At 38.9% G+C, this 288,358-nt stretch overlaps 13 protein-coding genes and 2 long non-coding RNA genes across 20 annotated transcripts in view; 6 read left to right on the top strand and 9 right to left on the bottom strand.

Moving 5' to 3' along the window:
• Positions 1-2,548: 2,548 nt before the first annotated feature.
• Positions 2,549-28,617, bottom strand: slc6a17 (solute carrier family 6 member 17). Its single transcript, XM_028018427.1, has 12 exons — positions 28,197-28,617; positions 21,895-22,315; positions 16,073-16,230; positions 14,681-14,807; positions 13,661-13,842; positions 12,959-13,069; positions 9,997-10,238; positions 9,713-9,905; positions 9,233-9,425; positions 8,988-9,147; positions 8,707-8,869; positions 2,549-7,894 (listed from the first exon to the last, which is right to left on the bottom strand). The coding sequence occupies exons 2-12, from the start codon at positions 22,187-22,189 to the stop codon at positions 7,532-7,534; spliced, it is 2,187 nt and encodes a 728-aa protein (XP_027874228.1). The 5' UTR covers positions 22,190-22,315; positions 28,197-28,617; the 3' UTR covers positions 2,549-7,531.
• Positions 28,618-50,871: 22,254 nt separating this feature from the next.
• alx3 (ALX homeobox 3) lies at positions 50,872-56,402 on the top strand. Its single transcript, XM_028033065.1, has 4 exons — positions 50,872-51,590; positions 54,165-54,439; positions 55,527-55,652; positions 55,777-56,402. Exons 1-4 carry the CDS (start codon positions 51,218-51,220, stop codon positions 56,128-56,130), a joined length of 1,128 nt encoding a protein of 375 aa, XP_027888866.1. The 5' UTR covers positions 50,872-51,217; the 3' UTR covers positions 56,131-56,402.
• A 5,603-nt stretch (positions 56,403-62,005) lies between these two features.
• Positions 62,006-68,348, top strand: rbm15 (RNA binding motif protein 15). The gene has a single exon (XM_028018686.1). The coding sequence runs from the start codon at positions 62,175-62,177 to the stop codon at positions 64,707-64,709; it is 2,535 nt and encodes an 844-aa protein (XP_027874487.1). The 5' UTR covers positions 62,006-62,174; the 3' UTR covers positions 64,710-68,348.
• Positions 68,349-69,676: 1,328 nt separating this feature from the next.
• Positions 69,677-72,431, top strand: LOC114144198 (uncharacterized). The gene is made up of 2 exons (XR_003595436.1): positions 69,677-70,486; positions 71,827-72,431. It is a non-coding gene; the product is annotated as an uncharacterized LOC114144198 (long non-coding RNA).
• Positions 72,432-72,716: 285 nt separating this feature from the next.
• On the bottom strand, positions 72,717-99,218 carry slc16a4 (solute carrier family 16 member 4). The gene is made up of 11 exons (XM_028016740.1): positions 98,823-99,218; positions 98,518-98,581; positions 96,623-96,753; positions 89,563-89,695; positions 88,936-89,068; positions 88,638-88,781; positions 88,346-88,507; positions 87,614-88,264; positions 82,478-82,689; positions 80,341-80,434; positions 72,717-77,006 (listed from the first exon to the last, which is right to left on the bottom strand). The coding sequence occupies exons 4-11, from the start codon at positions 89,677-89,679 to the stop codon at positions 76,804-76,806; spliced, it is 1,716 nt and encodes a 571-aa protein (XP_027872541.1). The 5' UTR covers positions 89,680-89,695; positions 96,623-96,753; positions 98,518-98,581; positions 98,823-99,218; the 3' UTR covers positions 72,717-76,803.
• Positions 99,219-99,880: 662 nt separating this feature from the next.
• Positions 99,881-102,832, bottom strand: lamtor5 (late endosomal/lysosomal adaptor, MAPK and MTOR activator 5). The gene is made up of 4 exons (XM_028024912.1): positions 102,672-102,832; positions 102,530-102,591; positions 101,046-101,163; positions 99,881-100,248 (listed from the first exon to the last, which is right to left on the bottom strand). Exons 1-4 carry the CDS (start codon positions 102,704-102,706, stop codon positions 100,188-100,190), a joined length of 276 nt encoding a protein of 91 aa, XP_027880713.1. The 5' UTR covers positions 102,707-102,832; the 3' UTR covers positions 99,881-100,187.
• A 2,347-nt stretch (positions 102,833-105,179) lies between these two features.
• prok1 (prokineticin 1) lies at positions 105,180-107,615 on the top strand. The gene is made up of 3 exons (XM_028020421.1): positions 105,180-105,372; positions 106,279-106,404; positions 107,138-107,615. The coding sequence occupies exons 1-3, from the start codon at positions 105,298-105,300 to the stop codon at positions 107,243-107,245; spliced, it is 309 nt and encodes a 102-aa protein (XP_027876222.1). The 5' UTR covers positions 105,180-105,297; the 3' UTR covers positions 107,246-107,615.
• A 1,382-nt stretch (positions 107,616-108,997) lies between these two features.
• Positions 108,998-111,864, bottom strand: LOC114146409 (uncharacterized). Its single transcript, XM_028020407.1, has 6 exons — positions 111,137-111,864; positions 110,747-111,058; positions 110,501-110,630; positions 110,308-110,426; positions 110,134-110,180; positions 108,998-110,015 (listed from the first exon to the last, which is right to left on the bottom strand). Exons 1-6 carry the CDS (start codon positions 111,171-111,173, stop codon positions 109,857-109,859), a joined length of 804 nt encoding a protein of 267 aa, XP_027876208.1. The 5' UTR covers positions 111,174-111,864; the 3' UTR covers positions 108,998-109,856.
• Positions 111,865-111,976: 112 nt separating this feature from the next.
• Positions 111,977-125,547, bottom strand: LOC114146387 (zinc finger protein 335). Of its 4 annotated transcripts, none has more exons than XM_028020386.1 (28): positions 125,170-125,547; positions 122,997-123,190; positions 122,630-122,906; positions 122,456-122,533; positions 121,108-122,235; positions 120,823-121,002; positions 119,762-119,926; positions 119,422-119,680; positions 119,157-119,334; positions 118,941-119,053; positions 118,840-118,858; positions 118,361-118,477; positions 118,196-118,269; positions 117,858-118,018; positions 117,544-117,767; positions 117,352-117,451; positions 117,185-117,273; positions 116,233-116,489; positions 116,011-116,119; positions 115,736-115,927; positions 115,460-115,602; positions 115,215-115,354; positions 114,203-114,300; positions 113,988-114,074; positions 113,633-113,716; positions 113,508-113,549; positions 113,267-113,372; positions 111,977-112,606 (listed from the first exon to the last, which is right to left on the bottom strand). In XM_028020386.1, exons 2-28 carry the CDS (start codon positions 123,186-123,188, stop codon positions 112,485-112,487), a joined length of 4,734 nt encoding a protein of 1,577 aa, XP_027876187.1. In that variant the 5' UTR covers positions 123,189-123,190; positions 125,170-125,547; the 3' UTR covers positions 111,977-112,484. The 4 variants fall into 4 exon arrangements, with proteins under 4 accessions (XP_027876187.1, XP_027876179.1, XP_027876171.1 ...); XM_028020378.1 differs by lacking the exon at positions 125,170-125,547 and adding an exon at positions 124,615-124,983 and having other exon boundaries at positions 113,997-114,074; XM_028020370.1 differs by lacking the exon at positions 125,170-125,547 and adding an exon at positions 124,615-124,982.
• A 4,029-nt stretch (positions 125,548-129,576) lies between these two features.
• mmp9 (matrix metallopeptidase 9) lies at positions 129,577-134,114 on the bottom strand. The gene is made up of 13 exons (XM_028018723.1): positions 133,799-134,114; positions 133,314-133,552; positions 132,663-132,811; positions 132,429-132,557; positions 132,163-132,336; positions 131,883-132,056; positions 131,621-131,794; positions 131,385-131,540; positions 131,078-131,294; positions 130,860-130,999; positions 130,621-130,771; positions 130,403-130,506; positions 129,577-130,299 (listed from the first exon to the last, which is right to left on the bottom strand). Exons 1-13 carry the CDS (start codon positions 133,934-133,936, stop codon positions 130,175-130,177), a joined length of 2,070 nt encoding a protein of 689 aa, XP_027874524.1. The 5' UTR covers positions 133,937-134,114; the 3' UTR covers positions 129,577-130,174.
• An 11,338-nt stretch (positions 134,115-145,452) lies between these two features.
• LOC114145260 (uncharacterized) lies at positions 145,453-146,447 on the bottom strand. Its single transcript, XR_003595648.1, has 2 exons — positions 146,302-146,447; positions 145,453-145,755 (listed from the first exon to the last, which is right to left on the bottom strand). It is a non-coding gene; the product is annotated as an uncharacterized LOC114145260 (long non-coding RNA).
• Positions 146,448-147,354: 907 nt separating this feature from the next.
• adora1b (adenosine A1 receptor b) lies at positions 147,355-153,714 on the bottom strand. The gene is made up of 2 exons (XM_028018732.1): positions 152,386-153,714; positions 147,355-149,178 (listed from the first exon to the last, which is right to left on the bottom strand). Exons 1-2 carry the CDS (start codon positions 152,724-152,726, stop codon positions 148,368-148,370), a joined length of 1,152 nt encoding a protein of 383 aa, XP_027874533.1. The 5' UTR covers positions 152,727-153,714; the 3' UTR covers positions 147,355-148,367.
• Positions 153,715-189,747: 36,033 nt separating this feature from the next.
• On the top strand, positions 189,748-194,616 carry dclre1b (DNA cross-link repair 1B). The gene is made up of 5 exons (XM_028024381.1): positions 189,748-189,901; positions 190,136-190,347; positions 190,879-191,044; positions 191,162-191,344; positions 192,198-194,616. Exons 2-5 carry the CDS (start codon positions 190,150-190,152, stop codon positions 193,358-193,360), a joined length of 1,710 nt encoding a protein of 569 aa, XP_027880182.1. The 5' UTR covers positions 189,748-189,901; positions 190,136-190,149; the 3' UTR covers positions 193,361-194,616.
• A 2,346-nt stretch (positions 194,617-196,962) lies between these two features.
• LOC114145295 (uncharacterized) lies at positions 196,963-221,315 on the top strand. 2 transcript variants are annotated; one of them, XM_028018790.1, is made up of 4 exons: positions 196,963-198,632; positions 199,889-199,894; positions 201,866-201,872; positions 221,302-221,315. In XM_028018790.1, exons 1-4 carry the CDS (start codon positions 196,976-196,978, stop codon positions 221,303-221,305), a joined length of 1,674 nt encoding a protein of 557 aa, XP_027874591.1. In that variant the 5' UTR covers positions 196,963-196,975; the 3' UTR covers positions 221,306-221,315. The 2 variants fall into 2 exon arrangements, with proteins under 2 accessions (XP_027874591.1, XP_027874599.1); XM_028018798.1 differs by lacking the exons at positions 201,866-201,872; positions 221,302-221,315 and having other exon boundaries at positions 196,963-197,844; positions 198,275-198,351; positions 198,508-200,247.
• cpne5a (copine Va) overlaps positions 218,431-288,358 on the bottom strand; it is an 83,961-nt gene continuing 14,033 nt past the window's right edge. The window contains exons 2-21 of one of the 2 annotated variants that reach the window (XM_028018771.1): positions 286,936-286,976; positions 286,030-286,076; positions 278,667-278,770; positions 277,647-277,686; positions 276,761-276,775; positions 276,528-276,604; positions 260,298-260,361; positions 254,454-254,557; positions 254,086-254,190; positions 250,616-250,657; positions 250,199-250,274; positions 247,342-247,395; positions 246,812-246,873; positions 236,666-236,712; positions 234,863-235,044; positions 233,075-233,202; positions 229,640-229,742; positions 224,483-224,540; positions 224,169-224,242; positions 218,431-222,779 (exon numbers count right to left, since the gene is read on the bottom strand). In XM_028018771.1, the coding sequence (XP_027874572.1) occupies positions 222,591-222,779; positions 224,169-224,242; positions 224,483-224,540; positions 229,640-229,742; positions 233,075-233,202; positions 234,863-235,044; positions 236,666-236,712; positions 246,812-246,873; positions 247,342-247,395; positions 250,199-250,274; positions 250,616-250,657; positions 254,086-254,190; positions 254,454-254,557; positions 260,298-260,361; positions 276,528-276,604; positions 276,761-276,775; positions 277,647-277,686; positions 278,667-278,770; positions 286,030-286,076; positions 286,936-286,976 (1,612 nt within the window). In that variant the 3' untranslated portion in view covers positions 218,431-222,590. The remainder of the gene's footprint in view (positions 222,780-224,168; positions 224,243-224,482; positions 224,541-229,639; positions 229,743-233,074; positions 233,203-234,862; positions 235,045-236,665; positions 236,713-246,811; positions 246,874-247,341; positions 247,396-250,198; positions 250,275-250,615; positions 250,658-254,085; positions 254,191-254,453; positions 254,558-260,297; positions 260,362-276,527; positions 276,605-276,760; positions 276,776-277,646; positions 277,687-278,666; positions 278,771-286,029; positions 286,077-286,935; positions 286,977-288,358) is intronic. The other variant, XM_028018777.1, reaches the window with a different exon arrangement.

Below are 288,358 nucleotides of genomic sequence, written 5' to 3' on the forward strand. Positions count from 1 at the left end.
TTTCTGAAGACAGTTTTGGTGAGACAAATAAAGCATGAGAAGTATTATTGTTCTCAGAGACAGTGGATGTCCTGGTTCTCAGAGATCTAATTGAAGTCCAGGAAGATGAAGAGCATTGAGTTCGCAAACGGCTGAGTGTTTGGAGATAATAAGCTTCAGCTGTTCTCTTCTTTTATCTTCAAAAAAGGGTCAAAATTCAAAGCAGTTGCCCCATTACTGCACAGTACATCAGCCTTTGTCTAATGGGCGTGCTTCTGAACTTTGTCCCACTCTGGTGTCAAACAGCTGACCTGAAGTTTTCCTCCTCCAGCAGGAAAAAACAAAGTGAGGCTACACAGCTGCAGCTCGTGACCTTTTTCCTACCTGTTTTTCTGCCTTTTTCCTGATTATAGACGATGTGCATTTTCACCTTAACATCGTCTCATATCGCTACGCAGTGAAATAGCGAGTTATCTGTTATGTAAACAACTATTCTCTATGTTGGTTAAAGTCACTTGCTAGAAGTTTGTGACAATGTGGGTTTGATGCTATGATTTGAACAGGATTGACAAAAAAAAAAAAGAAAAACATAAAGACGAATCAAATCTTTAGTTAGAAAACATTGAATGAGCTAACTACTCCCAATGTGAAATGACTGCAATTAGATAGGTAATGTTAGAAGATTAAAAAAAACGGTAAAATGGACATTTTAATTAACAAAACATGAGACTGCTTGTACAGGAACGGCCTGTATCATAAGACCTGACCTCATACTCTGGGGCTGTGGCATGTCAAAGTCCACCACCGGATTTCCAGAGGGACACAGTGAAACACCGTCTCCAAGTTCGATGTCTCTGTGTCTTTAAAGGGACAGTATTATGTAAAATGGACTGTTATTCCCATCATAACAGCTATACCTGGAGAATTGCCTTGATTCTTTCATGCATGTATTTAATCTCCATGGCAACCGTTCAGCTGTACAAAACGCCTGGGTGGACCCAGCCCTGCCTCGAAGACGCAGCTTTGTCTTGGAGCTGCAGTGTCAGCTCCTTCAGACTAGTGGCAGTAATTAGCAAACACCTGGTGGATCTGCACATCTGCTGAGCTCATTATACCGTTGATAAAAATGTTGCCAAAGGCTCTTGTGATATGTTCCTGATGGTGAAAGAGATAGAGGCCCAATTTCAATTAGATATACACAACATTTTTCTGACAACTGAAGGTGACGTAGTTACTTGATTTTGCTATTTTGCTAAATGGCACTATGTGGCTGGAAAATAGGTAATACTGCCACTTTAAATAAACAACATCAAGTCCTTGCATTTGTACTTTTTGTTTTGTTTTGCTTTTTTCAGTATTACTTGTAGGTCAAACAGCACTGGCCTGTCCTCTCTGAACATGTTCTGTACAAGACCATGTGTCTCTGCTGTGGAAAAAAACAGCAGCTGGAAGAACCATGTGAGAATATGACTGACAGATCTTTGCCCACACAGACCCTGTCTGCTAGAAAAATGCCTCTAGAAGTGTGAAAGCTGTCCATCAACAGTCTTTTTTTAGAACAGGTGATGGGGCGGTGGGAAATTAGGAAGCAGCTGCCTTGGCTGCAAGCGCTGGTGCGAGATAAATATCTGTAACAGAACCTACAGGTGGTGTTCTCATCGTACAGCCTCTCTTTCTCTCTCTCTTTCCGTCTCTTTCTGGACATTATCGGGTCACTGCAGCCTGTTTGTGAAGCCCATGTGTTACACTGTGATGGGAAATGATTTGTTTACAGGATACAGACAGGAAAGACAGTCTTCTCCCTGACTGTTTTACACAGTCAAGAAAGGAAGCGCGATGTTTGACACATACTCACTCGTGACCAATAGTAGCACAACAACACTTGGAGAAGTCGTCTCAAAGTGCACGTTCAGTAGCATAACAAGATGCTACATGAACCCAGTGTTTAGTAAAATTGAAGCCATTGTTAATACACTTTCAAAAGCAGCAGAGTACCAGAGTATTATGTGGTAGGCGGTACTGTCAGATTAATTGTACTCACTGAGAGTAGCAGTACTTAAACACAGTAAAACAATACATTACTCAAATAAAACAAGTATTTGGTAAAAATGTCACTCACGTACTGAGTACTCCTAAGAAAACCTGATCAAAGCCAGACAGCCAGAAAAACGTAAAGCCATGTGCAAATTCTTGTGTTTATTACATATATCATTGTGAATGTAAGCAATAGAAGAATGGAATTTACTTCCACAAACAATACCTACTATTGCTGCATGTTTACTTTGCTTCAAAGTGGTTCAGCTGACAGAAAGATACAGGGTTTCTGTATCTTATGTTTTCTCCTACATATAATGTTGTTTTTAAGTTAATTAAGTGCCCAAAGGTCTGTATTATTATTATTATTATTATTATTATTATTATTGTTTTCATTTTTCAAACAAAAAAAGAATACCCACAATAAAAATGTCTGCTTGTTGTATTGATATCAATGTATTAGTGTGCTTTTCCTGTTTCTGTGCAGGACAACGGATTACAATAAATCACTAGAAGAAACTGAGGAGCAGGATGATGCAGTTTTGTATTGTATTTTTGTGACGATATCTCAGATTAATGACTTTATATCTACAGCATTAGCATAACAGCTCTGTTGTATTTACAGCCTTTAATTAGACAAAGCTTGTGCACAAAAAAGAAGTCTCACTTTGACATAAACTGTAGGCTTGTCTGCATCTGGTGCACTTTTGGTGACAGCGTGCTTCTTCTTCATTCAAAGGAGTTAGTCATTGTTGGTAGAGAAGACAGAAATTTTACTCAAGTAAAGGCAGTGGTACATTACAAAAATATTGCTAAAGTAAAGTGCAATAAAATTACACTTAAAAGTTTTTTTTTTAGTTTTTTTAAATAATTTTTTTATTTTAGAAAAGCTGTGGATTAAGAATCAAAATCCATTTTTTCCAGTGCATCATCAAGCTCGAGGATTTTCTCCAAAGGAAATTTTGAGCCAATTATTCTCAGGAAAAGATCATTTTCATAAACTTCTAATCTGAAGTGACTTAAACAGGAAACTTCAGTCTGATTTAATGTCAGATGAAAGAGAAAAGCTTTTCCAAGCCTATTGTTGATATTAATTAGCTTATCTAACACCCACACAAGATGGGAACATTGAAATCCTCGTTTTATTTTGTTCTCTTTGTATTTGAAACATTACAGTTTAAATAAAAAAAATACATTTAAACATTGGAATAAAACAGACACACAAAACGCACTGTTCAATAAAAGTGGTTATTTTAATTTCCTCTTCACTCCACAGTGTTTTTACACTATAGTCACTCTATCCACCAAATTAGTTAAAGTTCCTGTCTTATTGTTACAGTCATACATGTCTTCCTGATTACATTCCCAGTTTTGCGCTGGACTTCATCACAGTTCGAGTGAAAAACACAGAGAAGAGATTGCTTAAACGTCAGTGGTCCCGCTCCACCGCAATGACATTAGATTTCATGTACTGGTTTTAGATAAGCAGCACACAACACTGAAGGAGGAGAAAAACACAGAGCGAAAAACACCAAAAACCAACACATATTTTCACTTCACACACACTCTGACGCTCCCTGTTGCTCACTCTCGCACATAAACACACACGCGCTCGGTTTTTATTATCAACAACAACCACACACATAAACACCTGAAACCAACAGACACCAATGTAACAGTACCGACAGTACAAAAAAAATCCAAAAAATATCTGAGAATATACAAGTATTTACAGCTCAAGTATACACCCTGTCACTCTCACCATAGATACTCAGTGTGACTTTATCAGAATGTACATCAATATGTACAGGTTAAATACATCATCTTAAATACTATAAATATAACTATATTTGGTCACATGAAGACTATTTGCACATTTAAATAGATTTATTGGTACTATGTCTTTGTCAGCTTCATGTTGGTGACTCAGCTGAGATGAACTCCAGAAGTTGCAGCAGACATGTGGACAAGACGAGGAGACCCTGGAGTCTTTGCTTTCAATCCTATTCATTATCAACAACAGATAACAGCTTTTTCTGCCTTAGACATCTTTGTAAATGTTTAAAGCAAAATCTACATAGATCACTGGTTATAATACCAGCATCAGTGGCGGGTAGCTGGGACGGTGCTCTGACCAATATTAGACATTAGAGGGCAGTTTTGTTGCTTTTATTGATGGCAGTGCGTTTTATTGTGAAGCTGTGCTCTCAGTGTTTTTGCAGGATGCTGGATTTAAAGTAGACAATCAAAATGTCCGTTCACCAACCAACACCCTCTGACTGCAGGATCAGAGATACAACTTAAAATTTCACTCATTGTGACATAATAACTCCTGCAGGCCCACGGTTCTGTGCTATCCTAAAATGTGCTTTGACCTCAAGCTGAAGCTGCACTTTCAGATGTGTGCCTTGGTTTCAGGTGCCATTTAGGAAAAGTGTGCCTTGTAAGTTGCCTGAAATTGTCAGAAAAAGAACCACAAGCATATTTAATAGCTCCATTCACATGTCATAAAAGGTTATTGTTATTTACCCTGACAGATAAAGATAAAGAAAGTTTAAGGGGAGTCCTTTGAGAAACTTTAGCATTTCATTGTGTTGTAACAGGATAAGTGGCTTGGAATCAATGGAAATGTTGCAGATATTACAATTATGCTGCAAAAACTCCATATTTTGGCTTAAATACAACATAAATTAGAGCTTATTGTGACAGAATGGTAAAGGAATCATAGTTATTACACGAGTGTATAACATCTATTAACTCTAGACGATTTTCTTGCAAAAACATGTTTTACTAAAAATCAATAAAATTCAAAGATTTTCACCACTTATTTCCTGTGCTTGTTCTTGACATTCATTCTGCGCTTTTTTTTGTTTTTGATTAATATAATCCCAAAATAAATAAATAAATACATACATAAGTATATTCTCAAATTTGTGCTTAACAAACAACTCCAGGGTCTGAATCTAATTAAAGTGCTCATGTGAACGAGACAAAACATTGTTGCAAACAAAGAAAACAGCAGAGATCAAACGAGAAAAAGCATAAGGCAGACGACACAGATGCTGCTCAGACACCAAACAAATGTCTCTGATTCTGCTTCACTCCCTTTCTGGAGGCAGCCTCAGGTACCGGCGCTTTCACAGGGAGGGGCCACAGACAAAATAACACCACTGGTTCCTCTGCTGGCCAGCAGTGACATCCAGTGGCCAAATCCAGGTACTACCACTTATCTAAAACATTAATATCACATTACATTTCCACTGTCTTTCAAGATTCTACATCAAAAATAAAAAAGGCTTTATTTTCACACTTTGGATAGCACAAAAAGTGTAGCTTCTAGTGCTGATTAAATTATGTCGCCACAATAAGAGGAATGTACAAGACTTCAGCCCAAATCTCATCCTCTCAGAAATGAAGTGTGACTGGTCCACAGAAGCATGGCAGTGAACCACATGTAGTCAGTGCGTTGTAACAACACTGGTGAGGACTGTATGTAGGGCACGGGTAGATGTGCAGGTGGAGCAGACAAAGCAAAGTGTCCGCGCCACCGCTCCTCCTCCACATCAGATCAGAATCGGTTTCTATGGTGCATGTTGCCACGGCTTCCCCTGAGTAACGCTGCTCTATTTTTAAACAGGCAGGTATGCCAGGAGCTCTAATTCAGCGGCAGACAGCACACAGACATACAAATCTAATCTACGTGAACACTGAGCTCCTGTCCCTGTCTGCTTCCTTAAAGCAGAGGCTCATCCGCAATCCTAAACCATTCGTTAAAAGTCACGCCATGCTCAATGAGGAGGAACACTGTTGAAAAGACAAGTGTTAAGGCTCAGAGATGCTCTAAACATGGCAGGTGTCCGTGATTCTGTGCTTGTAGAAATGACGAGGGGCTAAGGTAACCCCTCTTTCTTCTCTATTGCAGTGTGTATGCATGGGGGGTCTCCAACTATTGCACAACATATATATACAGTGTTCGAATGTACATTAGAAGGGGAAATAGAGATAGAAGGAGATTTGTGATTCAATGAGCACTGTTATTATTGCTGATGCGTGATAGTCACGAAAAACTCCAAACTATAATGTGCTTGTAACACTACCAGAATCTCGCACTAGATATTGTGACGGATGAATGTTTGACCACTTTTGTTTCCACATGAACATTTTCCTGATACTTATCAGATGAAGGATGATTTTTTTTCTAAGTCTCCTTCAATCCTATTCCCATAGCAACAATCCTCTTCAGTGAATCAGCAAAAGCACAAACTGATTCCTGAAAGCATTTCAAGTTCTGTACCAGTCAAAGCATTGTAGCATTGCCCACTGCTTAACCTCAGAGAGAGTTTATATAGAGATGCACCCATCTGAATTTTGCAGCTTATTTCTGCTCAGATTTTAGCCAATTCCCATTTCTGTTCAAGCACAGGATATTAGCAAGTAGTGGTGGTAGCATACGAAAAACAGTCTTCCTCTAGGGAATTTAAACTCTTGACTCTTAAATTTCCAGGCTGTCAGTATTTCCACGTGTGGCATTTCCTGACTGTAAGGTATCAAAAGATTGAAACAGAGAAACATTGCAGTACTCTGTAAAGCTTTCCTGGTCTTCTACATAGAAAGTTGTACAATTATTTTTAAATTCAGCTTAAATTTGTGTTTCTCCTCTCTTTATTTTTAAAGAGAGGATGCTTAAATTGTAACACACCCCCCAAGTCATTTTTATTGCTGATAAACTTTGACAGTTTTGTGCATATTTTTTCAGTTCCGCATTATTTTGCCTAAAACCACCTCACTGCTGGTCCTTTTTGGTCGAACAGCGCTTAAGCAGTTGAATAATCCTCTTTGTTTACAGCGGTATGGCTTTTCATCACACAACCCTCCGTTTGGGTATAAAACCATCTCACTCAGACACACAGCCCCACCTGGTGGTGAGTTAGGAGTTGGAATAGTGCGGCGAGCTTCGATCGATACAGTTACTCAGATTTGCGATTGTGTGACTTGTTTGCAATGAAGACACAGAGTGGAGTGGGTCTCCTCTGCTCTGACTACTGGTGATGGTGTACTGCAGGATGGTCTTTTGATAAAAAGTTGCTATAGGTGTCTGGAAAGTCACTAAATATAGTTTATAAGTTAACAACAGTGCTTCTTTTGTCCTGACCACAACTCCGCTAACCCCCTCTGCTCATCGCCACACTCGGCCCGCCTCTCTGTGTCTCTTGGCTCGACCCACTTTGCCAAAATTTTTCAAAAATTGTCAGGGGTGGGGTTATGCTAATCCTCTTCCCACAGTAACAACTTCCACACTTAAAAGTGTTGTCATGGCGTGTTCACTGAGCAAAAGATCAGGCTTGATTTTCTGACTGTCATATCACAAGCTGTTTTCTGTGTGCTTCTCTATTTTTTTTTCTCTGGAGGTTAAGGTGTGAGGAATGCTGCAATTGAATTTTTTCCACCTTCTCTATCTCCCTCTCCTCTAGCTGAGAGGGCTTCGTTTGTAAGCAGGAGGACGTTGGAGCTCATTAGATCATAGCTCAGACTCGGGCGAGCCAATGTTCTGGTATCCAGTCTTGGTGCTGGTGCCGTAGTTGGTGTTGGTCATCTCTTGGGTGCCACCGGGCCCAAGATAAGCGCGGTGGGCTGGCATGGGGGAGGGAACCTCACTGGGGTTCTTGCCGAGGATGAAGCGCTGCTCGTCCTGCTCCTCCAGGTTGGAGATATCCTTCATCATGCCTTTACGGTAGGAGACCGACAGCTTGTTGGAGCCGTCGGAGACCAAGTTGAAGTGGCGGGCGATGAAGACGATGGGCAGAGGCAGCATGGCGACCACGATGAGGGCGTAGGCCATGGCTAAAGCCCATGGAGGGTAGCTATGGAAACGCTCTGAGCCCTAAAGGTAAAAGAGAAATGGTAACATCAAACAAAACATATTTTGGGTTAAACTCCATGCATTCATTATTATTAAGTTGCCATCTTGGCCCCAAGATGCAACTCTTAGCTGCACTTCTTCAACCAGTAGTGAACTTTGGAAAGTATTTTACCTCCTTTACTGTCTTGCTAACTTATTTTAATTTAATTTAATTGGTTTATTTGGTAGGGACAGACATACAGCGACATAGACAAACTGAACAAAACAGCAGTCCCATGTTTACGTCATAGTGCAATAGCACCAGCTAATTCGCAGCACTTGTCCCTAGATAGGCTTTTTATGCCCTCTATCAGCTAAATATAGCAAACATTTACAACAATAATATAGAAACATGAAATTAAATCAATCCAACTGTTTTAGATGCAGGTAAAGATGGTTCAATTTGATGATAACTATAGTAAAATACATTCACAGCAGACCATTTCCATCAAACAGATCCTAAACTTAATGTTTTTTGACTGTAGGTACAGCCACTGTTTTCATATCTCTTAAGAAGTAAGTGCAGCACATAAAATAAAGACGAACAAATAGGTTAGTGGATCTACGCAAGTCGACTATTCATGCATGAGAAGGTTTGAGGTTTCTGAGCACTTTTGTGCATCATTGGAATGAATACCAAGAAGATGGTAGCCAAAATTTTGACAACAAGAAAAATGTACATTAGAACACATCTGAAATTAATTCAAAAAATTTAATAAACCTAATTATGGTATCGCCTTTTTTCCCCCTAATATATTCTGTGGAATAAAAAGTGGCAGGCAGGAGGATCTGACCTCTTCCTCCACCCATGCGTTGTATCCTGCAGGACTGACAGACATCTCTATGACGGTTGCAACAATGAGCACCACCAGGATGGCCGGGGACACGTATCTCCACATGTAGTAGTAGAAGGCGTATGGTCTGAAACCAAGCATATCCTCCAGATCCTGCATGAATCTAAAAGTTCAAAAGAAGAATCAAGACACGACAATTAGATTTTGGGGAAAATGTTTACTTGCAATCACTTATTTTCTCACAACACACACAGTGAAGCAGTGGTTTCTAGCCACTGTACCTCTTAGTGCCATATATCCAAGCTACAGAGATGTTCTCCAGGATCACGACCACAGTGAGGGGCAAACCAGCAGAGTAGTCATCAAACATGGTGACAAAGTAGTTCCCTGAACGTTGCACAAACAGCAAGCCCAGCAGGAAGGCTATTATGCAGCAAACCACTAAAGTAGACACAAACAGGACAGAAACACGCCGTTAAAATCTGATCCCACTCGCCGATTCTGGAAAGCCAGAATGAGGACTCACCGCACAGGATCTCCTTTCGGATCTTGAAGGCGTCCAGTATGGGCGTGGTGATGCCGGTCATGGTTCCGATCATGCTTCCCAGACCCAGGTTGATCAGCATGAAGAAGAACATGACAGACCAGAAGGGGCTGGCGGGGAAATGTGTCATGGCCTCGGTGAAGGCGATGAAGGCCAGGCCAGTCCCCTGAACCGCCTGAAAGGGAGGAAGATACTGGAGATGGTCACAGCATTCAAAGGTAACATCTGAGCTGCTGAAAAAAATCAAGAAAAGGACTCAGCTATCGGTTCATTAACTATATTGTAACTGGAAACATTCACTCTGTGTAAAGTAATTGTGAATTTAAAAAAGACGAAAAAACTGGAAGCAATGAAAAGGAAATACGTTCAAAAAGGTATTGTTGCTCTTACAATCCTTTTTCCTTTACCTATTTTCTATTTCTCTACTCGTATGTTTTGAAGCAAAATCATTTTTGGTGTGACCTTATTAAGTTCGTCCTCCAGGAGGCAGGGGTCCAGACCCAGCTGGCCAAAGCTGTCCTCCTTCACCGTCTTGATGACTCCATACATCTCTGAGTAATCCTGAGCTGTCAGGTGGGAAAAGTTGATGTGAGGAGGAATAAGCTCCCTACTCAGCACACCTGTGTTCAGGTAACCCAGAATCTTCTCTGCGTTACTGGAGAGGTAAAGATAGATGTGTTAATGATGACTAAAAAAGGAAATCGTCTCCTGAAGAGTGACTTTTTTTTCCTATAAGACATACTCACTCGACAACACACTTCTCATTCATGACGTTGGCTTTGAAGCCCAGCACAGCAAACACCACCAAAGTGGCCAAGATGGACGTGACGAAGTTGATGATGGAAACCAGAGCTGCGTCGAAGTGGCAGTTGTTGTCCCTCTTGTTGTAGCTGGAGAACGCGATGACGCCTCCGAAGCCCAGGCCGAGGGCGAAGAAGACCTGCGTCGCTGCTTCCCTCCACACCTGCGGCTCCAACATCTTCTCCAACTGGTGAGAAGAGGAAGTGACAAGATTATAGACCATTATAGACCGTGACATAAGTACAACTCTGGACAGAAGCTTACATGCACTCACTGTGGATGTTGAATTCTGTATGAATCCTGGTCTTGTGTTGATGTGTTTAACTGTTCTTTTACCAGTAAGTTAAGAAAAATACATGCATTTTCTCTGCAAATCACTCAGATTCATTTGACTAAAAAAACAGGTGAGGTGTTTGTAAATTTATTTCAGGTTGAATCTTTAATTTTGCTTGTGTGGGGATTGGCAAAACCAATTATAATTCTCAATTTTTAAATCCTTGAAGGGTGGCTGAATCCACATTTCAAATTGAAAAGATCCAAGCTAACATGACATTTATGCAGATAAGTGGATGCGAATGAATCTTCTGAAACTCCTTACATTAAATTTTACATTATATTTACATTAATGATGTTTTTGTTATTGCCACATTAACTACAGCTAGTTTTAATCTGCAGAATGCACAAATGAAATAGCAGGAGAAAATATCTTAAACTTTAGAAATAAGTGAATAAATTTGCCTAAAGATCTGATTTAAGCATAACTTAACTTTCACTGTTAAACCTATAAAGAGGTCACTGCATTTACAGTATATCAAATGTATCTATTGCTGGGTTTTGCACCCAAGAGTGTTTGAGTGTACTTTCAATCTCTCTTGATTGAAGTAAATTCAGGAAAGTGAACAGGTTGCTGCAGGTGATGGTAATTTGCTACTCAGAACTAAAGGGAGTATAGCTGGAGTACTTCAATATGGTTCATCTGCATGCAAATACAGATTAAATCATTTCCATTTCATTCTGATTTCGTACCTTGACAAATTACATGACTTAAAATAGTTTTCTTTACACATTTCTATATATATGTAGAAATGTATTTTAACTCCGTGGTTAGAAATTTAGCTGAAATGTGGAATTAGTTTGAAACTTGTCATTGCATTTACAAAAAAACAACAAAAAAATATTTTTAAGGCACAAACACATACAAAAAACTGTAAATACACAAAAACATATTTGACCTCAAACTTCCACAGTCAGATCGTCAATGCTGCAAGATCTCTTTAAAAATCTCCTCATTACAATAATTTAGATGCATTCTTTAAACTGTTTTCTGTTCCTCTGAGCATGCACTCACCACTAGAGGGGGACGCTGCTCCTTCTTACCACCTTACCTGAGTATTATTGACATTTTTATGAAATTGGATCTTAGGCCTGTCGCGATAAACGATAAATCGATTAATCGTACGATAAATAAAAACTATCGACCTCGTTTTAATTATCGGCATTATCGTCTCTTCCGGCCTTCTTCTCTTTCTGTTGATGACACCGAATGAAAAAAGGCTCAACTCCGGTGCTCTCCACTCACCCTCCCTTCCTCATTTCCTTAGTGTAAAGCTCAGCGCACAGGACACGATCTTACAGCTGTCGGCCGATTGTCGGCCCATTTTCAAAACCTGACAGACCACACATTAGCCGACAGAAATCCTAGGTATAACGGTTCGATCGGGTTCGTTCCTGCCGTGTGGTGTCCAACAATGGGCACAAAATAATGGCTGCAAGTTCAGTGAACTAATTTTAAAACCAGGCATTAATCAATGCTTTACTGCAATCTACCTGCAATGCATGTGGCTAGTGTCAGCGTAAAGTCCTGACTGAATGAAAATCATTAGAACCTGTTTACGTCACGTTAACGAAGAACAGCTGAAAAGTTACCGGGTTTATCAACTGCGGTAGCAATTTCGCTCCAACTCCTCCCCTTGTCACTTCTATGTTCTTTGCATGTTGAATAAACATTAATGTTGTTTCCAGTCGGCTGGACTTCGGGTTGCGCCGTGTCAGCTGTTTGAGATTCCCCGAGGTAATTTCCCCTCAGAAAACACTGAGGAGAATTCGCGCTTTCTGATTGGCTGCCTGTCACATTCAACAGGCTGCGTTAAGATCCCAGTCGGGAAAACCCTGATTTGGATCGGAGCGGCAACGACGATCTACCATAACACACCACACAATCTTAGAAAGATCAACGTTTTAAGATTGTCATAAGGGGAAAAATAGGAGCAAAAATCATGTAGTGTGAACTATTGCATCAGGTAGTCGATGTGCCCATCTTCTCTATTTATATCTAATTATTACTGAAGGGCAACATAATATACAGACTTCATAATCTGCAGTCTTTTGGTTGAATGCAGTATTTATTTCCACTTTGGCCTTATGTTGTTTAGTTTTTATCAAGTACATTTTTTGTTAATGGAGACTGAGAATCAATTTTGTTTTTGCTTGTTTTGTTTATTTTGTTTATCAGCTCCAGTGTTAAATATTCTTTTGAAAATAAAGTGTATCCATCTTTGGCAGGAAATCGCATGCATTATTACGTCATTTCCATTAAATCAGTGTAAAAAGGTCTTCAGACAATATTATCGTGTATCGCAATAGTTTTTTGAGACAATTAATCGCTCAGCAAAATTTGCTATCGTGACAGGCCTATTGGATCTTAATGAGTGGTGCTTGAACTATGAGAGCCGCTGACGTAACCGTACACTCAGCTTTGAGAGGAGAGGGTTCATTCTTTTTCTTTCTCAGTACACAGCAAAGTTCTGTGATTTTTTTACTACTTTGACATCAAGTGTAATTAATCCTGGAGTTTCTGCGTAACAATTGCTGCTTCGGTTTGGAAAAGGATTGCCTATTCTCTCTCACCTTGGGAGTGAACATGTGAGCGATGCCGTCCACCGAGCCCTTCAGCATCAAGCCTCGCACCAGGAAGCAGAAGAGCACCACGTACGGGAAGAGAGAGCTGAAGTACATCACCTAAAAGAGGGAGAGAAAGTCAACCACATCACACACTGTTGCCATGGACACGCTTTTCTGAGACCTCACACATAGAGGGAGAAGTGCAATCAAACCCACTTCCACACACGCTCCCAGAGCTGCTCTGTGTTTGCTTTAAACCAAATCTGTGAGATGAGCCCATGAGGCTAAAATCTTTCCCGCTGCATCAAGACGGACTCGCTAAAGAAATGTGTCAGATCTGGACTGGATGCAGTGCAGTGATATGCTGCATGACTCATAATTTGGCTCGAGAGCACGGCGTGTTGAAGCTAGCGACTACACAGTTGAATCAGTTGTTCCTTGGTTCGGCTTAAGCTTATCAATGTTGCATGTCCCTGGCTTCCATAATCTAGATGAGGTCCAAAAATAGACGCGTGTGGATGAGGGGCTTAGTATTTTACCTTTGCCCGGCAAACAAAGTCAGAAAAGCCCTCATGGATATGGATAAATCAGTGATTAAAAACGGGGAGCTTTGGCCGAAAGGATTTGTTATCATGGTGTGTGAAGAAATAAATGAAATGAAAGAATCGGTGTGTGCAGGCTGCATGTTCAGCCAGAAGAGCTGCCCACCTTCCCAGAGGACTGGATGCCCTTGATGACGGCCAGGCAGACCAAGATCCAAGCCACCAGCAGGGACAGGGTCATCTTCCAGTTCAGGCCACCGGTTTCATCGATGGTGCTGGTGATGTTCAGAGTCTGGCGGTACCAGAAGTAGGTGGTGGCTGAGCTCTTCTCACATTCTGGCTCCACAACTAGATCAACAGCAAGGAAAAGGAGACAGATTGACCTCTGGATGTCAACTGGGTCAATTTAACATCCTAACCTAAACTATTCAGCTCAGTTTAGACGAGGTCAGTTTTGGCTTCGCCAGACCAGAACAGTTTCTTCATGATGCTCTTTGTTAGGTGACTCCTTAAGGCAGCTGGACAGAGGTTTAATTAGGGAGTATCAGAGTAAAAAGTCAAAATACAAATGCGTGGCAGACTTTTCAGATATTATGAGAGTAAGAAACCTTTTAATCATTTTCCTTGCATATCACCCTCATGTGTAGCTTGTGCTGGTTTGTCACATAAGATCCCCAAAAAATACATTGAATTTTCCTGTCCTTAACATGGCGGATTGTGAAAGATTTAAGGATTATGAATAATTTTGCGAGAACAATCTACTTCCGATTCTAAATTAGATTCAGAGCTGACGCTGAATTTCACAGTGTCAATAAGGAGTCTTGGCAACAGCTGCTGCCACCAGCTGGTCAAAGTGCCGACCCAATCAGCTGGGTCAAACCGGCTAACGAGCCTTCACAACAGAGCTGTCCATACAGTGACCTGCAGAGAGGCCTCAGCCGCTGCAACAGCTCAGATGACTTTCTCCTGTAGAGGCTGCTACAATGCAAACATGTTCTGCAGCTTTAAGCACAGCAATGGTAGGTCTCTCTCTCTCTCTATGTGAGTGTGTGTGTGTGTCTGCTGAGTCTAACTGCAGAATAAGAAAAAGCTCTCAAGGACCCATTTCTGTTTCTTTTCCCTCTGTTTTGTGCTGACAGCCTCTCAAGGTGAGGTGGGTGTTTGAATTTTGCATTGACAAACTCACTGGCTTGGGTTCCGTTTTTCCTGATGGGGCATTCGGCCCATGGCAGCGGATATTGAAACGACTGGAAGAAATAGAAGATGCTCCAGCCGATAATGACGTTATAATAGAGGCCAACAAAGCCGCAGACCTGCAGAGACAACAGAAAGGCGAGTTCATTTAACGGCACACGGCGTGTCGAGGTGAGGCAGGGCACAGACAAACACACAGCAGCTCAGAGCAGCTTAAGACGTGGCGCGTATGAATTATTGAGCTGTTTGCTCTCTCCGCCAAGCCTGTGGTCCTGAAAGAGGCGGTATTTATAGACGCTGGAGCTCCCTCTGCCACACGCCTCGCTGCCCTCGGACACGGCTCCACATCCCCTCGTTCGCATTAGACTGATGAAATTCGTGTCAGGTTGACTGGCACACAGGGAAGCGACTCGGGTGCCGACAGGCTGTTATAAGCTGCCGATGATAATGTGATGCGGACACGACGGGTCAATACTGCTGATGATGAGGAGGACAGACTGTGGCACAGATCAGACATGGAGGTTTTCTTAAAGCAACTAGAGGTCATTTGGCTCAGAGGGAAATATTGTACAGCAGAATTGATGACTCTGTTGTTTAAACAAAAAAGAAAAGGGATGTCTTTATAATACGAGGATTTTTAGGTGATTTATGAGTCATTAATAGGTCTGTAAAGTTTATTTTGTTGATTAAATTTAAATATTCACATCTATAGAAAAGAATAAAGACTAATGTGTGTAGTAACATTTACTCAAGAAGGTTTTGGGAGAAAAAAAGTTTATTTCTGGTGTAATTGTACTGCCTCACAGTTTTCCTTTTATCTGACAGATATTATTTTGAACTAATGATACTCTTAGACTTTCTGGCTGAAAAATAAGATGAAGTAATTAATATATATATATATATATATATATACTATATATATATACAGTATATAATTATTGAAAATTAAATATAATTGTCACTAAAACCCACATTTATGTACTTTTATTAGTTTGATGTAATATTCTAATTTTAATATAAGTGGAACATTTTTAGATTTAACAGAAAGAAAGACTTACAAACATCCATCTGTGAGTAATTCATCTCTATAGATCGGGTTTGACTTGGTGACAAAGTTCCTGGAATAAATGGGCTTTTAACATTGTGAATGGCTCTGTGTATATTAGCCACTGTGAGTTTTGTTTTCAAAGGTTTTATGTTGTAAAAAAAAAAAATTTCTTTAGCCTGAGTTCATTATTTTGTAGTTTTATTTTGTAGTAATGTTGTTCATTTTTATACATTTTTTTTTACTCCACTATTAAAAATGTACATTGTGACCCGCTTGCCGCAGAATGCCCCAGTCTGATCCAACCTGGGTTAATGTGAACTGACATGATAAACTCACCATGAGGCTGGAAACGCCGATGCCCCCCAGCTGAGGGTAAACATAGTTCCACACCCCGATGCTGCCACGCCTGATCCGCTGACCGACTGCTAACTCCAGGAAAAACAAGGGGATGCCGATGAGGATGAGGAGGATGAAGTAGGGCACTAGGTATGCACCTGACAAAGAGAGGACAGGGGGGGCAAACATGGCAGCATGTTTATTTATATAAAGGTTTAACTGTGGGGAAATATGAAGCCTCTTTTAGAAGCAGCAGAGGAAACATTGTCTGGTCTGTTCTCTCCTCTCCCTTTTATTTGCTCTAATGTTGGGTAACTGACATCTAATATTTGGTTTTCTCCTGTCCTCTTTCAGTTCAGCATCCTCTCAACACTTCATCATGACCCTCTTTTTCACAAAAGGGGGGAAGAAAAAAAAAAAAGAAAGCACAGACGGCCGTCACAGACAGCAAGTCACATCCAGTCTTGCTTACGTCAAGAAATGAAGAGGAACCATGGCGACAGAAGCATCTGAAGCCAGAGACGTGGTTCACAGTGGGAAAGACTTCATTCATGTTTTACCTGACGCTGACAACAGGATCAGCCTGACGGAGAGAGCAGGAACCAAACCAAACAATGAAACATGATATGACAGCCATGTCTTTAATACAGAATCTTTTTTAATATCTCCACTGGTCAGGCATAATGAACAGATGCAAGTTAATATTTGTCATAAAAAAGATAAACTACAAAGATCTTCTTACTGGAAGCCATTTTGGTGTCAAATCCACACATAAATTAAATCACTTCAGGTAAGATACTAGTGTTAGAGATTGGTTGAACGCATGAAAATAGAGTTTTGCTGTTCTGCTCTTCTTTCAGACAACCTTTTATTCTACTACAGAATATTTTGCTTCGGTTTGTACGAATTAAAGCAATCAAAGGCTTCATTTTCTTTACTTCAAAGCTGCACAATATTCTCACCGCAATATCAATAAGTGCAATACCGTAATGACTTATTACGTCTTGTGCTGCAATATTACTGACATTCAAAGTAAATCTATGCTCTGAATGCCCATTACATGCTTGGTCCGCTGAATGGACTCATTTCTGCTACTTAAGTTCATTTTTAGCCTCTATGACACTGAAACGTCTGGAGAGTTTGCAGGCACTTTGTGACGATCACATCAAAATACAAAAGTAAGCAAAATGTGGGTTAATCTTAATGTCACACACTATTCAGAAAAATAATCACAGTTACTGGTTTTACACATTATTCAATGTATTTACATGTCACCATAGAAATCCACGTGCTAAAAGTTGCTTGCAGTGTCATATTTTGTGTTCTGGCACAACCCAATGCAGCTGAAGTGCGATATTTTACTGCCAAAGTATGGAGAGCAGGAGATTCTGACAATGACTGACTAAATGCAGGGGTTTAAACACAGAGGAGGAGGATTAGTGGAGTGAAATGTGTGAGTAATTGTGCTGATGTATGACAGCTGTGAGAGAACGTGAACCAGGGCTGATATGACAGAAAACTGACACAGAGAACATTATCTGAAAAGAAAACAACTCAACACAAACACAAAGAGCCTAATAAAACATAAATCCCAGGTATAATATGAGAACACCGACGTGAGACTACAGAGGGATAAAAAACTCAAAATCTGGAAGATCATGAAATATAAATGCTTTGGTTTGATCAGAGTTAGACTAATTTCTTAAGAGTTGCCTGGTCCAACCAAGGATCAGGATCACAAGAAATGGAAATAGAGTGAAATATAAAGTCTTTAGAAAAAACATAGTTGTATTAGATTTTTTTGTGAGATTTGAGCACCTGTTGTTTCCATTAAAAATGCATTAAAACTCAACTATCAGGAGAAATAATACCGACATAACTCCAACAGAGGAACCAAATCAAACCATGAGAGAAACAGAGATCTGGGTGAAACTGACCTTTTGCCATTTCACATCTGTTAGCATTTCATCCCTGTAAGCAAACCATTTTGTTTGCAGCTGATGAACTTCTACACATCAGTTTAAGAAAAGACAGGGTGAAATGAAACATTATTGCCTGCTGCTTGCATAGACAGTTTTCTTGCAGCGTCGCCCTGACAGTCATAACAGAGACATAGTCAAAATAACAACCACAGGAATTTAATCAAATCTAAAAACTCATAAAATGGATCAGATAAAAATGTAAAATGAGATTAAATGTCCAAAACGTCCATACTTTTTTGTTGTAAGATTACGTTGCTTGGTTATTTTCTTAACCAAGTGTTACTTTGACACATCATTTATACTGTATTTAATTAAAATATAAAAATGACGCATAGAGGAGCATCAGCGAAAACAATGTTCTATTACAAATCAAGTTTTGACATATTTGACATATTTTTGGTGAAAATAAGCTGCCTTGCTGAATGGTAAAGTACTTTAAAGAGTACTTAATATACAGTATATACTAATATTAATTTCTGCCATAAAGTTAAACTGAGCATCAACTTGACTACAAACAGGCATTAGAGAATCACCAAAATAGCACAAATTGTTTTCCTTATCAGCTGAACCAAGGAGGACAATAAAGCTTCATAAACTGAGTCATCCTATACAGTAGATTGGGAATCTGCACAGAAATACATTCAACGGCTTAAATCTGCACACTTTAGGCTCTAAGACACATTTAATGCAAACCCTTCCCACACAAGAAATCAACAATGTCTAAAAGCCCGAAGCATTTGCATTTATTCTTGAACTTCCTTCTTAGTCATCATCCACCTTCTCATTTCATCATAATAATAGTAAATCAAGCTGCCAAACACAAGATGCCGAGAGAGCTTTAGGAACCATAACAGACTGAGGCTTTTTCAGCTAACATTTCTCTGCTTCCTCTTCTCAGTGAGGACTGAACGCCTAATCCCATCGCTGCTGAGGGTGCATGTTGACTAATTCAGACAAATGCTGCAGAGCCTGCAGCTCTGACTTGGTAAGAGAGGTTTGCTGTCTGTGTGTCAGGTGTGATTTCCAACACACAAACAGCGAAAATGGTTCCTGTTGACTTTGTCTGGAGCAAATTCTTTTTCCATCGTGTTAAAGCAAATTCATTCAGTCTCTTCTAGGCCTCAGTATTAAGTAAACTACCAACTGGACGCCTGAACTTAGACCCTCAGCGACTGGGAAGTCTGCTTCTGTGGACAACTAAACCAACATCACACCATGCGATCTGTAGCAAACACATCGATCTCAAAGTGGAGGCTTCAAATGTAAATATGTTTAATTGTAAAGTTGTGAATACTGTAAATTACGTCCTTCAACTCAATCAGTTTTAATAACAGTGAGACTTACAAGCTCCACGGACTCCATGCACTGAAGTAAATGCAATAAAATTGATTTTTGAGTGATTTTTAGCTGATTAGACTTATTTTAAAATTCACCAGTCGTCATTAAGCTCATCTAGATATCCTCCTTTCATGTTTTTGATGCATCTGACACTCTTTTCGTACTTGATAAGTTATTTACATTCAAACATTTAGTTGTTACTATTTTGTAGAAATTCATTTTCACTTTGACATTGATTTTTTTTAAAACAACTTCTTTTGTCAATAAAGGTCAAATTTTGTTGATGATGATTAATTTCTAAAAGCAAATAAAAGGCTAACACATGCAGGTTTTTCCAGGTAAACATGCTTTTAGTCACTGATAAAATGTTATTGAATATTATTTACCATTTCATTACTCATTACTATAACAGAAATAACTTGCTTAACTCCAGTTGAAGATCCAATTTCTCCAGTTTCTTTTAAAGACATTCACTTTGATAAGCACCAGGTTTGCTTATTTATGGTGACATCCTAGCAAAGACGCCACCACTAAATCATGAATTAATTGTGATTAAACACATTTCTGGTTCAGTCTCATCAGACACACCTGGGCTAAATTACTGCCAGTCAAATTCTTAAAATAGAACAAGTCTGACAACTTGAAGAAGGCAACAATCCCCTCAAAAAACAACAAAAACTAAACAGAACAGCATCTAAACACTGCAGCCTTCACTTGCCTCATTTACACAAAGGAAATTGGCATTTTCAAGGTAAAGCAAGCGATTCATCATTTATCGTTCTACAAAAAGTAGAATTCAAGCCCATGTGCTGAAAAAAAACAAAAACAAAAGCTGATGTCACATTTGACAAAAGAAACATTGTGATGATCTCCAGGAGTTTTGGGAAAGTATCCTGATGAGACAGCATTTTGAAAAATTGTGTTGTGATTAAATCTGACGTGAAGCTATCAGAGAGCATTTCAGATAAAGGACGTCATGCCTGCAGCCTTACGGTTGTAGTTTGATCATTTGCGGCTGCTCTGCTTCTTCAGGACCTGGACAACTTACAACTGATGGACCGGCCAGTGAAATGTGCTCTCAACAGTAAATCCTGCAGGATTTCAGTTTGCTACCTTAACCTCAAGCACACCTGGATTGTGCAGCAGCACAACGATCCAAAGCAAATCAGGAAAAAGCACAATTATTTAAAAAGAAATTAAGGTTGGACTTAAATCCAATGGAGTTGATTTGGAAACCCTTAAGACAGTCTGTTCATGTCTGATAATTCTCCAAATTAGCTAAATCAAAATAAAAACATCTAAAATATTAGTGCGCTCTTGATGAGAGGACGTGAACTTCTTACTGGAACTATTTACTGATTGGCTTAAGTCTCTTATTTATGGCTTCTTTCCACAGATATCTGTTTTCACTCATCATTCATGGAAATCCCTGACTAAAAACTCTATTATAGTGACATTTAAACAAGAAAAATATCTTATACCAATCAAAGGAAAGAACATTAACAATATTCTAAATATTAGTCATATGATACGTCATAATTAATAAACAGAACAAACAGTTCTAAACCTGTGGATTTCAGAAACACATTAAAGGTCTGTCCTCCTTTAAGTGAAAAGAGAAACTCCATTCATCCACACACTGGCTCAGTTCCTGCAGGACTGTGAGAAGAACAACTTAGAAAGTCATATTTCAGATTTTCAGGACAAATATTACATATTGAATATATTTCAAATATTAGACACAACAATTTTGTTATGTAAGATCATCCAGAGGTAAAAAACAGATCACATTTTTAGCTGTTTGGATGAATAAAAAGATTTTCAGACTAGATAGAAAGTTGTTTTTTGCATATACAGCATATAATTATCCTGTTTTAGTTCATCTCAGTAATATCAAGACGTCTTGTTTATGCTTGGGTGTCAGGATCTGTGTTTTTCTGTGTATTTATTTTGAGTTTTCTGTGTCCCTGAGTCTTCGTGTTGTCCCGTCTTCCCCTTGATTGTTTCCCAGGTGTGTCTCGTTTCTGTGATTATCCTCCCGTGTATTTAATGTCACCTGTCACCGCTTCCACCACAACAGTTCATGACATTGGGTTTCTTAATGATGACTTTTGTGTGTGTAAACAGACAGTTTATTCAACAGGAGTTACATTTCCTGTAGTTATTTGAATGCCTCTATGATCTGTTGCAAATTACCTTGTAAAATAAATCAGCAGATCACTGGATTTACCACTTGTCATAAATATGTGAGCATGTTAAATCAAATCATAGCAGAACAAACGGTTTCAGGGCAAAGATGCAGCACTTTAAGGAATTAACCAGTGAGTTAAAGCGTTGTCTATGGTTGCATCTCATTCAATTCATATTAGTAGCCTTAATTTGACATAGCTGGCCTATTTAGAACCTGAACCAGAACCAGAAAGAACAAAACTACAGTCTACTGGCAAGATTTGCTTATTTAAAATAGACAACAAACTCTCACACATGCAATCATCCATTTACCTCCACCGTTCTTCTGGCACAGATAGGGAAACCTCCAAACGTTTCCCAGACCAACCGAGAAGCCGACCTGAGCGAGGATGTACTCCAGCTTGTTGTTCCACGCCGGCCGGCCGTCCTCGGCATCCTGCTCGGGGAGCAGAGACCTTCCTGGGGCGGTGGATCCGGGACTCAGACCCATACTCATCTGACTGCTCTTATAGTCCATGGGGTGCTCCAGGGACAGAAGGTCAGCCACGGACTCTGTGACCGGCTCATTGCTGTGCTCCCGCTGAGTCACCTTGGTGTTTTTTGGCATGGCTGCTGGAACAACGGAGCTCCTTCAGAGGGGAGGCTGACGACGGGGAACGAAGAGGAGAACGTCCGGCAGGAGAGCGGCCAAGTTGGACTGTGTCGAGATGAGAAAGTTGTGCTTTTCCTAAATCTGTGAAGAATAGAACAAAATGTCATATTTTACGCAAAAAGTGTATTTTTAAGAAGCTTAAGTCTTATATTGTTAATTTGAAAGTAAACCAGCATGACCAAACCTTTAATCTCAACTGAGACATTTGCTTTACGACTTTATTTTGGAAAATTCCCAAGTTTTCCAGTATTGCCTTTTATTGCTTCAGTCAGACTTGGATGGAGTCAGACTTGAGTCCAGCCAGATAAAAGTATTCCCACAGCACCATACTGACACCATGCTGTTTCACCATGGAGAAAGCACATTCAGGATGTTTCTGCAGCTCAACCTTTTGCATGACGACCAAAACATCCCTTCTTCGTCGGATCTGAGTCGAATCTTGTCCATGTTTAGTGTTTTCCCTGCATGCTTTGTGGCAATCTGCACATCAGATTTCTAATGACTTTCTTTCAGCTATGGGTTTCTCACTGCCACTGTTCCATAAAGTGGAGTTTATTGACCAGTTGACCTGTTGACTGAGTGATTAATCTCTGAGATTTTACCATAGTCCTCGTTACCCACCCGCTCATTTAAGCTGGACTTTTATGTTTCTGGTAGGTTTTCAGGTCTGTATACTCTTTTATTTTCAGATGATGGGCTGAACAATATTATCCTACAACCAAATCCTGATTTAAACTTCTCCACAGCTTTATCCCTGGCCTGTCTGCTGTGTTTCTTGTGTCTATGAATCTGTTTGTTCACCAATCTCCTCTAACGAACATCTGAGGCCTTCAACGAACAGCTGGACTCACACCGAGACTCAGAGACACGGAGGTGGACTTCATTGACATCTGAAGACAATTAGCTGCTCTTGTAACATGACACAAGGTACAGAAAATTATTAAATAACAAGCAATTGCAAAAGACCTTCTAACATAAAACACATATCTTTCACAGGAGATCAATTATGTCTGAAAGTCCAGGATATGTGTTCTTATTCCTAACATTTCCTCACCAGATCACTAGTTTTCTGATGAATCAGTGATTGGATCTGTCTCATAAACGTTGCACAGCCAATGAATGACTTAAAATCTTAAAATAAAATATGTAAAGTATAATATTACTTGTGAAAAAATGTCTAGCTGAAATGAAATGAAAAAGCAGACATAGACTTTTACTGAAACTATATAAATGAACAACAAGCAGTTAAGTTTTTTTTAAAACCTGAAGTATTTTTAAATGGCAGCACTTTCTGTAATCCACTTCATTACAGCAGATAAATCTCCCAGACTGAATTACAATCCACTCCACAGTAAAGCCCATTATACCAGAGTTGAGTCATGTGAACAGCAGTGAATGGTCTGTGTGTCTCTCAGGAGAATTCAGCACAACTAAACTAAACTCTCTGAGCACAAATTTAATCAGCTATTAATCCATCCATCCATCCATTTTCTGTTCACCCTTGTCCCTAATGGGGTCGGGAGGGTTGCTGGTGCCCATCTCCAGCTACGTTCCGGGCGAGAGGCGGGGTACACCCTGGACAGGTCGCCAGTCTGTCGCAGTCAGCTATTAATGACATTATTTTTTTCTTATCAGAAGCTTTTACACGTTGTCAACAGTTTTTTTTTTTTTGAATATTGTGTGAAACAATGTGACATTCTGGAATAATGTTGAATTTCTACTAGTTGAGAAAAGCATGATGGTATCTGGCAAATAGAACCTTATCTACTTAACAACAAAAAAGATACTGTAATCGATTAGTTTTATTGTCCTACATATATGAGAATTTCATAGCCATTAACTGATTAAACCAGTAATCCACTGGTTTAGCATTGATCTGTCCAGGTAAGCAAGCAAAACCTCATCTGTTTTCAATGGTTCCTACATTCATTCATTCATTGTTGCTTTATTATGTTTGTTTTTTATCACTCTATATTTTGCAGACAGGAGAAAGGAAAATTGAGAATCATTTTTACTATTTGCACAGCCCACATTTAATAAAGTAATTCCAATAATTATTTCAACAAATAAACAACAAATTGTCAACACTTAAATTTCACACCTCACCCATGCAGGAGTTTGTTTTTCTTTTTTTTTTTTTTTTTTAACAAATGTTCACTTCTTCATCGCGGCAAAATCCTTGAATGAACTTTTTAAATATTTCAAATGTCTTGCTTTTGTTTTCACCTTTGAACATAAATAAAGCTACATGGAAATGTACTCAAACTAAACTGAAGATAGTCTGCTATGGGAACACTTATTGTTCTTTTTGCATTACAAAAATTTGATTTGATAACTTTCTATATCAATTTCCACAAAATTTCCACACATCGTGGGACTAACAGATCCATAAGTATCTGGTTCAATGTGCAAATGTCTTCATGTAATATTTTAAAGTCATTTTCATTTCTTACCATATGGTAAACACAGAGCAATTCAGCCTTGCAGAGGTGGAATTAAATGAATTAGATCTCCAACTTCAAAAGGCTAATTTATTTCGGTTTTTAATTTCAAAATGTGAAACTCATGCACATCGATTAAAATAATTCAATGGCTCGTTTCTATTAATTTCGATGGCTTAAGTTTAAGGAATACCCAAAACATGGCTTCTCTGAAAATTTGATGATTTCATAGGATCATTAAAAAACTTTTTAATGCAGACATTTTATGTTATAATCATGCTACAGCAGACAAAATCATGAAAACGTTGTCCAGGAGTTTCTGTCTCGGTCTGAGATACAGATTGCTGCTCTGAAAGGAGGGTAAAACCTGACTGTTCACAGATTGTGGTATTCAGGCATGTTATTGGAAAGTTTAGTGGAAGTAAAAATCTCCTTAAGACTGATAAAGAAAGGGCATTAAAGATTATAGGAGAGACTGAGAAAGCGAGGACTGAGTTGATGCTTTAAAAGTAATTGCAGCATAACATAATCAATGTGTTTAGAAATTAAAGATTACATTTTTAAACTGAATTGGTGAAATATGTTTTTGATGGTGTTGTAATTAAATAATAGGCACCTGTATATTCTAATCTGGAAAGTAAAAACAATAATATATATCTTACATATGAAAACTGGGACAAAATCATTGCAGAAAAACTATGGATTTCCACTGAAAACAGAAACAGAGCTTTTGTTCCAATGTCTCCTCACATCTGTCATTAAGCTTGTGTTAAAACTCACTAAAGAACCCGAAAAAAATCCCAAGCTCCAAAATATTAAATGCACATATTTAGCTCCAACATTATACACTTGAAACAAGTGTTTGAAATGTACAGGGAGCCACAAAGAGTAAGTTAGCTGCTGTTATGCTAATTAACTACAGGTTGGCTAAAGAAAGCCTAACACATTACTGACACAGGTGACTTTTGTTAAATGCCAGAACAGCAGCTGCACAGGTAGAAAATAAATGAGCAAACTTTCAAAGCTGAGGCTGTGAGACTTTTTGCTCGAGGGCAGAGGAGAAAAGTCAGAGGTGTTTGATCTGAAGACAAGGAGCTTAATTTGAAAACACATGCAGCCGACAAATATCTGAGCCCAGATTCCAGTCAGAGTCACTCCTTAAGAACGGTAGCCTGATGTTTGAGGTCATCTGAGGGGCTGAACTAGTAGCTCACGCATCACATTCCTCAGCAGTCACGACACACACGTGACTTCGAGGCAGGGCGCACGACGCACATTTTGGGACTGCAGCCCACAACTACTACACTGATTCATCCACAAGATCCACGTGAAGAAAGAGGCTCCGATTTTATCTGTGCATTGTTTTCAGACAGATAGAAAAATCAGGAAAGTGGGCAAATACCCAAAATGTAGTGATTGGATGATTTATAAGGGGGTCCTCTAATGCAGAGGTGTCAAACTCAGTTTCATTTTAACCCATATCAAAACTCTGAATGTTGTTAAATAAAACCCACTAAACTGTTAAAACATTAGTAAATATCAGTTCCTCCAGAATTTTGTGATTGTTTTTGGAATCAAAATCACAGTTAGAAATATTTGCAAGGAAGTCTTTCTATATTTACATTAATCTATGATGTTAAATGTGACTTTTTATTACTCGCCGGACTATAACTTGGCATCAAGTAAGACTGAGGCAGCAGTGAATCAAACCCAATGTCTTTGACCAATTTTGAGAAAAAATTTGCAGTAAAATAAAAAAAGAAGAAAGTGATATTTGTTGATTTTGTGTGAATTTTGTGGATTTGTGAAAAACTGGCGTTACTTATTGATGTGATTTTGAGTCTAGAGGGCCACATAAAAAGCTACGGCGGGCCAGATTTGGCCCTGGGGCCTTCAGTTTGACACATGTGCTCTAATTGTTTCCCCAAATAGTTTTCAATTATGTTGAACAACTGAACAGGAAAGAAAACAGAAAGTCCAATTCAAGCAATGATAAGTTTCCAATTTCTCAAGTTATTGTGCAACTAAAGACAACAAAATGCATCCCATTGACGTTTTGTGCCACTGTGCAACTTATACTCAATATAAACATAGCTTATATGTGGCAAAAGACTAAACTATTCACTACACATTACCCTGAACACACAATCCCAAGTTGACACATGGTGGTGGCAACATAATGCTGTGGGGATGCCATGCTTTAGCTGGAGCAGGGACGATGGTCAGAGGGCAAATGCAGGATAATCCTTATGGAGAACTTGTTAGAGAATGCGGCTTCCAGCAGGAATACAAACCCAAACATACAACCAGAACCACGAAGGAATGCTTTGGATCAAAACATATTAATGTCTTAAAATGGTCAAGGTGTACATGAGCAAAGCTGTTAGAAATATACCCCAAAAAGCTGTTACTGTAGAGAACGGTGGGTAAATAATTGACAAAAGGGAGCAAACTATCATTTTCCTTCCACTTCATAATGATGCACTACTTTTTGTTTGTTTATCTCATGAAATTCCTCTAAAACATATTGAAGTTGTGGTGGTAACATGACAAAATACAATTAAAAAATAAATAAACAACCGGATATAAATACTTTTGCAAGCCCCCCAAAATGTTTCATCTAGACTAGAGGGTGGACAGGATTGTACCAAGTCCTCCAACAGGCTGATGTGCTGCTTCATCCTCCTACATCCCCGAGTTTTCACAGACCCCCCCTGGAGTTGATGATGCAACCAAACAGGTTCCTCATGACGTTTTGCTCCACTTGCATCTGCTGTGGTTGCCTAGCGATGGGCTCTTTCTGAAAAATTGAAATCCCATCTTCGCAGCATCAGTGCTCCTCTACGTCTCTCTCTCTCCCTTTCCCTCCTCTCGTTATCTCAAACGGTCAGACAATGATACATCCCCCGAAGAATGGCTGCAAATAACAAGAAGCTGCATGTGACACAAGTGAAGTGTGTGAGTGTGTGTGGAGGGGAAACGTAGAGTAACTGATGGATCTGCAGTCGCATCTTTTACCAATATCTGTCAGGGAGGCAGCCATCACGCACGGCTCATCTCATCTGTTAGGCTTTTTTAGATCTGAATCCAACTCCAGGCTGAAAATGGAGTCAGTGCAAATCAGACTCTATTTGATTGGATGCTGAACTGAATGTTAGATCAGGACAACAGCTGACTGAGAATATCCAGCCGTCAGTCAGGCGAGTGCTGGAGGACAGATTCCGTACGTGGATACAACCTCCGTCAAGGTCAAAGTAAGCCCCTAACAGCGACGCAGGGACGCAAGCAGAAGTCAACATAAAACTGAGCGTCGGAGAGGGAGGATTGGTCAGCAAAAGCGTTAATGTCGCGGCCGAATAACTGGGCTGTTCGTCAGGTGAGGAGCTGAAAGCTGCCACTCCTCTCTGTCTATTGATATGACCAAAAGCGCCTCGCAAAAACTATAATACACACAGAAAAACTAAATGCTGAACAGAAAAAGGAGAAAATGGAGCACACTAAGGATGTGGGTTAGTTCTTACCTTCTTTGCGGTCTGCGAATCTGGTCGGTGTGGCTGCATGAATCCTGGGTGAATGTGTGCTGCGTTCATTCAGCCACCGTCTCTGCATGCAGCATTTCTACGCGCTGCTAGATGCAAACTCAACGGAGAGCCTCCAGCCGCGCACAGCACACGGTGCGTAAAGTCTGACGCAGGAGCTCAGCGCCAGCCACAAGTTCCCTCGCTTAAAACTGCGGTTAACCTCCTATTGCCTCCGTTTGTCTCACTTCTCCTGTCGGATGATGTTCCGGATGCTCTTCAAACGACTTTCTCTCACTCGCGCCTCTGATTTCCACGTGGTTTTCAGCCGTGTTGTGGGGCGAGATAATAATAATGATTTAAAAAAAAAAAAAACATTACTATGGAAAGTCACGACGAAGTCTGACGCAGGTTTGACTCATCCGCCCGTGCGCACGTCAGAGACTGATCCAAAAAACATCTGCAGTGTTCACTGGATGTTAGGATAATGAGATGATCGCACAGGTTGTCTTAAACCAGGTGCTTAATCAGTCAAAAAGTTCTCTCCCTCAGATCTGTTATGCTCATATGATGATGTCTGAACGATGTCTCCATGTACCCAAAAGGCAGGCTTGATAATCTCCAATATAATAAGCCTGGGTGGTTGCACAACTTAATGGCCGTTTCTCAAGCAGAAATAATATGTGGCAAAGTCATTTTTCTCTCTGACACCAGTTATGTCCTTGGCTCTGCACATCCTGCCTCATTTTATTAGACATATGTCTGCAGGACCCGTTTCACTAAATGTTTATATATATTTTTTCAGATATAATCACCCACATCATGGTGATCGTTATTAACTACGGTGCTGTCAGTCAACCTTCTCACAATCACTGCAACCACTTGCACTTTCTAAAGTCTTCTCCAATTCAGTTTATTTTACTGGAGTTTTTGTGATACATCCACACCAAGTGATGAAAAAGAAAAATATCTTCAGATTTGTAAATTAAAAAAAAAAAAAAAAAGAAGAAATCTTACAAAAGTTTGCCTGTGTCTATGTTAATCTTTGAAGGCCTCTGTGGTGAAAGTTGGTGTGAAAAAAAATCCCTAAGTTTGTCAAAAGCCTTGCAGCGGACACAGCAACTATAGAAAAAGGTACTATAATCAGATGAGAACAAATTTGAGCTATTTATTTGGTTATTAATGTGCTTGACAGAAATAGTGCTCATCAGCCTGAACACCATCAACAAAAAGAAGTATGGTACTGGCAGTTTTTCTTTTGGCAGGGGCAAGGAAAGTGGGCAGAGTTGATGGGAGTTTGGATGGAGCTAATTACAGGGTAAAGCTGGAAGAAAACCTGTTAGAAATCTTGAGACTGTGGTAGAAGATCAACCAACCATCAGGACAAGGAGTCAAACACACAGCCAGCGTTATGTCAAATGGTTAAATGCATGTTAATGTGTTAAGATCTTCCAATCCGTCACAAAACTGATGTTCACAGATTTTCTTCATCCCATTTGACTGCGGTTGAGCTATTTTGTAGCACAGGGACAAAGAATTTCTAATGAATTAGTAATAAATATGTCTTGGGCAAAACAATGCCTACATTTCACCTTAAGAGGACAATAGGCAGTTTATTGAAACATTACTGACCTCAGATTACGTAACAAAAATGGAAAGTGTGTTAAAATGTCGCAAAAGCAAAATGTACTGAAATGCCGAGGGTCTGAGTTTAATATTTGAGCCGAAGCCACAAATGTTTGAGATGAAGAGTAGAGAAGAAGAGTGATCATTTTCTTTGTTGTTTAATCTTTTTAAAAGCTTAGTGTGCAGATGACACGTCAGATTTTTTTTATTTTTGTTTTGTGCTCAGCTACCTCAGTTACCTTTGTATGCATCACAAGATGCTTCCAAAACACACACACACACACACACCCCTACAACACTGTATGCATGCATGCATGCGAGGTGTGCTTCCTGTCTCCTTCAATTCGCTCATGTGACTCACTTTTCCACAAACTGCCTACTGGGACCAGTTGCTATAGCAACCAGCTGATCATATGATGGTTACTCACTCTTTGAGCTTTCTCTCTTTTTTTCCCCACCCCTCTCTTCTTATTCTTCTTCTTCTTCCTTCCTTCTCCTCTTGAGCAACTTTTTGCCGCCGTTCTTCTCCGCAGTCGTGAATGAGTCGCTGAACTTACGGTGCAACAGCATCATCCGTCCATCTCAGCAAACTCAGCACGCAGTTGGTTCACCCGCTGGTGGTTTTGTAGCCCCTGGTGTTTGGTGATCCACAAACACAATGGTTATCACACCTTGAAAATTATGCAGCGCCAACCCAATGTCCCCTGCCTCCTGTCAAAGCCTGGATTCTGGTGTGGGATTACTCACCTTAAAGCTTCATGGATACAACACAGGCCTCATCCTTAAAGTGAAAACCCAGAAATACTGAGACAGGCATTAACACTTCACATTTTATTCTTGAGAAACTGGCAAACGAAGCAGAAAGATTGTCCCAAAGCAACCCTATGACTTCCCATCAGCACATTTTTTATCTCAAACACTGCTTCCTTGACCCAGGTGATTTTATTTTCATTTTTACAATGCTGCCAGGTCAGTTAAAGAAGTAGAGGCGGTGAGGTTCTTGGATGCATTCCTAATATTTCACACTCTGTTAAAGTAGGCCGCAGAATGGAGGGTTAATGAGGCATCAGACTGGGCTGTGATTTACAGCTTTCCGAAGGACCATTTATCGAGGCTTAGTTCTGTGAAGTTGGACAGCTAAACACCCTGTAAACAGAGGCTTATCTGAAGTCTACTACAGGTACATAATAAATTCAAGTCATGTATTGTCCTCTAAAAGTCTGTTTGACATCATGAAATATGTACTTTATTCCATAAATCCAATTTGAATTCAGCTGCCTGTGAGTCGGTGCTTTGTGGACCCATAATGAAAGTCTTTTGGGGTAGGTACCAGCTTTGCTTTGGAGGAGGAAATTTCTGCCCTTTTATATTTAAAGTAGGTAAAGCCAGTGGAGAACACCTGTGAACATAAATTTTTAAGTATTTTCCCACACAGCATCTTAGGTGGTGGACATTATTGAATAAATCGGTAAGCGCTGGAGGCAATATTGATCAAACAGAATTTGATGTAGCGGATTTGAAAGGGCAATACGCACCTTTAAGATTTTATTTAAAAAGACAAATAGAAATGAAGACACTTATTTGTGTTGACCATCAAATCCTGATGAATGCAATGAATTTTGTGGTTCTAACATGATAAAATGCAAAAAAGCCAAAGGTGAATACATTCACAAAGATCACATCAGAATCACATAATGTGAATGCAGTCATGAAATTTCCTTTGAAAGAATATCTGACATTAAAATTGGGATTGCATAAAGAAAACGCTGCTCACTCAGCTTAAATTCAATTAAGGAAAGAGTTGTTTTTATGTACAGCATATATATATACTGTATATATCGCAGATGATACTGCAGGATGTTTCACTCTCCATCTGCGAAGTATCAGCCCCGACCCCCCCGGTCTCAGGAGAACCAGGTTGCCAGGTCACAAATTAAGCATGCTGACGTACCTACGGGCAAAACCTGTTCCTCGTCTCGGGGGGTGTTTCTGTGCAGCTGAGCCTCGTCGGCTTTTCATGGTCCAACTCGTTCTCTCTGCTCCCCCTTTAGCCACCTGCTAGTGGCTTGTTCCAGAATCCATCAGTGTGCAGACACCTTGCCCACTCCCCTCTGGGCGTGTGAGGGCAGTCGCTGGAAGAAGGCGGACAAATGAGGCAGGTGGGGGATTTTAGCAAGTCCCACGACTGTTTGCTGGATTCTTTTTGTTGAATGACAACAAAGCTGTAACCATCAACTCAGTTCAAACCCATAGAAATATACAAATTATTTCTTTTTAAAGGTATGCTGTATTAGCTGTCATGTTCAAGGACAGCTAAATCATTTGTATTCCATTCCTCTCCTTCCTCTATTTCCCTTTAATAGCCCGTCCTGGCTGCACAGCTGACAAGAAACTCATTAGCAGTGGCTAAAGCTGCTCTCCGCTACCTCAGATAAAGAAATAAACACAAAAGTCACGACCAGGAGAGCAGAACCATTAGTTGACACCTTTGATGTATGTGCAGTCACAAAAATCATTGAGCGGGATTAGGAAATAAGATGGCAACGCCTGAAGAAAATGATGGTTCAATTTTTCTTTAAACTTGGCTGTAAGGTTGTTTAAAAGAGATACAAGAATAAGAAATGGCAAAATCAAACTGAACTTAGCGATTATAATTCAATTAAGCCATTGTGGTTCTGAGACGATATCCCCATATTTACTCAAATCCAAGGCAGAGCTACACATTATTCTTTTTGGTCGTTGCGCTGTGTGGTTATGTATGTTTGCAGACGTGTGGGAAGTAGCAGCTGAAAATAGATCAGAGGACATCAGCGGGATTACCACATCAATGAATCTGTTTTTCTCTTAAATATACTATTTACATGTGTTGTTGTTGTTGTGTGCATCAATCAACATTACTGGCCAAACAATGGCTGGCAAGCGTTTTAAAATTTGACAGAAATCTTGTTAATGAAAAATGCCAATTCTTCTGTTTGTGTCTTTTCACTTTACATAATCGCCTCCACAAATGTATCCACTTTTCATCATCACATCATTACGAGCTTCAAAAAGAGAGATTCAGCTGTTGTTGGTGAAACCTTCAGGGGGCCAAGAAAGTCTAACAAAGGAAACATCTGTTTCCTAAAGAAGCCTCAGCTTAGAAACTGGGCTGCTTGCACCACTGCAGAGCTGGCATAAAACTGGTAGCATGCATGTATGGTTGTTTCTGCACAGTAAGTCAGAGTCACCTGGCTTGGTGTTATGAAGGGCAGCAAAAAGCCACTACTCCACCTGACATTCTGCAGGAAGAACAGCGGGTGACTGGAGTGAAGTTGTTTTCTGTCTAAATAAGATAAAATTGCTTTCTTGAGAAGAAAAGGTAAGCGCTTCCATGTGTTTTGCATGCTCACATCCAGAAATCGGTCATGTTTTAGTCACTTCTGATAAAAAAAAAAAACAATTTTACCCTGAATGTATCATACAATTCAAAGTTTAACTTTGCCAAACAATCCAGGAGCAATCTGGTGCTAATTGATGTTCTACTCAGCAAGATGGAGCATCATTCACAAGGCAGCCCCCCCCCCCCGAAAAAAACAAACAAAAACAAGATCGATTCAGGGAACAAAAGACTAAAACTTACCTAATCTTAATCCAAAGAAGAATCCATGGTCAATCATTGAAAAATAAATGGACAAAGTGTCAAAGACTCAAAGCAAGAATGTTCATCTTTAATCTGGATTTGGACTTCAAGCTGATACAGATATCCAGCCCAGTTGATTTGGTCCCATGTCAAACAAAGTGTTTAGCACAGTGACAGAAATTAAAGGCTAAAAAGTATTAAATGCAATAACAAAACATGCAGCAACATAAGCACACACCTTCAGCAAAAACAATACAAACCTAAATAAGATTAAAAATAAATAAATAATAAACAACAATGAAACACTTGTCTTTTCTAGCAGCCATTGTACAGTGCATTCAGCAGTAAAACCAGCTGATCAAACCTGCTTAAGCTCTGCTTGTGTTGCTAAGTGAGGGGCTGGGCTGCGGTTGCTGACTAATGCCCACTAATTGTCATAGGGAGGATTTTGAAATGGCTCATTTTCAGACATCAAAATTATTTAGTTATTTCCAGAAACCAGTTGGGTGTTGTTTTTAACCACTTGGACTGTTTTTAGAATTTTTTGCCAAAATTTTGCACATTTTGGAAAAATGTGCCAAAGGTGAATTTTGAATATCCTTTGAAGTCTACATATTTTTGTAAAGCATAAAACTTAACCTCAGCTCTATGTTGCTAATGTGAGCCATGAACGAATCAATAGAAAAAGCAAAGAATTTAACTGGTGATTTTATTTATTTATTTATTTTTTTTTACAAATGTTATCTCCCTTGTTTAATAGCCAATAGATTCGCTTTCTTTCCACATAGTAATTTTTTCTACTACTAGAAGTAGAAAAAATTAGTTTCTGGGCACGGTGACATGAACATAGCTATATTTACACAGCCCCAGTCTGTGGCTCGTGAAAAGTCCACCTCACAAAGTGCAAACAGCCCTTCCCTGCCACCTCACATGACTAATCCTCTGTGACCGGAGCCAGGAGGGCAGCCCAGTGCTCTGGGGGGTAGAATGCACCAACTTTTCTGTAATTACATAAAGAAGCGTGAATGAAACACTCGCACTCTGCTTGTTGTGACCCTGTCTGCTGGAGTTTCATCAAAAATCCTCCACTGGCCTTATAGGATAGGGGTGTGTGTTGGGGGGTGGAGAAAGAGAATGGGAGCAGATGATACTTTGTACAGCTGTACAACCAGACTTGCCTTGTTTTTAGCCTCTTTATGTCTTGGTTAACCAGCCTGAAACTCACCAGATGCTGCAGAGCTATTAGGAGCAGAGGATGTAGAGATTTCAGTCTGTATTGTTGTTTTGTAAAATGTTTTGAAGTTAATTGTATTCGTTTTTGTTCCCCGCTGCCTACATAGTCCTATTTTTTTACTCTCACAAATTCCTTCAAATTATGTTTTTAACGTTCTAGTCTGGAGCCTGACCACAAACTGACTGAAGTTTGTTTATTCATTATTTGTTTTGGATTTTTGCTTTCTTTCCACATTGGTGTATATTTCAGATGGTCAGTTATATAATAATAAAAACACGTGGAAAAACAATTTAGTAACTCAGATTTAATTTGTCACTATGTCATTTTAATAATTTTTAAAAATGGAGGGTATGTATCAGTCAGAGCCTCTGTGATATTGTAGTGCCCCCTACTGGGCAGAATTGTTACAACATAGTAAAATGTACACTAACGCTACCGGTGTTCAGTGAATGTACATTTGTAAATAAAAGAGAGAAACAATTGGATACAACTTGACATGATCAATACTTTAACATTAAAAGAGTTGAGTATAAAATGGTTTATTTGGAGCAGCATTAACACATTTATTTCGCCTTGATTGGTCCCCTTTATTGGTTTCTGGTTTGAAAGCAAACAGTGTGGTAATCCTCCCTCCTCCCACCACGTCCTCTCCGGCTGTCGGCTCCGGCTGCTGAGGCCTCTGCTGTCGAGGGAAAGCTTTGCAGCCATCTGGGCTGCAGCAAGGAGTGGCAACCAGGGCAGCAGTACAAAATACTCTTCTAGCCTTCACGGACAGAGGAAAATATCAATTTGCTATTTTTCACAAATATTGCAACCATTTATGGAATAAAATATGTACTTTATTCCATAAATCCAATTGCTCTGTGAAGAAATCGCATTTTTACTAGGGCACAGTTGTGACAGGTCAGGGAGAACGTTGTGAAGACGTTTAAGGCAGAGTTAGGTTAAGAAACAAAATCCCAATCTTGGAACATTTTCTATGCACCACTTTATCTATCATTTGAAAATCCATAGGGTCGCAGCTCGAGTCTGTTGACAGACCAACTATTAGTTGTGCAATCAACAACTCTGACCTTTATGAAAAGTATCAAAAAGACAGCTGTTGTTGAAAGAAAGTTGCATAAAATCCTGTTTCTAGAGGACAGAAGGAAGCAAGTCTATCGGTATATTAAGATAAATCCAAGTGCTTTACAAGAAAAGCGGAGAATATAGATTTGAAAAAATCCCAAATATACCCAAACTTTAAAATACACATAAAAACATAAAGTTTCAAATAAAAGAAGAAAAATATGAGATGTAATCACATAAAGAAGAAAGAAAGAGCAAAAGACACAATTAAAAACCACATAGAGGAAAAAGTAATCATTGGTTTTCACAGGTTGTCTGCAGTAAAAAGAAACGTTTTCTTGTCGGACTAAAAGCAGCTGACCATTTCAGCATTTCAGGATTTCAGGGAGTCGGTTTCAGAGTCGAGGATTGTAGAAATCAAAAGCTACTCCCTCTTGCTTAGTTCTGGTCATGCAAGGACAAACAGGTAAACACAATGGATGGATGGGTTATAATGATCAAAATACTGATAATAATAATGATAGTAATTTAGGCCTCATCAAGGCATCGTCAACAGAATATATCTGCCCTGCTTATCATGGCTAAGTTTTTCCTCCCGTCTAGATCCTCGTCTTCATCAAGGCCAACTATTACTGTGACAAATTGTACATGGTCTCATCTGGCAGCTCCGTCAGCAGACAGGCCCATCTGTAACACCACTATTCTCCCCAACAAGACCAACGACCCGCTCTCTACCATCTCCCTGTGGCCCTCATCAATTATCACTGGCCGTGGCCTCGCTCTTATCTCACCTCCTCCTCTTCAACCTACAGTTCATTGATTTTCCTGTTTTCTTCACACTCGGTTTCATTATTGATTCCAGCACAGGATGGCCGGAGCATGATGTCTCTTTTAAAGTTTGCTCTTCTTTTGTAAAGCCAAGCCAAAGTCTTCCTGCACAGGAAATAACTCTTTTTATTTCTCAATATGTTTTTGGTAAGCTGATCGGAAAAGCCAACTGACGTGACAGGAAAGCAATTCTTGCAATAAAAGGGAGTATTTTTGAGGTTAGCAGCCGCTGAATTTATGAAAGATGACAGTAAGATGCCACTGAAGCCATAAACAGCAGCCGACCTGCTCATGAAACGCGACTTGTCTGCGGGTTTGATTAACAGTTCTGGCCTCCATAAAGCTGCCTTCGCTCTGAGCTCCACAACCATTAGCTGAAATAATTATTGGCATGAACAGTAAAGCATTTCAACCTATGAATGTGTTGCTCCAAAGTCCTGTCAGTGACAAAAAGGGAAAACAAATGATTGTCTTTGTAGCTGAAAGATCGGACGGACTATGACTCACGAGGCCTTGGCTGGGAGAATTGTTTAATGAAAGATGGCTAAAGATGTCTGTCTGGGAGGCTGTCTGTCTGACTGCATACGTTTGTAACTGAGTCATCCTCTGGACTTTCTTTGTTGTTTATCACTCACCTATGTCCATCCTGGACCTTGCATCTCAATAAATCTGACACTTGCTGCTGTTGGTAACTATAGCACTGTTACCACAAACAGTAACTCCCACACAGTCACATCATACAGCAGGAATCATTCTGAATACTTCTGTATAGCTCCCATGCATTGCCTCCACCGACCCTGCCACCAGAACCAAATCATCAGCAAATACCAACGTGGAGATCGCGCGATCTCCACGATTTTTTAATTTTTTTAATTTTTTCTGCCAGTTGTTTGTTGAGTCTTGCGTTGTGTGTGAATTGTGAGACAGTTATTTTTTGTTTTTGGGCATGTGCACCGACTGATGGCACCCTTTGAATTTCGTTGTCCTTGTGACAATGACAATAAAGATTTATCTTATCTTATTTTATCTTATCTATCTATACATTGCAAGAGTAGTCTATTAAAAGCTGTGGTGTATTTCTGCACGCAGCCACTAGATGGCACCGTCGGGATCACTGAGGCTTCAGTGTGCGACTTTCAGACGTCATTATAACATGATTTGATCAGTGTGTCCGCAGCATCCTGACTATTGACACTGGGCTTTGGGTCTCTTGCTACACTGATATCGTGGAAGCAGAGAAGGAAAATTATTAAATGAAGACGTCGTTGTGTCATTGTGTTACGCAGTAATACATTTCAGAGACACTTCATAACGGTCTGCAGACCTTGTGTCTATTTTCCTTTCTCATTTGTTGAGCAGGTTTTAAAACCATAATAAAAACGTTTTATTTATTTACCTGCAGTTATCTGACACCAGTGAACTCCACAATTATTCATCTACAACAGACAGTGGCACCAGAAAGTATTCACATTCCTCCACTTTAAAAAAAATAAAAATGCTTATGGTTGTACTTTGTCAATTGGGAGAGCATTTACACAAGTGTGTTCACTTCTCCACAAAGGTTATTCTAATATGTTTTATTAAAAAAACATACTAAAATACCTGAAAATTTGTTTTTTTTCTCTCTTTTTATTTATGGTATCTGTTCTGTGTTGTTATTCTATTGCAGAAAACTAGAGTTAGATTAAGTCTGTAACAAGTCCGATATATTGTCTGTAGATCTTAGAAATAGGTTGGCGTCAAAGCAAAAACTCTGGGGAAGGATACAACAAAGGTGAGGCTGTTTTATTTCTATTGCAAATTTTAGACGACCAGGCAATTCAAAGTACCACACATGATTGGAAATAAAATAACAAAGAAGAAAAACCATTACACGGCAGGGACTAAATAAGGGAACAGACAACAGTTCATGATGTTCAGGTTGTTATTGAGCAAAGACAGCTTTTCACAAATATATTTTAAGCTTTGATTTAAAGGAACTCAGTGTTTCAGCATCTTTGCAGTTTTCTGGCAATTTGCTCCAGATTAGAAGAGCTTAAAAATGAATGTTGCTTCTCCATGTTTGGAGGCCTGAGTGGTCTGGAAGGTTGATGCAACAACAACAAGAACAGTTCTTCAATGTATTTTGATGCCAAGCCATTCAGCGATTTATAAACTGAGGGCTTTAGGACTGGGGTGATGTGGATTGAATGTTTGACATGTTGAGTTATGTTAGACATAACTCAATAACAGAGTTTATCATCTCTATTACTTCTCTGTGGTTCCAAACTTCTACCACCTGGAATAGGAAGAGAATCACCAAAACTCCAGAATATGCTGAGAAAAGAGGAAGATGTTTTCTTTCAAACATGTGGCCTTGAACCCAATGGTGAACCCATAAGGTGAAGCTCTATTGTTTTTCTCATGAAAATAGGAGAGTCATCCAAAATGTCTACCTGTGGTATTGCATTTCATCAATCAGGTCTGTATGGCAGGGACAGACAGGAGTGGCTTCAGACAGAAACAGTCTTCTTAATTTCTGTCTAAACACACACTAGAGATAATCTGACTAGAAAAGGTAAATTTTTCTCAAATTACTGGTGAAAAAGTTAAAGTTTATCTTTTTATTCTGAGCTCTACATATTGTCTGGAGAAAATGAAGGCACTACTTGATACCTGGCTCATACCATCATGCTGGTGGTGGTAGCATCATGCTGTGGAGATGTCTTTCAGGGACTGACCAACCAGTTCACTTACCAGGTGAGAAATACAGAGCTGGTTGAAGAAAATGTGTCTCTTGAGAGCAGAAGGACTCAATCAAATTAACAGAGGAAGAATCTGGATTTATATTTAATGGAACATTTCTGGAAAGAGCTAAAAGTGGCTGATGTAATCGCTCCAGCCTGCCTAAGTGTGAATAGATGCGTCAGCTTTAAAAAGACACATCAAAAAAGGTAAAGCTGTGATTGCTACCAAACAACCTTCGACAACATAGCCAACGGCATGAATATCTATTTACTGCTTATCCATCTTTGTATTTTTTTTAATAAAAGAAAAAAGATCAGAGAACGTACTCTATAAAAATGTAAGAGTAAGCTACTGTATATTTTTCATTTAGAATAAGTCTGTGATGTAACAACATGTGGAAAAGTGAAGGGATTTTAATACTTTTGTAGGTTGAAAATTGGTTCATGGGTGTATTACATGCTATAAAAATACTTCAGTATGTGAAACCTTCCAGGAGAACAGTAGGAAGATGCAATGAGTAAGACAATAAATATTATTAGGGACCAAAAGGAGCCTGGTCAAAGCACCATGAACACACACTGAGTTCAATAGGACCGGGAGTCTGGGGGACGAACAGAGTCTTCTGCTGTCGAATCTTTTCCTTTCAGGTCAAAGGTAAAGTCCTGACCTGAGAGCAACATGCCCCAAATAATTAAACAACAAACAGTGGCCTTGTCTCAGTCAGAGCTTAGACTTTAATGGACCCTTTAATGGACCTACTTCTTCTTCTACGTCTGAAATTAGGGATAAATGTGTGAACTTAACAAGCAGATTTTATTCATGATTGTTTTACTGACAACAATCATGCTTGAAGAAATACACTAACTAAATCCTGCATCTATGAGTGCAACAGTGGAGTCTAATAAGACTTTATTTACTGTTTGCCCACCATATGTAATTTTCCTGAGTGTTTGAAATCTAAGATCAGTCACAGAAGGGGGGTCCCATGGCTCCAGGGACACCTAATACCCTGCATGCTCCAGGGCTGGGGAGAAGGGAAAAAAGGGCACAATTGGATTAGATATGAAAATAGGGTCAGTGTTTGTTTTAATCAGTCTGGTGACACAGGGAGCTCTTGAAAGGAGTGTGTAATGAGAGCATGGAGAGCGAGAAAATCAGAGAAAGAGAGCAAGCACGAGGGCACTGAAAGAGAAGGAGAGAAGGAGAGGAAGAGGGCAGCCGGGGTGATCGGTCCCCAGGCAAAGGCTGCATTACGGACGGTCAGAACCAGAAGGGAAGCGGTCTGGGGGGCGGCCGGTCGCTCAAAGTTCATTGTCAGGTCTCCAAACTGAGGAGATGCTGGCCATTCCCATTATCCCAGATTCTCTCTGCAGGAGTTTTGGCCAATGTGGTTGTGGGCCTAAAACGCAGCATCGCTTCATCATGTGAGTGATGATTTATCTTATCCAGGCAACTGAGATAAAAAGCCACATTTTGGAGTGGACCAGACAAAATACTGACTTGAATCTGACAGAGAATCAATTAAAGGAGCTAAAGATTAGGGTGATGGCATGGAGGCCTTCCTGCAGCAAAGATTTGGACGTCATGGTCAAAAATAAATGATCGAAATGCCAGTGGAAATGTCCTGAAAGCTGCAATTATAGGAACATTTTTATTGATTTATTGCCAATAAAGATTTTTTCCTGTCTATTGAAAGAATTATAAATATTTTTCCTTTTTTTTTTTTAAGAAATACAAATAAAAACAGATTTTGTTTTTCAAAATTTACATTGTTTTACTGTGTTTTCAGTGATAACTGTCTCATTTTCTGCAAGAGACAAACTTTTTGGTTGAGTGAAAACAATTATAAATGTAAATCTGACAGAGCAATGTATGACTTTGTCCTTCATTGTTCATCAGGAATGCATAAAGAAGACAAAAAAGATGTTTATATATATTTTTAACTGTACAATTTATGGACAGTGAAGCAGTGCTTTATAAAAGAAAAGCTTTTCTTTTTCACTATTCTGTCATTAATTTTACATCTGAGATCAAATTTGTGTTTTAATGACGTACATTCAAATTTTAATTCAATTTTGCTGAACTAGAAAAATACCAATGTGTACATTTTAATGTGTTGCTAATCATCTGTTTCATTAACCTACATTTAGGACTTTGTGAACAGCAGTTTTATTTTATAAACATACTATTTTACCTGTGAGAGGATTTATGTTCCCTTTAATGTGGTGTGTGCACTGCATTTCATAATAATGTATTTTAGATTCCCAGTGCGGTGAGCTCTCTCCATCTCGATCTTACGTCGCAGGTTTAACTTTTCAGACAGAACTGTCTTCACTTTCTCCTCCGTCTCAGCCCAAGTCTCGTTTGACGACTCAGTAATTCCGTCGATAATCGGATTGTTTCTCCTTGATTGTCCCACCAGGTACTCCATCTTAGCGGCGATTGCCAACTGGCTATCACAAACTTTAAATATGTCAGACTGTAGATTGAGGTTGATTTTCTTTTTTATTGGTTTACTCGTTTTATCTTTTTTAAGTAAGAGTCCTAACTCCTGGATATCCATCAGACTTCCCTGGGTTGCTTGGTGAAAGGATCCTTTGGTCGGAAGTGAAAATGTATCTGCTGTGAGGTAGCCCTAAATTAGATTTGCCTGAAATATGGTGCAGACTTAGTCACACCTGTGTGTCATTTATTACAGCGCTCAAGCAGCATGTGCATACACCACCCCCTTACCATCATTACCAAAATCCACAGACTTTGCTAATCCATGGTTATGTATAAATTATCTCAGTTAAGCACCCTGTTTCATCTGGTGCAGACCAGAGCTCCTTTCACTGAAGGAAAAAGTCCATTTTAGCAGAACCTGAATCCCCAGCAGCGCTCTTTATCTGCTTTAAAGACGCAGAGAACATGTTGAAAACATTACAACCTATGCTTTTGCGCTCTGAGCCCAGAGGTTAGTGTGATGTGTCTGCTGAAAGCTTTTTCCATATCACTGAGAAATCAACTGTGTGCGCTCAGAGTTTTGCAGCTGCTTTCTATTCCTCGATGTGCAGAGTAATTCCAAACAGTTTATTTTCTATCCAGCCACTTCAGCCCCCAAGGTCATTTTGCTTCTTGCTTTTCCTAAACAGCCTGAAAAGCTCAGATGTCCTTTCTGTGTGGAACTCCTCTCAGTCCGATTCGCCATGCTTGTCTGGTTCCACCCTGCAAAGCTGTGTCACTCAGACAGGTCTCTTAAAGCTGTCCTCATTTTGCCCTGATTAAGATTAAGAATGAGGAGTGAAGGCAAAGCAAAAGAATGAAGCCTGGAGATTCTTTCATTTGTAAATACGCAATTATAAAAATAAGAAAGTGAAACGTGATTCAGATCTTTTGAGGGAAGTCAGTCTAGTCACCACAGCTGCAGTAGCTGAAGGAGGATATTATGGCCAGTGTCTGGGTGGCTGTTCGATGAGGGGAGGGGGTCGCACTCTGTACCCGTCCCCTCAGGGCATCGGTAGCAGGATGAGCCGGAGCATCCGCTTGGAGATTGACCCCAGCTATCTCTGTGGAGTTTGGCTTGTACAGCTGTGTCTGATTGGACAGGAACAAAGAGCTGCCCTGCACCAGGGGGTTTGGCATTCAGCGTTCAGGAGAACAAGAAGCCGCGCCACAAATTCACCCACATCTAAGATGAAGATCTGCCTCTCAAAAATGCCCAGGATGGAGCAAAGGTGTATTCCAGTGAGGCAATCCCGGGTAAAATTTAGCTTATTATTTGCACTTTTTAATTTGCATGTATCTAATTACAGTATCCGTACAGAAGTATTCAAACCTTGTTATTTTTTTGTCAGCATTGTGTTGTGGGAAGGCTTTTCTTCAGCAGAGATAGCAGCTGAGAAGTGATGGGTGGATGGAGCCACACTCTGGGCAGACCTGGCAGAAAACCTGTTTGATGCTGCAAAGATCTTTGTCCGGAGTGAACATCATCTTCCAGCAGGGCAACAACCTTAAATATACAACATGAGTTACAACTGAATGACTCAAGTCAAAGCACTTCCATGATAGCTCAGTCAAAGTCCGTGACCCAAATTCAATTTATTATATATTTACTCATTATAAGGCTTAAAAATGTATGTTCACAGATGCTCTCTATCCAATGTCACTGAGCCATTTTGGATAGAAACAAATGTTTATACAGACAATTACTGAAATAATTATTTTTTTTATATTTACATGTATAATGTTATATACTTATATAGAATATTAATTATAGTCATCATGCTTAACTGTAAATTAAAATAAATCATGATTTTTCACTTACAGCCAATGAAAATACAACATTTCCGATTGTATTTTCATTGTACACCATCAGACCAACAGAGAAAACATAATTCAGAAATGTGGGTTTAATGAAAAGCATGTTTTATATCTGATTACAGGTTGTTATTTTCAAAAGGTTCTTTAAATATGACAAATTAGCCTCATCAGGATGCATACTGCAATTCATTAAGTATGACTGTGAAGTTTGGACTTGCAGTATAAAAGACAGATTCATGGTCTTAAGCCACACATTTGAGATTTTATTTGGGAAATGGTTTATAAACCAAGCATCGTTTTCCTTCCACCTCTCAATTATACATAAACAACATGATAAAATACATGGAATCTGACCAAATGTGAAACTGTTTAAGAGGTAACGGTACTTCTGAAAAATAATTGCTAAAAACATTATCACAGTAAACTCTGACAGCTGCTATTCCAAATACATAAAATAAAAACATTTGTATTTATATAATATGGGCCCACAATACACAACATTTCTACATTAAAATTATTTTCCTTTGCTTAAGTAAATACAACACTTTTAACAAGAATAATTTACAAAGAGTATGAAACGTTTAAAAATCCGTTTTCTCCCGTCAAAAAATTTTTATGTCTTTAAATCATAACTAGAACAACTCTGGCCCAATTTTATTGAATGATGGTATATAAAGCTAATTAAATTAAGTATATTTTGTCGATCGGTTCTCAGTAGCGTGTTATAAATCACTATGACAGCTGCGCGATTTTGAACTCAATTCATAAATTACCCACAGGGGACACACAAGCTGTAGCATTTTTAGAGCAAAACCACAAACAAATACTAATTTATTGCTGCCTCGATATTTTGATATCAAATAAAATGTCGGCGCCATTAGCCTACATCTGTCTCTAAATGTCCCATAATAACAAATTCATTCATTCACTCACCGTGCAGCCGCAGGAGCAACGGTGACATCTTCTGACGCTGCGGGGTTGAAAAAAAATGAAACCACGATGGTCTGTCACTGCAACCGCTTCCTGCATTTTAAGCATCAAACACAAAGTTTCGTAGGAGATTTAAAAACCACATATATTACATATCCCTAAAAATTAGTTGACACTCGGTGTTTAGATGGTTTATAACATGAACAAACATTTTTTAAAAAAAAAAGAGGTAGTATTATGCTAAATTGAGGTTGTTTTTTTAGCTTTATATGGTGTTAATAATGCTTTCCCCTCATCAAAAACAGATGGTGCGTTGGTTTGATGCATATTTGAGAAAGCCTTTAATCTCCTGTAGTGCGAAACACTTTGTCTCAGCAGGTGTCACAGAGCATCCGTCACCAGCGACTCCCCCGCTCGGCTCCTCCAGACTAGCAGCAGCAATTAGCAGAGACCTGGTGGAGCTGCGTGTCTGCTGAGATGACCATACCAGCCTCTTCTCAGTTGTTAAAGTAAAAGCTTCATGGAGAAACGTTGTTGTGATGACGTGTTAGAAGCAGCAAGAGCTCCTTAAAGAGACAGCGGCGAATTTCAAGGCGTCAGATTGCAACGTCAGTTTATTTTTCTTTTAATATATATTTGATTTTTTCTTAATATATATGTAAATATATACATAAAACAAGCTATATTTTGTTATAAAACTATAGCATTTTTTTATAACAACTCCAGTTAACATAGTTACTGGATTGTGCTATCAAATGTCACTATGTATTATGTATCATATATACGTAATACTGTCCTTTTAAAAGAAGATAAATATTCTATTGATTTATTAATTAAATAAATCAGCTGTTAAGAACTTTGTGGTTTTTATCTGTGAAAACTGCTATTTACATAAAGTTTATTTATTTAAATATCTTGTTTTTCCATAGCACAAAATAATAATAATAATAATAATAATAATAATAATAATAATAATAATAATAATAATAATAATAATAAACTCCTGCAATTCTCTGGCATGCAGTCCCCATCTGGACATACTTTCCAAATTTTGGGGGCGAGGGGAGCTGTGTGGGGGTGTTTGGACGCCTGTTTTAAACAGACGTTTAGATATCAGGTTTATTTATTCATAGCTCGGCCGTGTGTCCGGTGGAGCTGGGCTTAAATCTGCAGCATCCAGATGGTTCTGCTGAGGTACATGTTTACAGATTCCTGCAGATTGTGAGTAAGGAGTGAGGCCAAATGGGCCTGTCCCTCATTAGGTTCGTCAGAACAGGGAGGCATTTATCACGACAGGCTGGAGATCGCTTAAAGTGGTGGGCCTACTTCTGTGTCTGAGCTACTGTGCCGAGCTCATCCAACACTCTTTAAGCAATATAAAACTTTTTGAATTGTCCTCTAATGGTGTCAGGGCTTTAGTTTGGCACCCCGTAGTATTTTTTCTACTAAAAAATAAGTCAGAAAAGGGAAACGTCTGAACTCATACCCTGTCGTTCTTGTTTCTACTCTCTCTGGATAATTATTACTGGATTATCCCTTTAAATATTTTTCCTTGTTTCTGTTTTATCTTGATTCCAGCTGTCAAAAAACAGTGAGAGAGGCGACTAACTAACAGAGAGTGAATGATGGATGGACCACAGACAAAAAGCTTTCACATGTGCAATAAGGAATCCTGCAGATGCTGTCATTGCAGCGTCAAACATTTGGGTCTTTGAGTGTAAAAAAACCTCTCTGGTGGGCTCAACCGAAGGCATGTTTTGACTCTTCCGTGGTAGAAGAAAGGACAAACTTCTATTTTCCAAAACTCGGTTGAATAAATATCTTTATTCAAGGACATTCTGAGGAAAAGTCTTTGTCTGCTCATTAGGAGACTGTGGCCAGCCTGTCCCCTGGTGTGCTGTGGCTGGGGATCCCAACACTCTTTGGGCTGTGTAGTGACGCCTCACAGGAGGTCAGACAGAGGACAGCCACCCCACTTCCCATCTCACATCCAGCAGACCGCAGCAAGCTTCCCAGAATGCACCTCGCCCGGCCGTCCGACCCCGAGGTCGGCAGCTGTCAATCACGGCCTCAGCTGAATCTGCAGCTTCTGGCCATGCACCGGAGGATGTGAGGGAGGCCTCTGAAAAGAGCACTGCCTCTACATATGGGATCATCTCTGTGCATTCATGGCCCACTAATTAAATTAGCTATCCTTCTCCTATTCTAATACAAACCTCAGGTTGAATCGCCACCCTGTACGTGAGGGGAAAGGCCCCAGGCGGTGACAGCCAGACGAAGAAGTTCAGAGCAGTTCCTTGTTTGAGCAGCCTGTCCTGTGCTGGTATTCATCTGGCGGAGCAGACTTTATAACTTCTTCCTCCAGCCGCTTGTTTTGAGATCTCCCCAATTCTCACCATAAAAGGTTAGATCCTCTTCACTCGGCGACTCAAATCCTTTTTCCTTTCGTTAAGGTTTCCGGCTCATCCTCGTCTTTTTGAAAAGCAGAACCAGTTCTGGTCAGATGTTTTCAAACTCTCGTGATGGGAATAAGTCACAAATTATTATTTTGTTATTTGATTTTGCTCTTTTCAATGTTGTAATCCTAAAAACAACTTCAATGAATTTTAAAAACAAGACTTAATGTGCAAATCTGAGTTTTGGTAAAACTTTCTTCTAAGTCTGTACAGGGTAAAGAGCAGACATACACACATACATATATTATCTTCCCTTCTTAAAGATGGTAAAAAGGTGGATTGTTTGACTCAATATTTTATAGCTGAATGATGCAAACAGGAATAGGACAGATATTACATTCTCAATTTGTAGACTAATTTATTAATACAGCTATTACACAGACAGGGCATTGAAAATGAACTATAACATACCGTATGTTTTTAAACAGGCCTCACTTTTCATCATTAGAGTGTTTCTAATCACTATACTGCACAGCCTCTTAAGCTTCTCTGCACTTACTTGCAGAAATAAAGAAGTCTGTTAGTAAATGTAAATGTGTAATTAAATATTGTTTAATACCTGAAATGACAAATCAAAAATGATAAATAACCTCCAAAGTGTTTGTCAGATGTTTCTTGTTTTAATATATCACTGGTAGAATAAATCAACAACCCCAGTTTATATTTTTTTAATGCACAGCCAACTTTAATTTTGGACAGTTTATTGGCCTGATCTGAGAAAATCCTTCTGCTTTCATGACCCAGATGTACACCGGCTAAATACCACTAACAAAGGTCTGAGTATTTGCATTGATGGCATTAATACACCATCTTGGCTGCAGATTCAGATCGGAAAAAGATTCATGTAAATTTGTGACAGTCATTCAAAAGACCATACACACACTCACACTAATATTTAGTATAATGTCTCTTGGGAATTGTGAGAAACACTTCAACCATTAACAATAAATTGGCATGAAGGCAGCCTTTATGCAGCATAGTCCATAAATGTTCAATGGAGTTGGAGGATAATTCCTGAATCATAATGTTAGCCTGCTTCATCCCTTCCAAAACAAGCTTTGTGGTCGTTGTTTCGCCGGATCGCCCAACGGTTCCACCATCTAACTCAAGATTAAAAGCAAAGTTAAAGAATTTGGAATAATTCCTGTTCATTCACTAATCCACTCAAGTTGTATGAAGTTCCTGTACCACTGTTAATAAAACAGACCCTCAGCATGATGCTCCCACCACCACATGCCTGCCAACTGGGGCTTCAAAATTCTCACCTGGACTCCTTTGAAAACACAGTAGCCATCCTTTCATCAAACCCTAAAAGTTTCCTTTAGAAACTATAAAAGGTCGAGTTTAAAACTAGAAAGTGAAACTGGTTCACCTCTCTATCGTGAGCCAGTGGCTCATGGATTATTCTCAGATATGGCAATCAAATGTGTGAGAGTATGTAAAATTCTGACCTGCACTGCACTTGTGTGCTGAAGATGGAGGGCGCCAGGTGTCCCGTACAGGAGGAAGCTCCTCTTTAGCCTGAGGGCTGCATGTCGAGCAGTGAGAGTGCGGGGTCACCTTTCTCCACGGTGTCTGTGCCCAGAACCGCTGCTGCTGGAGGAGGAAGAGAAGGAGGAGGAGGAGGAGGAAGGGGAACTGGGACTCTGAACAGGCTGAACTGATTTCCTGTGCAGGGTCATACCCAGGACAAGCTGGATGAACATGGGTTTAGGGGCACCGGAAGCGCGAGAGTGACACAGTGTTGACACTGTTTATCTGGCGTTTTCCTGGCTAAACCCGTCACCTGCACACATCACAGGCGGAGATCACACACAGGGCCCGCTTCATTTGATCAAGGATCCTTGTTTCAGTTAAACTAAACACTGACATTTTTAGTCCTGGGCTTTTAGTTGTTCTATATTGTAGTAAATTAATCCGCAACATGCACAAATCTGACTGGAATCTTTCGCAAGAGATCAACCCATCCAACTGCACATCTTATGAATAATCGATGCGATATTAGTAGAAAGCAAGTCACCTACTGCAGCTCAGGTCGTAGCTGGTCTTCTGGGGCTCTTTTCACAAAGCACCAGGCTGAGTTTGCGGTTTAAGAGAGCTTGTACTGCCTCAGGCAGCAGAAGGGGAGAGAAAACTTTTCTCATGCATGTTTAAAGCTCTACTTACCTCTGGAAGTTCTTCACAATAAGGAGCATGTTGAAGGAAAATGTGAAACTTTGAAAACAAATTCCATCAAATTTAAATTCCATCAACCAAAAACTAGAAACTTGTATCAGGAGCAGAAAAATCAAACAATGTATTTGTCCTTGAGCAGTTTTATTTCAAGCATCTGAATGGGGGGGGAAAGAAAATGAACTTGCCTCTCCAAGCAAATGGACCTCATGTTTATCCACTTGTCCATCATCTGAGCAGCGCGCGGCCTCGGGTATCCAGAGAGACTTTGAGATGCCCCCCAAAAACTAACGGCGCTGCGTCTGAAGCCTGTGAGTGCAGCAGCGTGTTTGGATGAGGTCCGTCTAGATCTGAGATAACTCGTCCGAATCAAAAGCTCCTTCTTCTAATGCCGAGTCTCAGTGTGTTCACGTTGGATCTGCATGGGGAGGAAGAATAACACATCTTCTGCCACGGCCCTTGAACAAATTTTGCTGTTATGCTTTTGTTTCTTTTGTTTAGGAAACTAACTTTCTTCATTCGCATAAGAAACAAACAAAAACAGCGGACTAAGCAAACTTAAAATTTCACTTCAGAAATTTTAAGTTTGGAATGGAATTAACATGATCCTCACATTAATGTTTTGCTACTTCAGTCTGTGTGTTCAGACCCATTATGACAGATCTCGAGTTTAAGTGTTTGAGTGAGAATTACTATAAAGAACTGTAGCTCCTCCTGAAATATATTGTTTTTCATTTACTCTGCCTTATTAAACGCATACATCATGAAACTTACCATAATTTTTAAACATTATCATAAAAAAATTACATCAGTTTAAATGCGTCCTTCTTTTCATTAAATGTTTATATATTATGACATTTTTAAATGTTCTAGTACTTATTGAAAATTTTAATATTCGAATATCTTCTTACTTTGTATATGTCTTTTTTAGGTAAATTATTTATTTTATTTAGCTATACAATAATAATAATAATAATAATAATAATAATAATAATAATAATAGGCTTGACTTTAACATAAGTATTTAATTATTATTTGACAGACAATTCCTTAAGAAAAGTCGCATCATAATTTTGTCGTTCAGATAATTAAGACTTTAACAAGTGATTTATTTATTTATTTATTTTTTTTACAAATCATCGCCTGCTGGAGAAACAACTTTGTGTTTTTTCCCCAATTATTTAAATTGTATATTTTTTATTTTATCTTTTGTTTCTTTAATCACATATTAGAAAAAAAAATAAAGACCTTAAAAAAAAAAAACCGACCAAATCTTAACCAGCGTTAAATCGTCCATAAGTGAAACAAGCAAAAATGTGTTCAGCGGTTATAAAAAGGGTTTGATTGCTGTAATGACAACAAAGAAATGTATAAAAAACAATCGATGGCATATTTGAATGAATCGTTAATAAAACAAATAAATCATCTAGATAAATTGCTCCTTTAACGTTGTCTCGTATATTTTAAGAGATGCTTGGCCGAATTGAACCTTATTTGTGTTTTAATCTGAATCTTCGGTGTTTTTCCGACGAAGGCCCCGGCGCGGCTTTCTACAACATGAACATGAGCTGAATCATTTTACAGCCGCCTAAAACATTTTCATCTTGACAGGAAAAATCGGATAAACAAACACCTTGTTCTTTGTGCAAATATGGAGTCGAAGGATTTAGATAGAGAAGCGAAAAGTAGATGAACCGAAGGAAAACAAATGGCTGCAGCGTGACCCGTTTGATCTGACGAGATCTCCAAAATAACAGTGTGATATCAATGAAATGGTTAATTAGGCGACAGAAACCGCCCGTGATTACATTCTTGGCGGATTATATCAGACTACCGGACACCAACACAAACTCAACACACACCCACACACACACACCCCAAACTATCTCACACATCAACCCTTCAGTGGACGTTTCACGGGTCTTTGTTTCTGATCTGTTTAATCCCACCCACTTGACTCGAGCACAGAAGAGGGAAAAAAAAAAAACGTGAAAATCCCTCACAGTGCCCAAGCCGCCAGCGCCCAGTCGCTGTTGCCTCAACTGCCTACTGGACGAGAACCATGGAGACGGAGAACTGTTTGCCTTTCTCCGCCCAGAGCGGCGGGAGGACACCGGCCAACTCTCCGGGACTCGAGCGCGGCGGCGGAGGCAGTGGTTCCGGCTCCGGCTCCTTTCTCCCTTGCGACGATCTGCAGAAACCCTCCCATCATCCTGCTCCACATCCTGCTGTGGCGTCGCTTCCTCACCGTCTCGGCCTGCGCGGGGACCTGTACGCAGCCGCCTCCATGGGCAGGTTTGGAGATGCTGCGGACTTTACGCACAGCTCTGCGGCCGCGTCTCCTCCCAAACATGGCAAGTTTCTGGACAGTTTAAACCCGGACCACAAAGCGTTGATAAGCGACAAGGCGACATTTTATGAAAGCAGCTCAGACGGTGAGTTAAAAGCCAACATAAGCGTAATAATTATAAAGTGAGGGAGGTAATTGCTCGACGGCAGACTTATTTTATTAAATTTTCTCAGGACGCGTTTAAGCATCACACCAAAATGTAGTTGGATGTGGAGAGGATGGCGAGTGGAAAACATTTACAAATATTGGATCAAATTTGTATTTAAAAGCTATGTTTCTGTCTCTCTTGCAACTAATGATTTTGTTTGATGTTGTTTGATTCATGAGCGTAAAATGAATCAGCATTCATGTTTATGGTTCAGTAATTCACCGCTTCCCATTCATCAGCGTCTTTTTCACAATTTTTCTGTTTAAAACAACAACAACAACAAAAAACACAGAATTGTGCTCAGCTGCAAAAATGGCATGTTAAATGCTTTTTGTTAATTCGAAGCTTGTGTAATATTTTCATTTCGCTTTGTTTATTAGTTCCGATGAGTTTTGCAAAGCAGTCGAGGAAATTTTCGTTGATAAAAATTCTGTTTGTCTGTTTGGACTTGCTTAGATTGTCTCCGGTGTAACTGCTGCTGTGCCTCAGCCTCTCCAAGTCACCTCAGTCAATAACAATAGGATGTTTAAAAAGATTTGTTTTCATTTATTTTTAAATTATTTTTTTACTTTAATGGCTTTTTATTTTATTTTAGGACAGCGGTTATTTCTAGTTTACAAATTATTTACATTTTTTATTTTTGCATTTGCCTGTCTAGATTGTTGTAGGCAACTGCATTTCTTTTTATTTTTTATTAACACACACTAAAATAAAAGCTACCCAAGTCATTTTGTTTATTTTAGAATTTATACTTGGTGTTTTAATGAGAAATATACTTTTTGATCTCATTCCACATTAACACTTTTAAATGTAATAAAATATAGTTATGCTTAATAATAACAATTTCAGAAAGTTTTTGTAAAACTCAAATGATTTTGTGTAAAAAATACCCAAAACCTCAGGGTCTTTATATAAGATTTATTTTAAATATGAAAAGTTCCTTCAGTTACTTTAAAAGTTGCAAGAACTACGCCCAGAACATCCGATCAGCTCCACAGTAAATGGATATGGAGAGGTTGACTTCTTCAGTCCTGATGGATCCCGTCACATCCTCCTGCTAACGGCTCGATACGCCTTGCTTTTGCTTTTGGAGATACTCCCTCTGAGTTGTACGCTGCGTCTGATATGGATCTTCAGTTTCGCCCATGGAGGCCGAGCGGATGTGAGTTCTTGACAGGCTAAAAGCTGCTCAATGCCCTGCGGCCCATGTTTGCGGCTGAGAACATTTTCAGTTTGTGGCGTAAGGTTGGACCTAATGGACATGAGGAAATTAATGTTGCAGTCCCAAGCATTTTGCGTTAGGCCTTACGTTATATTAGGAGAAAAGCAAAGTAAGGAATCAGCATGCCCTCAGTGAGTGGGTGGTTGCAAATAGATGGAGTAGTTCATTTCTAGACTGAAGGGCTAAACGTAATGAAAACAGACAACAACATCCAAACACTGCAGGAGGGGAGCTACCCTGTTCTTGCTCTGACAACAGGAAGCAAAATTAAGCCTTCACATTTCCTACATGACCCAACGAAGAGGGGAAAAAAACACTTCATTAATCCAAAAGTTCTTAAACAGGAATAATTATATATGTATGTAAAGCAAAGTTATGTTTCGGTTTTTCCTGTAACATTCACACGTCCTTTTCGGTGCTCTCACCTTCAACTGTGATGTTGCTCTTTAAGCCAGCTGCCTGTTTACCACCTAAATATAGTTTGTCTGCTCTGATCAAATTAAATCTGAATTAGCGTTGCTTGTGTTTTTAGTTTTCCTCGGGAGTCTCAGACTGATTATTTTGGCTGTTTGAATTCGTAAACTGAAGTGAGAAACAAGCAAACATCACTAGCTCTCATTTGAACCATATGAAGAAGCTGTTCTAAACGATTTTTAACTTATTGGTGTCAACATTTTAAAGCGTTTATAAGAAAGATGTACTTAAGAACTTCTAAGTTCCCATGGTAACTTGAATGTTAAAACCAGATCAAGGTGAAACAGCTTTAAAAATATATTTCGGAGGGGATTGAAAATTGTTGCATTAAGTGGATCATATTAGTTAAAAAATATTCTCACACACAGAGTTTACAAAACATTCACAACAAAACAGAAACAGTGAACAAATTTCTCAATTAAAAGATTAACAGACAAATTATTACATCTCAAAATCAGCCGTACAAGCATTAAGTGACAACACTAAATGCTGTTTAACTTCATGTTGTTTTCATCTGTCATATTTAACTTTGAGCTTGCTGACTTGAAGTGTAAAGGTCCATCAAGGTCACCGAATAACTTTCTGCTCCACATGTCTGTAAAATAAACTTTAATTTGGTTATGGCCGTTAAAATAATCTTTGTTCAGGAGGGCAAGGAGTTGACTGAAGGCCAAATTAAACATTGAGCTACAGTCCAACTTGAGTCAAAATCTTTCAAAAGTCTTATTAAAGTAAGCATGGCACCCAAACACAAACCTAATACAATCCTGAAAGAGAACTTTAGTGACTCAACTTTTCTTCTGTGTGCTACTCAGTCAGAGAGAAAGGCGCTCTAAAAGCTATGGTCTATCCTGGGATCGGCCCAGACTGCTGCGGCAAGCTGAAGGAGCAGAGCGGCGGCCTGCAGGGCGACTCCATCGCCGACTCCATAGACTTATCAGGGAAAAGCAAGAAGCGGCGCAACCGGACCACCTTCAGCACCTTTCAGCTGGAGGAGCTGGAGAAAGTGTTTCAGAAGACACACTACCCCGATGTATACGCCCGAGAGCAGCTGGCTCTGAGGACGGAGCTCACCGAGGCCCGGGTTCAGGTATGTGCATCACATCTTAAACCTTGTGTTAAGAACTTAATAGGAATTACAATTATGGATCCTAAAGATTGGCTAGTTTTGACTAACTTCTTTTAACATTATGGTCAGTGCCTTTAGAAGTGCCTTAAATATTTTTCACATTTTGACAGGCTACAATCATAAACTTCAATGTGTGTGTTTTTTTTTGCATGGCTTCATTTTGGGGTTTTTTTGGCAAATAAGAGTTTGAAAAGCGTAGCAGGTATTTGTTTAGCCAGATTTATTCTCTAATGAAATTCAGTGCAAACAAATGCCAGTTTGTACATTTTTGATCAACAACATGACTGTCTACGTAAACTGACCAGCCTGCATTAATCATTGAGTCATCCTCAAGGTTCGTTGTACCTATGGAGGCACTGCAAAGATAGAGCTCAGCTGGGAAAATCTGCAGATTGAGCAACAATTTGTGGGTCTAGTAAGGAAAAGTTGTTGCTGAAAAAGCCAAAATAAAACTGATTTGCAATTTGACACAAGAAATATAGACACAGCAAACATGTGGATGAAGAAACTTTGATCAGATTAAATTAGAAATTAACTTTTTGGCCTATGTGCAAAGAGCAATGTGTGTCAGAAAACCAACACCAACAGAATCCACATTGTGAAACATGGTGGAGGCACCATCATGCTGTTGGAGAGTTTTTTTCTTGTGGTGCATAAAGGGAAGCTTGTCAGGAGTTCAGTGGAAGATAAATAAAGTTAAATGTAAAATTCAAAATGCTGTCACATAGGAAACGAATGCTGTAGATCACAAATCAATAATGAAACACGGGGGTGGCGTCTTTACGCAACATGGAGGATTTTCTTCACCTTGGACAGGAAAGATGTGTCCAGATGTAATTCCAATGTGGAATTTTGGGCAAAACATGGGAAGCTTAGTTCTTCATTTGAACTTTTTAAATAAAAATCCATTTCCCAATTAAACACTCCATTGTGTTTGTTTGTCTCATAAAATCCAGTTAAGTTTGTGGTTGTAACTTTACAACATGCTCAGGCAGTATGGATATTTCTGCAAGGCACTTTATTTATCATTTTTCTCTTTGATTCAAAGGTGTGGTTCCAAAACCGTCGAGCCAAATGGAGGAAACGGGAACGCTACGGGAAAATCCAGGATGTCCGCAACCATTTTGCAGCTTCTTACGATATTTCTCTTCTCCCTCGTCACGATGCATATCAGGTGGGTTACTCCACAAGAAATCTGACTTGTTTCCAATCATGCATTCAGAGCACTTTACTCTATATGAAGGATTTACAGTTTTTCTTTCCATCAAGTTTCCCATCCTAAATTTGTCATCATCCAGATGCAGGGCAACCTGTGGCCAGCCACTGCTTCAGCTGCAGGGGGCAGTTCAGGTGCGGCCTGCGTCCTAGGAGCCGACTCCATCCCATCGTCCTGCATGAGTCCATATCCTCACCCCCACAGCAACTTGCAGGGCTTCATGAGCATGCCTGCCTCCCCCAGCCACCCGCATCACCACCACCACCACCCGCCTCACCACCACGGCATCAACGGCCTATACTCCCTCCACAGCTTCCCGGGAGGCCTCGGCCCGCCCGCCATCGAGGGGCCAGAGGGCGACTACAAACCAACGGGTTTGGTGGCGCTGCGAATGAAAGCCAAAGAGCCGGGCAGTATCATCTCCTGGCCCACATGACCAAAAGTGATCCCCTTAGCACACTGACTGAGCCAAAGCACACACAGCCGCCGCAGAAACACACACCGCCCGCATGTTTCACTCATGCCGTTTTCACAGAACACCATTGGAAAAGTGATGGATATTTGGAAACACGGACACCTGTTTTGTCACCAGTTCCAGTTTCTTGTTACAGTGATGGGATAAAAGTGGAAGAAGTTATTTAAGCATGTAAAAAAGCTGTAAGTATCATATTAATCAGCGATGATCAGAAATAAAGTCCTCCACTTACATGTGCTGTCTGACAGGATGCAATTTTTGGTTTAAGACGTGACAAAAACTGAATCAGCTGGAATCGGTTCAGCCTCGACACGGGTTTTTTGTTTGGGAGAAATGTGGTGGTGAGACAGAAATACTTTACAGGCGCATTTACCATAAACATGAGGATTTCTGCTCATTGCTCTGGTGCACATTGTGACTTAGTTTATTAAGAGAAAACGAAAGCCAGTGACTACATGTCAGTATTGGTAATGAATCTTCACTCATGGCTGCTCATGCGCTTACACAGCTATTTGTCTTGTTTTTAACACAACTAATTATTGTGGCAATCTGAGTTACAGTTTCATGGAGAAAGTTTAATTTGGCACGTTTCTCCTGCAACCAAACCATCTGCTTCTTCGTTTTTTTCCCCTCATCTTTCAGAGGAAAAACAGGCCGTCTCATGTGACATATTCTGCATTACAGTATCTCCTTTTTTGTTCTACGCCCTAAACATTTCACTTTACTGCTAAGTAAACATAGCATTGTATCGTACCATCCCATCTGGCTTAAATTGCTAAATACCAACATATTTGTGTGATGGGCAAACATGTCAGTCTATTTGAGGACTGAGAACACAAGTTGAGCTGTGGAAGGAAAAAAAAATATATATATATATTTCACTGGTGGACTAAAGTCCTCCCAGGAATGGAGATGGCAAAGAGGAATACTAGGTTTATTCTTTGCCTGCCTCACTGCGACTAGAACGCTCAGGGCAGATTATCTGATATTCCCTCGCTCCCTGTGCCAGGTCTCATTCAGGCTCTGTAACATGTGGTTCCAATTGAAGAATGCACAAAGCCGTCAGAAACACTTTCCACACCCACAGCCTCGAATTCCAGCCAGGCCATGGGAGACGACTGCTAGCGCACAGTGACATGGCGCTCTGCGACTGCGTCCCGGGATAAGTGGAGAAGATAAGAAGAGAAGGGACCACAGAGGTGGCCGTCTTTTGGAGAGATGAAGAAATATAGAATGATGATATTTTTTAATTACATATATTCTTGAGCAACAGGAATATTTTATATTTCTGCACAATAGAAAAAGGAAGAGTCATAGTTTTAGTGTCTTTGGTTTATTTTAAATACCTAGAATTTAGGAAAATAGTCACTGTGCAACTCATTGAAATACAGCAAAAATAAATTTACAATTTCTTTATAAATATATAATGGATTTATATATTATGCTTAATCTCTTATTAATAAAATTGTCTTGATGGTCTCTAAGATTAGTCAAAAAGGACTTAAACGTGATGAATAAAAGCTGCAAGGCAGGATGAAAGATGAGCTCTACTCCTTCAGTTGAAATTCTTACAATAATATTTTTATGCTCTTTCAACTTTTTCACATTTTGTCATGCAACAACTACAAACTTCATTGGGTGTTATTGGTATTTGATATGACAGACAAACACAAAGTAACAATTGTGAAAAGGACACACGGCTGTCAGGATCTTTTACAAAGTAACGTCTTAAACGTGACGTGAATATGTATTCATCCTTCCGAGTCAACACACTGAAGAACCATATTTTACTGCAAAGGTAAGGAGGAGAGGCAAGTTTATTTGCATAGCACATTTCAGCAACAAGACGAGTGCTTTACATGATAACAAAACATCAAACAAAACACTGGAGTGGAAAGTTAAAGGAAATTGATTAAAAGTTGGAATACAGAGAAAAATGAATGATGTTACAGTTAATATTAGTCAAAAACAACTCTAAAAAAGGGTGGTGGTTCAACCCCGATTTAAAGGAAGTTTGTTCCAGATTAGAGGAGAACATAAACACTGAATTCTGCTTCTCTGTGTTTGGTTCTGGTTTTGGGAAAACAGGAGGAGACGAGAACCAGAAGACCTGATTGGTCTGGAGGGTTGCTATAACAATTTACTCTTAAGTCTGTCAGTGATTTTAAAACCTACTGAAGTATTTTAAAGTCTATTATCTGAGATACAGGGAACCAGTGAAGGACTTTAGAACTGGAGTGATGTTCTCTATTTTCCTATTTTTATTGAGAACTCGACCAGCATTGTGCAGTAATGTTCACCTTAAACCAGCTTTCCACATCTAGACACTGAACGTTTTGCTCCTTCTTATTTGAATAACAGCTAAAGCTCAGTCAGATTGAACATTAATCTCAGCTTCTCAAGAGGATTTGCGTGTGGGCTTTGACTAGACCATTTTAACACAGGTTTTGATCTGAGCCATTTTGTGGTAGCTTTAGGGTCATTGTTCTGCTGGAAGTTGAACCTTTGTTCCAGACTCAAGTCTTTAGTTGACTCCAGCAAGGTTTTTCTAATGTTTCAATTTATTTATCTCCATTCAGTATCTAATTAACTTTGCTCATCTTTAACATCTCTGTTCAAGAAACGCGACCCCACAGCATGATGCTGCTATCACCATGTAGGAATGTGTTCAGAGTGGTGTGCAGTGTTAGTTTTCAATACAGAAGTTTAATTTTAGTCTTTTGTCCTCACAGCTTTCTTTCAGTAATTTCTTCTTGTCACAATTTCATAAAGATCATATTTGTGGAGTGCCATATTAGTAGTTGGTATCTGCACAGATTATTCTACTTGAGATGTAGAATAATCATCTCAGAGTTACAAATATATCACATTTAGCTTCATTCTGAGATTAATTCTGACTTTTGAAAGTATTTGGTTGCTCTTGGTTTTATCCAGCTGATCAGAGTAAAAATGCACACAGTTTCTGAAACCTCTAAAATTCTTATTAAAATATAGTATTATCTAGTTTAGTTTGTTTATACATATTACTTTTTTTCCCCTAAAATACTAAACTTCCCCTAAACTTGCCCTTATAGCTACTGGCACAAAGATGCAAGTTTACTCAAAGGAAAAAACAATCCACCAAGCTTCAGCAAAGTGTGGCATCTTTTGGTCCCCAGGTTACCATAACAACACTTACACACTATTTACATACCAAATTGTTGCTTGGGAATGATGATGCCAAGAATAAAAAGCTTTTTGTGTTCTACCGTGGCAAAGAAAAACACGTTGGGTTTGATAAACTCTACTTGGATATTAACTGGAACTGTGTACTTTAGTCAGATGTGATCAACCTCAAGCTTTACTGCAACAGAAACTCCAACTAGATCTGACATGAAACAAATAGAGAACGTGAAAAAGCGACTCATAGTCGTTAAGTATGATGGGAGATCTGCAGTGCTGCGGGTCCTCCAAAAATCCTCGTTCGAGCATCAATAATTCTTCAGTATAAAATAACACTTTAAACAAAAATTTAATGGCTACTACAAAACATGTGAAAATGTGTAAATATTGGCTGATTCGATAGGTTAAGGATTCAAAATACGCAACCAATTTAAAAATCTGCTGGTTGATCTGGAGACAAGAGAGAATATTGGAGAACTGATGGCTGGATGATCTGGAGAAATTGTGAAAAGATGAAAAATTGTCAAAATGCCTCTATACTACGACCTTGTGAAAATGTGTAAGTGAATTCCCGTTTTATTGGCGATAAGATTCTGATAAAGGCATCAGCAGCTGCATTGCAAATTAATATGACAACATTAAATATTGAGTAACAGTTTAAGCTACTGTGATAAAAAAAAAAAAAAAATTCTGTGAAGACTTTTTACTCTACAAAGGGTGCCATTCATTATGAAGACTGCTGCAAATAGGCTTTGATCACATTTTTTAACTTTATTATTTCAGATCTAGATTAGATGTGGTCACAGATGTCTTAACTCTGTTAAACTAAAATTTATGCAGCAGAAATATTCATAACAAAAGGTTTTATCTATGAATAAAGACTGTGGCGGTCCTTAGGTTTATTGATTTCATGATAAAAACGATAGAAGTCTTCAAAAATATTGCTTAAATGCTGCCACCATGTGGTATCAAGTCGAGAAGAACTCAATGATCCATTAATGAAATGTGCCTATAAATTCTACAATTTTGTCAAAGTCTTAACATCTGCATCACAAAGTGCAGCAATGGACTGCAGGACTAATACAAAAACAAAGTCAGGCCTGAAGGACGACTTTTCTGTTTCATTATATTCCATATTGCTTGCAATGTGCTTTTAACTAACATCTTTCACAGTCAACAGTTAATCCAACATATTAGCCCCCCGTTTTTCCCGGGGGTTACGTTATAAAAAGAACCCGCCATAGGCGAAATCCGCGAAGTAGGAACCTTTATTTTTTTACAATTATTATACAATGAAATACTCCATAATACATTGAAACCAAAGAACAAAACCTTTTTACAGGCCCAAACATTTGTTTAACAAATAAAAAGTACTGTATAAACTTTTTTTTTTTTTTTTTTTACAAATAACTACTGTACTGTAAAATAATAATTTTAATATGAACTGAAGGCGGATTCCAGTGCCTGAATTGCGGAGATCAGCGCCGCCCCACCGCGACCTGAGTCATTGGATTAGAACGGGAGAAAATGAAAAATGCTTATGAAAAACAAAAAAACAACAAAATACAGTAACACAAATAGTGACTCACGTGTATTTCACTGCTCTTCTGACTGAGCCGCTGCATCCTGACTCCGCTCTGTAGCGGGTTTTTTTTTTTTTCTTCTTCTAAAGCCCGCGGTGCAGGTGTGTTTTTTCGAGAGAAGAACATAGTTATCGGTAGTTGTTGTCGCTCTTTTTTCTTCTGGGCAAAAAGATTCTTATAAACCGACATGCCACCATCGATTATGTTAAATATGGCAAGCTGTTTTAAGTACGTGTGCATATGAAACCGCAACGTTGTTGACACACAGGTAGAGAAGAAGCGGAGAGACTGTTTAGCCAATCAGAATGCAGAACACAATGCACGATGCAAATCCGTGAAGCAGCGAGACCGGAAATAGCGACGGTTCACTGTACTCTGATGTTGTTTTGTTACTCATTCTGCTGCAAGTTGGCTCAATTTTGACGCGCAAGACATAACCGGTAAAATCCGGTTTAGGACTTTCATAATAAAAGATCCGGAAGTAGTTCATTATTTCTTGCACGGCCCGGTACCAATTGGTCCGCGGACCGGTATCGGTCCGCGGACCGGTGGTTGGGGGCCACTGTCCTGCAGTTTTTAGATGGGCCACAGGTACAAAACACTGGAATGAAGAGTGTCTCCATCCCTGTCCATGGGTAACCACTGCCCTGCATATTTTAGATGCGTCTTTGTTCCAGAGCAAATGACTGTCTGACCTCCTCTGCAGACATCAAGTCCTGCAGAAACCTGTTAATCACTCACTTATTCAAATCAGGCGTGTGGCCGTAGGGAAAAGCCTAAAACATGCAAACGGATTGAGAAACACTGACTTAATTGCTTTTACTTTACAGAATTTAACTGCTAAAATAAATTAACTTAAGGGCCCAAAACGTCGTTGATTGTGAATCGTATGACACATTATCATATTACAAGTAAAGTGAAAGAAGAGCTAAATTGCAGACTGGAGTTTGTTTTTCACAATATTCTGTAACAGTAACCATCTTTAGTTGTTTTCAAAATACAGCTATGGTAGACACGGCTTTATTTATAAGGGCTCCGTTAATGATTGACAGGCATTTTAAAGGTTTCTGCCCACTTTTCAGCCAATCAAAACGAAGGGGCGGGATTTTAGGCTAATCTTAACAAAATGGCGACTGTTGTTGTTTTGCCGCAGGGTCACTGATTAAATCCGTTCACCGTTTCAGCTCATTTCTGCACCTGCAGGGCAGAAGTGCTAAGATAAGGCCACGAACCGGAAGGGTCGACTCCGCCCGGACTGAAATGAAAGGCAAAGAGCGGTCGCCGATTAAAAAACGGTCCCGGGCCTTGGAAGATATTCGAGACAGGGGAGGATGTCATCCGACCAGCAAGAAAATGGGGGCTCTGTCCGTTTCCAGTGGGAGTAATAATGGAAACACCTCGACAAAAGGCGACGGCGGCTCTACGAGACGGAGTCTACTCGGTGAGAAAAGAGAAAGAGACTTCGACGGCCACGGCCGGACTGGAAATAACCACAGCTGTCAGTCCGCGGCGGGTAAAAACCACAGCCTGAGCCTGACGCTGGACTTAGCCTCGCCGAGGGGCGTCTCTTCGCGAGCGGAGCAGCGGATCCAGCCGCCCAGCACGGAGAGTGAGTACAAAACACTGAAAATCAGCGACCTCGGATCCCAGCTGAGCGACGAGGACATAGAGGACGGACTATTTCACGAATTCAAAAAGTTCGGCGACGTGAGCGTCAAGATGAGCCGCAGCAGCGACGGACGGATAGCGTTTGTGAATTTCAGAAAGCCGGAGGACGCCCGAGCCGCTAAGCACGCCAGGGGCCGGCTGGTGCTCTACGACCGGCCGCTGAAGATCGAGGCGGTCTACGTGAACCGGAGACGGAGCCGATCCCCGGTCGAGAGGGACTTGTACGTGGCGGCTCAGAGTCACAGACATCTACAGAGACCCCTGTCGCCCACTGGGCTTGGATACAGAGACTACAGGCTGCAGCAGCTGGCTCTGGGACAGCTGCCCCCGCCCCCGCCGCCGCCCCTGCCCAGGGATCTGGAGCGGGACCGAGAGTTTGCTCTGTTTGAAGCCAGGGCGCGTCCCGCTTTCATTGCAGAGCGGGCAACGTTCAGAGAAGAGGATTTTATATCTCCCGAAGACGACCAAAGAGCCAACAGGACGTTGTTTCTGGGAAACCTGGACATATCTGTTACGGAGGCGGACCTGAGGAGGGCTTTTGACAGGTTTGGGGTCATCACGGAGGTGGACATAAAGAGACCCACCAGAGGACTAACCAGCACCTATGGATTTCTGAAATTTGAGAACCTTGACATGGCTCACCGTGCCAAGCTTAGTATGTCTGGCAAAATAGTGGGTCGCAACCCCATAAAGATAGGTTATGGAAAACCCATGCCCACCACGCGCTTGTGGGTGGGGGGACTTGGACCCTGGGTGCCTGTAACTGCCCTGGCCAGAGAGTTTGATCGCTTTGGGACAATAAGGACCATTGCCTATAGAAAAGGGGACACTTGGGCTTACATTCAGTATGAAAGTTTAGATGCTGCACAAGCAGCTTGGACACACATGAGGGGTTTTCCCTTGGGAGGACCAGAGAGACGACTCAGGGTGGACTTTGCAGACTCTGAGCATCGCTACCCGCAGCAGTTCCTGCAGCCTCTCCCCATAGTGCCGTTTGACATGGTGGCTGAGTCATTTGTTCACCGTGCCACGCCCGAACCTCTTCGGGTCAGAGACAGGACTCCTCCACCACTTCATTTCAGGGACAGAGAGCTCTTCCCTGGAGCCGACTGGCCCAACCCTGCCATCCGGGAACGGGTACGGGCCTCGCCTTTTGAGCCTCTGGAACATTTGGAGCGGCGGACAAGGGAGCCTTGGTCTCTGGAACGAGAGCTGCAGGGACGAGAACCTGTACGCAAGAGGCGTGCAGTGGAAGAGGGACGCCATCTGGACCTCTCCCCGGACAGCACTGAGAGGACAGTAAGACGCAGACGAGCCTCCCCAGAGGGGAGTCCCGGCGGCAGCAGCAGAGAGGGGGGGCGCTTCAGTGATTCAGAGCGCCCCATGCGAGGTGAGAGAGCCTCTCCAGTGAGAGAACGCCAAAGCAGCCTGGAGCGGGTTGGGACAGAACGCCGGCTCAAGAGCCAGGTTATGTCTGATAAAGGACCTTCAGGTGGTGGAGGGGCAGCAGCTGGAGAACGCAAGCGTAAAGCAGTTGACGGTGGCAAAGGGCCGGCCAAGAGAGAACGCTCTGAAAGCAGCTCCAAGGGAGGTCAGCCGTCCAAGGTGGACGGCGCCAAACTTGGTCTAGCTTGGCAAGGCATGCTGCTCCTGAAAAACAGCAACTTCCCAGCCAACATGCATCTGCTGGAGGGCGACCACAGCGTGGCCAGCGACCTGCTGATGGACAGCGCGACAGGGAGGCATGTGAGCGAGCTGAAGATCACGCAGCGTCTCCGCCTGGACCAGCCCAAGCTCGACGAAGTGTCTCGCCGCATCAAGGTGGCAGGTCCTGGCGGCTACGCCATCCTGCTGGCCGTTCCCGGAGCCACGGAGGAGTCGCTCTCAGATTCCGCGGCCTCGACCCAGCGGCCGCTCCGCAACCTGGTGTCCTACCTCAACCAAAAACAAGCAGCCGGAGTCATCAGCCTGCCCGTGGGGGGCAGCCGGGATAAAGACAACGCAGGGGTCCTTCATGCTTTCCCCCCGTGTGATTTCTCCCAGCAGTTCTTGGATTCGTCTGCCAAAGCTCTGGCAAAAAGCAAAGAGGACTACCTGGTCATGATCGTGGTTCGTGGCGCATCATAAAAAGTGACCGTATACTACAATGAAGCGGCGATTAGAAGAAAAAAAATAATAATCTGCTGTATGTCAGAAATTATTGCATGCTGTGTGTTCTGCATCCTGGGGTACAGTAGTGTGCTTCTCCAGTGTTTGAATGTTGCCATATAACCCACTAAACGGACAAATGGTGCCCTTCCATACAACTAAAAGGTCTTTTTTTTTAATTATTTTTTTTTAAGTACATTTATTGGGTGTTTGAACCCGATCACAATCACAAACCCGCTGTACTATCAGCCTTCTGGGGTTAAATATTGGGGTTGTTATAGAAATTCAATCAGTTCAAAACCAGTTACATGAGCCTTTAGGTCATTTTATCGTTTGGTTCATTTATGGGTTGACATGGTTACTTATCCAGTTATAAGCAAAATAAATGTTGGGCATCGAATGATTTTATACGATAACACCACCATTACAGTTAATCTACCGATTTAAAACAATGTTAGTTCAATATATTTTAAAATGTCCTAAAAACGTCATGTTTATCTCTAGGCTGCTATACTTGACATCATCGGTCTGCACTGGTGGTGTTATTACAACAACTTTCCTCCCTGGTTGTGTGAACCAGGCATGACCTACAGTACAGTAACATGTTGCAGTTTAAAATTGAGCTGTTCAAGTGTTGAAAAGAAGCTGAGCATAATTTTTTCCCCCCCAATTTCAAGACAGAAAGAAATTGGTAATGTCGACGTTTAAAACAAATCGCACAGCTCTCCTTCAGTTGATCACATTCCTGTTAAATGTACTACCTTAAATATTTATGTTGCTTCTACTGAAGTCGTTTGATACGTCTTGGAGTGTGATTTACTGAAGAAGTGTTGTGCAGGGTGTTTTAAAGTCAAGTAAAATGTTTTGTCTGGATAAAAGGTGGAGGACAATGTGAAGGTCAGCAGTTAAAGCATTTCTTAATACAGGTCAAACATTTCACTCTGTGGAGTCTCATTCGTGCATTTTCTTCAAGGTCATTGTTCGAACCTTAGTGGATCTGTTTTAAAGGGATATGCTTAAAAAAATTTGTTTTGAAGTGGGGTTTTTATTTACAATAGAAAGAGGCCACATCGCTTTAAGTTTGTAGAAAAGTGAAAATGTTCCCTAAATCTGTGAAAGTCTTAACAAGTCAGATGGACTCGCTGATTTAGCCGTCTAAAATAACCCAAACTTAAAATGTTCATCATTGTGAGCTGAATTATATCAGCAAGTTTAAAACTGTCTAAACTTTCACAAAGGGGCTTTGATAAGATTTTTTTCCCCCTTCTTTTCTCAGTCAAATTTTGTCTGTGCTACTGCTAAGCTGGAGGATGCTGTTGGCTCTGCTGGTCCAGCAGGATAAAATTTGCCATCTTTGATGCCTCTCTGCCCTGCTGGCATCCAGCTCGATCGATAACAGGTTGTTGGGACATTTAATGCCAAGCTCAAAATTACTATTTTCATTCAACCTAGACTTTTCTGATCAGAAACGAGACGGGTGTCTCTCAGAAGATAATGCAAGATTTTTTAATTTGTATTTTGTTACAAATGGCTAGAAAAAAATAAAGTAGCACTGCAGTAATTAAAACCCTGAGGGCCCACTGACCTGCATGTTTTAGGTACAAGGAGATAATCATTCGAATCAGGTGTGCTGAAGCAGGAACACATAAAAAACATGCAGGACCCTGAGAAGCTATCGGATTTAAATCGGGGCTTGACCTCTAAAAACGTTAACACTTCCAGTTAGAAGCACTCAAAAGGTATAACAAAACTTGTTTTACTCTTTTTTTTGTTAAAATGGGATTCAGTTTGAGTTATTTTAAATAGCTAAAATCAGATAAAACATTAAGTGTTTTTGACTGCTAGCCTTTCATGATGCTTAGGATTTAAAAAAAAAAAAATCTCACTGTGATGTCAGATTGCAAACTATTACTGGTAAAGGAGCCTCACTTCAAAAATGTTGAACTATTCCTTTAAGAGTCATCAATAGGATCAACAAATTTTTACAATATCTGTGAATTTAAGTGTCTCCCATGGGTCAAATAATAGTTGAATGCATTTTTTTTTTTGGATAGCATAGAAACCAGCCCACACCTGCTACTAACAGAAAATACTGAACTTTTCTTGTGTTCTTAATGTGTTATTCGTTTGTGCATCCTTGTTTTGCTCGGAGAGGATGTAGCATTGCAATATATATATGAAAACTGAAGTACTTGTGGACAAAAAGACAAAAAAAGTTACATTTTTGTGTTTATAGTTTATTTATTTCCCTGAACCGGTGACCCTCCCCTTTTTATAGTAATAATTAACCCAGTAAGTGGATGGTACAAACTAATAAACCAGCTATCAGTACAGCTACTTGGTTTTAGCAGTGGTTCAACAGTTAATGTGGAGTTTAATTTTAGAAGTATGCAGTTACAATAACTCATGCCTGCCAATGCGTTTTTTTTTTTCTTAGATCTTACCACAGTATTGTTTAGACATTTTTTTGTATTTAGTCATGCAGTAGTGACTTACTCGGAATAATAATTTTCAGACTTTATTTTATTTTTTGTGTGTAATGAAAACATTCATGTTTGTTTGTGCACTCGGACATCACACCCACTGAAACCTCGGACTCTGGAAGACGCAGAGCTGCAAAAACCCTCTGTGGAGAAAGAGAGAATAGGCACCGTTATCTGTGTGAGTCCTCTCTGACGAGGAAGCTTTTTAAGTTGTGTAAGTCCATCCCGCACCTGTGATGACTTCTGTTTTTAAGTGGGGGGAAAAATTGAGCAATGTACGCTTTGATGTCATGGGGGAAAAGGAAAATCCGTAATGCCCATGCGAAGCTGTTCACGTAACTGCGAGTGCTTTTGGGCGCCTGATGTGACCGATTGTCAATAAATTGTTCATGTGAAGGGGAAGTGTTTCTTCGATGGAAGTGAATTGACGAGAACGAGCTGCGATGCCCGGTTGTGTTTTCGAGGAGGAGTTTTGTTCACTTGAAAATGTTGTTTTCTGCTCGTGAGACGATTCGCAAGTCGTTTAGCTCCAGAGAGGAGAGACCCGTGTTTCCCCCCCTCCCAGAGGATCGCTGTTTGTTTAAACGAGGCCGGTTCTGGTTGTAACTTACTGTTCCTATTGACACGCAAAAACACCTGACAGGACGGATGGAGGAGCCGCCGCCTGCTCTTGTTTGAACCCGGCCTGCAAAAGCAGCTTCGGCATCACTGTGAAGGTTTCCCTGTGCATTCGGTTCTGGTTCTGAACAGAAGGCAGGAGAATTGAGATTGTGACAACTCTGAAATTCGCAGAGCATCGACAGATCACTCGGTCTCCCTGGGGAGTTTTGGGTCCGATTCGTCCTTATCGCACTTTGCCCGGTTTTACTCAGATTTTCCCGGTCGTCAGGAAAGACGATTGGCTCAAATGTCAGCTAGGAATGCTGCCGCTGACCTCTCTTTCCCCGAGGAGCCGTGTTGAACCGGTACCACTTCATCATCTGAGGTCATCCGCAGCACCGTGGATGAAGTACGCGCATCTTCGCTGGGAGGAGCAGAGGATACCGTTCGCTGAAGTTCCGGGACCACTCCATGTCAAAACCTTAAGTCCAAACTCAGCTACCATCTATTTTAGCTGAATTAGGGTTAAAAAAATTAAAAAAAGTTCAGTGATTCTGTGTCGAGGATGACCCACTCCCCCTTGAGAAACATTGCCACCATGAGGACCACGGAGTGCCTGCCTTTCCTCTCCTCCTCCTCCGGGTCTGTTAGCTGGCAGCCAGGACAGAGCAGGTATCACTGAGCGGCTGCTGCTCAGAAACAGCAGAATGGTGAGTAAGAGCAAGGGCTGCCTGCCATGGCTGTGTCGGTGGCTTATAGGCAGCAGGGGGTGAGTATTACAGTGTAACACCACATTCTTAAGAAACATAAAAGTTTCTGTTTTGATCTGAAAATATTCAAGTTAGCCACTTTTTTCCTCTTCACTTGATCTGCTGCTCAGCAAAACATTAACTGGGAGATTAGAGGCTTCAAATCTGAAACATTCCCAAAGAAGGAAATGAAATTAGACGAGATGAAGATGAGGAATTTTTTTTATTTGGAAGAGATGCTGGTTTCTTGTTTTAGCCTCACACAAATGCGCCTTAGGTGGTTCTCGAGCTTCTTGCTTTCAGTAAAACGACAACAAAAAAAATGTGCTATGTTTTAAAAAGAGCAAGTGGCCATAAAAGTCATCAAAATGCTCCCTATGGAGAAGAAAATATATTTTAAATGTCCTTTTTTACATGGCAAATCAAATAATCATATTTTAGTCATAATTTTTATAGCCACATTTTCTTTTTACAACTGATTTTTAATTTCTTTTTCTTTTTAATTGAAAGCAGGAAGCTTGATGCATGACCTAAATTAGATGAGATTTTAATTCTGCTTTAAGTTTGCTTTTTATATACCAAATACTGCAAACTTGGTTGTTTCTGTAGACACAATGTATAAAAAGTAGTGTTGAGTCTCTATGAAACATGGACATTAATAAACATTAGAAACAGGAACAGATGTTTATATGCTGAAGTTAGCGAGACAACTATTTCTCATCATTTTAGGTCAAATATAACAAATCCAGGTTCTACATACAAGAGGAAGATGATGCGGTGGCACAGGGCATATGCCTGCTATTCAGTGTGTTTATTATTAGCAGAGTTTGTGATTTCTTATATTCTAAATTATATAATGAAGTAAAACTCTGTTTATCTTATTGAGACGTATTCTCTGAAGTAGTTTTTTTTTTAGAGATCAAACTATAACTGCCTTTTATCTTCCAAGTCCAACTAAATACAACAAACTGGCAAAAAAAAAAAAATACACTTCAAAAACACAAAATCATATTCAAAGTATTTTTGTCTAGTTTCTAGTACAAATATCTTATTACACTTGAAATGAAAGAAAACTAACTCACACGCAACTTTTCAGCAAGATGTAGGAGATTATTTTAAGGAAATAATTCCTTAATATTGATGAAAAAATACCAGTTCCCTTAGCAGACTATTTCACTTATAACAAGACATTTTTTCCATATTATAAGTTAATTAATCTCCCAGAGGAACAAGTATATTTTCATCATAATAAGCGAACATTTACTTAAAAAAGCTACCATTTCTTGCTAGAAAGTTACTTGTAAGTTAGTTTTGTCGTATTTCAAGTGTAATAAAATATTTGCACTAGAAACTACTAGACCAAAACACTTGATAAAATGTAGGTTTTTTGTAGTGTAAATAAATAACAAACAAACAAGCGTGTATTCATTTTAAATTTGAAAGGCATTTTCCATTCATTGCCCACCAAATAAACAATAAGTCAGTGGTGAGAAAAGCTGTATTAAGTTTTGGTATGTGCTTAGATATGGTGCAATACCATTGCCATAATACTTCACAACAAATCAGGTTATTGGATTATTTAACTTGACTACGTTTCATTTAGGTTATCAGTTTACTTTTAAGATGCTACACATTAGTGTGATTAAAAATATTGAATAAGTTGAAACATACCAACAGAATTGGTGATTAGATGACACTTATTGATCGTGGCAAACTGTTTGTGATTTTGACCTTTGACGGTTGATGGATATAAGCCGTAACATCCCCTCCTCTACAGTCCTGCAGACATTGATGTAGAAAATGGATGGAACCTTTTCTAACTTCAAGACAGATCACAACTTCAGTGTCCAAAGTCGGTCCTTGAGGGCAGCTGGCCTCCATGTTTTAGTCCTTTCCCTGGTTCAACACACCTGAATCAAATGAGGTAGATGGACCATCTCACCCATCATTTACAATAACAGACATGTACTTAGATTATTATAATTAATAAAGTGACTATTTTAATACAAATACATCTAATTTACTATGGAATAGTGCCATAAAGGCTGAATTTTTTCCAACAATAAGCTTCACAGTCCCTGGTCATAGCTGAGTGTATCCACTGTGGGGCGGGGGCATAGGCCAGTTATTCTCTATATGATAACCTTGAGTAAGAATACCATGGAAACACAATTTTTACACTAAACTTTACAACAATAATGGTCACATGGTCTCATTTTTTTATTTTTAAGCAAAAAGCAAAAACCCTACCTGCTACTAATCTATTGAATCATTATTACAGCTACATTTAATGTTCAAATATACTATATTACTTACTACTGTTGATTGTAAGTGGAAATAATATGGGAATGCATGATAAATCAAAGTGTAGTACTTCTTTAATTGGTTATTATACTAAATATTGGGTCTTTTGGTGTCCTCTACAGAATAGCACTGAAAGTCCTCTTAGCGCATACTAGTTGGTTGAAGAGGTGCGGGTAGCTAGCCTCCACCAAGCTGCTCACAAATATGCCTTTCATAGTTTGTCTAACACTTAGCTGTTCTTTCAGCCAGCTGACTGGCAGTGTGCAGCAACAGATGGGGGAGGGGCAGTGCTGCATTATACTTTACTATAAATGGCCAGAGAAAACTCAGATCACTTCCACACTGTCTCTGACATGCCATTAAAAATAAATAGTAGGACTGGTTTAATAGAAACTGAAAGCTAAAGGAGTTAATTTAATTTGTGAATTTGTTTATATATTTCTTCTTCCATTCACTTTTTTCTTTCCTGAAACCGACTTGTTGTCTACTTAGGTAATCTTTTAATGTCATCCACTACTAGCTCCAAATAATATTTTAATGAAATTTAGATAAAAAACTGAGAATTAAATGGGAAGTAAAACAACTGGGCAAAGAGGCCACAGTCATAAACTGATAAGATAAGATTCAGTTTGCTAAGAGAGGTAAATGTTAGTAAACATTAGTTATTTATATTGACTAGGAAGGCTTTACTATCAATGCACAGATTGTATGAACTGTAAAAATGTGGCTCATTTGGCAATACAAATACCAATGGAGGAAAGGCATTGTACAATATACTGTATGTATAGATATAAACACATCTGATGCACATTCTTGACACAAGGCAGAACAGTGAATCACTGGTAAAAGGGAACATGTTATGTTAGTCCCAGTCATAGGCAGTGATTTCATCCATGAAACGTATTGCTGATTTTATCTTACCTAACCTTTCTAATTAAAGCATTTTTGCTTTCTCAACAGACATCGATGGGTCTGCAGTTCTGTTTCCAAGACACCTCAGTGAGTAACCTTTACACAGGTAACAAAATGCAAATGTATTTTTCTGTTTCAGTTCCATTTATAAAGATAAACTCTTACATTATATAGTCACTACACGGAGAGATTGAAAAGCTAAAATGTATTTTCTTAGAAAATCAAAACATTGAATAAAGTCCATAATTATATTTATTTGATGGCCTTGACAGTCATAGGTAAGACTGCTGTCTTGAGTTTCATTAACACCTTCCACTAAAAGGGCAAGTCATCAAAGGTCGGTTCTAAAGATGCCGATAGAGGGCTGCTTTCCAGTACAAAAAGGAAAGTTGAATGGAAGGTAAAAGTGTGGTAGAAAAATATGCACAAGCATTGTGGATAACAGAGAGGATTGTAAAACAACGCTCATTAAGGAGTCTAGGATTGAAGTAACAAAATAATTTCTATTGGCCTTATATAATATTCTAATATTGCAGGAAACATAAATTTGAGTTTTAATTAGCTCTAAGTGATAATCACCAGAATTACCAGCAATAGACACTGAAAATATCTGTGTATTATGAACATTTATTGATTAATTTGACTTTCATATATATACAAAAACATATTTTTAATCTTTTTTGTTTGTATTCTTATTTATTTAGTTGCATCTGTTTGCTGATTAATATTAAAACTAACAAAATGAAACGGTAATATTGGATGTTTTTAAATGGAATTTTCAGAAAATCACTGTAAAAAAACCTGAACATAAACACATTGAAATAAGTTATTTGTCCATTTTTTTCTCTCAATAAAGTACTGTATGGTCAATTTGCTGTATGACTTGTGATTGTTTTTCCTGCCTGACGTCTGGGTTGTGTAAATCACACAATAACAGGTCGAGTCAGAAATGATTTTTATTACATCTGAGTGGGGCACCAATACAAGTTTTAAAAATGAAATCTAAATCTTGGAACAGAATGCCTATTATTGGTTAAGCTTATTTGCCAGACAAATCCAGGAACCAAAGCGTCAAACTAATGGAGCCTCTCCCAGTGATGCATTCACTGACAAAGAAACAAAAAAAGGTAAAAAAAAAAAAAACAAACAAAAAACACACACACTCGTATGTTGTCTAGGTAAATGCCACCTTAGGACCAGATGTCTAAGACCGAGTACCATATACATACTTTTAAAGCATCAAATATATTTTATAAGCTTTTTTTTTTTTCTTCAACAGTACAAAAACCTTAGTGGCCCCAAATCTCAAAAACATAGCGGCTGTGAGTGAATGCAACTCGTGAGCCAAAAGAGCTTTAGTGCATGACTTGTCATGGAAACAATACAAAGAGCCTTGCTCAGTATTGTGAAAGCGAGTTGAGGGGGAATAATTTGGTGCTAATTGAGATAACATTCTTGGAGCAGGAGCCTTCTTAGTCCACAAGAGGGCAGCATGAGAAAACACACCAGCTGATTTTGAATTCAGGGTGAGGAGACCAGTTTAAATGATAGTCGCAATCCACAGCATTTTATTTTCCACCCAGTTATAAGTTTCAAGTCGTAAGTAGGTTTTCTAATGTGATCTTTGGCTGACATCACAGGAAAGTTAGTAAAAGACACATTACCCTGTAAGGCAAATGGTGAAAAAAAAAACAAAAGAACCCACTGAAAACACACAAAAACTCTAAACTCTGTGTGTGTGTGTGTATATATATATATATATAAGATTCAAGAACCGACAGCCTCATGTTTAAATGCAATGACACTGTAAGTTTGCACCAGAAGGTTTGGGCAACAGTCTGAAAAAAACTATCCATGTTAGATTAAATGGGCAACATCACATAATCAGTTGGTCACAGAGTTATAGACAAAGCTGACAAAGTAACAAATAATCACAGACAGCTGAGTAGAAAACTAATTTAGCTCCACCACCTCTAAATTCAACTGTGACCACAATTTGCAGAAAAACATAACCGGATGTCTTGTCCGAAGAGCCGGTGGATTTGCAGCAAATAAACGTGTGCACCTCAATTCAAAGGAAAGCAAACGAGTGTGTAGTTGCATAGATCAGCCAGGTGAGCATCGGTAAAAAGTCAAAAATTAGCTTTTAGTTCGTAGCCAGCAAAACGAAAAAGGTAGTCGATAGTTGTAGCATTTAAAAGGCGACAGCTGAGGCTTTGTGAGTAAAGTTTTCTAAATGAAACATTCTCTATTTTGCGGGCGCTTGCAGGCACTGAAACTTTAAACACAGGGCTTTGAAAAATTGTTCTCACCTGCTGAAAGTGTTTACGTTTGGTCATGCTACAATCGCACCGTCAGCGAGTTTCAATGGGATTTTATGTGACAGAGAACACCAAGTAGTGCATAATTGTGAAGTGGAAGAAAATGAATACATTATTATAAGCTTTTAATGCATATGTTTTCATCCCCTTTTAATTTGATGCCCCTAAATAAAAGCCAGTGCTATCAATTTCCTTCAAAGGTCACCTAGCACCTAGATAAATGCAGCTGTTCTCTGAGGTTTGTTTGAGGACAGTAGTGAACATCCATGGATATGGCAAAGCTGCACATCTACTGACATTACACAAGCAGGATCCAAGAACCTTTACAATCCAAAAGGCCCTTTTTGTTCTCACTTCTCATAAAATTACATGATCTAGAGCTGCAAAACCTCCATGCCAGCTCAAATTTTAAGCTTACAGTAAAAACCTGGTTTGTGTTTTGGTAAAAAACCCCGTGAATGTCTATCTTATGATTTTGGAACAAAAAGAATATCAAAGTTTTACAGTTTTTAAAGTTTTTCCCTGAACTGAACATATTCATGAAAAAAGCTGAAAAAGAATGTAGCTACAATGGGAAAAAAATAACAATGACACAACAATTTCTTGTATTATTGGTGTCATTGCTGAAGCCCTGCTAAAATATGCATTTTTATTGCTTTTAAATTGAACAAAACTGTCAACCTCAGCGATTACCTATTCAGTTATTAACTGCCACTGTGGAGGCAAAGCACTCATGGAGCGCCACAGCTCCGGTAATCTTTCGGACTACAAGCAAAACGATGTTTGAGGAAGTAAAACGAACATTTCTGCCTGCTGTTAAACACAGCAACAGCAGCGTCCTACTGTGGGGATGCCTTTGCTTCTTGCAGGACATGGAAGCTGGTTAGAGTTAATGAGGAGATGGATGGAGGTAAAAATCTAGGAGCTGAGATTCACCTACCAGCAGGAGCTACCACCATAAACAGTGAAATGCTTTAGATTAAAGGACCTACAGGTGTTAGGATGGCTAAGATCTAAATTCAAATTTTGAATTTGTGGCAAGACTTGAAAATTGATGCTCAGATATGGTTTCCATCTAATCTGATTGAGTGTGATTTATTTTGAAAAGTAGAACTTGCAAAAACTTCTGTTTATTTGCAAAGTTGGTAGAGACACACTCAAGACTTCAAAATCTAACTCAAGACTTCAAAATCTAATTTCAACTTTTCCAGAGGCTCTGAATTCAAATTCAAGGCACACTTCTCATATTTCTTGTTGTAAAAACAAAAAAAACATATTGTGTCTCTGTATTCGTCCACTTCACACTCATGGTCTTCTTTGTGCCATTTTGTCACATCAAATTCCTATAAAACAAATTGACGTTTGTGGCTGCTATGTGACAAAAAAGAGAAAAAGTTCAAGCACTACTAATAACTTTGCAAGGCACTGTAGAGTACAACTGTTTTTAAATTTATAGGACAATATATTACTGTGAGCAACGACAGATGCAGAGATGATGAAATCAGTTGAAATGCGCTGAAGTAGTTAACATAGCTTACGTGCAAAAAGACTCAAAGGTCAGAATTACCATTTACAGGAGCTGGCAGTCAAAACGGTGAATGATTACAGAGAATTAGATTCTGACTGCAGTGTGAATGCGCTCTAACTATTGCATAAACAGTGACAGCTGTATTTCTTACACAACTGTCTGTTAAACTAGTTCAGAAACTACTAGGGGATCAAAGCCAGTTTAGGTGTCAGGTCTTGCTGACCTTAATATGCTGAGACAGGCTTTGTGCCAGTTTAAATTTAGGAGATGAAAGTGAGTCTATGAGCAGCTGCGGGGCGATAGACGTGAAGAGTTCGTGTGGGTTTATACGAAAGCATAAAGTGAGAGTTGTGCAAAAGAGTCGACCGTCCGGCTACCCCACTGTTTGAAAGTTATGAAACACATATACCGCCTTCCTAAATATTGATCTGGTGGAGGGGAAGAAGCTGGGATGAATGGGTTCAAACCGACTGAAAAGAAACAGGAAATGTTAAAACGACAAGATGTCTTCTGTTAGCCTGGATGAACGTTAGCTTACACGTACATACTCATGAACTGTGCTTAAAGTTAAATGTTAGCACATGCCTACAATAATCTCACGGATTGTATCTTCCAATGTGCTTTTTTGGCTTCATACACGACATAACTCTCTGGGACACAGCAGCAGGCTACAGCGGCGGCGGGTTTGCTGAGTATTTTGGCTCCCTGGCAGTTTGAAATCATGCAGCATAGTCACAACTTGGCCAAAGTGCATATCAGTGAGAAAACGTTTTACACATACAGATAAATGCTACTCAAGACATCAAATCCAACACATGGATATGTGCTTCGATTGATAATGTCACAGAGACAGGAGACAGAATTGGGAGCTTGGTTCCTCGCTCTGCATTGTTCAGTTTAGTTGTTGCATTGGGTGGTAGAATACGTCGCTCCTTTGTGTGCTCGATTACCCTCAGTTGGGATGTTTGTGCTTCTGATATTAAAACTGTTTTGCAGAACACAAGGATTTTGGCTTTGTTCTTTATGCATAATCACATATCCAGAGCGTTGTGTGTTCCTGTGTTACTGTAATGCTGGTATCGCTCTTTTTGCCGAAAGTTATGGTCCAGGTCCCAGCTTTAGGTGAGAGGGTCCAGGCTATGCGGGCCACGTTAGTCCAACTTCCAGGTTTCATTATTACACAGCACCATTCTGGTCAGGGGTGAAGCATCCGTTAATCTTACAGCTGCTTTCTGTGCTCTGGCTTTGAGAAAGTTTCTTCTTGGCTTTCCAGCGCTGAGCGAGCGGCTCCATGAACAAGGAGAGGGATGAGAGTAGGTAGCAGAGGCCCGCCAGGTAGAAAGAACAGTCGTACGTCTGTGTGTAGTCATACAGAAACCCTATGAAAACAGAAACAACATGATCTTAGTCTGCAAAGACTATAACAGAGTGGTTTTGATTCACCAGTATCTTTCCTCCAGTCAGCCACAGTCAGAACGACTTCCCACTTTTTAAAATGACTCGATCTAAAACCTTTTGTGGAAGTTAGAAGCATTTTTTAGGTAATTTACGTTTTCTCCCACTTTATTGGACATTTTTAAAAACTATTTACTAACAATTAAGTTTAGAATATTGTCATACCCTTGGCAGATTTATGTTTATGTTTTAATTTCACAGACTTTTTGTCTGACAGGAAGTAGCACAGTGGACCTCCACCTATTCACATTTCATTATTCACAGATTTGTCTGTGGAACGTAACCAATAATCTGAAAAGTTAACCATGAATTTTTTTATTGAAAATACTCACCACACATAACTATTCCACGCAACTATCAGATAATGTCTTTCTCAAGTATTTCATTTGATTACATCAATATTTATTAGAAATACAAAGGATGCAAAAAACATATCGCTTTAGGCAACAGTGACAACTTTTAAAAATATCTTCTGGCCAAAGGTCATTTCTCCCACTTATCTGATAAAGTCTGTCTACTCTTAAACTAGCTTAACATTGCCAGAGACCCATTTTAATGCAAATTCAAATGCAAATGCCTGAAAACCTTTTCTAAATGTTCCAGGTCACCAAAAGGGTAGAATGTCTCTGATCAGTCAAATGTGTGCTGTGGGTCATTGTCCTAATGGCAGACGCAGACCTTCACCCCACACCTAGTTTTCTGACGTTGGGAAACAATTTGCTCTATAAGGTTTTGGTAATCTCTTGACATATTCAAATTCTCCAGGTTGCATACAGAATAAAACAGTCCTACCTGTTTTTTTTTTACTGCAGGTGCTGTTTATTTTATGGGCTTCCTGATAGTGTAAACAATTCGGTGCACATAATTCCCGGAGTACTTTTATGTGAGATATATTTTTTTAGAACAATTGTGTTCAGTGATCACAAAGACTGACTGTATCTCTCATCTCCAAGGAGCCACATGGCCAAGAAGGAGTGTGGGGGCGAATACTTAATTTCAATTGAATTCATTCAAAGTTTCAAGTCAGGAAAAGTCGACTCCGCTGAATTTAGATTTATGACTTTTAAAGTTGGATAGATTATGTTGGACTAAGTACAGCAACAAGCAAGTCCCGCTTATTCTTCGACATGTTGCATCACGTCCTAATCCGAATTAAGATTTCTGAAGTAAAAAAAAAATCAAGTGACAAAGTACAACCATGTTTCTAAAACTGGCAGCTTTAAATATACCTGTTAACCGGCGAAAAGAAAAGGAGCCGAAGCAATTTATTTCTCAAGAGTATCAGAGATGCGTCATAAAGAACTCAAAATACTGTGCTATTTCAAAAAAGTTCAAACATGTCATCTCTTTTCTCCATTTCCAGTCAGCTGTATAATATTTTAATATTTTATTATTGAACAGTTTATTTTTTCTCAAATTCTCCAATTTTTGGCTTACAGTCAATAAAACAAAAAACAAATTCCGTTTTCATGACATATATATTCTTCATAAGGTTCATAAAAAGTATTTGACAATGAAATCTTATAATCACAATCGTAAAGAATGACTGCTTACCACTGTCTAGTAGACAGTCACTGACTACCTCCACAGGGACAGTAAGCCGGAAAAGTTCATCTACAAAGCTGCTTTTTAAAGAGTGTTGTATCATAGTATGCTGACGGAAAGTTGAGTGGAGGGTCACAAGCAAAGGCGACCAGGAATAACGGCCTTAAGAGGATTGTGTAGCAAACCCCATTCAAGAGTTTCAGGGTGATTTACAAGGGGCTGACTGTGAACTGAATTGGTCCTTCCACAACCTCTGCGTTGGATGTTTCCAGGACGCGGGCTACAAGCGTCACATTCCTTCTGTTTTGTAAACCAGCAACGTCAGAAACATTGTACCTGGACTAAGGAGAAAAATTACTGGATTGTTGTGTCATGGCCCAAAGTCCTAAATTCAAATGAAAGAACATTTCTCCTTTGTTACGGAAATCACGATCCCAGAGTCTGCAGAGTTATGTTCTTTCATTTATTTAATGACTCTGCCTTCTTGCTTGAACACAGTAAATAAATCACGTTTCCTGCAGAAACCAGTGCAGCACTGTGACTGGTTCAAACGTTCAACAAACCTCATATGTCAAAGAATCCAAAAGTTGGATGAGATTAATTGAAAACTTGTCTGACAGCACTTGCTACACCCTGCAGCCAATAGGAAAGCTAGTCATTTTTTTTAAATAACGTTTCTCACTCAAATGGAGAGGATGGTAAACAGATCCTCAAGATATTTCTGTACCACCCTAAAGGGGCCATTCATCGTGTTTCAACTGATGCAATCTTCAAGCTTCATTGGGAGATTTGCAGAACACCATTGACAAGTCAGTATGTGAAAGGGCCCCCTGACTTTAACTTGTGCCAAGTGTTACCAATTAGGGCAAAGGGTGGTGGGGTGTATTTTCCTAGAAGCATGAAAACAAGAAGTGAGACTATGAGGTTTTTTTTTCTCATGAGCAGACATATCCCTTATTTTTTGGGGTATTTTTTGCCATTTACAGAAGGTATCAGCAGATCAGATGTCAGACAGATGACCTGCATTACTGTTATCTTTTTCAGCTGACCTGGAGAAGACATGGTTTGAAAGGACTCTGACCTGATGTAACTAAAATACTGTAACAAAAACCTGATCCCAGATTAGAAACAGCTCTCTAAGACTACAAAAGGAGAGATGCCATCAGTTAAATAAAGTGACTGGAGTCCCCTATGAGATCGGCGCTGTTATTCTGGGGGATATGGCCCTGTAACCTACCGTGTGTTTTTCTACAAAGCCAATTGAACATTTCTAGTATGTAGAGAGATGAACTTTTACTGTACATTTTTTTCTCCTGTCTGCTTGAGATTTTTTTTTTTCTACTCCATAGTGTCTACATTCACACAGACATACATATACACACTTTGAGAGGCGGCAAGGAATTCAGGGCACAGAAAAAATATGAGACAGGAGGCCTATCAACTTGTCAAACATCACACTTATGCCTTCATGCCTCCCGCCCCTTTCACCATCCACACACACAAACATACTTTCCGCCCTTAGCTCTTACGAAACCCTGAAACATGCACAAACATCTCTATGGCCCTCTGTGTAACGAATTACTTCAGAAATGTAAAGCCATGGCAGCCATCCAGTGCACATGCAGAACTCATAAATGTGTTTGTGTACATTTGGGAAAAGTGGGTCAGCACATGCATAACTCTTGGTGAATTTACAAGAAGAGGTCTGCTCACCTGCCAGTGGAGGCCCAGTGAGGCAACCCAAGCCAACAAAGAACATGGAGAAACCCATGGAGTTATTGAGTTTCTCCGACCCAACAAGATCAACCTGCAAAGCAGAAAAGCACACATATCACTTGACATAATTAAATTTGAACTAAAGCTCCTTCAACTTACTTGTGCTTACATGCTACTTGGATAGTTTAAAAAAAGTTTAATTTTCACATTTCCATAGTGTCTGAGTTTTGTGAAACTGACATTTCATATAAATTAATAATATCGGAGTTGACTGTAGACTAATGGCCTCCACCATCGCCACATCTCAATCCAACACAGTACCTTAAGGATCTGGTAGAACTGGGTAGAACTGGACATTGTGGAAGTGCAGCTGACAAATGTCCAGAAACTGTGCAACGGGGTCACATAAATATGGACCAACATCCAAGGATAAAGCTATGCCACAAATAATTAAGGCACTACAGAATTCAAAGGGAGGTCAAACCTCACACTATCCTCTAATAAAAAACCCGGCGATTGTATAATAAAACTAAAGTATGTTTATTTTGTCTGATGTACATCAATGAAGAAGCACAAAAGGAAATCCATCAACACTTCAGAGAACGTTAGCCCCTGTCCCTGACTCGGACGCTTGATGCCCAAGCAGTAGAATGATTTTACAAAGACATCAGACATTCAGCAATGAATGTTCACCGGCTTCGGTTCAGTCTCCATGGTAACTAACCATTATTCTGGCCAATGAATGGTGACGGTGATGCTTCCCACTTGGAAATCCCTCACAGTGCCTTGGAAATGCTTTATAATTAATAAGGAATCGATCAATCAGCAAACTTTACCTTCCATTTGGATGAGGTCAGCTGTCATTACAGTTCCTAAGAAATCAAATTCATCTGACAACAATGACCACAGACCAGAGGCTTTAACATCAGTAGTAATCTTGAGAAATATGTTGTGTCCCTCTTAAAAATCTGAGATCATTTCCAGTCCGCCTGTAGACCAGGATGGGGCATAGATGAAGCCATTAATGGCATTACTCCCCTAACTCTTAAACACCTTCAAAATCCAAAGGCCTACACCTTATAGATTTTAGTTCTGCCTTTAATACCCAACAACAGCCTCACCTGTTCATTAAGAAATTGCACCAGATGAATGTTAATCCTTTTATCGTTACATAGTTTTATTCTTTTTCAACTAACAGATCACAGCTTAGAGTCAGCAACACTCAGCAACTCCCTGTCTCCCTCCCTAAAGGCTTTTTCCTTGTTTAGCAGTTCCTTTAGTTCACTAGTGAACCAGGGTTTGTCATTAGGAAGCATCTCACTGTTCTGATGTAGATTGTGCTTTCCATACAACTGTTTATATCGTTGGTCACCACCAAAACAACCCTACAGGGTTTCTTCAGCTTCCTCTGACCACTTCCTCAGTCCTTTTCTTTACAGGTTGTCTCTGAGCAAGAGTTTTATATTTTGAGCAAAGAAAAACTTATGGGAGGATAAAAAAAGGTCTGCTACTGAACAAATACAGGTAAAAGTCCCAGTAATTTAGGCTGTCATATGTCAGAGGCATGTCTCAGCTTGTAAAGCTAATTCAGTGGCATGCAAATAACCAACAATCCGTTTTCAGATTATTGGTGCGATGTAATCAAATCTACAGAATAACCAATGATTCAATCAGTTGGACCGCCCACAACGACAGTTGCAGAAACATTTCCAACGATTTCTCCAGCCGTTATTTAATTATGTAGCGAGTATCACGCAATCCAAACAATGCACTTGATGTGAACTCAATGGATGGGCAACACTGATACTATGAAGGTAGCAGAAGTGGAAACTGATACAATGAGACAGAAGCATAAAAGATTAAATGTTCATAATCAAAAAGATAATTTTAAAAAAAATCTAATTATTTACAGTTACTGGCTTACTTTCTCTACTGATTAAAAAAGATAGAGACTGTTTATGAGACTCATCTCCCAGACCTTGAGACCAAGACAAGCCCAAGCTTAACACTTAAATCTTCATCTCTGGATTATATATATTGTTTTGGTTTAAATAGGAAACATATGGCATCAGAATTGCTAAATGATGGGTTAATTCCCCCCCCAACAACAACAAAAATCATTGGTTTTCCTTACCAGGACAGGCAGCAACAGAGCCATGTAACCCCCGCAGAAGATTGCAAAGAAGACCGCATACACCATCAGCAGTATGTAGGAGGTGGCCAGAGGGGAGAGCATGTTGACCAAGCCACAGAGGATCAGGTAGGCTTTGTGGAAATGATATTTATGAAACAGGTTCCTGTCTGTCACCCAACCTGAGGCCAATTGGGCAATAGTCTCTGTGATACCTGGAGCAGAGGCAAAGATGAGAAACTTGTGTGAATAAAAGTGAAATTTAATCTAAGTGGGTGTGAAAGGTTTCATTGATCAAAGAATGCAAAAAAAAATGACACACATATAGAAATAAACTACAATAACAAATATTCACACCATCTGATTTGACTGATTGTTGACTGTGCCTGAGTACGATGACGAGGCAGATTATGGACTTTTCTCTGCTGAGGTCAACTGGAATGTGATCGGCAATGCGGAATCTGCAGTGGTATATTGACCGTTGCAGGAATAGCTACAAGCAAGCAGTGCTGAGCCTCTGATCAATGAAACAAGCTGGTCCTCTGCATATTAGAGTAACTCCTGATACCCTTTGTGGAATCTCAGGGGTGTCAGTGCACTGGATCTTTTGATGTCTTAAGTTTCTTAGACTTTGAAAGAACGCCTCTGCACTCTTTACCTAACAGAATCCAAAACCCTTTGTCTCCATCGGGGTTAAAGAAGACGACATGAGGCAGCTGTGCAATGTTTATGTGTCCTCCTCTTGTAATCCGAGAAATGTCCTGGTGTGTCCACTGCTTGGACACTGACGAGATGTGTCTTTGTTTGTGTGTTTTAGCCTCAGCAGGTTGGTTTAGCCCTGCAGCTGTTCCTGTTCAAACTCATCACAAAGCTGTTTAAATTTGGCCTCTCCAAGTAGCAGCACCTCAAGCCAAGTGCATTGGGGACGTTGGTTTTGTCCGTTACCCTTCACTGTATCAGCAAGTAAAGAAATTGTTAGGGTTGGTGCTATGCTGGATTAACTCCCTGACCCTGACAAACAACTTCCAGTCCTTGGTATTATGAAATGCTGAAGGGCAAGAAGAAATGCTAATCAAGTTTCTTTAAACTGCGACATTTTGTCAAAAGACTAAATCAAAAGGTTATAAAAGGCATGTTGGTTTTCCCAGCTACTCTGAAACCACTGCTGGCTTTACTTGCCTTTTTTATTTTTTTGCAAGCACAGCCTCATCAATACCCCTCAGCAAAGTGTCTCCCACTTCAGAACTGGACTCAGACAAAACCAGGACCTCCTCTTGTAACCAAGCCAACAACTTTACGCTGTTAGTCGTTGCCTAGCGACTCCAGTCGGCTCCAGTTTCGGAGGGGTGACGAGCACACTGACCCAGATGACAGCGGCCTCTCTTTCCCTTGGCCAAGTCGATGACAGCGCTGAGCTTGAATAAGAAGAACAGTGCGTTCTGGGGGTTTGCAGCTTTGTGGTGTGAGCGGCACCCGGTCTTCTTTTTCCTCTTTTATTACGGAGCAAGAGCAAGAGCAAGAGTAAAAAGAATGCATCTGTCCTGCTGAGCGCTGGAACAAAGCTTAGCAGTGTAAACCCAAGGAGCACTGAAGAAAACTCAATCACTGGAAAAGTTTTCACACCCCTCAAACTTTTTTGATTTCAACCAGAATCCTTTTGGCGTTTTATGATATAGATCAATGCAAAGTAGCACAAGTAGAAGACAAAAAAATTAATTCACTCCATTACTAATAAAAGGTCACAAAGTGTGGCATGTGTTTATATTTAGACCCTGGTACCAATAAATAGTGTAACCAGTGCAACAAATTAACATCAGAAGCTGTCTTGTAAATAAATAGAGCTCACCAGTGTATAATTTAAAATCAGTATAAATCCAGTGGTTCTGTGAAGGCCTCAGCGGCCAAACTCTGGGAAATTGTTTAATCCATGTTTTGGCGTATAATCCTCTGTGGCACAACTGAACACCTGCCATAAAATGTGGTCAACCACTGAAAGCATGGGTTGTTGGACCGCCCACAATGGGTAAAAATGTGCAGAGCCATTGTTTTTCAATATAGTTACAATAACATATGCGGATTTTAGTAGTATATTTTTTCACTGAAAACTTCCTGCATTGAATTTTCACAACAAAATGGCACTAAAAGTATAAGAGACAGTATTTTATTTGACTTCATGTTGGAAACTAAGTACTTTTGTTTGCATTATGTCCCCACAAACCTCAACATCCAGTAGAAAAAAAACTATATATATATATATAGCCTTGTTTTATGTTTTTCTTTATTTTGAAACCTAAAAATAAAAATGCAATATCATATTTCTGAAAAGGTTATGCAACATTTGTGGCTCAAAACAAGTTTGTTTTGCTGGACTGAGGGCGGAAATGGCTCTTTGGTTGGTAAAGGTTGCAAACTCCTCGCCTAAAGTGACAGTCCGAGCAAGGAGAGCATTAATCAGAGAAGTAGCTAATGGGCCTGTGGTTACTCTAGAGCAGTGGTCCCCAACCACCGACCAACTACTTCCGGATCTTTTATTTTGAAAATCCTAAACCGGATTTTACCGGTTACGTCTGCGCGTCATAATGAAACAACATCGGAGTACTGCAGCGCACCCCCCACCCCCCACAACAGCATGGACTCGATACTTATGACGGCTATATTCATAAATGTTTCCTTTTTCTGCTGGCTTACACTTTTTCACAACAATAACTGATAACGATATGCTGCAGTTTTTTCTTTAGTTTCCTCAAAGTTTTCTCAACTTTCTGTGCAACAAAATGATGTACCTTTAGTTGGCTTCCAATCCCCCCCTCCGCCCCCAACTCTTTATCGATTTGTGGCCTAAGATTTGACTGAAAACAAAACGTGGCTCCCTTAAAAGAGAGTACTTAAATAAGACAGTACTGAACTGCTTCTCTGAAAGGCACCTCGGCTCAGTTAATACTGTATCTGAAAGCTTGCAGACAACTATCAGTGATTACATTATAAAACATAAGTGCTTAAATGAGCAACCTTCAGGCATTTCAATTATTCACAGTGCCTGACAAAGCACTAACAGAATTACATGTCCATGTGGTTGGTGGACAAATGTTAATACCATTTTCTGGTCATATGGAGGGGCCTCGTCAGTTGTATACTGCTAAACCCACCGGTCCTGGCCAGTGGACCAAAGTTCAGCTTTTATGTAAGCGCATTCATTACATAAGACTGCAGAGTCTGAGTAGCGCACAAATAATTAATGCCTAAAAGTTGACTGAGCACTTCTTTTGCATCGCTTAGAAGATCCAGACTGGAAAAAAGAGATGGACCGCCCGCTGCACAGTCCCTGCAAAAATAAAAACATGAGATCTGCAAAATACAAAGACATGCAAGCTGAAGCCTGTCAGAAGCGGATCCTGTCAGATCAGTGGCTCTAAGTTTTGCAAAAGCATTAATGATCTATAAAACCTACTAGTTATGTATTTTATTGTATGTTAAAGACTAACCAGTTACCTGACGAAAACAAAAAATAAACAAACACTTATAAGGGCAGCAGACAGATTTTACAAATTTAAACTCCTGTGAAAAGTACAAGTGTCCAGTGTAAGTATCCCTAAAGAAGAATACAACTAAACTCAACACATAATTTTTATTTTTTTTTTTATTTACCTGTAGAGTAAAATTACGTTCATAGTTTAAATGCAAAAAGATGTTTCCAGTAAAAGCTGATCGTTTCTTTATTTGGCATGAATGAGCCAATTTAAATGTATTGGTGGCTTTTTTCAAGGAACCTCTTGTTTCCAGTTCTTACATCATCTGTTGGCTCAAGTTCAGGACTCATTCTAAGCTAATTCCAAAGATCTAATCTCAGTGCTGTTCTTTGGTGGAGGAAGATGTTTGATTCTGATATTGCTGAACCACCCACCCTCTACTTAGTTTTAAATTAGGGACAAAACTCCTGATATGTTCACTTAAGTTAACTAATGGCCACTCAGAATAAATCTCTCCATCACTGAGGGCCTTCTGGCCTCTATGAAGCAAAACAAGCTTGAATGTTTCAAACATACGGTTCTTATTCAGGGACTTACATTTACTTCTTACCTAAAGGGGCACTATTATGCATTGTCCAGGCACATAGTGCCATTTTATAGCACGATCCAGTAACTATGTTACCTTCAGTGTTGTATATATCAAACATGACATAAGAAATTTGGCTTCACAATTTAATGCCTTGAAATTGGCCTTTGTCTCTTTAAGAAGCTACTACTGTTTCCAACACGTGTTATCAGCATGCTATCCCAACAGTGCTTTCCATTATACTGTTTACAACCGTTCTTAGGAGAGTTGGGCTGAGAAGTAGTTTACATGACACATAGTTCCCCGTGTTGTTTGATAATTGCTGCTGCTGCTAGTCTGCGGGAGCTGTGCGTGGGTGGGTGGTGGGAGACGACAGGTGCTCTGTGAGGTGGAAGCTCAGCTGGTGGCTGCTGCTCCAAGGACTAACTTTGTGGGAGCAAGCGTTTAGGCACCCCGAAGAGTTGCCATGGGAGATTCAAGGATTTCTTTAATACCCCCTCTTTAAACTAAAAGGATCTGTGGTGTTGTCATTCACCATCCATCCATCCATCCATCTTCTTCCGCTTATCCGAGGTCGGGTCGCGGGGGTAGCAGCTTCAGAAGGGAGGCCCAGACTTGTCATTCACCAAACATGGTCAAATTCTGCTCCAGCAGTCCTCGTCCACAAGCTATTTAACAATCTGAGCAAGGTTCTCTCTGGCAGCAGTTGTTTTCTATTTGCAGTCATGCAAAATCATTGTTGCTCAGTGATTTTCTGATGTCGGACTCATTAACAAAAGTCAATGCAAAAGCCGTCTTTATCTGTGTAAAAGAAACTCTAGAATTTTCTCTGAACTCACAGGTTATTAAGTCCCTTTCTTTTACAAGCTCTTACAACAGTACCAAATTAAACGGAAAATGGTATTTGAAAGTGCTGGAAATATTTGTTTGGCACAATTCCTATGCTAAATGAAGATTCATGTATGCTGAAAGTTGCATTTAAAAAATAATAAAGGTAAATAAGTACTCTTGTACAAATAGCAAAACTTTTGTTATAATTTTCAGAAGTGAATGCCTATTAAGTCAATTGACTAATGCTAGCCTCACCTGCTACAGAGATGATGAATGAAGCATCCATGGCATCAATCCCCAGGTTCCTGGCCCTGGCAGACAGGTGGAAGTACGGGATGAAGTAGGCCAGTTGACTGAACACCAAGGACCAAGTGTAGATGCAAAAGAATGGGTCCTTCAGCAAAGTGAAGTCCAATAATTTGGGTTTAACGACGGCCACTGCAGTCGGCACACCGGTGTGTAGGGGAACTCCAACAGTGGTGGAGCCATTCATGGTACCATTCATGTCCGCTGGGCTGTCTGGACTTGCAGGCTTACACTGACCTAAGACATGTTGGGGCTCATGGCCATTTATGTTATTGAGTACCAGTCGAGTCAATTCAGGGTTCAATAACTGGCTCTCTTGTCCATGAATGGATTGTTCTTTTAAGTTTTCATTGTCCCTGTGAGGTGTAGGAGAGGACTGGAGAGAATCAGACTTGGAGACACCATTGGATAGAGGAGAAGAGCTGCTCAAGCAGCTTTTAGGATATTCCTTCTCTGCAGAGCTCTTAAGGGAAATAGAAGGGCTCTTTTGGATAGGCAAAGATGTAGAGTTTGTGACAGGTGGCTTCACATTAATGGGTCTCAAAAGCATCCCAGAAGCCACCAGGTTCAGCATGAGGCCGCCGAGAATCAGCATTGCACCTACGGATGACAAACACAACCCGCGGCATAAGATTCATGACACACAAGAGCTCATCCAAAAAGTTTTCCTTCCTATCCTACCTTGCCAGGCATACTGGTCCAAAAGCAGCTGGGTGAACGGGGCCAGGGCAAAGGTCAAACCCATTCCAGATCGACCAATCGCGTACGCGGTCGCCAGCCGTTTTCTGAAGTACAGCGCTGTGATTACTGAAAATGACTGGTATAGTAATGCAAAGCCCATTCCTGACAGGAGAAAAGAATACATTAGTGGGATTAATCTCTGTTTCATTGTGAGAAACCTGATTTCTGAAAAGTAAAATGAAGTAGCCACCAACACTGAGCGACAACACCATTTATTTTCACTTGAACTCACCGACTATCACTCCCATGCTGATGTAGAGGTATATTACACTGCTGGCAAAGATGCTTATGATGAAGCCTCCGCTAACTAGCACTGCCCCAGCGATTGAGGTCACCCGCGGTCCCAATTTGGCACAGGCCACAGAGGCAATGGGTGCTGCAGCACAAGATTTTAGATGGTTCTTTGCGCATATTTAATCACTTTCAGTTATTAAATACATATTTGCGTATGTATGAACATGTACATAGAAAGATTTGTGTTACTAATCAGAGGAAATAAGCTAACAGACAAATATCGTTGTCACTCCCACCTCCAGACAGACGTAAACTAGACATGATGGAACCTATCCAGCTGATGCTCTCTGCCGAACCTCCAAACTCATCTTGGAATGCCACAAAGAAGATCCCAAAGCTTTTGAGGGTGCCCATCACAAGAACATTTACCTGCAAGTACATACAAATACCAATAAATAGAAATGTATTAAAATGAATACTTGCTTTTGTTAGGCACATAGTTCCTCTAAAAGACAGCTGTAATTAAAACAGAGGTAGATTCTAGAGCAACCTCCTTAATACAATCCACGTTAAAAAGAAAGATACTTGCTTTAATATTTATTTATATAGCAAAAGATTTTATACAGGAGATGTTTCATTCATGTGGCATTAAGAACTAAATATACAAAAAATAGAGCCAACACAAGAAGAACAGGTAGCATCAGGTGTAGCATCGCAATAGACAATGTGAGGTGGAAAAAAAAACAACAAATACAATGTGGTCAGATATTCATGTTGAGCTATTTATTTGGTTTAGATTGAAACAATAAAAGTCTTAAAGTAATCACAGACATTTTAGAAGCATTTGGGATTTTAGTGACGAATTGTGACATAAAATGTAAAACAAAAATTCAGAAAAAAGAAACTGGGTCAGTTCATCATACCAGGAAACAATGGAGCACCACCATCCAGCCCCAGCCTCCATCTGGAGGGTCAGCATACTGAATTTCTTTCTCCTTCTCCTTCTTTGTGGTCATGGCGTCTCTGCCGAACAGATTCATGGTGGCCTTTGTTTCACTGGAAGCAAACAGAAAAATAAGCAAATGGATGTTGATTATTATGCAGCATTTTAAAGGTATGTACACAATATATTTCTTCACCCTTCACCAATTTATAACATATGATATAACAATAAGATTGTTGAGCTGTCATATTTCAAAAATGTGAGCTCTACAGCAGCAGGAATAAGTTGTTTTGCAACACAATGTTTGCATTCAAAGTGATTTTACAGATAACATTTTGTATTACACTAATAATAATTATTTTATAACAACAAATTCACTCAACTTGAAACCCTCAACTTGCACTGGCAAAGTATATCGTTCACTAAGATGTGAATATAATAAAAGCACTGTCGTTTATAAGATCAGGATGGATGAAACACTGCATAAAGCTTTGCAAAACCCATAAGCTCTTAAATGTGCACATTTTGCCATGAAACTGCATCAGCAAGAAATAGATATCCCTATTGGGATTTTCAGATTGGACAGTCATTGTATTCTTGAGAGTATCCATGACTTAGCAAAAGTTGTCTTCTATCCCAAGTTATATGTTTCTGCAGAGGATGCACAGACACAAGCTGTGTTTCTAACTGTACTGTAGTCTGACTACCAACAGTCCATGGTTGACCTTGGACTGCTTTGATAATTTCTCTGAATATTCTTTCCCAGAATCATTCTCCCAGGACTTAGAGAGATCTTTAACAAGCCCTACTAAAACAACAGAAGCCATGTTTTGCATAATAATTGATCAATGTTAACCACACAGGGCGTACTCTGCCTCTCAGCCAATGGCAGCTGGAGGAGCCCTTGATCGATCTGATAGGTGGACGGATGCCAAACACAAAAAACAAAAATAGAAAATTGTTTCTGCCAAACACAGCTCCACCAAACTAGAAGCAGCAGCAATTAGCAAACACCTGCTGAACCTCTACCACCAACCACTCATAAGAATGGTTGTAAACAGCATAATGAGAAACATTGTCGTGATGACGTAAGAAAGTGGAGCGTCAGAAAGAGAAAGAGCTTCTTAAAGAGACAGAGGCCCAATTTCAAGGAGTCAAATTGCAAAGTCAAATTTCTTTTAAGTTATATTTGATACAGCATTTTTATAACTGAAGGTAACCACTTAATTGTGCAGATACATAACACTGCCCCTTTAAACACTAGTTATTCTTATTGAGAATAACAGAAAAATGGAAGAAACAGAATAAAACAGAGCAAACCATTACAACCACAGTGAAATACTCACAGACTAAACTGGAACAAAACTGCAAGAAGTGCCTTGTAAGTAAAAAGAAGCAACGATGAATTACTTTTTAGGTTACAAATCTCTATTAGTATTAATTTAGTAAAATCAGTGGTTGCATAATGTTAACTTTATCATCTACAGAAAGACGTTTTGAAGTTTTTTTCTGTAAATTGGCACACATGGGGGAATTGTTTGATTGCATATTCTTGTTTTTTTATAGACTAAGAATAAAACTGTACTTTGAAACAACAACAGAGTTGGCTGATGCTTTCCTCCAAATTTGTGTATTTAGCACTTCCAGTTTGCAGAAAATCTATTTGCATATATAAACTCTTTTGCAAGCCACCTCTTGGTATATTGTGGGGATTCGTGGTTATGCAATAAAGCCAGCCCCCGAATTTCAAGCCTACTTGCCAATTCGGAATTGGGACACAATGCAAGGTCAACTTTGATGCCCCGTTTCGCCGTTGCTTCACAAACCAAACCAAGACAGAGAAAAAACTTTTCAGGCTCGAGCTTTTTGTGCCTTATGAAACTCTTTAAATCAATCCATCTCTTGGCAGATGAGAGATGGACCATCACTGGATTTTCCTCAAACCTTCATTCATTATGAACACAACAAAACATTCATCTATCAGATATAAAAGTCTAGGGCATGGCTGTTTGTATGTCTCTGTGTTGACCTGGCAACCTGCCTCTCCGTCAAAGACCAGCCTCCCGGCGATGCGGCGCAGACATGTGGATATAGACAATGGATGAATGGATGAAATGTTTTTTTCATGACTTGTTGACGTAGTAGCTTCATAAGCCAGCGGTGTGCTGTGCCCTTTAGGGTTTCTTCATTGCACCAAAAATATTACACAATTTTGCTGTCACACGTAGAATTTATGATTACTCTGCTCAGTTTTTATGCATGCACACATTTCTTCAGGGTTGAATGTAGGGCAGCTCATTCAAGCAGAAAAAAATATTGCCCATTTAAAATCATCCAGTCATTAAAAATTCTTGCACAAGACAATTATAGATGATGAAGTTATCTCTAAATTATGTGTACAGTCATCACTCTCGTTGCATAATTCTGTTGATTTCTTTACATGATGCTTCGTCCTCAAAATTCATCCATTAGTAGGTTTTCCAAAAGCTTATAGTTAATATTTGATCTTATGTCACTTTGCCTTATTCAGTAGGTACAGCAGGACGATTCTGGCTAGTCTATTTTTACAGCAAGCCATCACAACCTCAGGTTTATTTTCCTCTGAAGGGCTCCATGTGCCTCTCTGACCGGAACAAACTTGGTTTATTATGAGGTTTTCCACATCTGGAATCCACAATAGCTGATGACTATGATGCAAATGTGCTAAATCAGCACATTTGCATCAGCACACACATGTTGGATCATCTTTGGACTGTGATGCTGGCAGGCTGTTGAGTCCAGCTCCACATTAAGACCTCTAAAGGAGAATGTGACGAAAAGGGAACAAAGTCCATGATCTTGTCAACAAGGTGTGACAGTGAATTAAAGGGTCGTAGAGGGAAAACATATTTAAGGCTGAATTGATTTGAAATTGAAATAAAAAAATTAAAAGCAGCCGTGTCCAGGAGGAAGTAGGGTTAGAAAATAAATTAATAAAAATATACAGTATATACCAATAAACACATAACCAATATACGTCCAATAGCATATTCAATAATTTCACTTAACTCCGATCCAGAATTGCAAAGCATTCTGGGGGATGTAGGCAGAGGAAAGGCATTAGCCGCTCAGCTCACAGCTGGCTAAGGTGGGTGGCATCAACTAACTCACTCACTCTTTGGTTAGCTAGCAACAACCTGTTGAGCAACTTGTGCAACAGTCAATTTATCAGTGTCCCGTTTTGGTGAGTCTATGTGAAATGTAGCCTCAGTTTCCAGTTCTCACCCGACAACAGCACTACTCTGTGTGATTTTCTCCTACCACAGCCTATCTGCTTCAAGGTGTGATGTGTTGTGGGTTCAGATTATATTCTCAGCTAATCTCGGTTACAGCGACTGGTAATTTGAGCAACTGATGCCTTTCTTTCATTTAAAAGCCGTCTGTTCATTTCCCTCTGACCTCCAACATCAACTAAGCAGTTTGTTGTGCCTCCAGCCATGAAGGCCTGAACTACAGGGAACAAAGAGACTGGTTTAAAACCCGTTAATCCTAGAATTAACTGTATTAGCCCACTTTTAGTTCCAGGGGGAGGAAGAGGAAGAGCTTCAGGAAAGGAAACTCTTTCCTGATGATGTCATACGGAGTATTTAACTCTAGTAGGATGTAGACAAAGATTGTTCCAAGTAACCCAGGATCCTAAGTAACATCAGATCACTGTTTGTGTACCCAGAGTTTGCATTCTGGCCAGTAAAACAAGTCTGCAGCCGTGTCTTTACTCCATCCCTGGAGCTGAGTGGAGGAACCTCAGTAAGAGCTACCGTGTCGACGCTCCTCCAGCTGCTAGCAGAGGAGGTCCAGAGTCTGTAGTTTTCCTGAACAATGCTAGTAATTTTGGTCAATTGACCAAAAGGTTATTGATTTCTAATTCAGAAAATCATTTAATAAAACTTTATTTACAAATAATGAATTATCTTCACTTTTGCTTAGCATTGTGAACTGGTTGTTTGAACACATACCAACTGCTGCAATTTAATCCTAAAAGTAGTTTTAGTTAGCGTAGAGCAAATTTAGTATTATTTCCATAGGTCTTTAAACATAGAGAGAGACAGACAGACCGACCGACCGACCACCAAAAGTGGTTGTTGGTGACTGCTGACTGCAAACATTGACATAGTGTATGTCACCTGCAAGCTAGAGAAATTGATTTAGTTTATCATCATCTACAGACTGCAGACATCTCACTAATCAAGGGAAGATACAGGTGGTATTGCCAAAGGTTTTGGCTCTAGCCCAACATGAGTCATAGAGCCACAAAGCTGAAAGTCAAAGTTTCAACATCAACATAAAAAGTCCTGAGTGCTAAACTGATTTCACAGTCTGACAAAAAAAGTTGTGCTCCACTGCAGTGACAGAGACACTCAGAGGAACTGAAGGGGTTAAATATTCCCTAAATGTTAACATTATATTTAGTAGTTTATTTTCTTGTCTTTGACACTTAGATGTAGAAAAGACAAGCATACAGTAAAAAAGGCCACCTTACGCTTCAAAACTGTCGACACAACTAAAACTTAAACTGTCATGACAAAACACAGATTTATTTTATATTTAGCTCATTTTTGTAAAAGATCAAATAAAAGTCCTTACTCCGAGCTGAGGATTTGGTGTTTGCAATGATCAGAAGTGAAGAGTTTCACATCCTAGACCTGAAGCTGCTCAGAGGCTAAAGTTCCTCCAAGCTGATGTGCAGGACGGATCAATATTTTACCTTTAGTTATAGTAACTGCTGCACAAGTCGTAAAAGCTAAGCACTTTAAGCTGTGGGGTCGTGTGCTTTTGACACTCAGTTGTATTTTCTTTAAGTCTCATGTAGACGAAATCTGAAATTATAGTGCTGTAAAAAGAGTATTTACCACCTCAACTATTTCTTCTACTTTTTGTCACACTTAATGTTTAACATCAAACAAGTTTATATGTTAGAATGAGTTAACCAGAATAAACCTACGCATGTATAAGGTGATTATTTCATATGTATCTCTCCAGTGTATAAACCCATTTATCTTTATAGGGTCATGGAGGTGAAGCAGGGGGTGGAGAGGTGGGGATTATATCTCCAGCAGTCATTGGGTGAGAGGCGGGACAGGTCACCAGTCCATCGCAGTGCAATATAGAGACACACATGACAAACAACTGTGCACTCACATTCACACCTAAGGACAACTTAGAGGAGAACAGTTCACCTAACGGTCATGTTTTTGGCCTGAAGGAAGCCGGAGTACCCAGAGAGAACCCACTCATGCATAGGGAGAACATGCAGCCAAGCAGAATGACCCCAGATGGAGATTTAAACCTGAGGTCTTCTTTCTGCATGACAACAGTGCTGTCCACAGCTCCTGCATGCTCACAGTCCGCTCACGGTCCCTCATTCCCACCCATGTTCCTGTCCATATTCATATCCACATAATGAGGAACAAACTTCCGATGGAGACACACCCAACTTGGCTTGAACAGAACCAGACATTAACTGGCTACAGAAACTTGACAATGGCTAGAGAAGGGGCTTTTGTGACCTAATCAAAGAGGCCACAAAAGAATCTGAAACTACAACCAAAGCCTGTCTAAGTTGAAGTCAATAGTAATGTTTCAGCAATAAGATAGAGACTGGGTGAAACTGACATAAATGAGGGATATCCATTCACCTCAACAGGCCTTTAAAGCTAAAAACCTGCATAATGGGTAAATAAAACAACTCTACGATGAGGAGTGGGTCAAAATGCCTCCACAGTTACTTCAAAGATGAATTGCAGTTATTATAAATGACATATGTTTGATATGTCTGGCTGCTACTGCCTCTAATACAGCCACAACCAGTAGAGGGAAACAATTATTTTACATTCAGTAGGAGAGACTGATTTCATAGCTTTCTTACTTATTAAATGAAGACATGATGATTTAAATTTTGGTTGATAATCTGAAACATTTAAATTTAAGCAACAAACAGAGGAAATCAGTAAAACGTCAAATGTTTTTTTTTTTAGCACTGTGGATCATAATTATGCAAAAACATAAATTTCAACATGAATTGAAACTTTTAAAAGCCCCTGTCCTTTGTAAAGTTTTAAAGCACAAAGTGTTATTCTTGTGGGAAATGACCTTCACTAACGCAACAAGTCAAGACAAACTCTTTGTTTTATGAACATACTAATGAGTGCATTTGTCACTTTTTACAGCCAACAACTATAATCAATTGAGGGTAAATTAAATTGTCACTAGGGGAGAAAAATCCCTCACACTTATTTTTTAAGTTACAACTATAACAGCATATCCTGTGATATTCAGACAGGGGTGGCCCTATTCATCTTCACAATAAAAATCCTAATAAATTTGAACTTATGATCTTTTAATTGAAACATTTTTCTACAGCGTGGCATATTTTTACAAACCTCACCAATATTTGGGGAAATTTCATATTTCTTGGTAGCCACCAAAAAGTTCTGGCATAATTTTGTCAGGATTTCTAAACACTTTTTGTATCAAAATTGTTCAAACTCATTTCACCACATATTTGACTTTAAAAGAAAGTCCTCACTTTCCATAAAATGGTTGCGGTGTTTGGGTTACCCTTCTTTTTCCATTCGAACACTAGTTTTGCTGTGTATTTGGGAAAAACCTAAGTGTCAGACAAATAAATAAATACAAAAAAGCTGAATGATTTAATCGCCCATCTATTAGGGGAATCTTTTATCTTCACTCTGTAAAGGAGGAACCGGACAAACAAGTCTTTCTTCCTGCTCAGCCATCTCAAAGCAGTATCAAAGTTCAGTGTTGTAGCTTTAGTCGTTACGATTGACCACTCTCATCCCATCAGCTTGAACTGGAAATACCCGATACTCACTGATCACACAGTACAGTACAATCAACGCTCCAAAGGGAAACATGAGATAAATGAATGATCACATCAAAATTGACGCCACAAACCACTGTAGCTTGCTTTTCAGCTGTTCTACTTCTCGTTCTATCACAAAAAATACTCTGAATAGCATTTAGCTTGTTTTTGGGAATACCTCTAACGCTGTCTTGGAGCCGTCCCTGAAGGCACTGCAGGTGAAGAAAGGACTCAGAAGTCCTATAGCCTCATTCTAAGGATTGGTGAAGAGCACTTGGAACTACGGATGCAACCAGTTCAGCTTCAAACCTGAAAGAAAAATTATGCAACAATGAGAACCGGTACAGACTGTAACTCTTTCCGGACTAAAATATGTCAAAGTATAATCTTTCTGCAAAAAAATGTGCCTAATTACAATAATTTACAATTTAACAAGATGGGAAGTATCTTGTTTATATAGGATCAGGTTGGTGTGGAAGCATTTCACTGCATTTAAGACATGAGTCGTTACTTTGTAAATGCTTTTCGTATTCATTCAGCTATCTTTACTTTATTTTAAAAGTTGTTTAGTAAAAAATCTGAAGAAAAAAAAAAGCTTTTCATGGCACTACATCAAATTAACCGCTTATAAACATAACCTTTGCCGCCTGCAGGGATATGTGGCTCCAGTCCTAAGACAATACTTATAGGGAATAATTTAAAAATATATATTTTCAGTCTGGAAGAGAAAAGGGCATCAAGGATGAATTTAATAACCTTCACTGACATTAAATGATTGATAATAAACATTCTTTCCATGTTCAGACAAGCCTTCTCCAGGTTTTGCAAGTGTTCCAACTGCAAAACATCACCACACCTGCAATATAAAAGCCGCCATACGAGCAAAGAGAAGTTGGGATAAACATGTTTGGTCCCTGCTTCAACCGTAACAACCCAACTCACCGGGTTCAATGGGTTTAATGTTTTCAAATGTTTTTGTCTTGCTAATTTACATTTCTCATTATCTCAATGTGAAAGATCTATGCAGGCAAAGAAAAAAGAAAAAAGAAAGCACTCAGAGACTGAGAAGGAAAGTCAGCAATCAGATTGATAACATTTTTGCCGATAGCTGCTTCTGAACCGGCATGTCCTCAAGCAAGGAGCTGCAAACCCGACGGCATAACTCGAATTTTGAAAAGGCGTCATTCCTTAAATAGGAAGTTCTGAAGGGCTTAGAGCTAAGGCAGGGAAAGCAGCTTCTCCAATTCAATCCAATTCAATTTATTTATATGGAGTTAATTCATAACACGTCTTCTCAAGGTGCTTTGGAACAAAAGTCATTTCAATTCAATTATACATACATTCCAATTGATCTACTTATTTTCTGACAGAGTAACGTGTTCACGAAAGTAGGTCAAGAAACAGGACCCCCTCCACAACAGTTGCACATGTTACTCTGACGCAGCAAAAACACTCAGTGTATAGTACTGGATTACATTAGAGAGAAGTATCCATGCATCTCATTATCAAATGAAAATCAATTATATAATGTATCTATGGGAGATTGGCTTTGGTAATCTCCTCCTGCTACATTGGCTGTTAACATTGATCCAAAGATCTCCAACTGAACTTGCAGTCTGAACATGTTTGCTTACATACTTATGACTAGAGCTGAAGCAGATTGACTCTCCAGATCCAGTGCATATTTATATTTAAAAAAGTGGCCATCATACTTATTTACTCATAGTAGTGGATCCGGTCATGTTCAAACTTGACAGTAACCTACTTTTGAGCAGATTACTTAATGCCTTAACTGTTTCATGATCTTGCTTTTTTTTTTTTTTTTTATTAACGATTTGTTGTCTCTCAATGAGTTGTTTTTAATGTAGCCATTTTCTCTGCTTTTAGTCCTTCGGCTGCGACTTTGACAACTGCTGTAGTTTGGAGCCGAGACCCCGAAAACCTATGGATCAGATTGTGTAGTGAATAAAAGGTGTTTAGCTGTAAGCTGCAGGCTTAGTCTCTTAGGAGCGAAGCACAAAACCGCATTATTATGGGGTGGAGAGAGAGAGAGAGAGAACAGAGTGGTCTTACCGTGCGCAGCTGCGGGTCGGTTATCTTTAACATTGCGCCCCTTACTCACTTCTGAAAGAATAAACTAAAAAAGGGAGAAAAAAAACACAGAGAGACACTTTAAATAAATAAAAAAATCGCAATGTCATTCGGTAACAAGAGCCAAAACTCAGCGCAGACTTCAATGTGGGTGAAAAGTTTTGAGCACATAAATTACTGGAGGGTCACAGAGGATGACAGGTCGGGGCAGTAAAAGCATGACTAAAATGTTGCTGTCAGTTATAAGACCTCTGGATAATGTTCCTATAATAAGGAGCAACACATACCTGTAAACTTCCCTCTCCTGTCGCCGCCGACTCGCCTCAGACCCTATTTCCCCCACACTTAGATTGATTTGACGGGCTGCGTGAGAGGGATTTCTCGCGTGTCTGGAGATGCAATGCGCGCTCCCGGTGCGGGACTGTGGCACAAACTGCTGCGGGACGCTCTGCTCTGCTGCGAGGAGGAGGAGGATGGCCTTGCCATAACTTTCGCCTCTACGCGCCGGAACAGCAACTCCTCATCTCTCACCGCAGCCTCAGCATCGCTGGCCGTGCAGAGGAGCAGAGAGAGAGAGGGAGAGAGAGGGGGTAGGTGGGGAGAGGAGCCCTCATCGATGGGACAGCCACGTGATTGGGACGTCGCAGTGAGCCCCCCCTTGTTTCTGGGTGGGTGCAACTATGCGTATCAAAATCCTGCGTACCAACACAGAGTTCGCTCAGGTGCGACACCAAAAGACGTCTCGTAAAAGTATTCATTCCCTTTTGACTCTCCTCCATTTTTTCCCCAAATAAACACCATAAACTTTTAGTGTATTTTTATTAAACCCCGAAATACTGTGTCTCTAAATAAAATCCTACAGCAGAATGCAGAAGGAACACAGCAGACAGGTCAGGGATAAACTTATTGACATGGTTCAAAGGTTTCAAAACTATATTTCCAAACTCTGAACGTCTATGTCAGTCTCTATGCAAACCTGGCAGACACACAACTCAAGAGACTTGCACCTGTAATTGAAATATATTTCACCAAAATACAGTATATTTACACTTTTCACAATTTTATTTTGTAAGTCATGTAGCATTTGTTTCCCCTTTCTCAATTACGTATTATTTTGTGTTTGCCTATCGCATAAAATCCAAATAAAACCCCCTGAAACTTGTGAGCAAACTGTAAATTCTTTTTGCAAAACGCTGTAGGTCCCAAAATATTCTCCGCCCAGCTTATTAAAATGTTTGTGCCGCTCGCTTTTGTTGAGTTGTGCAAATAGAGCTGGTGTCAGTCGATAATTACCATCTGTCAAACCAGTTCTGCATGAGAGGAAAACGTACTGCAAGAGGACAGCTGAAAGTCAAGTTAAAGTTTATTTAGAGCTGTTTATGTTGAATTTTAACACGCAAAAAAAACAAAACAAGACAAACCCAAGTAGTTTACAGAAACTTGTATGTAACAAACAAGCTGCTCTATTACCTGATACCAATAACAATAGCATCAACATAACAAGCACAACTGTTTAGGTCTAAAAATGCAGATTCGAAAAACTTAGCAAATGAATGCAGAAGCTACAGTTTACTGTTTCCCAGATTTGGACTGCATAAATTTAGTCTCTGTTCATTTCATTACAATAAAACTGCTCAGGAGTCCTGCTGTCTTCAGGATGCGATCTTGTGGACTGCTATTGTGATGCTTCCATGACTCCGCACCAAAATGTTCCTACAAAACAATCAAAGAGTCAGTGACAAAAACACATGCTGATCAAGTCTGTACAATATTAGGAAAATATGTGTTATGCAATAATATTGCAACTATATGACTTGCAGTAAATAAAACATATTTTTAAAACATGTCGATGTTTTTCTGATTTGGGTACAAATTTGCAGTGCAAATTTTTATTTGCACTGCAATAAAAATTCGCAAATGTTAAGCTTCAAATGTACTGCAGTTAAACAAAAATTACTTTATAATAAAATTTAAAAAATATATTCTAATGAAGAAACTCAAACATTTCTACAAAACCACAAAAAGAAATATTGATCTAGATTGTATAAATTTTCCAATTCAAAGAGAATAAACCTTGATTTTAAAAATAAATGTCTGATTTATTTTTAAATCAAACATTTCACACTGTCAACCCAGCTATACATAGATGTTGGGTAAAGTTAAAGTAAATATGCACATGGCTGCAAGGTTTTAGGACATAAAGTACTTTCCACCGTTTAATTCAGAAACATTCGCTTTACATACACCAGCAGGTGGCAGCAGAGGCACTAAAATGCAAAACCACAAGAGACGAACAAATAGCCGCTCCAGCTCAGGCGCCACTGGACTGGAAAGCAACTGGATGGACCGTCACTCCCCACAAACCAGGAAACTTTCTTTTACCAAATTCCTCTTGACTTATTGGTCTCCGCAAGCATTAACCAAATCCAGCACCGGCTTCCCCAAGACAGACTATAGATATAAAAATGTACAGAAAATACAAGTCAAGCCGAAACAGTGTCCGTGCTCACCCCGAGTCAGACTCCAGGCAGACGGTCGGGGAGTCTGTCGGGTCTTTGGGGAGAGCCGCAGCTTGTTTGGCCAAAACCGACACAACACCACCGTGTTCGTCGGACAACGACCCACGACCTGGAAATAAAAACAGGACTTATTGAATAAAGAAACGTTGGTGAAGCTCATGAGCATTGCTGAGTACTTAGTCTCAGTAAAGTCAGCTCATCTCCGTTTTAGCTCCTGTTCATTTATAATTATCAGCAAGAAACAGATGTACAACTTGTGGCTACAGGTGCACCAATCACCTGTAAATCGAAATTGTCCGATGTTCCCTTGATCAAATCGGCTGTTAGCAAGTTGGAGACAATTTTAAATGAAAAAAGAAATACTACTAATGGGATTACACCATTATTTACTATCAAATTTCTGAATTTTTCAGTGCTGTAAATCAATTTTTATCTTCTTGATGAAAATTGATTTGATGCTTGAGTCTTTAGGGTTGCAGATGCCACCTTATTGCCTGCAGTATGTATTTTAATAAATGTTTTTCTGAATTAATCGTGATGTGTTGGTGCCAAACCCTGATAAAGGAAATGGATATATCAGTAGTTTATTAAGCATTTACTAATGTTGTTTAGATTAGTTCAGAGATGCTTGCAAACAACCCAAATACCAGAGAGAGAAAAAAAATCAACATTATTTTTGTATGCTTTACTTACATTTACAGAAAAAAGTAGCAGGCCGACTAGAAAAATGGTGATGAATCACCTGCAAGTCCTCTGTCTAACAGACACGCACCACTCCACCATCTTGGACAAACAATAGCAAATGTACTCCTTCTTCCTCCTTGCAGTCCAAGTTTGGTGTAGCAACATATCAATTAGTTATCAAAAACTAATAGCCGCTCCAGCTCAGGCTGGAAATATGAAGATTTTAAATGTTAAAGTTGAACCACGACCACAGAAAAAGAGACTAACCAGCTGAGAGTTTCGTGCTATAATTGAAGCAACAAACCCGTTATTGTAAAAATAATTGCATAATCTTTAAAGTTTTGATGATACACTTAATAATGATTCTCTTTTGGTCTCTAAAACAGCCCTGATCAATAAAGACACAAACTATAAACAGACCAGGCCTCTGAAGGTCGTTGCTACTTCAAGTTCTCAGTTTTTGTAGTTCTATAAATTAATGAAATTTCTGTTAATGTTTATAATACTGATTCATAACCAATGCCATCTAAAGGCACTTATTCAAATCAGGTACAATAATCAACACTTGATCCTTACTCACATAATCCACTCGTAATACCATAACTATAAGTTTAGAACCAAATAAACGTTTTGGATTTAAAACTTTCCAACTTGTTGTGAGTTTTATCACTTATGACCGTAAAAAAATCAGTGACTTATTAATGAATCCAGAGGAGATTTATGAATCCCACATAAAGTTTTCAATTATTCCATAAATTTCATGAAAAAATGAACCGTGAACAGACTCTTACAGCCCAGACTGTGTCCCTGCTGGTCTGTGCAGAGGACTCCGACTACAGCTGGATTCTTCATGCTACAACACAAAAACACAAAGAGAAAAGTCAACATCGTTCTTAAAAACTGTGAAATAGAAACGAAGTTACCGAAACTCACGTGTCATCAAGATGTTGTTCAAGCGTCGACTCCATCGATAAACATCCGCGGATGACTGAAAAGTCAGTTTTCTGGATGAAAACCTCTTTTTGTTGCTGTCCTCTTCGTGAAACGTTTCCGGATAGAGTCAGCTGACTATCACTTGCGCTAAGAGTCCTTATGAGGACCAAAACGTACGAAGCGCGATTGCGTGGAGATACTAAAAAGTAAAAAATTAAGAAAAACAAAGAAATAAAATAAAATTGAACAAAAGCCTGGACGATTAGGAGAGGAGCGCTACGAAATATTATTAACAAACACCTGCTATTTATTTATTTGCATATGCCTGTTTGTTACTTATTTGTGTATTTATTTGTTTGCTTATTTCTTTATTTACATTTAGTCATTTTGAACTGTCATCACTCTTAGGTTAATATATATATCAATATATATAACCATATACAAATATAGCCATATATGTATGGTTATATTTATATTATTAATATTTTTTTACCTCAGATGAAGTAGCTTGACAATGAATAAGCAATAAGTGAATAAGCAAAGTATATTTTATTCTATTATATTCTATTCTATTCTATCTTTATTTGATTATATTAACACTGTGCCTTCTTATGTTCAGTGAAGTGCAGGTACCATTTACATTGAGAAAGAGGGGGAAAGTGCCTCACTTTGACTTAAATTGTGATTTGCATCTGTGTCTGCTGCACTTCTTTGGTTAAAACATGTTAGTTAATTTAGTGACGTTACCCACAGTGGGTAGAAAGTGAATAAGGTTTACTTAAGTAAGGGTAGCAATACTTCATAGTAATATGAAGTCTCACACTCAAACATGTCACAGACATGACAGACATGTCACAGCAACAATATTATGGTATAAGATTTCAAAATTATTCAGCTAAAAGTCACAGAGTTTCACAAATATTCAAAGCTTCAACTTGTCACAAAGGTCATAATCTCAGAATTTGTAAGGATGAGGGAATATTCTTTTTATGGTCTTGCTTTTAGTTTGTAGAGAAATCAAGGTTATGCTTCTACAAAAACACAATATACTGAGGGTAACAAGAGTCAAGAATCTTTTTCCTACTGCTGTTAAAAGACGTTGGTTAAGATATGTTTTCTTACTTTGAAGCGTATAAACCCGAGCGATTTCTGTTGTCGTTTCCAAAAGGACGCAGCCTCAGTGCTCCTGCTGACAGGGCAGAACTGATTGAATATAATTATGTGACAGCAATGTTGGAGGAATCCATCACCTCCCCAGAAGAAGGTTAACATCCTGATGACTAACACACCAGGTACATGCTTCTCTTATACTTTAATTCTCGTCTCTTACGGTTTCCTTCTTCTCTTCCACATATTTCTCTTTATGTATCTTAAATTCCTGCCTTCCTACTTTTTGGCAACAACCCGCTGCTCTCACCATTTGTAGCTGCAAGTATGCACTTATGCAAGTGAATGTGTAAGCAGAATAATTTGCTGCTGCTATGTGCCGTTTCATATTTCCTGGCTGGACACATTTAAGAAGTTTTCAATATTTTTAAATGCTGCTTGGCTGAAATACCACATTTTAGCATTCATACAAATAAGAGCAAATAAAAAGACAATTGCGTTGCACCCTTTTCCTCCTCTTGGTGCTTTACCAATAAACTTTAATTTCACAGGAGACAATATGATTCACCCGCAATGATGAGACTTGTATCAGGAGATAAAGTTGACCATTAAATGAGTGAAAATCAGAGAAACAGTCTTCGGTTCACTGAAGATAACCTTCATCTTAGGTTATCTTAAGGATGGAGCTAAGAGAAGCAAAGAAACAAAGACACGTGTGTATTTATCTACTGCTAAGATAAATGTTTTCTATGCTTTTGTTTATGATTATATGTGACTAAACCGGCCTTAGCTGATTTCCTCAGTCATGGAGGTTAAGAGATGGCCGTGTGCATATGAGCAAGATAAAATGATCAAAAACAGGTACAAACAGTTTCAGCTGAGAGCACAAACAGTTTCACCTCTCCCATGAATGATAAAACAGATGTTCTCAGTTACTGAACATTATTTATTACACTATTACAATGCAATCTCATGATCTGTAGATGGAGGCCTTAAAGACTTGCAACAGTTCCTCTGTAAAGTATCTACTCACAAGGACTGAACACATATACTTGCTACATTTTTAGATACTAGTTTGAAAATATGTTTCCGTGACGTCCTTTGTTTCGCCATTGTTACTCTCTTTCTATTCCAACTTGTTTTGTCTGTTCTTTAGCCTGAGGAAATTCTCTGACCTTTATGTAATCTGTACATATTTTCTTAAATTTGAAGCGATGATGTTTGGAGTTTATTTGAGCGTTAGCCATCTCAGGCAGAAATCTACAAGCACAGGAGGAGTGAGGAGAACCTTCATCTTCCAGATGACGACAAAGGGAGGGTGTGGGGAAATGTCAGATGTAGTGAGTGGGGTGTTGGGTGGGGTGGAGGCTGCAGGTGGATAAAGAGAAGGAGAGAGTGAGCATCCTCTCTGTTTCTGAGAAGTTCTGCAACCCTTCATTACTGCCTGAAGGGTCTGAACCTGCCAGTGTAAAGCGCTGCAGACATACTGTCAACATTTCAGAGAATCCCTGCTGCTGACATGGACATCCGTGTCGTCTTTCTGTCCTTCCTGCTGGTGACTATGAGGCTGTCCAGAGGAGCTGTGGCCCCATCGGTGAGTGGGAAACTTGGAGGCCGTTGTTAGTTAGTGACAAAACCTTTTTGGACTAAAATAAGATGTTATTACATATTTGCAACAGTTTTTTTGATTTTGTCAAATTAATTTTCAGTAACAAAGTGTCTCTGTAATAGTATTATTTTTAGGTGATATTGAAATAGCTTAATTTTAAAACAGTTTGTTTTTATCAGATTGAAAATAAGCTACTTTTAAGGAATGCAACTGTTGCTAATAGAAACCTCTTCAGTAATTATACATAGTTACTGATGCATTTTGTTGTTTGACATTTAAAATGTAAGTAGCTGATAACATGAAGCGTCCCACCAGTTATGTGCCTTTTGTTTGAAACTTATTAAAAAAAAAATAATTAATGCACTACGCTGATTTCTCTGTGATATAAATATAAAAAACTTTGTGCCCGATGTTAAAGCCTAATTGAACAGGTTGCGTTTCTGGATAATTATGTTTGATTGAATTACACAGCAGACCACATCCTCTTCTGCTTCAGTCTTTTGGAAAAATCCAAAAGGAAATCATCTCAATTTCCCAAGCATTTGTCATTTATAATTCAACTACAAAGATGACACATAATTGAAATAAAAATGTCACAATATTTGAAGTTATTGTAGCGTGCTTCCATTACAATAATGAGATGAATTTATAATCACTTTGCATTTGTTCTTTCATCTACTGTTAATGTTTCAATTTCCTCGTAATAGCTTTCTTGCTAGCTATTAACAATATCTTAATCAGATACCTGTCTTTTACACTTACTTTGATATTGTTGAAATTGCAAAGATGTAGTACCACACTATTCATACTGTTAATGTTTCAATAAGAAAACTTTTTAGACTAAGTTGCTGTTTGAATTGCTGCCTCATTGTCCCTCTGCTTGTCCTGCAGACCTGTGAAAAAGATGAGCAGTGTGGTCATCTTGAATGCTGTGCCGTTAGTCTGTGGAAGAGCAATCAGAGGATGTGCATCTCACTAGGAGTGGAAGGGGATGAATGCCACCCGTCCAGCTTCAAGGTGGATCCAAATACAGCAACCACAACTACAGCAAACATAAAGTACAGTGTGTTTCACTGGGATGTTACATAACAGACCAGCAAAGACTAGTCCAGAGTTGTTAGGTGGAAGTAAAGCAAAAGTCTGCCGGTGTGTGATTTCATCCCAACATGTATGCGGCTGCTAAGCATGCTTACTCTGGCATATTTGTAGCTGTAATGGCAACAAAAGGTTGTTCTAGTATTTTGAATTATTATTTTGTCTTGAAAAACTAAGGTCTTGCACCACTTCAAGATGATTTTTTTTTTTCATCTAAAGACTTAATTATTTGTGGTGGCAGCATTGTCGCAAAACAAAAATTGAAGATGCGTTAATACTTTATCATTTCAGTTATCTTCCAGCATCAGTCTCACACACACTGAACCTGTCACTCATGCATCCCACACTTGCAGTGAGAGGTTTAGATGAAATAATTTAGATATATTTAGTGTTGGCAGTGTTGGCCAGAGCGTTGTAAAAGCTGATGATAACTGCAGAGGCAATTGATCTTGTCCACACCGAATGAGGCGATTAGAGTCATGGATCTCTTTGATAATCTAGACGAGTGAAAAGTTCGCTCAGCAAGGACTGAATCCACCTCTGCGGTTCAGTAAAAGACGCTTTGAAGCATCTCCACATGTCAACTGATAAAAGATTAAAATGTCAGACTAGTCCATCTCCTCCTCTCAATTCTTCTCTTTTTTCCCACTTTCAGGTGCCGTACAGTGGGATAAGGCAAGAGCACACCTGTCCCTGTCTCCCAAACCTGACGTGCAATTTTTCTTACGACCTGTTCAAATGTATTGAAGACTTAAAAAAGTAAATAACAAAATAACAAATTTTCTTATCTTAGAAAGGAATCAAAAGATAATCACAATAAAATTGCACTAAAATCATCAGCACTGACTTGATGACTGTTGCAGTGATGAACATGTCTGAGTACAGATGCTCAGACTCTTCAATAAACAACAGAGAAAATTATGCAATTTCTTCGTACTTTTGAAAGGTAATCTGTACCGTATTCAAGTTTGCTTAATGCTTGTTGAGTGTTTCCATGAGAAAATCTGAGGCTTAAAGTTTATCATGTCTAGCTTTTGAAGGGGAAGTACTATGTAAAATTGATCTTTTTGAGCATTGCATTATGCTATGACATTATTCCCTCATCAATAACATACCTGAAGTGTTGCATTGAATCTTTCATGCATGTTTGTGAAATCCTTTAATCTCCCATGGCAACCAATAAGCTGTGCAAAACTCTTGGTGGGACTGAGCGTCGCCTTTGAGGTGCGGCTCCTCCTTGGGGTTACAGTTTTCAATCTTCCCAGCATCCACCTCTCAGCGCTGCCACCTCTACCCCACTGACTAACCCATGTCTCCTTCAGACTAGCCAGCAGCTATTAGCAAAGACCTGGTGCCACTGCACATCTCCTGAGCTCATTATATGAGCTACCTCTCAATGAAACGCTGGTAAAAAAAAAATAACATTGTTAAGCGGAAAATGGAGGAGCAATATTGTGATGACAAGAGTAGGAGTTTCTTAAAGAGACAGAGGCCCAGTTTCAAGGTGTTAAATTACGAAGTCAAATGTCTTTTAAGTCATACTTGATATATATAGCATTTTTATTTTACTAAAAGTAACATAGTTAATTTGATTGTGTTATTGTGGCTGGAAAACACATTATATGTACTGTCCCTTTAAGGAATGGAATTTAGAAAATAACTTACCAAGAATCTAAAAGATATCATTTGTTATACAATTAAACTGGCACAAAATTGACAGCTAAGATTTCTTTTTCATAGTTGTTGAATTGTACAATTGTACAATAGATTTCAAATATTGAGTTTTCTGCTGCCAAGATGAAAGCAAATATTTGAACTAGGGACTTGGAGGAGAAACGACTGGAGGAGAAATCATCCTTACAGGAGAAAAGATTACCCAACTAACACTGAGGAGCTACGATTGTCATAAAACACTCTGTCAACACCATCCACCTACAGAGAACCACAACAGATTGAACTCACCACATATAAACATGGAGAGCAGCTCTCTCCATCCACTAAGGTGCTGACAGCATGGCTGAATATCTAGTCAGGAGAAGGATTTAGGGCATCAAACCCCCCTGGAATAAAATGCAAAGTGTATTTACACTTCCAGCTGGCGTGACCCTGTGGTCCGTTGAACTTTGACTGACAGAGTGCAGGTGGGCAACATTTTTCTGCTGAGCCAAGAAGTTGAAATTAAGCAGACAGAGCCTCCCCTCCCCCACATGGCTCACATGCAGCCTGACGACTGCTGGGATCGTCTTTTACCGCTGTCTGTTTGAATTGGACAACATGACAAAGCAAGAGCAGATGCCTCAGCTGAGGCTCTGGGAGCACTGGGAGCATGCTGGGAGGGAGGTTGGCTCTCAGAATAGTAGAGGGCTGGCTGCTACTGATGTAATGTAGTAGACGCAGATAAAACCAAACATTGATACAAAATTAGATAACATGTCAACCTGATCTGGTAAGGCTGCTGACACCGCAGCAAGTGAACACAAACAGAGGGGAAAGTCACAGAAAACAGTTTTTTTAATTGTCTTAGTAACAAAAGAGTTTAATACTTTGATGTTGTGCTGTAGATTTACATGCAAATGCGTCAACATAGGCAAACTATTTAAAGGGAAAGTTAAGAAATCAATGCTGCAGTTCAACTGGAAACTCACAGAGGAACCTTTCTTTTTTGTTTAATAACTAGAACTTTATGAATGGGTGAAAAACATGTTATAAGCTGCCATTTGCCTCTAAATTGCTTTAATTTTACCACTTGTACTTTTTCACATTTTGTCTATTTGTCACTGTAAATTTCAAGACGCTTCGTTGGGATTTTATTTGATACACCAGCACAACGTAGTTCATGACTGCAAAATGAAAATGAATGGTTACTTACTGCAATCCTAACTAAAAATCAATTAAACAAAGAGGCATCTCAAGATTTACAGAGATAACTGCAGCAAAAGCTGGTTGTGTAGAGTGCTAAGTTGGGGAGGTAGAATATCAATGTAAACCACAGCTCAGACTCAGAGTTTAAAAAATGTCTTAAAAACTTTTTATTGTTTACCTTCCACTTCACAATTATGCACTGCTTTCTGTTGGTCTATCACAATCCTAATAAAACACATAGAAGTTTGTGAAAAAATCTGAAACTTTTCAAGGTATTCAAGGCAAAGTCCAGTCCTCCACACCTACCATCCTACCACTTTCAGACACCTAAATCAGACAGCTGAATGCCCACATCAAGTTTCATTCAGCTCTGCAGAGACCTGGTAATGAGCCATTCATTTGATTCTGGTGTGTTGGAGCAGATGCACATAAAGGTTGCAGGACTGCAGCTCTAGAGGACTGGACTTTGGGTCCCCTGGTTTGTGGGTATAAATACCCTCAGACGGTTCGAATCACAGCTGGATTGCCAATGTGGAATACTCCACCGTCCCAGCATTGTCTGCTTGAGAGATGCTTTCTCCAGTTCTCTGCTCTTCCAGGTTTGCATACACCCCCTCAGGTTTCTGACGAGGCTTAAAGTCCACTATTGCATAGACGATTCCACTCATTTCCTGAAAGAGATGACGTGTATTCAGGGATTGTGGAGTAGAGGAAGTTCAAAACAACAATATCTCCTTGTAAGCCGGGCAGTGAGTCAAAGTCACAGCTGGCTCCCAGTTCTGCACCTACCGGGGCGTCTCGTTTCTGTGACTCACACAGAGCTTCTCCATGAACGTCTACAAAACAGGAATAAAAACAACACGGCATTACACTGGCTGGCCCCTCTATAAATAAACCCCAAAACAGACAGACTGGCAGACAGTCACATTGGAGAGGTGTAATGAGTTTCAGGAAAATGCTTACTTGACTTTTTGCGTTTTGCTTTGACTTTACAGCAAACAGCAACAACAACAGATACAACAGAGATCATGGCTGTGATGGACACAGTGACAAAGAGCAGCATGCGAAAATTCCAGGAGGCTCTGAAAGAGAGACAGGTTATGAAATTCAGTTATACCTTATAAATCACAAACAATACAAAGAAAAGGCTGCAGACCTGTCATTGTCTCTGAAGTCCTGCACCGGGACCAGTACAGTAGAGGCCAGGAGTGTTGTGAAGCTGCTTGGGACCCTGATTGCTGGGGTTGTCAGTGGAAACTGAGACTTGCTGTAGTGATCAGAGGTTTCTGCAAAATCATCAGTTCAGAAATCTGAGTTTAGAGCAAGACCTAAAGGAAAAAGTTTCCTTTGCACATCAAGAAATTATATTGCAGGATAAATATTTTCATGCAGGCTTACTTACCAAACACCTCCACATAGTGGTCAGAATAAATGTGGTTCTGGATTCCCAGAACCGCACATCTGTAATAACCCGCATCTCCGACCTGCACGTTTGATATCCTGAACTCGATCCATCCGTCTTCCTCCGTTGTGGTGACTCTTCCCCTCAGTGAATCACAGGTGTACCCTGCACTGTCCAGCACTTTGTAGCATTGGCCAGGATACAGTTTACAGCAGGACTTGTTGTAGCCGTTGTAAAACGGAGGAAACACGAGTCTCAGCACAATGGGCTGAACCTCCTCAGTCCTCGGCTGTGCTTTTAGGAGGCAGTTCTCTGGAAAACAAGAAGTCAATTTTCATGTTTCAGTAAAATCTAATTAGGGGAAAATCCCAAACTGTTGCTTTGCCATACCTTGCAAAAGGCAGAACAACATAAAGAGAATCTTCATCTTCACCGAGTCTCAGCGCCTGTAAAGAGTTGTTTCCCTCTTGTAAGACAATTATAGGCAGGTCCTCAGAGGAAAGAAAAGGGAAGTTACTCTTTCAACAGCAGAAAAAAACACTGACACAATAAGCATATTTTTTTGCAGTTTCTTGCTGTGATTACTCATGTGGAAATTTTCTTGGAATTATGAAAAAAAATAAAAACATCCCCTGAAACAGCAAATGTTCCTCCAGAACATACATTTAGCGTTTAGCATTAGGGTAACATTCACTTTTCTAGTTCTCATATGCAGTTTTCCCTCTTCAGTGTTACTTCTAATGGCCAGCAAAATACTATTCTAGGCCAAATGTGCTGCAATTAAATATGAAATGCTTTCATTAAAATGTGAAACACAGTGAACAAATAAACACAAAGAGAAAAAAAGAATAGAGGAAAGGAGAAAATGTCAACAACAGACTGACCAGCAGACAGAACTAAAAAGTTGGACCCAGTCGGACCATTTACGACTTCTGGCTCAGAAGCAGACTTTGCTTCTGATTGGTTGATCAGCACCTTGTGTGATATTTTCTTTATGTCTTACACGACTGCATCTCATTACATGAGTATCTTTAAACATGTTTTTTTTATGTAGTTTTTTCTCTTCAAAATGTTGATTTACTTTAATTTCTTTTAGACAATTCTAGTATTACAAACCAAAAATATTTCACATCCTCTAAATAGCAGGGCCATGCATCTCTGCTGCTTCCACGACCTCCCAACAGCAACAACAAAAACTGTTTCGTAGACACACGCAAAAGGCTCTAGACATTTATACACAAAGCCATTTATTTGGTGTTAGCTTTTAACTTATGATACATGTCTTAGCAACTCAAAACACATCATCCATAATAAAGCAAACGACTAATGAAAAATTTATTTACATAAATATTTCATAACTCAGTTGTAAAATACTAAACAATTAACTTAATATGAATATAAAATAAACACTCCCTTTTGTCCTTCATTTCACTTATAAAACTAAAAACAAAAATTTTACATTTTCTAAAACTTGTTAGATAACATTGTCTTGCGAGTTGAAGCAGCTCAGGCACACAAACACCGTTCTTAAACTCACAAAACAGACAAACCTTGTTCAAATGTACGCTGAAACGTGCAGCCCCTATTAATAATTTAGAAGCAACAAGTCTGAAAATGTGCATTTATTTTCCACAAGCTGTTAATCTTTTGCAAGACGAGGCTTCGGTTCGCAGCCTTGTGAATGCATGGATGCTTATATGAGTTGAGGTCGCAGTTTTCTGAGCTCGCATGTACGTCTCTACTCGTTGGTGAAGGTAATGACATCATAGGGGATGCCCTGCTGCTGCAGCTGCTCCAGCTGCTCCGGTGTAGCCTCAGTGTAAAGTGTTTGGGTCTGCCCCATGGCCGCATCTGCTACAGCTGCAAGAAGAAAAGTTATGTTTATTATTATTATTAAAAAGATGGCATCCCACTTGAGGTTGTTGAGGAAGGAGGGAGAGAAACGTGACAGAAGCTCACAGAATTTGTTGTATATTTTAAAGTAGTTTTGTCCAACTAAAAGCAACAATTTTAGCTTCAAGAGGTAAATAAATAATAAAAAAAACAGTCTGATTTTGTGTGCATGATTCCTTTAGATGGCATTTGAAAGTAGCATTTGCATATTGAGCAGTGAGCAAGACTCTAAAGAAAATAAGCCTTACAAGTATAAATGGCATTTTCTTCTCCTAAGTAAAATTTAAGCTGACAATTAAGGTCCACAAACCTCCCATATTTATATTGAAATTCAGCACAATCTGAGGAAACATCATGTAATATATGCAGGGGTACCAACGTGATGGAATATCAGGATAAGTACAATAGAAAATACAGCGTCCTTAGTATTTAAATTGCAGCAGAGATTCCTGAAAGCCTTCACATTGGTGTTAGGTTTTCTATATTTGCCATCATTCACATGGAGATCTTAGGGAAGTCTTAAGCTGCTGTGAATATGATCAGAATATTTTTATTATTATTATTATTAAATGTGAGACATGTATATAAATTAATGCAATCTTTAAAAAAAATTTCCACAAACCTAACCTGTGACAGCAGAATGTGCCGCAGCTTCCAGGTCCTCCGTGTTCACCACCTGAGCTTGAGAGCTGACAGGTACGTACTGGATCTGCCCATCATGACTTACAGCAATCTGCACAAACATATATAGCAAATAAACAACAACAACAACAACAACAAAAAAAACTTCTCATTGCAGATTATCCACCTCCCTTTAATCAGTTTAATTTACCGACATTAAGTTTAAAATAAATCAAGTCTGCCTTACCGGCTGTTCATGCTCGTATTGGATAATGTGTCCATCAGGCATCTGCCCAGCAGAAAAACACCTTCAGACATTGAAGGCTTTCATTGGGAAAAGTGGTTAACTGAGAGAAACTGAATATTACTCACCTGAATTTGGTTACCATCAGAAACTACAACATACTCCTGAGGAATTAAGTGCTCAACTCCATCCTGTGAGATGATGTACTGAACCTGAAAAAGAAAAAAAAACCCACAAATGATACACATACTGCAGCTTAAGCTTTATAAATGTAATAATTATACGTGAGCAGGCGAAGTTTAGTTTCTTATTAAAACGACCAGACATAAAAATCAAGAAAACTGTACTTAAAACTTTGTAATGTGATTTTAGGAACTACATAAAAGAAATACATATCTTTGATTATTTATAATGCCTTTTTCCCATAGTTTGTCATACGACTCCAAATAAATTAGCCCAATGAATCAGCAAAGTGTCTCTTACTTCTGTCACCTGGTTATCTCCAGTCATCAGGTGCTGAACAGTCTGACCATCGATGGTGGTTATCTGCTGGATGTACGACCCTTCCTCCTGACGAATGCACATAGAAATGGATGTTTTCACATATTCAAACAACAAGCAAAAATCATTCACTTAATTTTCAGATAAGTAAATGATGATTTTAGTAACGTTAACACTAGAACTGCTGATGATGTTACCTGATCGGATAGCGGCTGCTCTTGAGATACAATGATGTGATCCTGACCGAGCACCTGCAACCGCTCTGGAGTGATCGTTGTCTGATGAGCCTGCAAGGCTGTTGCAAAAACAAATGAACAGATTGTAGTATTTATTATGTTTTATATCACATCATAGCAAAAAAAGACAGTCAGTTATGTTGGTCAATTAGTTCTTCATTTTAACAATGCTTCTTGGCTGTTTATTTTCTTTTAAATTATGTGACATCGGGAAGGAAAATGCATTTGTGGGTTGAGCAGCAAAGATGCCAGTATGCCACTTTGACCCAATGAAAACTTCCTAAATCCTCTCCACCAATGGCAAACAGCTAGCCTGGCCATTGCCTTCCTACACAGTTCTCATCTCCCTTCAGTTCACTGTCTGGGATTTCTCTACCTTAAGAGAGATTCACTGTTAGTAGAATCTCATCTTGATATCTCTTTAAACTGAGATAATTCCCAAAGATTAAAATTTTTGTTTTCTGGTTAATTTCTTTAACCGGATGACATATTTATTACACTGACCAACACCAGTGCAATATAATGTACAAGTTATGGTAACACTTTATTTGAAGGGGTGTGCATAAGACTGTCATAAGCATGACATAACATCTGTTATGAACATGAAGGGGTCTTCATGAATGTTTAAGACTGTTGTCATGAAGTGTCAGTTGGTTAATAATGACACTTTTATTGCAAAGCTGCAATAAAAGTTAATTAAAGTTGCCAACTTTGCATTATTCAGTAAATAATAACTCTTTCAATGCAAAGCTGTACTAAAGTTTCCATTAAAAGCGCATTAAAAGTGTCAACTTTGCACTAAAGTGTCATTATATACAGAATGACACTTCATGACAACAGTCATAGACATTCATGAAGACTCCTTTATGTTCATAATAGGTGTAATGTTATATTTATGACAGTATTAAGCCAGTCTTATGCAGACCACTTCAAAGAAGGAGTTACCCACGTTTATTTTGTGAGTGCGGCTTACACTGCAGGGTGGCTAAGGCCTCTTCGTCACTGTTCACAATGATTGTTTGCTGAGATGCGTTGCTGCGGCTTTTGCGAGTGGGATGATCCTGACTATGGAGACGCTCCATGTGGAACTTCAGATGACCATTACGGTTAAACCTTAAAGAAAAAAACAAAACAAAACAAAGAACCAGTCACATGTACAGCTGCTCGGCACATCTCATCCTCAAATCTTATAAAAAAAAAAAGATGGTCGCTCCCAACCTCTGTCCACAATATTTGCAAGCGAACGGCTTCTCGTTGGTGTGGGTCATCATGTGACGACGCAAGTCTTTCTTATTCTTTGAGGCAAAGCTGCAACTTGGACACTTATGCGGGCGCAGGTAGGAGTGCATCCCCATGTGAGACTAAGGACGTTGTGTAGAAGAGACAAATATTTTTTCCCTCTTTGATACTAAATGGTGCTTAAATTAACAATTAAAATTATTTTAAATATCTGATAAAGAAATGAATTTATGAAGCTGCTGCTGATAGACTTGCCTTCACTTCAGGCCATGCGGTCGAGGTGAAATCACAGTCAGGACATTTAAAAGTGTTGGAATCCAAGTGCGCCCTCTTGTGGTTCTCCATGTCGGAGCGACCGTTGAATGACTCCATGCAGATGCGGCAGCAAAATCTCTTGGTGTTGGGAGAGCTCGTCGCTGTAGGCGAGGCTGGAGCTTCACTGCTCAGCTAACAGGAGAGACGAAGCACAGATGTGAGAAACTAGAAACGACGTTTATACACACCCATCAAATGAAAATACTGATCATTACCTCTACTTGCTGCAATACACCGTCAGCCAGGGCTGAAGTTAGATAGTACTTGTCATTTTTCAGGTTCTCTGATGCAGAGACGTCTAAACCCTGACTGCTTTCATCAACACTGAAACACAGTATTTTAATAGGATTAAAACCTAAAAACACTTATCAGAATAGTGCAAACTTAAAAGAAACAAAAAACATATATTCTCTGTGTTCCACTCAGTCTTTAGACACCTGTATGCGGGGCTGTGGACTTCTCCAGCAGGCTCTTCCACAACACTGAACTCGCCTGCATCCTCGTAGCTTCCTATGGCAATGTGGGTAAGCTCCCCAGCTTCAGAGGCGGCTGCCTCGTAGGCCTCCTGCAGCACTGCATCACCGTTCTCAGACACATGAAAGGTCATGATCTTTTGACCCTGGCCAGGTGCAACGGCCAGGGCACCGACTGTTCCACCTTCCCCTTCACTTCCTTCTGATTTCAGCACTGCCACCTGTGAAGCATGAAGAGTTAAAAGAACCCTGAATATTAAAAAAAATTTGTAAAACTATAATTAACCCATTAACCCTTTCACATTTTGTCACATTACAGCCACAAATTTTAACGTATCTTATGTGATTAACCAACACAAAGCAGTACTTAATTGTGAAGTGGACAGAAAAAGGGACTTGATAAAAAAAATGCAAATAAGAATGATAAAGGTATAGGTGCATTGAATTTCAGCCTGTATTTAGTTAAAGAGTTTATGGTTGAAGTTTGTGAAGATGTCAGAAGTTTGTTAGAGATCAAACTTCATCATGAGGACTAAGGGACAGAGTCGACAGCTCAGGGACAGAGTTGTGGAAAAGTTTAAAGCAAACAAGTTCCAAACAAGTTCTGTCCCTCGCTTTATACTGTCAAGATTTCTGGGTACAGGACAACTAGACGCCTACCAAAACACCGTAACTGACTGAATAGGAGCTTTAAAGAACCAAAAGAGATTCACAGCTCAGTTGTGCAAAACTGTTCCCATTATAAAAAAAAGGTCTTGAAAGGAAAAAGGAATTTTGGTCTTACTGAAAGAGTGGTAGGTAGAAAACCATTGTTTAACGAAAAATGTTGACAAAATTTGCAAAGTTCTAAAAAGGTATGCACAGCGTTGGTAAGAATTGCTATAAATATATCTTAAAAAGACCATTTTTAACAAACCTGTAAAGAGTTTCCAACAATTTCCCGAGCGTTGCTCATGTTCAGCAACAGATCCAGGGCATTTTGAGCAGACAGACCACTAGACTCAGCTAAGGAACAGATTTAGAAAAAGTCGGTTAATATGTTAAAAAATATCGAAGAAATGTCTTACTAAATAATTAACTGACCATGTTCATAGATTATAGTTGTATTTCCCAATGCATCCTGGGTAACTGAAGCATTTTCTATCCCCTGCATAGCCTGCAGTGTTTCAGGATCCACAGTAATCTAAAGAATGATGATGGAAAAAAAAAAAAGCAAAATATATCAAACAGCAAAGCAATGTGTGCTGTTTAATAAAACAGTTTAAATGGACTCACTATGGTGTTCTGTAATGTCGGATTGTTGTCGTCATGTTGTTGTTTGAGCTCCTCTATCTGCTGCAGGGTGAAGAAGGGTTTCCTTCGTCTTCTGACTGGCTCCTCAGGGTGAGCCAGAGACCACTCGTCAAAGGCCTCTGGGTGGCGACATTGCACATGGAGACGCAGGTTCTTCCTGTGCTTGGTGGTGAAGTGACACATATCACAAGAGAAAGGCTTCTCCCCTGCAGAGACGCAAAGCCATGAGTACAGACTCAGTATAAGCGGGGGGGTGAAACATGGAGACACAATGAAATCTCAAACCAAACACCAACCTGTGTGTTTGATGGCCATGTGTGAGACCAGGAACTCCTCTTTGGACGTGGAATATTTACAGTAGTCACACCTGAAGGGCCTGTCGTTGGTGTGGGAGAGCTGATGGTTGAGCAGCAGCTTCTTGTTTTCACAAGAATAGTCGCAAAACTCGCACTTGAACCTTGAAAATGTACATAGACGTCAATTTACAATATGTATAATCATATATATATATATATATATATATATATATATATATATATATATATATATATATATATATATGTTTAGTCGTTGCAACATTGCTTGTGAAAGGGTGCCGAAGAATGAACGGGAACAGAAAGCTTTCAGTACTGACTTGTCTCCAAGACTCTGGATGTGGGTCAATAAGTGCATTTTGAACGTGTACCTCTTCTTAAAGGATTTTCCACACTACGAAAAAACAAAAAAGGTTCAAGAAATTCTCTTTATACACAGAAGACTGTGACGTAAAAGCAGAATTTGATAGGAAAAGGCTCCACACCTTGTCACACATGTGTGGCTTCTCAGAGCTGTGAGTTTTCATGTGTTGGGTGAGTCTCTTTTGCATCGGGTACACCTTGTCACACACCGGGCACGGGAACTCCAACACCTTGGGAACCTGCAGGAATGAAAAAGACAAACACGCTGGTGAGAGATAACACAGGGCTACAGAAAGAAAAGATCCACCCATCAAATCAGAAAATATGCGATGTCCTGGCGGTACATAGGGCGGTATGTCCTGCAGGGTGTCAAAAGGCTTAAATTATATTTCTGTTGCTTATTTTTATTTTCATTTAGTAAAGAAAATATACATTGCCTTAGTAAGTTACTTTCAAAGATGTCAGGAAATCTTCTATGGAAGATCTATGTGGTACTTTAAGAACCCTAACACTTGGCTTTACATCTAACACAGAAGGACTGCATACATTTCAACCTAAGATCTGAGACAAGCTACTAAACAGGATGCTATATATTACTCACCAACTCTTTTTTTCTTCTCCTGCAAGATCATAATGATATTATTAGTTGTAATTTCAGAAATTATGGGGAAATCTTATATATTTGTTAAACAAGTTGCTCACTTCTCTTTGCTGTGGACTGCAGAGTGTCGAATAACATCTTTCTTGTAAACACTTGAGTAGTCACACTCCTCACATTTAAATGGCTTTGTGCCTTCATGATTGAACATGTGCTCCTGCATAAAAGAAAAAAGTCTTCTTGTGACACATTTCAGAAAAAAAAAACCCTACAAATAACAAAGTGATGTGGAGCCTGAAAGATGCTTTGTTTCTACTGACCTTCAGTGAAGACCAGCGCTTGCAGCGGTAGCTGCACTGGAGGCACTTAAACAGCTCTGGGTCATTGCCTTCATGAGAGTCGATGTGAAAGCGCAGGTCCTCCTGGGTGAGGAAGCGCGAACCGCAGATCCAGCAGTTGTGGGGCCGCAGCAGAGGTTTGAGTGATTTATAGTACCGACTAGAACACATTGAAGTCGAATAAGTCATTTATATATCATAAAATCTTTTTATGCCACTCATGACATTTAAATACTTTGGAGCTTACTTGCGGTTCATATACTTCCTATATTTCTTGCGTAGGAAGCGCTTAGAAGGTCGTCCCCGTTTCCTCGGGAGGAACTCCTCCTCTGGCTGAGAGTTTGATGAAGGGTCTTTGTTCTCGGAGTCAGATTGGCTGATCGCTGCCTCAGCTGTGTCCTCGTTAATCTCTCTACCCAGACCTTGGCCCAAACCAGAAGAGCTTGCCTCTTCAGCTGCAGAGGGATCCGCACTGAGCCTTGGCCACTTAGAGATGCATTCTGCTTCTGTGACAAACAACCGAGGATAAGGGACGAATCGACTGCAAGCTAAAAGTTTGAATGTGGGTTATGCAAGCAACGTTTCACCTTTGCTGCTGTTTCCTTCACCAGAAACGTTGTACTTCCTTGGGCGACCGACCTTTCGCCGGGGACGCCCTTGAGAGGAGGAGGAGATGGGAGTGGGTGGTTTCCTCGGGAAAGCTGGAGGTCTTCCTTTAATCTCCTGATCTACTGGGTTGTAGTCGCTGTCCTCTGGAGACAAACAGAAGAGCAACGTTAAGGTTGTAATGCTCTGCAAAATTAGCCTCAGTACTTCAACTATTTCATATTTTGTCACATTGTAATCACAAACTTTAGTATATTCTATAGAGATTTTATATGACAAGAAACAAAATGTAACACATTATTGTAAGGTTAAATGAATTTCATATGTTGCATTTAATATGTTTTGCAAATTGAAAAACTGTAGGTTGTAACTTAATAATACATTTAAATATGTACTTAAGACATAACTCTTTTTACTTGAATTTTGGCCCACTACAGATTATGAGTTCATCGTTTTCCTAAGTTTGTCTTTTACTAATACTGTTATTTCTGGATGGATATTTTAAAAGTATTTTATTTCAAATGTTTTTCATGCTCAACACTTTGTTATTTGCTTTCTGTTTTTAATGGTAAATAAAGATGGCTTGACTGAGTTAAGCTAAGTTAACCTGTGTAATTTAATCTTAGTTTAAATACAAAACCCCTAAAGTCACAGGTTGGCAAAGAATAGCATTTATTAGAGAGGCAGCATCATGGTAGCTCTGAAGGAGCTGCTTTGCATTCCAGCAGGAGAATAAACCTAAATAAACAGACAGAGCAACAACTGAACTCAGTACAAACACACACCACAACATCTAGGAATTTGTTTGAAAGACTTTGAAAATCGTGTTTTTCTTTCCTCTTCATAATCATGTGCTATTTTGTGTTACCTAATACCTAAAATCCCAATAAAATGCAACAAATTGTGTCACTGCAACAAGTCAAAATGTGAAAAGGTTTAAGGAAAACTTTTGCATAGTGCTGTAGATGTTGGTTTTATAACTTAAACAATGGCGGGAGGAAATCTGTTTGAGTGTTTAAAGAAAATGTTTCCCACCGCTCACCTTCTGGATCGTCGATGGCGCCAGCGTCCACAATATCGTCCACTTCTTCTTCTGGTTGCTTCACAGCATCCTTCACCTCTTCTGCTTTCCTCCTTTCTGCCTCTTCTCGCTCTGCTTTTTGACGAGCTAACGTCTCGCTTTTAGGAGGTCGACCACGTTTCCGTTTCATTGAGATTTCACCTATAACAAAAAAAAAAAATAAATAAATCAGTAAATAGGAATAAAAAATATGATTGCGACTATCCATTCAGCTTTCTCGTTTATATGCATCATCGGAATCCTTACCGGCAGGTTTAAAGTGTTTGTCCCTCATGTGGTTAATGAGCGTGTCTTTGGAAACACTTTTGTACGGACACATCTTGCACTTGAATTGATGAACAATCACCACCTCCATCATCTCCTCTAACTCAGCCAGGTTCGGCTGGTGGTCTCCCGAACCCTGTGGCGCAGCTGACGTGTCCATGTCTCTGGAGAACCCCTGTTCATCCCGGGAGCCTCGAGGCTCCTCCAGGCATGGGGAGCTCTGTTGGGCCTGTTCAGGTTCTTGATTAGATGCATATGTGCCACTGCTGCTGATGTACAGACCAGGTTGACTCTCGTTGCATTCCAGCGCCTCAGGAAGTCCGCCCGTGCCCGCCGTGTCTGCAAGCGGGTGGTCTGACGAGGAGCTGTCGTCGTGATAGAGGGATGTCTCAGGGCCGTTGCTGTTCTCCGTGTAGCAGGAGTGCTGTGGCTGCTGCTGAGAGTGCTGTGGCTGATCTGGATCCTGGTTCTGCTCATCATCATCGTCGTCATCATCATGTCTTGTCTGATATCGCGAACAGCCGGGCTGCTCAGAGTCTGCAGCCGCAATACATTCCCCCCCAGACTCTCCAGCGTACTGTCGACTGGTCTGAGTCCGGTGGTCAGCGCTGCTGTCGATGTAGCTCCGTGAATGATGCGGCTGCTCTCTATCATCTGCTACACGCTGGAGATACCCGGAGCTGCAATCCACCATGTAGTGGCTTCTGCTGGTGGGGTTTGAGTCGGCTCCACTGCATTCCACGTATCCAGGAAGGTCCTGGTAACTGTTGTTACCGCTGTAGTCAGGGAAGCCGGTCTGGGAGCGAGTCTGGTCAGGTTCCTCGCCCGAACACTCCAGAAACGACGATGAAGACTCCTCGGTCTGGTCCGGGCCGTCCGCGCTGCAGTCCATATACTGGGAAGGATGGGAATGCTGGGGCTGGTCGGGCTGGCTGCTGCTCTCTTCTCTGTAACCAGAGTGTCCCGGATGATCATCGGGCTGGTCCGGTTCAAGGCCGCCCTGCGGGTCTCCCTGATCCTGGCAGGTGGACGTGGGGCCTTCAGCATGAGCCTCAATGGCTGCACGGTTGGACATGGCTGAAGATGACATCTGGGCTACCATAGGAGCCCCTGCAACATGCAAGAAACAGAGATGGATTTGAAAAGTTGTGTAGAGTCCACAAAGAAACAAAAGTATGGATGATCTTATTGCTTTACTGAAATTCATGCTTTTACATTCACGTGGCACAACACCACATGATGGTGAAGATAATATACCTTCTCTGAAAATTGACATTTCATGAAAGTGATGATAACATTTAAAGTGGGTTAATGGATGAAACACACTTACCGTCATCTGGTCCTTGTAAAAGAAGATACTGAGTAGTTTCTGCACCTCCATCTTCTGCGCTGGTGACAGCTATACAACCTTAATTAAAAACACAGCAGACATCACTCACTGTACTATGAAAAATAAGTACAATTCCTCAAACTTTTACACATTTGTGTGCATTACTGGGATTACCGTTCATGACATCAGGGCCGATGGTGGACTCTATGATCTTGTCGATTGCAGACCCCAGATCTGATGAGGTAGAGGCAGTGGAGTCAGAAACCATCATAGCTCCGTCTGACACAGCACTGGAGTGGACCAGAACTTGAGCCGATTCAGACACCAGCACTGACTGGGTCACCGTGGAGACACTAGACACGCTGGTGGACTGAGCCACGGAAGACGAGTCTGGAAGATGAACTGAAGAAACTCTGACATCTGTGCTGGAGCTGGTCTCTGGGATGAACACCTGGAAAACAAGTGAAAGCAGCATGTTGTCTTCCGATGGCTTAATTAAATTCAAGTTGTCTTCCAAAAGAGGACATTCAGAAAACCTCACCACGAGTCCTTCTGAGCTCTGTCCCACATGACAGTCTGATTCTGGGGCCTGCGCGTGGGAGGCAGCAGCATCACTGCTGTCTGCGGACATCGCCTCTGATGATTCCATGCCCATGCCGCTTTCAGACGGCTCCTCCATCCCCGATGGGCCTGCATCGCTGCTGCTTTCCACCTCATTCTCCTCCGAATCCATAACTACAAAAAAAGAAGAAAATAAATTAGGTCAAAGTTTCATCTTTAAAACATGTTTAAAACATTCACATAAGTGTACAGTGGGCTGCACAGTGGAGCAGTTGGTAGGACTGTTGCCTTGCAGCAAGAAGGTTCTGGGTTCAATTCCCGGCCTGGTGTCTTTCTGCAAGGAGTTTGCATGTTCTCCCTGTGCATGCGTGGGTTCTCTCCGGGTCCTCCGGCTTCCTCCAAAAATATGACTGTTAGGTTAATTGGTCTCTCTAAATTCTCCCTAGGTGTGTGTGTGCATGTTTGTTTGTCCTGTCTGTCTCTGTGTTGCCCTGCGACAGACTCTCGGCCTGTCCAGGGTGTACCCCACCTCTCGCCCAGAACGTTAGCTGGAGATAGGCACCAGCACTCCTCCCGACCCCAGTAGGGACAAGGGTGTCAGAAAATGGATGGATGGATAAGTGTACAATTTCAAGGTGCATACATCTAAGTGATATTTAGTTGCCATCAAGCAATTAAGTCTTAAATGTTAAAAGAAGATCTTGCACAAATATAAAAAAAGTAACTGTCAGTTAAATAGTGGAGGGTAAGATGCCCCTAAAAGCTCATGTGGCCTAATAGATTTTTTTAAACTCTGATTTTTTAGCACAAAAATTATCGGTGTTTATTTCAGTATTTCATCAGTCTGAGGCATTTAAACCAAATACAAATGGTGAAGAAAACACTGACTCATGTCTTTGTGTTTCATAATCTCAGTGTATTACAACAAATATGCATAACACATTTTAAGATCATATTGGCCTCAAGTCTATCTATTAAAATCAACAAATGATTTTGAGTGTTGCCTTGCCAGGCCATATCAACATAATTTCCTCCTAGCTCAAGTCATACATTTATTTACAACATTGTCACTTACACTTACTTCATCAACAAAATATATGATGACTCAATTGTAAAAATATTAGTGATGTGCACCACTGTGATTGTGCATAGCAATATTTCAACATTTTGCCAGTTGAGTAGCCTACTTTGCAATAAGCAGAGGATATGGGACTGCCTCTGGTTGCAGCATTTCATCTTTATCTCTCTCAATGATATTGACTCCAATTATTTCGAGTCTTGTTGTTTCCCGCGAGGGAAATACAGTCCAATACTATCATTCTGCCTCCACCTAAAGCTGTTAGTTTGTAGACAGGATTTCACAAGTTTTTTTAATGGGCATAACAAACTCATTTCCTTACAAACGTGACCCAATTGAAGGAGATATAAATAGGTTTGCCTTCGGCACATTTATTTTAACAAGAAAGGGAAAGAAACACCAACGACAGACGTGTCTTATTTTTTGTTTTCAGCGTCAATCGTATATGTTGGAGTAACTACTTTGGTACTTAAAAGTGTCGACTAATATACCTGCGTTTCTCCTTAATCATACTTCCTACCTTGCACCTTTATCCTTACAGATTCCAGTGTTTTTAATAAACGTGCATTTGGGGGGATAAACGTGATTTGCATTGATCATGATTCAGGATAAGTCTTCTTGGTTACTGTTCATTTGCTTATCCAGAGACATAAGCTAACAAGTGAACATAGAAGCTAACGGATTAGCATTGTGTTGGATCAGTGATACTACTGGAATGCGTTTTAATATGTCTTAACAAAAACAGGCCCTGTTTCTAATGCTGTAAGGCTGACGGTCGGCAAAAATAAAGCCGTCCCAAACATAAAACGACAACATTATCCCAGCACAAAGCTAATTTGACTCAGACAACGGCGAAGGTTAGCAGCTTTAAGCAGGCCTAGCTGCCCTTCACCCTGCCTGCTGCGCGTCGCCATTATACGCCACTTCAAGTCTTTTCCATTCAGGCATTCTGTGAGCTCTACTGGCCCGGGGACCTCGAGGGCCTGAGCGGCGACAGACCGCCCAAATACCCTCCCTGAAGAAAATTAAAACATTTTCCTTTCCCGACATCAGAGTTGTTGCTCTTTTTTCTTACCTTGTATTTTTGAGGAGACGAGTATCCTGTAGCGTAGAGGCACCGAGTAGATCACAACATAGCAACCGATAATTGTCGATTCTTTCTAGTCGGGCGCCATGAGTTTCTCCTCGCTTCCTGTCTTTGCAACCGGATCTTATTTATTGTTTTTGTTTCAAAATGCACTTTTTGAGATTTGCAAATTAAACAAAGCCAAAAAAATCAAGCATCAGCGTTTACCGTGTAGTTGTCCCGAATTAGACCCGAGTAATAATCTGAAATCTTTATCATTTTGTGGACTATTGTTTTTAGAGGAGGACGTATTACACAGAAGTGCGGAGGAATATTAGGTTTAACTTCCCTTCTGTACGATGTTAGTTTTTCTCTAATTTATTTTTAAAACATATTTACACAAATTCAGATGTAAAAAAAGTCTTCTAAATGTGCTTTTCCTAACGAATTTCTGTCTAATGTAAAACCCGTAAATTAGTGGTGATTCCTACCTTTCAACAGAGTATAATAAAAAAATGTCTCGTTTTCTGTTAATTTTTTGTTCTTCACCTTAATTTCACGTTTGCATTTGAAATCTTATTTCTAGAAATGAATTGTGGTTTGTACAATTTATTAAATAAAATACAAATATGTGTTCATCAAATTTCTTTGGTGCATTTCTCTGATCAGACTCAAAATGTGATCAGAGAATTTCAGACTTCACTCTAAAGAAGTCTGATATAGAAGTATTACAAGGTCTGTCAGTGTGCAGTAAAAAAATATATACAACAGACTATATAATCAGGAGTTTTCTTAAGTTCCTTAGTGCAACCTGCATGATTTTATACTTCTGTTAAAATATGCATTTTGTTTTTGTTATTGGCAGTTTTTCGAGATTCACTTCTATTATTTCTTCCTACAATAAAATTTAAAATGTTTAACCCAGTCATTATTTTTTTATAATATCTGGAAACCCAGTATGTTAAAAAAAATCTTCTGGTAAATGGTTTTAGTACTACGACCCCTAACTTCCATTTCTGTCTCGGAAATCAAGAGATCTTTTTTTTTTTTTTTAATCGATTTGGCACCCTAAACCTCTTTATGCCTTTTTATATAGTTAGTGAGTGCAACTCTATTATAGATAGATAGATAGATAGATAGATAGCATTTATTGTCATTGAACAGAATTCAACGAAATTTCCATTGCAGCTCCCGTGCAAAAGGTCAAATATATACAGTATAAATAAGCAAACACACAATAATAATAATAACAATATATACAACTAAATTAACTATTATATTCTGTAGTAAAGAATGAATAGTAAACGCTCCACGTTTCTTATGCACTTTTTACCTGCTTAAAAAAAAACAACCAGATTTTAAATTTTCTCAGTCTATATCAAGAAAATACACAGGCAGATGTAATTAAGCTACAATTTCATTAAGACTCAGAAATCATTGTGGTATTTAAACACTAGGGGGAGACGTGCGCACATTTGATGATAATGAACACAGGCTTTTGTGTTAGTTACCCTACCTGACATCTTTGTTAAAATGCAGTATCTGTTTAATAAAGCAGTGCAAGGAAGAAAAAGTAGGAAAGAAAGAAATTGACTTACCATATACAGCTTTTTTCAGATATCATTTCAGCCCTGTCACTCGCAACTTAGAAGTTTCTCTTGAATATGTCATCAATCAGAGGTCATTTTCTGGAGAAATGTTTAAAGATTCATGTAGAGGTGCATCTCAATACATCAGAATATCATTGCTAAATAAATTTATTTACTGGTTTATTTAATAAAGGCAGACGTGTATCAGTTTCTCAGAAAAGTACAATGTTGTATAAGATGGGTAAAAACCTATTTTGAGTACATACTGCTGTGTTCGGTTATTACTTATTTGAATGGGGACAATTGTTAAGTATACATAATACCAAGAACTGTAACATTTATAGCCTGAGGTAATTTGCCATGCACATGGCTTCACGTATGTCCAGTCGGCTGTCCTTGACATACTCAGTCATTGTTAAAGAAGCTGGCTGCACAGAGCGTGCTGTCCCAAAGCATAATAATGTGAAGTTTATTGGAAGAAAAAGGGTGGGATAGAAGAAGACCCGCAAGGCGTGCCATTAGTACTTCAGTCATGTCCAGGAATGGGTAACAACTAGCACGCTACTTGAGTTAAGCCAGTGGAACCCAAAGTCTGGGTGGAGACCCCAGTTTGGGTCACCATTTTGTAATTATGGAGTGCTAAGATGCAAAGATCAACCTAAATAATAAACATGACTAAAGTAAATCATGTTGTTACTGTTAACATTCTTATAGTTTGGCATAACTTTAGAATAGATAAAAGCATAACGTTGACCCACGTATTAGCTGTTGTTGCTGTTTATGTTGTCATTGTTCCCCATTTTTAACTGATTCAAAGAGTTGAAGTCCCCAGTGTAGAAACGTTTGGAAACTAAACCACTCCTGAAACAGAGACAACTTCAGAAAAATATTACCTGGGCTAAAAAGAGGGCTGGTGTATGGAACCAGTAGTTTATTATCGTCTTAAAAATGGTCAGTATTTAACCTGCAAATAAAGATTGCATTGCCTTACATGCCTTAAATGCAGAAGGAGCTCCAAGCAAGAACAGAGCAAATATATTGTGCGGCACATAGAAATATTTTTCACTAAGTCAATATTTTTGTAATAGAAATAAAAGGTTAATGGACTTATGCAATATTTGGATTTTCTTAAACTTTTTCATGTTTTCTTTTGCCATAACTCATAATCTTGCACACTAAACACAAATAAATGTCAGGAATATGCCACCTTATAAGGAACAAACCTATTAGAATGAAATAAATAAACACTGTAAGGATAATTTATTACGATAAATTTGTACAGGTTTTTCATTTCTAGGCAGACTTTTTCATCCAGTCCCACAAAAACCTCAGAAACAAAAATCCTCCATGCTAAAAAATATTTAATTACCATAATCTCTCATCTTTCTTCCAGTCATCAAATGCCTCCACTGCCTTCTCAGAGCTTTGGAGGTGCACATCTCAGCAGTGCTTAGAGTTAAATTAAGAGGACAACATGATAAACAGTATCAAAATACAAGCTTGGTGTGTTATTACCAAGTGCTCATAAAGCCATTTTGGTTTTCTGTAATATTTACATTCCATCTTTGCCTTTGAGGGGCATTTATAATCTGAAGTGAAATTCTCTCATGGTTTAAATGTAAAAAATAAACATTCATTAACATTGCGACACGGATTTCTGTAACAGGTAATTAGTTTCCTGCACAGCTGGACTGAATCTGGTTTTGGGAGTCTGTGTCTATGAAGACAAAATGAACCATCTGTTTACTCTCTCCTGCCAGCTCAATATCAATCATAGTTTTGATGTCGCCACAAAGAGGGAAAAGCAAGATGCCGAACACACATTCACCCAAATTAAATCCGAAGGACAGAGGACAGTATTCTCCTCTTTTTTAACATTGCCTCGGGTGAGACGTGTTGAGGCAACCTCTGCATAAAAAGGTCGCTCTCACGGTGTCAACTCTCTTTTGAGTGGGAATTGATCTTATCTGTGCGCTTGTGCAGCCTATTGTGAATATTATTGTGAGAATAATTGTAACTATAAAGGAACTGTTTGTTTTATTCGCAGTGGAAGCTGGTTGGGGTTCTCTGCCATTTTCATCTTCTGTTTTGTGGATAGCTAATTAAAGTGTAGCCTTGGTAGAATTTTGTTTATTTATAGTGGTATTTTATTTCATAGTTAGGAGGTGTTTTGCTTTAATTGTTTTGGCCTCTGGAAACCCTGAAGCATAGGTCTTCCGTGTGTAGGTTCTTTTAATTTCTCATGTGTTTTGTTTTTGCTAAACTGAAAAATTAAAGTTTGTTTCTACTGACACCAGTTGTTGGGTGGAAACGGTTTCTTGTGTCATTTCTTGTGCCAGAAATAAACTTTGCTGTTTTGAGGGGGTTGCGACACAAGGTCATCCCTGAACAGTGCAACGACTGGACATTCCTGTGGTGTTTATATTTGGGTACAATTGTTTTAACAGATGAATGTGTCACTTCCAGGCAACCAGGCATTCTGAGGTCCACTGTGCTTCTCCACAATGTCATAGAAATCAGTAGGGTGTTTGAGGTGATGATGGACAGGTAGGTCGTCAGTTTGTGAATCTGAAAACTACAAAATTATGATCTGGGCTTTCGTAGTAATTTTAGCTTATAAAAACTTTAGAACTTCATGAAAGTTTAGCACAAATCTGAGATTTTTATTGTCCAGGCAATTAGCAAGTAGTTTAGAAATATCTCTGGTTATTTGACTTAAACTGAAAAAGTGAAATGCGAAATGTTTTTTGTTGGTTGTGTATAGCAGAAATAAAGAAATATATCAATCCAAAAGTATTTACAAATGATAAAGACGCTGACAAAGGAATAATGTTCTCACATAATTTTTATTGCATTGAAAGCTGGAATATTTGTACAAAATTATTAGTTTTATAAATAATTTCAATTAAGGAGACACAGAATGTCTTCCAGTGCAAGTTTATGGCTTTGAAACCATTTTCAGAAAAACACATAAAACCACACAAAACAAATAGGCTGATGACATAAAATAATAATATTAGATGTTGATATAAATACCAAAAAAAAATTGAATACTGACAAGGGTCTGAACCAGTCAGACATGAAATTTCATCTGCAAATTTGGATTTTTATCCAGAAAGCATGTGTTGAAGATACTTGTATGGGTCTTAAATTATAGGCCACTATGGTCATCAGTTCACAGCATATCAGACTGAGTGCAAACGATGGTTGTTTGCCTTCTTGTTCTGGGCCTTTGACTTGTATTCAGTCTAATGCTGTTTGAGTAATAATCAGCCAAATTCAATAGAGGCCAGTCGTTCACATTGCATAAAGCACATACATCATACAAAAGGCATGATGCGCAAACACTGCATCACATTCTTTCAGACACCTGCACAAAGAAACATTTGGTTGCTACAGCCTCACAGCCCATCTGCGCATGTATCTCAGTAGTGATTTCTTGAGGCATCTGGGCATTTCAGAAGATCGTATTTCACGTAGCCGACGCGGTCCACCTGCCTGCGAGAATTCATGCGCCAGTAGAAACGATCTCTGCAGAAGTAAATGTTGCCTGAAAGAGAAACGGTGATGTTACAACAACCACAATGTATGCCATGTTTTGTTGATGTTTGTGGATTTGGGTTCCTGAGCTTAGTGGTAGAAGGTATGTTTACCGTTGTGCTGGAAAACATCATGAGCATCATTAGGCACACCTCCAAAGACGGCATCGGTATATTTGGGGTATCCTTTGTCAATTCTTTGGGTCTTGAGATCAAACCTGTACAGATGAGAGACAGAATGAGATCTGCTGTTGGTCCTTTAACACAAAACGTTTTTAAGGATGGATTAAATTACAGATTTTGTCTAAAAAAAGGCGGCAATTTCTACTCACCTCCAGAAGTTCTCTCCACTGAAGAGAAGCACTTTGCTCTTCCCTCTCTGCAGTGCTCCCTCCACCTTCTGCACACTTGGGGGCAAACCAAGCTTCTCAATACTACGGGGACCAAGCACACTGCCTTCTGTGTACACCCAGAACCTGCTTCCTGTTGTAATGTAACAATAATAATATGATTAAAACTCTTTGTCTAACATTTCAGTGCTGTGATGAGCTCTTGAAAGAACACTCCTTACCTGAAAAGAAGTATAATTTTTTGGTCTGAACATCCTCAAAGGCAGAGTCAATGACAGCTGGTAGAGCTGGCCAAAACTCAGAAATGGAAAATGGTCCCTTTCGAACTCCTTCTCCCTTGCTTGGTACCGTCCATAATTGCCTGTTAACCAGAAATGCAAGATTATCATCTCATTAGGTTGTGTTTCTAGAAAATAAGTAGAACTAGGTATTTACTCACCCATCTTTGAAGAAATGCAGATCTCCCATAAACACAGCGATGGTGTCAAACTTGAGTATCTTGCAGGGGTCTTTGGTTTCATCCACAGTGGATGGTGTTGTCATGACAGATGAATCAGTGGGTTCAGGCTCTTCTGTGGCGTCGCTCTCGTCGGGGTAAGGCGTTGTGGTAGGAGTATTAGGTTGAGGGGGAGTAGGATCAGGGCCTGTTTTACTTCCTGCAAAATAGGGGAATGTTCTTGGTTAAGGCAAAGTTTTCATGTGTTTGACGAGATTCATCGTGAAAGAGTACTGAGTTCTCAGCTCACCATAGAGGTATTGAATGCCTTCAATGTCGTCCTCATGCAGGGAGAAATCCTCTATATAGCTGTACATGGGGAACATCAGAGCTTCTCTAATGTTGGAGTGATCCAAACCAAGGGCGTGTCCGAACTCGTGGGCAGCCACCAGGAACAGGCTATAACCTGGAAGATAGCCGGTTAGAAATTTTACCATCGCATAAAATGATAAACGCAGAACAAAGTCTTGCATTCATGTTGCTCACCCTGGTCAGGACAGAAACCCCATTTCTTGTCTTCATCATAGCTGTCAGTGGTGCCACACCACAATTTGCCGTCTTCTCTCCCCTCACTCGTACATGAGTGGTATTCCTTGCCCAGAAACACAAAAGGAAAGTGGCAGGGATCTCCCTCTGAGTTTCCTCCAATTACGGCAGTGTCTGGACAAACAGACAAAATAACTGTGGTTAAACAAAGCAACAAGCCACTGTGGCAGGACTTTCACGCCTTGTGTTTCCTGTTACCCACCGCGATTGGGACAGAAGCCATATTTCTTGTCCGTGTCAAAGTTGCTAGTGGTGGCACACCAGCGGTATCCGTCGCTGCGGCCCTCGGTGGTACAGCTCTCATACTCCTTATCCAGGAAGGTGAAGGGGAAGACACAGGGGGCTCCATCCGCATTTCCGTCAAATGTGTACAAGACTGTGAGAATTACAGTAGAAAGCGTAGTTGGATGAGTTCCAGTTTTCTTTCACAAGCTCATAAACATAAAGGGCAACTTCAGGCTTGTCGTTTTAGTCATGCTTACGTTCACTTGGGCAGAAGCCATATTTCTTGTCTTTGTTGTAGTCGGCTGTGGTTGCACACCAGGGCAGGTTGTCGGTTCGGCCTTCGGTGGTGCAGGTGGTGTATGATTTCCCCTCGAAAGTGAAGGGGAAGTGACATATGTCGCCTCCTGCATTGCCATAGTAAGTCTTCACCACTGAGAAGGCAGATCGGATTTTATGTTAAAGGAAATCTGTGCAAAGAACACCAGAGGAAGGCAGCGGCATGTGATTTCTGAGGTGTAGTTACCTGCTCCTTTTCCCAGAGTCCAGTGTTCGTCATCGTCAAAGTGGGCGTCCCCCTGCATGCCCTCACCAGGAGGATAGGCGTGAGCTAGAAGGCCATCCTTACCGTCAAAAGGGTATGGATCCCCGTGGTCTAAAAAGAACATGAAGCAGCTCATCAATGTTTGATTTTTAGAATTCAGCTTCTTAATTTGTTAGGATGCAAAGGTTTGACTTAAGAATGTAAAAAGGCACATACCAGCTTTTCCAAAGGAGATCATGATGTCTGCATTGCCTCGAAAAAGGCGGGTAAATGTCAGAGGAGTGACATCACTCCACACCTTGAAGGCTCTTGCAAAAGCATCATCAATCAGTTTGCTGTCCATGTCAGGAGAATAGTTCAGGATCCTGAGGACACAGTGAACTCAAAATGACTAGCTGATCCAGTCCAATGGAAACTTATCAACACTTTTCAGCTACAAGAGATAGTTTTCTGAAACTATAGTTTGTTGCCTATAGCACAACATGTCATGATATAATTTGCTTTTGATTTTAGCCTGTGATTTTTCTTTTATTAAAAATATAATCTACCATAGCAAAAACATCTCTGGTGAAATCGCACAAGGCACTGGGTAGTGTGTCAGTTTTTACTTTTCTCTTTATTTGCATGTTTTCAAGCATTTTAAGTTAATATTATTTAAACTTTCCCTTGCATGAACATCTATGATTTGTTTTTTTTGTATAAAGTGCTATTTTTCAAAAATGTTGCTTTCTGAAATCCTGCCTTGAAAATCAATGCTTTATTAACAAGCAAAGTTTTTTATAGCCACTGCATATTTGGTAGAATAAAAAATATCTCACTATGTAATCGTTAATGTAATGACACATAGTATTTCTTCCTTCCACTCACATGTATGTAACATCATTATGGTCCCATTTGAGGTCCCCGTCAAAGGTTTTATAATTGGCCACGTCAGGAACACCACAGCGAGGATGCTTCATGGCCTTCAGTGTGGGCTTGTCCAGTTCTCCAGTCTCCTCCAGGCCCAGCTGTCTCTGCATCCTCTTCAGAGCCTTTGCTGTGGACACCATGGACTGAAAGCCACTGCGTTGCTCCGTCTCCATGTAACCAAACCTTTTCAGATAACTCTGTGAAACAAGACAAAGCACATCAGAGCTCAGCCGAACACTCCCATTCTCAATTTGTGTTTTGTGACATTTATAAATTGCTTTCATAAAAGACATCTGTAGCCGTAATTTAGAGCGTAAATATTTCCATTGACATTATGATATCAGTCTCTGTTCAGGTAATTTGTTTCCCCCGAACAGCTTTATTAAAACTCCGTTCTGGGAGTCTCAGACTGTGAAAAGAAGAATAAACCATCTGCTACTCACTTCTGCCAGCTCCACATCTGTCACATTTTTGACGACGTCCCCTGGGAAAGTGACAAAGACCGACTTGACAGGAAGGCTCCATCCGTTCTGCACGCCTATTCCCAAAAGTAAACACACCACTAACGCAAAGCACCTCATGACGAGCTCAGCTGCAGCACAAAATGCAACAAAGATGCAAAAACTAACTTCAAAGACAGATAAGCAAGTGTGAACCAAAGTCAAAAGAAGAAAAAAAACTCAGAAGATCGTCAAAGTTTCCGCTTCAGTTTTATAAGTTGGTCCCTGTAGTCTGTCTGAACTGTGCTGCTGGTTGGGGTTGGAGATGTTGTATTTATACAGAGTAGAGTCTTAGTCATCAAACCCTCGCTCCCGCCTACTGTAACATCAGTTCTGTGTAGAAATTTACAGGCTGGGGGAATTTCCAAAACATCCACATTTATTTCATACCTACTAACTAATGAGTGGATAATAGGTTGATGTTTTTTTTCTTCTTTTAAAGCTTTTTCCATGTAAAGTGTGACTATTCGTCTCTTAAAATAAGAGCACATCAAAAATATTTTGCTTCTTGGTAAAGCACTGCGAAGAAAAAGCTCCTTGTTAAGCTTTTACTTCTTACTCTGAGAGGAATCTGTAAAAAAACAAAGTAAACCATGTATTGTTGATTAGATGATAAAATTAATTTGCATAGATTGTTTACATAATTGTTAACAATGTAAAGATTGAAGAACATCGATTACAGATAAAGGAGCTGATTTGTTTTCATCATTAATTTCCAGGAAACTACTCATCTGTTTATGAGTGTGTTTATGAAAAGGCAAAAATCATCATGAGACCAAGCCAGACACTTCTGTTATTTCACCGCTTAAAGTGTCAATGTAAAAATATCCGCTTCCACATTTTTATTTATTTATTTTTTTTTTTACAAATATAGAGTTATGCTTCCTCTTTGTTATAAGCTGGATGCTAACTGAAATGCAAAATTAGGTCAAGGATAAAGCAGACTAAGAAAACTGTGTTCTGATGTTTTATGTACTCAGTCTCTTGAATGTTTTTACTTTTGTTTGATTAATAGCAATAGTGATTAAAACCTTGCTCAGTTTCATTGAATAGAAAATAAGTAAGACTTAAAAAAGGGAATAAAACAGCTACCAAATGAATCAAACATGCTTATTAAAAGTTTTTCTCAGTTTTCCTACATCAGTGTGTGTTTGGTCTGATTTTTGGGAACTTTCTGCTATCTCCTCACTGTAGCTGCTGATGCAACACAACTAACTTCACTCAGAAATTACCCAGATCATTAGTAATGAAACATACGTGTTATTTCATAGCATATATTATCTCACATATGTTGGTGATGTGATTTCAGTCAAAAGTGTCTTCTCACGCATGTTTCTTCCCATATATTTCAATAACATTTCTCTTCTTATTAAAAAACAACTTGTGTGTTCAACTACGAACTTGACAGAGAAAGATAAGAGAATCGGTATGGTGGGTAAAAAAATGTTTTCATTCATGCTTTAGGATATGTAAGATGCATGGTGGTAGATGTTCCTCATATAGCATGTCACGACTCGCTAACCCACATGGTTGGTCGGAGTGGAGGATAAGGGATTTTTCTTTTAAGTGAACACATTGCTTACATCGTGTCTTGCTGTGCAAAAAAATGTTTTTTTGTTAGTTTGCTGCTCTGCACTTTTTCATGCTGGCACACATCTGCAAAGTTGTAAACCAGAGAAGGAAAGTCCCATACAAGTCCCTCTTGACTAAATTGACCCCATTGTCAAAACTATAATCCGATGCAAAAAAGTAAACCCTATTGTTACGCTTCATTGACCTAATTCAATCTGAAAAGCAGCAGTCTCTGCCTCGCAGATGTTTTGCCTTTTATGGAAGTTTTCCACCTTTTGAATAGGAGAAGGAGGTGTGAAGTGATGCACCTACAACTTATAGAGGAAGAAGTGGTCAGTGGCTCAATCGGTTTGACACATATCCTTCTGCCACGTTACAGTAGACATTACTCATGAATGTTGTCATATCTTCCAGTTCCTCTTTTCAGAAATATATATTAACAAATACCAGGTAGGATCAGCAGCAGTGGTCATGATTGCTTCCAATGTAAATAAAAGATAAAACTGATCAAATCAAAATACTTCTTATGGGTTTGAAGTGCTATCTAACCTCATCTCACAATGTTTATTTTGGCTTCTTATGGTTTTAGCTTGTTGGTCACTGCCTCACCACCCCCAATGATCTGTGAGGATGAACTAGCATGCTGATGCAACTCCACTAACAATGGATGGACAGCTTGGATGTCTATCCTTAGACAATGGATGGATAGTTTAATACATTTTCTGACTCAGTTGTTTAGTGAAATGACAGAGCTGATGCACAAGTAAAAGTACTTCCTAGTCCTGGGACAGAAATGGCAACATCTACCTGACATGTGCCTGAATTTATTTATTTATTTTTTAGATTTCAGTGTTGGCCACAAGAAGTCATTCATTATTGTGGCAAATGACAGGCAGACTCTGCTTTCAAGCTCCTGCTTTCAGAGTACATTCCTCCTCATTTCCTCCCCCTCAGTGGATAAAAAGGTATATAGATGTTTATACGAATCAATGTCTGAGTTTGTATGTGTTGCCAGCGCTTTTGGAAAATTTCATTGTGTTTTCACCCGCATTGTGCTTGCCCTCTTTTATGCTTTCTTACATTTTTTTTATTACATGCAAAAGAATGTAGCAAAAAATAAAAAATAAAAAAAAACTGTAAAAATTGAGACATGTTGTTCCTTGACATCATACTTGTAGACGTATAACTGTGGCAGACATTGGTTTTCTCCCGAAAGTTTGCCAGCAGCACTGAAGCAACATCACATCCTCGTTATTGAACAATATTTGTGCTCATTTTCACTTTTTCAACTGTTCTACCTTGCCACAAATCTAATTCGTTTTTTTTTTTTTGTTTGTTTCCTTTTTAGTACTTTGGACAAAAGCCTAAAGTTATTTCTGCTTGTATCTTCGTCTTTAGAGTATATGCAGCTCTCCTTTAAAAACATCTGCCACTGATTTCCCTTGGCGTCAAAGATTTAATGAGCACGGCTCCACTGACTTTTACGAATGCTTCATTTCATTTGGTTTTGCCACTTGGTTCTCAAATTGAAATCTGGCACTTGCCCATGAATAAACTTTTCTTGTATGGCAATCTTCCCAAGTTTTTCTTGCCACAGCCTGTTGGCACACACAATAGACCCATATGAGGTCAAACTGCGTCATTAGAGAGCTGGATAATATCAGAGTGCAGCAGCAAGACCGTCACTGCTCATATGGGTGCAGTTTTGTAATTATGTTAATTTTGTTAGCGTAAAAGACATGAAATGCCAAAATGTTATCCTTTCTGACTTCTCCATGTATGTCTCTTAGGCTGTAAAAAGACCCAACAAATACAGATGCAGAAGCACTGCCTCATATCTGAGACATATTCTAGATGTTGACATTTTACGGTCACTATTTGCTCAGGGGGAAAACTCTATTTTTCTGTGGAATCTCGAAACCGAGCATATTTCACAAGAAACCACCTCGCATACTGCTCCCATTTTCTTTCCAGCAGCCCGGATTCAGTGTTTACAGTTTAAGTTAAAGAGTTGCTTACATGCAAAGCCCAGTTTACGTGTGGAGAGTATTTCACAAATGCTCTCACTTTCCTCCAGGCAGCCCAGATTTAGTGTTTACAGTTCAGCATTGCATAACAAGCTTGGTCTAACTTTGTCCCTAACTGTGACATGCTTCGGTTTAGATTAATTCATATGCCTTATGGTATGTTTCTAGCAGGCGGTTATAAATGCAAAAGAAAAAAAAAATCGCTTTACGTCTGCTGCCACTGATGTGGTTTTCTGCCCACTTCCTTTTCAGCTGTGTTGCGTTTTACGACGGCGGGCTTGTTTGATTTGTTCACTTTGCGGTGGGACTCTGAGACTTGTCAACAAAGAGGGCCGTCACCTCATCTGATGTGGAGGAAACATTGCCCCATCACCAAACTCCAGGTACTTTACCAAGCTGACTCTTCTGTGCCCTCCAGTTATTCTGGGAAAAGTTTTGCTTTTCTAACCCTGTCAAACTGTTTATGTTAATATTCTCAGAAGAGTCTGAGTTTTACTTTGAGTCCTTTGTTGTTGTTTTTTTTTCTCATTTCATCCTGGCAATAACTATGTTCAGAGCATTGTCTCAGAATATATATTTACATATATATTTTATTTTTATTTGAAGGGACACTATGGTTGTTGTTGGTACGTCAATGTCCTTTCAGCATAAAGGTTAAATAAAACAAATCAGAGAATATTAGCACAAACTGATCTAAACGAGCAATGGACAGACCAGAAAGCATTTTATTGTCACTTTGACTGTAGAGAGTGGAGAAAGAGAGGACAAGAAGGCAGAGAGAAATAATTACAAGAAAGAAGTCTGCAGTGTTGCGTTCAGTCCATGATTGGAACTGTAGGAGCACAGAAGCGATCGTGTTTGACTCATGTTTCCTGAGGCAACAGACAGGAAAGCCGCCTCTGTTTCACTAATATATCTGCGAAATCCAGGCTATTAGTCACCTCTGGGAATATTTCTGACTGACGGGTCTAAACTTGCTCACCTAATCTAATTAACTGTTAGAAAAAAAGACAAAATCAAAGGACAGTGAAGTTGTGCCGTATCTCAGCTTAGATCAGAATGTAATTTGGAATTCAAAGAAACTTGAAATGCCATTCATACATCCATTATCTATACCTGTTTTTTAAATTATTGTCAGTATAAAGCCTTAATATATTATGATAAACTCTTTTATGGGATTTTATTCTAAAGCAGCTGAGCCAGGTTGATTCTTTAAAAGGAAATGCATTTCCACATACGGATGATGGTGTGTCACCAAGTACCACATGGTATTACATGATGCCATCAACAGAAAATAAGTCAATTTTTTCAACGAAATAAATCAAAATCTGTTGAGTGAATCCGTTGGCGTTTATTGGTAAAACATAAAAATCGATTAAGCAGTTTTACTTTTCCCCAATAATTTTGTTGTATTAAAGTCAGAAACCATCTAAAAAACCATATTGATGGACAAACTTTAAAGAAATAACTATGGATGTATGACTGTGGTGACATTCATTCAGATACTGTTTTGACAGACCGGTCATCTTGTAATCATAAAGTTATTGTTTTGATTCTACCTCCCTATAAAATGATAATGTGTCTTTGTTAAACCAAAATTGTTTAAGTGCGTTTGCATGTCAGTACTTGTCTTTCAATCTGAAGGTTGTAGGTTTGATTCCAGCTTCTTCCTGTTAAATGTTGATGTGTTTCTGGGGCTATACTGAAATAAACTGCAAGATAACTGCAATGTTACCACGAAGATTCAGTCTGTATACTGTAAAAGCAATTTGATTCACCGTGAGAAGGAAAGGATTCATTCTGGAGACAGAGTTGTATTAAGTGAAGGAAGTGATGTTTGCATCAGAGTCACTATGTTGGTCAGAACTGAAGCAACAGTTACGTCTCGCTGAATCCTGCCAGAATTGTAGCTGCTTTTAAATTTCAGTGTTGTTCATTATTATAGCTAATTACAGGCAGACAGGGCTCACCACGGAGAGTTTCAAATCCCCCCCTCCGCCATAGGATGTTGGTTGCTTAGGTCCTCAAGCTACCGAGTTTCAGACAGAACTTCTCCAAGATTTAATTTTCTACACTAGACAAATTTCCATGCAAATCTCTTCCATCTGGACTCACATTCTCTTTTTTCTCTTTGGGTAACCACTGTTTTATGTGTTGATGTCCAAGTTTGGAGTTTTAAATACAAGCTTCCTCTTGTTTTGATAAGGCTCCGTCATCCTCTTAGATGCTGTGCTTTGTTTATTTTAAACTGTCTTATGACAGATGTTTTGGCTCTGGATATGGGAATGAACAACATAAACTACAATCTTAAACACAATTGAGAAAGGAAAGTTAGAAAAATTAAGATGTATACTAAGTACATCTGTCCTGCTAGTTACCATACTCTAATAATTCATTAGCATTAAAAATAACCTCTGTTTTATTACCTTTTGGATCCGTAAAACCAAAACCATTTCTTATAAAATCTGAACTATCCTTTTAAAAGTTCTATGTGCTCCATAAATAGATTGTCAGCCTCAGACAGCCTTTGGGAAAATCCACTCCACATGTCCACTGATCAAGGCTTTTAGACAGTCTGCGTCATGTAGCCCTTTTTTTTTTAACATGTTTTTCTTATATGAACAGCAGAACACCTCCTTTGCTTGTGTTTCTACTTAGGTAATCCACAGTATTGGCACATACTGATGAGTGAGACAGGATATGATGGAATGTTTTTAAATGTGCGTCCACACAGTTTCTGCAACGACTGCGTGATTATGAGGTTGATGATAACGTTCCCAGATCCTTGTTGGGTAATTTGGGGTTTGCGGTATTCAATGTGTACCTGTGCTACAGGTCAAAAATATTCAGAGACTGTAAATGTGTCAGAAATACTTTGGAGTGTAGATCGAAATAAAGCATGAAGCTACAGAAGAAGAAGCTTTTCAGGGAAGAGTAACCCAGCAGGATGTGAAACGGATTGTTGTGGTTCATGGTTGGCGCCTTAATACCGACACCACTAGTCCACCCCAAGGGAACTGTAACTCTAAGCTATATTTTTTTTCCAATTTGTACGAGCTTGTGAGCATCCACAGCAGAAAACAAGAAACTGTTGTGCTTGTTGTCCTTTTATAAGAACTGACTGAGCTCGCTGCCAGCACAGAACAAGTGGAGGCAGACTGGGGGAATATGGCAAGCTTTTGCTCTGCCATCATTAAAAACAATTTGCTGCCAGTCTTAAGCTGCGGTTATCATGGGTGGATGCCATTCAAAGCACAACCACAAGGAGGGAAGCCAGGCCCACGATGGGCACTCTGATTGCACAGAATATTATTATTGCTTGTTAACGCCCTTATAACATTTTTAAGTTGTTTTCAGCATCTGCCGCCAAGAAAATAGGGGCTATAACCCACACTTCCCCCCAGTTTAAAAGTCATTTCTCATCCATCACTCCTCAGCACATTTTTAAACACACGGTGTGGGGAAAGAAACGGGAAAAGCTATGGGAATTTCCCCTCCTTGATAGAGTAGGAACAGCTGATAGCAGGTTGGAAGTGAGTCAGGCTCAGCACTTCGGCTGCCTCTGCAGCCACAACTTTGGCGCAGACTTGTTGAGGCAGGCGGTTGTTCCTCTTTCTGTGTGTTTGCTGCTCTCGGGGGGCCTTTTTGTTGCAAGATGTGCAAGCCGTCGTGGTTTGAACTCACACGACCCTATGTGTAAGCAGCAGCATCTCTTGCCATGACAAACATGCCTTGCTTGTTCATGCTGTTGTCGGCTTCCAGTAACGAAGCCTGAAATGTGGTGTTACTGCTGTGGTTGCACATCTGCCATTGACTGAGTCAGTACCACTGGAAGTAGACGAGAGCAGAACTCTTCCCCCCCACTTCCAGAACGCGACAGGAGCAAGAACAACATTTCATTTTCCAAAACATGAAGCACTTAATTATATCAACTTTGGCCACAATAATATCTGATGGAGTGTGGGTGCTCTAATGTGGGTATGTGGAAAAATTTTTTTTGCACTGTGCCCAAACTATTTTCAGCAAGACAGAGGGAAGCTTCAAACACCTGCTCAGAAATCTAACAAGATAAACAAAACTGATTTTTCTGATGAAAACTGATGGTACTCCAGATCACGTCTTGCAACTTCTTCCCTGAATTCCTAAGGAATCTAAATTCTTGAATATTCCTGCCACTGTTCAGAGAGCTTTCAATAAAAGACTTGCTTTTGCCACGAGTCTATAAGGCTCTGAGCAGAATTTCATTTGAGAGCAGAAAAGCCCATCAAAGATTAGAGGTCATTGATATTTACTGCCTTTACACCAAAGCAGTTCAGAGCAGTGGTGTTCAAACCTTTTTAGACAAAACCACCCACTATAATCAGTTTCTTGTGATTTTTATTGCTAAAGAAAACTCAAAACATTTATTTTTTAATGAAATTAAAAAATAGCATGATTGTTTGTAGAAAAATGGTCTGTAAATACTTCTTACATCCAAACCCTGAAACTGATTGCTCATGAACCGCTTTTAATAAAAAAAAATTAAAAAAAGGAATCTGATGTCATAAATATGGTGGGTCTGACTTCTGTTTTTATTGGTCTCCAAAAATTATTAAGAACGACTTGTGATTCACTCTTTCTTTGAAAAGACTTGCTTTATGCAGCCAATTTTAATCATTGGGTGTGAGTAAGACTGCTTTTCAGTAAAAGTTGCTGGATTTTCCGGTCCTCTTACCTGTGAAGTTAAAAAGCTAAATAGTTAATGTGTTCCAATTGATATTACATCGTTTTTTGCCTCCCTTTAGTAAAAATTCTACCTCAAAATGCTAAAATGTGTCTGTCTGGATCAACCGCCTGCTGCTGGGCCAGACGTTTTTTATGATTGTTTGTGAAGTTTGGTTTTGGGCCACACAAAATCCTTACAACGGCCAAAATGACTTAACTGGCTGATTTTGGACATTGTGATGTATAAATCACTTAAAATGAGAACACTGGACCGTGTGGATGTGTCTGCACATTTTGTTTTAAAGAAATTTTAGAAATATTGCATTGTAAACATTTCTTGTTGCTTTAACAATAAAATAAGTACATTCAGCTTGTTTTCTAAAAAAAAAAATCAATTTACAGCAAATCACTGTGGAGCTAATGGTTTTCACAAAAAAACTATCATATTCTTAGTAGTTTTTTTTTTTTTACTACATGGTCTGTTATTGTAGATTTATTGTTATTTGAATAATAATAACTAAGTGGAAAAAAGCAACAGCTAGCCGTAGGGTTTTTGACGAATGTCGGGTAATTTCCTGTTCGTCTCTTCTGAGGACCCACAGCACAGTGTGATGACCAGAAGCTGCTTGAATATCACTACAGGATTGTCTTCTTCTACTCTTGTCATTATCAGCAATCTATTTTTTGTATCTCTTTTTTTTTCAGCTCCATTATTCTTGCGCTGCACATCCCCTCGTGACGTTAATTAGTATGTGAATAAGAGCCAGGCTCATCTTGGAGCGCCCATAAAGATATTTTTAATAAAAGATTGTGCACTGGAAATGGGCCAGCTCAATAATGACTTCCCCCACTTAGCAGTAATGAAATTCTTTGGCTTTAGCAAGCTTCACCAGCAGGTGGCACTCTACCACCAGGAGACGCACAGACCGAGGTGGCTTTAAAATGGAGCTGAGGTCGTGGGAATTCATGTTTTAGCAGATGATGCATCAGTGAGCCGGAGAACGCCTCACACTGCCTCTGGAAAATCTCTCCTTCACACAAGCAGACAATTATGCGACCAAAAATCTTTCCAGCTTAGTCTGATCTGCAAAATGATCATTGTGAACTAAACATTGTGCCACTGTATTTATTTATCCTTCACATAACAAGACAATTCCATCTAATTTACTACTATCCTTCAGCATTTAATTGTATATAATTAATCCACAGGCCCATATTTAGAGAAGTTTAAAGATTAATGCTTGTTTCCTTTTTGCAAGGCTCTTATTTGAATAACCGATTTCACAGACATGATTTTGTAAATTAGTTTGATTGTGATGCTTTTTTATCGAAGCATTTTGTATAGAATCATACCTTGTTGCTCATTAAGGACGTGAAGATCAATCACTAATAGCTATTAGGTTCAGCTAACATTTTCTAACATTACTGAAGAAGTTCAGATAAATTATGGGCATCATTTCAGTTTAACTAGCTGAGTTCAGCTGTTACTGAGTGCAAATTTTCCATCTGCTGCTAATTCAGATGATCTGTTTTTTGTATTTATTTATATATTTACATATTTTTTTGCTTGTCAGTTTGGATGCAGCCTCTTGTTAGCTGTAATGCCAACTTGGCGTCGAGTTTCCTGCTCTGATTCTTCTTCAATCTGCAGATAAGTTTGACACAGATGCAGAACTGGTGGCCCGATTCTACATCAAGTGTTTTTGTTTGTTTGTTTGGTTTTTTTTATGACTGATTGCTTCAGTTTGAAGTCATGCAGAACTATGTTAGCAATTAACTTTATGTGACAGATGATCCTGCTCTTTTCAGGATCAACTGTAAAGTGCAGTTGAAACGCCTTTTGATCTCAGCTGCATTTGTTTACAGCTCTTACAAGGAGCCGTGATTGCTGCTGTGCAGCACCAACAGAAACACACAAGCACACAATGTTTGCTCGTTCATTATGGCTGCATAATGAGAGCCCAGGTAGCTCACACTGCTCCTCCATTTTTAATGTAAGAGAAAAAAAAACAAAAAACTCTTCACTGTGACATAAATATTATGCCATGCATTTCCTCCTCAGCTTCCAGCAGCGTTGGAGCTGCAGGGAGTCGTTAGAGGCTTGAAACTCTGTGCATGTCATTATTCCCATGAAACATGATTGAAACAAACTGACCAGAGGGATATATTGATCAGCATACATGCTGGCCAACCAAAGGGAAGTTTGAGAATGGCGAAGGACACTGGTGCTCTTTTTGGTAACATTAATCAGGCATATCACTAACCTGCCCACATTTTCTGAACATTTTTCTTACACATGTAGTCAAGCTGATTATTAAAGATTCATCTCAATGAACCAGAATAGTGTCAAAAATTGTACAAAAGAAAATTTCACACTCTAGTATCACATTATGTGTCTAATCACTCTAAACAATTTTGAAAATATTTTTAATTGATGATTTGCTTGATTTACTGACATGAACTTGTGATTTTGGTTATTTCTGCTGGTTTTAAAGTGGGTTATTATTGAATTAGGGCAAATTCGTATTGAGAACCTGCAGGTAAAATCCACATTAACCCCACAGACAGGCAAAGGTCACCTCAGTTCTAATATTCCCACTCTTCCTGTTGTTCTTCTCAGGAATCCTTTCTTACTTGATATTCGATCACTCATTTTATTACCAGAATAAGAATAGCCTCCGAATGCAATATCGGTTCTCCGCTCTTTATAAAGCATTAGATTTGTTTATTGATTTTTGTTAGCAAATGTTGCATATAAAAAGCACCACATCTTCCTCTGTGGGTATTCCTGTGTTATATCTGAGTGAGGTGACTGAAGCAAATCTGATGGCAGCCTGTGAGAAGAAAATCCAGCAGAAACACAGCACTGAGCGAACAGTGTTTACTTTGATTGTGTGATCTACCTGGAGCTTCACGACTTCACCGATCAGAGGAATTCACTTAGTCTTTGATGGGAAAAATGAGCCGCCACTCCAGCGTTACATAACACAAACTCTTTGCATTATTGTGCTGTGTTGATGAATATCCTGACAGCCATCTGCTGCACCAACGTGCAGCGCAAAGTGGGATATTAGCGGCTTGGAGTTGATGATTGCAACTCAAGTGGTGACTCATAAAGAGGGAACGATAGAAAGCAAACATCCACTTTTTTTTAAGAAAAGGAACTAAATAGATGTACCCCATACATTCAAACAAATTGCATTTTCTGTCATGTACATTTAAATTTAATAGCATTATCATTTACTGCAGCATAAAAAGTACTGACACTACATTTTTGAAAAGCCAGACAGGAAAGCACATTTACGTCAGAATTTATTGAATATTTTGGGGCATTTTACAGCAGCGTGTATTAAAATAATAATAATAAAAAACCTGGTGTATTAAAATCAATCCTTGAGTTAGTAAAGTGCCTGCTTTTAAAATCCACAGAAACTTGTTTGAGTGTATGTGCATGTGCTCCTTAGGTCAATTAAGATATGGCTTCTTTCAGACCCCTAATAAAATGGCTCTGCCTGAATGATTGAGGATGATTTATTGAATTCAACATCTTACTATGGTCTTCTGCCCAGAGTCCTAAATGCTCTTAATGAACTTATCCTTCCTTTTTAAAAATGGACATGAGAGGAGCGTTAATATATGTTTAGCCATTTGTTTATTTTTATTTTTCACAAAGATCCCACTTCCTAAAGTTAAAGGGGAAGCACAGATGTGGCTGATATTGAATGTGTTTGTGAAGTTGTGGGTAGTTTTTAGTGATTCAAAATGTTGATAATTTAAAATGACATGAATGAATGAATGAATATTTTACTTGGGTTTTGCTCATTTTCTTTAACAACCCTATTAGTACCGACAATTTTATTTTTTCTGTTTTATTGTCGGGGGAGAAGAGGTCAGAAGCTGCCCTTTGTTTAAGCAGAAATGTGTGCAGATGTGACTGAAGTTACTTTGTAGAAGAAAGTCCAGACTCCTTAATAAATGTATTTTTCTTAAGACTTTCAATGAGAATTGAAATGTTGTTTTTCTAAAAATGCTCCTTGTTTTCTAGCCCGGGTTTTAATTTTGAGGAAAACAGTTGAACCAGTCGCTGAAATGCCTCATAATGCTGCAGATCCTGTGAGAACGTAATGAACTGCAAAACCAGACAATTTGTGTTTTCATGAATGTGTCCAGCAACAGCAATTTGCAGCCTTCCAAGGCTGCTGTTTAACATAATTTACCCTGTAAATGAATAGAAAACAGTCTGGTCTGCATGACCTTTCCATCAAATCATATTTCCTGTTGCTAAACAGCTTTAGTGTACAAACACGGTTTCTACAAAGGCAAGCTCAAACTGTGTTATCAGTACTCATTTGTGAGGACTGCATTGATTCTTTTCTTCTCAAAAGGGTGAGAAGCAATCAAAATGTCCTCCTTCTTAAAACCGAAGCGTTTACAACAAAATTCCTGACCTTGAAAGAGAGAAATATTCTTAAAACAACTCCACTTTTGAAAATGCCATGGTAGTTTGCATAAATACTGTTTTTTTGTGACATTTTAGTTAAGTGGTTATTTACCATCAAACTGGTCAGTATGTACACAGGGAAACTGATTTCTCAAGATGGTGCAGTCGAACCAACTGGCTGATGAAAAACATGTGAAAAGTGAAAAATATAGTTATTTAATTGAATGCTGTATTAGTCATTTTTGCATTAGCTTGTTTTTATTTTCATTGGGTAGTGACTTTTTATTTTCCATTCTCAGTATGTTTCACATAGGAAGAGCACTAGCGAAACACCACTCACTATCTTCATTTTCTATGTAAATATTCATTGACTTCTGTGTAAATAACAACCCAATGAAAGAATAATGACAGATTAAGGTTTCATTCATCCTGGACTAATAATAATCTGTGTTCTGTAAATAACCACCCAATAACAAATGTAGCAACAGTTTAAAGATTCATCCCATCAACGGTTATAAAATCTTTTAAACTGGAGTTATTTTTAAGGGATAAAAGTTCATTTTGGCCACCCTGAAGTGGCTGTTAGGTTACAGCTAATCTGGATTTAAACAAAATGAGGATGTCAAGAGCTTTAGCAACAGCAGGTAAGATGCTAAGTATTTATAAAATTTCAACAGATCCTCTCTAAGCTATCCCTTCAAGGAAGATTATTAAATAAGAATAACGGGTAGACAAAAACAGCTTTACATCCTGTGTTTAAGAGGTATTGAACATAGTTTAATTATGAATCTGAAGACGCTTCAGTTTGGCAAGATGCAAAATAATAAGTTTACAGGTTAAACTCACAATCTTCAGGTTGACATTTCAGAATTTAGTCAGTGTTCAGTTGAATATTTGAACAAGGCCATGAAAGCCACAGTTGGTGATGGTAAACTGTCATGATGTAGCGATGACAAGGAGCTAAAGAAAACTTCACTCGCAGCTTACTGACGTGGAGACTGAACAAACATGAGATCTAAGAGCATCTTGTGTTTTTCCCCTGTGAGCTGCTACAAGTGTCCTGCATGTAGCTTTTAAAATTTTAAAGCCTCTGTGTGCTTGTTTATATCCCCGTCCGTCTCGTCTGCAATGGAAAACTGCAGCTGGATCACCTGAGGCCTGACTGAGCTCCATAGGAGAGATGCTAGCTCTCGTTACATTATTCTGTCCCTTAACACTGCTTCCTGCACACGTCAATGTGCGATTTAGACCCTGAAGATTAGTCGAGCATTCACAAGTGAAAGCCGTCTCATATTTACATGATTACATTCATATATATTTTTTTTTTAGCCAGAGTCAGTTGGAACATACACAGTATTAAAGTAGTAAGATTACCCTGCTCCGTCTGATGTATAAATGTTCAGGCAAGTCGTAACACAGAGATGTTGATACTGACAAAGCACAATAACTTATATTGCACATTTTCTAATGTTCACACAAACGGCTTCACCATAAGTAATAGAACAGTTAAAGCTTCATGTGCTCAGTATCTTACTGAGATAAGCACGTAAATAGACATTGCAGGCTTCTCAGTATGCTGCCTGCACTGTTTTGTGCATGTGTGCTCTTCCTGAGGACGAACAATCTTCCACAGAACCACGTTGCTAATCGCAAGAGCTTTGCGGCGCCTTGCTGTGATCTGTTCTCTTCAAACTACATTCAGATGAGGAGAGAGCCACCGCTTTTGGACAAGAGCTTATTTCTTTAGCCAACCATTTCTCTCCTTCGCTCAGGCTACACTCTGCTCGACAAAAGGGGGAAGTTTGTAAGTTTGCTGAGGTGTTTTAATCTTCTGCTCGTCCTGGAGCTCCAGCGGAGACGGCTGCAGCTGCAGCTCCAGCGAAGGATATGATTTAAAGACCCCCAATTGAGCAGGCTGAAGCGATGCAACCGGTTTTGGCTCCAGATTGGCCTTGTCTTTTCTGTCACTTTGCTGGAAGTCCAACGCCAGCGTCTCCTTGCAACAGAAGTATTGCTGCAATATTTTCTGAAACGCAGTGCGAAACTTTTTGATGCGGAAAGCGTAGACGATTGGGTTGACAGCGGAGTTGCCGTGAGTGAGCAGGATGGCAATGTAGAGCAGAACCATTGGCTTGTCACACTGGGGACAGAAGAACGTGATGCAGTTGATGATGTGAAGGGGGAGCCAGCTGATGGCGAACAGAACAAACACCAGAACAAGAGATTTGGCAAGATTCAACTCTTTGTCGTAGTACTTGTTGGGGTCTGAGAAGCTGGAGGTGATTTTCTTGTTGTTCAGCTGCTTGTGGATCATGTAAAAGATTTCCACGTATATGACCAGCATGAACAGCAGAGGTGGCAGGACGCAGCCGAAGAAGTTGAAGTAAACCATGTACTTCATACTGATGACGGTCTCAAACTGGCAGGTGATGATGAGGTCCGGGCCGATCGTGCCGTTCTCCTGGAGGCGCTTCAGATTGTTCCACCCTAACATGGGCGTCAGCCCCACGATGAACGCCAACGTCCAGCATATCACCACAGCCAGGCCCGCCCGCCGGGACGTCACCACCCGCTTGTACCTGCAGGAAAAACCAGGAATACGTCAAAATGTCTTCACTGTTGGAACATGCATGTTTTCTTTCACAAACCGTAACAGTTGATGTATATATTTTTTAAACTTTGCAAACTAATATTATCTTCTTGTATTGGTTGAACATCATATTTGACATTTGCTGAAATGTTTTTTATTTTATTATCTTTATTTATTTATTTTTTTATGTGCAACCAGAATAAGTTTTATTTTATTGTCCTTGACTTGAATACTTTAAACCCTAAGCTGATGGGTTGCAGCTCATTGCAGTGCAAATTAGGCAGCATCCCTGAAAGTAACATCAGCGTACTTTATACTCTGCAGCCATATTGTTTTTCATACATGATTCTTAACTTTGCAATTTAATTTTGCAGATGCAATATTTGGTCCACCAGACTTCCCATTTCTGCTTCAGATGTATATCTTCTAAATAACCTACTGTAAAGGATTAATGGTGAGAGACTGATTGAGGTAAAAGATTCAGGGTCTCTGAAATGTTATTATTCCTCTCGCGTCTACAGAGAAAGAAATGAAACAGGCGCAGCCTAAAGGCACACATGTAAACATTTATCTGATCCACCTCGGTGCTAGAAAGCATGCAGAGCAGTAATTGGATCATGACTAGATTACCATTGGTTGATATTTACAGAGTATGATGAGAAAATGTTTGCATCATCGCAAGCTGACCTTTGCTAAAAAGGGAGCCTGGAGCTAAACCGGACCTTGCATTTTAGCCTGACTGTCACTGGTGCCATGTCCTGTGTCTAGTATTGATTAGGAGGCATACAGTATGTGTTGAGATGTAGCGGTACAGAGACGCCTGTTCGCTCCTTAGAGAAGAAAAATAGCATCAAAAAGCACCATTTGTTTCATTGTTCTGATGGAGCAAAAGACTTAAATGGTTTGAAGATTTTAGTACGCAATTGGTGAAAGCTTGGCTGCCCAGTTCACTCTTTTTCTTTCAAGCTATTTTTAAGCATATTTCCAGAGTTTGGAAATGGAAACTGGCTTGTCTGTCACAAGCTACAAGCGTCACCACAACTAAAAAGGAAATGTTGCGAAAACTGTAATATGTGCCCATTAATTGTGGTATATCTGTGAATTAACATTTTCGCTTTTGTTAGAAAGTATGGAAGATGCTGAACATCCCTGAAAATTGCTGATTTATTTCACTTGAACCACAATTAAAAGGACTTTGGATTGCTGAAAGCAATAAGACGCCAACAGCTAAAGGTTTTCCAAGAGTGTCGTAATGAGCCACAAGCTATTATCTGTGGTGACAAGAAATAATAAATTACAACGTTTTGTTGATACTTGGCTGTCTTATCAGCTCCTAGTCATTATCCTGGACTGCTCTAGTTCTGTCATTAAAATCACATGCATTCAGACCTTACAAAAAAATTCACACCCTTGAACTTTTCTACAGTTTGTGACATTACATACAATACTGCACATCAACATCTATATAGCCCTTTCATTCTGATACACCTGAATAAAATCCAATTTCATGTTCAGTTTTCAATTTCTTAAGGAAGTCCCCTGGTAAATACAATAATCAGAGTATGCCTGTTTGTCAGTGTAAATTTGTTCTGTGTTGTTAGAAAACAGCAGCGACATAAAGATGAAGGAACACAGCAGTCAGGTCAAGGATAAAGCTGTGAAGATGCTTAAAGCAGAATTTGGCTATAAAACATTTGGCGAAAGTCTAAGCCTACAAAGAGATGAACGTCCATCTTGAACACATTATCCCTACCACACACAGTGACTGCAGCATCAAGTTGCTTTTCTGTAGCAGGGAAACCTGTAAGGGTTGATGGGATGATGGATGGCTCTACAGAAGAAAACATGTTTCTGTTCTGGTAAACACCTGAAATCAACATTGTCTGGCTGGAAAAGGAAAACTGTAATCATAGAAGCAGCCAAGAGGCCAATGGTAACTCTGGAGAAGAAGTTCCATTTGCAGTTTATCAAAAACTAAGTAGGAAAAACAGCAAACATGTGGAAGAAAAAAAACTGTGGTTAGATAAAGTGAAACTGTACGTTTTTTGACCACATAGGATAAACTATTTGTGGCAAAAAAGAGTAATATTTCCCATCACGCTGGTCATATCGTCCACACAATGGTGGCAGCATCATAGAGGCTGACCAGGTTTATTAGGAAGATATACGAAGCTAACAGTGGGTAATCAGGAAAACTTAAAAGTGGTTTTAAAAACCTTTAAAACCTTTAAAAACCTCAGGTTTAAAAACCTGAGGCTAATCTTCCAGCAATGGCAATGTCCAGTCTTTATGACCAACCATCCTACAGCTTTTAGATACCTTTATTTTTCCAACACACCTGAATCAAATGCCTGAATTCTCTCATCAGCAGTCATTCAGCTCTGCAGAGGCCTGGTAAGGAGGCATTCATTGGATTCAGCTGCAGTAGGAATGACTGTAAAGGCTGCAGGACAGCAGCTCTCAAGGATCTAGCAGGACAAACAGCCTCAAACACAAAGCCAGAGATGCATTGTACTCCATGTGTCACAACGGCCCAGTCAAAGTCCAGACATGGATTCAATTGTCTGCACCAAAGCGTCCAAACTTTTTGACAAGGAAGAATAGGCCAAAAACAAACAACGTGATATGCAACAGCAGTGAAGATATGTAGACTTGTAGAGTCATTGTAACAAAAGATTGGTTTGCAAATTATTGACCCAGGGAGTTGGAACCCAAGCATGATCCACGTCTCTGATTATCTTTAGTTAAATAATGAGCCAGCTTTCCTTTTTCTTCCTGTTCACATTAATGTGAACCTTTGTGTTGGTTTGTCATATAAAAATCAACTTAAGCCCGTTGAGGGTTATGCTTGCTGAGTTCAGTGGTGTCAGGTCTGTATTTCCGCAAGGCCCTGTTAAGACGGGACAAACAGAAACTCACGGGCTACTGCGTGATCAGCATGCCCCTGCTGTTTTCATGAATCCTCTGGCGAGCTAAATCTACCCAAATGTGGACCTTAACACGACAGTCTGAAGTGAAACACGATCCCCGTGCAAATCGATTCCCAAGAAGAGAGCTGTAGTAGCTCTGACCTCTGTGTGAAGAAACGACCACCATCATCCCTTCCCACATGGAGCAAACAATAATCAGACTTGAACCTTGACCCGACCTCCTCCCGTCCTTCCCCGTGCGCGTTGAGAGGAAAGACCCACATTACCTGGTCGGGATCTTGACCCTGAGATAGCGGTCAATTGCGATGGCCAGCAGGGCCAGGATTGAACTTTGCGTCAGCACCAGCATGGTGCACGTCCCGAGCAGGCAGCTGTAAAAGTAAGTCTTAAGTCCGATGCTGACCGTGATGGCCAGGGGGATGACCAGCGCTCCCACCGCAATATCCGCCACGGCCAGGGAGACGATGAAGCAAAACGTGGTGTCTCGCAGGGACTTATTAATTTTCACCGCCCAAACCACCATCACATTCCCGATCACGGAGGCGACAGCTATCAGAACCTCCATGCCTATGTAGAGCAGCGGCGCCGAGGAGACCGTCCCGGGCATTTCAGCAGATCTCTGTGATCAACAAAAACGTACACACTATCTTTGTTTTCTTCTCTTGTCCTCTAAGGTGTTTTCCAAATTAGTTGTGCGTCCGTCAGTCTCATGGCGCCCGTATTCCCCACTCTGGATGCCAGATGCACATTTCGTGAGATAAAATCCAGCTATTAAAAAAAGGAAAGAAGCAGCAAAGACTGCTGGCTGTTCCTCTGAAGCAGGTGCTTTTGTCCAGCGGCTCCAGCGGGTCGCTCCTGCTCCGTTCCCTGCGTCCCCTCCACTTGGCTGGATACACCTGCTTCTCGTAAGCGCAGCATCCTTCCCACTGGCTCCAGTTTCTTCGAGAGGGCGCTGGGCGTTTTGTCAGCCTACGTCTTTCAGTTTGACAGAGCACGTTTTAACAGCGCTGCTGCCTGCGCATTTTTGACAGGAAAGCGCGCACAGATTCAGCTGCTGTGCAGGCGGCAATGCGCTCTGTTCCCCATCTCTCTATCGTTCTCTCTCTCGCTCCGCTCTCTCTCTCCCTCTTTCTCTCTCTTTCTTTATCTCTGTGGGAAAGAAAACTCTTTCCCTATTTTTATTAGGAGTGACCGTAAAACGCGGAGTTCCAGAAAATGGTTTCATTTGCTCCTGTTTTCGTTTAACAGAGCCTTTTCGACCGGCTTCTTTTCCATGTAATGGAGTGGATTCATTAGAAATGGGAACTTGGAGAGAGGGTTTGCTCTGTATCTAATCTTTCAAGAAATTCTGTGCAACTTTCTGTGGAACCATCCCAAAGGAAGTCTCGCTCTCCTGCCCGAGGATATTTCTCTGCCACGGGCCTCGACAAGTGCAAATGTTGCACAATTTCCACAGAACAATTTTTGACAGATGAGATGAAACAGGTTATAAGAGAAAACGTTGTTTTTTCATAATACAAAGGATGGTTGAAAGTTCATACTGATCAATTTTGAAGTTTTTAGATTCATTTTGTTCTTGGCAAGAGCTCAATTTCATTTGCATTTTTGACATAAAGACATGCAATGGTCTTGTGCTTTTCCATATTTTGCATTGTGAGAAAATTTTGCTGCAATGAATTTTGAACTTATTTTAAGGTCAAGGCCAAATTTTTTCTTTATCACTCTAAGATACTTATGGAACAAATAAGGATAACTTATCCGGTCCTATGTACGAGCTGAGAGGCACAGTATCTTATCTTGTTGTTTCGGGTTCAAAGTGAGAGGTGTGAGCTTTGAGCAAAGGCAGGGATAATCATTCATAATGAAAGGTGCCACAGATGGTGCACTTTACTCACTCAGATGTTTTATGGAAGCGGGAAGGCAGCATTTACACTCGGTAAGTTAATTATTGTAGAAAACGACATGACATTGGGGTAAAGATTTATATGTAGAGGCAGTTATGGCAGGAGAACTGAAAATACTTGAGCTGTGAAAATTATCAGCTTGAGTTAGCTATAGAGGTCAGCCAATACAGACAGGGGAAGGTAGCAGCCATATGGCCGCCCCGCGCCAACTCCTACTCACCTGGGAGATCATAATGAACATGATCCAAGCCATGGATGAAAAAAATCAATCATCATAGAGCACATGCTGTAAACTAACACATCAGTATTGCTGACAATTAGAGACTGTAGGTTCACCCCTTCCAACGTTTTTTTAGTTTAAATTACAAAGCAGTCTGAGTAAATGTTGTTATAGTGCGGTGAACCAGAGCGGGGCATGCTCGCCTAACTTTGTTTCCAGATGTCTAAACATAGTTTATTTCTGAATTCTGTCGACACACACTGAGGACATTAGTGCACAATTGAAATAAAGGGTTTCAGACGTCCCTGCAGTGGCCTGATGTACTTACTTTTAACCCTAAAATTACTTATTCCCCTAGCATTTTTAAAATCTGCATTTTTTTTTCATTGAAACAACAAATGAGAAAAGTCTCTCTCAAACTATCAAGAAAATAGTAATGTGTGATAGTAGTATCGGATTTGAAACAAAAACAATTCCACATCAAGTTGAAGTTACCCCAAAGTGTCAAAATCAAGGTTATTTTAAAGCTACACCTGCCAGAGGTTTGAGTAATTTGGGGCTTTACTGTACAGTCTTCACACAATACTTTACTGGTTTCCTGGGATGTATTTCTGCAGCACCTCTGAATCACTCATGTGACAGGAGGTTCAGTGAGACTTACTTTAATGCCCGCAGAATGTGAACATAAAGAAACGCTTCAGTAAACATTTGTCAGATTTTGCCATTTGAGGCTGAATGACCAGTGAAGTGCAGAGTGCTTCAGCTGTACGAACCAGATTCTGCTGTTCAGTGAACATTTTCTGTTGAGTCTAGAATCAAAAACAATGCAATTTATAAAAGTGATACCACAGATTTACTTGGATCCAGGTACAGACGCCTGTTTGCATACAATTGCCTGGGCACCTTTACAACATATTTGTTTGACATAGATACGTTATATCCATTTATATGTATATATTGTTTGTTTAATTTATTTGTGAATTCTTAGCACAACACTGTCACCCCGTGCTTGCAGTTAATCTGCACCAGCCGCAGTTTAATTGTTTGGGACAATTATATGATTGAACGCACTCTGTTTTTACACAAGCCTCCTCAGCATGGATTAAAAGGTCAGTGTCATGTAAAATCAACTTTTTTGAGCTTTACGTAATTATTTCCTCATCAAAAAACATACTGGGAGTGTTACCTTGATTCTTTCATGCATGCTTGAGAAATCCCCTAATTTCCCATGGCAACTATGTTTTGTTATCTTTCTTACATTAGTAGTTTTATATTAATAGTTGTTTTTTATTTTAAGGTTTAGTGTTTTAGTGTTCTCACCCCAGAGAGGAAGAACTTGTTTAACTGTGTGTAAGACATAACTAACCTTTCCTTGATCTCAAGCATGTTTTCACAGGTGCTTCTTTAGGAGAAATTCCTGAGAAACTCCTTAGTTGCCTCTTATTGTCTGTGTGTAGAATTTAGTTTCTGTTTTCTCTTCCTTGTTATCAGGGCAGCCCCTCCTTTTTGTTAAGATCACTCGTCCACATCCCATTCACTCCCTTTCTCTGCTAATAAAAAGACAAGTTCTGCAGCAGAATGGCAGAACGCAAGGAGGTCGGCTTGTAGGAGCTGATCCTTTGTGCCTTCTCAATTCTTGCAAGAATTTGGTTGAAAACTAAGTAATGTTGTCTGTGGGTTTTGTTTATATAGGTTGAGAAAATACCTATCAGCAACCATTCAGCTGCCCAAAACGTCTGGGAGGACCAAATACCACCTTCAAAGCGCAGCTCCTCCTCAGAGATGCAGTGGTCACAATGCAGAGCTTATGCTTATCAGCACATCTCATCCCATCTCAGCTCCTTCAGACTAGCCAGCAGCAGTTAGCAAACACCTGACGGAACTGCACTTCTGCTGAGCTCATTAAACGAGATGCTGCTCAATGCGATCCTGGTAAAAACATTGCTAAAAGGTTAATAGAGGAGCGAAGTTATGACTTCCTGAAGGTGGCGTTTCAGAAGAAGCAGGAGTTTATAAAGAAACACAGGACTTGTTTGTTTCAGAGTCACATCCATCCATCCATTCGTCCATCTAACTTCTTGCAACCTTATCCCTTTGGGATCGGGAGGGGTGCTGGTGCCTATCTCCAGCTGTCATCAGGTGAGAAGCGGGGTACATCCTGGACAGGTCGCCAGTCCATCGCAGTTCAGTCACAATTTCTTGAAATATTGCCAAACTAGTGCTAACATGCACACAAAAACAAGTAATATTAATCTTGTTAAATTCTGAAAATAGTGTTTTGTGCCTTTTGGTGATGTTTTGAGTCTTATCTGCTGAACTGTTCAAAAAGCCATGTATGCTGGGTGCCAAAAAGGTGCACACCTCAGACATCCTGTAGAAATGGGAAGCTTATGCTTTTCATGGGTCAATAGGTGGTGAGTGATGGAGACTGGATGGGCCACGGCATGACACAGGAGGGTTTTATAAAGCACATAAAGCTTTTTGTTTTGATGAACAAGAAAATTTATATGGCTATTTCATCTGCGCGGATGAAGAACAACGCAATGAACCATGATCACAATTTAATGAGGAAAGACATTGTCTCTCTCCTCAGCCTCCTGTCTGCTGAACTAAGCTCAAAACTATTATTACTTGGTCATTAAAAAGCCCGAGTGATGAACTGCTGAGGTCTTCTCGGAAGACTACTCAACCGGACAGAATGAAAACTTTGGATCGCAACACATTAATCAGAATCTTTTCCTCAGAGGATAGGTTTTATTATGTAAAACCAAAAATGTTACCATCATTCAAAAAAAAAAAAAAAAAACAAGAAACTGGAAGTCTAAGGAAAAGTTGAATCAGTCAGTGGGAAGAGGTGGATTTTCTGATTACCGTAATTTGAAACCATCTGGAAATGAGCGGCATATAACAGTGATTCCCCATTTAATCTCTTCATTTTCAAATAAACACAGGTTTAAGGTTTCCTTAAAAATGAAGATGGAAATGTAATACAATTAGTTTCATTTCTGGAAACAATTTTAAACAACTTGACTCTATAAAAAGTTACATTCACAAAGGCAGTGACTTACCCTTTTCAAAAAAAAATCAATAGCATTAAAACTGTAATGTTAATCATGGGATATTGCATGTTACTGAATTCTGTAAAATGCATTTACAGAATTAAACTCCACATTATCCGTGTGACCCAGATTTAAGATAAGGTGGCCAGTGTTGTGACTGCTGAGTCTCATGTCCTGCTGTGAACAGAGGCTATCTATTGATTTTCTGTTTGCAAAAAAAACAAAACAGCGGCATGTATATCACAGTTTCAGTCTTCTCAGGGCTGTTAGCTTCCTGACCCACAACCTGTTTGAGAAATTTACCACAACACCCCATTTCAAGCTCGAGCTGATAGTGAAAATGAAACACATCAACAACAAGTATCCGTCGTCACACAAAAGGTCTCTATTGGTCAAAGCAGGGATGTTTGGTGAGAGAATCTCTCCAAACACCCTGCTGATGTCAAGGATTACTGATAGGCCTGTGCAGATCCCAGAAACAGTGAAGTCACTCGCCCTCTAAGTGTTTTGACTCAACAAGCCAAGAAAATCAACTAGAAGCTTAGTTTTTGTTTATTTGGTACAGTTTGTCATAAATCATGTTGAATAACAATACTTTCATAACATTTATTTTACATGGATTCTTGACAATGAATAATTCACTTATTATACCTGCACCATTAAAGAAAAAAGTCTAAAAAAATAAATAATAACGCGGCATTTGTGTGATATTTGACACCTTAACTGCATAACATGCACACTGCACAGTGTAGAACATTTTCATTATATATGACAGCTTCAACAGCAGCAATCCACGTTTACTAAAAGTCTAACATAAAGGGGATTTATTTTATTTTTAATAGCATTTATTTTGTAACAACTCATGACAAATCAGCTTTTGAATACCTTCCTGAATATCAGTGTTTTTACTTCTTACTTTTACGCTAGCTTCTTTATAGCTAGAATAAAAGTACAATGAAGTACTACAATGAAGCAATCTGTTCAGATGACATGTGCTAGCATACATGCTGAGAACCACAGCAGACATTTTTGTTTTCTGAACAGTAATTTTTTTGTAACAAGCCGTCGTTCTCCACTGTGTTGAACTACAGCTGGACTCGTCTTACCACAGCCTGCTTTTAAACTCCTGGGTAGGGTGCTGGTTTGTTAAGTCTGTCGTGCTCTCCTTACTTCCTCATGCTTGTGGATACATTTCCAAATACATCTTTACTTTATGAACTAAAACCTCCTTTAATTTTCTGTCACTACTTCCTCAAGCTACGGTATCTTTAGCTGTGTGCTATGGTGCTTTGTTCTTTCTTTCTTTTTCTTTTTTTAAATGATTCCTTGTATAGTAGTTTCAGACAGAAATCAATAAAATTATTCTGGGTTACTGTACTGAAGTTGTAAAAAGTCCATGTGTCCCCATTAATACAAAAAATTAAATTGTAAATATATTCTCTCTCTATATATATATGAACACACATACATACACCAGGAATTTTCCTACACAATATTTTTCATTAATTTCAAAAGTATCAAACCTCATACAATTGTTTCCTTAACAGAATACCATCTGATAAATAAACATAACACATTAAACTCAGCTTTCAGTGAATGGAGCAATTTTGTTGAGTGAAGAGGATTTATTTAAATACTTTCCGCATGGTGCTTTTTTCATATCCAACATATAATTATTAACCCTGATATGTACAGAAATATAAATACAAAAAATATATAATATAAATACAAAAATATATATATTATTGTAGACAAAGTTAAGAGCAAACTAACAGATCAACAGTTAGATGTGTGATATATAATAAAAGACAATCAGTTACCTCTTCAGTGAAAGTAGGGATTGATCTGAGCATAATCCAGTTGTCAAACACAAATCAGGTAAGAGAGAAAATCCAAGGAAGACACAGCTTGGTGATGGGTGTGACGAGGAACAGGTGTGACAGCCTGCAAGGGAACAAAACGCTGCTTCTGCAGGGCGGCAAGCAGTAGAGAAAAGTGAGGAGATGAAAAGAAAATTACAATCCAAACTGCCACCGTGAAGCATAACAACAGGGATGTTTCTTGTCTCCAAAATCTCAGCTTCCCTCTTTTTGTACAACATTTTCTGCTAAAGATCACAACAATGTGTATCTTTCCATAAGAATCAAACAAGAAAATCTGCCATTTGTTGGCAGTAAAGTTAAGTGATGACCAAAAATGTAAACTATCTGACTATTAGTATTTATTTGGAAGTTAATCAGACTTAAATTAGAATAAATCTCTTCCGATATGAAATATGTTCAAAAGGACAGCTAATGCAGGGAAAGATGTGTTTTGTGTTTGTTGATAAAAGCATTTGAATCTTGCAGAACATTTTAATGTGTCAGCAAGTTGTGAATTAAAACCCTAGCTGATGTAGAAAACTCTACTTCAATACCTGTTAAAATCTCCACAACATGTATCTTAAAGTTGTCAAAGTAAAATAGCTTAAGCTAGTTTCTGTTTATTCATAGTAATTTTTAAGTTTTCTTCCCCCATTTTGCTTAATTATGTACAAATTAAGTTGAATTTCATGCTTTATATATTGCCCAGCAGGTGATTGCTGGTTTTTTCTTTCTCTAGTGCGCGGTTATTTTGTCAACAATTAATGACATGCTAAACCCTGACAACTCTGACACGTCTCCCCTGTTTTAAGCTAACACCTCTTCCCACTGGCAAACATTTAGGACAGCCACTCCTCCCTTGCCACTTGGCATCACTTCAGCCTTTCTCATGCACAGGCTAAAGGAAAAAGAGGTAAACGTACTGCTCCGCAAAAGCACGGCCAAGGTGCTGAATATTTCAGTCTTCTTGAGGAGACAGAAAAAAGTGATGCTCCCACAGATTTATATCTTACGCGGTGCTAGGTGCCAACACAGCTAATTGCCACATATTCCCTTGAGAATTTTGGTATTTGCAGAATATGTTGGATTTTAATATGGACCTCTATAATTAGTAAGAAAATGCAAAATAAATAATGAGACATTTGGAAATAAAAAACCACAAAAGAACATGGTGAGGCAGTAAATATAATACCTCAGACTGCAGTTCTATTTTAAAGCTTTGCATGCCTCTCTCAAATTTGACACCTACAATGAGGCCTGGGTAGAGTGTAAGGGGATTAATGGGGCAGCATCCAGCTCCCTGGGTGCAGTAAACCTGAAAGCCTCAGACTTCATCACAGACCACAAAGACACTAAGCAAGCTCTCCATCGGCAGAAAAGCTCCCCACAGCAGCTGCTGTGTGCCACCTGCTGAATTCACGTCAAGACTTCCTGTGAATAGCTGTTAAAATAATGCTGTCTTTTCTTCCACAAGATGGGCCAAATCAACAATAAAATGCCACTGCTTTGGGGACGTGCTGTTCACACTGCCCTGACAAGTCGCTTCAGAGTACGCATGCAGCACAATCTGCACCTCAATCGGGTCAAAGATAATACTGGGAGATTTATGGCTCTTCCTAGAAGAACCTTTGTACCTGTTCTATGGGAACAGAACAGGTATAAATAAAATCCATTATCAGTTCATAATAAAATGAACCTGAAACTAAAACTGTAGAATTTAAGAAAGCTACTTTAGTGGATTAGGATGCAAATAAAAAAAATAATAAAAAATCTAGGTCTCTTTTTGTTCAGTGTTTAACAAGCAGTCTGAAAGAGCAAAAGATATTCCTTACAGGCATATTGTTTCAGCATGTTATAAAGGGATCTGTAAGCAAGAAGCAATATTTGAAAGAAAGGCAAAAGAAATGCTAACAGGGTTCCTAAACAGTGGAAACAAAGGCTTTATGAATAAAGCTTGTACTTAGAAGTGATAAGAAAAAGTCGCTCTCTCCTGCAGAGCAACAGAAAGTAAATAGCATAGCAACAAAAATACCAAATTAAGAAAATACATTAAACATTTCAGAACTGTCTTTGACAAATGCTTTATAAGGGAAGAACAATCAAACGACTTATGCTCTGTGAAGGGATCAACGGCTCCATAGCTTAAGCACTGTGCAACATACAAAGCTCATGTTGGATCTTTTCATGGTGGAAGAGCACAAAGGAAGCTGAAAAAACAAGCAGCAAAGCACAAATTTTCTCCTTCGTGTTGACATAAAAACTGCCCTCTGGCCAGCTATCTGAAGCATCACCAGTGATGTGCCCTCTCTCGCTCAGAGCAGTATCTTCAGAGGCTAAAGAAATGTCTAAGATGGGAAGCACATTTTTCTAGAGAAGCTGAGCATTTTTGACCATCTAAAAGAACAACTCCTCCAGTTATTCTTCTCACACTTTATCACTAAAGAAGTTCTTTATCACTTCTTTAGTTATAAAGAAGAAGAGAAAGGTCTTAGCTTTTCTATACTAAAGGCTGTCTCAGTGCACTATAGGCTTTCTGGCAGCCTGCATAAAGATTTATAACCTCTTATTTCAGTAGCACAATCTCATCTAGATATTGAGGAATACTAGTTTACTTGCTACAAGACAGAAAACGTGTGTGCAAAAGATGAACAGTGATGCTACGGGGAGTAGAAGTAAAGAAAACAGAGGACTTCAAATACTTGGGGTCAGCGATCCAGAGCGAAGGAGAAAGTGGAAAATAGATGAAGAAGCATGTTCAAAAAGTAGGAAAAGGGTGGAGAAAAGTGTCAGGTGTGATGTGCAATAAAAGGCTATCAGCAAAGATGAAAGGAAAGCTATACAGGACAGCAGTGAGAGCAGCAATGCTGTATGATTTGGAGACAGGCTGAAAGAGAAGAAGAATCTCATCCTGAAATAAAAACAATTCATTTCAAATAAATGTAAAAAATGAAGCATTTTGAAATCTATACATTAATTTGCTAAACTAATTGGAATTCTCAGGGTCTTTAAAGTGGTAATTAACGCCTTCCATTTGTTTCAGGTGAATAAATTTGATAAAGTAGATTTATTCACCAGTGAAATTAGTCAAAAGAGACCGTCTTTCTGATGACGTGAAAAGAGACTCGCGTTTCCTAAAGAGGAAAGACAAGAGAACATGACAGGTGTAGTGGGAGTGCTTTAGTCTTCATAAATCAAAAAATGGCACAAGAAAAATGTTAATTTAAAGTTTTAAATAAATGGAACCATGACAAACACAGCTACACGTTACTTAGCACAGTGAAGATAAAAACACTCTGAAACTCACTTTAAAAAACTGTATCAAGAATTAGGAACTTCTTCATAAAATGCTTTCAATAAGTGCTAATGACTAAATCTTGTCCATGTGAATGGTTTTTACATTTGGGCAGCAGCAAGGCCTTTTATCATTAACAAAACTAAGCCCATTTTTGATAATCCTATTGCATTGTCTATTCTAAAGAAATATTAATTTGAAATTATAATCTTTGTTCCGCAAAGTACTACTGAGCTATCCATTTTCTATCCTGCCTTTCACCTGCAGACTGCTTTGAAAGTTTCCACAGTCATCCAAAACCAAGTCAGTAAAATAATTGAGTGACTCTTCAGATTTCAATCTTGAATCTCATGTCTTTGAGTGTTTTTACCTGGTCATTCCCAGAGTGTTTTCATTCCCTTACACATAACAGTGTGTCATTTTATAGCACATTAAAAGTAACAATCACTGCAGCAAAATAGCATAAACCTATGGCTCCCTAATGCAACCCTCTGTGGAGAGTCTTCCTCTGTCATCTAACACCGGTCCCAAATAAGATTACTGTGCAAAAAATACCAAGCCTCTCAAAACGCCTGGCTTTATCTCCCACTTTTCACCACTCCAATTGTCTGAAAGAAAACACAGCCAGGTGTGCAGTTCTCTGATGCTCTCTGTACATGGAGAGTAAAATTGTTCTTTAGTTCTGCTTATTGTGGAGAAACATTGCAGCTGCTCCTTTAGATAACGTTATCTGGACATTTTCTGCTCAGCAATTATGTATAATTGCATGTCTTGTTTGCGTGAAAGTTGAAGTACCGGCTTTTAATTAGTCACAAACCTAAGAAGCTTTTAGCCCTTTCAAACAGTTACACTGATGATTTATTAAAAAACATATTTTTACTTCAGTGGTTTCTGGGAAGGAGATGAAAATCATATTTGTTACTGGAACAATATATCAGAGGTACTATGAAAGAAGCATGAATTAACATCACTTGCATGTTCAAAGCTTAAAGCAAATATGAAAAACAGCTGGTTTTTTAAAACTATTGTCAGATGCTCTGCAAAATTTCAATAGTAAACAAGGTGAGAATCAGGGAACCACAGAATGAATGATAATTCTCCCTATGGCATTGTGAACTCTTGTACATAACTAAATCACTCTGAGTAAGAGTGAGGACAGTATAGCAAAACACAAATGATCATTCACGTCTCTTTGAAATCAGCCGTCTGTTTTTGTTTTCCTTGGCCACACTGACCTCAGAATATAAAATCAACTCGGGGCTCGGGCTGTGCATTAGTCAAAGGCAGAGCGGATATAATAAGACAGAGAATAAGGAGGGATTCATCAGTTCAAGCTTTGTGCCGCGAATGGAGAGATGAGCATGGGGTTGAAAGAAAAAGAAAAGAAAGACAGCAAATTAAAGGAACAATGGCAGAACTATGAATCCTAATTTACCTCTGAGGTGTCATCGGGCCTGAATCAAAGTATCTGACGCAGCCTAGTTTGCATTGAGCTGCTTTGTATGCTTTTAAGTGGCCAGTCCGTTTTGCTGTGATGCTCCTTTTTTGAAGAGTAGGTCCAGATGAGAAAATAAAAAAAACTGGGTCAAACATGGAGTCTTTGCTCTCTGTGGGAGGAGACATTATGCACAGGCGTTGCCTCCTTTGATGTCTGCTCAGTTATTTTGGAGCCTGTCTACTATCTGGTGTTGCTTGAGACCAGTAGTCAGACTCATTTAAAGAGGATGATCCATCTGGAAGCGGCACTGTTCTGAGCGCTCAGCTGGCATATAAAATACAAGTTCATTTCGATCTGTCATTCACTCAGCTAAGCAACAAAACTCAATCAATCTGTCCTGGGTTTATGGGCCGATCCTCACCTATCAGGTACGACTGATAATACGCCAAATAATCAATTTCCAAAGTTATGCTAGTGTTTTCTAAGTGGACTGCTATCTTTCTAACATATTGATTCTTCTAACGTTCTCTAATCCTTATAGACTTTGTCATTAATTCTCTCTTTGTAGCAAAAGTACACACCTTACTACTGGTTTTCAATGATTTCCAAAACTGCCGGTTCGCCCATGTCAGGCAGCATACTGCGTGTTAGATGAGGTTTAATGAAGAGATCATGTAGTTGCCTTGGTTCAGGCATTTACTTTCCTGCAAAGAAAACATTTTCTTATTTTTGAAACTGTCAGGTCTAAAAACCTATTAGAGACAATTTTAACAAACACAGGAAAGACAAGAGAGTTAGATTCTTTGTTTCTCGCGAGGAGAACGGACAGAGATGTGCTTTCAGTTACAAATCTCCTACCGCTCTGAAAACACATCTCCCGCTCCTCTGTTTTATTGATTTTAGGAACCCTGCCACACGGGGCGCTGCAACTCTAGGGGGTGGGGTCAAAGCATTTTAGTTGCAGTGCTACAAGACAATCACTAAACTAAACACATGGTATCTACAATCTAAATCCTTCTTGCTCCAAGCACGGCGTCGAATGGGACACGTTGTATAGCTTCAAAGCAATGGCTTTGTATCACAAAGAACAAAGCAGAGTTTCCTCTAGGGTTGTAAAACTCAGCTTGGAACAACTAACACTTCCATTAAACAGGGAGTCCTGCTGAGAATATCTGTCACCTCCCTCTTCCAAGGAGGGATTAGGAAGAAATCAGAATTAATGAACACACAGAAACATTATCTAAATGTAACTACAAGGCTACATAATACAACAAATATTTGATAATACTAATAATACAATTTACCCAACAGAAACTTACCTTCGGTGATGTCACACACTTATCATGCAGCTTCCTATCAAGATAATGATAAAGTACCTAGTGATTTAGACCCCATTGTGACCTTCGCTTAGTGCCTTAATTATGGCGACTCTTTCTTGGTGAACACATTTTTCAAACCAGCTTGCCAGGTTATTTCTAACACATCCAGCCTCCACACCTCAAGGTCAGCTTGTAATAAGATTTAGCGTCCAGAGAAGGCAGTGATGCTGGCAACAGGGACAAAAAAGGTTGATCTGGTCAATGGAGTCAGTGTATCTGTGGCATCATAAACAGGTGCCAGCTGAGACGTAATGGACACCAGCAGCCTTTGGTTCAGTTGTACACTGCCTAGCAACGGCGTTTCACCATTTGCAGAAGCAGCCTCTATAAAACCGAGGTGGGCGATTTTGATCGTTAAAGACGTCCTGCTTGAGACAGATTTGCACCTGATCCCCAGATTAAAGTTCCCAAATTATCCTTTCAGTCTGTAACCAGATCTTTTAAACCAGATTAATATTGCTAATCAAAAATAAGAAGGGCCCTTTGCTTGAGGATCAGAATTAGCATCTCTGCTTATGCCTGTCATAATAAACAATTAATCAATCAGTCGCATTGTAAGTTGAAATGAGCTCAATAGTTTTCCTTCTGATGATTTTATTTACTGATATCAGAATCCATTTTATTTATGGCTTTAACTGTTTTTTATTTCTGCTTTATTTATTGTTTCTAGTCTTTGTTTGTTTGCTTTTATTTTGGATATTAAGAACTTCTTCCAGCTCCTGTGTTATTTTCAAAATTAATGTTTATTGGCCTTTGAGAGGGTGAACTTGCTTTATTATCTCATCATCAGTAAATTACTTACAAAAGATAAAGGATAATAACATTATCGTTTAGCTCAATAATGATCGGGTCAATTTATTGTCCAGAAAAATTTGTTCTCATGACAGGCCTTTCTCTGCTATAAAACAAAGATAAGAACAAATAATCTGTTGAGATTTAATTTTGTGCAACAATTAAAAGATCAGTATTTGTAGAAAGATGGCGGGGTGCCTGTCTCTGGAGGTACACTGCCTGTGTGGCGCCCTGCAGCGTTGTTTCCATTCACCCCCCACAAGTTTAAGAATGCCCTGAATTTAAGTGAGTGCTTGTAAGAGGCTTTTGTGGGTGAAGTTAATTAAACATTCAACACCTAGTGTGAAGTTTGCAGGGGAATTTTTTATTTTTTTTATTTTTTACTTTTTTTACTCCCTCCAGCAAAGACAAATCCTTACAACTCTATATCAATATTCGGTTTGGTAACACAGCTTACTTTAGGGAAAACAGTTTTATCACATAATACGTGACATCAAATAACCCCCTGGGTTCAGAAAGTGAACTACGGTGAAGGAGGGGTGTGCTAACTTTTTTAATGCAGAGAAACCATTTTTTCCTGCCATGTTTACTACATCGCTGGTTTCACTCCCTGAAAAACAAAAAATTCATTTTAAAGCCCCTAAAGCCTCATGTCACCCCAACTCCTTTCCAGCCATGCAAGACTTGACAGCAGGTGCAATATTTTATTAATGGGAAATCCTTGCACTTTCCAGACACTTGTTTTTTTTCCTGTTAAGAACAACTCTGCAGATGTAGAAGTGCAATGCCCTAAGGACATCAATGTGTGTTAACATGAAAATGGGAGAAAATAAATAAAAAAGACAGTCAGTAATTATAGCAGCAAAAGCTAAGTTATTCTCACTTTGGTGAAAAGTGGCTACATTTTGTTTTTTACGCTTTTGTGTGAATGTGTCTCTGTGGCCTCAAAGAGACAAAATTCAAGTAGAAGATGAGAAAGAAGACTTACAGCAAAATATATTTTTCCATCTGCATTAAAAAATGTGAGGTTTGGAGTTAAGGTAAGATAAATCATCTGCACTCATCCATGTGTCCCACTGCTGGAAGGCAGTCACCTTGACATATGATCTAGATGTGTAATTATACCTCTGGCTGCCGGTTAACAAATCATAAAACTTGGTTCCTACTCCCCAGCTGCACTGTGACTTTATTGAAACCTGGTGATGGGACACTCCTACCAGGAAAGATGAGCAAGTAAGAGAAAAATCTCCATGTTTCATCCTCATAAACAAGTAAAGGACATCTCCTCACTGCCCAATTTCTGCGATTATAGAGCTTTACTAAATACTCTGGCAATTACTCGTCTCTCTGCTGTACCATTTATATGGCATAATATATAAATGCAATTAAACTTTCAAATGTAGGTAAATGTTTTCAAAGTTCTGTTTGAAAATGGCTTAGTGCAAGTGCAAATGCCTCATAAGTCTAAGTTTTGGTTTATTTTGATTATATGTTTGAAATTCCGACTGACTGACAATCATTCTTTCTTGTATTGCCTGTCCATTTGAGCATTTATTTTTTATTCAATTCATCTCACAATCCACCAGTCCACTCATTGTTGGGTTTACTGATTTATAGATTAATTCAACCTGCTCCCCTGACATTTATTACATGAATCCACTTCCCATCCATCCATTCTTCCATCAACCACACTGGATCAACCTGTCCATATCAAGGTAGCCTCCATCAATTCAGGAAGGCAATGAACCATCAGTCTCATCTCTCATCCATCATACCAATTTTTCCATAGTTTCCATTTCTTTTCTTACCATCAGCATTTGTTGTGTTATATAAACTCGGCTAAGATTTAGCCCACATATTGGAAGTTGTGTCACATAATGCTTTAGCATTGATACACAGATTGTGTCATGACGTTGGGTGTTTATTTAAGGCGGCTGGATCATTTGTGACCTGCTGATCCAAAAAGCGTATGTAACAACCTCGGAAAAATCCTCTCAGATGTTTGTTTCGAAGCAAAACCCATTACTTGTCCTCTTATGCACGCTTCCTCTGTCACCTGCCTGCACTCAGACATTTGTTCCTATGGCCACACATATTGGTGCAGGAACTAATGCATTTTGAAATTTGCATCAGATAGGGAAGATTTGGTGCTAGCATTAGTGCTGGCGGCGATTCAGACAAATACGCAAAGCTCTCAGCACCAGAGTGAAGTCAGGCTGAACCGGGTCGTTTTCATTTGCTTGCAAAGCAAAACAAGGCGGATGGTTTCCAAAACCACCCAGTGAGCGTTTCGCCCTCATTTGCCTCAAATCCTTTTAACCCAGGCTTCTGACCTTTGATTGCAAGCAACATAAATGTTTTACACCTGGGCAAGCAATGTAAATTTACACATGGAGAGGTAAAAGCTTGTGACTCAAAAGTGAAGAGGTGCTCCTGCAAGAGAAAGGAGCTCCTGTTTGCAGAGACATGAAGATTATTAAGAGACTGTTAGACTGTCAATGTTTTCATAGGGAACCAGAGTGGAGAGGTCACATGAGGGCTGTTAAGTTTGGAGATAAAATCAGTGGAGAACACGTGAGTAAATATGAAATGAGGCGGAATAAATGGCTTCTCCCTTATAGCTCTGTTTTTTTCTCCTGAAAATGAAGCCCCTTAAGCTAATTACTCTGGACTTTTCTTCACTTGACAACCCCCGTTTTAGGTAGTTATTGTAGTAACCACCCTTGACTCAACAGAGATGGAAAGAAGTCTCACAGCCACCACAGCAACTGGCTGAAATGGCCTCAGAGGAATCGCTGCCAAAGCTGGCAGCAGACAAACTGCTGACTGACTCAGAGGTCCAAATGTTGAGATGTAACAAGACTGTGAAACACCCAGTGGCTCTCTCCTCTCCTATTTGCATATTTATGCATGGGAGCTGATTCAGTGTGACACAACCAAACACACACACTGCTACAGTTACAACCAGAGGCTTTTGTACCTTGTCAGAAAGTGATTAAACAGACGTAAGTGTTAAATTTGAGGATGACAGAAATACGGGGTCTTTGTTTGAAGCTATGAAATTTTTCACATAATGGCTGCAAACTATTTGGTAGCTTATGAAGTATTCACACTTTCTCCTATATTTTAATGTTACAACCACAAAGATAATGGAATTTTAATTGGATTTTATGTAAAGAACTGAAACAGATTATCATAATTGTGAAGTGAAAATATGTATTTTAACTTTTCAATACATAAAATGCAACATTTTCTCAAAGAACAAAGTATTTTTCTTTAAAATAGTAATAAAGATTTTACTTGTATAATGCGTTTATAAAGATTCAAAGACACTACAGAACATCAAAGAAAATTATAAAAGAAAAACGATTAAATACAAAATACTGGAAATTAGAAAACACAGGAAAGGCATAAAACAGGATATTAATCACAGATTAGAGCAGTTCTGAAAGGTTTTGAGATGTGATTTGAGTGTGGATAGTTTTATATGGTCATTGATGGTTGGAGGAGTTTCTTCCAGAGGCAGCGGCTATGGAGGAGGTTCTGTCACCCCAGGTCCGGTTCTTGGTTCTGATGGCGGAGACAGGAAGTTGGCATCAGAGGAGCGGAGGCTGCAGGACAAAGTGTGACATTATCAGTGCAATATCTTTGTTTTCTCCCCAAAATAGAAATACAACTGTGGTTCTTCAACTGTAAAACAAATAAAACTTCACAAGTTACCTTTTTTCAAATGGTTATAAACGATAATATTGTTGTTTGAGATTATTTTCAAGTAATGCATTGATAATTGCAATAAACATAAATTTTGTAAACATAAATAAAATAAAAATTAAATACCTGTAACACTGGAACTGGAATATAATTGAATTAACATCCCAAAATAAAAACTACGCACACCCAAAGCCATAAATAAAATGAATTATGAGGTTTCTGTAAACAAAATTGACCTTCAAAAAATATTAATCATCAGAATGGAAATCATTGAGCTCATTTTAATTTACCATGTTAATTGGTTAATTAATTTATTAATTGCTTATTGCTTTATTTGACTCTTCCATAAATGTCAGATTCTAGTAGTGCATAATTAATAGTAGAATTACTCCGATCCTCTCTGATAAATCTTTTCCTGATCTATCAGTTTATGTGAACGGCCATGTTGTGTTTGGTTTGACTGATCAGTGCTATGTGAACTATTTAAAGATTTTGTTACTGTTTTATAACCTAACCGCGCTTTAAACTTCTTCACAACGTTAATCCCACCTGTCTCCTGCACCCCTTGGACTACATTATGCCATTTGCAAACACATTGACTTTAATTTGTACTTAGGTAACTTTTGAAGATAATTAGATCCACTGGATTTTATTTAAGAGTATCAGAGAAAAGGAGGCAAAATACATGAGCATGTCATTTTTTCAGTTTCTTTGTTGCCAGTATAGAAAATATTTGCTTTATTAGTTAATCTCTGAAAACCACCTGCGGTGATGAAATTTAAGCTCCTGGAGTATTTTTACCTTGCAAAAGATTCTGCTGGCTTACCCTTATCCTTTCAATGACTAAGTTCCCAAGCATTAATTATACTTTTAGGTCTGAGTGATGGATTGATTTTTATTCACCCCAAGAGGGGGAAATGTGGTTCCTCTATGCACAATAACAAGGTTTATTTTAAGCCTCTTAAAAACAAAAACATACCTTTCTAATAAACTCTAAGCTCCAAGCTGTGAAGGATTTAGGAAATGTTCGCCTCAGCCTACAACTGGGAAAAAGCAGACGTAAGATTTGTAGTTTAATGGTTTATTCTGGGTTTTTTATTATTTGTAGCATGGCAAAGATCTTAAATTAACAGGCAGCAGAGTTATTTTATCATTATTACTTAGTTAAATCCACACCAATGCATGAATGTTAGCCCAAAAGCATTTATGGCTGCTTTCAAAATAACATTGTAGTTCTTTGCTTGGCAGCAGCAGTAAAAACAGAACACATTGTTCTATTATATTAGAGCAAAGGCACTTAACCATAAATTCTGGTAAATCCCAGTGTTTAATCCATAAATCTTATGACGTATTGTGGTTTACATGTCATAAAAAGGCAAATACAGGAATTTGTTTTTAATTAGTCAGTACTGGAATCAAGTACAGTTCTTCTAAATAGCAGTGTTTCTCTTGGTAATCTATCGATGAATCTACAGAATAATTTCAGTTCATCACATAAATCTTCTCAACAGGAGGCTGCAACATGATTACATAAAGCCTAAAATCATTCTTTTACTTAAAAGACTATAAACGTAATGGCTGAATCGCTGAAATACATATATTCCATCCATCCATCCATTTTCTGACACCCTTTGTCCCTAGTGGGATCAGGAGGGGGCCTGCTGCGGATCTCCAGCTAACAGGCCCCCTGTTAGCTGGGTCCAGGGTGTACCCCCCTCTCGCCACGTTCCGGGCGAGAGGCAGGGTACACCCTGGACAGGTTGTCAGTCTGTCACAGGGCAACACAGAAACAGACAGAACACACAACCATACACACACACGCTCACACACTCACACCTCTAAATTCTCTAGGGAGAATTTAGAGAGACCAATTAACCTGACAGTCATGTTTTTGGACTGTGGGAGGAAGCCGGAGTACCCGGAGAGAACCCACGCATGCACAAGGAGAACATGCAAACTCTGTGCAGAAAGACCCCGGGCTGGGAATCGAACCCAGGACCTTCTTGCTGCAAGGCAACAGTGCCACCAACTGCGCCACTGTGCAAGTTAAAAGATAACTAAAAACAAGGTGAGTTGTTATTTTGTATCATACTGATAGCTTGGTAATTTAAGTACACACTTTATGCTGTTTTTAGGATTTAATAAGTATTTACTTCACCTTAAATTGAAGAATTGTAAATCTACTCTACTTTTTTATATATAGTGTGACTGAAGTTATAAAGCTGTCACATTTTTGTGAAAGTTTTTCAGTAGCGGTTGATATTGGTCACATAGGCATTTGAACAAGACAGCATTCGAAAGGGGAGGGAGTGTCAATGAGGAAAACATATAAAATACATAGATATACTGTATGTAGCCTGAACAAATTAATTTCATGCAGGAGAACATCTACTGAACACATGTCTCCTGGTTGCTAAGTTAGCTCACATGCGTTTTGTGGTTATGTACTGCGGCCCTATGATCTTGTTTCTTTTTATCTTTTTTTCATTCAGTGGTTGTTTGTTCAAAATAAAAATTTGATTCAATTGTTAACTCATTCAATATGTTTTGGCCTCATGATTCATCAAAAATAGTTGTGCATAAATGAAGGGTTTTTCTCTTTAGTCAAAAAAGTCTATATTTTGAAGGACTATGCAGTAGATTGTACAAGAATAGCTAAAGAAATCATTGCTTCACATGACAATAATTTATTTCTCTTTTAGGAACTTCTTTTTGTTTCAAACATTTAAAAATAGGGTCTAATATTAGCAGAGCTTTTAAGATCTGAGGTTTTCACGCATTTGTTCTTGTTCACAGAATGAACTTAGTTTATTTCTGTCTCCGCCTGTAAACACAAATGTCGTCTCTGTTTCTTTGTCTTTTCTTCTTTATGTTTTCTTACATAAATATTTTGGAGCCATAATTCTGCCAGACGGCCATCCAAAATAAAGGCCGTCTCTCTATTATTCCTTCTCAGTCATCTCATGGGCACAATAAGAAGCAGTGCACACTGTGTTATATATTGCCCTCATACATTTTGTTATTATCATTCATAAAATTCTCTGCGGCCTAGCATGCAGAGCAAAACCCTCTGAAGAAAAATGAGATAGTCTCGGCTGGATTTGTGTCACAGGGTTTTCACGACAAATGAGGGCGCAGATTAGGAGGAAAGCAGAAACTCCCACACAGAAAGCCTGATGCTGGGATCAGGATAATCCCAGTGTTGCAAAGGTATTTGCTGAGATTCCTTGATTTGCTCAAGCCGCTTCAGAGCAAATCAGTCATCTATTTTAAACCAGATGACTGGGTGAGCATAATTTAAACCTCATGTAACAGTCTATTTTGCTTCTTGTTCATGTTATATTTATTTAAGTGTTAACAAGTTGCAAAGTCATTTAGTTTTAGAAATACCTTTTGTTACCTCACCATTAATATACATGAATAATGCAGTCCAAGGTCTTTCATTAATTTCCTTTAAAGCATCTAGAGAGGTGTCCGGGTCCTTACCCAAGGGCAGGACATCAGGAATCTTCTTCCTCTGCATACTGATTTCTCTCAGTGCAGAACCTCCAACAAACAAACTCTAATGAGCCCAGTTCTAACCCACTGATCAGCCAGTTTGTTGAATGATGATTAATTTGATCAAAACTGGAATCATAGCTGTACTTATTGAATTAAAAAAGGGTTCTCCTAAGTGTGTTTGTAGCAGCGTTAGATCATGTGAAGAGCTTTTCTTTCAAAGCTGAAACAACTAGAGTGAAAAAAATTCTTTTCGATGATTTTATTCTGAAAATACATGAGATTTTAAACACAAACTCTCATAGAAAACGGTTTCATCTGGCAACAGGTTATTTCTAATAAAAAGCAATGTGTCAAAAATAATTTACATAATTCTCTATAATTAACTTACAAGTCTTACTACAGCATCCAAAAGGTTCTCATAATCGCTGACAAGTGTTGTGCATCTTTCCACTGGCATCTTCATCGTTCATCTGCTTCAATGAGCTTCAAGTCTTTGAGTTTGGAAGGCCTCCTTGCCATCACCATAATCTTTACTTTCCACTACAGATTCTCTAATGAATTCAATTCTGGAATCCGTCGGCACCAGTCAAAAACATAAAAGTTACAACCAGTCAAGAGAAAAAAAACTGGGTGAAATTAAACAATTACTTATCGCTTTAATCTGCTATGGGTATGAATAACATACTCATAGCAGAATAACATATAGTTATGTTGGGCTTAACATAACCATATGTTATGTTAACGGGTTATTTTTTGCATCTTAACCTACTGAAAAGTAGCTAAAAAGACAGATTTGACTTAAAATTATTTTTATAGACCCTGGATTGCAAACATATGCACATCAAAATTAGTTAACAGAAAAAATGCTTTGGATATTTTGTTGTGACACTGAACAACAACAACCAAAACAAAAGCCGAAGATCTGACCACTTAGCAATTCCACACCCATATTCTGCCCAAACACAATCAGATTTCAGTAATGTCCCATGTAAACAAAACTGATTTTGTGGTTTTGAAGTGCAGTGGTGAATCATATTTCCTCTAACAAAATAGCCATCAGCGTAAAACCGCACATTTTTCAAGGAAGCTGTGACAAAACATTGGGTTGTCTCAGTCAGACAAGATGGAAAACAACAATGGAAAACAGAGATAAGAAATAAAATACATGTAGTTTTCTGCTGCATTCAGAAGCAAAAAAAAAAAAGAAAACATCCATAGCATGGAAGGCCATGATATAACAATATCTATTTAGCAGAGTAGAAAGAGTCCTTTGTTCTGTAAGCTTTACATTCAAGTCCTTTAGGAAATACTTTGTTAATTGGCCAACAGAAAGAAGAAATCTAAATTTGTATGTTGCACCGTCCTGTCCAAATGGTCAACCTGCTTAGTGATATGATTAAATATCACTGAACAGCTGTCATGTGAGAACGTCTGGTTGAAACCCTGAATCAAGAGCACTGCAAGCCTGCATTAGAGAAACAGATGAGAAGGCAGAGAAACCAACTCCTCAGAACAAACCTGCTAAATTATAGAGTAACTGAATAACAAAAAGTGTTTGCCTAATGGAAACATTTTTACTAGTGGGTGGAAACAAAAATGAAGAGAAGAAATGTAAAAAGAAAGTTTCTGAGAAAAGAAGTGAGTTTGAAATGTACATTTCATTCTTTTTGTCTCTTCTTTTAGCACTACTCATTTCTGACAGGATCAGTCTGTCTCAGCTCTGTTGCTTAACAACCCTGACCGCATCCTTCATATCATCTCTCCTTGCACTCACCGAGTTGAATCAAACTCACACATGGATTCAGAACAATGCTCCAGACTTTTGATTTTAGGATTTAATAATGGTAAGTATGTTATTTTTCTGACCATTGAACTACATCCTTGATGTTTATTTTGTTTATCATTTTCCTTCTGCTTGGCTTATTACCAGTCCAGATCAGAGATTTTCTCAAACATCTGTTCATCCTATCATTTTCTTTTTACTCTTCTTCCCTCTTTTTCTCTTTTTTTAAAATTTTGCACTTTTTTCCCATACACTTCCTCACATCCCACTCAAACAATTTAATGACATGTCTTTGCACTTTTACTGCATGTTTGTGATTTCACCAGATGCTCCCACACAGTCATGTCAGCACTCGGGCAACGTCCGCTAGAAGTGGGCCTTGGTGTAAAATCCCAGAGTCGTTCCCAGCAGGAGGCCGAGATGCATTTCCATCAGAATGCAATCAAGAAGGACGCTCAGTTAACCACGGTTCCGACAACTCAGCTCCAATATGTCATCATAAAATTGTCGATTTAATGACCGTAGTGGAAATCATTTGCTGCATCCTTGGCGGATTTCCATTTTAAATTGCTGCGTATCTTGCGTGTGATGATTCTGACGTGTTGGAGCATGTGTCCTTTCGTTACATTTACATTTGGCGACATTTTTATGTTACTTGCTGATGGCAAATGTCACTCTGTAAGTTTCACTATCAATCAGCACAATGAGTGCCGAGAGTTTTCCTCTTGATTGCTTCTTCTTTATGTTTGCTGTGACCTCCTCCTTCCTCATGAGTTCATAGCCTGAGATCTCCTTGTAAATGTCCAGTCAGTCCGCAGAGAAAACTTTAAGTGGGTGACTTAAGGAGTGGCACTATTGCATAATAGTGCCACAAGTTTGAGAACTGGCTAAAAAACTTTACTCTTATTTGACAGGTTTCTGCCAAAAGAAAAAGAAAAAGGAAAGGGGAAGAACATTGGACAGACAATGTAGCAACTGTATTTTTTGCTTGTCTCTGCTAGAAAATCCAATACATGTTTCATGTCTCCAAGCATGAAAAATGATATGAATAATTAATTGGCACTAATGTTGGTCTGAAAATAGTCCTGTGTCAACGTGGCGCCCTGGCATGACAATGGGAGGATACTGAATATTGGATTGCGTCTCTCATTGCTGAAATTGTTTGGCGGGTCAGCATCTTTTCAAGAACCTGACACATCAAAATAAAAAGGATGTTCAAGGTTGAGCAAACAATAGAGTGCAAGCTCTCTTCCATAGGTGATTAATATTGTTAAAAAGTAAAAAAAAATGACAGGATTAATAGATTACTGAGTAAAAACAAATGTAACAACAACCGTTTTTAAGACTCCTGCTGTAATTTTCTCCTTCGTCTCCCAAGATTTCCAAAACATTAAAAGATACCAAGGATTCCCTATTCATTACAACATCAGTAGTCCCCACAGGCTCACTTTTTTGTGATATTAATTGCACTGCTGCCTTCTCACATAGACTGCTCCAGCTCCGCTGTTGTAGGGACAGATACAGGAAATCCTTCCTGCCACATGCCATCTCACTGTACAATAAAAGCTAAATCATTGTTCTGCACTAATCAGTCCAATTTTGCACAACTGCACTGTGGCACACTTGCTGTACATATATTTACATATACATACTGTATCTGCATTTTTTGAATCTTTGCAAGGACTGCTCTAAGCTGCTTTTCATATTGACAGCATGTTATATTTTATTTTTATTTTTATTTTGTCTACAATTGCTACTCAGTGGTGGTTGTTGTGTGTCTTGTCTCTATGCTGCTGTAACTGCGAAATAATTTCCCTGCTGGGATGAATAAAGTAATTCTATTCTATTCTATTCTATTCTATTCTAATAAGTCAAGCTGTGTGAAGGTAAACATGGTGGAAGGGGAATACTCTTTAGGACCCACTTGGGCCTGCTGGCTGCTCAGATGCTGCTCCCTTAAAAATATGAGACATCATTAGTGCCTTTATAAAGTATTCATGCCCTCTTAAAGTTTCATATGTGTCACAGTGCAACTGGAAACCTGAAAGAACAAAAATCTAAGGTGATAAATCAACAAAATTAGCTGACCACTGACATGGTCGTCAAATGTTTGGCTTGCGTTTGTATTTACTCTCATGTAATCTAAATAAAATCCTTCGATACAAATCGGGCTGATCTGTGAATGTCTCAGAGGTTTGTAGATGGATGGTGGTGCAAAATAAAGTCATCCTGAATGATAAGCCGTTAAAGGCTGCAAAAGCCTTGCAACTGCAGCAGAGGTTCACCTTTCTGCATGAAAACGATCAGCCGCAGCTACACTGATATGGTTACAGTGTGTTAAAGTCCAGACCTTACTTCAGATGAGATGTTGTGGAATGAGTTTGTCCAGTCTGAGCTACTGTATTTTGCAAGGGAAGATGGACCTACATTTTGGTTTCAGTTTTATGCGACTTTGTGATGGTCTGGTCTCGAGGTTGACAAATGTTCGAGTGGTTTAAATATATTTGTACAGCATTGTAAAAAAACAAAATAATAGAACAAAGAGCTGTATAAACAATAAGGAAGTATGTCTCAGAAGTAATTTAAAGAACTGAATATCTTTCTGCTCTGCATCTATTAGACAAACTATAAAATCCGATCAGAGGGAAATCTTTCTCCTTTTTTCTTTAAGAAAAAAAAAGAATCCCCTCCATTTTTCCTTGTTAAATGTACTCACCATCAGTTTTTTGACCCGGAGCTGAGGTTAAGGATGTGAAAGTGCTGATGTCTCCTGTGTTTTCTCTCCAGCCTCCCCTTCCCTCACACCTTAGTGGGCTTATCTTTTTCTGTGAAGATAAACCAATATGTGATACACCAAGAGCGGCTGCTGATTTATAAAGAGTATCACCTGCTGGAAGAGTCTCTGGGATATGGGTAATTCGTCTTTGTAGGCCCCATAACAAAAGACTTATATATAATAATAAAGAGGTGCAGCTTCACAGCAGACCAAACTTCAATAATGAGCCAATTAAGAAAAAATAACTATTCTGGTCATTTAGTTATTAGAGGAGAGAGGCATTGGGTTGACACATTTGAATGATTTTAGGCTTTATACCCTCTGGTTTTAGTGGGAGCTGCTTTTTAAATACCCCAGGGGGGATTGCTGGAGTAAAGTAAAAAAAAAAAGAAAAAGAAAGAAAATAATTCACACGCTCCTGCTTCTTCATTCAGGGCTCTTATCGGCTCAGCAGGAAAGGTCCCAGCAGAGATTTTATTTTTCTTTTACCTCTTTCTGTCTGAGCTCTGGACATTCACTCCCTGCAGCCTTGACAAGTGAAGCTACTAAAAATATCTCGAGCCAGAGTCTGAAGGCTGTTTTAAATTAATCCACTCCAACTAAATTCTTAGGTGTACAGCTCTTTGCCAAAGGACTCTCCGCCTCAGCGTAAAATGGTAATAAGGATGCCGCAGACAATGAAATTGACGCAGCTGACATCCGTTGCACCTAGCAGTAGAACGAGACTGACTGCTAATTTTAAAGATATATTTCTGCTTCCTTCGTTTCACCTGATTTCATCAGCAACTTTCTAAAGAAAAAGCCTTTCGGAGGCAGTTGTTTTTGCTGACACTTTGCTGGCGAATTAGAGACATGTATGCTCTGTTTTTACTGTCATCGCTCCAGTGAATGTTTTATGTTTGACAGAGCAAAATCAAAGTGTTTTTGGGGAACTGTACTTTAAAAGCTCAAGAACAATCGCTCCACTATCTCCTGGTTTGAAAATGCAGCTATTTTTATAATCTACTGCAGGGTCTTTGCTACAGACCCGGGAGAATAAAACAAAGGATTTTGCTAACACATTTAGCCCTGTGTGCCTCTGAAGGTATTAATATTTTACTGTTAAAGAGCAACACCAAAATTTAAGACCTGCAGGCCGACAGCAAATCTTAAAGGTCAACACAAGAGGAGCTGAATATACAACCTAATCTATTGTTGCTTCTAGGAAGCATTATATCTAACTGTGATGTTCACAAATGCTAAAAGAGTTCATCTGTTTGTATAATCTATCATCAGTATGTTTCTAAGTTCAGCTGATATAGGACTGGATCAATAATACAACTCAATCCACAACTGATCAGATACTATTGATGGCCTTCATTGTGTTTAATGAAGCAGGCCTATTCCAGCTCCTTAGCCCATTATTTTGAAAAAAGGCAATGCTAATAGCTCATGTGACACCTGTAGTTTGTAAAACAGGCTTTCTCTGATGTCTGTAGGCTTGTGGTCTTGTTTTTTTATTATTATTGTTTATTCCCACTGATCTTACACAGCTCTTTTCAGCAGGCAAGTGTTTCTGTTGAAGAAGCTCCAGGCCAGACATGGCCCCTCCACAGGAGTAAGTGCTGCACTACAAAGACTCCCAGTGAGGAAACATTTCATCTCATGTCATCAGCTGGTGTCTAAATGAGCCTTGTATGAACTCGAGGGTTGTAAAATGTATGAAGGGATTTTTTATTTAAAAATTTAATGATTTTGACAACTTTACTTTTTATTGAACCTATATTTTGATTATCATCTTATGTTGCTCCTTTTAAATTTTCAAATATTCAAAGATTACATGCATCTTAACATTGTTTATTCAACATCCATCTGTTATGTAACACTCATCTGGGGCCAGAAGCCTAAGCAGAGATGCACAGATTTCCCTCTTCCCAGCTCCTGGCACCAAGTGTCTGGGCGTTCAGCCGAGAGACACAGTCCATCCAGCATGTCCTGGGTCTCTTCCAGGTGTGACGTCCCCATAGCACCTCACCGGGGAGACATAATGAAGACTTCCTAATCAGAACCCCCGAGTCGTCAACTGGCTCCTCTCAATGTGGAAAAGCAGCAGCTCTAATCCCGAAGCGCTGCTGCTAAGCTACATGGTAACACTTTATTTGAAGGGGCTGCATAAGACTGACATGACACCGTCATAAATATGACATAACACCTGTTATGAACATGAACACTTGCATTGAAAGTCCATTAAAATTGTCAACTTTGCTCTAAAGGTGTCTTTATTTACCGAATGACACTTCATGACTACAGTCATAGACACTCATGAAGACTCCTTCATGTTCATAACAGGTGTAATGTTATATTTATGACAGCATTATGTCGGTGTTATGCACAACACTTCAAATAAAGTGTCACCAGATACATTAATGGAAATCGTTCTTCTGTTTAAACTCTCCGCACAGGGTGTTAAGACTTCAGAGGGAATGTCAGCAGTCATCTCACTCATGAACAAGAACAGCAATTATCACACAGTGGAGTCATGATACTGCCTGTAGTTCATTTGAATGACAGACTGACACTGCGGCTATAAGTCAATACAAAGTGTAGTACTATGCAACCGTCCTGCAACATTAAAAAAAAAAATCTCTGCAAGACTTCACAATGCTACAGCTTTATTACAAACATAAAAAATAAGGGACTTGGACATGAAATGATGTCATGATGACATTAAATGAACAGTGAGATAATGGCTCTTTTAAATTTTAAAGAGGACTACTATGCAGCACATCTTTCAAGAAGAAGATGAAGCAGATCTGAAATCAGAAAGGCAATGTCCCAAAATGTTCCACTAAATCAGGGGTGTCAAACTCCAGTCCTCAAGGGTCCTCAAGTTTTTAGATGTGCCACAGGTACAAAACACTGGAATGAAATGGCTTAATTGCCTCCTTCTTGCGTAGATAAGTTCTCCAGAGCCTTGCTAATGACCTAATTATTCTATTCAGATGTGGTGCAGCAGAGGCACATCTAAGCGTTGCAGGACACCGGCACTTGAGGACTGGAGTTTGACACCTGTGCACTAAATCCACCAAGAGCTTGCTTAGAGTGAGAAAATGAAAAGTCTTTGACTGAGTTAAAGCTGAGATCTTGATCTCATTGAGATGCTGTGGGGTGATTTGAAACAGGCTGTACCTGCAAGAAACCTTTGATACATCTCACATCCACATGTGGGCATTTCCTCTTAAAAGAACTGAATATTTAATTGTTTTTTTTTTTCTTTTCGCATGACTGAATCAAAACTAAATGGAAGAAGGAGATGTTTGGTCAAACTACAATGGGAAGGTGAATTAACATGGCCAATCTAAACAGAAAAAAGTCAAAGTTGAAACCAAACTTATGGTGGAAACACACAGGAAAACTCCATACACATATATTTAATGAACAATGTGATGAATTACAGTCTTATCAGTAACTTTCTGAGTTGTGTATTAGATCTAATGTAAACACCTGGACTCCAGTACTTGATTTCATATAAATCATTAGATTTTAAACCAGTGTTCAAAAGAAATAAAGAAACTACTTCCATTGTCCCAATATATTTTTGAGAGAAGAGTGTCTATTTTACAAAGCTATAGCATTCAACTGTTAAGTAAAAACTCTTTAATTAATCCATGTCTGTGAACAATTGTTTTTTTAGCTGGCCATTGTAAAGACGCAATATAAATGCTGCGGTCAGAGCTATTAAATGCTGGTCAAAACAAAACTATCCTCCAAATGAGCACAACCCACCCCATCTGCACCACTAACAAGAGCTCTAAAATGACCATAGAGCTGCATCATCATCATTAAGAATAAATATTAAAAAAAACATCGTTAGTTTGATTTGCTTGTTTGTCCTTGCTAGAGAGTTCACTCTTAATTTTATACCCTCCATTGCTTCTGCATCAGATGAAGATTTTCCAATGTATGACCTTTAAACCCACACAGTGAGCTGTTTCTGTCCTCAGCAGACATAAGATGTGTACAGTTCACCTCTGTTCCCACTGCCTGAAGGTGGAACTGAGTGAGCAACTAGTAAGAATTACTTATTAGCTGTTAAACAGGGGTGAGATGAGACAAAATAAATTATTTTATTCAGGCTCTGGAGGCATTCAGCTGTTTGTCTCATTTTTTTGTAATTTGTTCACATCTGGCTGTTTCAAAATATATGCTGATTTTTCTTACTGGGGGGTGCTAGCTTCGGTTTTACAGATGTTGTTTTCAGAAGATGAGAGGGAAATTAATTATAGAAAAACAAACTGAGCGTCAGAATAAATATTCCTTCAGTAACTTCTCAGAGTGTGGAAACCTGCTGTTAGTTTTTGCATAGAAAGGAAAATGGAAAACATTCATTTAGCTTGCCAGATTAGTTGTTTTTTTAAAAAATGTTTACAGACACAGGGGGAAGTCATCAGCCTATCAGAAGGTTGAGATTAAAGAAAAAATAATAATTTAGAGAACAACAGTTGAACAATTGGATGAATTCAAAGCGCCTTGAGACAAGAAACACAGAGAAGACACAAAACAGCCCACACAGACCAGAGTCAAGACCTTGATGCAACTGGGCTGTAAAAACAACTACATCATCACAAAATAAGTATTTTTTTTATAAATAGTATTGTTCAAGTGGGCTGCAGTGCTATAAAACCTTCTCACATTTGACTGAGAAAAACCTTTTCCTGAGTTTTTTGTGGATTTTTTTCTAACTAATCCCACAGAAGGAGATAAGACTTAAACTGCTATCACAGTGAGTGGATCTGATCTCGTATTTGATAGTTACTGACTTTGCTTTTAGATGATTGCAGACAAAGGTCGGACTCTGTACGACGGCGGCATGAGCATGCAGAGAGAAAAGGTGGGAATTTTCCAGTGAGTGCAGACGGTTCCCAGCACACAACCCCTTATTTCACCACAGGAATTCAATCTTTATTGACTGTAAAGCAGATAGAAACAATCACTTACCTTTATAAAGTGAACTGATTTCCAGAGTTGGCAACTGTTACCCTTTTTCTCACTCTGCCCAAAATAAAATTCACACCAAAATTGAAGTACCTGAACTCAAAACAAAACGTTTTTTCCCAAGTACTGATTGTGATTGTCTACATAAACCCAGTGACAATTTTTACTTTTTGCTCTTTTAATACACAGCTAAGAGCACACCACTTTAAAGCACAAAAAGCAAGGTTTACTGCATTCTTGTTACTGAGAGTAGACAAAAGCAGTTTCTAGAACAAGAAAATAGAAAACAATAAAACCTAGAAATTTGGGAAATTGCTTACCTTTCATTTGATAACACAAAATGCAAGTACTTCCATCTTGGAGGTTGTAGCCCATGCAACAATGAGCTACAAGTAGCAAAAAAAGAAATTGATAAAACTCATGTAAAACATCCAGGAAAGCAGCTCTTCAGGGAACCACTGATGTGTATGGAAAAGAAAAAAGAGGCAATTTGGCAACTTATTGTTTTCTCTTTTAGTGTCATATAGAGCTAATCTGGTTTAAAAATGTCCATCCAGCTGTTTTTGAAACACTGATCCCCCTGCAAACCAAGCAACTCAAGTTTCAAATGTGTGAATTTTGACCAGAGTGGTTCATATTGTGAAACATTGTCTTCCACAGCCTCCACTGACTGTTTGGCATACTAGGAACTAGATTTTCTCCAACCTTTGACTTTGCTCAATTTGAAAACTGTAGGCTAAGCTTCTTCTACAGGATAACACACATGACTGAGCTTTATGCCTGCTGGGTGTACTCTGGCGTGTGTGTGTGTGTGTGTGTGTGTGTGTTTACTTCATTACCAGCAGCCTGAAGTTCTGCTCTAAAGTTCGTCTGCTTCAGCACCCACACTGTAATGAGCATTACCAAGTTTACATACGCAGGGAAAAAAACCCCTTCTGACTATTTTAAGCAGGCTACAAATAAAACACACCACGCCTCCACAGAACCACAAACACACACCATTTCCTCTGCCAATCGCCATTGATCAGTAGCACTTCAAATGTGTGAAACCAGAACAGAAGCAGCTCCTATTTTAAGCGCTTCTTCATGACCGTGGGCAGTGCAACTATTATGGTAAATAGTCGAGTGGGTTTTCTTGACACACCCTGTGACGTGGCTCCTAATGGGCAAATGGAAACACTTTGTTAAATCATGAGAACAGACATTATTTGTCTTTGCACATTGACACGCTGCAGTAGCATAATGCATCCCTGTGAAAACAGTGTCTTTGGGCTCCTTATAATCAATTATTCATGCCGCTATATTACAGTTTCAGGGCATGCTGCCAGTAACCATACAGATATCTAAAATGTGAACCACCTGTTCAAAGTGACAGTAAAGGTAGTACAGTGGTCTCATTCAATAAAACAGTCACACCATTCCCAACGAGTGGCCTTATAACATAATAAAGCACATGAGAAAGTTTTACTTTTACTCATTCTTAGCTATTCTTCTGTTGCTTTAATTTTTTACACTGATGAAACATGAGATCTACTCTCATTTCTCACTGGATAACCAACCTGGTCATCCATCCATCCATCCATTTTCTGTTCACCCTTGTCCCTAATGGGGTCGGGAGGGTTGCTGGTGTCTATCTCCAGCTACGTTCCAGGCGAGAGGCGGGGTACACCCTGGACAGGTCGCCAGTCTGTCGCAGGGCAACACAGAGACATACAGGACAAACAACCATGCACACACACACTCACACCTAGGGAGAATTTAGAGAAACCAATTGACCTGACAGTCATGTTTTTGGACTGTGGGAGGAAGCCGGAGTACCCGGAGAGAACCCACGCATGCACAGGGAGAACATGCAAACTCCATGCAGAAAGACCCCGGCCGGGAATCGAACCCAGGACCTTCTTGCTGCAAGGCAACAGTGCTACCAACTGCGCCACTGTGCAGCCCCCCAACCTGGTCATGGTATCTCTAAACCCAAGTTTAACAAAACAATGGCGAAAGACCACTTCATCTCGTTTGTTAATGGGTCAAAGGGTTGGAATAAAGATGGACCTGTAAAATGAGAGGCTCCCTTTGAGGTTTAGGTTTCTTTACCATTGTTAACCAGATGAGGCCTTACTCGTCATTCTGTTCTTTAATCCATCCCACCATCAATGTTGAAGAAAACATTTTATTATTGTCCTCAAGAGTAAATCAGCAGACAGCTTGATGTTCTTGTTGACAGATATTTGTGAGGAGCTGTCAACCAGCTGTCAGGGCTGCTGTAAATGTGGTGGAAATTATAACGAGAAGTCTGTGACAAATATTTAGCAAAACCGCAACAATTGTTCATTTTCAAAATATAAAACTTGACTTTTTGTTTTGTAGTTTTGTATTTTTGAAAAGTGTACATTAGTACATTAATGCAGAATTTTGAAGGAATATACAGTACTATCTCTTCTGTACACCTCAACCTTTATCCAGTGGAAAACCCATCAGGGAGTAAAGCAAAGATGGATTACAGCGAAATTTAAGCACACCTATATCACTCAGTTGTAATAGTTTAATAAGCACAGAAGATTAATAATAATTTGTTTACTCCTTCCTTCAGGTGTTTGGGTTGCATCTGTTTCCATTAAAGACTAGTCTGGTTGATAAATGGGCTAGCCTTTTTGCATAGATGGAGAGAATTAATGAACAGCTACAACCAAGCCCTTATGAAATCTCTCAGTTCTCTTCAGCTAGGATTCCCCCTCTCCTGCTTCTTATGCTGAGAAATTCAGAAATATTCAGAGCTCTAGAGGAAGGCGATTAATGTCATTTTTCTTTCCCTGTACAGCTCTGCTGCCACAGCAAGTCATATGGTGATTACTATACATAATGTAGATACACTAAAGCGCTTTCCTTTACAGGCCCGTATAGGATTTTCAGAAACACTTTGATAATCTCAAGTAACTAATGAAATCAGTCAAACAGCCAAGTCTGCCCACACATGTCGGCCCTTATCATGGTTTAAAATTGAAGAAATAATCTTCAGCGGATGCTGAAGGGTGGCCACTCAAGACAGAAGAGGCAGCAGTCACACCGCTGCATTATCACATTGTGCAAGTGGGCTGGCCTGTCAAAAGATGACATACTGCAAGTATGCTGCGAATGACAGCTGGGAGGAATGAAGTAAAGAAGAAAAACAAAGACTTACTACACAGAGATTGCGGAGGAAAGAGAGTGACATAGTGGGGAGAAAAGTAAGCAGATGGATCACTGAGAATGTTTGCCAAATTCTGGATTAGTATCTTCAGGAGTGGCCTGTTTGTTGTGAGCAAACATGAATATTTTTAGCTCCTCGCACATTTCCATAAATACCTCAGGAGTTCGTTTGCAGGACCGTTGCATCATCCCTGAAGAGACATAAGGCATAAACCTCCATCACTCCCGACTGAACAAATTTGTTGATTCTGATGAATGGGCAGAAAGACCAGGGCTGTTCTGCTCTTAATTCCCATGAGATGAATAAAAGACGATGCCAGGAGATGAGAGAATTTACAGGAAGGCTGGGGGGAGATGTTTTAGAGGGCCACTGATTTCATTTAGTCATCAAAGTGCAGCTGCATATTTCACAGGACTTGACACCTGCAAGGCTTGTACATACCTTCAACAAAATTTAAATGACAGCTTATGAGCAAATAAGGTCTCAATACATCAATGAGGATCCATACAAGTGTACAGAGGATTTAAAGCATTGTCTGTGATATCAGCAGCGACAGACTGCAGACTGTGCAGCCATCTGCTTTCTCTGCATCTCTGCTGCTGTTTGACAGCAGTTTTGCTTTGTGCCAACTTATTCTGCTGACCTCTGTGACCTTTGGCTTGACACATTCTAACAGGGCTGCTTATTCCATCCTTGTTGCAATGTTTTCATGTGAAATCAAGAGGCAGGAAAGTATGCAATACAATGCCATACAAAATTGTTCATACAACCTTGAAAATCTTTGCATTTTCCCACATTGTAATCAAAACAATTTCATGTTTTCATTGTAGAGAAAAGGTTTGACTGTATTTGTATCTGAGTCATTTCTTTATAGCCACTTTTTGTGGCAATTACAGCCTTCAAGTATTTTGGGGTAAGTTTTTACCTGATTTACTCAATAAAACATTTGTTCATACCAATCAGGTTGCTATATTTCACCCTCTGGCCTTCTGACCACCACCAGCAGGCAAAGTTGGTGAAGTGTCTTGTCCAAGGACACAATAACAGAGGAGGGAATCAAACTGCCAATCCACTGATTGAAAATTCCCTACACCATCATCACTGTCACCCCACTTCAATGTGAGGAGTTACTTTCTTGCCACCTTTAGCTACTGACATAGCTCAAAAGTGTTTGCTGTGTCCCTACATGGGAAAACTGTCTTTGAATAATGGTTTTCTTCTTGCTGCAGAATAAAGGGCTGATTTGTGAAGAGTGTAGCTATTAGACCAACAGATTCTACTTTGGCTCCTAATCTTTCTCCTGGGCTTTGGATCTTTGATTTTCCTAAAGATGAGAAATGAGAAAAACCCAAAGCCTCTGGGATTAACTCTCACCTCGCCCAGCCTCTCAGTTTAGGCAGATGACAGCATATTCGTAGGATTGTCGCTGTGTCATTATTTTTCTATTTTGAGGTGACGGACAGAAAGATTGTTCTCCTTGACATATTGGGAGTTTGGGAGATTGTGTTTTATAGCTTTTTCCATAAATGTATCCCTAGCTTGCCTGTTGTGTCACTTTATGCTTCTTCTGTTTCGTTGCTAATGCTCACTGAACCTCAGATCTCAGAATAGCTGAACTCTTGTTTTACCAAAATAAATTACTTCTAAATGCCTAAAAACAAGATTATGTGGATTATTTTAGTGGCATCACAGTAAAGGTGTCTCAGCACATAACCATGTATCATTTTACCTGGCGCTTATGTCTGATTATGGTCTATCACATAAAATCCCAATAAAATATATCGCCATTTGCGGTTAAAAGATCATAAAGCGTGAAAATGTTTCATAGGTATAAATGTTACTTCTCCCTACAGCACAGCAATCCTAAATATTCCATAAGATCAAAGCATTGCTCAGGTTTAAACACCAACTGTTCAGCCAATATTACTTTATGCACACCTCATTGATTGACTGGTTAAAGGTGTCCTGACTGCATACCACAGCCAGAGCCCTGAACTGTGCAGAAGTGAGCCGTCAAAGTAATAACCTAATAATGTTTCTCGCAGCATGGTCATGGGAGAGCAGGATAATTACCAGTAAAGCAGAGAGTTATTAAAGGACTCCACTCTGTGAGGAAGTGATACACATTGTGCTGTGGAATAGGGAATGTGCTGCAGTGAGAAGTATAATTACAAAAATTGAGCATTGTGAAACCAGATATGTGGGGTTGGGCACAAACAGCTGCTGACATCACTACAGCGATGACCCCATTCAGACAAGAAAGAGGATTCTTTCCTGTCAAAGGGTTGGAATATAGATGGACCTGTAAAATGAGAGGCTCCATTTGAGGTTTAGGTTTCTTTACCATTGTTAACCAGATGAGGCCTTACTCGTCATTCTGTTCTTTAATCCATCGCACCATCAATGTTGAAGAGAACATTGATGGAAAACAAACACAACAGAAAGGGTAATTCATGAACAAAAAACAATAAATGATCTATAAATACTCTGGTGGTACATTTTTAACATCTATGCCGCCAGTGACATATAAAGTCATATATTTTATATTTAAAAGACAAACAAGCTTTTCTTGTGGGTTGGGGTCATTATTTGCTGGGGTATTATGTAAAAAAATCAGCTTACCATTACTGTTTTTAGAATAACAGTTTTCAGCTTTCTGATAGTGCCATCTTGTGGAAAAGGGCCAAAATTCACTCATTCACTTGGAGACAGACAATGCATGATGCAGTGAAACGTATTTTTTGTAATTCAATTCACACTAAAAACTGCATTTTATGGTTGCTGTATACGATGAACATTTCATCACACTGACTTAAGAAATAGAGCATTGAACAAGTTAAAAACAAAAATGGTTACTGTCATGTTGAGAGTAAGAAAGACACCAATTTTAAAAAGGGGATAAAAAGTCATATTCATAATATTTATAGATATGTATATTATAGTATACAATGTATACAATATGTAAGTTGTAAAATGCACTAAAATATGTGCAATCATGCCTGGGTTTCTACCCAGGTGCAAAGTTCAGAAGTTTGCAGAGAACCCAAAAATTGTACTCATGTAAAAATAACACTATATTTCAACATACCTTTACTCAAACATAAAAGTAGCCATCCAAGAAATTGCCTAAGAGTTTCAAAGTATTTTTAAGTAAGGCAACTTTTGATGCCTTCAAACAGACAAAAATAGAAAATTATGTGCAAATGCCTGTTTACAAACAAGAAGTCTCACTTTAACATAAATTTTAAGTTTGTATCTGTGCCTGATGCAACTTTGTTCCTCATTTAGTGAGTATCCAGAAACATTACTTAGTAAATAAAAGTAGCTGCAATTCATTATAATATGACTAAGGTAAAAAACACAATGTGTTAAGTTACTTTTAAAAGTACTTTCTGCAAATAAGTTATTCTAGTACATGTGAGTAAATTTAAGAAGTTACTACCCATTTATGGCAAAGTTGCAATATTAAACCTGGTAAAAGCAGAAAGAACTGGAGCTCACTGATCTGTGCAGCTCTGGTTGTAGTGAAACTACTTCAACTAAATCCGAAACTAATTCAGACATTGCTTGTTTAGAGATTGGATTGTAGAAACAAATATTTAAAGGTCATAATCACTTTAAGATAACTATTCTATCAAAAATCTCGAAACTTCCCAGTTGTAGTGCCGCTGTTCTACCTCTAGATGGCAGTATGGTGCCCGACAAACAGGAAAGCAGCCGAAAGACCCAAAGAAAAGAAGATGAAAACAAAAAAGGCGTTGAATATTCAATTGAAAACAGAAATGGCGGGGTATGGTAGCACTGTAGCGCTAAAAATAAAACACTGCACCGGGTGTTAAGGATTTTGTTTTGGCAAAAAAATGTGAAAAACGGGAATATGAAGTCCGGCGAAGCAACGCGGCAGGTTAGAGAGTCCATTCGTGGTACAGCTGTTTATAATGGATGCTTTCTAAGAGAAGACCAGTGAAGTGTTTGCACGTGTAGTGATTTTTTCTTTGAATATTTGCTCACAGTATTCAAACAATACAATGCAGACTCTAACAGGCGGGTTTCTTAGCTCACCTTTGAAATGATTTGTTTCTAAACAACGCGTTAACACTGGAAAAGAGCCAGTATTATTTATTTGGTTGATTTACAGCGAAACAACGAGCCATGTCTAATAATGGAAAAGTCATCCCGGACACCCCGCTGGTCGTGGACTTTTGGCAGGTTCGGAAATGTCCCGGCAGCCGGTTGTTTTTCCTGACCCACATGCACAGCGACCACACGGTGGGTCTGACCTCCACCTGGAGCAACCGACCCATCTACTGCTCCCCGGTCACTGCCGCCCTGCTCAGACTCAAACTGCAGGTGAGGAGAAAGACAAAATCCACTGGCTTGATATATTTATATATTAAAAAAACACACATCTCAATGCATCGTCTTGAAACTAAGAGTTTTAAAGCTCAATCAATACAATATATATATATATATCTATTTATTAAAATGGTTTAACATTATAATATATAACATATACATGCAATAACATGCTTCAGTTTAAATTTGCACATTTCCAGTCACAGCCTCTGTCTTAATTATACATGTTCACAATACACCATTGCGAAGGACTGCTTGTAATATTTGGTTGGTGACATTCTGCATGTAAATAATGTATGTCAATATATGTTCGCCGCATGACTGCACAGATGGACCAAAGCAAGTGAGCACAAAATAACAGCAGAATAGTGAGTTTCTCAGTAGATTCCTGCGTATTGTCAGTGCCGCTTGTTTTCTGTTTTATTTTTCACTTTATTTAGTTTCTAATTGCTAAATTATTAATTTCTTGTATGTTCTTTTAACTCTTACTGATCCCCTTTTATTCACCATTCTGTTCCTGTTCAGGTGAAAGAACAATGGATTCATCCTCTAGAGCTGTGTGAGCCATACCTGCTCCCTCTGGATGACATAGGCAAGGAGAAGCTCACCGTCACACTGATAGACGCCAACCACTGTCCTGGAGCTGTCATGTTTCTCTTTGAGGGCTACTTCGGGGCAATCCTCTACACTGGTCCGTCTACTTTTTACAGGAATTTCACATCTTTCTTTGATGCCATTGTTTTTCTTTTCTGTCCAATTCTGTGGTTATTCTAGGTTTACATTTTAAATTTTTAACTGTCTATTTTAGGTGATTTCAGATACACTCCTTCGATGCTGCGTGAGCCATGTTTAAGGACCAACACAACCATAGACATTCTGTACTTGGACAACACCAACTGTGACCCCAACCGCACTCTGCCATCCAGACAGAAAGCTACTCAGCAAATCAAAGAGATCATCCGCAGGAACCCTGACCACAATGTTGTTATAGGTGAGTTTACACAGAAAATGACACAGCCCAAAAAGTAAGCTCTTATCTGATCAGGTGTGATTACAAGTCCTTGATATCCCTTGAAGTTTTTTGCAAATCGTCATGGTAATGCTACAAAGTTTAGTGTAGAATATTTCAATTTTAGCCCTTAAGAAGTCTTAAATAAGTTTAATATTTACTATCCAATGTCCTAATTTACTTTTACCATTAGCAAAATGTTGACAGTTGTTCTTTCATTGCTTCTTTTGAGAAATTATTGGCAGTGTTCACATTTAACATGTCCTGAATTTTAGGAATTAGAATGGTCTGACAAAACAACAGAGCACTTGATGAAGAGCGTTAAGCATCATGTCTAAAAGATTTTTAAGTCTGACCTTGACCAACTTGTGGAAAAATATTCTCCATAAACTGGCCTATTAAAGCATCTATAGGGAGATTAAATGTAATTCTTGTTATTTACATTGAGCTGGTTTGTTATGAAAATAGTCAAAATTTAACGATGTTTGAGTTGAAATCAGGGTTATTTGTAGTTGATGTAAATTTATTTAGTTATTATGAAGCTTAATGTGCACAAAGGGCCTCAAAGCAAGGCTTCAGGCATCATATCAAAGCTACAGAAATAGCTTTGATATGAATAAAGCAAGTTAGAATAAATAAAGAATAAAGCAAGTTATATTTAACTTGCTTTATTTTTTTAAATATTATGTAAGAAATTAGTAATTAATATGAAATAGTCTCAAAAAGGTCTTTAAAGATCTCTGAATGGTCCAAATCACTGTTTCTGTGGAGACCTGGTCAAGTCACTTCAGATTGTTCAAAGTCATTGATTGGTTTGTTTTTTACTGTCTCACAGGCATTTATTCTTTGGGTAAGGAGACTCTGTTGGTTGAGCTGGCGATGGAGTTTAAGACCTGGATTGAAGTGAATTTTGAGAGAATGGAGACCCTCAGAGCTCTGGAGCTTCCTGACGTCTTCACCACTGAGCCTGGGGCCGGCCGCATCCGAGTCGTGAACCAGTCCAAGATCTGCTCAGCAGTGTTGCATGAGTGGAACAAAGAACAGCCCACACTGGCCATCTTACCCACCAGCAGACCTCTCATTTCCTTCCATCCCAATGTCTACGTAGTGCCATATTCAGACCACTCCTCCTACCAGGAGCTGGAGGATTTTGTCTCGGCACTCAAACCTTCGTCTCTTGTACCCATCGTTGGAGGCTTTCTACCTGGAGGCCTGTCTGCCTTACTGCCGCACAAGAAACGCCAAGACGTCCATGTACCTGAGTCAGTCCGACTCTACATGTTGAGACAGCCCGAACGGCAGTTCAGCTCCTCGGCGTACAACGGTCTCTGTCACAGAAACCTCAGACCTCTTGCTCCCAAAGGAGTGATATTTGATACTCCTGTGAAAAAACCTAGGAAGTTGTATGAGAAAGCCTGTGAGGAAGAAAGCATAGAGCAGGATGGATCTGAGGAAGATATTGAGACAGACAGCAGCGAAAGAGACTCTGACTTTATTCTTGTTGATCCAAGCGTAAAACTCACCCCTAACAAAAACAGAGAAGGGAACAATGAGGAAACAGTTTCTGAAGAACTGGTGATGATAGAATCGGTGCAGCTTGGTCAACTCACTGAAAGCAACTTTGATTCAATGCTGACAAACTCCAATACCTTCAGGACAAGGCAGGAGTTGGAAATTAAGACAAGTGTAAATTCACATGGGCACAAAGGGCGCAGAGATGTTCAGATGAGCCAAACCCTGGCAGATCATGAGACCATGAGTGAGCACAGCTGGGGAGATCAGAGCAGCGCTTCAGATTTATTTAAAAACAGTTCTGATAGAGCCTCCCTTGGTTCAAATGAGATATCCCGTGAGAGTACAGAGAAGCATGAAAACATCCTTTTGAAGTGTCTCCCCTTCTCAGAGAAGGACTTTGTGTCTGGAGGCCTCCTTTCACATGACTTTGTGCGTCAGTTCACCCTCTCGCCTATGAAGGATTCAGAGGAAGAAGACGTCTGAATCAAAGTTAACACTTTTGGATTGCTTTGGTGGCATTTCCGGCTCACTCGAGCACTATTATTACTTTGGTTTCTTATTTTTCATTGTCATCAAGGGTGTTTTCTGATTTGAGCCAAAAGCGTAGCTACCGTAGAGAGGCATTAGACCACCAGATAATAAAATCCAACTCACATGAGCAGGTTTTTATTACTTTTATCATTTACAGTCATCTAGATCCTCCGTTGGGATCTAGAAAAAATAAATAAATAAAATCATTTACAGTCAATGGGGATTTGGCACCACTGTGGGGTAGGCTTCGCCGGCCCAGGGCAGAGACTAACTTACGAGGGTTCTGCGGGCCTTTAGTGGATTTTATCCTTCCTCAGAATCTCAGATAATTTCCTGTGTTTTAATAAGGAAATTATCTGAAGACGAGACTTGCCCACCTGACTGAAACACATTTACCCTTCACTTTTTGTTCTCGTTGTGGACAGCCAAAATATTTTTTGGGTGATTTCAAACTGTTCTGTATCTTTTGATGAGGGAAATGAAGTACCTCCGAAAACATTTAGACTATGAACACATTTGCTGCTCTTGTATCACAGCAGACAAATTGTGACGATCTTGACGTTGGTGATCAAAGCTACTTCATTTTAGGCATAACTAGGTTTTAATTTTACCCTAAAAATGTAACCTGATATAAATAAAGTGTCTGTTTAACTTTTTAAACTTTGTGCTGTTTTACTGCCTGAGTGGAAGTATTTTTTTAGTTCTGTATGGAAGTTTCACAATTTGTGATCATTTGTGAAGCAAAGAAATTAATGTTTGTTTGTTCTGATTATTATCTATAAGGGGGGCTGATTCCACACTTAATTACTACTGAGGATATAATAATCCTGTGATTAACATGACTGAGTGTTTTTGAGAGTATTAAGAGAGCAAAATGGCTCTTATAATAAATGTGTTCAGTTGTATGCAGGTTTAATCAGTGTTAATGCTTTTGAAATGTTTTTTTCTAAACTGTAAACACACACTCAGAAGGTAGAAATGCAAAAGTTTGTAAACATTCTTTCGCAAGGTGAAATAATTATATTCAAATAATGACAGATGAATATTGATGATGATGAGTCCCTGTGGTTACATTCTTGTTTCTTGTTGAAATTTGCACAAATACTAACAACACTGAGTAAATACTAAGTTTCTTTTTAACTTGCCTCTTGTTTTTTCTGTAATTTCTTTTAGATTCTTTATATCATTAAAATATTGCTTTAACCTGGTACTGGCTGTTCTTTTTTTAACAATACCAGGTTATACTTCTAATATGGTGTCCATAATCCTTATTTATGTCCCCATTCTAATTTTGTTAATCCACTGCGGTCCGGTGAGTAATACAATTCAGCATTTCTAAATTACTATTCATATTTAAATAAATGTAACCTGTGATTTTATTTATAAAACTAAAATTAAAACTCCTGCTTAGCTTTTATGTCAGGATTTATGTAAGGTAGATTTAAAAAATTTATTGAGTTTACTACAACGTATCACCTACAGAAGCATATTTTAATAAACCAAAGATTAAGATTAGTGAATTAGTGTCAAGTTAAACAGCAAATGGTGTATTTGTATGAGTGCAATACCATCTCCACCCAGCTGGCACGTGGCTCACAGAAAATCAAGCACACCCGTCTCTCCCACTCAGGCCTTCAGGAGCCTATAAAGCAACTCAGCACACCTGTGTTTGGGATAATCTCTACAAACAAAGACCTCATCTTCGAGCTCCTGCAGGACACCACTGGTAGGAACTGAACTTTAAATCTGTATTCAGAGGACCTTGCTGGCTTTACAAAATGGATTTATGAAAGTAGTTCATTTTGTTTATTTTCTTTTGATGACTCAAAAAGTAATTTGTACTTTGTGTGTTTGTAGGTTTTCAACCTGCTCAGGTGTCATGAAAGAACAGTGATTTAAAGAAAAGAAAAGAAAAGAGAAATAAAATAAAAAGATGACACTGAGAAGAGTTGGTCTGGGATTTCTTTGATGGGAGCAAGCCTTGTCAAGTTTGGGCAGAAGCTAAGGTGTTTTGTAGAGACTAAAAACTTGACAGTTGAAAACCACTGGAAACCAGTTCGAACCAATTGGGAACCAGTTGGAAACCAACTGAAGATCAGATGGAAGTGAAGACCTGAAAAAAGAGCTTCGACAAATCAACTCAAGGAGGAACATCAGGTCATCTCATCTGTACAGTCCACAATGGCTGAAGAAATATTTGGAAAGTCAGTGAAACAATTGAAGCTGGATCGCACCATGGCAAAGTCTTCCTTCACCAAGCAAGCAAACTTCCTGAGCAGAAAAGCTTCCAACATGACAGAGATGGAACTGCGAGAGGAGTTTAAAAAGCTAACTTCTGATGCCAGACATGTAAGTGATTCAAATGATGATTACAAAGCTGGACTATTGGCAGAGGTGGGAGATGAAGCTGATGAACTTGATAAACAGCAAAAAACTGATTTGGAAAAGACTATTATTGACTGTGAATTAAAATTAGAAGAAGTCAAACAAATAATTCAGTCTAATTTGTGGAAAAAATATGGTCAAGATGAACTCTATACTGCAATCCAAGAGGCAGAAAAGGCCTGTAATGATGCTTCTGACATAAAAGTTTTAACTGTGTACAAAAGCGCATATGAAGTGCAGCTGTCCTTCGTGGAGAATGTGATCCAGGAATCTATTAAATGTTTTGTGACCTGGGAAATGTGGATTCCAGTAGAAGAAAGGGACAATATAGAAGACAGAGTAAAACAAATGAAATTGATGAAAAATAAACTTCAAACAAGAAAATCGCAGTTTGCCATAGCACAAACGATTGCAGAGGAGGAGAGGAAATCAGATGCTGCTCAATCAGACCTTACATCTTTTCCTATACAAGCTCAACCTGCACCCAGTGTAAAGATTAGACCCATTTGTCTACCAAAATTTCATGGCTGTAAAAGAAACTTTCACAGATGGAGAAAAGACTGGGAAAGCCTGCAGAAGCAGGGAGAACCAAGTGGCTCAGTGGAAGTGAAAAAGTTTCAGTTGTTGGATAGTGTGGATGAAAGAATCTGTAATGAATTACATCTGTCTGCTTATGATACTGCTGCAGATATGTTCCGAGTGATGGAAAATAGGTATGGCGACAAGTTAAGCATTGCTTTAGAAATTATTGAAGAGCTTGAGAAGACTCCACCCCTGAAAGCAAACCAGCCAAGGAAAGTGATAGATCTTATTCAAGCAATTGAAAAGGCTCTAGCTGACTTAACAGAGTTAGGTAACATTGGAGCAATGAAAAATCCTCTGGTTATTAAATCTCTAGAGAGTAAACTACCTGATGTTATAAAGAGAGACTGGCTAGTTTTTATGGTTAATCCTGCCAATGCAGTTACACCAGATAACCATTTTGATAGTCTTCTCAAATTTTTAAAAACACAGGAGGAAGTTCTAGAGAAATTGGAGCAACTTGGAGTGAGTGAAAAGGTTGAGAAGAGGTTTGAGAAACGACATGCTTTTACTTGATCCACAAGAAAAAATCATGTCTGTATTGTGTGTGGAGACGCAAGACATGGAGATAAAATATTCTTCTGCAAACAGTTCAAAGCAATGAATTTACCTGAAAAGCTCAACATTGTAAAGACGTTGGATACATGTAAAAGGTGTTTGAGAAAGCATGGAGATGCTGATTGCATCAATACTTACCTTTGTAGAAATAAAGATTGTAAGAAAAGAAGCTTTTCAGATCACCATTTCCTCCTTTGCCCAAAGGGTGAGCTTACAAAGGTTGAGACTGTTAAACCAAGAAGGGAAAATAGACTGACAGAAGAGCAGGAAAAATTCATAGCTGGACTTTCACCAGAACTAGCAGAAGAATGCGGAAAAGCCTTTTCAAATGTGACTGCTTCAACAAAAAACACAAAGTGTGAAGCCTCTGGGCTTATGGAGTCATATGGACTAAAAGAGCAACCTGTCATTCTAATGCTATTGGAAGTCACTACGAACGCAGGCCAGAAAATAGGAACTTTGATTGACTTGGCTTCTGATACTAATTACATTACTCATCAAGCAGCTAAAAGGCTGAGCCTAGAAGGTGAAAACATAACATTAGTTGTTCATGGTGTTGGGGGAATGTCAGTCAAAGTTAGAACAAAGAGATACCTGTTAAGAGTGAGAGTTAAGACCCCCAAAGGGACAATGAAAGCTCACCAACTCATTTGTTACGGACTTAGTGAAATTGCTAAAGTGCATAAAGTCATTCAACCACTGCAGCTGCAAAAGTTTTTCCCAGATGTTGGCCTGGAAGACCTTAAAAGACCAGATACCATTGAGCTGCTAATAAGCCACAGAGAAGGCAGACTGGCCCCTCAAAGAGTCAAGGTTGTTGGAGACCTGGTCCTGTGGAATAGTCCACTCGGCATGACCGTGGGAGGAGCTCATCCGGATCTTTGTGAAGACGTCGACGTGGCAGCACACAGGTCAGAAACGCACTTTGCTCGTTCTATGCGCATTGCTGCTGTAAAGTATAAAGAAGTCTGCAGTTTCAAAGAAGTTAAAGCAGAAAGCAAAAACACAACTACCAATAAAGAGTTCATTGATTGGTGGAAGTGGGAGAGCATAGAAGCAGCTTGTGAACCAAAGTGTGGTGGATGTCGCTGTGGAACATGTCAACCAGGTGGGAAAGATATGACATTAATGGAGGAGAAAGAACTTGAAATAATTAAACAAGGTCTTACCTATGTGCAAGCAGATAACCACAGTGATGCTCCCCACTGGGATGCAAAGTATCCTTGGATTGTAGAACCCGCTTGTCTTCCCAATAACAGGAAAAGTGTTGAATCAACTTTCTTAAGAACAGAAAGACGATTAAATAAAGAGCCTGAATGGAAAACTGTCTATGCAAACCAGGTGCATGAAATGGTGGAGAGAAAAGCAGCAATAAAACTAACAGAAGACACTCTAAACAACTGGAAAGGACCAGTATGGTATGTAAACCATCAGGTGGCGCCAAATCCTCATTCTGTGACCACTCCTGTGCGTTTAGTATGGAACAGCAGTCAAAGATTTGAAGGTCTAAGTATGAATGATATTCTGCTGAAAGGTCCTGATGTTTTAAATCCCATTCATGCTGTTCTACTCAGGTTCAGAAGGGGACTGCATGCTGCCCTGGGAGACATTAAAAAAATGTATAACTCTGTTTGGCTAGAGGACCTGGAGAGACATCTACACAGGTTCCTCTGGAGAGACGGCTCAGAAGAGGAGATCGGTGAGTTTGCCATTACCAGAGTTAACATTGGGGATCGACCTGCTGGATGTATTGCCCAAGTAGCAATGCGAGAGACGGCAAAACTGCCCATGTTTGACAGCTGTAAAGAGGAGCGTAGGATCCTGGAAGAAGACTGTTATGTCGATGATATTTTAACATCTGACAATGACCCAGAACGTTTGCATAAACACATTAAGAAGGTGGAAGAGATCTTACAAGCTGGGGGATTCTGTTTGAAACCATGGGTCCTATCAGGTCAAAGTGGGAGGCAAAACATGTCCTTACCTAGCAGAGACAAAATCCTTACACTCCCTAATCAGTTGAAAGAGGATGATAATAAGGCTTTGGGAGTGGGATATCTGGTGGAGGAGGATAAATTATATGTGATGACATCAATTAACTTCTCAAAAAGGAGGAAAAAAATGAAGATGGGACAAAACCTAGAAGAAGGAGAAGTGAGAGTAAATACTCCAAATCCTCTCACTAGGAGAGAACTCCTTAGCCAAGTAGCTAGTCTTTTTGATCCCATTGGGCTAGTCACACCCACCAAACAAAAAGGAGCCATTCTAGTGAGAAAGGCTTTTCAAGAAACCAGAACTGCAGGCAAAGCAGGTGATACTTGGGATCAACCACTTTCTGATGGGCTAAGAAATGAAGCCATTGAATTGTTCCAGGAGTATGTTCGCCTGGGCCAAATTAAATTTCACAGGAGTTTAACACCAATCAGTTGGATTAGAAAGCCCATTGGAATAACTTTCTCTGATGGGAGTGACAAAAGTTATGGGGCAGTTCTATACTTCAGATGGGAGACAGAGCAAGGGATCCAAGTGAGACTTGTAGAATCCAAAGCAAAACTTACTCCACTCGACCAGAAAGGAGAACCTGTAAAAGCAGAAATTTGTGGTGCTGTGTTTGCAGCTCGTCTGAGGAAGTATGTTGAAAAGCACAGTAGGATGGAAATTGGAGGCTGGTACCATCTTCTAGACAGCCAAACTGTGCTAGGAGCCATTCAGCGTGACAGCTATGGGTACCAAACTTTCTTTGCTAACAGAATTGGTGAAATACAGAAAACTGGGCCTGTCGCAGATTGGTGGTGGATTCCAGGTGAGCTAAATGTTGCAGACATTACATCAAGAGGAGCATGTCCTGAGCACCTGCAAGAGGACTCACAGTGGCAAAATGGACCAAAATTTTTGTTGCAACCTATTGACCAGTGGCCGAAAAGATCTGCCAAAGACATTGCTATAAGTGCAAAGGAAGGGGTTGAAAAACTCCAAAGAAAAGCTTTCTCAGCAGTAATAACTAGAGCACAGTCTAAGCAAACTAAAGAAAAATTGTGTGATGAGGAGGTGACAAAGGATGCTCTAAAAGCTACAAAGTGTAAAGAAAGGGACAGGGAGCTCAAAATCTCACCTCTTACATTCATTGCCAAGCAGTTAATTCAAGAGAGAAGATACAGCAGTCTTTTTAAACTAGTCAGAGTTATTGCATGGGTGAGAAAAGCTGTTGAAAACTGGAAACTCACTTTAGAAAGTCACCATAGTGGCAGAAAAGTGAAAGAAAAAATTTCAACAGACATCAAACAATCAACCATCCATCCCGGGCTTAGTGTTAGAGTGTGAGAATGCACTGAGAGAGGTTTTTCTGGCTGCACAAGAGAATACCTCATTCCATGACACAACTTTAAACAGACTAGTTGTGTTTAAAGAACAAGATTCTGGACTTCAGGTCTGTGGGGGTCGTATTCAATCCTTTAATGAAGACAAAAGAGCTGTTCCCATTTTACCATATGACTCATGGGTATCCATATTGGTTGCTCTTGAAGCTCATGAAGTAAATCATGAAGGCATTGCTGGAACATTACTGCAGATGAGGAAAAAAGCATGGGTGGTCAGAGGCAGAAGATTGGCTAAAAAAGTTGTGGATAACTGTGTGACGTGCCGGAAAATCAGGGCAAAAAGATGCGAACAGATAATGGGTGACCTTCCACCAGAACGAACACTGCCTGCCAGACCATTTGAGTTTACTACTATTGATCTATTTGGACCTTATGAAGTGAGGGATGAGGCCCGGAAAAGAGTTAAACTGAAAGTGTGGGGCATCATCTTCTGTTGCATGTCATCTAGAGCTATTCATACAGATCTTGTAAGCGATCAGTCAAGTGAAGGCTTTTTGTTAGCATACCAAAGATTTACAGCCTTAAGAGGACATCCAAGGAAGTTATGGTCAGATGGCGGAAAAAACTTTATTGGAGCTAAACCTGTCCTGGTTGATCTTTATCTGTTTTTGGACCAACTAAACAAAGAGCAAATTCAACATGAAGCTTTGGAACATGGAACTGAATGGAGCTGGAAAATACACCCTGCAGACTCCCCCCATAGGAATGGGGCAGCAGAAGCAGCTGTAAAGATAGTCAAGCAAGCATTGCACAACCTAGGATCAGATGGAGTTTTTACATGGAGTGAATTTCAAACATTCCTGTATATGGCAGCTAATCTGGCTAATGAAAGACCAATAGATGCAAGAACTCAAAGTCGAGAAGATTGCATAAGCTACATCACACCAAACTCTCTGCTGCTTGGAAGAACTGATCTAAAAAGTGATAACTGTGGATTTGACTTTAAAAGTTATCCACTCAAGAGATTAAAGTTCATTCAAACAGAAGTGGACAGATTCTGGAGAAAATGGAGTCAACTGGCTGGACCAAATTTGTTTGTCAGAAGTAAATGGCATTCAAAGAAGCGAAATGTTGCTGTCGGAGATATTATTTGGCTTGCAGACCAAAATGCTTTAAGAAGTCAGTACAAACTTGGCAGAGTGATCAGTGTAAACAGTGACGGGAAGGGGATTGTAAGAGATGTATATGTACGAACTTATCCAAGTTACCCTGTACCACTTGTGAGAGCTGGAGGACAAACGAGGAAGATGAGGAAGAAACTTCAAATGAAGATACCCTCAACAATACTTCACAGAGATGTAAGACGCATTGTTGTGTTATTGCCAATAGAAGAACAAGAAAATCCTGTTAGGATAAGATCTGGTGAAGAGAGAGAGGTGTGATCTCCTTGGGTTCAAGAAACCAGGAGCTCAAGTGGGAGGTGTCAAGTTAAACAGCAAATGGTGTATTTGTATGAGTGCAATACCATCTCCACCCAGCTGGCACGTGGCTCACAGAAAATCAAGCACACCCGTCTCTCCCACTCAGGCCTTCAGGAGCCTATAAAGCAACTCAGCACACCTGTGTTTGGGATAATCTCTACAAACAAAGACCTCATCTTCGAGCTCCTGCAGGACACCACTGGTAGGAACTGAACTTTAAATCTGTATTCAGAGGACCTTGCTGGCTTTACAAAATGGATTTATGAAAGTAGTTCATTTTGTTTATTTTCTTTTGATGACTCAAAAAGTAATTTGTACTTTGTGTGTTTGTAGGTTTTCAACCTGCTCAGGTGTCATGAAAGAACAGTGATTTAAAGAAAAGAAAAGAGAAATAAAATAAAAAGATGACACTGAGAAGAGTTGGTCTGGGATTTCTTTGATGGGAGCAAGCCTTGTCAAGTTTGGGCAGAAGCTAAGGTGTTTTGTAGAGACTAAAAACTTGACAATTAGTGATTAGTGATTCGTTGTGCAGCACATCACAATTTTACACATAATACAAAATCCTTATTTGGGAATGTTATTCATTTAATATTTCCACAAAATTTACGTGGCATAAGCCTAATATCTAATGAACTCAATTACTATGCATGAGGGTGCAGAGACTGAGTAAAGCCGTGTGTGGTTAAGATTTGGAGCAATTTCCTGTTGCAGTGTTATTATTCTCCAAAAGATGGCAGTAGTTTGTTGAAAAACATGGACTGTACACCTTTAGTTTTATTTAAAATTTAGGATTTGGTTGTTTTTACTAATGAAACTTAAAGTCAAATCTCTGTAATTTACCTTTTTTCATGTACAATCTTATTAAATTAGTATCTGAGGTGTGTTTCCCCACACCAACCCACCCTAGAAATGACCTATATTCAGTCAGTATTGTTGTTCCAACCTAGCTGCTTGAGTATACACACTGTCATGTAAACCCTATTGTGGCATTCTGCAGGTTATTTGTCACTCTAGGTGACTATACCAGCTGTCTTTTTACCAGGAAACATCAGTAGTTTGAAGCCCAGATTATTTGGCAAAGTTCCTCACGCTTTTGAGACAAGAAATCACAGCAGAATGATGGGTAAATGCAAAACAACCAGGGAAGTTAGCAGAACTCTACAAACACACTGGTACAGAGTATGTACTCTTTTCCTTCCCAAGTGGAAAGAAAAGCACAATGACTGACCCTTTAAACCAGGGGTCCCCAAAATTGGTCCTCGAGGGCCGGCCTCCTGCATGTTTTAGTTCTCTCCCTGATGTAACGCACCTGGATCAAATGATGGCTCCTTAGAAGGCCTAAGAGGAACATGCTGAAAAGGTTGTTGGCGCCACCAGGGAGAGAACTAAAACACGTAGGATGCCGGCCCTCGAGGACCGACTTTGGGGACCCCTGCTTTAAACAAACAATACAATAAATCCAGCTGTATAAATAGTCTCAGCTGGCTTTGGTCCTAACACATTCCTTCAGGCTGGGCTCTGAGAGGATGTGCCCTGTCACAGTCCTCTGAGGTATCATGTGGTGGCATGATCATAAAGCCTCTGTCAGTGGGCGGTGGGGCTGTCATGAGCTGCCAACAGGAGTGTCCTCACTTTCCTTCTGTGCTCATAAAGGATGAATGACCAGTCATTGTATGATGTTTCCTGGGGTGGTGCAGCAAATAGAGCTCAGGCTGATGGGATGGATGGATGGTGCAGTAAATAGAAAGTTAAGAACCCTTGATGCTGAGTAAATATAATTTATTTTGCATTTTGTTAAGTTAAAACTACAAACCTCAGTTTATTTTATTAGGATTCTATGTAACAGCTTATAGCAGAGCTGTCAAGTGGGACGAAACTGTTACAGGCTTTTAAATATGGCTGATATTAATATTAAAAATTTGAGAAGTTTGATCTGCAAATAGATGATATATCATAGGGGGGAAATCCAGTGCCAAATATACTTAAAAGTATACATATATACTTACAAGGAAAAACAAAATATTTTACCTTTTGTATATGTATATTTATATTTTAAATCTGTTCACTGCGTGCAAAGCAGAACCAAAGTCAAACTCCTTGTTTGTGTGTACAAACTTGGTGAATAAATCAGACTCTAATTCTTCTCCAGCAGAGAAAAATTTAATTGCATAAAAAATGTATTTTACAGATATAAATACATCATCCCAAGTAAATGTAGTAAATAAAAATTATAGAAATTAACTCTATTTTATTATTTATTTGGTGATTAAAACAACATTCCTCGCAAATAAAAGTCACTATTTAAGCTGGACCCAACATGCAACCTCCAAAATCAAGCAATATGTGGAAACTGGAAGCAGATGGTATGTGTGTGTGTTTTCCATGTGGTGTATTAGTTTAATTTCTTCATCTTGGTTTATTGGTGCTTCATCTTGGTTTATCTGTCCTTCACATTCAAATGAGTGAGCATACTTGACAGATCACAGGCAGATATGCACCATGATTTAGAAAGTTAACACATGTAGTAGACCTTAAGAAACACCAAACTCAACGAATACAGTTGACAACATCCAATTTATATTCACTTCTCCATTAAATTTAACATAATCTAAATTTCATTAGACTAGTAGGTTAGTTAGTTAGTTTGAAAACCCTGCTGTCAAAGATCCAGCAGCAGCTCCAGTTGCATGTGATTCCTTGTCTTTCAGCAACAAAATGAAAATCAGTCATTTGTGTGAACTTAACAGTGGGTCATTAAAAATAAAGCCAGGCTTTGAGCATTTTAAAGAGCGTGATGGTCAGTCCAGTATCCAAAAATGGCAAGACTGCAAAAGGCTCAAGATGCAGTCATCCGCCAGAAATGACAGGATGGACAAGGTTAACATTAATCAGAAGAGCAACCAATAGGCCATGGCAAATCTGAAAAGGGCTTGCAGAGATTTACAGCTGAAAAAAGCCATTTAAAACTCGTAGGGGACAAAAAATGGGGACACAGTGTTCTAGTCTGATGAAACAAAACTGAGCTTGTTGGATTTAGAGTTAATCGTGCATCAGTCTGAACACAACATTCCCACAGTGAAACTTGGGGGAATAAAACCCAGGTTTCACAGGCAGAATCATACATGAATAAAGCTTTTTTCTTTAGCATGAATAAAGCTGAATTTTGAAGACAGATTTTCTTCCACACTGGAAGAAAATCTGTCAAATTTGTGCTTAAACAAAATATGAAAATGCAAAATGCTGTGAATACTTTATCATCGTATATCTCACGTTCACAATTCATTCCACATCCTTGAGTATCATGAAGTGAAGGAAAGAGTCAAAACCATTGTAGACATAATACCAACGGTGCAATTTCAAGTCTTGTGCATGATTAGGCTGTAATCTGCTCAGGGACTCAAATAAATCAGATTTGAGGTAAAAAAAAAATAAAAAAGGAGCATGTGGATTTATTGCTCTGTGTTTGCTGATAATGGTAACTCAGATTACAGCCGCCTGTAATCTCTCTTGGCAGCAAGAAGGTCAGATTCTGATCTCTTGTGATTGGTCGAATTGAAACTGGGATGAGACTGGACATGAGATAAAACTTGCATCAACATTTTAGCAAACTAAACATTCAGCTCCACTCTCAGACGCTACTTCAAGACAGTAGACCATATTACAACGAGGTGACACGTGCTAATATGAAGCTCAAGCAAGGAAATGCGGTGTTACACACACCGCTCACACATCAGCAGGGTATTAGGGCTAACGTAATGGACTCCACACCATTACTTCAACAAGGAAATCCTGAGGACAGCGCCACCTGCAAGGCCAAGCCACTTCACCAGGAGTCACACTGCTTAAAGTACAATGAGGCTGTGGTAATTCACTCACCTCTCTGTTCACATCAATATTCCCATTAAGTATTGTGATCTGATACTCTCAGACTCTGGCTACTTAATCACATATGTGACAAATTACAATTTTACAGAAAATAATTGCCACGTCTGGGGAAAGCAAAGTGAATTTCACTCAGAATCAGAGAGTGGTTGGTGGGAGTTCTTCTTTCTTCAGCAAGCTGAGAAGAAGAAGAGAGGCACCCAGCTGAGTAAATTATTGCTCTGATTCGGCAAAGAGCTCTCTGACTCAACTGTGAATGTTAGGGATTAAAAATCAGTTCTCCCTCTTGACCCACTAATAAAAGAAAAGTTCAAACAGGAGGCAGTTCAGCAGGTATCTCCGTAAGAAACAACTGGGTGACTTAGATTATCATCTACAAATTTGTTTATAATTATTTTTATGCATGTTCCAATTTCCAGACTCTGCTACTATATCTATGTTGCTAAATTTATTCCAGACTGTCTCATTACATATGCAGTGCGCTTTCTGAAGGAGATTTCTGAACCTCTTTGTCCAGCAGGTAATGTTATGGAGGTTTTATTGATGCTGGCGTCAGAAAAAAAGAATTTTGCAGGATGACTTCTTTATATTCCCCCAGCAGTGTCAGAACCACTCAATATCTGTCTGTCACCCTGTGGGAAAGTTCTGTCTTAGTGTGTGAACATTTGACTTATCTTATGATATTTTAGTTATGCACAGTAATTTACTTTTGTTTGATTATTTGATGTTTTATAAAAGCAAATAGTTTCTGACTGTTTCAATTACTGACATCAGATTTGGTTCAAATAACCATAAGTTAGCAATGATGCTACTCTTAGGGAAGGTGACTATAGAAAATGTTCCAAAGTAATAAATAGCTTCAGCAATTATTGCTGAATGATGATAATTTCATTACTGGTTGTTGTTTCATTCCAAAGTAACTAGTTTTATCTTTATGCAAAGCGATAAAAAAACCTTCTAAAACAATTAGATCTATTATATTCATAACATATAGATATGTTTTTAGAACTACCAATTTTAACAGCTGTTATCTTTTTCCCATCACATTTTTCTTAAGATTTTTATTTAGTTAAGTAATCTGTTTAGAAAGTTTATCCATCCATCCATCCATCCATCTTCTTCCGCTTATCCGAGGTCGGTTCGCGGGGGTAGCAGCTTCAGAAGGGAGGCCCAGACTTCCCTCTCCCCAGCCACTTCTTCTAGCTCCTCCGGGGGAATCCCGAGGCGTTCCCAGGCCAGCCGAGAGACATAGTCCCTCCAGCGTGTCCTGGGTCTTCCCCGGGGCCTCCTCCCGGTGGGACGTGCCCGGAACACCTCACCAGGGAGGCGTCGAGGAGGCATCCTGACCAGATGCCCAAGCCACCTCAACTGGCTCCTCTCGATGTGAAGGAGCAGCGGCTCTACTCTGAGTCCCTCCCGGATGACTGAGCTTCTCACCCTATCTCTAAGGGAGAGCCCAGCCACCCTACGGAGAAAACCCATTTCGGCCGCTTGTATCCGCGATCTCGTTCTTTCGGTCATGACCCAAAGCTCATGACCATAGATGAGGGTGGGAACGTAGATCGACCGGTAAATCGAGAGCTTCGCTTTTTGGCTCAGCTCTCTCTTCACCACGACGGACCGGTACAGCGCCCGCTTGACAGCAGACGCTGCGCCAATCCGCCTGTCGATCTCCCGCTCCCTTCTTCCCCCATTCGTGAACAAGATCCCGAGATACTTAAACTCCTCCACTTGGGGCAGGACACCCCCCCTGACCCGGAGAAGGCACTCTACCCTTTTCCGGCTCAAGACCATGGCCTCGGATTTGGAGGCACTGATCCCCATCCCGGCCGCTTCACACTCGGCTGCGAACCGATCCAGCGAGAGCTGCAGATCACGATCTGATGAAGCCAAAAGGACCACATCGTCTGCGAAAAGCAGAGATGAGATCCTAAGGCCACCAAATCGGATCCCCTCAACACCTTGGCTGCGCCTAGAAATTCTGTCCATGAAAGTGATGAACAGAATCGGTGACAAAGGGCAGCCCTGGCGGAGTCCAACTCTCACCGGAAACGAGCCCGACTTACTGCCGGCAATGCGGACCAGACTCTGACACCGGTCATACAGGGACCTGACAGCCCGTATCAAAGGGCCCGGTACCCCATACTCCCGGAGAACCCCCCACAGGGCTCCCCGAGGGACACGGTCGAACGCCTTCTCCAAGTCCACAAAACACATGTAGACTGGTTGGGCGAACTCCCATGCACCCTCCAGGACCCTGCCGAGGGTGTAGAGCTGGTCCAGTGTTCCACGACCAGGACGAAAACCACACTGCTCTTCCTGAATCCGAGGTTCGACTATCCGACGGACCCTCCTCTCCAGGACCCCTGAATAGACCTTGCCAGGGAGGCTTAAGAGTGTGACCCCTCTATAATTGGAGCACACCCTCCGGTCCCCCTTTTTGAACAGGGGGACCACCACCCCAGTCTGCCAATCCAGGGGAACTGCCCCCGATGTCCATGCGATACTGCAGAGTCGCGTCAACCAACACAACCCTACAACATCCAGAGCCTTAAGGAACTCCGGGCGGATCTCATCCACCCCCGGGGCCTTGCCACCGAGGAGCTTTTTAACCACCTCGGCGACCTCGTCCCCAGAGATTGGAGAGCCCAACCCAGAGTCCCCAGGCTCCGCTTCCTCAGTGGAAGGCATGTTGGTGGGATTGAGGAGGTCTTCGAAGTACTCTGCCCACCGGCCCACAACGTCCCGAGTAGAGGTCAGCAGCACACCATCCCCACTATAAACAGTGTTGGTGCTGCACCGCTTCCCCCCCCTGAGACGCCGGATGGTGGACCAGAATCGCCTCGAAGACGTGCGGAAGTCTTTCTCCATGGCCTCTCCAAACTCCTCACACGCCCGAGTTTTTGCCACAGCAACCGCCCGAGCCGCATGCCGCTTCGCCCGGCGGTACCCATCAGCTGCTTCCGGAGTCCCACAGGCCAAAAAGGCCCGATAGGACTCCTTCTTCAGCCTGACGGCATCCCTCACCGAAGATGTCCACCAACGGGTTCGAGGGTTGCCGCCGCGACAGGCACCGACAACCTTGCGGCCACAGCTCCGATCGGCTGCCTCGACAATGGAGGCACGGAACACGGTCCACTCAGACTCCATGTCCCCCACCTCCCCCGGGACGTGTTCGAAGCTTTGCCGGAGATGGGAGTTAAAGCTCCGTCTCACAGGGGATTCCGCCAGACGTTCCCAGCAGACCCTCACAACACGTTTGGGCCTGCCAGGTCTGACCGGCTTTCGCCCCCACCACCGGAGCCAACTCACCACCAGGTAGTGGTCAGTGGACAGCTCCGCACCTCTCTTCACCCGAGTGTCCAAGACATACGGCCGCAGATCCGATGAAACGATGACCAAGTCGATCATCGAACTGCGGCCTAGGGTGTCCTGGTGCCAAGTGCACATATGGACACCCTTATGCTTGAACATGGTGTTCGTTATGGACAATCCGTGGCGAGCACAGAAGTCCAGCAACAGAACACCGCTCGAGTTCAGGTCGGGCGGGCCGTTCCTCCCAACCATGCCCCTCCAGGTCTCACTGTCGTTGCCCACGTGAGCGTTGAAGTCCCCCAGCAGAACAAGGGAGTCCCCAGGAGGAGCACTCTCCAGTACCCCCTCTAAGGACTCCAAAAAGGGTGGGTAATCTGAACTGTCGTTCGGCCCGTAAGCACAAACGACAGTCAGAACCCGTCCCCCCACCCGTAGGCGGAGGGATGCTACCCTCTCGTTCACCGGGGTAAACCCCAACGTACAGGCGCCGAGATGGGGAGCAACAAGTATGCCCACTCCTGCCCGACGTCTCTCTCCCTGGGCAACTCCAGAGTGGAAGTATGTCCAGCCCCTCTCAAGGAGACTGGTTCCAGAACCAGAGCCATGCGTCGAGGTGAGACCGACTATTTCTAGCCGGAACCTCTCGACCTCACGCACTAGCTCCGGCTCCTTCCCCACCAGAGAGGTGACATTCCACGTCCCAAGAGCCAGTTTCTGCAACCGAGGATCGGACCGCCAGGGTCCCCTCCCTTGGCCGCCACCCATCACACAGTGCACCCGACCCCTTTGGCCCCTCCCACGGGTGGTGGGCCCATGGGAGGGTAGAAAGTTTATATGTAACATTTTGCAGTTTGTGGCTTTGTTTATTAAATGCTCATTATTCTGTCTTTTAGTGCTACATTTTTCCAGACAAGAGTTACCCCGACAGAAAAAAACCCCATAAATTTGTTTTTTGCATGAGATCAAATGATCAAAAATCCAGCAAAGAGTCAATTAAGTCATGTGTCAATTAAGACACATGAAAAAAACATGATCAAATGTTCTACATGTGATGACAAGAACAGAACAAGATGAAGAGATTAAAAAAAAAAAGTGTAACTTGACTTGCAACATATGTATTTCATTTAATTTGGGTATATCTAGGCATCACGTTATTTTGGGGGTTTCATATGAGCTTTATGTGTTGTTTAAAGTCTTTCATATGGACATCACATGTAGTTTATGAATTAGACGTGTATTAGTCTGGTTTATCAGTTTTCATATGGGCATCATATGTAGTCCCTGCTCACCAGCAACTAGTAAGAAATAAATGGGTGTGGAAAATACGCTCCACTGACAGATTACGACTTCTTAAAAAGGCTTAAAGGGGCTCGCTATGACTCCCCTTCTGATCCCGTTAAGTGTTGCTATTTTACTGTAAAGACTTTTATTAAAAAGAGAATATTTTGAGATATAAATCTTGTTATAACAAGTTTTTAAAATCTTGTTGTATTGAGGGTATTTTCTCGTTTAAACGAGACACTGCTCCTGAATTTATTTCCAACTCTCACAGTTAAACGCTTCCGTGAAAATCCCTTAAGTCTACGTAGTCATCTCTTATTTTAAAAACTTTTAATATTTAGTGTGTTCTTTCAGTTACTTGCTGAGAATCCAGTTAGAAAATACTGCTGTCAAAGAAAGACATTTTTTCCACCTTAGTAGTTATGGTTTGGTACTTCATCCATAATGCAGCAGGAGTCCTCACCACAGTCAAGCATCACATCACACAGAAAAGTTAAACCAAACGTATCAGCCTGACAGAAGGCTTGACTTCACACAGGACCTTCCTTGCAGGATGAACCAATGAGCAACATAGGCGGCATTTTAACTCCCAGCTCTGTTGTCCTTATTTCGTTTCCACTTTAAGGTTTTAAAATGCTGAGTCTGTCAGCTTTTCGAGGTTCTTCAAAGACAACATCTCCCTGACAGAGCTGTGTGGGAGAGGAGCGCCAGCTCACAGCGCTCGGCATAGGTAGCATCAGACAAGCAGCGCCCGTCTTCCAGCAGGGAGGGGACAGGCAACATAAAGCCACTGTTTTCTGCACTTTGTTAGGGATTTCTCTGAGTCCCTTTTTCCTCAGTTGGTTGCAGAAAGTCGAAGCTCAGCTGTGTCACACCTACACAGCAGCAGAAGCTGTTATCTTTGTTCTCGCAGTCTTCTGCTATTTTTGTTGCTTCTGCCAGTATTTTCCTGTGCAGGGCGTCTCACACACACCAGCATATTGCAGTGCATGTGTTTGTGTGTCCTCTGAGCCTGTAAAAAAAAAAAACACAACAATGTGCAGGATAAGGGAGAAGAGAAAACGGCTCTGCTAAACACAGAGAAGGCACAAAAAAGAAGGGATTTAGGGAGCAGAGGTAAAAGCTGCCAAACTCATTATTTTTCAGCCAGCAAGCTGCAGTTTTGTGACTCTCGCAGATTCTCTTCCCCGGAGATCCTCATTAAACTGGGAGTTAGATTTCAAATGCCTGTTAATAGTTATTATTCCATGTTGGTTGGGATTTTTATCGTTCAGTCGCTGCACCTCACAGGCGCCTCGGTCAGATGGCGTTTCATTAATTTCTTGGTGGATGACTCCTCTTTATGTGCACTCCTTCCGTTCCACCGTTTCACCTCCTCTGTGCTCAGACCTCCTTTTTGCTTGAACTGACAACCATTTACGTCACATTACCACCCTCCCTCTCTTTTGTCCTACCATCACCTGCTTTTTTTCTCCCTTTCAGAACCTCTCCTTTCTCTCTTTTTCCATCACTGCTCATTTCAGTCATCTCATTCCGAAGATTTCTACCTCTCATTCATCACAAGTCAAAGATACTGGGCTGACTTTAGTGTGGAGGTAAGTGGGAAGGAGGGAAGTATGCATAAAGAGATGGCACAGCAATGTGAATCTCACCTGCTTTCACTTATTTGACCTCTCCACAGCCTTTTACTGCATTACAGGGTGGTCAAAGCAAGAGCGGTGAGCACTCCTCCTCCCGTACGCCAACAGGGAATAGTTTTCACCACTGAAATGGTTCATAGCTGCTGGCAGCACTCCAAAGATTTTAAACAGGGTTTTGATTTGCATGGGCTTGTGTCTCTGTGTCAGGCACACCTTGTGGGACTTAACTGCACAACAACATCCAAACACTTATACACTTATAGGAAACTGAAGTTGTTACCGCTTCAAAAGGTGATTATGTTTTTGTTGTCAATATGCAATGTTTTGGTAATTAATTATATCTGCCTTGCAAAGGTAAAAAACATTTACCTTTTTATTGAAACGAAGGTGCACTTTATAGTTCTGGATAGTGTAATGAATCTTATAATACAGGTCACCAAAGTGGTGCCTAATTGTGGAGTGAAATGAAAATGACAAATGGGTTTCAATTTTTTTAAACACAGATATATTTCTTCTCACCTTCTCTGTACACATTTTTTCGCTGCAGTTACAGATGCAAGTGTACCAAATTTACACATATACAAAGTTTAAACTTTGTATAAAAGTACCTGGGCAATGTTACTGTCCTTAGTAACATTACCCAGGTTGAGTCAGAATGGATGTGGAGAATTGAGAAACATCCATTTTCAATTCAGGTAGTTGCTGTGTGTGTTTAGGGTTGTTTTCCTGCTGGAAAGTAAAACTCCATCCCAGTTCTCCAGCAGGTTTTACTCTATGATTGCTCTGCAGTGAGCTTTAGTTACCTCCACACATGGAAGGCATTCCCACAGCATAATGCAGCCATCTCCATAGAGGACTTTATGATGGTGGGTTCAGGTTGATACTTTCCAGCCATGCAGCATTTTTCATGTGTCATCCCTGACGTGCTTGGTGTGCGTCTTAGTTCTTGTGATGTTCATTTATGTTTTGTATTGGACCTCTGAGATCAAAACAGATTTATTAATACTGAGAATACATTACAGACTGGAAAGGATTTTATTTAAGGGTATCAGAATGAAAATGGCTGGATATTAGATTAAACCATTCCGTTCATACTTTTATTTAAAGAAAATGTTTGAAAACAACATATCATTTTCATTTTACTTGACATGTGCTACTTTCCTTTGATTTATCACATCATACAATTCAGATAAAATTATGACATTTGTGGCTGTAACATAAAAAGCAAAAACTAAAACTGCTTGTTTGCTCTGTTTATAAATTTCAGATTATTTATGCCCGTTGTCTTCCAGTGGGTGCAACCAGAACCAATCACATAAACACACCAAAAATTGTGTTGACAGTTCAAATTTCATGTTGTTTATGTATGTAATAAGGATGAATTTTTATGAGGAATACGCTGCCCTATTATGCAGCAAGCAGCAAATAAGGCTCCCTCTGCCAGATGAAATAATGTCCAGAACCATAAAACCCGTCCAACATGAGATATCAGTTCTGCCGCTCTGTGAATGTTTAGATATTTCATAGTTTTTTGCATGTTACTTCAACATTTTGTATGCTTTAAAAGATAAGAATCTGAATATGAATGTACACAAAAAAAATCCATGACTTTCAAATATGCATGCAAAGAAATAGATGATGTATGTATATATATATAAATATGTTTTATATTTGTTTTTTCCTCTTCAGTAGGTTTAGCCCAATAATAGCTGATTCATCACAATTACTTCCTGAGTGGACGGCCATCCTGAGCTGACAAATCTGCAGAGCATTACCCAATAAAGGTGGTAATGGGAAACCACCCACTGCTCCACTCGGCCTCCATTTCGGCACTCCGCAAATTCACTCATTCCTATAATATTGTTCCTCATCGGCAGCCTAATGATGATTTATAGCCCATTCAGGGCAGCGAGTGCGTTGTGGAGCTGGGATGGTTTACGCTGCTCAGCAGGACCAGTGTTTTAGCCCCAAGGTGAGAACAGTTCATTTCAGCCTGCAGAGCAGAGAGCTATGGGCAGAGAGCAAACAGTCAGAGGGAAGCAGATGGAGCTGCAGCCATTCCCATCACCTCTTCAAATCTCTGACCAGAAAGAGTTTTATGTTTTCAATTTACCTTAGCTTTAAAAATTGGTAGCTGTTGTGAGGAAGCTCACCTCGCTGCTGGGGGAATGTGTGGGGTGTTTCAATTGGGCTCAACTGAGACATACCATGAAGACACGTGGCTACAGGTCAAAGCTGACACTGAGGTTCATATTGTGCTTTTATTATTGTTGTGGGGGTCTTCTGCACACCTCCATCCTCATCCTGTCAAACAGATTCAGAACAGAGCACACTCACAAGATATTTAAGATAATGACAATGACAATGAGTTGTTATTATTACACCAAATAAATCATTCTGAATGTGTTTCTCTGAGTTTGGTTCAGATTATCTGATGCAGTAATAACACTGAAAAGTCTTCAGTAGATTACTTTGTTGTTATACGAGCCGCAAAACAAACATGTGCACAATAAGGCTTTTTATCTTAAAAGATTAGAGGAATTGAGCTTTTTCCACAATATTTTGTTCAAAGATTGATAGAGCTCTAATGTTCTATGAAATCCAGTTTGTATTATCAAAAAGATAAATGTGAATTTGTTATCTATAAGTATCTATTCCTGCCAAGATACATTCGAATATTGCTCCCAATGAGACCATTTCCCTCCCTCTGTTTGGTATGGATTCAACAAAGCAGACATTATGTGCTAATTATCAGCTTTATAGGTTTTGGCAGAGAATTGAATTGGTGTGTTTCTGAAAAGTCTTAACTGTTCATTTTAGGGGATTTTTTATGCAGATCAAGCAATATTTCCCAATATTTGTTTTGGCTGAGGAAATGTGCTTGCCGGGACTCCAAACTAATAAGTTCTTGGTAGAAGGATTTTTGTCTTTTGTGCAAGTGAAATCTTACATGCAATGAAAGTCAGGTCTAATTCTATGTCATTAGCTGCTGATTTTCTTCCTGCCTGCCAGTTGGTGGTTATTGTTCAGGCAGTACGTGGGTGGGCAAAAGGAGGTGTTGGTATTATTCGAGGCTGGTAATTTATGTCTCCAGCTGCTGTCTCTGTCTCCCCAGGTGGACATCTTGATTTCTCAGTAGTGCATCTAATTAGAGGGAGAAAAACACATGTCCAAGGGAGATGCATTCGGAGAGAGGACACATTTTCTCAAGCAAATGTGGAGACATAAATTAACCATCTTGACCAAAAAAAAAGCTATAATAGAAAACCTCCACTAAGTGCTGCTGAGAGCACTCTGTTACAGTATACTACTCTGACATTATTTTATCAAAATCACTAACATACCCCTGTAATAAAGTCCACTGATGAAATGTTTGCTCTCCCTGGAACAGGGTCTCAACCTGTGGAGGCGGACAGATCCTCATCTGGAGGACAGGTAGATCAGAAGTGGTGCAGCTAACGATCAGAGAGTGACAGGAAGATACACGGAGTCTGGGTGATGACAGAGTGCCGTTGTATTTCAGTCTATAATTCCATTTCCTGATCTTCCATTTCCTGCATTCAATGGTACTTTTTCAAATGAATCAGATGGAGGGGTGGTCTATTCTGAATGGATCAGGGTTCAACATCTTTATTTTAGCAGTGGATGCAAGCAGGCTTAGTGGGAAGCCTGTGATGATGAAGGTTTAAGGGTTCCAAATGTTTTACAGCTCTGGAAAATCCTGATTTGAAATGTTTTTTTATTACTGGAGGAAAAAATATGTATCATCATTTCTTGGAAAGAACAAAGAACTGATCATATTTAACTTGGTGATTTGGAGTCCAGTCAGTTGAGGATGTGGGAAGACACGGGATGAAAATCAGTGTCTTCCAACATAAGTTAAACCATCTAAAAGTACTTACTATATACGTTTAACTTTAAACGTATGAGGCATGTTTGGAAGGAGGATCTGGATTAGGATTGGAAGGAAAGTTTCAATTAGTGTTGGAAATAGGGTTGGATTTCGGGTTTGAATGAGGGTTGGAAAGAGCCCCAGTGCTTTCTTAGAGACCAGAACAACCCATGTTTTTTCTGAAGACCGAGTATAATGCAAGCTAAAACTTGAAGAAGGATTGTATCTCCCTGAATAAACAGAAGTAGCTGAAGGATTTTAAAGTTTGAATGGCAGTTCTAACTGAAAGTTTGTGGAAGTAGTTAGCCATGATAGAGCGCAAAGTTTTTAGCAGAATTTGTCAGAAATTATGGGATTTTCCACTCATTTCAAAGGGACCCAAAAAGCTCAATATTTTATAAACTGTAGAAGATATAAATAACAAAGGACAAAGACAGAATGTCCTGGATGAGCAGAATATGGTAAAAGTTTAATGGTTGAAACAGCACAAAGTATGCAGAAGTAGTTAAGTGGTGAAAAGTGTATAGGGAAAAAATGTGAAGGATCTCAAGAATGTGAATGCCTACAGCTCTCAGCTTATTCTCACACTAACAAGAGACTAAGCTGAAATGCACAGTCAGAGCACAACAATAAGAAAAGCTAAACACAAAGAAAAATAACTAACACGACATCACTGAACCTTTATATAACAGCAGCTCTAGTCTGCAATCATGCACTAACAATTTAGGTTTGGTCCTGTTGTTGAAGAGAAGGGAATCATAAGTGTTTGCTGGTGTTCAGGATGTTATGCTCTTCTGCTGACCTGGTAAATAAAGGTTACTTTATAAATGTTGACCAGGCTGCAGCTCTGTAATTGGTCATATAGATGAAAAAAACAAACAAAGAGACCTTGGAGTTTATCTTCAAAGCTATGTGCCCTTTCTTAAAGATTTTTTGAAAGAAATTCAAAGGAAGATGTTTTGTTAGCGCATGGGCTGCTCCTGTGTGAGGTAAGACATCTGCTGGCTAAAATAAAAAGCTGTTTGCTTTTCTGACATTGAGTCAGGTCTGCTAAATACTGGCATTAAACTTCATCAAAATTATAGTGTATCTGTACTTATACATTTTCAAATGTATTCCTTCATAAAGAAAAGAAAACATCAGGTGTGGAGATGAAAATGCAACATAATTTAATTCCTGCATCTCTTTATGCAGTTGTATAATGTGGCTTTGATGAATATTGATGGTTCTAGTTAAAATGTGTTTTTAGAGATTAAAATAATATAGTTGAAGAGCAAATTCTTCAGGTTTGTACAGAAATGTTTTAATGATTTTAAAGCACATTCAACTAAGTAATCGCAGCAGATGTTACCAAAACAATTATCGATACTCTAAAGACAAAGCACTTATGACAGTAGCTACACATTTCAAACAAGTTAAACAAAACAATTGGTTTTGTCATGAGGCGTTTTGAAGACTCTCTTGATTACTTGGTCAAAATGAAATAGTATTTTTTATAAACATTGGTAAAAACTGGTTATCTAATGAATTAATCACTGGTGCGTCAAACAGTGTGTGCAATGATGAATGACTCAACTATTTTGGAAGATTCTCAAAATGACAGTTTTGTATTTATGTTTGTTTAATTCTGCACTTGTTGCTTTGGTTTTCTCCCAAAAGCAAGGAGCAGTTTTCAGGGACGTTGTAATACGTCACAGTAATTCACCAGAACAAACACAATTCACAGTTAGTTCGAACACAGATAAAACCAGGAGGGATCAGTATATAACCGAGGGAACTTGCATAATGGCCAGAAAAAGTGCTTTGACAGAATGTTATAATGTTTTCATCAAATTACTAGGAGCAGAAAACATCAGGGCCAAATGATCACATATTGTTCAGTGTTTGCAGATGCATGCAAACCCATAAGTGTTTAAGCAAAGAACTAAAACACAAATCCTAGCATAGAAATGCTTCATCTAAAAATTGACTAAACTATATATATGTATACTGTGTTTCAATCAATCTGGTCTGTTATGTTTTTGTGTGATGAAACAGGTTTAACTGAGGTAATAAATATTTACCTAGAAACATAATATGAGTTTCTATATAGGTGCTTTACTTGTAATGATTTTCTTTCACGCTTGGCTCTTGATTCTGGTTCAGCTATTTCAAAACTTCTTTTTTTTTTTTGTCTGTAACAATCATGAGTGGACTCACTCTGATTTGGACGGGGAATATCCTCTTTAGCCACAAGTTACTTGCAGGTAATTTCTCCGGTTTCCACCCGTTGTGTAAAAGACTGCATGATAGATTAATTGGTGTCTCTACATCGCACTTAAGAGTGAGTGTATGTTGAATATTTGTGTGTCTCTGTGTTTCCCTTGTCTATTACTTTGATGGACTGGCAACTTGTTCAGGATTTTCCCTGCCTCTTGTGCATTTGACTGATGCAAATAGGCACCAGTCCTCCAGGGAGACAAGCAGATACAGAAAACAGATGGACGAGCTCTTGTTTAAATAACAACAACCTGGCAATAAATTATGGGTTTATACATTTGTTTCTCTTCTAAAAGTGTGCTCAAAATATACATGAATGTTGGACTTCTCTGGTGGGAACTGCCTGTTGTTGTGATTTCTTAAATTATCACAAAATTGTAGCTCAGTTCATTATCCCCTAGTTTTAAAAGAAAAACTCTACACCACATTCTGCCAAAGTTATCAATAGTTTATTGATCTTCAGTTAAGGCAATCCATTACAAAGCATTTCACAAACCACAGTATGACGACAGTATTGTGTCCAACACTTGGTTTGGAAATTTTTTATTTTTTTTTTCAGCATGCAAGTCAGAGATCAAAAGAGGTATGTAAACAACCTGGGTTAAAACAGGAGCAGTGGCAAGAAGAACCCATTCAGTATGTTTCTGATAGGAACAGAATGGAAACAAAGCTTAGATGCAACATGCCGGAAGAGGCCGTTCTCGCCGAACGGCGCCCTCTGTCACAAATAAAGTCAGTGGGCGATGCGTTAATCAGCTGAAATGAAGAGAAACCACCAAACTTCCTGCCACTTTGGCACAAACATGCACACTGTCTACAGAGGCTAAAGTTCAACAACTGAACACGTTGGCACTGGACATTCCTCATACAGGGCTTATGTACATAATTAGAGTTCAGCCTCAAAGACCAGCTAAAAAGAAATAACAAATAAAATCAACTTCCGCTAAGGAAAATAAATTGCTCTGCTGCTGAAAAATATAACTCAGAACTGTTTAATGTTTCACAATTGCATAAGAGTGATTATTGTGTCCGTGGTAGTGTTTTTTTTTTTTTATTTCCCTGTGAGAGGAAAAGAAAGCCTTAGGGAAAAGAAGAAAACCTTTTTATATTCTTAAAAGAGGTGCTCATAAATAAATAAAACATTTAATCCTACTTAAACTGATTTGGTGTCATAATGAATACATTTTTTCCCTCTGAAAGCGCACCACCTCTACTTTAAATGCTTTTGCTCTCTTTTCTCCGTTTTGTCACAGACTACGACCTGCATAATGATGCTCATTTCTTTGCTTCATGCTGCTAAATGATCTTCGCATTGTGAAAAATGAAGAGTCTGACTGAAGAAAAAAAAACATTGTATGCAAATAAGCTATCAACATTCAAACTGTTAAATGATGATAATATTCTATATTTTATTTCAGAAGTATAAATCAGTTTTATTTTGTAGTAAATGGCTTCTGTAGAGGTATACTGGTATTTGTAACTTATTATGTAACTTGGTAGCCTTGTTTGAGGTCAGAAGGAGCAGTTACGTTTGCAGCAGATTAAACTCTTTGTCTGCTGACAGTAAAATGTAAAAACAAAAACAAAAAAAGGTTCTGAGCAAACCCTAAGAAGTTTAGTGCCTCTGGTCTGAGTTTCTGTGGACTCATCAGACTCTTTCAGCTCTCTGAGAGCGCTTAGAGCAGCAGGAGTTAAAAAACAGCAAACGGCAAAGAAAGATCATTGCATAAACGTACAAAAAAAACTGACTCACATTCTGTGATGAAGCAATAAACCTGTGTAAACATTGGTTCTCCACTGTCATTCAATAATACTTTAAATCACAATAAGACAAAAATAAATCAATTAACAAACTAAAAACCCAAACAAATATCTTAATGAAACCTATGAATGCTGTTTTTGTCCTAAAGGTGATTAATGTAAATAGCCACGGTTAAATTGTAAACAGTTCTTGGTTTTAAAAAGTGTACAGAAAGGCTTAGCAACTACTCCAAAGATTATTAGTGACGAGCTGAAGGTATAAAATATACAGAACACCAATGGAGACAGAGTGATTCAACAGCTGCCACTGTGACAGTCCTAATCTGGAGGTTTTATCATTTCCAACTATTTCAATGTATCCACATAAAACACCTGGGTAAACTTAATTTGGATATGTTTTTAAAACGGTAGGCACATCTAGGTCAAGATACCGAGTGACAGGGAGAAAGTGAACTGCGGAAAGTTTCTTACGAAAAATGATGCCATCAACAAAGATGTATCAGCAACAGTCCAAAATGTTAATTTCATAACAAAAATTAACTATTGTTATTGGCAACCCTGTAAAAGTAAAAACTTGATACATGAATTATTTTTTTGGTGCATCAGCATAATCTCACAGTAAAGAATTTGGAAAAATCCAACTTTTTAAAAAGTAAAAAAAAAAACAACAAAAAAAAACCCAGTGACAATTTTTGCCACATCAGACATTTCCTATAAAAAACAGTAAATGGCTTTTTATTTTGCTTTACTTTTTAACATTGGTCAGTTTTAAAACAATTTATAAGTCTTCGCAAGTCAGTAAAGTATCTAAAGATGCTACAATGATTAAAGTTTTATTTTCCAACACAAACAGTGAAGATAATTATATAGATGGGTAAAGGGGAAAAATGTATTTCAGCTTTAATAATGAATGGTGCTGTGAAGAATCCATATTAGCAATTGATCAACACTAAAAAACTTCACTACTTCAGGTCAGTTTGGGGGTAAAATAACAGATAAATGTGTGTGGAAAAGAAGCTCATGGCCACTGCTGAGTATGGTGGAGGATTTGTTATGCTAAGGGATTGTTTCTCTTCCACATCCACTTAGAAACTTGTTAGCATGAAGGGCATTGAGGAGAGTTTCATCATTTCCGGTTTTGGACAAATCAACACCAGATACAGTAAAGCCTTCTTAGTGCAGGACTCTCTTGTAAAAGAGTCGTGTAATCTCAACGAGTTTTTATCCCGGTTAATTAAAAGTAGATTAAACATAAACCATATTTTCAGTGGTATTCAGTCACTCGTCTTAATCTTTGAATGTGAGATAAAAGGTTGGGTTTCTGAACATCTTTAATGTGAGATCATGCTACAGCAGTGAAAGATTCATTTATGCTTCTTACAGGCTTTTTACACAACTAACGGATAAATAAAACAGCGTGAGCTTTAAATGGTGTCTGTGGTAGTTGGAAAAAAATACACATGGAGAAAAGTATTTATGGCGATATGGACAATAGTAGAAACAAAACACTGGATCCAGACTGAGTACAGTCAAGCTTTAGCTGAACTCAAGTCATTCAGTAATTGCTGTATTTGTTAGATATTTGAAAGAAATGTGCATATGAATGCACTTCAATTTCTGGTCAATGATTTCCGATTGTTCAGACCTCCCTCAACAAAATTTAAATACATTTAAGGAAGAAATGATGGGAGCAAGTTGACATCAGAGTTTAAAATCTGAAGGATCCTCCAGATTTGCCAAACAAAATTCCAGATAACAACATGCATTAGCAAAAAATACAATGGAATTAAATAAATAGTAAGATGGCAAAAGAGCCTCACTTAAGTACAATTTATTTCTTTGCATACAGATAATGTATGAGGATGTAATGGGAATTATGCAGTTATTCTTATGTAAACATCCTGCTCAATATGGTAAGTAAAATATAGTTTAATATATAAGAATATTCAGCATTATACATACCTAAATAATAATTTTGTCTAAAATACTAGAGAATATTAAAGCTGTTGTAAGATGTGATTTGCCATCCTTCAAATAATTTTCATTCTGGTTTGATTTTTCAAAATAAACATATTTAACTTAATAATATGAGGACTTTGTGCTTTTGTTTTGACACTAATTAGTGCATTCTGTTTATATAAAGATTAGAAATGCATATAAGACATGAAAAATCTGGATGGTGGTAGATTATGTTACAGCTTACAGTCAAAAAATTTCCTGTGAACGAAAATGATTCCTACATTGTTAGATTTTTATCCCATGCTTCTATGTTACAAGCTTTATCAAAGTAGAAATGGTAGTAGAAATGATAGTTTTCCTTATGCTAATCACAAAATATAAGATGGAAAACTACAGGATATATATTTCTATATGACTTCAATCCCCCAACCCAATAAAATCTCTGCGAAACAATAAATTATTTCTGCAATAAATAAATAAAAACTGGTATTCATAAGGGATCCCTAGATTAACACATGAACTCCAAAAAGGTATCACAAACAAAATACATCCTAATATGTGTACGCCTTCAGAAAGGCCTCTCTCTACAGGTTTCCATTACATCACCACTTTGACAGGTTGGACAGCAAACATCTAAATCTTCCCTTTACATGGTTCTCCTCTCGGTGCTCTCAGAGAGAAAAATAAAACCCTCTTATTACCAACAAGTTCCTCTACAGCTGTCTCTCTGCTCTGGCTCTTCATAGAGTTTTATTGTTTCACTGGGGTAAAAGTGCCTGGAAATCATTTCCACTCATAAGGATCATAAGGATCGTTTGCATTAATGTGAAACCTGCCCCAGCCAAGGCGGTGCCGTGTCGGAGGCAGGGATCAAACAGACTCCGTCTCGGGCTGCTTGCAGGATGAGTACGGTGGGGGGACGGGGTTGGGCTTAATGGCTCTGCTCTTCATGTAGGAGATCAGCTGGTCCGGGATCTCAGCCAGAACGTCTTTGGCGAGCCGGGCCATGCTGAGGACGTGGTTACCTGTGCGGTCCATGTAGTCTCTGAATGGTACGAACTGTGACATGAGACAATAAGTCATCTTTTTATTTTTTATTATTTTAAAAAATAAATAAAAGTTCCTTCCAGTAGGTCAAGTCTTTCTGTACCTATTAGAACCTCATGATACTGAATAGTGAATAAAAAGAAAAGAGAATAGCCTAAATCAGGGGTGCTCAAGTCCAGCCCTCGAGAGCTACCATCCTGCAACTTTCAGGTGTATTCCTGCTCCAACACAACTGAATCAGATGAATGGTTCATTACCAGGTCTGCTCAGAGCTGATCCTGGTCTGTTGGAGTAAGGTTGCTTCTAAAAGTTGCAGGATGGTGGCTCTCGAGGACTGGACTTGAGCACCCCTGGTCTAAATTATTTCCCTCTCAGGGCAACAGAATCACACAGGACAAAATACCAATCACACACTCACTCAAACCCAAGAACAATTTAGAGTAACCAATTCATTTTTGGACTCTGGGAGGAACCTGAAGAAAACTCTCAGAACATGGCCCGGATTTCAACCCAGAACCTTATTGCTGCAAGGCAACACTGCTTACTACTGCCCCATGGTGTTTCATGCAGCATAATTCTTTTTAAGAGTATAAATCCATTATGTTTTTAGGTTTTACACAATTTGGACTAAAATTAATCTTAGCAAAAATTGATTCGAATCCTCTCTATCACTTCATCCTATGTCCAAACATTAGTGAAACTGTGGTTTCCTGCTGAGGATGAGAGAAGTGATTTTGAGAGAAACTAAACATTTGGTTACTTATATTATTAAAAAACACAGACAAAACCTAAATTTCAAATAGTTTAAATAACTTTTCTTCAGAGACCTTTTCAAGGTTTTTGTTTGAAATCTCAAAATTCTAGAAACTGGAAACATGCGAGACACTTTTACAACTTAATGCATTAATATATTTAGTGAATGTTGCATTTTTTAATGTGGCTCTACTAAACTTTTAACCTAAAATATAGGATTTTAATAAATAAAAGGAAACACAATATAACATCCTGTTACCCAAAAAAGCACGCAAAGTAAATTGGACACATATGAATGTCCTATTTTTTGATATTTGTCTCCAAAGTTGACATTTTTAAATGAGAAAAGCCCTTCTATATGTGAAGCCTGAGTCATTCACATAATGATATCTGCAAGAGCTTCAGCAGAAGAAATCCAATTTCTTTGTGCTTAAGCTCCTCAGGTTGAAGTAAGCTGTAATGGAAATAACTGTCATGAAGACAATGCTCTGAATGAACTCATGTAAATGCATGCATACTCCAAAACAAACAAATATGTTTATTTTACTGTATTTTTCATGAAAAAAAACAAGAAAATTAAAAACAAATACAATATTTTTTGTAAACATTTTTAAGTATTACAGGGACTCAACATTAAACATTTCTTACCTGCACAATGTCTCTCTCTGCCAACTTTCCTCGTGATGAGATTCTGACATCATCACCATCCAGTTCAACCATTGCTACAGAGACAAAAATATCTTAATCACATAATCCCAACTAAGATGTGGTGCTAAATGGATACACATCTGTTTTGTTGAATGAGACTTTAAGAAAGTCTAAATTATGTTTATACAGAGAATGATGATTCTTGTAGGAAACAAGAATCATCATTTTCATCCTTCTGATAGCTCAGAAGTCCATTAAAGAGCCAATACAAAGTCACACAAAAACAATATTTTCCTTTTTTTTAATTTTCTCACCATCAAACTCCGCTTGGCCAACTCCGACAATGATGATAGACATCGGGAGTTTTGCAGCCTGTCATAAAAACAAAAGAATCATCATCAGTCAGTCTTTGTATTAGGAGGAGATACATTAACAAGTATGTAATTTTCAACTAGAGCACATCCATTTCGTATCTCATTATGCAGCACCGCGTTGAGAGGAAACATTATTCAGTTTGATTCATGCAAAATCCTGCTGAACATTTTAACTAACAGCCATACACAGTGTTTAATTTACATGCCATGCTGCCAAAGTCAGCAAAGCTATTTAAATCTGCAGCGCAGACCCGGCGCACTTTCATTATGTTCAGATCGTCTCCGACCAAGTTTATTTGGCTTTTCAACATCAGTGTTTGACAGAGTTTACAAGTTTTGAATCTATTTCTTGTATAACTCTCATCCATCCATCTATCTAAATGAAAAGCAACATAACCTCAAAGTAACAACTTCAAATGAGTCGATGTTCAAATCCTAAACATACATCTACAGCATTTATATACGTTTTATCTGACCCTCATTTTACCAGGAAGTCCCTTGCAATAGGAGCTCTGTTTAAGAGAGATGTGGCAAAAAGGCACACCAGTAGAACATACAAAAATAAATAATTAAGTTAAGCTGATGTAGATTCTCAGGCATCCAGGACATGATAAGCGCTGGAAGGCATGTGAGCTTCTTCCCTTGTTTCTTGAAGATGTTTTGCCTCTTACAGCACTTAGGAATGTCCTGCCCTGGATGATTGAGAGTCTGCACCTGGGTGTCGCTGTATGCACTTTGGGAAAAACACCTCAGGAATGATCAAATCAGAAGTGAGGCAGGCTTTTGGATACAAGAATAAGAGCATAATACTGACCCAAAAGGGAGACATAATTCAAACATTGCAGGTATAAAATGTGAGTAGCCATTTAAAAAAAAAAAAAAAAACCTACACATATCACTTTGTCTGACATACTTCATTTATTATTCTAGAGAAATGCACCACAGTCTGCTTTATGAAACACCCAATGACGCCTGTATGTTCAACCCCAGCCTAAACAAAAATTCAATCTTACCACAGAAGTTTAATGCAGATCATATTCTGAGTTGTGGTGCAGAGCTACATGCACTTAAACCACAGCACTGATGTTCAAAATATGAAAGCTCTGGCATGAATGAATGATATGTGCTTGTGGTAAAAATGCATTTGCAGGGTGAAAGTGGGTCAGGCTTCCTGGAAAAACCTCCCCCAGGGAGAGGTCTGTCACAGATAGGAGTAAATAGACTTTGGAGGACCAACCCCTTCACGGTGTTTATCAATTTTCCTCCCTCCAACTCTTTTTTCCATTTTTATCTTTTCTGCTTCATTTGTTCCTCAAGAACTTTCCCACTTGCTCAAAGAAAAAATAAAAATAAAAACATATTAAATTTGCCTCCTTTCCCCCTTCAGGTCCCACAAGCACATACTGTACCTATAAATGCCAGATCAAATCCTCCTTTCAGAGTTGAATTATTCAGTCTACACCATTTGTTACTTTGCTTGTATGGTAAAGTCACTCAGGGGAGCTCAGTCCAACACGAATTCAGATTCACAAGGTTAATCTGAAGATACACCAACTACGATAATAAACATCCAAAACAGCAGTACAGACCAACTGTGATAAGACTGTATTCTTTAGTTTGTAATGTGTATTTCTATATCAAACAAATATGTTTAATTCTAGCTTGAACTAAAAACCTGTGAGGACATTTGAAGAAGATAAAAAGAAAAAATAACATCAGTGGGATTAAGGTGCAGTCATTCTGTAAAAAACAGAAAAGCACAGACACTTTTGGCTTCTTTAAAGAAAAACTGAAAACCTTTTTAGATTCTGATTAATAAACTATTTTCCTGTTTAAGGTGTTATGTTGAAGACTATTTTTGGATTTAAATTTGCAGTGAATACATGTTTTAATATTTCTTGCTGTTATAAAATACTTTCAGGTGTTTCACAAATTAAGTTTTCTTTTAAATGTTCTTAAAGGTCCAAGTCATTTTCTTTCCTTTTATGGCGAGTAAAGCTCTCTGATTTTTTTTGTGCATGCATAGTGCTATAAAAATAAACCTGTCTTACCTTTTAATAGCTTTCTCGTAAAGTCTGCTTGAGGAAAACCACTGACTGCCATTATGCTGCTTGAAGCGCAAGGAGACTAATTAAAGAAACAGGCTTTGTTAAACCGTAGCGGCTCGGATCAGTTCATTTGATTCACTTGATGGAAAATATATAATGTGAAATTTTTCTATTCCTATTTTTCCTTTATAGGAAACCCTCTTTATTTTGTCCATTTTAAATGTCCTTCTCAAATTTGGTATTTTTTAAAAATATGAGAACATGTATTTGTGAAGTCCCTCAGATTGCATAATCCTGAAAATAAAATGTTAGAGGTTTTGACAGGTGCATTTTAAACTAAGTACCTCATGTATTGCTAAATTCATTCATATATTATCTAGATCAATTACACACATTTTCAGTGTTTATTTCTTTCAATTTCTTTCAAGCAAAGCTGCAGATGGGGAGAGACCCAGGTGTTTTCAGTAAATGGGCTTCAGGTGTCCAATTCCCACTGCTTAGCCTCTCTGAAATATCTTACCTGCGCTAAGGAGAAAAAGAACGGAACATTTCCTGTTAATCAAACTAAAAAATAACTTTCAGATAAAAGTCAAATTTGCAATTTATTTGGAAATCAAGTGGAGAGATCAATAATTCAGTTTGCTTTAAGTCCAGTGTGAAGTCCATTCAGTGTTAAATTTAATAGCCTTGTCCAAAGTCAGGATCGCCTTCTACCAGGAACAGAGCACTTCATCCTTCCCTCTGCAGAACAATTTGATGAAGATAATGATTTTATTTTCTAGCAGGATTCAGCACCTGACCCCACTGCCAAGAGTACCAACACCGGCTTTAATGACTGTGGCACTGCTATGCTAAACTGGCCGACAGTCTTGCCTGACCCGAAACCCCACTGGGAATCTCAGCAGGAAGCAGAGAGACACCAGAGCCAATAATGCAGATGAGCGCAGGGCCGCTATTAAAGAAGCCACAGAGTGATCACCTTGATGCAGTAATTCATACAAAAAGAGTATGAACAAGTATTGTTGTGTATAAGCATACAGTACACAGACTCTCAATCATCTATTTTAATACTAAAATTTTCATTTCAATGAGCTGATTTTTGGGTTTCATTATCCATAAGTCATAATCGTCTGTTGTTGTTTTTGTTTATTTTTTCCAGAAAAAGAAAAAAACACTGGAAATATATTTCTGTGTGTGTAATAAATATACATATCACCTCTTTAGGTGAATTACTGAAACAAACCTGGATACTGAGATAAACCCAGGAAAACCTACTGTTTATTTATCTTGTATAATTTCATTAAATTCCTCATGAATACTTTTCAATGATAAACGGTCCAAAAATGAAACCACTTGTAAGCTTTCATTTTTATAAATGAATATCTTAAAACTCAATTAAGTTAATTCGGTTTTGCCTACATGTATTTACAAGACAACTGGGCAGCAATTTCACTCGTCATTGGCTTCATACTTATTTCAAGTAAAACTTGCCAGGTATCCTTGCAAATATTTTCACAAATTAATTTGTTGAAGTGAGAGGGTCTGAGTGTAGGAAGGGGTATGTTGGAGTTTTTAGCCAGCAGAAAGGCAGTAACATGTAAAAGTAACCAAGAACTCTTTTTAAAGTGAAGTTACCAACATTTAATCAAACTCAAGTGTTTTATTAGAAGTTTAAATAGGTACAGTCTACATGTAACAAATTTAAATTAAGCATATTTCTACTCCATTCAATACTTATTTCTTATCTCTGAATAAATCAGTTAATTGAATCCATCATTAGTGTTTATTATAATTGGAAATGGGTTCAAATTTCATGGTTTCCTGCAGCATTTATTTATTGTTTTCTGCTTCATAAATTCAGAGCAGAAATGAGTGCACAGATTGTGCAGTTGCATAAGTCATAACGTAGAGACATCGTTTAGGAGCATACCTATTACAAAATATGCATGAACTAGAAGCAAATGTCAAAGTAATGACCTGATAAAAACATAATGCTTAATGTTACATTAGGAAGATAAACTGATGTATCACTTGGCCCAGCATGCTAAATGCTTGAAGTGGCAGATATTAAAAGGTTGACCAACACCTGTGTTCTGATTCCTGGCGGTGATGGTGAGATGAGTACTGAGTTCAGACAATGAATACAATAATTTTATAACAAAACGTTACTCACTCTGTTCATATGTAGTAGCACATCACAAATATTACACCATTCATTTTGACAGATACATAAAAATGGGGGTTTAATAGATTTTACATTATTGTCGTTTCACAAAATCCTCAAATTTAGGCCAACATATTACGCATTTACAAGGTACCAACATATGTAGCAGGAAAAAAAAACATTGTGACAGCAGCTTTAGTCAGTATCAGCTATGATCTAAAATGTCAAAAATATTTTTAAAAACATATTGCGGAGGTTTTAGATGTAATCAAGTCCTTTCTTTGTGGTTCATCTCTGCAGAACGAAGCCTGGATGCAAAAGGATATCCAGGCTTTAGCTCTGCAGACGGTAGAGGGAGAATCCTGGCTCCAGCGGGAGTGAGTGAACTCAGGTTGCACAGAGAGCAGAGCAGCAGACAAGATCTTAAAAGGAAGGTGTGGCTGTTCGAAAGTTTTGATTAACAGTCGCAAATTCCCTTTAAACCCAGTCTGCTGGGGGTCAGAGCTGTGTTGCTGGGGAGCGTTTACCTGGTCGACGATTATTCCTGTACAAACTTCATCCCGAAATCAGTTTTGCAATCAAAATACAATAAACATCCAGAAAAAACGCAAATCAAAAACAAATTAGAATCAAATAATTTTTACAAAGTTGCTTAAATTGATCAGCAGTGTGAAGGGGAACTATTGGAAAGTGCATTGAAGTCCAGAGTGGGAGAAGCAGCAGAGCACCTGCTAAAAATCCTCCAATTGGTGTACAAACTCTGAAAGTAACATAAAAGCCTGAGAGCTGCACCAAAGTAAACTAAAAGCACCTGAAATGCCACAGCACAGCCGAACACACAGAAACACATCAACATCCTCCAAGCTAGTGTGGAGCAGCACTTACATTCACTATGGCCTCCTTGGTCTGAGCCATATCCGATATAACTCCATCTGTAATGATGAGCAGGACGAAGTACTGAGATCCGTCCTGCACGGCTGCTGCATACCTGGGTCAGAGGAATGAAAAGCAGAATGTGAGCAGCACCAAAATAAAGTGGAGCTTGAATAATGGTTAAAAGAGCTGCATGTGATAGGCTGTGGACTGATCGCTGAGATTGACAGAAACAACCGAGAGAAACATCCGAAGTAACCGAGAAGTAACCACTGTGTCAACTATATCAAGAAATGCAATAAAAAAAAAAAAACATGTCACTGCACTGAGAGCATGACACAAAAACATAATATAAAAAGCTAAAATATTCTGTATAGCTTCTTACGTCTCGGCGGTCTTTACAGATAGTATTACAGAACCCATCAGAGAGATACCACTGTGAGGCTGTCCTAGTTTTAAATGCCCATCGCTGGCTTCCACATGAATAATTTATTAAACTGTTTATGCAATCTCAGCAGCCTTATTCTTTCAGTACATTATTGATCGCCCAACACCTATAAGACCAACTTTGATGAGCCAGAGGAGGAAAAACAACAAAAAGCATCATTGCAGGTTCCAAGGACAGGTCAAAGGTGAAGCCGTCATGCTGACCACTCCCCTCCCACCAGCTTGAGAAATTTAGCTGCGAGATGCTGACATTTTAATCAGAGAGCGTGCCCGTCGGTGGCAGCAGCGTGAGCAATGAACAGCTTAAAGATTAAAGAGACATTTGACCTCCTCGACTTCTTGACAATAACTTCGGACACATTCAGTGGACACTTTTAAGAATATCACCACAAGGATAAACAGATTCCTTCATTTATCATACTGCAAATGATAATATTAAAAGTATGAATCATTTATCACCCTGTTTTATATTATGAAACAGCTTGAGTCGTACATCAATGTTATTTAAACCTTTAACACCATAAACTGCTTTATTCAGCCACATAAAAAAATGCATATCCTTCTGCAACAGATGTGACAGCATGTGTCTTCTCATGTACAATGAGAAGTTATTCTTCTCTTCTCTGGCTTCAGGGCGGCTTGTTTTGATTCAGCGTCTCTTTTAAATGTGAACTGCGTTTGTGAAATAGGATTTATTCCACTCAAATGTACACATATTAGCCTTGGAGAGGCTAAAAGAAAAGTAGAACTTTATGATGAATTTCATTAGCCTTGAATCAAGACTATTCAACACTGTAATGTGACGTTTTAATATGTATAAAAGCCTTCTGGGCTGTTTTTTATGCCTACATTTCGGTGCGTGGTATACAGTAACATGGCCTTTGGGGGATTTCATTCTTGTAGGCTTTAGATTTATTTGCCCTACCGGTTCTGCTTTTAGAGTTGACAGCACCCTAATATTCATAGTTGAGTTTATGACTGATTTTAAAGTCTCTTTTGTATGTTTGATGCAAAAATACACAAGCCACAACATGTAAATGAAACTAACACTGATTATTGTTGGAGCAAATTGTTGAACTATTAAAACAACATTGTTTTGTGGTGCGATGTTTAGTTATTATTGGCTTGTGGCTTCTGGTAAACTAAGTGATAGCTACCATTATGAACTGTTTTGTGCTCAATTGCTTTTAAATGAACACATTCGTCTGTGGCATTAACTTTTGAGAGAACGTTAAACATATTTTAATTGCTTCTCCATTGAATTACTAACTTATTGTGGTGGAGGGGTTTGAGCTTCCATATGATCCTGAGGGCAATGTTGCTCTGGGCTTCAGCCTGTGGCAAATTGGAGTCAGACCAAAAGCGATTCAATTATCTCGATTAAAGGGCAGACCACAAGAAGAGGTCAGCCTTTCCCTGGACATGGAGACCAGGGCATCCTCCTGGAGTCGGGCCTGGTGATGCTTCCTGGGTTTCGGCTCAGCCTGAAGAAGTTACAAGAACAAATCTCCAAGTGGCCCATCACCTGCAGGGGCATGCTGGTTCTGAATATGTGTGGAGTTTTGTCATTGGATTTTTGAGCTAGGTGTGGGATGTCCAGAAAAAGAACATTCTTGAGCACAACATTGTTCACAAGTATATTTTGTAATTAATTACCTTGAAGCATTGATTTTGTAATTGGGACATCAGAACTGCACTGCTTTGTCTTGAACATTCAAGCACAGAGAAGGGCAGAGTTGTCACAGCCCTTTTTTTTTTACAGATCTCTCAAGGTTTCCCCCAGAAAACTTGTTAAGCCCGGTGGTAGAGCGCTAGAGCAGTCATTCATCCAGCAGCCTGTCGTGTTTATGAGTTAAAAAAATGTTTAAAGTTAACAGGAAATTTTAAAATATCACTTGATAATTATGCGTTACTGAAGGATTGGAAGATTAACACCTGGACACCTACTATAAAGTCTTAAAAAATGCAAACATTTTATAAAGACTTAATTACATAAATAATTCTTAGCCTGGTGGGGGCACAAGTAAAGCCTGATGGCCCGCCAGGCTTATAGTACACACAAACCATCATGAGGAGGAAGGACTTGTTCCTAAATGTTATTGTAGGGACTTTCAAACCCGGTGATGTGGACAAAGAGCTTCTTCCACAGCATCTGATAATATTCTCAGACCTGGTATTGGTTTGTCTTGTTTGTTGAATATGTCATTAAGCCCATAAATTAGAGGGCAGAGAAATTGTTTCAAAACTGGATTCATTCATAATTTATTTAAAGCTATGAATCTAATTTCTTTCAGAAGGGGTCAGTACCTCAGAAAGGAGAGATAAATTGCATGATTTCTAAAAACAAAAACATCTTACTTTATTTATTTTTTTTTGTTTTATTAAACTACACATGGTTATAAAACCAAATGTGTGCATGTTTCAGATGTACTTATGACAGGTTTCTCTATGGTATTACTATTAAAAACAAATATTTCAATTAAAATCTGACCACCTTTAACAAACCTCCTGTGCTTTCTGTTTATTGAGGAACAACTAAGTTTTCATATACAGCCAGTAAATTAATTTGCTGAACTTTGACCCCTGACATTTCAATCACAATGTTAAATTAAAGCCGTTTTTCCCGCTTATTGTAAAACTCCATTATTAAATAAATAGGTTAAGTCATCAACCCTTCTAGAAGGGCAACACGACATGAAATAATTTCCCTGCAGTTCACGTGATCTTTCCTCCCACTTCCATCACTACATTATGTCTAAAAATAAAATGGTGAGCCCTCTAATATGTCGGGCCTAATGTACGCCTGATTTCCATTTCCTTTCATCTCTGCCTTACAGCTGACTGTTTCTCCATCATTAGCTCCTCTCAGTTCTGAGAGAAAATCTCCACTTGCAGACTTAATACCTCTAGCGGCGTAGTTGCCATATTTACAGACTCGCTTCCAAAGAAAAAATAACTGTGCTCAGATTTATTCGCAGCGGGAGACTTTTGTGTTCGCACCTTGCCACGTGATTAACCACAGGAGCGAAGTTGGTGGGTCCATACAGCTGAACCGTCTTAAGGCTTTGATGGTAAGCTTCGAGAATCCCCTCCATACCATTACAGTACGGGTTCTCTACATTGCCATTCTGAAAGAAGCAAAACAAATCCGTTACTGCAAGAAAAACATGGATATGATTTGAATCTGTAACAATATAAATCAGGAAATACCAAACTAATCAAAACACCATGCAAAACTGATAGATGTTAAGCCAGATACGTTGCCAATTTGCCAGCTGTTCTGTCAAGGCCTCCGAAGTTTGTTAGAGAACATTAGAGAACAAAAAGTTTCATGAAGACCAAGCAACAGCAAAGAGGTCAGGTATAAAGTTGTGGGAATATTTTGAAGCAGGTTTTGATTAGAAATCAGTATTACAAGCTTTGAATCTCAGGGAATTCTGGATATAAAAGCAGTTCACCCAAAGTTCAGATCAATAAAGACATTGACTCCCATTTAAAATGAAAGTTATATATATATTTATTTATAAATAAAGTGGCAAATAGTACAAATAGTGCAAACATGAAAGCTACATTCAGTTAAAGCATTTTGGTCAGCAATAATAATTTGATTGATGATTTAATGAAATTAATGCATACAATTTTTCAGAAGTTTAGCAATTAGCTCACAGTCTGTCATCATGTTTTTTTACACAGATATTTTCTAGTCTCCCCAAATACATTTTTGGCCGCCCACTTAGACACTGAGAAAACTAACTTCAGTTTCGTCCTTGCTGCTCGCTCAGTGTCACTGTCTCGCTGTAATGCAAATTTTCTCCACAGCCTAAAGGTCCTGAGTTCTCAAGAGCACTTCATTAAGAGTGATCTCTGTACTCTCCTGCCAGCTTTCCCTATAGACTCTGACCAGTAACACTATCCCCCGGTTACAAGGATGTTATCAATCTTTTTCCTGGCTCACTCCTCTGCAACTACACCCTACTGAGAACGAGAAAAACAAGGAAGAGCTGAGGGTCAGAGTTTAGACTGGATGAGCATCATGTGTTACCTAAAGGCTAAACTGCAGAATAGAGCAGCCATAGTCCTGTCTCAAATCTGTCAACTAGTGCTTCAGACTGTCCTCTGTTTCTTATTCTCCCTTTATCTTCTGTCTCATTGAATGATGACTCCCCTGCTCCTGTAAAGCTGTGGGGCAGACTCAGAGGGCTGACTGACATTTTTGGGGAGAATTTAAAAAAAAAGAAGATATCACAAGAGATTTTCTTGTCGAATCTCGCTTCAAATGCTATCTTCCTTGACCGCGGGGCAAATTTCAAAACCCAACACTGTGACAAATGTTCCACAAAGGGATGTAACTTTACTTTTACGCCCACTTGTGTGAATACAGCATGAAGAGAAATGAGGCTTCAATTATATGGTGAGATGAATCTTAATTTGCAAATTTTAATGGCGGCATGGAGTGATGCAGACATTACCCTGTAGACACACTCCTCATTAGGCTGTACCGTGCAGCCACCGAGTGCATTAGCTGGCTGAGAGAAGCTAAATTGATTTAAGAATCCTTCAGCCCTACAGAACCTAATTTACACTACAAAAGGATGGAAATTCCTTCTGGGTCATGTTTGCCATGCACAAGTAGTCGCATTCATGTCAATAAACATGCATCTATGCATATCTACACATGCTAAATGTGACAGATGATCTCAGCTGAAATAAAAGGATCAACATGACCTTCGCAATGATCCACGTCAACTCCAGGTGAAACTGTCTAAAATAATCCCACTGTTTACTCACCAGTGGAAACTCATGAGACACCCTCCCGTCAGGCGGGAGCTTAGCACCAAATCCAAGTGCAGGGAACATCTTATCACTGTCATAGTCCTGAATGATCTCTCCCACAGCCTTCAGAGCCATGGCATAGGCATTCATCTGATAAGGGTTCATGTAGTGTAGCGAAGTGGACTGCGATGGATTTCCTTTGGACACAGGAAAAGTCTTAGTCAGTGATGCACATCAGGAGACAGAGAGCAAACTGACAGCTGCAAGAGGGAAAGGGATGATTTGAATAAAATGCAGCAATGAAACCACCTGGTTTATTTTTGTGGATAAACAAAAGCTACATCAGGCTCTTGTGTGGGAGTAATAAACATAAAAGCTATGAATGTAAGCTTCTGTAACTTTCTGAGTTCTACCTATTAAAGGAAAGTGTGCTAATGTTAACTGTGTGCAGAATCACATGAGTTTATTTTGAGAAAGAAAGAATGCCTGTTTTGAATCCATAGCTTAGTCACAAGCTATTTGCATAAAAACTATAAACAAATACATAATAACCAAGAGTGATGATATGCCAAGTGTCTGTCAAATACAGGAATTATTTCAAAGTGACATTATTTTCACAAAAATCTTTACATAACATCAGTGGAAAAGAAACTGGCAGACAAGGCTTCATTATGAGGCACTCCAGATACATCGATTGTGCCCAGGTGTGCGCTTGAAATATTCACAACAAAAACCCCTAAAAACTCATAATTACCTCTGGTGGGATTTTAGAGGCAGTAATAAAAGCATGTGCATCTGCAATTTTATTTAATAGCAGGAGTGCTACTAAGTGAAGGAGAAAGTGAGGACGGTGATAGCTGTCAATATGAAATTCATGTTTTGTGTATTTATATAAAACGCCTTAAAAAAAACTATTCACAAACTTTGTTTTTGATGTTACAACCACAAACTTCAGTTATGAAGATTTTTTTTTTATCACTGATCAACACAAAGCTTATGACTGTGAAGGAAAATTTATTATGATATTTAATATTTTGTATTACCTTTTAGTGGCCTGACACTGTGACTGAGGTTCACCTTCGATTAGAGTTACTCTGACTCGCCATGCAGTCAGAGTAACTCTTAACCCAACCTGTTTAAAGTTGCTTTTCACCTATATTTGATATGTATTGATAATTTTGATGATGGCACTCATCAAGTGTAGTAGCTGGTCTCAATTATTGACTATATGGCATCTTTTATGACTTTGTTTTTATGATGTAAACCACTTTGAACTGCCTTGTTGCTGAAATGTGCAATATAAATAAACTTGACTGATTGGTTAAAAGGTTTAAGATTTTAAAAAAGTGTTTGAGTGACCTTGTCAAAGTATATTCTTAAATCCATTTCACAAGACAAGTAATGATTTGGAAATAATTTTTTAAAGAGGCTCTTGTTTGAATTTGACTGAGTTTGGACTGTTTTGCAAGGACAGCGGTCAACCTCAGTCTCTAGACGTCCAAAACAAGTAGGGACACCCAAAAATATAAACATGGATCATTTCACTTCCACTACAGAATTATGCACAACTTTGTTAGTCATTATAATATAATGCAAATGTAAAAGTTCAATAGATATGCAGCAGAATGTGTAGATTTGTTTTGTCTCTGTTCAGTTTGCTCAGAATTAAACGCATTAGATCTTGTTTCGCATTAGTAATAAATGCGACTGAACAATACAAAGAGTGCAGATCAGAAGCCGAAAAAAAACTCAGGCGGTATGACATACATCTGACGATATGCGAAAGCCGAGCAGCGTAATTGCAGTCAAAACACTCACCGTTTGATGCAGTGAAATCAATGGCCACTGTGAAGTGAATCTGAGTTCTGAAACACAAACAAGAATAAACGTTAGCCAAACGAGAGGCAGGAGAACCCAACACTGCAGTTTAATGAGGCTCGCCCAGGTTTCAGTGTTGCTTCTCTCATCTTAGAAGAGGTGTGACAAAAGTAACACAATGTTTATAATTCACTTTTGCTATCTACTGCCACAGCTGCGTGTTCACTGCCATGACCAATTATATTAACGGAGGATTTTGTCAAGCATAGAAATAGCGATGTAGCATGCATGTATGGTTTGATCACGGTCATAACTGATGATTTAAAAAGACTCTTATTGGAGCACACAAAGTGTCTGCTATTTTAAATGCCAAACAAGTCCTTCCACTCATTGCCAGTTGTTAAAGTAGATCTCTTTTTTCAAAGTGTTTCTGCATATTTCCAGAAATATGCAGCTTAGTCTTTCTTTATGGTAAAGCTAAAGAGACGTTAATATGTGGAAAAACTGATCATGGTTTATTACCATTTGATCTACCTGCAGTTTGTTTGAGCCATTTTGTTTGACTTAACAAAAATGGCTGCATTTTTGTTAAGTCAGATAAGGACACAGTTAGGTCTTTGAATATCAGAGGTACGAACAAATAATCCCAAAGACTTGAAACCCACCACTAAAAATTACCAGTGAAAACATGCAAAAAGTTGGAAAAACTGTTGTAATGCCAAAGCGATTTTTACCTTTGGTTATTGAGATGACTACTTAATGCCATATGGCATGACATTTTTAATTAAAATTTTAAAAACAGCTTTATTTTCAATTCTCATTTTGCATTGTTTTATTTATTATCATTTGACAGATCCCAGTCTTATTTCAGCTCAGAAACAAACTAATGTAAATGTGTCCCAAGGGCCAGAATTGAATGTATCGATGATCTGAGTAGTAATTACAGCCTGGATAAAACCCTCGATTATTTATATGTTTCTTTATCTATGTAGTGGATTATTTTTCTAAGCTAAAAAATTTAAAGGTGAACCAATCTGATTAAATAAAACTAAAAAACAAGCTTTCGTTCACAAAATGCCCTGAATATTTTTGCTATTTGTTGTTGCTGTGGTGGTAGACAAAACCTCAAACAGAAACTAAACATTTCTCGTTCTAGAGAGAAACAAAGGACAGAGGGGAGGGACGCCTGGATCAAAGTGTGTGCCCTTTCTTTGTGATTAACACTGATTGCCTCCTTTTGATTCCACCTCCATTCAGATATTCACACATGCAGAATCAGAGATAATAGCGGCTTCCTCCTGCAGAGACTGACCTCAGTTCATTAATCAGCATTGATTTGGACCGTTCAGCACACAGAGAGGGAACTTTTACATTTGTATGCGGCCTCAATGTAAAACTCTGCTGATTTCCACTATTACTTGTAAATGTTAGAATAAAAAAATCGAATCAGTGTGCCTGAGCTAAAGCCACAGAGTTTTACACAGTATGAGATTAGCTTTGTGGTCATGTTTTTCACATAAAAAACATTTAGTAGGAATTTATATTTGGTACAGAAATTCAATGAGACATGGAAAACTGTACTTCTTGTTATTAATATCAATATTGCCCATTAAAATATTGTAATAATTTTCAGAGCAACTTTTTGAAAGTGTCAAAAAATATGTGATGTTTTATATTTGTGTGTCTTCAAAGACATTATTAATATAATTTCCTCGTTTCTGTCTTCTTTTTTTTAATCCAAGTCTAAATTATTGATCAAGATTATATAACTCTGGCTGAATATTTAGGACACGTCAGACGTCATCTCACTTATTGGTAAATTTGAAAGAGAACATCCAAAGATGCTTGTATAATGCATGTCTTTATTCATCTGACTGATTTAACATGTGAGGCTAAGTGGGGATTTGTTTAAGAGCTGAGCAAATCACTTTCAAACTAACAAATCAATATGGAATAATGTTGACTGATGTGCTAGCGCTGTCTGTTTAGTAGGTCCATTAGCAAACAACAAAGGACTCATCGGTAGAAGCTGCTTCAATCCTAGTTTCATTCAAATCTGGGATTGTTAAAAGAAGGTAATTCTTCATTTATCAAGGATGCACCACTCAAAGGACAAATTCACATGTCCCTATTATTTCTTCTTATCGGCCAGAAGATTTTGCATTAGACATCAGGCTTTCAAATGTCTCGTACAATTTCATGTCAAATTGTTCCCAGATAAAATTACAGCTCTCAAACTAGCTTTAGTCCCACATTTAATGATGGGTTACAGCATCCAAAAATAGCCTGCAAATGGAAAAATTCACTCCAACTAGACAAACATGAAAATGGACAAAATGTGACTTTAAAAAAAAAAAAAAAAGATTTTGGCCATTTGTTTGTTATTATGCTAAACTTATATAAAAAAAATCAATATACAACAGTTTGCCTTTGGGTTATAAGTATAATTTACTAATAAAGTTTAACTATATGAGAAACACACGGTTTTAAAACAAGAGGAATACAAAAGTTCTGACAACATGACAGGATTTGGATACATTGGATATATAAAATAGGACAAATGTATTAAAAATATGACTGTCATGGTTCATTTAAAATGTCATGAGACTAAATGCAAAAACAGATTACACCAATGAGTCTTCTTTGTCTGCTTGTGGTACAGAAAGTATTCAGATCCCTTTACATTTTTCCACTCTTTGTTTCATTGCTGAAACCAAAAGAGTTCATATTATTTCTCATGAATGTACACTCAGCATCCCATCTTGACAGAAAAACACAGAAATGTAGACATTTTTACAAATTTATTAAAAAAAGAAAAACTGCAATATCACATGTTGATACACACATTCAGACCCAAAACCAAGTTCTTCCAAACAAAACTATGCTGGCCTATCACTATTTGGAACTAGAAAATGACTAAAGGTTCAAAATGATTGTAACGATTTCTTTCTACAAGACAGTTTCTGGTTCACTGGGCAAAAAACTGAGAGCAGCCATCTCATGCATACATTCAAAGAAGAGAAATATTCTGCCTCTGCTTCCACATTAACTCAAATGTGAGCTGAGCTGTAGTGGCCCCTATGTCAGGACAATAACCAGGTGGCACATAAAACCAAACAGGTCTGCACACATTGCTACTAACTCCGTTTTTGTTTTGTTTTTTCCACAAAGCAATATGACACATGCATTATATGACTTCATGTAAGAACGCCAGAAATGCTGCAGCTATGAAAGGCACCTATATTTTCAATGCATCTGTATTAGAGGTTGTAAATGACAATGAAGAAAACCAATTATATGATCCCCTAAAAGAGTCATGGGGCAGACGGACTATAAAATGAACTGAAGTCAACAGAATAAAAAATGAAAATATACAGCATCACTTTATTAAGTTTTATGAGGTTCAGGGTTTGTAGTAGTTTGAGAGGAAGCTATTGAACCCTGATATGGTCTGAACACAAGAGTGTTTTAACCCGCCTGATCAAACTACAGATTTAATTGTGAGGGAATATAAATCTTTCATTAGACTTTTTGAAACAGAACGCTATCCATCTTTTGGCCTTGAATTATTTCTATTAGGATGTATCTCAGCACCAATTGAAGGTTAATGAAAAGAATTGAAGATCTCTTTTTAAAACCTCCTGTTTTGTAAACCTGCTCAGGGTGCAGTGTTGTGTCTCTGAAAAAGAAATTGCTTTTTCCCTCCAAAGAGAAATCATCTGAAATGCATTGTGTTGGTTATCACCTGGTAGAGATGGAGAAGTAGAGCAAAAATCCCACAAACGGGGAGAAATCAATAGCAGAGGTCTAAAATATCAAAGTTAGCTCTGAAATCAGTTTTCTACAACATGCCTCGCTTTCAGATTCCAAATTTTTTTATCAGCTAGGGATACGTAACAACTTGTTTCACTATTTTATCATTTGCAAGATGTGAAGAATAGATAAATTTTTTATTCATATTTCAAGCAAAGACCCCATGAAAGCTAAACCTTATATCATAAAGTCACATATGAAATACTGTTTTGAGCAAAACCCTGACACTGCAAACATTTTGGTTCAGCACCTTCAAATAGACAGAATTTTGACAAAACACAGTTTGGAATAAAATGGTGAAATTTCTTTAAAATAAAAAAATAATCCGCTAGTTAGTAGATAAAAACAACAAAAAAAAAGGTTTTTGTTATCCAATAACATTAAAAAAATCTAGTTTCTGATATTTTTTTACATATTTTCTAATTCAGGCAGTCTCCTTTCACAATCAAAGTACCAAACTTGTTTCTTGTCTGTATAAAGTTTACATGGTCTATTAGATTAAATTTCCACCAGATCATTCTTATCTAATTTATCAGTTTGTCTTGTAACCTGCAGACGACATATAAAATGCAATATGTCTTATTTTCCCTTCCTTACTTTGTCACAAAGTAAAAAAGAGAAAATAATTTCACAATAAAGGCTATGCATACAGTCAAAACAGAAGATAAAGCTATTTTGATAAAGTAGAAAAGAAAAGCTCTTTCTTACAATGGCTAAGCAATCCACGCTGCAATCTCCTCTAATTTTTGTAACTATGTTTCATCTGCTATCCACTTAATTCCTGCACCAAATTGATGTTTCTAATTGCACTAAAGAGACACACACCTAAACAAACTCAAGTCCAGCAGATGTGTATGCATCAGATCGCAGTTTTCCTCTAATCAGCTACAACCACAACAGATGGAGAAACAACCAAAAGGAAGAAAAATGCTTTTGTTAATCAACTGAGAAACCTTACGATCAACATCTTACCAGAGGAATTATGATTCCATTTTACAATTAATAAGTAATGTGGAATTTTTCAACAGTTTGTTACAAAAAATATGAAAAGGTTTGTTATCCATCAGGCAAAGTAATGTTATATCATTAAGTGTGTTTTATTGCGCTGCCAGCCGCCATTTGCCCTTAAATGAGTTAAAGCACAATTATGTAATCAGTATTTACCTCTGGACTCATGAAGAGCAGGTGGGGATTTGGGTGTAGGACTTTTGATTTACACCGTGGTTAAGAGTTAATGTTGCATTAAATCTTCAGGAGATGTGCTCTAATTTATCATACTCAAATTATTTCAGACTGCTCACCCGGATAACAACCAGGATACAGCTACATTGTTTAATTTTCTGCTCTCTGCCTCCAAAGACAAAACCAGAGAGACAAAAAGGATGAAGTTTCTTGTAAATCACATCTATTTTAACTTATAATAAATAGAGAAGAAACACTGACCCTTCCCTGTAGCAGTCGCGTTGTTGACGGTATCTTTCAGAGAGCTTTTATCTCTGGGAACCCCTTTTGAAAAGCTTACAGCGTAATGAAAGACTGTTGAGGGTTTTATCAAAGCAAACACTGGAGATACTGTAGCAACTATACACAGAGAGGAGAGATTGTCTGCAACTGCACAAAGGAACTGAGGAGATTTAAATATATTTAACTCCCTGCAACAAAATAATGAAGGATTCTTGCTGTACCGCCACAAGTAAGGCTACATTCCTCATCTGGGTAAAGCTAATTAATGGAAGAGCATGGATGAGGTCAATTTTGCTCATTTGTTTTAATCATTAAATATTAAACATGTTGCTCTAAAGAATGCAAATAGGGTTAGAGTTAGGGGTCATATAGTCCCTGCCCTAATCACACTGCTGCCAATAAGAGCTAAAGGGAGATTTTTCCTACAGAGTTTACATTCTGTGGACACTTTTAAAAACCTGCTAAAGTAATTTTTATTCAAAGATATACATGTTTATTTTCTGTATTGTAAATTTCTGTGTATTTTTGTTGGATTTACCCTTCTTGTTAAGCACCTTGTGACCACTGTCTGTGAAAATGTGCTATAAAAATAAACTTTTACTTACTTACTTAATTCAGTTTACTTTGCTTATTTAATCACAGTGCAACATGCATGTCATCTCAAAGAATATGAAATTCATCAAAGTCAAAAGTATAAATGAAGGAATTTAAAGAGACAGTAGCTGCAATCCCGTAAACAGACCCAAAACGTAGGTTACTGTAGGTATGCACAAATGCTAATTCTGGTGTTTGAGAATATGAATATTAAAGCAAATAAATAATCAAAAATAGTAAATTTAGCATTAAATTCTTTTTGTTTCTCCTTGTTGTTTATAATGTTAAACTTGTAGTATCTGAGAATGCGTTTGTGTTAGTGAGGTTACTACATGTGGGGTTATGTAGTGTTTGTGTCTATTTGAGTTTGCTGGAGAGAGACCAACCTGGATCTGGGACACTCAGCCAATAGCAGTAAAGCAGCAGAAATCTAAAATCAGGGCAGCTGCTGATCCACCGAGGAACATTTCCTCCATATGTGATGTGCTTTTAATTAAGCTCTGAGGTTATAAGAGCACACACATATATATATATACACATATATATATATATATATATATATATATATATATATGTGTGTGTGTGTGTGTGTGTGTGTGTGTGGGGAGTGGGGGGTGTTTTGATCGATGAAATTGAATAAAATGTGTGTGGTGCCTGTGCTGCCTTAGGCAGGGGATGGGAAAATAGGATGAGCGAAAGTAATGCTCTTAAAGCAGCTGCATTAAATATAAATGTCCCCTTTTATGCTCTCTTTTAATTTATAAATCTCAGCAGTGTCCTCTCTAAATTCTTCACAACACTTGGGAAGCCTAACTGTGCTGCTGCACCAGCTGAATTATTGACAACATCTCAACTGGCATTTTAATACCAAATTTGTGTGTATTTTATAAGTGCGCAGCCCTTATTTTTCTAATTATTATTTCTGTGTATTCTTATGATACTGAATAATTAAGAAAAGTAGAATATATCAGAATGACATTTAAATTTTCAAAGATAAATAAATACATACCACTTGATTTGGTAGCACTCATTTCAAACCACTAATAAACCAGTGCTATTGAAGTGAAAGGCAGTATTCGAAGATTTGTATTTGACTGTTTGGAGCATATACCAATAAGCACCACAGCATTGGCTGACAGACACTGTGAACTATCTGATAATGATGTTTTCACAAGTTCCTAAATTCAGCTGCAGACAGCAGTGCAGATGAATTGCGGGTGCGTGCAGCAGCAGGGAGCTCTTTGAAAATGTAATGCTGGTTACAGCAATCGGGACTGTGACAGCTCTTATTATGCTGTTGCAAATCAGCAGCAAGCAGAGAGTAAGTTGTTTTGTGAGGCATGAATTTGGTTATTTGAACAAGTTAACATAAGAAACTAGGAGGAATGCAGTGTGTAACAGGAGTTTACAGAAATGCACAATACATGCTTATAAATGAACATAATTGGTACTGAGATCAATCTTATGCAATACGTAATCTCCAAAGAGTGTTGGACTTATTCTTAAATAAATTAAATATTCATCTTTTCTCACGAGTTTATATGTAATCCAGAGAGAAACACAGAAGCATTTTGATGCTGATATTAACAAAGCTAACATCTTGGTAACTGATATGTAATTTGACAATAACCTAACATATTTAGGTTATTGTCATTACATTTATACATTACATTATACATTTATAATGTATTTATAATGTATAATGATCAAATGACCATCTGATAAAGCTCAAATGTTGTTGTAATAGCTTATTAACCTTTACCAGGTTAAATCACAACAGTGCTGGTAGAAATGTATTTTATTGAACATCTTCAAACATGGTGCTTCCTTGAGTAAGATCAAGTTCAAGTTTATTTAGCATTTCCTTTCAATATTAAAGCTGCAGTGGGTAACTTTTATAAAAATAGATTTTATTATATAAAAATATATATTTTTACGTATTTGTTAAATACATATTTACATATTCATAATACCTTTTTTAAACATATTAGTTAAATGTGTCACTATGTCTTACCAGTGATCCTACAGCCATCTGTAGGAATTCAGCGCTCCAGGTGGAACGTCTTTGTCAACAGTGCTCATGTATGCGCCGCTCATATTCTTCCCTGCACAGTGCTTACTGCCATTCAAGCTGAAGATTGCTGGTGTGCTATAGCAGTGCTAATGTCAGGAAAAACAACCTAAGACTACAGGAAAACTAACAAATTACCAATATATTGGGGGGAGCTTGGATGGAGAGCTGCAGTGCATCAGAGCTGAGGGAACGGACCTGTAGGGTGTGCTTGTTCAAAGTTTTAGTCCACTGTTTTCTCAAAACTCCCTACTGCAACTTTTAATAACCTACGTGTCAGTAAACACAACCATTTTCCTCAGAGGCTTGAACTAATAAATCCAAAGTGGATTTCCTTCATCCTAAAGCTTAAAAACGAAGATAACCGTTGCTTTGCATTAATTATGTGCTTGATCTGCATTTACAATGAAAGCTGAGTTTTTCTGCTGTCTTTTAAAATAATGTTTTAAGCAGAATCATTGAAGAAAAAAAGTACAACCTCTCACAAATATATGGGCTATACAAACTACCACATACTACCAGCCCCCACAGACTCCAACATATAATTTACTGAACATAGCGCAAGACAAAAAGCTGTGAAAATATTAAGCACAGACTGAAATCTCTGCACATGCCCAACCCACAACCCAATAATTTTAGGGATATGCTTTCTTTTTTATCATCACTGCAAATCTTATGTGACACAACAATTACTAAGGATGATCTGACACAGTAACAACTTCAAAAGCCGTGTAAAAATCGATAACACTGTAACATTTTTGCTATTCTCAATTTTCTACTTTTGTAGCTGTTACTATGCTTTTCCTCACACTTTATTTTGCAACATGTGGTTTACATAGAAACATTATGTAGATCAAATCTAAAGCAGACCTTTAGTGTCTGCTGCAGTAGCAAAAACATTTATTACAGGAAAAAAAAAAATTCACTCTGACTTCCAGTTACATTTAAACATTCAGGGGAATTTAATATCAGTTGAGATGACAAACTTAAACTTTTTTCAAGGAGGTGTCTGGCTGATAGCCATCTTTCCACACCCACTTCAAAGAATCTGTCAGATTCCTGCTTAGGATGATAGATTGCTGCAAAGACAACGACTTGATGCAATCAGTGGAGCTTCCTAGAATGGAAAATTTCTCAATAAATCTCTTTCTTCTGATACAGACCTTGCCAAATAGTAAAGGTAAGATGGATGAGGAAAGGTGGGTGCAGTGGAGGGACTGATGATATTTGACTGGAGTCCAGGATATCTTTCCAAATATGCAAGACAAACCTGATATTACCAGATATTAAGAAACTGGGTAATTGCAGGAGAAAGGCTACAAAGATTTCATGGCATGGGACTGAAATGAAAGTGACTTAGGCGTGGTGTTTTTCCCAACATGTTTTTATTTCATGATTCCTCTAAATCAGGGGTGTCAAACTCGTTTCCATTTTGGCCCATAATGAAGACCATGAATGTCCTCAAAGGGGCGGCTGTGGTGGATAAAACTACCCATCAACAATTTGATGAGAACTTCAGAACATTAAATAACATTTAACATCCACTCACATGCTAAGTGATTTGGATTTATACAAATAAAAACTGATTTGGTTTGACTTTTTTAAACTTAAGCTATATTAAAGCACATACCTGTTTTGATCAGGCTCTCTTTCTGTGGCAATTAAGAGTCTGAAGGACATACTGTAGTTATGGAGGGACTCGAGTTTGAGACATGTGCTCTCAATAATTAATTGGATTTGATTGTTTTGGCTTATATTTAGGACTGAATTGGAATGCATGTAATTAGACCTAAATCTGTCTATTTAAAAATATATTTCTATTTAATTTGGACTAAAGTGGATACTATGTTTCAGATAAAAATGGGAGGTATTTCTCTTAAAGTGCCTTGAGGTAACATTTGTGGTGAACTGGTGCTGTATGAATAACTTGACTGAATAGAACAATCCTTTTTAAAAAATATAGATATCTAATTTGATATTTTAACAAATTTATACTAAATGTGTGGATTTGTCTGTGATGTAATTTTGCTTACAAGTGAGCCTCCTAATAATAATATATAATTTATTTCCCTTTACGTATTCAAACACAAACAAGGAAGATTTATGTCCCAATTTGAAAAAAATCAAAGTTTATTTAATATTTTTATGTAGCAGTTAGAAAACACAATGTTATGAGATGCAGACATGAGGATTATTAGACTCACCCTCCTTTGATGTAATCCAAGAATGTGTGCTCCGACTCTACACTGAATGACAGTAATGACACCTGGGAGGAAAAAAGAGAACACAGCGTGTTTATTAATTTAATAAAATCAAATCTGCCAATCCATATATTAAGCTAACCATCCACAAAATTACTTATCCATACAGAATATCCGTGGAGTCTATTAGTATTAGAATCACTGCACATGAGCAAGGCTGATGGATGATCAGCATGATGGATAACTATTCACAGATTTTAATTACAGAGCCACGGCATTCACCGAGAGCAAGAGCAGTAATAAAAAAAAAAAATCTCATTCATAAACATTTTATAATTACTCCATTAAAAGGACAAGGAGAAATCTTACATTTATTTTTAACTAAGAAACTGGGGACAGATTAAAAAAAGAACTTTAAAAAGAGGTGTTGGACTGCTTTGTGAAATCAGCTTAGTGGAAACCTGATGGTGAGCACAGACGGAAGAGCTGCAGATGAGTGAAGGAATGAAATGCATCCTTGATATTAGCCTCACCGTGCCAGAGTTGATATATCTCTTTTTCTTTAGTTTCTTCTTTGGATTCACCACCTGGAATGAAGGCCGGGCAAGAACAAAGGATAATGACAATGTAAACCTGCAACACAATTCCCTCCATCCACCCCTGGGCGAGTAATAAAAACATCTTTGTCCTCCTGTTCCTTGTCTGTAAGGGTAATGGTGCATAGGGAATGAATCCAATATCTGCAGTAGGTGAGAATGAGGCACCATTGATCATGTCTCGCAGTGAGACACAGATTATTCAGGAGGATTTTTATAACCACCTACTCTGTATCCTACATGCATCCTTGGGGACAAAAGAATACTTGTCCTACATTTCAACCCTCGGTAGCAAACAAAACGATAACTACATTCAGAATGAATTAAACTGTGCAGATCCACAGGCCGTGCGGGAAAGAGGAATGTGGGCAGGAAAGTGGTCAAAAACAGGTGATAAGCGCAGCGAGAAGAGAAATTACTGTATTTTTTCCCCCTTTAATCAAAGTTGCATTAAGAGCTTGCAGCCAAACAAGAATGTAACCGAGAGAACAAGGTCAAATGAGTCTGCTGATTAATCTATGCGTTTGTGCACAAACATAAACCATCGGCCTGAAGAAAACTTTCTGTCTCTTCTCTATGGTTTCTAAAAATAGTTTTCACCACAAAGATCATGCCTTATAGCACTAAAGCCTCTACTGTCTGAGCTCAGGTTATGTCAAAAAAAAATATCACATGCAATTCAGCCAGCTTTTATTATCCCCCTAACATAGCAGCTTGTAGAGTTAATGCTTATGAGCTTTGTGCATGTCAGGTTGAGTGTGAATAAAGCTGAACATTGTAACTTGTTACCTATTCAAAGTCTTTTTTCATCCATGGATAAAAAAGGAAGCTTGATTCTTTTATAGGCATCCTTAAAGTACTTCAGGAACTCTTCATCACTGTTCTGGTCCATAGCAGCTTTAAGACACTGGTGTACTTCCTTTTCTAATTAAATTGAGGTCAGCTCTTATTGAATGTGCCTCTGTGAGCCATGTTGGCACTGTAAAACAAGTAGTTCTGCAGGATCCTCACTCTTTCTGCATCCACTTTTTCAAACCCAATACATTGTATTTTCACCTGCTACTTTTCTTTTTTTTTTTTTTTTTTTTTTTTTTTTTAGATTGGCCACTTTCCGTAGCTGGATCAAAGACTGCTTTAATATGGCAGGTTACACCAAACCTGGTTTTCCAAGTAAATAAATCCAAAGCACTGCAAAGGTATTCATATTTCTTAAAACTTTTCATATTTTGTCATTCAATGAATTTTATTGGAATATTTTGATGTTACTTTGACAAAGTAGTCCATAATTGTTCATTTTTGTTGAAAAGCCTTTCAATTGAGATAAAGGATCTCTTCTATGGGGGAGTCCTGGTGAAAACGGTAAAACATGTAATCTGGAATTTGAAGGAAATTTTCACAAATAATACTCTGATGTACCACACGTACGCAGCCCTTTGACCTGTGAAAGACCAAAACCACTGCTTTCAGCTCATGTAATTAGTAAAAGGAGTCCATCTGCTTATTGTTCATGGAGGCTGTGGAGGAACGATAGAGGTCTGCAGCCTGGGTGGGATGATGTGTTGACCGGACAACCATTTATTGCACCTAAAGCAAATTTTCTTTTTATACAACAAATAAGACCATTAGAAGTCCTGACTCTAGTTTGCCACAACTAGAGACACTTTAAACATGCAGAAGAAAATATCTGGTAAACATTTGTGGTTTTGGTTTACGTGGAAACTGCTACATGCAACTGAAAACTAACAATGTGCATCATCCTGAAAACAGCATTTTCAAAGTTAAACATGGTGGTGGCAAGGCTATGAGGATGCATTTCTTTAACTGGGCCAGAGGTTCAACTTCCAGCTGGACAAGGATCCTAAAAATACTGAAGGAGCTATAATTGAGTGGTTTGGTTCAAAGTATATTGATTGTTAGAAGGGTCCAGTCAAAGTCCATACCAAAATCCAATGAGCTATTTGTATCATAACTAGAAAGTTGCATGCTATGGATGCTCTTCATCCAATCTGACTGAGTTTCAGCTAACTTGCACAAAAGAAACAACAAAACTTCCAGTTTCTAGATGTGTGAAGCTGTTAGAGACATAACCAAGAGAGAAATGGAAATGTTTTCACTACTTTGTGTCGGTCTGTCAGATACAATCCAAATAAGATACTGTGAAGTTTGAGGTTATAATGTTGCAAAATGTTAAACAGGTCGAGGAGTAAGTCCTGTCAAGCAGCTATGTGGCTCTACTTCTTTGTTTGTATTTTCACTACATACAGTAGAAATCCTCGACAGGTCTGTTTAGCTACGTTGTCTTCAATGTTTACCGGGTTGAGGATAAAATGAGAATGTGTGTTTTTGATATCAGTATTTCCAAGAATTAACTAATTTATTGGTATCAAATAAGACTTCCCTGAGTTTCTGGGGACGATGATTTTTTAGGTTTCTTGAGTACCGAGCAGCAAAATGGCCAAAATGGCTGCTGTCATTGTGCAGCAGTTACCATGTAACCTATTTTAATCCACCGTTGGCTTGGTGTGCCTCTTATTTGTAACGACATGGAGGGTGAATGAAGAAAATTGTTCTGCTGAACAAATGGAGTCATCATCCCTTTAGAGTTTGAAATAAATGGGTCAGGTTTGCATTATGACCTGGATTCTATGTCTAAGCTATTTAAAGCAGGGGAACACCATGACAAGACATCAAACAATACTCAAGAGGAAGCCTGGAACTACATTCACTAATTATTCTAGAGGTTTCATGGGCAAATGTGTAGAAAACTGTCACTTTTTTTTCCATCTCCACTCACCTCATATAGATTTAACTGGCTCTGGCCTCTGCATAGCTCTTTGTAGCTTGTTGTGAATTCACCAATGAAATCGTGACTGGTGGGAAAAAAAACCCACAAAAAGTGTGTCATGAGAACGATGAATTTAGTGGAAAAAACCATAGCACAACTTCTGAAAAACAAACCTTCTAATCTTTAGTCTGTAAATTATTTTCAGTACTTGTAAAACTAGTTGCAGAAATAGAAGTTCAGGTTTAAAGCTATTTCATAAACAATCATAACATGGAGTGACAGAACATAGAGGATGTAAATTAATACTCTACTGTACAAAACATTTAAATAAGATGTTAAAATAGTTGATTCATTACAACATTTGATTAAAAAAAAGTGTTGAAACAAAGTACAATGAGAGTTTTACAAATTGATGTTGATCATTACCTCCCATCTCTGTCCCAGTCATACACCTCCACCTTGATTGTCCTGTGAAGACACCACAGCAAGACAAAAGAGTTCATTTCCATAATGAGTTCCAACTGGGATGCCAGCAAGAAGGTATGGTATTTAGGAAGCAATACAAATTCAAAGCTGCTGTCAATCATGTCTCAGTGAGTCCAAAAGAAGACGGGATGACAGAGGGCCGCCCTGCTAATTCTGACCTGAACTCATTCTGTCTGCACCGTTTACCGACATTATAAAGTTGTTTAATCCAATCTTTTTATTGTGAATCTATTCTCTAATTACTGTTTGAACATTTTTTCCGAATCAGAGTAGGAAAAAGCTAATTTTTGGACACCATGGGAGAAACTTCTAATGCATGTTGACACTACGGATAACTTCAGGCTGGTGATGAGTTGGCATTGAAATAGTTATCGGTTCCAAGAAGAGACTTAGAGCACCTCCTTAGCTTCAGTTGCAGTCCCCAATCAATTTCACTCTCGTATTGCTCGCTGGAGTAGAAATGAGAGCGATTCCACTTTCTGATCACTAACGGAGCCAAGTGATTACAAGAGTTTTATCAGATTCGCACAAGGCTGAAAGATGTGATTGCAGAGAGCAGAGTGTACGTCCTCCTTATCATTGTGATCTTGTCATTATCTTGATTTTTACTGTAGAAAAACATGAGAAACATGGAACAAAAGTAACAAGAAGTATTTAACCTACAGTGCTTTGCAAAAATTATTCATATACCTGCAACCTTTACACTTGTTGTTATAAACATGTATCCAGGTACTTCACTCCAATATCTATCTAGTAAAATTCAGTGAAACTAATTGCTTTTTTAGAAGTAGCGTAACTCAGAAAGGTAGTACAACTGTGTGTTTCTGCAAAGGTGTCAAAGGGGAAAGGAGAACTATCAGCATCATGAAGAAACATCAGTCACAGATAAAACTGCAGAGACTTTTTATTATAAAACAATAACCAAACCTGTTCAACTCATCATTTGTAAATGGAAAGGGCATGGCACAACTGCAAAACATGGCCGGCCAGACAAATGATACAAGCAGTGATGAGGCCCATGATAACTCTGAAGAAGCTTCAAAGAGTCACAGTTCATGTGGGAAAAACGAAACGACGAAAGCCAACGTTGAAAGAAAGCTACGTGAAGTCCCGTCTGCAGTTTGCCACAAGCTGTGTGGGGGAAACAACAAAAAGGTGCTGTGATAAGATCAGGTCAAAATTTATCCAACAGGGACTCAGGAAGTTCATGGGAGGTAAATGGATTTAAATACAGCACCAAGCCTGTAAAAAAATCTGTTCAAGGTGACAAAAATAATAATAAAAAATAAATCGTCCTTTGTTTGAGGTTCACCTTCCAGACAGACATCAACCTTAAACATACAACCAATTTGTCCTTAAAGAATAAAACATAAAAATATATATTTTTAAACAGGATCACTAAGAGAAAATTACATTTTACACTGAATTTTAAATGGTGCTAACTAAATTCAGAACAGAAAAAAACCACAGCAGACCAAACTATCAATATTTTGTGATAAAAGTGAGTAGAGCCTAAATTGCTAGGGGTTTCTTGTGCCGTATAAAGCCTCAAAGGGAATCAGACGTCTTTCATGCCTCTGCTCCATCTGTCTGACCCAATTAGTTTCTCTGGACAGGTGAGCAGAGGCAGGATCGAAACATTGAAACGGGGAACCTTCGTTGACACCTGGTGTGGTGAAGAGGGCAAAGTTTAACATGTTCTCTTTCACTCTCATGAATATCTGCTCCTACACACTTTGATGATTCGACACACACACATACACATGGACATACGATGTCAGGCTCTTCTGTTTATCCCAACCCACTGTCAACATCCACAGAACAACAAGTGCAGCCACTCTCTCTCACTATCTTTGTTTATCCTCTTATTTCTTATTTTCCTGTCAAAACTCCTACTGCTGCTCGGGTGCCTTGGAAGGCGGCGGTTTGCCATGAAAAGACGCAGATAAGATGGTAGATGCCGCTGCCAATAAGAGATGTGAAATGCTGAAAGGTTTCCACTGTTTGTGGGTGACTGAATGAGCAGATGGGGGGAAGTAGGATTTGCAAAGAGAGAGAGGCGTTTATGGAACAGTGAAGCAAAAAAATTGACTCAAACTTGAATTTGATGCATTTTTCCATTTACTATTAGAGATGCATCGATCAGAAAGTTTGCAGCCAATTTCCAATCACTTCTGTGTCTTTTGAGTCACTGGAAATTAACAAATTTAATAAAGTCCTCCAGATTATGCTTCAAATAAAGGTCCTGGACCCTTTGCTATTGAGAGACATTTACTTGTTGGTGGCATGGATACAGTTTAAGTTTTACCTAATTTCAATCGCTGATATAATGCTCATGATGAAGTTTATCTGAAGTTGCCAGATCTGTAAACAACCATCCTCCAGTGCGAAAGGAGAAGAGCTGAGCTGAAGGAGATGACTGTTAATGTTAATTACTGAACAGCTTCGTTCACGTCCTCCAGTTCTGATGCCAAAACTACAGGACTACAATTCTGAAACAGTGCAGAAAATCAATGTCATCTTTCACAACTTCTTCTGTTTCCTGATTGGCCTGGTTGAAATTCTACTAAAGAAATCAAGCTCAATGGGAGGAAGCGTAGACGGGGCATTGAAGGGAGATGAGAATCAAGTGCAATTGCGTAGCAACGGATAGGCGAGGACAAAAGCAACGGATAGGCGAGGACAGAGGTATCACTACAAATAAAACCCAACTAAAAATCCCAGCTAGATCTAGAGAAACTCATCCAGGCGTTTATCTTTAGTTGCATTGATGACTGCAACAATCCTCATAGCTCTGCCTAGAAAATCAATCAGAGCTGCAGCTGATCCAGAACGCTGCTGCCTGTGTTCTGACTAAAACTAGGAAGAAAGAGCACATAACACCAGTTCTAAAGTCCCTACACTGTTTTTTGTGTTTTCATGATGTAAGGCACTTTGAACTGCCTTGTTGCTGAAATGTGCTATACAAATAAACTTGATTGATTGATAAAACGAGTTGCATGATATATTGCTCTCTGCTTGACAAAACACACAGTGGCTCTCGAACTTTACATTGACATTTTCAGCTGTCTCCATCATCTACAACTACTATGATTAGCATTACTAGCTGTCAATTGTTTTCCAAGCAGACCTTGTACGCTAACTTTGCTGTTGTCAGCATAACCTATTAGCACTTCGCTATTATGCATTCACTGATCAATAAAAAAGGAGCATTTTTAGTTTTCAATGACTTCATAACACATCAGGGCTGGTGAAGGAAATAATCAGATGATTTTAGTCATTGGTGTGTTTAAATTATGTGGATCGCAACAATGTGAGAGTTAGGTTTTGTTTAAAAACTCAGACCTCTGCAGTTTGTTTGGGTATGACTGTATTATTTAACATTAGCTGTGCGAGACCAGTCAACCTACCTTTCATAGTCCCCATTGCAGAGTGCTCTGACAGGGATGGAAAAGGGCTCCCACACAGGATTCAGGGTATTCTTCACCACCTCGGTCTTGTGACAAATTGTAAATCTGGAGCAGAAGATCAACAGAAACTTACAATCCTGAAGAAGCACAGAGCTTCAAAACAAAACCAGGATATAGAAAAAAATCTCTCCACAGCAGCTTTGTTGTGTTTGAGACCAATTCTGTCCGCCTGTATATGTACACAGCTGAGTTAAAAGAGGGCTCGGTATGAATTCTTCTGTACTCGACTCCTTTCATCTCGAATCTTTACGCACATCAACCTGGCTTTAATCCCCGCACAGAGAAGCAGAATCCAGATGTAAACTCACGTGCCATCCTCGTTACTTCTATAGAAGACCATGAAGGGGTCTGACTTTCCAAAGAAGTCCTTTTTATCCAATTTGTTGGCACAGAACTGCATGGTGGCATAATCCTACAAAGGAAAAACCACAGCGAGAGTAAAGGACATTGTAAATCTGTTCTTTTGCCTCTGTGTCCCTCCTGTTGTTTGTTTATACATGCTGTTTGCCAAGATATAAAAGCAGTGAAGCACCAAATAACAGGTAAAAATGCTCACTGAATTCTAATAGGAGCAGAGCAAAACCAAGCACTGGGTTCTAGTTTGTGAAAATGTACAAATGCATTCATTACCATTTTTTATTATGCAACTCTTGCTTGCATCAAAAATACCTTTTGTGTTCAGTATAATAATAGTAACAATATGAGGCACAGAAACAGATTCTAAAACCTCGTACATGCAGTAATAGGCTGGGAGCTGAATATGAAACTACAGCCAACAATACACTAGAAAGGCTGGTATTAAAATAATTATACTCATTTAGGCACCAATTCATTGTTCACTGCTGGATTAAGGACAATCTCTTTGCGTCCCAGCTCTCTTGATTCCTGATAGTTTCTCTATATTCTAAATATGAGCTTGCATTCCAGGATGATAAAGCGTTGGACACTTAAATGATCACATGAGGAAAAAAGTGACCTTATTGATGGTCACTAACAAACTTCAGGTCATCACTATTTAAGCTTTGGTAAGAAACTAGTCAAGTATTAAATGTCAAGGCAGGTAAAAACCTTAAAAGGGAAAGTTTTGTCTTAAATAAGATACATTTCACATGCGTTTCACATAACTCTGGTATCACCAAATATTTTTTTTATATATTTTTGAGCATCAATTGGCTCTTTTCAGATTACGCCAAATTAAACCAGACATATTTGAAATTGCTACCACTTTAAAACACTTCCATACATTTGTACAAGGCACAATGTGGATTCTTTGTCCAGCCTGACTAATTAAACTGAATGAAAATTACATGCAACTGAATTTGTCATTATTATGATTTTAAAACAGGTGCAAATATACTATGATGGGATTTTCTGACCCTGTCAGTCAAAATGAAAAAATTAGAAGAAACCTCTGCATGACACTTTCTGAAATATTTCATCAGCCAACAAAACTATTTTCCCCAAAGTCTTGCAATTCGTTGTTCACTGAAAGGCTGGAATTATTATAATTATATTTGTTGAGATCTTGAGTGTTCTTTTTGGTCAACAATATTTTTCATATCGTAACTCTCCCATGGTTGCTGTTGTTGCTCGGTCTCTTTCTTCTTGTTGAGTCATGAACAATGAGCTTTTACTAAGACAGGTGAAATCTGACTCTGGGTCAGATTAGATGTGACTCTGGGTTCTTTTGTGACCTGTTTATGAGACATCTGTGTACTACTGGAATAATTTTGGTTGGTCAGCTGCTCCTGGGAAGATTTATTAGTGTTAAATGTTTTGTTTTCCATTTGTAGATAATGTCTCTCACTGGAGTTTAGTCAAGTCTTAAAGCCTCAGAAATAGTTTTACAACCCTTTCAAGACTGATGAATGTTTTTGTCTATTCTTCAGTTACTTTAGATTGGAGCATGCTTTGAGCTTTTGGACATTTTTAGACTTTATCAAGTTATCAAATTGTTATTAGGTAACTGTTTACTAACTTCTTAATTTTACTCACCTGGCAGTAATCAGGCCTGGGTGTGTCCAGTGAAACTGAACTTAGCTTTGAAAAAATGGCAAAGCAAACTTATTCTTAATATTACATGGACCAATTCCTTTTACATTCATGGTTACAGTGGTTTGGATGGGTATTTGCTTCCTTTATAAATTGAATCATAATCTAAAAATGGTATTTTGTCTGATAATAAAATTTGTTTGATTACTTAAATCATTCACCCGAGACAGATAAGCAAAATTGAAAAAGAAAGAAAAGAGTGTACATTATCGTTTATGGACCTGCAGTTTCACTATTTCAATTGACTGAATAAATAATTTTTTATTATCATTGTGATTTATGGGTTGCACGCATATTTCTTTAAGACACACTGAGAAACATTCAAGAATAAGTGCTTCTTGCATATGGGAATGTAAGAGCTGCTATTTTTACCATGCACGTTCACAGGCTTCTAGCTTTTGATGCTGCTATTTGATCTGAATCAGCAATGTGTTGAACACGGCCTCTATTGATTGCTTTGACCCACATCAGTGCGGCACGATCCGTCTGTGACCTGCCTCACACTAACCCCTATCACAGCCCTCAGACACAGATGCAGCACCGACCCGACTGCTCTGTTAAGGCAACTGCAGAGAAAGAAAAGTGAATTCCCCTCCTGCATGAAAACACTTCGGAGTATCCTGCTCAAAATGAGCTAACTCCGTTATCTGACTCTTTTGTTCCAATAATAATTTTTGATTTTTCAAATCAGCACAGATTATGGTGTGATAGAGAAAAGCTCTTTAAAACAGCCCATGCTGTCAGCTAAAGTGGCTGCTGTTCTTCTACTTTCATTTCCTTGCGTCATTTTCAATTATCATCTTTTTTAACCAGCTAGCAAAAACGGTAGGGGGAGTGCTGATGGGAACCAAACCTATGGAGAAACCCATGTGCATTTTAAAACCTAAACTATGTCAAGCTGTCCCTTGGTGGCTTTTCACAAGAACATCTTATTTCACATGTTCCCATTAGGTCTATTTATACAAATAATGCAGCATAGCAAAAGAGTTTGCTTGCGTCAGTCACCAAAGCCCTTTGGAGCTGTCCAAAACCCACCATGCAACAACCCTGATGCAACCTCTACAATCAAACTATCATGGCAACGGTGCGCCTTAAGCCCTCATTAGGTGCAAATAACACATACCCACTTTGGTGCTGTGCAGTTTTCCCTCATTAAGTGAGGAAAAAAGCAGAACATTCATTTCAGCCACTGAGGTTCAGCAGCTGTAGCAGGGGAATACAGAGTGCAGTCTGCATGCTTTTCTCTGCTTTATCCAGATAGCGCCGCCGCACAGGATAAGTGGCAGAGCGATGCTCCCTGTCAGTTTCCCAAAGTGGGGCTCTCCTTTCAAAGGGCCACAAAGCAAGTCAGACAAAACCTGAATGCATGTTACATAAGCTTCCATGGCGTCTTCAGGATAGCAGAGTGCAGTGAATCACCCAGTGAATCACGTGCCAAAGCATTATATGGACATTAACGCAGCTCTTTTGTATGTTTCACGCATCAATTCATTTCCTCTGTTTGCATTTGTCCATGATGAATGAAAGACAGAGGAGGAGGATTTCTACAAATGTGAGGATGAGTTTGGTCAATGAAAGAAAGTGTATGCACAGAGCGACATTTGACAATTTGAATTCAGTACAACACTGGAAATATTTGCATAAGAAAAACACCTGACATAATCATAACAATCATTCAGAAAATAGGGTTTAGTGCAGGGGTATGCAGTAATTTCTGTTTTTATCATCCATGATTGACTTTCTGGTGTTGCTTTATTCATAACAAACACAAAGGGATACAACTGAGAGCATGCCTCCCATAATGCAGAAGTATTCATATTCCTTTAACGTTTTTACTTTACACAACCACAGGCATCAATGCATCTTGGGGGGTTTTATATAAGAGATAAACAAAAGCAATAAATGATTCTGATGTAGAAGTAATAAAAAGTCAGCATTTTAATAAATTTTTTTTACTAATAAAACTTTGGAAAGTATGCTATTTATATGTATCCAACGTTACTGTGATACTACTAAATAAAATTCAGTACAACCAATGGTTTCGAAAGTTACCTAAAGCGTAAATAAAATCTGTGTGAGTAATTAAATGTCAGTATAAATGCAGCTGTTCTATAAATGTCTAAAAAGTGTTTGGCAAAGTTTCAAATTGGGGTTACTTTATGAAACAATTTTTATATAATATACCTAAACATTATTGGTACATTATAATGTTTCAATAAAATCCCAAACCTAAATCCAACTGAGAATCTGTCATAAGGTTGATGTTTAAACATACAGACCGTCAAATCTGACTGCATGGGTAAAATTGGTAACAACATAATTCAAAAGACTAGAAGCTGTTAATGTACAACTGATTTATCTAAAAAGAAAAAAAATCTGTAAAAAATAATATTACATTTTGGGCTTAATTTAATGTGACAACATTTGAAAAATTGAAGGGAATATACACATTCCTTTTCAAGGTGGCGCTGTTGTTTGTAAAATATGTATGAATTATATCTCTTAATATGTGCCTAATATTTTTATTAGCATTATCCTTCAGAATAAAGCTTAATATCTGCTTTTCTACCATATAAATCCTGCATTGAACTTTCCTTAAATTCTCTACTTGCTATGCCCAATTCATTTGTGGTGTGCACTGTGGTTTGCAGCTGGAATATGCAAAGAGGTTTTCTTAAAATTTAAACCAGAAGGAGCTGCAGAGAGACCAGGAGGAAGATCTGAAAGCAGGCCAACCAATGCTCATGTGTGCAGGAGCAAACCAGGAGGAAGTCTTTGATCCATGCAAAGCCTGTTGCTCTGTCTAATGATACCTGGCAAATCCACCACGAAGGCTCGAGCCAACCCTGCAGAACTTCCTTCCGTTGATTCCCACTCCGCTCAATTTTCCTTAAATAAGAGCTGCAGGCAAAGCAGCACCTCAGCTGCCGACTTATTGGTCACAGGCGGATTACTTGATAAACACTATCCAGATGGACGGTAGGAATCCTAAACCATCACATTTCAGTCATGTGGGACATCACCGACAGCAGCATCTTCACATCTACTTATCTGGTTTTTATTCTAACTACACTTTCTCAAGCTGCCGAGGTAATAATGTCTTTCAGGGTTAAAATCTGTGCAAACAGGGCAGGTCTGGAGTGGCACATCTTTCCATCTCTAATTGGCCAGAAACAGTCATTTGTACCGGTAATGATCATTTGCATTTATATTACTAATTCGCCTCCTGAAGAGGTGCTTTGCACTGATGTTGCTAACCGCCATCATCGCAGACGCAATGCACCTGATAACTCACAGCGGTCCTTCAATGAGCATGAGCGCCGACACAGGAGTGTAACAGGGCAGCTTATCATGGCAGGTTCATTATCTGCATCAATCTGATCTGCCTCTTCCTAACAGAAGACTATTTAAAACAAAGTAAGACAAGTCAGGTCAGGTAAAACTGCAGTCAAACTCAATGAAAGTACAAGGGAATTAACATAGCTTTGAACTCTCAGAGTATTACACGTTATGTGGTGCAATAAAACAAGAATATGGTCACTTAATGGGTTACTGTACAACCTCAAAGGGAGGCCCAGTAGTGCTGCCCAGAATATCTTACTGCTCTCTGCTGCTATGCTGGCACAACTATAATGCTGTTATTTACTATCTTCATTTAGCACTGAGGAGAGAAAGCCAGTGAGTATTACCAGACACTGGTTATTAATGTGGACTCATGGATTAACACCACACAGCAGAGTAAAGGTCCAATTTAGTGATTGGAAGAAAGGCGGTCTCATTAAATAACAATTCATGCTTGTAGCATATTCACTAGGTACACAATTTGCAAATGACAAACGCTTTCGCTTGGCAACACGGCGTACCCTGCTCGTTTAATGAGAACATTTATGATACGATACATCTCACCGACGGCAGAGATATAAAACATCCCGCTTCACAAAGGCGTGTGGGCATTGCTAAACATGCATTCGCACCACTTTATGTGTCATACAGCCTGATGTGCCTTTGTTTAGGTGGATGGATTAAAAAAAATCTCCTCTGGAAAGCATTTATTGTAAAAGAAATTGGTAAGTAAACCAGTCAAAACTTTTTGGACTTACTCTGCAGTTTCCAAGCTCTTCAGCTGATAAGATTATGGTTCCACATGTCTTCCCAGGTATGCCCCTGTGGGGGGAAAAAAACGAATCATTTAAACTTTTAATAAAAGCAGCTTCAACGATCCACTGTGCACCCTTACATTTTTGCAACTTGGCTCTTGGAGGCTTTTTATTGTAGCACAATCTTCCCAAAAAATTCTTCTCTATAAAATCTGACAGAGAGTTAGAATTTCCAGGGACATGTTTTACTTTTTCTTGTAGTTCTGACTTCTTTATTCTTTTTTGTGAAAAAGTTTAGTTTTTTTTTCTACAGATTATCGTAAATTACTATTACCCTAGTTTAGCTATAATTTTGAAGCTTTTAAGAGTTGCATGTGTTTATCTTTGCCTTATCTAGCAGCAAATCGAAGGGTCTCTGCCCAGATGTGTTTCCATATCTCACCTTGTTTGGGAACCTTCTTGTAATATTTCAGCTAACTAACATATGAGTCAATTCATGCAATATTTTGAACATTTTTGTAACATTTTTATGAGGTGACTTGCCATATTTCAACACTTCATGCACTTGTGAATAATATGTTAACTAAATTTAATTGAGAGCAGAACAAAATGGATTTTCAATTTATCAATCATACAGTAGCTCTCCCGCTGCTGACATCCTGTCATCTTTTTAGAGTAAAGAGGGAAATTACATGCAAGTCCTGCTGTGGCCTTAGCTGGAGTCCAATCATTAAAAGGTCAAACTTGCTGCAGATCCTCGTCAAGCTGTGACAGCTGACGTGGCTGTCACCTAACGCTAGATTCTGTCCGTCTGAACCAGAAGCAGTTTGTCACTGCAGAAATAGAGGCTTGCATTGCAAAAAGCTCAAACTTTCAGCTTCTAAACATTTGAGAATGGGTTAGACAAAAAAGACTATTAGGAAAGGAAGAGTGCGTCTCTCTTTCTTATCCGCCTGCACAAGAAATGTTGCCATTACTGCCAGTTTTACAGTTTCAGCTGATTCGACTATGGTTTCTCTCAATATCCAGTCCTGTAACACATCTAGTAAAACGCACCATTAAAGTAAATCAGCTCTCTAAGGCGTCAAGTTTGATCAATACCTCTCCATAGATCCTGCATCCTAAGGAATCAGTTTTAAGTGCTGCACTATCTTTGTGGAGGAAATGTGTGAAGTAAGGCCGCTGTATTCGGAGGGCAGACATATTTAATTCGCACGCTCTGTCTTTTAAGGTCCGCGGAGACTCCACTCAAGGTGAATTAACTTTCCCTGAATTATCGATGTTTCACTCCTCCAACCATTCACACATCAAAGAGTCCGTAAAATGCTCGGCGATAAACCCAGTAAACACAGCAATATAGGCCAACTTATCTCCTTAAAAATCAAAGCAATTGCCAGCGCTCCCATCAAACTGGGAATTAAAATCAAGTGAATGCTCAAGAATTGTGTCAAGACGAACCACACTCATCTCAGGCGCCGATAAGTGAGCAGGTACCGAAAGGCCAATGGTCTTTTAAATTAGTCATGCATTATTGAACACCGCATTTTCTCCGGCGCCTTCTTGTTAAAATGTGAAGAGCAAGCACAAGCTGAGTGCATAAATAGCTCCTTATTTACTGACGTGTCTGGCACGTGACTCTTCGCAGGTTTCCTTACGAGATTGGACTTTTGGTGATGTGTAAGCTCTTGCACAAACAGACCTCTACACATTCATTCACTGACAAATCTTTGGGGGGAAAAACGATGATGATGATGATGATGATGATGATGATGAAACGGTTTGAAATGCAAAGAGGTGGTCTTGCTTTCTGTTCATGAACAGGGCGAATGCTGGGGGAATCTACGCAGCTGTACGTCGGAACATTTGAATATTTATTTGAATCCAGTCAGAGGACATCTGGGCAGAACATTCAAGAACAGCAGAAAGTCTATGCATTGAAATGTATGTTTTTGTATGTCTAAGCTCACTTTCTTAGTAAAAATTTTGATTTGTGAAATTTGGACTAAAATAACACAATAAATCATAAAGAAGTATATATATATATTAAGAATCAAGAAGAACATAGCTGAGGCATTGACACTTAATTTAAGACAGTAATGTGTTTCAGAAGGTGCCATAATTTTGAGGCGCTGCAATGCCCAACACCATTTGCATTGCTCCATAATTCATACAGTCACTCTACAAGTTCCTGTTTGCATCCAACAGATTCTGTGCCATATGGTCCTGACCAACCCAATGCAACACACCAACGCGCACAATGTTTATTGATTCTGCCTGAAGGCCTTAGCATGCCTCGTGTTTACACTCAGAGCAGCTTCACGTCTGCCATCACCTTTCAGCAGAAATTCACGAAATCAAACAAATCCCCGTGAGGAAGACAGACAGGAGAAGACAGGAATGAAACAGGACCTCATAGTACAGAATCGTCCTTCATCAGCAAAACAAGCAACAGGAAGAACAGCTGTCATGCTTGTCACTAATGCTGAAACAGAAAGGTAGCTGCAGCGGTCCTGACAGGGTCTCTGTTTGATGAAGTGAATCGAAACAGATCAAGCGGCATATTTCAGCTCATTGCAGTCTCCTGGCAAACCTTTTGTTTTGAGATTGTACAAAGAAAACTTGTGCTCTCTTTTTGCCAAGCAAGAGCACATGCATGATAATAGTCATTAATGTTGCAGGTATTCAGGCTCGGTGCGAGGCATCTATAATTTTCCATCCAGAGGTCATTGCAAAGCAACTGTTATTTACAAAGCCTCCGTTTTCCGTTCCCTGACAGTGTGGGGCTGAGATAGATGGAGGTGCGTGAGTTTAAAGTCCAAAGAGGGAAAAGGAAGCTATTGATGATGCAGTTCACATTAGGTCATTAGGATGAAGAATGGTCTTGATATTTAACAGCCCAGAAACGTGTCACGCATACAAAAGTGAGGGCGGATCATCCTCTCAGTGAGATGAGGAAGAATCCAACAAAAAGAAAATTATCCTTTCACGGTGCAGTAGTTGCTGGGTTTGTTTTTTTATGTTTGGTTATGAAATGGAATAACAGCAAAAAGCATTATTTTTGTAATTTTACATTCAAGTAGAGATGAGCTTATTAAATATATTGTTTTGTGGGGTAGGAGCAATTGCACTTGGAATTAACAGGAGAAAATGATTTGATTGTTTTATTTTCCCAAAAGAAATTAGTGATTGTTCTGGGCAGCGACGGGATAACAAGCAGAATGTAAACAGAACCGTAAAAAAGTGTTTGATAAGGCTCGACAAGCTCTTTGGGATGAAGCATGTTATTCTGTTTTCTCCTGGGTGTTAAATTAATGTTTTAGATTCTCAAACTAATTTTAAAATTATACTATTTTCAAGTATACAAAATATAGTCTATAGTCTAAATATGATTATAGTTTTCTTTTATGGAAGGGGATAAACAACCCAAATCATCATGGACCTCTTTAACCTGAACATAATGTGCCATCCTTGGTGAAAACCAACCTGAGTTGCAATATCTGGGGGAAAAAAATCTCTTTGGGTACAGATTTTCCCCACTCCTTTATGCCAAAGTGTTTTAAGTCAAGCCCATTTCACATTTTTTCGTGTTTAAGGTGATATTCACTAGGCAGGCCACTGAGAAATCTCTCTTTTCTCTATTATTGTCAGTGATGGATTGGTTGGTGTGCTTTGGATGACTGCCCAAGTTAAATCTCAAGCTGATGGCCTGATATATTTTCTGGTACAGAGAGAAGCAGAATTGTGGCATGTAGGTCCTAAACAGCAAACATCAGATTAGCACCGTTATGTTTGACTGTTTCTCTCTTTTTTGTTGTTATTTTCAAACCAGATGTGACAAGACACACCCCTTCCAAAAAGTTTCAAATTTGTGTGATAAGAGTACAGAATATGGATATTTACAATGTTTTGATAGAAAATGTGAGACATTTTTTGTGTTCTGTTTTGTCAGCAGTGGTAATTTAGCTTACAACTCTCCCATGGAGGCCATTTTTTGATCAGCATCTTTCTTATTGCTGAATAATGAAGACCAACCTTAACTGAGGCCTGCAGGGTTTAGATGTTGCTCTGTGTTTTGTGACTTCCTAGATTAATCCTCTTGGTACTTTTGGTAAGATGGCCACTGCTGGGAAGGTTAACCACTGTTAAATTCCATTGTAACTCTTTCCATATTAATGAATGTCAATAACTTTGCTTCCAATCACTTCTTGAATTTCTTTAGATGCATGATCATGCTTTTTGAGAACTTCTAGCCTTCTTCATGCTATCCAGCAGGTAGTATCTAAGACATTTCTTAATTTTACAGCTAGTCAAAACCATTAAAATGTAAACAATCGTGGTTAATTCATGACTTAACCAGTGGACTAGTTAGCTTTGACATTGGGTCAGGTTGGTTTGGATAGCAATTTTTCCCTTAGAAAATGAAACTATCATTTGAAAACTTCCTTTTTATTTATTCTGGTTATTTTTGTCTGATATTACAGTTTGTTTGACAATTAAAAATTATTGGTGTGACAAAAACAAAAACGGGGAAATCATAACCAACATAACACTATCATGAAATCAAACTGTTTTGAGTAGATTCAGAGAGCAACAAAAAAGGCCACAGCAGCTGATTTGACTTTGTGCCACTGTAAATGTTTGGGGCAGTGGGCAAATCGTAGCTGAACAGAATTAGAGAGGGTTCCCAAAACTCTATGTGGGTTTAAATGGGATTATGCCTCTAATCCCCCTGATCTACATACCTTGATAAGCATTCATAATCCCTCACCTCTGCAGGATTAAAAAAAAAAGATGATGAAAAGTGCGTTGACTAATTCTAAATGACACCAGAGGAAACAAACTGTGGTTCTCAGAGAGGTAAAGAGCGCGGCTCCGCTCTGGTAATACAAAATGAGCTCCTGTTTGTGTTTAAGGAAAGGTAACAGCCGGCAGCATCCTGTATAAAAGCACTTTGAACGTTTGGCAGAATGAGCTCAAGCCAAGTAAGAAGAAAATCTATTATGAAAGAAAAGAGAGGTGCAAAAAAAAAAAAAAAAAAAAAACAAATTATGGCTTGTTTGTTTTTTCAGGTACGGTGCAAAGAATACTGCACAAATGCCAACCTGTCCAGACGTGACCATCCACAAAAACAAGCAGCCAGAGCTAGGACCACATTATGCAAAGAAGCAGATCTTGATGAATCTGGAGGAACTGCATAGATGAAAAGTGCGATTGAACGATTGACAGGAAAACGTTTAGTCATCCATATTAAAATCTGGCTTTTAAGCAACTTTTGCACACCACACTTTTCAGATTTATACTTCTACAAATTTTTAAAAAGCATAGTCTTCATTTAAGTTTGCAATTGCAACATATCAAAATATGAAAACATTCACCATGCAAGAATACTTATTTGCTATCCTCAAAATGTTCCTTACATGTCCCATTTCTTTTTGCGGGTGTTCTGCAAGACCGCCGTTGATGTTTTGATTACATAAATTACACTGCAGCTTTAATTACTATAATAGTGTTTGATTTTTTTTTTCTTGATTCTAAATAAACAAGGCTTTCATCAACCACCTGCAATCCAGAAATCACTTGTTTTGAAAGTAAAGGAGAAGATTAGGAGATCCTGTCAGTCATTTGGTGCTTTCTTGTCTAAATGCAAAAAAATAAATAAATAAGAAAAACATGCTCAGGTCTCAGGAACACAGCTCTTGTGTTCTTGCTTACCAGAAAGAAAAAACTCTTATTCTTTTAAACACATTGCTGCCCCTGCCAAGAACAAAACATTTCTCTATCAGAGATCGATGAGTTTTTAAAATTTGTTCCGTTGTTGCTCTTGTAAAGAAAGTTGCACTTTATCCAACTTTCCATTTGCAGGGAAGCAACATCAAGACATGGCAGATTCACTTTTCCTTCACTGCTGTTATGTCAGTATCGAGCGAAGGACCTTTAACCCCCATTTCTGGCACTAGGTAGAAGTAATTGAAGTCTTGGTGCAATGGTTTGCCCTGATTCAGTTCACCAACAAAGAGGTTTTTAAATGGTGCAGCAGATTCTGGTTGAACTCTGACCTTCGGAGCAGAATTACCATATGGTCATGTCAAAAATGAGGACCTTGCGCTCTGAGCTTAGAAGAAATCAGCTACGCTCACCTGCTGAGTAAAAACCTTCGCTGCCCTTGCTTGCTCTTGCTCTTAATGCCTCTATTAGCATGCAGACAAAAAGCTAATGCCTCACGCACAACAGAGTTTCAAAATCTGATAGCTTTCTCCCTTCCATACAAAGGAGGGATATTTTTCAGATTTTGTTTCATGCTGAAGTTGTAAGTACAACCTATAAATCAAGTTGGCAAAGAAATCACCGTTTTATTTTCCGCAACAAGATAATTCCTCACAAGTCTCTGGTTCATCGGACCATGCTAGCTCTTGTACAGTCAGCATGGTTGAGGTTTTCCACATCCTAAGCAGGAATCCACATTATTGGACTGGGGCCCTTGTTTGTGTTAAGCCTTGGAGCCTAATTTGGCATTTAGTGAAGCAGCAGAATGTCCTAATTGTGTGTGACGTTCAAAGGCAAATTATGACTCTACAGGGAGCGTCAACTGTTTTGAGAAAGTGAGCAATTAATAATTTCATCACACCTAAATCACATGCATAGCTCCTCTCCAGGCCTCTGGAAAACTTGAGGAGATTGTGGTTATGAGAAGAGTTGCCTTTAAAAGCTGCAGGGCAGCGCCTCTGTGACGTAACTGGAGAACCCTGCTTTAGAGCAACTTTTTTTTTTTGCTTTAGAGCAACTTGTGGATAGAGTTGGTTTGTTATATTTGGATAGAGTTCACTTTGTAAAAAACAAAGCAACCATTGTTTTGCGTGTGGGTTTTCTATCCAGAAGCTAATTTGCAAACCCAGTCCTTGGTTACATACACAACTGCACTAAAATACTGTGACTATTAACAGGAAATACATTAAAAAAAAGAATATTAGAAAAATGAGTTTTCCACAGCAAAGTAGATTGGTATCAGCATTCACGTATTTGTTTCTGTTTTGGCCATAGTTTCACTTGGGAGATAAAAGCTCTAATATCTGTTAACATTTTTATTTCTGATGGTGATACAGGTATCATTTAGTATTTCAACTATTTTACTGAGAATATTTAAACAGGGAGAAAAAAAAAAGTTTTATTCAAATTTATGTTATTCAAATAACACCAAAAGAAGATAACTAATCAGAGAAATAGATTAACAGATAGGAACATTGGGGGTAATCTTGATTTTGAGTTTTTCAGTAATTTAAAACACATTTCCAGTATCTCTATTGAGTTTAACTGACTTATTTCTATAATGCAGTACAGGTAAGTACTGCAGAATAATTGAGAAGAAAACTAAGAAAAGACTCACTTTGTCCAAACTCAGCAAATCCACATGACATAGCAATTTAAAAAGATTATATTTTGAATGTTTTGGCAAACAGAAAGCACAACACATTTAATTATGGGTTTGATTTGGAGTAAATAGACATCTGTGAGCTTTTCTTAAGCTTATATTTGACCTGGATTAGGCTCGCCATAGTTTCTTCACAGAGGAAATACAGTGCATCATAAAGCTGCTAAGCGTAATTAAGTCTGTTTATACATCAGTTCACAACTGTGAAAACATGACAGTAAAGCATCAAATTATGTGGCTAAGCAAGTTAAAAAGCTCTTTAAACAATCACTTCAAAGATTATTGTAAATACTCGCAAAAACAACAGAATCCCCGAACTAACTTAAATGTTTGATGGGTCTGTATTCACTCTCAAACAGCTTTAAGAAAATAATTTAAAAACTAAAAGTAAGAGGGAACACATTTAAATATTCATTTATCTACATATTTAGATGATCTAATCATGGTGTGTCGGTGAGGAGGTTCAAAGTTTCAGCAGAGTTGTTACTGCTCACCACATGCTTCACTTATACTTAATATGAATGTAATAACACAAGGAACATGCAGATGTTTTCTACCCCACAGCTGGTTATTTTGTACATCTTTCAGTGGATATCCAAGCCTCCATTATTCCTACCATGACATTAAAGGCTTCATCACTTAAGTAGAGCAGCTAAACATCTCGATAAAAGGTAAAATCAACAATGTTCTTGCAACCATCTCTACATTTACACAGTCAAAAGGACTTGGATTAGGGCTCTTCGTTTGACCAAAAGTGAACTCTTTTACTTCCCACTCATTATTTAAATCTGTGCTGCATTTCATCACAGCTGAAGAACGGCTGCGTAGCCCCCAGTCAGTCAGCCAGCTAAAACACAACTTTAAAAGAGCTGTGAGTCTCTGAAGTAGAGATGAGTCAAGAGAGACGCCATGCTTCTGATTTCAGGGAGTAAATTTGGTTGCAGCGAGTTTGAAGTTTTATAAGTATAAAATCAACTAATGTTTTATATTCTGTTCTAGTTTTAAGTAGGATATAATGGTGCTGTTATGTGTTAGGTTGAATAAAAAGCCTTATACTGTGCTTTATCTGCCTTAAGGCCCCAACAAACACCTGAGTAAAGTTACTTTTCATTTGTCTTGGAAGTCCAGATTCGGTTGCAAACTGAAAACCCAACGGGTTCGTCTGACTGATGTGGTTAATCAGAGACGTTCACAAGTGAAAGTCTAAGAGGACGGCGTTGACGGACTAGTCCTAACCTGGTCTCAACTCTAGATGATGAGTGAAACAATCAAAATTGCATTTCTCTTTTTAGGCATGATTTCATTTCACAATTATTTTTTATAGGAAATGTATTCAACATACAAAACACTGTTTTCAACTGCAACATGAGTGTAAGTCAAAACTTGACTCATTCCAGTTCGGGTCTAAGTTCAAACCTCAGAGGTTTTTTCTACTAGTTTTTTGTGACTTGCATCAAAGTTAAGTCTGAGACTTAAGTCACCATATTTTATTCCTTCAGCGGGATCGTGGTGGCTCTGGGACTTCTTCCCATGTCCAACATCAGAGGGAAATCTATCCAACTGGGAACCATCTGGACCAAACAAACCAGAAACCACTTAAGGAAACAAGAAAAAGTTCTGTAATGGCATTGACACACTGAGTTGTCCTAAAAGCTTCTGAAACATTTTGATTTTGAAATGCCTTTTCCAGTATTTTAACTCAAATACAGAAGATCAAGAGGTTAATTAAAGTGCTTTTCTGCTTTTATGTGAATAAACTAAAACTAGTTACAGTGAAAAAGCAGCAGTAAACCTAATAGGTGTGTAGAGGAACACAAAGTGTGATAAACAGAGAAAGCAATGATAGAAAGCAGAGGCTAAATGCAGACTTGTAAACACATTTATTTTAATGTTATTATAATCAAATTAAGAAGGCTGCATCTGTTTTCTGAATGATAATTTTCCACTAAAAGGCTTTGAGTTACAATGAACTTTGACATAGTAGCAAACAAATGCAGTAAAAATGATAAAGATCTTCAAAATGCAACTGAGTAATTCTTGCAGCATGTAAAGCAAATTTTATGATATGTTGCTTGTTTCAAAAGTGAAGGAAATATTTTAAAGTGCTGCTATGTTTGCTTCCAGTCCTTTGGTACTTATTTTGTAGTACCAAGTCATATAGTTAATTATTCAACAGTGTATTAAATTCAGACTTGTTTTGGGTGTTACATGAGTAGCCGTTTAGAAAGAGCTTCACCTTTTAAATCTTCACAACTTTTACCGCGTACGCTGCTCATCACTCAGGAACTGTGAGCTGGTAGCGTTTAACATGTTAGCCTTGTAATGTGTCACTCAAAGTTTGTCCTTGAAAAGTCATTATTGATTATTGTTGCTGCGGCCTTGTCACTCGTGTCAAATCCAGTTTGGATGTAATTGGTTTGCTACCATCAGGGATCAGATGGACGCTGCGTTTACACTTTGCTTTGATTGAGTGTGGTGAAACAAACAAGTACACCATATAATTAGCTAAGCTTCCTCATGTTTTTGATTAAATATTGGCTTTTTAGCAGGTATTTCATGCTTTTTCCATACTCACATAATCATCATCAAAGGTTTTTTTTTTTTATTACAAAGAAAATCTTAGTTCACTCTTACATTTTTAGTAAATTCTTCCTGCCGTGAATCTAAATGTTTCCACAAAAAAGAAAAGAAAAAGAAATGTCTCTCATAAACCAGGACCCTCTAAGAGATATTACTTCTATGAACTTTGTGAACTCAGTTTTTCTTTCTATTGAAAGCAATTCTTTGCCGGACTCAGACTTTGTATTGGTCTGCTCTCCCAGTCTCCAGATTACTGCTGCTTTTGAGTTTGGTTCTGCTGGAGGTTTGCTTTGCTTCAGAGAGAGTTGTGGCCTCCAACTGTGGCCAAATGCTTTCGAACTAAGAGGAACTGCTGCCAAGTAAGTAGTCCAATGCAATCTTTTGGGTTTCCTTAAATTGTTACCTTTCACCTGGCTTAGCAAAATGAAATTGATTGTAGTGCATTATAACCTTGATCCTTGCAAAATTGGGTATTCATAGATTCAATGTCAAGTGGCAGAGGAGTCAATTTGGCCCTAATCTCAGTCCCGTAAAAAAACCGGTACAGCTAGGAGAAGGGAGTCCCACCAAACATGTTTGTTTCTTCTTAACATCTTAGATTTAAACAGATTTTAAGCTGGAGCTTTCCTGTGATTGTGCGAGTTCACTTATTTCCAGCTCACATTACCTCAGGATGACAAAATCTTCCCTTGAATCTTCAAGGTTTAATGAGAAAGATCAGATTTTTAAGTAACCTGATTTGCCCACTGGCTACAGTAACCTCACATTTCTACTTTTCCAAACTGTCAAACTTGCCTTCTTTTTTTTTATCCCAGATATCTCCCAATGGGTCTGGTGATTTTCTTGCTCAGTTTAGTTTGAACCAAGGAGACTGGTGTCTTAATCTCATCTTTATAGTTTCATTCTCATTTAAACTGTTTTATGTAACCCTCCTCCTCCTCAACTCCTCCGTCTCTTCAAGAGGTCTGGAGAGTCTCGTCTGAAGTCTCACGCTGCTGATCCATCGCCACCAGACTCAGGGGAAGCCGTCTTAATCGCATAGCTTCATTTACATCACAGCACCATTGATGCAACATGTCTTCTTCCAAAGAAAGTAAAAAAAAAAGTTTATAAATGCTGTCCAATAAATTTACCTAATCTTTGCTAGCTTTTCCTTTTTCAGAATTCAACTCTAATAACAGCATTGCCTCCTGTAACTTGCTCTGCATTGTTACACTGATAGCTCTGTAGTATCTAAAAGGCTGCAGTCCTCTAAATAATTATGTATCTGAATATTTTCTAAATCTGAACATTGGATGACCATCTCAGTTACATTTTTTTCTCTTAATGTGAATCTCAAGGACATCTTATGCAACAGTGCAATCCAAAGTTTCTGCTGTGTTAGAAAACTTTGTGTTGCTGCTGCATATTTGCTCTTTCACCTCCGTTGTCTCCACTGTTTCTCATGTGTCTGGCATGCAAAACAAATGTCACTTCTGTACAATAATAATGTAGGACTCTTCCTATCACTGAGGCGCACATTTCTACAAGCTTTTTAGGTAGTTAGCATAGAGTAAGGATGCCAGTATTTTCCTTTTCATTGTTGGGTTCTGGTCCTGATGCAGAACCCAACAGTTCGTTATGATGAAGAACATGTCATGATGTTTTCCTTAAGTCAATATGAAAATTGCTTGACTTTCCAAAAGTTAAAGTAGTGCAAAGAGATCAATTTAAAAAACGTCTATGAACCAACATAGTTTGGTGTCCCAGAGAAATCATGTTCATTTTTCCAATGTTTACTGCTTCACCAAACAATTATTCTGGCAATAGTGTAATTTAGGATTATTTACTCTTTTATGTAAACTTTGATTTTAGTGGGAGTTTGGATGGAGGGTTGGAATGAATTACAAATTTTAAAAATGCAAACTTCCTGTTTGAATGAATTAATTTATATGTGTTCCCCTTCACAGACTAATATGTCTGTCGCCAACAGACACATTAGTTCACATCCTGTTCAAAGTCCCTCAGATACCCTTTCTCCCTCATTCGGATGCTAAGTTTGAACTTCAGCAAGTCGTCTTCACCACGTCTAGATTGCTAAATTCATTCAGTCGCTTCCATGTGAAAGACTGAGTTGCTATTTGTAGTAAACTAATAAACAGCTTTACATAATATGGTAGCGTTGTGGTTAGCCTATAATAAGACCTCTAGGTTGTGTTTTATTTCGTTTACGTTTTTAAAGGCATTTTTAAAATAAAAGAGAAGTTTGTATGTCAGTAATCATTTGTTAGTCAGCGTTTGACTAACAAAAATGTACTGTTATGAATTTGCATGTTGGAGTAAGTCATGTCGCATTGCAAAGACTTCCTTTACAGCTTTATCGGAGCGGATGAGAAATCTTCCATGCGATTTAAGCGGCGAAGAGTTACAGCGTGACACATTTCAATTAATTTGCTTGACTTGACATTATCTGTCCTTGAGGTGACTTTTGCATTTATGCATAGCGCCGACGCTGAAACAATATATCTTGTATCTTCAAAAGGAGAGCGTGAAAGCCGTGAAGACAGAGAATGAGGTTTGAATGAGCTAAACGAATAAATAAATTATAAAGAGCACAGCGAAAGAAAAAGGGGTCAGGCCGGGAAAAAAAAAGAAAAGAAAAGAATCTGGCAGATGTAAGGAAAAGGAATAAATGAAGGATGAAGTGTGGAAAATAGAGAAAGGGGCGCTGATGTGCTTCTTAAGCAGGTCATTCGACGCAGTGTGCCTTTGGAGGGCTCGTGTAAGCATGACTAAAAGATTTCCCCCAAGTCCCTGCAAAGTGTCGTTCCTCAAAGCTACGGTACAGAGAGCCACTGTCAACCCAGAAGACTCGACAGGGAGACGGAGCACAAGGCCTTTAAGCAGCTCTTTGGTTGTCGCCTTTCACTAAACTGAACAAAAACTCCTGGCAGTGAGCACATTTTAGCTGTTCAACAGAGACGTGTATTTTCCTAGTGGTCCTAAAATGCTACTCAGATGTATTCAAAATTTAATAACACAGCACAGTAGCGTGTAAAAAATAAATAAATAAATAAAAACAGGCAAACATGATCATCGCTAGCTCAGCAGTAATCAAGGTGCCCCGCTGAAGCTGTCGAATCAATATATCATCCGTCGTGTCTGCCTGGGAGCAGCTGATCCTCCTCGTTGCCTCTGATGTGGGGTGTGAAGCCTAGTTTACAGCACACTGGTGAGCTCTGTCTCTTGATCCTCCTCATCCTCTTATTCAGCACTGAAGGGCACCACGCTTTGTAATCCAGCCCACAAGCTTCTGGCAGAGTTCATAGCCGATACCAAAAAGCCCCACTTCTCACAAACTAGCCACCCCCACCCCCAACGCCCACCAAGAGGAACAGCAGCACCTCATCATTCATAAAAAGAAATATGCACCGTCTTTCAGACACAAACACAGAAACGAAGGGTTTATTAAACTCTCCTTCACCCTTCAAATAAGGGTCATCACTCACAGAGCCGCAGAGAGATCTCTGAGTGTTCGTTAGTGCTGGATGATGTATGAATTTGTTTTATTCATACCGGTTTATTTAAAACTCAAATAACACTCAATACATATAAAATCACATTGCTTTTGATGCTCTGTTTTACACATATTTTTAGTTTCTCGAGTGTCTGAACTGAGAGACGGCATCTATGTTTCATCTTTTCGTCAATATGGGCAACATGTGTGAGTCAGTTTCTAGAGTTTTCCAAAATGTTAAAAAAATTTAGCTTCAAAACTTTTTCTATCACAATGTTCCTACTGACTAAAGTTCTTCTATTAAGATGCTAGAGCAAATACAGAATCAAAGGTGCTGCACACTGCCAGTTAGCTGGCTGAAACACACCACAACACTTTTCTCTCACTATCAGGAGAAATAAATATACTGGAAATAGTTTCTATCATAAGAAACACAGGTGACAATAAACTGATTTCCTGCTATGCTGATCTTTTCAAACTCAACCTGAACAGAGATCCAGACTGATTAAACAGCTAATATCAGGTTGTTTTATACTCCCAGGTAGATCTGTTACAGATATACTAGAGCCGCTTCACGGGATTTAAATCATATCTGTAAATCATCATTGGTCAAGCGGCTTCTGTCTTAAGAAGAGAAAGCTCAGAAAGACACTGCTTTGTAAATCTGTTGTTAATTTGATCCTTTCTTGTCTATAAACTTTATAATGTCACTTTTTTAAAAGTAATATGTCTTCTTTATTATTTTGTAACTAAATAGTTTAAGCTGAAAAGTGCAGAGTTTGACACTTTTGTCCTTAAAATTTTGTGGACTCTTATTTTATTGCATGACATTTTTATTAATATCTTAGAAGTGTACTTTATTGTTCTTTCAAATAGAAAAATTTATTTGGGAACTCAAATTACCTGGTGGAAGTCAATGTTAGTAGTCATTTTGTAATAATTGACTGTGTGCTGTACCTGGCCACATAAAGATGAACAAACAATGAAGTAGTGTGTTTTGACATATATTAATAATCCCATGTATTGAAATCAAAAGATCAATAAATAAAACATTTTGACCAGACATTCAAAATAAAATGTTTGTAAAGCAACATGGGAAACACAGAGGCTACATCAGTCTTTCTCAAAGCAATTTTAGTCTAAAAGTATCTGTCAGATTTGCAATTAAAACTACATTTCTTAGGACATAAAAGGTGCAAAAAAGCTAAAAATATTCAGTCATGATGATATTTATTCATTTTGAAATATTAGCATTTTTAAACTCTAACTAGTTTGAAATTTGAATATCAGTCTTTCTCTCATCTTTTGTTTGACTTGGTCCCCATTTCACCTGTAGCAGCACAGACTCAAAAAAAAACTTCTGCTTGCTTTTGCTGTTTTTCTTTTCAAGTATTGGTGGCATTTTTTGATTCAGAAACAGGTTTATGAATGTTTCTGACGATTCATCACTGACCCTAAACCTAATCAATGCAACTTTGTCAGTACAGAATCTAATATAGTTATGAATGACAGTAAACAAGAGTAGTAAATACATAGAAGATGCATTACCAATACATTTTTAAAAATGGAGATGTAATTTTTAGGTTGTCTTTCTCAGCCTTAGTGCTACTTTATGATCTCCAAAATTAAAAAAGGCATTAGGGTGACAGAGCCATGTTCCTCTCTCTTACTTCTATCTCCTCTTCATGGACGGCATGCATGTTAATGACAGGGACTCCATTGAGGAAGCTCACAGTCATGTTCAATTACCCATCTCCATCCAAGCACATGAGTTTAATCATGGACCAAAAGGCAGCTGACTGCAAATGAAAGAGTTTTTTCTCCCAACTCTGTCTTAGCTCTGATTATTCAACAGTGATTTAATTTAATGAGAAAATCAGTTTTTGTAAAACATAAACATCTGCTTATCTTATTGGTGTCAGAAGGTTTTTACCTACACATGGAGAGCAAAGTATGTAATATTAATTTTGAACGATGCAATAGAGCAACACAAATTGAATGTTTGAAACTTTGTGAAACAGCTTTAGGTATAAATACAAACCATCCCACTTATACTCGCTAAATCTTCATACACTTTCTGCAGCCATCAACAAGATCCTGGGACAATTCTGGTAGGATATTTGATGGCATTTCTAATGGAAATATGGTTCAGCTCTGTTTATTTTGGTAAGTTTTCTGCCATGGACTTAGCTTTCACTAGTCCACTATTTCTGAAGTGACCTGCAGACCAGTTATGATGAAGATGGACTGACTTTTATTGCTATTTTTCTGCCTCGTCAACCAATCAAAAGTTTTTACATTCTAGGTTACATTCACCTCCAAACATTCAGCCACTCATAAACACAAACACTATTTATGTTTACAGTAGACTCTGTATCTTGACATACAGAGTCTACTAGCTGCTGAATGCTGGTAAAGCATGATGCTGTCACTACGACACTTAATAAATGCTACATACTTCATTATTTGTCTCATCTGACCATAAGAAATGTTCTAAGGATAAATAAGAGTACATACGTTTAGCTGCAAGTTTCAATCAGGCTTTAAGATGCTTATATTGAGGCTTTTTCAACCATGTTGGCGTTTCTCAATCAATATACTTTCATCTGAGATTGACGGTTTGGCTCAGATGGTTGAAACGTGGACAGATTCAGGAGCTCCATCCTCACATTGATCTTACACATCAAACCTGCTTTTAGAATGGACAAAAGGAAGCGAAAAGGAAACTCACACTAGCTGTTTCTCCAGACGACTGGCAGGCGAGCCCACGATCTCTCCTAGAGTACAGTAGACCTGACCCAGGAAGTCCTGCCATGGTGACGCAGGCATGAAGCGGGATGAAGAGAGACGGACAGCGGCATTCACGCAGATCGTATGGGAGTAAGAAGGAGAATCAGTGAGGAGTTAGGCATCGTCATAGGCATTGTACATTTATATATAATGGCGTCTGAGGCAGACACGTACGTTAAAGTCGTTGGGCTTCCAGGGTGGAGAAGGAGGAGGAGGAAGAAAGAGAAAGACCAGGCAGCAGCAGTGACACAACAGAGCATATCATGGAACGAAAAGACACATGACTCGAAAACCAGACTGGCATCACAGCACGAGAAAAAAGAGCAGAAAATGAATATTTGACAAAGCAGAAAGGCAGAGAGGGGAGCCGCAGAGCTGCACAGTCTCAGAGGGAGAGAAAGAGGGATGTGTAAGAGCGCAAGAGAAGGAAAGCGACCAGTGCAGATGGTGTATCTTCAGAGTGTGAGACACAATGCAAACACACATTGATGTAGGCATCGCATCACTGAACTCCTGTTTGACACGTAAATTTGGTAGTATGCAAACCAAGTCTATCAAATATATTGTTTGCGCTCATTGGGGAAATGGGGGTAAAACCAACATGCATTCACTCTGTTGACTCTTTTTGAATGTATGCTTCACAATAAAGCACTTTCTCTTTCAGGCAAAACCGGCCTTTCAAAATAAATACTATTTTGAAAACCTGTAAAACCTCCGCACAGAGAGCTGTGCTGAAAAGCTTTGATGAGGGTTTACAATGCTTAATTTCTCACTTCGGGGAAACAAAGGTAATGAGGCCATACCAGATGCAAATGAAATCTCTATTATCATTGCTCTGGGGGAGTTAGGTAAAGTAAAAAACATAGAAGCAGACAGAAAGGAAAACGAAACTACATTTTGTTAGTCAAAGCACAAATCACTCACTATCGGAAAATATATTTGAAAGATGTTTTGGAAACACAGGTTTGCATAGAACCTAAATATCTGAGCCGTGCACTTCAAATGTAAAGCCGAGTTCCTCATTCACATAGAAACAGGAAAAAAAAATTGTTTCACTTACATGTTTTGCTAAATCTGGACTTTTGGAGTCAATGTCATACCTAGAAAAAGCAAATGAAACACAAATAACTCAAGGGTAATGTGCGGGTTGACACAAAGAAGAGAAAAGAAACATTACAGGCTGTAATTCCAGATGTAATCAAGAAAGACTTTGTGTATTTTATGGCTGCTAGAAACTGTGCCAGGGGTGATTCCAGGGGTGGAAACAGCCAATCAAAGCAGAAAAAGTTTTGAGTGTCTGTTAGCCAAACTTAATGTAAAAGTAATTAAGACCGAGCATACCCAAGCTCCCACCTCTGCAATAAAATGGAGATGAAAATGAGTAGCACTAATTATGAAGGGAAGCTCTCTCTCTCTCTCTCTCTCTCTACACGTCTTTTCCCATGCCAGTGTTGTATTACAAAAGCATGTCAAATAAATTCATTAAGAGCTTAGAAATCCTCGGAGACCTCCAGCTCAGCAGGAGTCCACCAGGGATTTCATGTCTAAGAGGTACGTACTTTTTTTCTGTGTCTTTTTATTATTATTATTTGGAAGGGTAAGTCCTTTTCTAAAGGAAGCGATCACTCGTTTCTGGCCAACTTTCAAATAAAGCGGTACCTTACTGACCCTCTCACTAGTCTGACCTTTTCAAAAGTAAAAAGGCAGGACAGGCAGGGAGCAGGAGTCTGCTTGAATTTAAGAAACGCCGTCTCAGACGTTTGCTTCGCGGACGAGAGATTAAAGGCAAAACTTAAAATTAAACACTTATAATGCCTCGTCTAATTCTGCTAATCTACAGATGAATAATTTCTCAAGGGAGAGACGAGCTGCTGATAAAGAGACCAAAAGAGAAAAAGACTGGTCTACAGAGAGCAAAGTCAAGACCACAGAAGGATGAAGTGGAAAGAGGGCTCAGAAAATGTTGACATTATAGAGAAAGAGGGATGAATTTGAGAACTATATTAGAAAAGGGCATACAGTCACACACACACCTTGGTGTGTGTTCACAGAGAGAGCCGGATCAAACAGAAAAACTCACACGTCAAAGCGCAGGTTCTGCTTCTCTTCAAAGAAGTAGTCCAGGATGTACTTCCTGACGAAATCCGGGTTTAGCGTGTTGTCTATCACCTCCGTTCTCCCAAACTGGACCAGAACAGAAGCAAAGGAGGGGAAGGAAAGACAAGCAAGGAAAACGTGAACACAGAATTGGTCATGCGTAATAAAACACACACCTCCTCCTCCATCCGCCCCAAATTGACTGCGTAAATTAAGGGATTCTTATGAGATCAGATTCAATTATCAGAAATCACTGATTGTTTCAATTTTCTGTTTTTAATTCATTCAGACACTTCACAATAACAGGTGGAAACAAGATAGAGGAGCAAATAAATTAACTTGACATATTTTCTTCAGAGCCTGGAACAAACAAATCTAATTTTTAGCTCTAACTAATTAACACTTACAATAAGAAGGGAAAAACTTCAGTGCAAACACACACACACAAAACAACAGAACCACAGAGCAGAACCTTCAGTCATAAACAGATAATGTGGCTCCCTGCAAACACACTCTCACACACATTAATTGTCAAATATTAATTATTCAGACTCAGAACTGCCGTCGAGCTGCATAAATAAAACAACCAGAGTCAAAAAGCTACCATAAACTGACACATGTCCTCGTTACAGTCTAATGAGGACAAAAAAATAGAGGAATTTCAATTTCCTGTTTCTGTGACTGCATTCATTAGGGGTAAACTCAAAGAGAGGCACAAAGTGGCAGGAGAAAAGTTATTGCTAAAGCGGTGACAAAATATTTTAACTGATGGAGGCTTGCAGTGTTTTGCAAAAGTATTCAGACATGTTGAACTTTTTGCCTGAGACACTGTAGATGTTACTGTATGTTTAGGGATCTTTAGGGTTTACCCTGTTTCCATCTTACCATTAACTTCCCTCTTTCTACTGAAGACATTTGCCTCATCTGACCAGAGGATCTGCTTGCTACCTTCCCTGTGTGGATTGTGACAAACTGCAAACAGCATCTACTGTATAATGGTTTTCCTTCAACATTTACTTTCTTCTTTTACACTTTTCCATTGAAACCCAAATTTGGAAAGTGTACAGTTAAAGGTTGCCTAAATGCACAGCAAACTTTATAGATTGTATAGAAGTAGAAGCTAGAATTGTACCTTGTATTTTACAATTATGTAGTCAATTTAAGGAATAAATAAAATACAATAAATGAGTATTTACCAAAGCAGTGTTTTGAACCTATCAAAATCTGCTTGTTCATTAATGTTCTCTAAATAAACTCAGAGGCCTTCACAGAACTGCTGGATTTGTACTGACAATAAATGTAAAAAGAAAAAAAAAAAAGTCAGGAGGCACTAATACTTTTGAGTGAAAATATACAATACTAGAGCTGCTGAAATCTACTGTATGTGACAGAGTGTGGGTTTGCTGAAGTCTGCCATCAAACACAAACCATAAGTGATTAAGATGTGGCACCACATCCCTTCTTGCTCCTACTGCCAGGAAGCGTGAGAGCTCTGCGGCAGCTAATGCCGAGGAGGTGAAATCTCCGCAGAGGCAGCAGGGACGTAATTTCCGTGGCTGGCATTGAGGGTGACAGCAGGGGGGCTACAGTATATTCACTTTTGTCCCGGGCATTTGCAGAGGCAGAACAATCAGCACCAAAAGCCCTGATCAGCCAACTGAGGCAGCACACACCTCTTCCCCTCTGATAACCGTGACGAGAAAAATTGTGTGGAGAGGTGTCAGAAAATCTATCTTGGTAAAAAGATTACTGTCTAGAAGCTTGAAGTGGAAACTCCAGGCTTTGCTCAAATTCAGGGAGGCTATATTCTGTCGACTTTGTAGTTAAGTGAAAGTGGTAGGTAGAGGGAAAGCTGTCGTACACTGGGGGGAAATTACAGAGGAGGGTGTCGCAAATTAAGACTTTAAAATCATGCGGTAACAGAGTAATGAGATACTGCAGCACTTTTGTGCAATAAACACACAATTTGTCATGGGGACATGGGTCTCCAGGGGATTTACTGCTGAAAGCAGAAAACACAATATATCCATAACATTTGTTGAGGTATACTTCAGCTGATGAGAAATTTGAATGACTGGGAGTCAATGTGGGAGCTTGGACCATAACTGGATTAAAAGCTGGTTGGTGGCACAGTGAAAGGGGGCTTCAACCAACCATATCTCCTCATAGAAGAGCCAAAACACATCACTGGAGAGAGAGGCAAAAGAGGCGCTTAGCTTTATCAATGCTGCACAGCTTGACTCTGCTGCTTAGCCAGCTGTCATCAGCACTGTAAAACCTCGGGCCGTATCTCTTTTTAGGAGAGCCATTCGGTCTGCACCCACCGCTTCTAAGCCAGAGGTGGGGCACCTGTGACAGGTGAACAAAGCTCTTTTAGCCCAGGAACATCAATTGATGCCCATCAACATTTGCATCTTACTCCAAACTTTCTGGTTTAGGAATATTTGCTTGCTATACTTGCTACCAGTTTAATGAGTTTTTCAGCCGTGTGTGGGCATGTGTGTGTGTTTGAGGTAAAAAGCCAAACTTTGAAAGACGATAAAAAAAATAAAAATTCTTATTTGTCCAACTAAACAATACTTTCCCATCTTAAAATCATGCATAAGGCTAAAATCCTGCTTGGGTTCTTATGTGAAAAGTCTTCGATCAGCCGGATTACTAATGGACTAAATCAAACCCTTTAGTTTTCTCAAAACAATAATCTAGTCTCCAAATAATCCAGGTTATTTTCTGATCTTCCAGGTTGTTGCTGTATTGTAATGTTCATCTGAAAGCGACTGCAGCTGGATCACACTCCCTTATCTACTTTGATTTTTACATCCCTTAGATTGTAGTACTGGCTTAGAGTTCATCCATTTGCCTCTGTTTATCTCTGATGAAGTCACTAGAATACCTACTGCTGTCATTTACGCTTATTTACCAGCTTTCATTTCTGTTTGTTTCTGTGTCTGTGATGTTTTTGTAAACACCCAGCTGGTCCACATGACTGCTCACTCTGAGGTTTCTTCCTGTTCGGAGCAAGTCCTTCCTTTACTCTGCCGCCACGACTTGATGCAATCAATCGTCTACTGCCGCCACAGGAAAATATTTCAATAAGATACAAGTTTTATATCTTATTAAAAACAATGTTTGGAATACACTTTTGATTCGTTAAGATGAAAGGTTGTAGATAAAATCTTACATCCGTGACAATTTCTGATGAAAGAGGGTAACAACACCTGAGACACAGACACCTGTGAGAAGCAGTGCTTTGTTCTTGTCCTTAGCAGAAACTGATGTGAACGCTGACAGATTTTCTCATAATGACACTGGAACCTTATTTATTTCCTCCAATTTCCTATTTTTATCTGCCTTCTCTGGATCCAAACTAGGTCATAAAACTCTGAGTTAGATAATCAAAATAATTTTCTTCTTCACATCAAAGAGTCAAACAGATACTCGATAAAGTTCAGCTCTTTAATCAGCTCAATTCTTAATTTAGAAAAGAGCATTCAGCTTTAGAATAACCATTTCATGGGGTACCAGAGAAATGCTTTTATTTATATTGTAGGTTTTAATTTATGTCGGACTTAATTTGTGTTATGTACTTCATGAATGGTAAATAGACACTGACTGGTATTGGACCAGATATCTTCTCTGCAAACATTAATGAGCTGTTAGATTTTCTGCTCCTCTATTATTGGGAAGATGTATTTCATTTTTCAGATCAAATTAATTGCAACTAATGTTGTGGGACTGATTTGATTTTGATAACCAATTAGGGTGGTGGTTTATAAAACATTAAAGTCATTCAAATTGGCTAATAGATGTTGCTTTTACAGTTACGATGAGTCAATTTGTTTTCACACAAACCAATTACTTTAGATCCCATACCAGTTTGGGGCAGATAAACTTAAAATACGTTTATTACAAAAACTTTGACAGATTTGAAACTTCCCTCATTTGTGGAAGTCTATTGCAGAAAATTTAATAAACCTGCTCCCTCATCCTCAAACACATCTGTAGATTTCAGTGAGAGAAGAAATTGTTTGACTACATGTTTCAAACACATAACTTTAGTTTTAAACAAACAGATTTTTATTTTTACTTTTATTTTCAGTAAAACAGGAACAATGTTCCTGGTTACATGCAGCGAGCAAATTGGCATAAAATTAAATCTATAGAGTCACAGCAAATAAATTTGGTTTCCTCCCAGCATAGGAGTCTTTAAACACGTCGCCCAAAAATAAATGGCATAATCTATATTCTACAGAGGAAAATGTATAATAACATGATTTAATTAGGACACCTGCTGAAAAAAACCTGCCGCTCTGCAAACATGTAAAACTGATTGATAGCGTCTTTTTTTATATCCACCGGATAGCTTCTGTGAGTGAAGCACCTTTTAGTAAAATTCAGCTAAGAAAAAGAAAATGATCTATTGGAGCCTGATGTGAAAAAGACCTAAAGAAACTGCAGTTTATCATGAGACAAAAACTAAGGAACACTCACATCGGTTTTGAGCAATGAGGTTTAGAGAGAACTAAGGCCAGAAGATCTTATATATTATGTATGTAATGTATTTTTTATTTGAGATTTAAATTCATCATGAGCAGTGATGGCAACGCAATCTGCATTAAAAACAGGATATAGCAAAAGGGATGAAAAATGTTGAGCAACCTGAAGAAATCACAGGTTTTTTTTCCAGCAGCAGAGCAGTTTGTGTCTAAGAAACAAAGCCATGAATCAGCCGCAACTCTGTAGATGTATATGCAATCTGATTTTTCTTTCTAAGACCACAAAGGTTGCTCTCTTTGAAAATTAGAACGGAGTAAGGCACATGTATTTCATGAATAATATAACTACCACTCTCCCAACTCTTAATTAGGATGATGCCTTCAAAGAAGGGCCGATACTAACACTATTTACAAACTGGTTAAAAAAAAAAAAAAAAGAAACCAGTTTGATTTTCCACTGCCAGAAAAAGAGCTCAAAGCAAAGACGCTACAGAAATTAATGCATCTCTACAGTAAATGTTTGATCTCATTCTGTAATATTCAGAACCTCTGGCGAAGATTACAGTTTAGGGAGACAGTTTGGTAAAACACATTGTGACATAAAGTATACCTGCAAACAAATGTTCTCATCTTCTTGGCCTAATTTATTAATACTGCGACTGGGAGCCAAGCTGTGGTTCAAACAACATTTATTAAGCATTTATAATCAGACTTTTCAATGAAAGTTTTACATGATCTGTGACATTTAGGTCATGGCTCTGAGAACCATCTATGTAGATTTAGCTGAAATATTCTTTTAACATGTAGTTCTGCTACAGATGTGTGTTTTAATAAATGTCACTTCCTACTCTGCCTCTTCAGTCTTCAAAGGTTCTATAAACTGAGTCATATCTTATTCAGATGGTCATATTTGCTCTTTTCTTGTGATTTCAATCTTTTAGGCAATTCTGCTTCCATCATGCGTTTACTATGTAGTCGTTTTATTTTATATTGGCTTGACAAACTATTAAAACTTCTAACTAATAATTAATGTTGACTTTAGCAACTTTTTGCTAAATAGTTATTTTTATGCCTTGATCCTCCAATTTAAAACTAACACTATCTGCTAGTTTGTTGAATAATGACATCACATTTTAGCGCTTTAAACTTTTCATATGCAGTAAGTTAATTTTAAGTTCATACCAGTCTGAATTTGGACATGGCACTACCCTTATTGTAAACAGATAGTCTAAGAATTAGAAATAAGCCACACAGTGCTGCTCTTTATTATAGATCTAAAATAAAAGACTTTGACACCTCCAAAGTCTGTCTACTTTTACTGTAATTTTCATTTTTAGGTTTGGACAAGATTTAAAAACTACTTATATGGTCAAACGCTGGGTGTTACAATAGAACATGTTTAATCTTACTTTCCCCCCGTTCTAAGGAAGTCCCCCAAGGTTCTGTTCTTGGACCAATTCTGTTTATATAAACAACATTATCTCTTCAATACACAGTTATAAATTCTATCTTTACGTTATTATGAAGGCTCCCTTCATTTTACCATTTAAAACCTGCAGTTATCATTTACTCCTTAAAAAAACTTCTACTGTTCACACACTCAAAAATGTTTTTATAAAACCAGAGAAATCCTCTTTTTTTAGGTCACTCCAAGAGAAGCAGTGTCAACATGATGGAAAATTGACCTTTAAAAACTGCGTTGACTCTTTGTAATCGAAACTCAGAAGGAAATGCAATTTTTTCTTTAGACACAGGTACAGCTTTTTGTTTTGCTTTGTTCTGAACTATAGTGATGTCACTTGACCTTTGAACCCGTCGACCTTTGAACCCGTCGACGGTGTTGCTTTTAGATGCGTCACTAGAACCAGCTGCGGAGCACAGCCATGCGGATTTTACCAACTCACAAAAGCTCTGCATTATGACACATACAGTACTTTCCTGAAGTATTTATGCTAATTCTTTATAACTATTCAAGCTTTAAAGGTTTGTACATAGTTCAGAGATTAAGATGTTTAGCTATGATGCATCTCACACCTAGAGTATGTGGCAACAAACTTCAAATTGATGTCATGATTTTTTCGTAGTATCAGTTTTTAATTAGAAATCTTATCAATTAAACTGTCACTGATTCTTAGCAGTTATCCTTCTATTGTTGTTCTTTATTTGTTATTGTTGTAGCAGCTCCACTGAATATGAAGGTTCTCCCTCAATGTAGAAACATATTAAGAGTCCACATTTACCTACATACGCTGTATCCAACACCTCCAGCATCCCTTTGTAACTGTGTCACACCAGTTTGCACTTGTGTTGCCTCAATCTAGTGGTGTGAGTCAAAAACAAATTAGGTGAAAAACAAACCAGAAGCATATTTTTAGTCATTTCTGCAAGCTGACTGTAATGTTCACAAAGAGCATTGGTTTTGCCCATCGCCAAAGTGACCAAACAGAAGCATGTTTGTCACAGATTTTCTGCACTTCGATAAACTTTGAGTGTGCGTAGTAATTTCCGAGGCTTCCCTCTGTTGTCTGGCTGCAAACTCCGCTAGATTTATCGGTCTCTGTGGTCTAATTACGGCCCTGTTTCAAACAGCCAGAGGGGAGGCCGACGCAGAGAAAAATCTTTACAGACGCGTGTACCTGTCACCTTAATCAGTCAGTCGGTCAGACAGCCAGTCAAAAGCTAAGTCGGTGCTGACCGATGCACTAGTGCTCACAGGGTCAATCGATCACAAATGATTGGCACAGAATATTTACCTTGAGGAGGAGGAGAGGGGGCGACAAAGGGGTTGTGAACAGAAAACAGCCTGTCATGGAGAAGAGAAGGGCTGATTGAGTCTTGTTGATCTCTTACCTCTCGCCACTGTTTAGACTCCACGCCCTGGGTGTACAACACAACCACTGAGATAAGCAGAGGGGGCAGAAACAGGAGGGGAAAGACAGAGAGGTGGAGAGAGAGAGAAAACAGAGGAATTAATTGTCATTGAACGGTTTTGAAAATGCATTGCGAATCCACAAACAGTGTTTGTTTTTGCTCCTTCTCTGCTGACATCTGTCATTAATTATCCTGCCACACCCTGACAGCATAATGAAGTAGCAGACTTGATGATTAATGTTGACTGACATCCACTTCTAGGGGGGGAGGAAAACCTCTCCAAAATAAGACTGAGAGGCCCTAGAGCACAATTTACTGTAAGCTATGCAATCAGAGAAACTGTGTCCTAATGGGTGGGATTCTTCTGATTTCATCTTGTTGCTTCGTGTTGAAGCTGGTGCAGGTGGAAGTGACGTGACCCGGCATATAGCCTCAGGTTCAGCTGCAGGTGTGCACAAAAAATTGGGATGAGTGTGATGTTTTTGTTTTTCTTTTTTCCCCAAGGCTTATTTACACAAAGGGTTTATGAAAAATGTTTCCTCCATTTTGTAGTCAGTGGCAAAAAATATAAAAATGTTGCCTTTATGACATTTTCCAGTTTCTCTTCCCAAAAGATAGCCATTTGTATTCACGGGCTGCTGCTTATACCCTGCATGCATTATGGTACTTTAGCTCACAGCACAGAAAGGTTGTCACATTACTGTGCAAATGATATGCAGTTATTGAAGGAACACTTTCAAACAACAGAGTAAACCGGATGAGGCTAACACTTAGCAAAAATAAAGAGGAATGCAATGTAAAAGCAGAGGAGGCACCAATAAATTATTTCCCGCCAAACATTTCCTACCTGAAGCAAAACAATAGTTGTTGCAAAAGAGAACTTACATGGGTCGGACTTGGAGAAAGTGTCTCTGTCCAAAAGATTCCTGCAAGAGAGGAAACCAACACATAAATACTGTATATAAGCCTGCTAAAAGATGTGGGAAACCATGTTTACAAAAATATATGTATTAAAAAGACCTCCTGCATGCATAACAACAAAATGTTGAAAATCAATCAGAGTAGTACTTTACAATAACACTTGGTTCACATAAACCACATCTGCCCTTGAAATTTCATTTCCAAGTGTGCAGACCAAAAAGCACATGAAAGCCCGACGTTAGGACAGAGAGGACACCAAGGTGTGCGCTACATACAAAACAGACAGATGTGTAACAATGAAGGTGTTGTAAATTATAGTCTTCAACTTGATCTTTAGCTTATGACCAAAATTCCCCAACAATTTCAATTTTAAACTTCTAATACTTGGAAAATCCAACGAAACCTAATGAAAATGCAGACAAAGTGTTTATTTTGAATATTGTTCCTTCAGGCAAGTGTTAAAATGCAAATACTGAGCGTAATATAGTAAGTCAGAGTCTAGTTGGGTTTTGATCGCTTACCCTCCTGCTCACTGTGTAACAGCAGGAGAAATAGCAAGATGAAATTAAAAACAATGCAAGAGGTAAATTTATTCTACAACTATGCTACTGGCGATTTTGTTTAAAAAAACACAGCAATTGTTTCTTCATGTGGGCTTGTTTTCCACTCCACTGAATATCAGGCAGATAATGAACGAACACTTTCATGACTGGTGTTTTTTGATTTGGGGACTTGATGTTAGCACCACTCATCTTGATGTCATTTGATGCAACCGTATTTGGGAATGAAAGCAGGAAATACCCTGCATTTTGTGGCTCCGAACTTTAGATATTTTCCCTCAAGGTAAATTTGACAACAACTCTATAAGTGTATGTGCTGGTAAGGAGACGGGATATCATCAGTGCAGATTCCTTGTTGCAATATTGGCTACGTACGCTTCTTTCATCGTCATTAACTTGATTACATACAAAATAGAAGAGACCTCCAACATTGTTGTACACTTCTAACTTTTTTTCTCAGATCTCCAAACAGTTAAGTAGCTGAAATAACAGCACAGGCGTCATCTTTGACTCATAAAATTAAAGCTTATGTGCATCGGTCAACTTGAACAATTTGAGTAATTTTTTATTTTACTTTTTTTATCTACTTTACGTGCTTTAAAAGGCAGCAAATACAAAATTAATTTCTGATTCATTTTGTCAAATTGTAGGAATATGTAAATGAGAGCAGCTGTTTTAGGACTTAAACTTTTATACTGTACATTTCTCTAATCAAAGAACTGTTGGTTCAACTCTCACAATATTTAGTCATTTGAGCTCATCATGGTAGCAGTTTCTCATTTTCTCCAATAAATTGTAAACTCTTGCATGCATCAATAGCTTCCACT

The sequence above is a fragment of the Xiphophorus couchianus genome, chromosome 1, assembly GCF_001444195.1.
Source record: "Xiphophorus couchianus chromosome 1, X_couchianus-1.0, whole genome shotgun sequence".
In the NCBI taxonomy this organism is placed as follows: domain Eukaryota; kingdom Metazoa; phylum Chordata; class Actinopteri; order Cyprinodontiformes; family Poeciliidae; genus Xiphophorus; species Xiphophorus couchianus.

Bases quoted from the DNA above. Each gene is read 5' to 3' on its own strand.
- slc6a17 (XM_028018427.1), bottom strand. From the start codon at position 22,189: ATGCCAAAAAACACCAAGGTGACTCAGCGGGAGCACAGCAATGAGCCG. The intron at 14,808-16,072 runs GTGAGTTTATCA...TTGTCTCTGCAG, and splicing joins TCGGCGTTTCCAGCCTCATG to GTCTGCGGCTTTGTTGGCCT. The intron at 9,906-9,996 runs GTGAGTATGTCT...TTACCTCTCCAG, and splicing joins AATGAGAAGTGTGTTGTCGA to TAACGCAGAGAAGATTCTGG.
- alx3 (XM_028033065.1), top strand. From the start codon at position 51,218: ATGGAGACGGAGAACTGTTTGCCTTTCTCCGCCCAGAGCGGCGGGAGG. The intron at 51,591-54,164 runs GTGAGTTAAAAG...TGTGCTACTCAG, and splicing joins TTATGAAAGCAGCTCAGACG to TCAGAGAGAAAGGCGCTCTA. The intron at 55,653-55,776 runs GTGGGTTACTCC...GTCATCATCCAG, and splicing joins CTCGTCACGATGCATATCAG to ATGCAGGGCAACCTGTGGCC.
- rbm15 (XM_028018686.1), top strand. From the start codon at position 62,175: ATGAAAGGCAAAGAGCGGTCGCCGATTAAAAAACGGTCCCGGGCCTTG.
- slc16a4 (XM_028016740.1), bottom strand. From the start codon at position 89,679: ATGAATCTGTTCGGCAGAGACGCCATGACCACAAAGAAGGAGAAGGAG. The intron at 88,508-88,637 runs GTGAGTTCAAGT...TTCTCCTGTCAG, and splicing joins CAGCATGGGAGTGATAGTCG to GAATGGGCTTTGCATTACTA. The intron at 77,007-80,340 runs GTGAGCAGACCT...CTGTTTTCATAG, and splicing joins CACTGGGCCTCCACTGGCAG to GGTTTCTGTATGACTACACA.
- lamtor5 (XM_028024912.1), bottom strand. From the start codon at position 102,706: ATGGAGTCGACGCTTGAACAACATCTTGATGACAC. The intron at 102,592-102,671 runs GTGAGTTTCGGT...TTTGTGTTGTAG, and splicing joins GAACAACATCTTGATGACAC to CATGAAGAATCCAGCTGTAG. The intron at 100,249-101,045 runs GTGAGCACGGAC...ATTGTTTTGTAG, and splicing joins TGCCTGGAGTCTGACTCGGG to GAACATTTTGGTGCGGAGTC.
- prok1 (XM_028020421.1), top strand. From the start codon at position 105,298: ATGGACATCCGTGTCGTCTTTCTGTCCTTCCTGCTGGTGACTATGAGG. The intron at 105,373-106,278 runs GTGAGTGGGAAA...CTTGTCCTGCAG, and splicing joins GAGGAGCTGTGGCCCCATCG to ACCTGTGAAAAAGATGAGCA. The intron at 106,405-107,137 runs GTGGATCCAAAT...TCCCACTTTCAG, and splicing joins GCCACCCGTCCAGCTTCAAG to GTGCCGTACAGTGGGATAAG.
- LOC114146409 (XM_028020407.1), bottom strand. From the start codon at position 111,173: ATGAAGATTCTCTTTATGTTGTTCTGCCTTTTGCAAG. The intron at 110,631-110,746 runs GTAAGTAAGCCT...ATGATTTTGCAG, and splicing joins CCACTATGTGGAGGTGTTTG to AAACCTCTGATCACTACAGC. The intron at 110,016-110,133 runs GTAGGTGCAGAA...CATCTCTTTCAG, and splicing joins CACAGAAACGAGACGCCCCG to GAAATGAGTGGAATCGTCTA.
- LOC114146387 (XM_028020370.1), bottom strand. From the start codon at position 124,687: ATGCAAATCACGTTTATCCCCCCAAATGCACGTTTATTAAAAACACTG. The intron at 122,236-122,455 runs GTAAGTGTGTTT...TGCATGTTGCAG, and splicing joins TTTACAAGGACCAGATGACG to GGGCTCCTATGGTAGCCCAG. The intron at 121,003-121,107 runs GTAAGGATTCCG...TTTTTGTTATAG, and splicing joins CAAACACTTTAAACCTGCCG to GTGAAATCTCAATGAAACGG.
- mmp9 (XM_028018723.1), bottom strand. From the start codon at position 133,936: ATGAGGTGCTTTGCGTTAGTGGTGTGTTTACTTTTGGGAATAGGCGTG. The intron at 130,507-130,620 runs GTGAGTAGAAAT...TCATCTGTACAG, and splicing joins AGTGGAGAGAACTTCTGGAG to GTTTGATCTCAAGACCCAAA. The intron at 130,300-130,402 runs GTAAACATACCT...TTTCTCTTTCAG, and splicing joins TGATGTTTTCCAGCACAACG to GCAACATTTACTTCTGCAGA.
- adora1b (XM_028018732.1), bottom strand. From the start codon at position 152,726: ATGCCCGGGACGGTCTCCTCGGCGCCGCTGCTCTACATAGGCATGGAG. The intron at 149,179-152,385 runs GTAATGTGGGTC...TTTTTCCTGCAG, and splicing joins AGGGTCAAGATCCCGACCAG to GTACAAGCGGGTGGTGACGT.
- dclre1b (XM_028024381.1), top strand. From the start codon at position 190,150: ATGTCTAATAATGGAAAAGTCATCCCGGACACCCCGCTGGTCGTGGAC. The intron at 190,348-190,878 runs GTGAGGAGAAAG...GTTCCTGTTCAG, and splicing joins TGCTCAGACTCAAACTGCAG to GTGAAAGAACAATGGATTCA. The intron at 191,345-192,197 runs GTGAGTTTACAC...ACTGTCTCACAG, and splicing joins TGACCACAATGTTGTTATAG to GCATTTATTCTTTGGGTAAG.
- LOC114145295 (XM_028018790.1), top strand. From the start codon at position 196,976: ATGAATTTACCTGAAAAGCTCAACATTGTAAAGACGTTGGATACATGT.